At 39.5% G+C, this 288,358-nt stretch overlaps 5 protein-coding genes across 12 annotated transcripts; 1 reads left to right on the top strand and 4 right to left on the bottom strand.

Annotated features, from left to right (window-relative positions):
• Positions 1 to 20,972: 20,972 nt before the first annotated feature.
• DCK (deoxycytidine kinase) lies at positions 20,973 to 49,593 on the bottom strand. Its single transcript, XM_055434983.2, has 7 exons — positions 49,209 to 49,593; positions 44,649 to 44,764; positions 30,648 to 30,841; positions 29,291 to 29,438; positions 27,467 to 27,582; positions 25,335 to 25,425; positions 20,973 to 22,828 (listed from the first exon to the last, which is right to left on the bottom strand). The coding sequence occupies exons 1-7, from the start codon at positions 49,297 to 49,299 to the stop codon at positions 22,802 to 22,804; spliced, it is 783 nt and encodes a 260-aa protein (XP_055290958.1). The 5' UTR covers positions 49,300 to 49,593; the 3' UTR covers positions 20,973 to 22,801.
• A 4,642-nt stretch (positions 49,594 to 54,235) lies between these two features.
• On the bottom strand, positions 54,236 to 110,441 carry MOB1B (MOB kinase activator 1B). The gene is made up of 6 exons (XM_055434227.2): positions 110,231 to 110,441; positions 75,805 to 75,971; positions 69,843 to 69,936; positions 65,503 to 65,636; positions 62,921 to 63,084; positions 54,236 to 59,902 (listed from the first exon to the last, which is right to left on the bottom strand). Exons 1-6 carry the CDS (start codon positions 110,242 to 110,244, stop codon positions 59,825 to 59,827), a joined length of 651 nt encoding a protein of 216 aa, XP_055290202.1. The 5' UTR covers positions 110,245 to 110,441; the 3' UTR covers positions 54,236 to 59,824.
• A 32,205-nt stretch (positions 110,442 to 142,646) lies between these two features.
• Positions 142,647 to 162,988, top strand: GRSF1 (G-rich RNA sequence binding factor 1). Its single transcript, XM_055434674.2, has 10 exons — positions 142,647 to 143,102; positions 145,702 to 145,858; positions 146,952 to 147,107; positions 147,488 to 147,631; positions 149,673 to 149,808; positions 151,396 to 151,580; positions 152,476 to 152,597; positions 153,740 to 153,875; positions 154,224 to 154,299; positions 158,842 to 162,988. Exons 1-9 carry the CDS (start codon positions 142,740 to 142,742, stop codon positions 154,271 to 154,273), a joined length of 1,449 nt encoding a protein of 482 aa, XP_055290649.1. The 5' UTR covers positions 142,647 to 142,739; the 3' UTR covers positions 154,274 to 154,299; positions 158,842 to 162,988.
• An 8,399-nt stretch (positions 162,989 to 171,387) lies between these two features.
• On the bottom strand, positions 171,388 to 267,233 carry RUFY3 (RUN and FYVE domain containing 3). 8 transcript variants are annotated; one of them, XM_088836375.1, is made up of 19 exons: positions 245,795 to 247,361; positions 227,930 to 227,983; positions 208,335 to 208,508; positions 207,440 to 207,557; positions 206,528 to 206,629; positions 201,167 to 201,290; positions 200,071 to 200,132; positions 198,808 to 198,873; positions 196,644 to 196,713; positions 192,004 to 192,096; positions 189,497 to 189,580; positions 186,751 to 186,918; positions 185,944 to 186,041; positions 181,469 to 181,588; positions 179,584 to 179,683; positions 178,502 to 178,566; positions 175,794 to 175,821; positions 174,947 to 175,018; positions 171,388 to 172,834 (listed from the first exon to the last, which is right to left on the bottom strand). In XM_088836375.1, exons 1-19 carry the CDS (start codon positions 245,970 to 245,972, stop codon positions 172,691 to 172,693), a joined length of 1,920 nt encoding a protein of 639 aa, XP_088692501.1. In that variant the 5' UTR covers positions 245,973 to 247,361; the 3' UTR covers positions 171,388 to 172,690. The 8 variants fall into 8 exon arrangements, with proteins under 8 accessions (XP_088692501.1, XP_088692500.1, XP_088692503.1 ...); XM_088836374.1 differs by lacking the exons at positions 227,930 to 227,983; positions 245,795 to 247,361 and adding an exon at positions 266,645 to 267,229; XM_088836377.1 differs by lacking the exon at positions 227,930 to 227,983 and having other exon boundaries at positions 245,795 to 247,082.
• Positions 267,234 to 282,879: 15,646 nt separating this feature from the next.
• UTP3 (UTP3 small subunit processome component) lies at positions 282,880 to 284,538 on the bottom strand. Its single transcript, XM_055434981.2, has one exon. It carries the CDS (start codon positions 284,365 to 284,367, stop codon positions 282,946 to 282,948), a length of 1,422 nt encoding a protein of 473 aa, XP_055290956.2. The 5' UTR covers positions 284,368 to 284,538; the 3' UTR covers positions 282,880 to 282,945.
• Positions 284,539 to 288,358: the final 3,820 nt, after the last annotated feature.

Raw genomic sequence — 288,358 nt, 5'->3', positions numbered from 1 at the left:
AGAAATTAGGTATAAAAATAGCAAAGCAGGAGGTAAACATTATAATTTGTAGATCATCTAACAGTTATTTCAGCTTAAAGAAGGAACAAAAATTAACTGAAACTAAAAGAGAAATCAGCAATTTGAATGGCTACAAAATTAATATATAAGTATTAATTGCCTTCATATGTATTAATACAAACAACAATCAATTTAAAAATATAAAGTGAAAGTGAAGTCGCTCAGTCGTATCCGACCTTTAGCGACCCCACGGACTGCAGCCTACCAGGCTGCTCCATCCGTGGGATTTTCTAGGCAAGAGTACTGGAGTGGCTTGCCATTGCCTTCTCCGATATATTAAGGAAGATTAAATTCCATTTACAATAATAACAGAATATTGCAAAATACTTAAGAACAAACTAGAAAAGAAGTGTGCAAGAACTTTGAAGAAAATTTTGAAACACTACTAAGGAATACAAAAAATAACCTTGAATACACGAAACTGAATACCAAGTTCATAATTAGGAAGACTCAACATGATGAAGACAGCAATTCTTCCTAATTTAAGTCTATAATTTAATATGATTCCAATAAAAATACCATCAGAAATTTTGTTGGAAAAATAGTGAGGTATACTTTAAAAGTGCACATGGAAAAGAAAAAAGCCAAAAGCCTGGGAAACTCTAATAAATATAAAAGTAATAATAAGAGGCGAAAAAGCCTACTAAAATTATATTTATTTTGAAACTTTACCAATTAAAATAGCGTGGTGCCACTGAATGAGCGACAGACAGATGAATAAAACAGACTAGAAGGTCTAGAAACAGACATAAGTATGTTAGGGAATTTAGGGTAAAGTTGGCATGTAACATCAGTGGGAGATGTATTATTAAGTAAACGGTTTTAGAACAAGTGGGATAGCTATCTATCAAAAATTACGTCATATCATTTATACCATTATAAATGTTCATAAAAATTTTAAACATTAAAAAACTATAAAGAATAGACTCAGACTAGGGAGGGCCTTACCAATAATAACACACAATCTGGAAATCATTAAAAACTGATAAATTCAAGTACATAAAATTTTTTAATTTCCACATAGCAAAAATATTATAAGCAAAAAAATAATTTAACTTCAACAATTATAAAAAGGAATATCCACACATTGCTGGTAAGAGTGTATAAATTGGTACTAGCTCTATTGAGAGAAATGTGGCACCATCAAAATTAAATGCTAAGTTCATACATCTTTAACTCAGAAATTTCTTCTAGGAACTTATCTTGAATATTTATTGACACGTGAGAGGAAAGACATATACAAAGATATTTACGCAGCATTATTTAAAATATTAAAATATTGTACCAATTGGAATACATCTATATAATGGAATCATACACAACTTTCTCAGAGTAAGGTGAATTGTACTTACTAGTATGAAATGATCTCTGGGATCACTATTATCTTCCCTTAGAGCAGGAGCAGAAACAGAGACCCAACACCCCTTAGATTAAGTGTGAGATACCCACTCCAGTGTTCTTGCCTGGAGAATCCCAGGGATGGGGGAGCCTGGGGGGCTTCCGTCTATGGGGTCACATAGAGTCGGACACGACTGAAGTGACTGAGCAGCAGCAGCAGAAGAAGTATGGATGGATGCGTCTAACTTAGCTTTTTTTCTCCCCAAAGAGTTAGCATGCATGGAGATGAGACAGGGACAAGTAGAGAAAGAGAACAGACCCGGATGCGGTCCAGGACTGGAGAACCCTTCAAAGGGGGAGTAGGAACTTTGAGGTCTGGAACAGAGAGAAAAAGACTCCATGATGAGTTATTCTTAATGTGTACCCCACAGTGACACTTTGCCTCTGAATATTAACCATCTGAACAACCTGGACACTCTTAAGATGTGTAGGACTTGATGTGGGCAATTTTCACATCCTATGGATACCTAAGGGAGAGCTCTGCCCCCTGACCAGGGTGGAACTGAGTAGAACCAGTTGGGAATGTCTCTGTCTTTAGGAAATGATGGATGCATCACAACTGTTACGTACGTCATCCCAAGGAATTTGAAAACTCTCAGTGCCCAGACTTTGTCAATCATTCCCATTCATGATGCCCTCTCTGAAAAACACTGAAAAATGGCTCTCCTGTCACAACTAATTTATGATGAAGTAAATGAGAACAGTGGTCATCCTTTTGAGTCAGTCATGTCAGGACAGGCACACCTAAGAGTCTTCTGGGGTACTGTAAACATTCAGTATTTTGACAGGAGGTAGTTAAATGCATGTCTACATACTTTTAAATGTTTGCTTAAAAGTTACAGACCACTGTGTATAAATTATACCTCTGTTTTTAAAAACAACCCTGGGATTTCCTTCTATTCAGTCACAACCTACTGGGGCCTGGGTCACCCACATTTCTCTTTCCCCGCCATAAAGGGTCAAGCTCACCTGTTCAGCAAAATTCTAGGGCCAAGTAGTACAAATGCTAAGTCACAAGGAAAACAGAAACACAAACATATTGAGCTGGTGTAGAGATCAAAGAAAAGTAAATAAATGAACTGTGGCTTCATCAAACATTTACACAACAGTACAGGGCAGAACAAAGCAGCCAATAATCAGGATATATGTTGGGATTATATTTATTTTAGAACAACTTATTTTCAAATTTGTGATTGGTTTTTAAGTTATTTAATTCTAACATTTTATTAAAAGATTATAATAAAATCTTGGTTAATTGTGGCTTTAGAAAACTATAAATTTTAGTGCTTTTACAAATACTTTTTGAAATTAAAAAAAATACTCTTTCCTTTTTGAAATATTTTGCATTTGCGTTGCCCTACAGTCCAGCTAAAGCTGAAACTCCAATACTTTGGCCACCTCATGCGAAGAGTTGACTCACTGGAAAAGACTCTGATGCTGGGAGGGATTGGGGGCGGGAGGAGAAGGGGACGACAGAGAATGAGATGGTTGGATGGCATCACCAACTCGATGGACATGAGTTTGAGTGAACTCCGGGAGTTGGTGATGGACAGGGATTCATGGGGTCGCAAAGAGTCGGACGCGACTGAGCGACTGAACTGAACTGAACTGACAGTCCAGCAACCTATATGTGTCAAAGCAGCTACCAGAATTTTAGCAAGACTAAGAAAAATTTGAATCCCTTTTCACACTGCGTTTTCTTTTATCTGCACATATGGGAGACTTCTCTACTCTCAGGAAGGGGTTGTGGAGATTTCCTTTCCTTAGTTCTGAGCCTCTACTTGTTTCACTAGAAAATAAACACTCCCTAATATCCTATTCCTACCTCCCCTCCCCTTACTTCTCAACAGAAGTAATTTTTGACCAAAGGGTAAAGAGCAAAGTTAAGCCATAGGCCGAGGGTGGCCCAAGTCAATGACCTCCAGGGCAAACCCAGCTAAGCTCGCTCCTAACAGAAACCACAATTTGAGGGGTGTGGGATAAGCAGAGTAACTGCAAAACAAATTGCTACAAGAATAAGGGCTACTGGTAGGAAGAAGCTGCATTAAATTTACCCAACAGCATCATTTTGTCCCAACAGCAATAGTTCCTTCTGTAGAAATCCTATGAATTTTGTGCTCATAACAATATGAGGCCAGGAAACAATCAGATTTAAGAGAGAAGAAAGCATTTGATAGTGTTAACAGCAATCATTCCCAACTGTATTCATTTTCCCCCTTCTTGAGAAAAATGACAAAGAAAATATAGAATTTATTCCAGCCCTGCTAACATACATCTGCTTGGAATTGTTTCTATTATTTATGAATCAAAAGCATCTTGACATTTTTAAAACTTTTATTATCTCACCATGTCTATGAAGGCCTTACACCTCTGAGTCCCCAGAATAAGACAGGTGTATAATAATGGAAAGAAAATGAACCTGGATCTAGACTATTTGATTCGAAAGCCATGGCTTTGCCACTTACTAGACATAAAATGAAAGACAAGATCTAGTTTCACAAGGGCGTCATAAGAAGGGTGTCTGTAGCCTGTAACAACTTACACAAATGTAAGACAGGAGAGGGGCAGTATTAAAGTGGAGAGGACACCGGCTTTGGATCAAGAAAGACATTGTTTCAAATCTCAGCAGTATCACTTTGATGTTAAGTTCCCTGAACTCAATTGCTCCATCTAGATGCCTGCAAGGATTAAATATTAACTTCTATAAAGTTTCAGTCACTTAACAGACACCAATAAATGACAGCTATTATTTTACAGATATTTTCCCTTTAGTCACTTTTCATTTGTTTATTCAACAAAAGTTTACTACTAATACGCACTGCCCTAGGGTATAATGGAAAGCAAGACAAATACAATTCCTAACTTCGTGGAGGGATTGCCTAGCTGGGAAACAAACAGATAATACAATATAATTTTCTGTGTATAATAGTAGGGAAAGTATAGAGTGCGATGGGAACACAGATGAGAGACACTTTGGCCAGACTTAAGTCAGTACTACAGAAGCTTCTTGAGCTGAAAATTGAAAGCTAAGTAGGAATTAGCAAATGGAGGAGAGGGAGTAAGGGAAATTTTCTAGGCAAAGACATGTGCAAGAGAGATATTTGTCAGAGAAACCTCAAAATATCTACCAGCACATACACTCTGTTCTCGGACTAGAACATAAATACTCTCATATGGATCTTTCTGTCCTTTCCTTGTCCACTGACCTCATGTCTTTCAGCCTTTCATCTGACAAGTATCCAGGGGAGACAACAAAAGAAAACATAACTTTCATCTTCAGCCAAAATCCTACCATGATCAACCACCATTATCAAGTATAAATTTCTTTTAAAAAATAAGTATAAATTCCTGGTTATGTGGCCCAATAATTCACAGCATATTTATTACAACTTGGAGAACTACAAGCATAGTATCAGACTAGATGATGATGGATAAGGACTGCTTTCTACTCTCCATAAGCTTAACAGTCCAATTGGGCAAGTAAAATATAAAATATATTAGAGTATCAATAAGTATGTGATTAAATATTACTTGAATGATTGGACAATAAATGAAATAGAAATTTAGACAAGGATGGATCATGATAAAAATCTTATTAATGCCATTGCAGCTTGGGAGTATTTTCCTCATACCATTCAAATTGGCTTATTATACACACACACATACTTTTGACAGGTTTGCTTGGTCATTCAACAAATGTTTAAGGGTCTACTATTACATGTATAAAACAGGTACAGGGACAAAATAAAGGTCCTGTCCATTCAGACAGATTTTATATTTTTGTTGGCAGAGGAAGCAACAAACAGAAAACAAATAGATACTTTACATATCTCTCTTACTTCACAGCCAAAATTTTAACTTAGGTCAATCAGATTATAAAGTGCAAGTCCAACATCAGCTACTCCACTTTAGTGCTGAAACTTTCCATTTCCCTAAATGACAGAGGTTGCTGGAGGCCTCTCTGATACCTGGTCGGTTCTGAAACAGTTTGCCCAGGATTTGCCAAGTGATTCTCATGTTTTTTGCTTTCACTGCGAAAGGTCACAGGCTCTTTCTTGTCCTGCAAGTTTCTTTCTTCTATCTGTATTGCTGTTCACTGAGATTTCAGTTCCCACCTCAAACATATACTAACACAAACAAATAGCAACTAACACACACATTTTTCTTTGCTTTAACATCTTCAATAAATTCTCCAATCATTTTCCTCATTCCCCCAAAACAGTTGCTAATTAGTAGTACTATGTGAAAAGTGCTAGTCGCTCAGTCGTTCGTGTCTGACTCATTGTGACCTCACGGACTGTAGCCCGCCAGACTCTTCTGTCCATGGAATTTTCCAGGCAAGAATACTGGAGTGGGTAGCCATTTCCTTCTCCAGGGGATCTTCCTGACCCATGGATCAAACCTGGGTCTCTTGCATTGCAGGCAGGTTCTTTACTGTCTAAGCCATCAGGGAAGCCCAAGTATGCCAGCTGGGCTATACAGTGCTATATGTTACTGTATTTGGATTTATATATATTAACAACTTGTGAAAGTTGCTTAGTCGTATCCGACTCTTTGCGACCCCATGGACTGTACAGTACATGGAATTCTCCAGGCCAGAATACTGGAGTCGGTAGCCTTTTCCTTCTTCAGGGGATCTTCCCAACCCAGGGATCAAACCCAGGTCGCCCTCACTGCAGGTGGATTCTTTACCAGCTGAGCCACAAGGAAAGCCCATATATTAACAATAGCTCTGTCATTAAGCAGTGAAGTGTCTAGCTCTTCTCTACATTATCTCATTTTATCTTTTCAATAACACTGCAAGTTATTTGTTAAATGTTTGTGTTTTACAGACAAGGAATTGAGATTCAGAGAGGCTGAACTACTTGCTCAAGACCTGGATGTAGTAAATTTGGGTCTTCCAGGTGATTCCTACTATACTCTGCTGCCTCCCACCTAAAAATATACAAATCACACAAACGTGAAATTTGAAAGGACCCCCTAGGATCCTTTACAAGATCCTTTCCTGTGCAGGCACCATTTCTAAAGTATCCTTTTCCAGTGATCCAGTCTCTTGTAGAAATATTGGCTTATCACATTCAAATTGTGACCTCTGTGAATTTCAGTTTTCTCATCTATTAAAGGCAATACTTCTGTGTGTCTCACAAGGTTATTGTGAGGAGTAAATGATAAAATATGTAAAAGTCCTTTGCAAACAATACAGCACTTTATAAATGTTCCCTAAATTTTCCTTACAAGTTAGACTTATAAAACAAAATTTTTATCTTTGAATTTAAGTCATTATAAATGAATTCTCCTTAATATATCTCTGATTTCATAATCACAGATTTAAAGAGAGAAACACATTTACAACTTTTCCTAGTAGGCAAAATTACTTTATATTAATGTTACTACTAGACATAAGACTAAGATTACAGTGTAAGTTTTTCTCAAACACTTTTAGAGATGAAGGAAAATATCAACTTTGGAACAGATATGTGAAAGTGAATTTTATCTTGTTAATGTGCAGCTATGTAAAATAATTAATATGGCTTGCAACAGGATGGATTTTAAATGAATTTTCTCATATAATTTCATTAGAATTTGTGCACATATTAAAAATATCAATGCAATTAGAATAAACATTTATTGAGCACTTGACACTTGGTAACTCATTTAATAAAATTCTTCAGTTATTGGGAAATGATAATTTAACAATTAAAGGAAAGTTAGTGTAGCAAGCTAATAAAATAATATTACAGGCAAAGGAAAACTACCTAGAATATATAACCTAACCTTTACCAGAGCCTTTGGTATGTTACTGTATCCAACAATAGAAATGTTTCAGAACACTTCATAGAAATTACAGATAAAACAGGTTAAATTTTATTATCTATAAGTTGCCCAAATGCATGCTCATTTAAAACTGATACATGGCTATATTATCTCCCTTTAGCCAGGTAAATGGAAAGTTAATTTCTTTAAATACTGTTTCTTTAGCTTTCGAATTCATCACAGTACATTAATCTTAAAATCTGTCATTTCTCAAATTGTTTATATCCTTCTTTGCTTGACTTCATATTGCTTCCCTTTTTTTCCTAAGGGTTTTATTCTAAAAGGCCATAAAAATATATGGGCATATATATATGTGTGTGTGTGTATGTTTGTGTGCACAGTATTTGCATCTTTTTCTAGACTATTATTTCTCTTACTAATAAATAGAAATCAGATCAGGACCTAAGGTTCGTACCTTCCTCACCTCTTATTAAGGTAGAAAGGTGAAAATATATCATGTCTTTCACATTGCATAAGCCCACCTCGCTAAATAAAAACACTTACTGTTTTACTTACAGCCAATGTCCTTCAAATTGCTTGTGGTGATATATTTTTTCATCAATGATGACGGGAAAATCAAAGAAATTCAGTTTTCCGCCTTCTAAGCTTCTTTTATCTCTGAGTGATGCAGGCTCAAGAGTTGCCAAATGAGATGGACAAAGGCAGCCAGATAGGGCTTCTTAGCCAATCTAAAAATAGCAGGTGGTGGTGGACAGATATTAAACCATTTCTCTCTTTTTTTTATTTTTTTCTAAGAGCTAGGTACCATAAGCATGACTTGTTCAAAATTAAAATAGTACAGAAAGAATTGTATTCTCTCTTGTCCTAAGATCTAGACGCATGGTCAGTTAGATAAATTGATGTGAAATTCAGTGTAAAGCTACATTCTGCATTTCACACATCAAGATTCCCTTACTCAGTTTCCACTTGCATTGAAAGGAAATCTGACCATAAACTTGCGGGAATCAAGAACTGCCTTTGCCTTTTATTTTTCTTTCCTGGAGCTCCTTAAACAATAAATACTAATACTTGTTATATTTTATAGTTTAAGAGGTCCTTTTACAGATTTTTCTGGTACCTGACAACAAGTCTATTCCTTGGAAAGAAAATTTTAGTTTTATACACACAGGTAAGCACATACAGATATATTCTGTAGAGAAAAAGGTTACAATAAATTTGAATTAGAGGTCCTTCACAAATATAAAAGTTCTATAAAATGTGAAAATATGAACTTACTTATCATATCAATTATATAATGATCAATCCAAGAAGTTCATTTTTCAAAATTATTATTCTTTTAACAAGAGAAATAAAATAGGGAATTGCCATGGATAGTTAAGATTTAGGTTTTGTTTTTCTGAAGGTGGGAACAAAGAAACTCACAGCTTAGCAGGAAATACTAATATGGAAGTAGTTATCTCTTAGTGGTAAGATTACAAATATTTTTTTCTTCTCATATTTTCTGCACATTTCAAACTTTACAGAGTCAAAAAATTATGGGTTTAACTTTGATGCAAGAAAAAAATTTTTACAATATACTTTAAGGGGGAAAAGGCAGGACACAAAGTTAAATATAGAGCATGATCTCAACTTAGTAAAAAAGAAAAATGTTTCTTTGTAGACATAAAGCTGGAAGGTGATAGTCTGCCAGGATAGTACCTTTGAGTGACAGGATCCAGGGATTGCCCTATTTGAATATTTCTGCAAAGTCCAAATTGTTTTCATGGGTATGTTGCACTTTTTTAAAGAAAAGCAAAATATTTAGGTTTATTGTCACTGCCAACTGGAAATCAAGTAAAGAAAATCATTTCAAATTATAAATCATTGGAAAACAATATACCGAAATTCTAAATAATAAAACTTTCAATTTATGCAATGAGTGTATCTATCACTAAACATAAGTCAATAAATTTTGCTAATAAACCAATCTTAGTTTTAAAAATTCTGTATGATTACATTTTCTTTTTTTCCACGTTTTTTTTTTTTTCCTTTCTTTTCTAGCCATGCACACAGCCTGTAGGATCTTAGTTTCCCAACCAGGGAATGAACCCATACCTTCGGCAGTGAAAGTGTGGAGTCCACTGGATTGCCAAGAGGCTCCCTGTATTATTACATTTTCATTACGATATTCAAAATTTTTGTTTTTGAAAATGAATGAAAGCCCTCTAAAGATTATGTATATTCACAAATGTGGACACTAAGTCTATGTATGTGCATAGGTGCAACCCATGAGAATGTACATACATTAAATGGGTATGCAAGGATGTGGTAGGATTTCCAGTAGATTACTTTGTTTATAATTTTCTAGATTTTTAATTTTCTGTATTAAACATTGCTCTAGGACCCATAAAATTAGAATACCTCCCTTTACCTTATTACCTCTCTCCTTTACCTTAATTTGTTTGCAATAAAATAGACATTGCAGAGAACCGAAGGAATAGAGACCAGTCAAGGATCTTGTTCACTTCCCTTTTGGCCTTTACTGCTATTGTTCAGTTGCTGAGTTGTGTCCAAATCTTTGTGACCCCATGAGCTGAATCATGCCAGGCTTCCCTGTCCTTCACCATCTCCTGGACTTTGCTCAAACTCACGTCCATTGAGTCAGTGATGCCATCCAACCATCTCATCCTCTGTCATCCCCTTCTCCTCCTGCCCGCAATCTTCCCAGCATCAGGGTCTTTTCCAATGAGTCAGCTCTTTGCATCAGGTGGCCAAAGTATTGGAGCTTCAGTATCAGTCCTTCCAATGAATATTCAGGGTTGATTTCCTTTAGGATGGACTGGCTTGATCTCCTTGCTGTCCAAGGGACTCTCAAGAGTCTTCTCCAGCACCACAATTCAAAAGCATCAGTTCTTCGGTGCTCAGTCTTCTTTATGGTTGAACTTTCACATTCATACATGACTACTTTGACTGTACAGACCTTTGTCAGCAAAGTAATGTCTCTACTTTTTAATATGCTATCTAAGTTTGTCATAGCTTTTCTTCCAAGGAGCAAGCATTTTTTAATTTCATGGCTACAGTCACTGTCCACATTGATTTTGGAGCCCAAAAATATAAAATCTGCCATGTTTTCCATTGTTTCCCCATCTATATGCCATGAAGTGATGGAACCGGATACCATGATCTTAGTTTTTTGAATGCTGAGTTTTAAGCCAGTTTTATCACTCTCCTCTTTCACCTTCAAGAGGTCTTTTAGTTCCTCTTTGCTTTCTGCCATTAATATGGTATCATCTGCATATCTGGGGTTGGTGATATTTCTCCCAGAAATGTTGATTCCAGCCCAGCATTTTGCAGGATGTACTCTGCATATAAGTTAAATAAGCAAGGTGACAATATACAGCTTTGACTTACTCCTTTCCCAATTTTGAACCAGTCCATTGTTCCATGTTGGGCTCTAAATGTTGCTTCTTGACAAGCATATACGTTTCTCGGGAGGCAGGTAAGGTGGTCATGTATTCCCATCTCTTAAAGAATTTTCCAAGGGCAATTTGGCATTACCCTCCTCTGGAACTAGAATGAAAACTGTCCTTTTCCAGTACTGTGGCCATTGCTGAGTTTTCCAAATTTGCTGGCATCTTGAGCATAGCACTTTAACAGCATCATCCTTTAAGATTTGGAATAGCTCCGCTGTTGATTAAATAGCTCCACTAACTTTGTTCCTAGTGATATCTCCTAAGGCCCACTTGACTTCACACTCCAGGATGTCTGGCTCTAGATGAATGATCACACTAACGTGGTTATCTGGGTTGTTAAGACCTTTTTAAAATAGTTCTGTGTATTCTTGCCACCTCTTGCTAACCTCTTCTGCTTCTGTTAGGTCTTTCCCATTTCTGTCCTTTATTCTGCCCAACTTTGCAAGAAATGTTTCCTTGGTATCTCCATTTTTCTTCAAGAGATCTCTAGTCTTTCTCATTCTATTGTTTTCCTCTATTTTTTGCATCATTCACTAAAGAAGCCTTTTTTATCTCTCCTTGCTATTCTCTGGAACTCTGCATTGTTAGGTAAATCTTTCATTTTCTCCTTTGCCTTTGGCTTCTCTTTTCTCAGCTTTTTGTAGGGCCTCCTTAGACAACCATTCTGCCTTCTTGCATTCCTTTTTCTTTGGGATGGTTTTGGTCACCACCTCCTGTACAATGTTATGAATCTCCATCCTTAGTTCTTCAGGCACTCTATCAGATCTAATCCCTTGAATCTACTTGTCACCCCCACTGTATAATCATAAGGGATTTGACTTAGGTCATACCTCAATGGTCTAGAGGTCTCTATTAAATAGTATTAAGTATAACTTAGGAATTAACTGCGGTGCTTCACAAAAGACAGCACTCTTCTGTGTGAAAGGCACAGAGGTCACAACCAGGTATGGGCCCAATGCAGGATTTTTGCCTGCAGCCTATAACGATGCCCTTGTAGGAACATCTGGGTAACAGTTTGGGTGGGGCGTGGAGGGGAATAGAGCATTCTGTCCTTTTATCACTACTCCAGAGCAGAAACATTGAACTCATAACAGTAACCATAATATTCTTTTACTCAAACAAAAACAATACACATATTCGCTAACTTAAACAAAAGTAGAAAGAGCAAGGGCAATTTCTAAAAAGACTTTAAAGATAATTTATAGACATTGAGAGTTCTCTTTGTTGTAACCTATCTTTCCTAGGTAGGTGTACAAAGATCCTTATGTATCTTGCTGAAAATTGATAAGAACTATGAAAGCTGATCGCCGAAGAATTGATGCTTTTGAACTGTGGTGCTGGAGAAGACTCTTGAGAGTACCTTGGACTGCAAGGAGATCCAACCAGTCCATTCTAAAGATCAATCCTGGGTGTTCATTGGAAGGACTGATGCTAAAGCTGAAACTCCAATACTTTGGCCACCTCATGCGACGAGTTGACTCACTGGAAAAGACTCTGATGCTGGGAGGGATTGGGGGTGGGAGGAGACGGGGACAACAGAGAATTAGATGGCTGGATGGCATCACTGACTCGATGGACATGAGTTTGAGTGAACTCCGGGAGTTGGTGATGGACAGGGAGGCCTGGCGTGCTGTGATTCATGGGGTCGCAGAGAGTCAGACACGACTGAGCGACTGAACTGAACTGAACTGAACTGATTGAGCATGTGCGAGAGTGCTAAGTCGCTTCAGTCGTGTCTGACGTTGTGACCTGATGGACTGCAGCCCATCAGGCTCCGCTGTTCATGGGATTCTCCAGGCAAGAATACTGGAATGGGTTGCTGTGCCCTCCTCTAGGGGATCTTCCCGACCCAGGGATCGAACCCACGTCTCTTATTTCTAAACTGCATTGGAAAGTGGATTTTTTTACCACTAACTTCCCTGGTAGCTCAGGCTGGTAAAAAGTCCGCCTGAAACGCAGGAGACCCAGTTTGATTCCTGGGTCGGGAAGATCCACAGGAGAAAGGATAGGTTACACACTCTAGTATTCTTGGGCTTCCCTGGTGGCTCAGCTGGAAAAGAATCCTCCTGCAATATGGGAGACCTGGGTTCAATCCCTAGGTTGGGAAGATTCCCTGGAGAAAAGAACGGCTACCAACTCCTGTATTTTGGCCTGGAGAATTCCATGGACTGTATAGTCCACGGGGTTGCAAAGAGTCGGACAGGACTGAGCGATTTTCACTTCACTTCACAGCACCATTTTCAAAGCTGTAGCAGAGTAGTATTCCATGTATACATGTGCCACACATCTTTATCTGTTCTTTCAGTACACGTTTAAGCTGTTTCCATGTCATGGCTATTATAAATAGCGCTCCAATGAATATTGGAGTGCATGTGTCTTTTTGAATTACAGTTTTTTAGGGATATATTTCCAGTAGTGGTCCTACTGGATCATATGGCAAACTTTTTAGTTTTTTAAGGAGCCTCCCTAGTGTTTTCCATAGTGGTTGCACCAACTGATATTCCCACCAACAGTGTAATTTCCTACCAACAGTGTAATTTCTCCACACCCTTTGCAGCATTTGTTATTTTGTAGACTTTGTTATTTGTAGACTTTCTGATGGCCATTCTGACCGGTGTGAGGTGGTACCTCGTTGTAGTTTTGATTTGCATTTCTCTAATTAGCAATGTTCATCTTTTCTTGTGCCTGTTGGCCATCTGTAACTCTTTGACAAATTGTGTTTAGATCTTCTGCCCATTCTTTGGTTGGGTTGAAAAACCAGAGTCTATTAATCTCATATACTTCCCAAGAGAAGGAAAGTCTCTTGGTATCATAAGTATCAAGCATCAAATTCTTCTGAGAGTTTTACACAACATCTGAAAATAAAGCTACTTATTTCAAAATTAGCAGGATGTTTACATTCAGGAATGAAAAATCATAATTTTTGAAACATTAATGGAGATATCAAAAGTGTTTTTATTCAGTACCACTCAAAAAGTAAAAGAACAGAAAATTTCAAAAAAGGAAAATGCTAAGAACTTAGGTAGAAACCTAATCTGCTATATTGGTCCAAAATTCCTTAAGGGAAAGAGTAGTTTCTAACAACTGAGATGTTCTTTTATCAGTCTCTAGCATGCAGTAGATCAATAAATATTTGCTGAATGAATAAATCTAATATTAAATGAAAACCTTCTCCCAAGAATCTCAACAATCACTCCAATCCCACTCACTGGAGGTAACCACAGTGAAGTTTACTGAATCTCTCCACACACCGTAACTATTTCCATTCAAAAAATATAGAGATTATCCTACTATAGTTCCATTTTATTCATTTTAATAACTACCTGAACTTACCAGTTTTCCAGATGCTTTCAGCAATCAAGATACTGAATGAAAGGAAATAAAAATACTAATAGTAATGACTAACATGCATTGAGCATTGTTCTAAATGCTTTATATTAATATATACCAAACTGAACTGAACACATTAGAATTGTACAACTTTATATGTAGGTACTATTACTTATGGACCTCTTATAAAGAAATTTTAAAATGTTACTTTCCAAAGATTATAATGACTTGCCTAAAGTTAGACAATAAGTGGCAGAGGAAGGATGTGAAGCCAGCAGTTTGTCTTGGGAGGTTGTGTTCTTCGTCATTACTGCCTCTGTGATGTTAAAAGTAATAAAGATAAATTCTTACAACAACAGCTGACTGTTAGTATATACCAGATGTAAACATAATAGGAGACAATGTCCTGGTTTGTTTGTTTTTAACTATATCATAACCTTACACTAACCAATGCCTTCAAAGGAATCATAGCAATAGGTTATGTGTTCAGAGTCTGTCATTAGTCAGAAACATTTGATTTAGCAAAAATATATAAATTCCCTTCACATATATTTCATAAACTGAACAAGAAAAGAGATCTAAGTGCCTTACTATTACCTTCTTAAAGGCCAAAAGCAGCTTTTATATAAGTTTTACTACCCGTTTTGTTCATTAGACTTGTCACTAAATGATTTGTGGTCATTAAAAACAAAAACAAAAAACTATATCCAGTCACACACACAAAAAGAACCTGAATCACATTTAAAAAATAGACAGCTCAGTCTCTAAACTCAGATCCAAGAGTGTTTTGAAAAATGGCAGAATCTTTGGAATAATGTATAGTCTGTCAAGGTAACTATTCTGAAGAGAACAATATTTAATTGTGTAAGGACAGTCTGTTAAGTTACCACACTTAACAGGTCTCTTTCATTTACTAATTTAGCAACCAGTTCATGTCAACCATCAGTGAAATAACTTATGTCCATATTGTCTACTATCTCCAAGCTAGTGATTTGATAGCTAGCGACTGAACTGAACTGAACTGAATTCTAAGATCTAAGCACTGTACAACATATCAAAAGTGTTGTTGAGCCACGTGAAGCATAAACTGTCTTAAACATTAGCCATTTCCTAATTTACTCTTCTAGCAGAAAGTGATTCCACTCACAGTAACAGCAAGGAAAAAAGGTAGCTTTAGAAGATGCCTTATCTTTGACTGCATCTTATTAGTCTGAACAAGGGATAGCAGTAAAAGCAGTGCATCCACACACACATACATCTATTCAGTATCACCAAAATACCAAGACAGTTTCCAAGTGAAGCCAAGTAACATTAAAGGTGCAATGTTTCAGATGATGTGTCAATCGAAGATCAGGTTTCACCTACCCTTGATACTGAATCACTTTCTAGATCACGATTTCCTTAAGTAAAACTTCCTTCTTGAAAAAACAAGCGTCTGGCTGAGCTCCATGTATTTCCACAGAATAATAAAAATAACTGGAAGTTTATTTGTATACATAATTGCTAAGTAAATGGTAAACAGTCTTGCAAGTTGGCCCTTAACAAAAAGTCTAATGAGTGAACATTAAAAAATTAAATTTCCTGGCAACCTGTTAGGCATAATTATCTAGCTAAGTACTATCCCATAAAAAAACAATAGGTATTATTCAGTCCACTATCTAGAGAATCCCCTGAGAGTTGTGCACCAGACATTCTTACAGTAAAACCATTCTAAAAGCACTACCTTTTGGACTGCCTTTATCTGACAGCTCATTTTCCCTCCTGCATTGGTACACATAAAATCTCACTCAATGAAGTATTTATTAATCAATAAATGCTTTTGCTCTGGCGATGCAAAAGATCTCTCATCAGCTCTTATCTTTTCCCAACCATTCATTACCAAGATTATGATGCTTGGATTAGAGCCAGAGCCAAGGAAAGAACCAAGTATATAATGACCTCATGTGGCAAAGGGCTACAATTACTGAATTAACTATAACATAATCATGGGCTTAAACTACTTTTGTTATTGGATTTTTATTTTCAAATCGCTACTTTAAATGGGCATTAAATAACTAGACAAGGTTAAGGAAGGAAAGGAAAATGACCTTAGATATAAACAGCACAGGTAAAAATAGACTCACTACTCACTAAAATAAAATGAACCCCCACACTAGAAAGTCAAAATATCTGGGCTGTTTTGGCTTTAATTTTTGCGAACCTTGAGAACCCCTTTAGCCTCTCACATCTATAAAATGGTGATAAATTTTGTCTACCACAAACTCTAAGTTACAATGATTAAGAAATGATTTTAATATCTGATATTTAATGGTTCTTTTATTCTACTTATGGTATTTGTTACTTTATATATCTAAAATATTTTTAAGGTCATCATAAAAACATAAACCAAAAACTAAAGTACTGTTACCTAATTTGACTTCTAATTGTTACCTTTTATATTCTAGTACATTGATGAACATTGGTTGATATAGAACTTATTTTATTCTAGGCATAGAACTAAAATTAAATGAATTCAAAGGGTATTCATATTACTAATAATCTTCTTTGGGGGTAGTCTTAACACTTAAAAGAAACAATTTGATATTTATCAATTCAAAATCTGCCAAAACAGAACTTAGTGTGAAATTTTTGAACCAAATCCAAATCTTCATTGATATAAAATACTCTTGAGGACATCAATATCGTATGAAGAACTTATACCCATTAAATGTACAATTAGTGTTTCTCAGGTGGCTGCTCAGTGGTAAAAAATCTGCCTGCCAATGCAGGAGACGTAGGACACGTAGGTTCAATTCCTGGGTCAGGGAGATCCCCTGGAGAGGATATGGCAACCCACTCCAGGATTCTTTCCTTGGAGATCCCATGGTCAGAGAAGCCTGGTGAGTGACATGACTCAGCACAAGAATGAAACTGACAATTACAGAGCTGCAGTCACAATAATCTTTAAAAAGGTGGGGAAAGGAGCAGGTAAAACTGAATCAAATTCAAATGACATACCTATTTCTCACTTAATGTCTTTTATTCCTAAAAGCATTATCACTAAGTAAAAATCTTTAAATGAAATATTTCCTGTTAATTTTATAATAGGGCAATGGATTATATATCCCAAGATTCCAAAAATGCATTGATTGAGCAATAATGGGAGAAGGAAATGGCACCCGACTCCGGTCTTCTTGCTTGGGAAATCCCATGGACAGAGGGGCCTGGTGGGCTATGGTCCATGGGGTTCCAAAGAGTTAGACATGACTTAGCGATTAAATCGGAGAAGGAAATAGGAACCCACTCCAGTATTCTTGCCTGGAGATTCCGGTGGGCAGAGGAGTCTGGTGGGCTGCTGTCCATGGGGTCACACAGAGTCAGTCACGACTGAAGCGACTTAGCATGCATGCATGAGCAATAACAAGTTTACAAGAAATATACAATATACTTTGTGCATAAAATACATTGTAAACAAGGTTTACTGTACTTGCCAAAGAAGAAAATTTGATAGTTGGTGATGGTTGGTGGAGGAGAAGGATAAAGAAATCATTCAGGTGAATTCTGCTTTCTGTACCATTTACCCCCTCCAATTTTCCACCCTTTTTGGGAACCAACGGTTATCTTGTGTTCAAACTCCACTTAAAATTAAGTTACAATACAAAAATACAAAATGACACAGAAACTTCAAAACACATGGAAATGTCATCTATACATAATAGACAAGCGTCCTAGAAGATACAACTTTTTCATCCCTCTCATTTCACATACTTACGCAAAGTAAATTTACCTGATGTACAATTCAAATGTGTTCTAATAATCTCTGCATATATAGTAAATTATTATGCTTTTGTCTGACATGGAAATGTATAAATATTATTCTTTACTGCATACTTTAGTATAGTTTTAGAGTAGGAAGAATCTTTATACCCAAGGAAAGAAAAAAAAGGTGACTGAACAATGATAGGCGCTAGAGCAGCAAGTTACTACTGAACAGTTCTGATGGGAGAAGACTGTGTTTAAACATTTGGCATTATTAATCTCAGTACTAATACATTTTATAATTAATAGTTAATTAATGACATTTCAAGGCACTACACAGACTAAGTGAAAAAATGAAATACATCAAACCTGCCTTCGTTTTTCAATGTTCAACTATCGAACTGAAGATGAGAAAAAGTAATTTTATCATACAATAAATTCTTTGAAGAAGAAAAACCTTATTAGGATCACCTCAATAAACACCTAGTATATTACTAAACCTAGGTAGCTCACGCCTCTAGCAAATGTAAGATTAGCCAACTCCAAGACTTAATACAAAGCTACAGTAATCAAGACAGTGTGGCATGGACAAAAGAAGAAACAAATAAATCAACCGAACAGAATAGAGAGCCTAGATATATACCCACATAATTATAGTCAATTGATTTTCAACAAAGAAGAGAAGGTAATTCAATTAAAGCTAGTCTTTCAACAAACAGTGGACAAGGGGACCTCCACATGCAAAAAAAAAAAAAAAAGAGAGAATCTAGACCCAGATCTTACACCCTTCACAAAAATGAATATAAAATGCAAAGTTATAACCCCCTAGAGGATAACATACAAGAAAACCTAAATGACCTTGGTATGGTGATGCTGTTTTATATAACACAAAGTATGATCCATGAAAGAAGTAACTGATAAGCTGGGCTTCAATAAAATTAAAAAACTTTTGCTCAGCAAAAGACAATGTCAAGAGAAAATGACAAACCACAGATAGGAGAAATATTTGCAGAAGACATATCTGATAAAGGACAATTACCTAAAATATATTTAAAAAACACTTAAGACTCAGTAGTAAGAAAATGAACTCAATTAAAAAAACAGACAAAAGATCTTAACTGATACCTCACCAAAGAAGACATACAGATAGAAAGACAATTAACATCATACGTACTGTGCTGTGCTTAGTCGTTCAGTCGTGTCTGAGTCTTTGCAACCCCATGGACTGTAGCCTGCCAGGCTCCTCTGTCCATGGGATTCTCCAAACAGTAATACTGGAGTGGGTTGCCATGCCCTCCTCCCGGGGATCTTCCCAACCCAGGTATTGAACCCAGGTCTCCCACATTGCAGGCAGATTCTTTACCATCTGAGTCACCAGGGTAGCCCAAGAATACTGGAGTGGGTAGCCTACCCCTTCTCCAGGGGATCTTCCCAGCCCAGAAATTGAACCGGGGTCTCCTGGATTGCAAGTGTATTATTTACCAGCTGAGCTACCAGGGAAGCCCTCATATGTACTAGGGAATTGCAAATTAAAATAAAATACAACAACTATCTTCATGGGCAAAATCCAAATCACTGACAACAAATGCTGACAGGGATGTGGTGTAACAAGAACTCTCGTCATTGCTGGTAGAAAGGCAAAATAATACAACCATTCTGGAAGACAGTTTGGCAATTTCTCAGAAACCTAAACATACTCTTACTAGATGGTCCAGCAATTGTACTCCTTGGTATAAACTCAAATGAATTGAAAAGTTAATGTCCACATAAAAACCTGCACACCAACATTTATACTACTTATAATTGCCCAACCTAGAAGCAATCAAGATATATCTTAGTAGGTGAGAGGATAAACTGTGGTACATCCAGACCACAGAATATTTTTCAGTGCTAAGAAGTAATGAACTATCAAGCCATGAAAGACATAGGGAGAATTAAATGCAAGTTACTAAGTGAAAGAAGCCACTGAAAAAGCTCTCTACTGAATGATTCCAACTCTGTGATATTCTGGAAGAAGGCAAAATTATGGAGACAACAAAAAGATTAGTGACTGGCATAGGTTAGGAGGGTGGGAGGGATGAACAGAACACAGAGGATCTTTAGTGCAGCGAAATGATTTTGTATACTACAATGGTGGTTATATGTCATTTTTCATTTGTCAAAACCCACAGAAGATACAACAGCGAGTAAACTATAATGCAAACTATGAACTTTGAACAATAATGATGTGTCAATGTAGGTTCATTGATTATAATTAATGGACCACTCTGTTGGGGGATGGTGATATTGGAGGAAGCTGAGAAAGTGTCAAGGCAGAAAATATATGGGAGCTCTGTACTTTTCAGTCAGTTTTGCTGAGAACCTAAAACATTTCTGAAAAATAAAAATAAAGACTTAAAAATAATCTGTAGTTTAATACCAGTGTACCAGAGTCAATTGCTTGGGCATGATAATATACTATGGTTAAGTAAAATGTTACCAGGGGGGCACACAGAAGCTCTGATCATTTTATAACTTCTGTGAGTCTAAAATTATTTCCAAAACACCTTTCTTTTTTTTTAAGAAAAGAAGTAAGACTGTCAAATAAGGCAGGGTACTGTCTACCAGGATTTGTAAATACTTTAAGTAAATTATTTAGCATTTTTCTGGAGGTAATGAAATATACACCTCTATGTAAAAAACATTTTGGGACTCCTTGTCCTTTAAAATATAACAGACTTAACTTCTGGGGGCTTGGTAAACACTGCTCTAAATTCCAGGCATGGAAGATGAGAAAACTCTGAATGAGGGGATAAGTCTTGTACAACTGATTACCTTCTTAGAAGAGTAAACTATAAAAAGTAGTACATACACTTTGAAGAAAGATGATTTGATATGGGAGACAGGATCCAACAGATAATGCAGACAGCTAGGCTGAATACTCTTGTGCCCATCCAGTGGTACAGCTTTTGAATCATGACAAATAGTAATTTTTTAAGCTTCTTTTCAATTTTACAGATTTAAAAAGTCACTAAGCTAACCATTTTTAAAGGTTATGAAACATCTTTGAAACATGTCTCCATTTAAAATCAATGTTAATTTATATAAACCACTGTCAACCTTTTTATATTCATAATTTTCTTCAAAAGTAGAATAAATTTTAATTCTAAAAAAGATTCAATCATTTCAATGATTTCAGTGAGTGTAGCTCATTAGAATTCAAGAGATTTATATTTATTTATTAAGCAAATATTTAATTTAATAAATTCATTTATATCAAACAAAAACAAATTCATACAATATCATGAGACAAATATTTATGGCAACTATAGGTCTGACACAAGTCTCTCATTCAAAGATCAGTGCATCTAAACTATTTAACTCACTAAATTATTATCTTTGAATATCAAGAAACTAAACACAAGATATTTTAAAAAGGAAAAGGATAGTTTCAAATAACTTTCCTCTCATTTAAAAAACCAGTTTTTCTAAAATGTCAAGTAGAAAGGTTAAATACAAATAAAACACACTGCACATCTTAAACAAAGCTGAAAAAAAATCTATACATACAGATCTAAACCTATATATATAGACCTAAAATAAGTCCATGCAGATTTTTAAAAATTACAACTATTCTGTACCCTGCCCTCTTTATTAATATGTGTAATTTCTAATCAACAAAACATGATAATGCTTTCAAGATATATAACATAAAGCAAGATCATTTTTATCAGTAATTTCTCTAAAAGGAGAGGAAAAAAATACTTAGGACATACTCCAACAGAGCAGCAAAACTATGAAGTGAAGAGTGATGTTGTTCTCAAAGTAAAAAAGTGTGACTTTTATTTACTTTTAAATAAAACTTTAAAATAGCAGGTTGCCTATTAATCCAGACAGCAGGGAAAGTAGAACAGCGGCAGGAAATAAGAGCTGGGACCAACCAAACAGTCTTAACTGCTAAGAAGATAATCTACCTTGTTTTCAGTTTCCTTTTATGCTTCTCACCAAGTATAAAGGTAAAGAAAAACTACTCATTTCCAGTACAGCATGAGTGAAAACTATAATGGAAAAATGTATCCCTCACTGTGTTCCACTAATGTTTTACCTATAAAAATGGTAATAAATTTAAGGAAAACTGTAATTTCACCTGAAATGATTTAAAGACAATCAGAATTTAAGCCAACTCTTTAACTGGAATAGTAATACTCCATTCTAAAAGAATGGTCTGTGACGGGAAAAAGCAGGCAGTTATTTGAAGTTCCAAATAAATTCAATCTTTATACTCAGGTAATCGTCTTCAGTTATCTTTTAAGTGTAGCAACATTTCCTCTTTAATACTCTAAAATCCCATGCAAAAGATAAAGCCTCACTCATACCCCACATGTAGAAACAAAGGCAGAAAAAAGACTAAATGACTTGTAAGTTATGTCATTACAAACTGGGAACAAAGTCTAACCTGCTACTCTACAAATGTGTTATAGACACCTTAATAAATATCAGTGAAGTGATTAAATATTAAACCCGATCTTAACTTCCACATCAATTAAGGTGGAAGGGAAAGCACCTAATCAAAAGTATTTGCAATGAAACCTCATAATCCTTTTTTGACAGATTTCTTAAACTCCACTTTTTAATTTTTACAGGACACATTACCATTTACTATGTAACATTAAATTTTCCAGCTAAGAAACTGGTCACTGAGATGAGAAGCACCAGGAAAAAAAAAATCAAGCAGCAGAGGAGGATAATAGAGGAAAGACAAAAGGAGGCTGGATTCTTTATGATGTAGCTTAACTACTGTAACGATTCTGGAACCACCTATCACCAGACTCCTTCTTGTAAGGGATACTGAAATGTCCTTGTTTCTTTAAGCCCCCAAAAGAGAGAGAGAGAAAAAAAAAAAGCTAGTTAAAAACTTTTGTATAGGGTTCATTAAAAAAAATTTTTGGGGGGGTGAATAAAGGTACTTAAAAACTTAGGTTTAGAAGAGAGACATGAAAATGGACCCATGCAGATATACAAAGCTGAAGAAGGTGGAATCATTTGGCTGCGTGGAGTCTTCAGCAAGATCACAAACTGCTCAAAAAGTCTTTTACCTGAGGGAAGGAAAAAAATATTAATATAATTCCTTGGGTAATTTCAGATATCTAATATTCATTTTCAGTTAGAAGTTTCTAACAGTTGAAGACCTCAACTGTATAAGTAAACTCTATCACAAAGCTACAGCATTTACTTTCAAAAGAAATATTAACAAATACCTGAGTAATAAAAGATGAATGATCCAAAAAGTCATGACAGAAGTTATTACATTTACATCTGAGATTGATACAGTTCTGTAACAGTCATGACACTAATCTTATAATGCCACAGACACATGCAGCTTTAGCACTGACGACGTGACTAACTGCAATGGTTTAAACAATTCTAAAGATCTTGACTGTGTATGTAATCTATGTAATAGATTTGCAATTTTTCTGAAGCACAAAAGTGAATCATACATACAGACTATAAATATTAAAATGTGATGAAAGGTCATGTAAGTAGTGAATGAACCTAACCAAGTAGCCAATGTCAGAATACAAGATATCGCTCTCCATATATTTTAGACTACACAGTAATTGTACTGAATAGACAAAAGATCACTGCCTTTGCAAAAATACATGAAAAAGACAGCCAAATTCTAACACTACTAATTAAAAAATAAATAATACTATGAAATGATGATCATTAATCAAAACTATGAAGTGCTAGCTAAAATGAAAAAGTAACTTTACAGATTCATATAGCTAAAATAATGGTTGGCTTTTAGTACTTCAATGGTTGACTTAATTTTATTTATTTTAACACTATCACAAGTGAATTCTATGCTATATTTTTAACATCATTAAATTAGTGAAAGTTGTATCTGACTCTTTGCCACCCCATGGACTATACAGTCCTTGGGATTCTCCAGGCCAGAATACTGGAGTGGGTAGGCATTCCCTTCTTCAGGGGATTTTCCCAACCCAGGGATCGAACCCAGGTCTCCTGCATTGCAGACAGATTCTTTACCAACTAAGCCACAAGGGAAGTCCTTAAATTAAATTAGTGAAGAGGTCACTTAAATTTTCCAGATATGCTTTTCTTTGAAAGTCAAAGTATTAGTCACTCAGTTGTGCCTGACTCTTTGGAACCGCATAGACTGTAGCTCTCCAGGCTCCTCTGTCCATGGAATTCTCCAGACAAGAATACTGGAGTGGGTCTCCATTCCCTTCTCCAGGGGATCTTCTTGACCCAGGGATTGAACCCAGGTCTTCTGCATCGCAGGCAGATTCTTTACCACTGAGTCACCAGGGAACACCATGGGAAAAACAACTATATGCTACAGTAATCTATACTGCTGCGGTTCTTCAAAATTCTTGATATACTTTATAAATGTTAAACACCTATTATACTAAACAGCAGACATTTTATGATAGGAAAAAGAAAAATAAAACTTCTCTCAAAACCAAACAACAAAAAAAGGGAGGCTTTTTCTTTAGATCTTAGATCATTAAGTTAACTAACATGGATAGCTTCCCTGGTGGCTCACAGTAAAGCGTCTGCCTACAATGTGGGAAACCTGGATTCAATCCCTGGGTCGGGAAGATCCCCTGGAGAAGGCAATGGCAACCCACTCCAGTAATCTTGCCTGGAAAATCCCATGGACTGAGGAGCCTGGTAGGCTACAGTCCATGGGGCTGTAGTAAAGAGTCGGACACGACTGAGCAGCGACTTCACTATAGGGATATTTATTATACAAACCCCATTACTAGTCTCTCTCAAGTATTCATCGATAGGTTTTCTTCCAGTCCCTTTATCAATATGATCTTACTTAACAGAATACAGTCAACTCTAAATATATGGAAGATTAACTCTGATTAAGATAATGACTCAATGATTAGGCAATGCGAAGTCACAGACAAGGCACCAAATAAAACTCAAAACTATAAATCTTTAATAACAAGACTCCAGCTAATATAAAAATGGATGAGATCCATATCCTGTAACTTCAGAGGGGAGTAAGCAAGAACTTTTGTTAATGTTACTCCTAAAATACAGATGAAGAAACGAAAGGATAAAGAAAGTCTTATTTTATTTAAGGCTACAAATCTAGAAGTTAAAGTTAAGATGAAAATCTAAATAGGCTAAATCCCTCTAAAGCTCCTAACTGTCTCTTAATATAACTCTATGTCATCTTTCAATGCTACTGCTGCTGCTGCTGCTAAGTCACTTCAGTCGTGTCCCACTCTGTGTGACCCCATAGACGGAAGCCCACCAGGCTCCCCCGTCCCTGGGATTCTCCAGGCAAGAACACTGGAGTGGGTTGCCATTTCCTTCTCCAATGTGTGAAAGTGAAAAGTGAAAGTGAAGTCGCTCAGTCGTGTCCGACCCTTAGCGACCCCACGGACTGCAGCCTACCAGGCTCCTCCATCCATGGGATTTTCTAGGCAAGACTACTGGAGTGGCTTGCCATTGCCTTCTCTGCATCTTTCAATAGAAGATCATTTTCTCAGAAGTTAGAACACTTCTTTAGACAAGACAAAACAACATTATTTATATTTGTATTCAACATAAATCTACCTTTTCAATTAGACTGTCATGTTTGTCTTTAAAGTCTTCATTAACATCCAGTGTTAAGATAGGCACTTCTTGTAGATAATCAAAGTTGGTTCTGTTCAAAAAGAGAGAGATGAATAAAATATTTAGAAAAAGCAATAAATAAAAGAGAAACACTAAAAACATATTCTTATGCCTTCATTTGAAAATCAAAATGTTATCCATTATTTACATTAAAATTATCCTGCAAGTACTTCATCTGGCAATGCCTTTTTTTCTCACCTAAATTTACTATGCACATCTAATGTATAAAGCTAGGCATTGTGAAATGTCAGTTCATTTCAATCGCTCAGTTGTGTCCGACTCTTTGTGACTCCATGAACTGCAGCACGCCAGGCCTCTCTGTCCATCACCAACTCCCGGAGTTTCCCCAAACTCATGTCCATTGAGTCGGGGATGCCATCCAACCATCTCACCCTCTGTTGTCCCCTTCTCCTCCTGCCCTCAATCTTTCCCAGCATCAGGGGCTTTTCCAATGAGTCAGCTCTTTGCATCAGGTGGCCAAAGTATTGGAGTTTCAGCTTCAACATCAGTCCTTCCAATGAACACCCAGGACTCATCTCCTTTAGGATGGACTGGTTGGATTTCCTTGCAGTCCAAGGGACTCTCAAGAGTCTTCTCCAACACCACAGTTCAAAAGCATCAATTCTTCTGCGCTCAGCTTTCTTTATAGTCGAACTCTCACACCCATACATGACTACTGGAAAAACCATAGCCTTGACTAGATGGACCTTTGTTGGCAAAGTAATGTCTCTGCTTTTTAATACGCTGTCTAGCTTAGTCATAAGTTTCCTGCCAAGGAGTAAGCGTCTTTTAATTTTATGGCTGCAATCACCATCTGCACTGATTTTGGAGCACAAAAAAATAAAGTCAGCCACTGTTTCCCCATCTACTTGCCATGAAGTGATGGGACCGGATGCCATGATCTTAGTTTGTGAAATGTAATTCTCCTCAAAAACCAAAATCACACCAGAAAGTAGGGATGTTTAAAGATGAGAAAACTAAAGATCAGGGAGTCCATTCTGGGGTTCAGAGATTGACTAACGTTGCACACCAATAAGTGAGATGGATTTGAACCAAGGTTTGACTAATGACCAAGTACTGTGATCTAAGAAACAAATCTGAAATATCTTAAATTCTGTCTGAAAGAGAGTATAGGCATAACTCAGAGATACTGCAGGTGTGGTTCCAGATAACTACAATTAAATGAATATCACAACAAAGCAAATACCACTACAAAGCAAGTCACACACATTTTTTTGGTTTCCCCATGGTGATAAAAGTTACATTTATACTATCTTACAGTACAGCAAATGTGCAATATCATTATGTCTAAAAAAAATGTACATAAAAATACTTTCTTGTTAAAAAGTGCTATCATCTGATGTTTTAGTGAGTCACAATCTTTTTGCTGTTTGAGGGTTTAAAATATTTCAAGAATTTACAAAATGTGACACAGAGACACAACATTAGCAAATGCTATTGGAAAAATGGTGCCAAGACTTGCTTGACACAGGGTTGCCAGAAACCTTCCATTTATAAGAAATGCGACGTCTGCGAAGCACAATAAAGCGAAGTGCTATATGACAAGGTATGAGTGTGTGAGTGTGTGTGTTATTTGCTCAGCTGTGTCCAACTCTTTGCAACCCTAGGGGCTCTATCCCACCAGGCTGCTCTGTCCATGTAAATCACCAGGCAAGAATACTGGAGTCGGTAGCCATTCCCTTCTCCAGGGGATCTTCCCAACCAAGAGACTGAACCCTGGTCACCTGCATTGCAGGCAGATTCTTTACGGTTTGAGCCACCTCAGAAGCCCGCAACAAGGTATGTTTGTACCTAAATAATGCATACAGATATATCTCTTATTTTATTCCTTAACATGAACTCCATATAACTATGCTGTAAATACGACTGGAGATTAGCTATAAAAACTTCAAGAAATTGGGATCTTGTTGCAATAAAGAGTCAAATTTCACACTTAATTCTAAGAGATACTACAATACTAATATAAATGACTGAAAATAAAAAATTGTACATGTTTTGGATTAAAATTTGATAAATAAATTTAAAATCAATAGTAAATAAGGAAATCTTACTTTAGTGTTCTATGCAGGAGCCAGCTTTCATGCTTGTAGTGAAGTTTCTCCAAGTACTCAAGGGGAATGCCTTGTTCTTCATTTCTTCCCCGTAAATATATTCTATTCAAGCATTTCTAAAAGCAAAAACAGTAAGAAAGGGGTAGGAAAAGTGGTGGAGGCAAGAAACAAATAATTTTCTTGTCAGTTGCCATTAAATTTTTCTTCTGTAGTGTCTCTTTATTTATGCTAGCCAAAATCTGTTTTTCCTAGAAAATGGAATAGTTCATCTTTCCCTCCTTGGGTTTTTCACCCATTTGGTGGTTCTAAACCAAGAATTACTCTCAAAAATAAATCAAAATATGTCTATAAACTTTTGGCATCCATACTTGAAATATAAAGTATAAAATAAGTTTGGTTAAAAAACAAAAAATTGCACCTGTGATAAACCATGATGGAAAAAAATATGAAAAAGAGTATATACCAGTATAACTGAGTCACTTTGCTGTATGGCAAAAATTAAACACAACACTATAAATCAACTATACTTCAATAAAATTAAAAAATATTTTTTAACTTCAGCATACAAAATGTGCTTCAAATTCAATTATAAATCCTCTCTTTTCAAATAAGTAAATGGTCCTCTAATCAAAAGATATCATAAACAATACTGATGAAATAAAGTTTTGTGTTAGACTTTAAGATGTGGACTATGAATGTTTCTGGCAAAATGAAACTATTAGTATTCTTTACGTTTTTTCTTCTATATTTGTATTTATTATTTTCATAAATTAAAAACAAAAATTCTTTTCAAAAATAAAAGTGAATTTCAAAATTGGTATGGTTAAATTCTGGCTGCTGCTACTGCTGCTAAGTCACTTCAGTTGTGTCCGACTCTGTGTGACCCCATAGACGGAAGCCCACCAGGCTCCCTCATCCCTGGGATTCTCCAGGCAAGAACACTGGAGTGGGTTGAAATTCTGGCTACTTGATACTAAAAGAGGAATAAAATCATCCCTTGGTATCAGAAACCTAGTTTCTTTGAAAATTCATCTTCAATAGCAACACAGTATTCTTTCAGAAGAGAAGTCATGACATTGACATTCACCAGAGCCTACTTTGTGACTTAGGAAAGAAAGAGGAAGAAAAAACAGAAAAAACCGGGCATGCAAGCACCAAAACCAGAAATTTCTTAACAAACGTAAGCTTTTATTTAGGGTGGTTTTATGAAAGGCATCTATCTACTGGGTCTTTCTGAATTCATTACATAATTTCATAAGTAAGTAAAAATAGCTCTTAACAATCTATCACAAAAGGCACATTTTCGAGTGAGCTCCCTTAACTCAAAATGACAAGGGTCCTCTAAGTCTCCTCTCAACTATAGTTACTTCTATCCACCCATGCCAAGCCACAATCATAAAGGATTCTTGACGTGGATCTCCATCAACTCTGCCACTTATTCAGTAAATATTTACTAAGCTCCTACTATGTACCTAGACCCAGTTCTAGGTCCTGGAAATTCGACTGTAATTAAAATACCCAAAGTCCCAACTCATGAAACCTACATTCCAGGAGTTGCTTGAGCAAATTTCTTAACATAGCTGTGATAGATAAGAGGCCTTGAAAAAGTCAGGAAGAATAATGAAAACTAGAACTGAGGAAAAAATGTGGAACTTCCAAATGTGGCCTTGTAGTTTTCTTAGGAAAACAGAATGTTTCCATCTATACACTTATGAATTCCTAATTTGGAGGTGGGGCAATTCTAAACTGAATTGACTTCACTACACACCTGAGGATTTCTATTAATAAGTCTTCAATAGATCCAACAAATTTTTATTGTCTCACCTCTGGAGTGGCTCGAAGATAAATGATTCCATCCAGTTCAAGGCTTTGGCCAAACTGGTTATTCATCCAGTCATGCCAGTCTTGATAAATGGTCCACTCTGTTTCATTCATGCAGTCAGATTCATACAAATTAGATGCAAAAATATACCTGAAAGAGACTCTGTATCAACACAAATTCTTTCCAAAAAGCACAAAGAGAAAATTGATCTACTAAATGGACATGAAACATTCTTCTAAATCCCACAGCAGATAATGACTTGGTTAGCAAGAAAAAAAAAAAACAAAAAAAACAGAATATTCTGAACTACAGAAAGTATGTTCTTGCCAGTGGTTCCCAAAAGTGTGGTGTGAGAACCCCTGGTAGTCCCCAAGACCCTTCCAGGGGTTCTGTGAGAGGCCAGATTACTTTATATACTGTACTTCAACCAAAAGCTTAAAATACCTTAAAAACAGAAGCACAAATGAGAATCCATCTGACTTTAAGTTAGACACTAAAGAGATTTGCATGCTGCTCTTCTCAATTTTTTTTTGAAATATATAATTTCATAAGTATCTTTTTCATGTTCATATGTAATGGATTTACTATTTCTAATTTAAAATAAATTAATAAATGTTTCTATATATCTCAATCTTAATTTCTAATAACATAAATCAATAGTATACTAAACTTTTTGGGCTCCTTAATAATTATTAAGAATGGGAAGGGGTCCTAAAGTTTGAGAACCTCAGTTCTGAGCTAACTCTAGTAAAAAAATACTTACATAATAAGCAGGGTAATTCTAAGCCCCCTTCAGAGATATTTGACCTCCTAGTTCCAGCTGCAAGTCTAGAATAGGGATCCAGATTTAACCAGAGCTGATAAGAATTTTAAGAGGATTGGAAGAAAAAAAACTGCAAATTTCAAAGAGATGAGATTGCCACCACACCCCACCAGTTTCCATGGCAGCTAGAAATTATTCTGTTGTTGTTGCTGTTTAGTCACCAAGTCATTTCCAACTTTGCAATGCCACGGACCACAGCCTGACAAACTCTGTCCGTGGGATTTCCCAGGCAAGAATACTGGAGTGGGTTGCCATTCCCTTCTCCAGGGGATTGTCCCAACCCAAGGATCGAACTCACGTCTCCTGCACTGGCCAGGTAGATTGTTTACCGCTAAGTCACCAGGGAAGCCCAGAAATTATTCTAGAACTTCCCTAATGCCATTAGTATCAAACTGCTGAAGGTATTAAATGGTCATTTTTCATCTCAAATCTCTGTTACTCTGAGTCTGTTGTTCCTTTGATCCCCAGGAAACAGGGGGAAAAGTCCAGGTCTAAGCCAAGATTCCAATCTGAAAAGTAAGGTCATTTTTATATACCTGTCACTATACACAGATCGTTCAAAAAATAATACTGGTTTCTCTGCATCTTTGAGTTTTCCATTGAGAGCAGCAAGCTGAGCTCGTATTCGACTGAGGCAGGCATATGACTGGAAGGTAAAAGACCATCGTTCAGGTTTCTCATACATCATCTGAAGAACATTCCCGCCACTTTTCTGAGATGTTGTCAGTTCCTATTTTGAATTTGAAAAAAGAGACAAAAAGCAAAGTAATGATCAGTAGGGCTATTTTACTATTTTTAAGTTTAAAAAATAATTAGATAAATTAAAAAAAAACACGACCCAATCAAAATATGGGTAGAAGACCTGCATATACATTCTTACAAAGAAGATATACAGATGGGCAATAGTCACATGAAAATATGCTCAAAGTGGCTAATTTGGAAAAATGCAAATCAAAAACAATGACATTAACACCTGCCTCTGGAAACAGTGAAATCACTTATTGTTCTTACAAAACATCACAAAAGTTTACTAGTAACATGTTTCACAGATTTGTTCAGATTTCTATCCTAGCACCTCCTCTGGACAGAATACTATGTGTTTAAGTAATTAAACAGGCAAGGTCATCTTAGGTCCCTTCCAGTATTCCTTTCACACTGAAAAACTCCTGTGATACCTAGGCAGTATCTATTTGCTAATCTCTCTTAAACCACAGCATCCTCTTGACTACTCTATATGGCCAATTTCTTGTTATTAGATTTTTATATAGTCTGAATTAAAGTAGTTTATGCTAGGGAACATCTGATTTAATCCAGTAATCTTTTTTTTTAAAGAGGCTTGGTACCCTAGTTCAGTTCAGTTCAGTCACTCAGTTGTGTCCGACTCTTTGTGACCCCAAAAACCGCAGCACACCAGGCCTCCCTGTCCATCACCAACTCCCAGAGTCCATCCAAACCCATGTCCATTGAGTCAGTGATGCCATTCAATCATCTCATCCTCTGTCGTCCCCTTCTCCTCCTGCCTTCAATCTTTCCCAGCATCAGGGTCTTTTCCAATGAGTCAACTCTTTGCATCAGGTGGCCAAAGTATTGGAGTTTCAGCTTCAGCATCAGTCCTTCCAATGAACACCCAGGACTGATCTCCTTTAGAATGGACTGGGTGGATCTCCTTGCAGTCCAAAGGGACTCTTAAGGGTCTTCTCCAACACCACAGTTCAAAAGCATCAATTATTTGGTGCTTAGCTTTCTTTATAGTCCAACTCTCACATCCACACATGACTACTGGAAAAACCATAGCCTTGCCTAGACGGACCTTTGCTGACAAAGTGATCTCTCTGCTTTTTAATATGCTATCTAGGTTGGTCATAACTTTCTTTCCAAGGAGTAAGCATCTTTTAATTTCATGGCTGCAATCACCATCTGCAGTGATTTTGGAGCCCAGAAAAATAAAGTCAGCCACTGTTTCCACTGTTTCCCCATCTATTTGCCATTAAGTGATGGGACAGGATGCCAGGATCTTAGTTTTCTGAATGTTGAGCTTTAAGCCAGTTTTTTCACTCTCCTCTTTCACTTTCATCAAGAGGCCCTTAAGTTCTTCTTCACTTTCTGCTATAAGGGTGGTGTCATCTGCATATCTGAGGTTATTGATATTTCTCCCGGCAATCTTGATTCCAGTTTGTGCTTCCTCCAGCCCAGCGGTTCTCATGATGTACTCTGCATAGAAGTTAAATAAGCAGGGTGACAATATACACCCTAAATGGTACCCTAAATGAATCTCTGATTTGCAAAAGAAATATAGAAAGCAAATTTGAGCATCTGTCCACTGCCATTTCATTACTACAGGTCAAGGTCAGCAAACGCTAACATTTCAGGCTTATAAAAGAAGCCACTGAAATTTCTTCCTCAGAGTGACAGTATTTTCTTTTTTTCTAAATTAAAATAGATTGCATGGTAACAATATATTAGAAAACTTTTGATATTAGTTGTCAGACTAAGAAAGAAAAAACAAAACTGAGGACCCAGGGTTCATCAGCCTTTTCTGTATCAAGCTATATAAATGTTCTCCCCAAAGCTGTAAATCTTAAACTTGTTTACTAACTTTCAAGGAATAAAATATGACCGCTTAATTCCTATTCTCAATCCTGCTGCTACTGCTGCTACTGCTGCTGCTGCTGCTGCTGCTAAGTCACTTCAGTCGTGTCCGACTCTGTGTGACCCCATAGACGGAAGCCCACAAGGCTCTCCCGTCCCTGAGATTCTCCAGGCAAGAACACTGGAGTGGGTTGCCATTTCCTTCTCCAATGTGTGAAAGTGAAAAGTGAAAGTGAAGTCGCTCAGTCGCATCTGACCCTTAGCGACCCCATGGATTTCAGCCCACCAGGCTCCTCCATCCATGGGATTTTCTAGGCAAGAGTACTGGAGTGGCTTGCCATTTATTCTCAATCCTAGTTCAAATAAATGCCTCTGAACACTTTTTGAAAGATCATGCTCAAAGTAGGTGTTTTTCCTCTGAGGGAGGAAAAAAAAAAAAAAATTCAGAAGTGTAAATACTACAACAGATCTTAAAATTTCAGTTAAGAACTAAAAACCACACAGACACGTGGCGCTGTGAGGCAGAATTTACATTTCATACCACAAACCACAAAATTAAGTGAAACTTCTCAAAACTGGAAGGAAAAGAAAAGCATAAAATGGCAAGAGGCCAACAGTCAACAATAGGTCTGTTTAAAAATACTGAGCAAAAAAATAAAAAATAAAAATACTGAGCAGATGATGAACTGAAATAAAGGTGTAACAGTTGCCTTCTCAAGCTGCTTAAAGAATAAATGTACTTTTATTAGAGGTTCCAGGACTTTTGTTAATTTAGTTATAAACGGATTGTCTACTAATTCACCATCCTCCAGGGAGAAAATGTTTCATACAACTGAATGCTTCCAGCTAAATGAAGCTTACCAACTCAACCAAAACTTTTGTTTAGTTGGTTATATAAAGAGGACACTAGTGTATATTTTATTTTCCTACCCTGGTAAGCATGGCATTTTGAAAATTACTCTCAGTAACAGAGACAACTTTATGGACACTGATGATGGATTCATGAGAGAAGTTAGTTAAACACAAGTTGCCATTAACACACATAAAAATATCTGGAACAATAAATAAATAAGTATTAGGCACAAAAACACCAATATGAAAAGATACATGTACCCTATGCTCGTTGCAGCATTATTTACAATGGCCAAAATATGGAAACAACCTAAGTGTCTGTCAATGGATGAATGGATAAAGATATAGTATATGCATACAATGGACAACTTGGCCATGAAAGAAAACAAAATCTTGCGATTTGTAACATTAACATAAGCATAATAAAGGTATTATGCTAAGTGAAACCAGTCAGACAAAAATAAATACCATATGATTTCATTTACAGGAGGAATCAAACAAAACAAAACAAAAACCCAGACTCACAGATACAGAGGACAGATAGGTGAAAGGGAGGTAGGGGGCAGGGGTTGAAACGGGAAAAAGGATCAAGAGGTGCACACTTTCAGTTATAAAATAAGTAAGTCATGGGGATGAAAGGAAGGCAGAAAGGAAAATAAAGGCAATGACAGGGTATTAACTTTGTATGGTAACAGATGGTAACTAGACTTACCGTGACCATCTCACAATGCATACAAGTGTTGAATCACTATATACTGAACATATGAAACTAACACAATATTATGTGAATTACATCTTAAAAATATACTTAAGTATTAAATATACAAATGTTAAATTATTAATTTTCAAATAATAAAAAATACAGGTTAAACAAGTTTTTCACTTCATTAAAGGAATTAGATGTATTTGATACTAAAAAATAGGGGCAGAATAGTAGTGGTATTCATGTATTATGAAATTCTCTGCAGTACAAATGTTAATTCAAAACACAAAATTTAAGTCTTGATTTAGTCTGCTCTATTCCTGGTTGCATTACCTTGGCTTTCATGGCATATTTTTAGAAGGAATATGCTTAGAAATGTGAACACAAAGGGCATATCTAAGTTTTCCTAAAAGTTTACTTTTTTATTGTGTAAATTAGAAAATAGAGACTATCTGTTGAAGAATAAGTTCATTATTCAAAATATCCCTTCATAAGAAAATACACTTCAATTTTAATGATAATTACAATAAAACCTATCATTTATTATCTATTTTATACCAGAGACTATATAAAAAGATTATACACATTATCTCAACTCTATGAGTCATTACTGTCACTATTTTATAGGTTTAAGAAATGGGATTCAAAAAGGTTAAATAACTCATTAATATCAATAAATCTAGTAAGCAGCAAAACTAGGATTCAAGCCTAAGACTGATTCTAAAGCCATATTTTTCCAAAACTTTGCTCTGTTATTACATATTGAAGTTACATCTATAAACAAAGTGTTCAGTGCTCAGTTGTGTCCTACTCTTTGCAACCCCGTGGACTACAGCCCACCAGGCTCCTCTGTCCATGGAATTTTCCAGGCAAGAATACTGGAGTGTGTTGCTATTACTTTCTCCAGGGGATCTTCCGAACCCAGGGATCAAACCCAGGTCTCCTGCATCTTTACCTCTAAGTAAAGCCTATATCCTTATCTATAAACAATACTTACATTTGATTTCTTAAAGGGAGATATTCAGATACTATGGTGCTAAGTGTTCTGTATAGAGGCTTCCCTGGTGGCTCAGAGGTTAAAAAGCGTCTGCCTGCAATGCGGGAGACCTGGGTTCGATCCCTGGGTCGGGAAGATCCCCTGGAGAAGGAAATGGCAACCCACTCCAGTATTCCTGCCTGGAGAATCCCATGGATGGAGGAGCCTGGTGGGCTATACTCCACATGGTCACAGAGAGTCGGACATGATTGAGCGACTTCATTTAGTGTTCTGTATTTTAATAATTTTATCTCAGACATGGATAACTTTACATAGTTAAACGAGAGAATTCACCAAAGACATAAACCAAATTTACTGGTGAAAATACACGTGAGTTATTTTTATAAATAAAACTAACCATGAAAGACAATTTTTTTGTCTTATCACTGTCTAGGCTATTTCAAGTTGTCTTCGGTGCACAAATACCTGTTACCAAAATAACCATTAACTTTATTTTGTTTTGTTTTTCCCCACATCACATGGCTTGTGGGATCTTGGTTCCCTGACTGGGATTCCCCTGCAATGGAAGCCTAGAGTCCTAATACTTCACCGCCAGGGAATTTCCTAAAATAACCATTAACTTTAAAATAAACTTCAACAACTTCCACATAATTTAACTAAACATGGTACATTTGAGTTTAAGTTATATTAACAAATAAATTTCAGGAACTTCCATTTGGAAATTGTGGTGGCAGAAACCACTACATGTTCCATAAAACCAGGTTGTTTTCCTCCTGGTCACACAGCTAGGCTTTATTCCCCAGTCTTCCTTGTAATTAACTGTAGCCTTGAGACACAGTTCCAGTCAGTGGAAATAGGGCAGAAGCAATGTATATCATGTCCAGGCAAGGGCCATAAAAACCTCTCAAAGGTGATGATTCTTTGTTTATTCATCAACTGGAAGCAAAAGACATCAAGACTCTAGAGCAGAGGTTTTCAACTTCAACTCCAAGGCAGGGGTATCAAAGTATGGCCCCTATTACATCAGCATCAACATCACTTTGCAAGAAATGCAAATTTTCAGCACCCCTGCCAGACCTATTAAACCAGAAACTGAGGATGAGGCCCAAATCTTCACTTTACCAAGTCCTCCAGGGGACTCTAATGAACACTAAAGGTTGAAGCCCTGTCTGAGAGGTTAGATGAGCCACACTCATGGGTCTCTGAGTCACAGCACGGTATGCCATCCACTCAATATCATCTTTCTAGTAGTCATGCATGGATGTGGGAGTTGGACCATAAAGAAGGCTGAGTGCCGAAGAATTGATGCTTTCGAATTGTGATGCTGGAGAAGACTCTGGAAAGTCCTTTGGACAGCAAGGAGATCAAACCAGTCAGTCCTAAAGAAAATCAACCCTGAATACTCATTGGAAAGACTGATGCTGAAGCTGAAGCACCAATACTTTGGCCTGCTGATGCAAAGAGCCAACTCATTGGAAAAGACTCTGATGCTGGGAAAGACTGAAGGCAGGACGAGAAGCAGGACAGAGGATGAGATGGTTGGAAGGCACCACCGACTCAACGGGCATGAGTCTGAGCAAACTCCGGGAGACAATCAAGGACAGGAAGCCTGATGCTTCACTCCATGGGGCTGCAAAGAGTCGGACATGACTTAGCAACTGAATAAAAATAACACAGCAGCAAGTGTTACCTTAAATTTATCTGATATATTTAAGCCTGCAATGCAGGAGACCCGGGTTCGATCCCTGGATCGGGAAGATCCCCTGGAGAAGGAAATGGCAACCCACTCCAGTATTCTTGCCTGGAGAATCCCATGGATAGAGGAGCCTGGTGGGCTACAGTCCACGGGGTCGCAAAGAGTCGGACACAACTGAGCAACTTCACTCACTCATTCAAAATAGGGTATAAATGCAAAATTAAGCAGGTTTGTTACAAAACAGAGAGTGAACAGAAGTTTGAAGCCTTTTCTGAAGAGACTTGAGGACAATATGCTAGGTGAAATAAGCCAGTCACAAAATGGCAAATACTGCACGATTCACTTGTATGAGGTCTCTAAAGTAATCAGATTCATAGACACAGAAAGTAGAGTAGTGGTTACCAGGAGCTGGGGGAAGGGAGCAAAGAAGAGTTGTTTAATGAATATAGAGTTTCAGTTCTGCAAGATGAAAATTTCTAGAGATCTGTTTCATAGCAATGTAAATATCTTTACTACTACTACTGAGCTGTGTGTTTAAAAATCGTTAAGATGATAAAATTTATATGTATTTTTTACCACAAAAAAAACAGAAATCACACAAAGACTGCAGGTCTTCTTTTATTTGGATTTCCTAATAAATGTCATCTCTCTTGCCCAAAGCAAGTCCAAAATCTGCTATATGAAAATAATTTAGAGGACCAATCTTGACTCATCACCTAATCAAAAAAAATAATAATAATTAGCTAGTTGTTGTAAAAATACACATGCTTAAATTAAAACTAAATAAAAAATCTGTAACATAATTTTACAGCTTTGAAGATGCTACTTTTTGGCTCTTGGTTTAACATGGTACTGAACAGTAAGCCAGGATAACATTTTCTAGTTCTTCAGAAAAATCAAAGTAAGAGCCCATACAAAATTATTTTCTTCTGATCTTATGCATGCAAGTTTTGAAACTGCTGGTTTTCTGAATGCAATTAAGAATAAAACATTAGAAGTTCTATCAAAAATATACTGTGTATCATCTTTACCAAACTGAGTGTAATTTTAGTGTTTTTTCCCTCCAAAAAGTATTTAGATTAAAAATATGAATGCCTCAGGGTCAAACTACATTAAATAAAAACTAATAAAACATCTCTAGAAAGCAGTTGAGCTACACTCACTTTAAAAATTCTGTATCCATGGGTCCACTTAATTACACTTTTGAAAATTTATCTTAAAGAAATAATCCAAAACACAGATTTAACCACAAAGATGGTTATCACAGTGCTAAGGAAATAGGCTATCATTCAACTATTAGGCACTTGATTAAGTAAATAATGGTACATGCACACAATAAATTAGGCTGACTTTAGAAATCATTTATAGTAAACTTTTAATAACATTTTCAATTTCCTTTGACACAAACATTATAGGAAAGAAAAGCAAAGTAAAAAATAATATATTGTTGGTTCAAGTAAGATCTAAGTAAGCTTTACTTCCCTCCTTGGTAGTCCATGATATTATCTTAATTTTGAACAATAAGCACATACTACTTCATATTCTTTAAAACTATGTATCTCCACTCACCTGCCAAAGTTGGATATAATAAATTATCACCTCAACTATATAAAAGTTACATATGGGGTGGGGGGATTAGGGGTAACTTTAATCTGTTTTTGTATTTATATCTATAATTCACTTCATGACAACACTTCATGACTTTACAGAAAGCACAGATTATTGCCAAGATGAGTAAAAACAAGAATTATCAAGTAAAGATACAAAATCATTTATCTTTTACTTCTAGTTTAACCTTTGAGACATTGCAAGTTCAATCAAGTTAAGTCTGGTCAAAACAACCAGAGTCTGGTAGACAAGATAATCATAAAAGGGTTGACAAAAGTTAGGCGATCTCCAAGGGTATGAGTGGTACTTTATCAAGCATTCTTAATTAATTTTCAAGAATGATTTATCAAAAAATATGCTATTGTTTCACAGATAAGTATATTTTATCCTTTCTTTCTCAGAGTTACTAATTTTTCAGTGACTTCTCAGTGGTAAGAAGTGTTCAGTTCAGCTCAGTCGCTCAGTCGTGTCCGACTCACCGCGACCCCATGAATCACAGCACGCCAGGCCTCGCTGTCCATCACCAACTCCCGGAGTTCACTCAAACTCATGTCCATCGAGTCGGTGATGCCATCCAGCCATCTCATTCTCTGTCGTCCCCGTCTCCTCCCTCCCCCAACCTTTCCCAGCATCAGAGTCTTTACCAGTGAGTCAACTCGTCGCATGAGGTGGCCAAAGTATTGCAGTTTCAACTTTAGCATCAGTCCTTCAAATGAACACCCAGGATTGATCTCCTTTAGAATGGACTGGTTGGATCTCCTTGCAGTCCAAGGGACTCTCAAGAGTCTTCTCCAACACCACAGTTCAAAAGCATCAATTCTTCGGCGATCAGCTTTCTTCACAGTCCAACTCTCACATCCATACATGACCACGGGAAAAACCATAGCCTTGACTAGACGGACCTTTGTTGGCAAAGTAATGTCTCTACTTTTTAATATACTATCAAGGTTGGTCATAACTTTCCTTCCAAGGAGTAAGCGTCTTTTAATTTCATGGCTGCAATCAGCATCTGCAGTGATTTTGGAGCCCAAAAAAATAGTCTGACATTGTTTCCACTGTTTTTCCATCTATTTCCCATGAAGTGTTAGATGAAAGTAAAATAGCATTTCACAATAAATAACAAAGATCTCTCAAAAGAATTCAGCCCACTAACAGTAATAACATCTTCCTAACAGTCTGTATATCTCAAAAATAAGCTAAAAGAAAGCAACTCAATCAAAGCTTTTGGGCCTAAATAGTAACATAAATCACCAAATAAACCAAACTGCTATTTGAAATAAACCTTTAACACAAAGACTGATAGTCATCTGGGTCATATGATTTTAAGATAATTTATCACGGGAGGGAGAAGGTAGGAAGGTTACATAATCTTTTTAGGTACTTTTTGACTATTTTGCTACAATTGGTGGCAGCACATCGGTAGTATAGCAACACTTCAGCCACTAGGTGGCAGGTGAAAAAACAAAACCAGCTAAACATGCAGGTGCAAATTAAATTACTGACTAGGGGAAGAGATCAGAGGTACTGACAACCCAACATTTCCCATGCTACAGCTACTGCCAAGAAGTGTGATTAAAAGGAGAACATTCAAAGTGGAATGGCCTTGCCAGAGTCATGTCTGCAGACAGTCTACTTCTCACCACTGGCAGCATGCTAAGGAAGCTGCAATTTGGACAGTGAAAAGTGAAAGCGAAGTCGCTCGGTCATGTCCGACTCTTTGCGACCTCATGGACCTGTAGCCTACCAGGCTCCTCAGTCCATGGGATTTTCCAGGCAAGAATACTGGAGTAGGTTGCCATTTCCTTCTTCAGGGGATCTTCCCGACCCAGGGATCGAACCCGGGTCTCCCGCATTGTAGGCAGACGCTTTACCGTCTGAGCTACTAGGGAATCAAAATCCCAAGGAAGAGGTCAGGGATGGGACTTGAAAAGAACGGCCCCAGGATGAAGGAAGAAACTCCATTTCTTGAGGTGCAGGAAAAAAATAAGATCTGGGAACACATCCACCCATTACTACCCTCATATTCCACTACCTTATCCCCAAAATACTACCCTCCAGTCTAAAACTTTCTAGAAATACAAAGGATTAACAATATAAGAGTCTTAAGTACACACACACAAAAATAACATTATCTCCAAGAATGTACACCAAAATCCAATGTAGGTAATCAAATTGTAACATAGTAGAGACATGGCTGGATTACAGGAAACTGATGAAAGTATGTATTAAAAAAGGTCTATGTTAACATTAACTGTGTTGGATCGTCTACATGGTAGTTAAAAAGAAAGTTTGAAATTCTGACTGTGCTACACAGGAAGAAAATGCTCAAGCCCATAAACATGAATATCAGATCCATGAAACCAATGTGAATGGAGACAGATGCATCAGTGCACATAGTCTGATGATATCAGTCACTAAGATAAATATAACTAATTCCCCTGAGCACTGATTCTAAGGTTAGGAGACACCCTTCTTATTATAAATTGTCTCCCCATGTACATTAATGCAAAATTTTCAACCTCTCCTCTCCAACGCAACTAAAGGGTTCAACACACTCCTAACACTAACAGTAATTCACTAGGGTTCTCACTATTAACCAGAAGGCATCCCACATATTAAAATTCTCAAAGGATTGCTTGCTGTTTGAAAAAGTACCCCAAGTCTTTGAGATACAGAGTTCCTTCTACTGGGCCTATATAGAAAATGAACTGACCTACTTCAATGAATCTAACAATATTTCTCTCTGCAAATCAAAATTGCTGACATTTTGGTTTTTGTATATGCTCCTGTGTGCTTGGTTAACATAAAGTATACTGGGAATTTACCGGTGCCTAGGACTCTGCACTTCCATTGCAGTGGGCATGGGTTCAATTCTTGGTAGTTGGTTGGGGAACTAAGATCCTGCAAGCTGCGAAGCACAGCCCCCCGCCCAAAAAGTAAGGTACACTGAAAGGCGGACATTTAGCATGCCAACAAACCAGTTACATGTATTTAGTGTGAGTTAGAAGCTATGATACTAAAATTAGAAGTGGAAGTGTTAGTCACTCAGTCGTGTCCAACTCTTTGTGACTTTAAGGACTGTAGCCTGCCAGGCTCCTCTGTCCATGGAATTTTCCAGGCAAGAATACTGGAGTGGGTTGCCTTTCCCTTCTCCAGGGGATGTTCCCAACACAGGGATCAAACCCGGGTCTCCAGCATTGCAGGCGGATTCTTTTCTGTCTGAGCCACCAGGGAACAGAACTTCAATGAAGGTCACCTAATCCAATCTAGTCTAACATTCTCCCAATGAAAGAATGCTTTCTGTATTTCTCACACTGGTTTAATTTGGCTACTTTCTACCTAACCCCTGAGAATTACTGCACTGACAGTTGATGAGGAGGAGAAAGAGTATTTTTAGAACACAGGTCTCTCATTCCTAAATAAAAGCACACTTGAGTAGGGCACTATCAAAGATGTAACAAGACATACTTTACGAGGTAGAAATGGACGGTGAGCGAAGACCAAATATCCAAAAGAAAACGGGCAAAAGGATCTGAAAAGGGACCTCACAAAAGAAATCCAAATGGCAAATAAATTAATTAAAAGAGCACAATTTCAATAGCAATCAGGGAAATACAAATTAAAAACATAAAAGATATTAAATGTTCATCAGAATGACAAAATTTAGGAAGCTGGACAACACTAAATATTGGCACAGGAAAGGACTAATGACAGCTTGAGTACACTGCGGGGAATGTAAAGCAGTAAAACCACTTCAGGAAATAGGCATCATACACATACCCCACCACACAGTAATTTAACTTCTTATTCCCAAAGGAACTCTTGCGTGTGTACGCCAGGATTCATAGTCACAACATGGCTGTTTTCACAGCAACTAAACTAGGAACCACTCAAAAACCAATCAAAAGTATAGAATGGACAAATAGTAATATATGAATACAACTGAATACCATATGGTAATGCAAATGAACAAGCTATAGCTGCATGCAACAATATAGGCAAATTTCACAAATTTATTAAGCAAAAGAAGCAAGAAGAAAAGGAATGCAAATGGATGTCTTTATATAAGATTAAAAAACAGACAAAACTAACTGTATTTCTTAGAGATATGTTCATGTACATTAAATTCTTTTTAGAAAGCAGAAAAATTATCACAAGAATTACAAGAGCTATTTTATGTGAGTGATTACCCCTAGGAGTTATTATCCTTGGGAAGGAGATAATGTGACCTGAGAAGAACAGGGACTTTATGAACAAGAAAGTAATGGTCTATTTCTTGACCTGAATGACGGTTACAAAGATGTTAGCCTTCAAATTGTTCTTCAGACTGTACATAGGTTTCATATACTTTTATATTAGTTGTATCGTATGTCAAAAAAAATGCTGAAAGAAGCAAATAAATTTACCCACTTAAAACTCTGCTCCTGCTGCTAAGTCGCTTCAGTCGTGTCCGACTCTGTGCGACCCCATAGACGGCAGCCCACCAGGCTCCCCCGTCCCTGGGATTCTCCAGGTAAGAACACTGGAGTGGGTACTTATGGCTAATTCTGCCTTTCCTCTAGGACCAGACTGCAATATCATTTCTTAGAACATGGAGTCCATATCGAAAGGAAGTCCCTTCAGGATTTAGTCCTGGACTATCCAATGAATTGCAATGTAGTGAGCTACTAACCACGCTTAGTAAACAGGCATGTGAGAAAACACTTGCAGTTATACAAAGCCAGTATCCTCAGTCTGCACAGTATCTTGGTTAGTGATCCCTCCCTATATATATGGTTTACATTTTAAACATTCAATTATTATTCCTAGAGTTCTCATAACAACAGGTACACTTTTAAACTAAACTTTCTTTTCAATACCTCTGTCCTCCTCAGACTAACAAAGTAAGTTTCTAGCACACATTTCCATTTTTCCATTTCTGCTATGCTGCTTTCAATTTCAATTCTCATTTCTCCAGAAATGAAAATCTTAATAATCAGATCTCATTGCTTCTTCATATATATATATATACACACACACACATACACACACACACACATATATGAATACAATAAAAAAATCAGTTTCCTGTAAAAAAAGGAATGTAACTATTATTTCCTCTTCCTCATTTGCAGTGTAGGATGGTTAGTGCTGGGAAACTGAAACCTGTGTGCAGATAAAAGTCTGACAAGAATGAAAGTACAAAAATAAATGGCTGCCTAAGATAAAAGTCTTAAAATATAAACTAACAAAATTCAGCGATGGAGTAGCTGGAGAAGGCAATGGCAAGCCACTTCAGTACTCTTGCCTAGAAAATCCCATGGATGGAGGAGCCTGGTAGGCTGCAGTCCGTGGGGTCGCTAAGGGTCGGACACGACTGAGCGACTTCACTTTCACACATTGGAGAAGGAAATGGCAACCCACTCCAGTGTTCTTGCCTGGAGAATCCCAGGGACGGGGGAGCCTAGTGGGCTGCCGTCAGTGGGGTCACACAGAGTCGGACACGACTGAAGTGACTTAGCAGCAGCAGCAGCATGGAGTAGCTGTTTTTGCTTTTCTTGTTTATAAATAAAATGTAAAAAGACACTCAAGGAATTTACATTTTTTTAAACGTTTTAATTTTTAAAAACTTTTATAATTCGACTTAGCTGCAATGGAGTGCATAATCTTAAGCACATAGTTCAATGAATGTCTAGACATATATGAAAATGAAAGTCGCTTAATCATGTCTGGCTTTTTGCGACCCCACAGACTATATATAGTCCATTGAATTCTCTAGGCCAGAATACTGGAGTGGGTAGCCTTTCCTTTCTCCAGGGGATCTTCCCAATCTAGGGATTGAAACCAGGTCTCCCACATTGCAGGTGGATTCTTTACCAGCTGAGCCACAAGGGAAGCCCTGGTGTGTGTGTGTGTGTGTGTATACATATATATATATATATATATATATACAGACTTCTACATAATGACTGCCCAAATGAAGATACAGACTTAAAACTATATGTAAAAGGTTTATTGGAAAAGGAAAAAACAAACAAAAAAAAAATCCAAGGTTATAACTGTTTGTCTAAACCAAAATTATTTATTTTATTAAATAAAGTTTATTTTCTTACCTCAAATTCATTCTGAGTACTCTGAACATTGCACCACCTGGCAACAGGTTCAGGCACCACTTCCCAGTCCTCACAGACTTGTTTAAGGATATTCACAAATGTTGACTTCCCAGCAGCTGTTGTGAGAGGAAAAGTGAAATTGAGGAAGGAAACAAAAATGCCAAGATAGTCATCAGCTTTTACAAAATTTATAATAGCAAACAATACAAAAAAGAAAAACATTCAGTTTTCTAAACTCTCTCAGATTTTTTTTTTAATGAAAAGTTAAGAGTCCCTGACCACCTGTATTAATATGCACATCTGTTTGTTAATGTTTTAAGTTTACCAAAGCTATGGAACAGAATTTTAAAAATCCAAGACCTAGATTTACTTTCCTTAGAAAAAACAATTAGAGATAACTTTGTGGGAAGTAGTTAAGGGTATTCTCCCACTTGCCACTCCAGTACTATTGCCTAGAAAATCCCATGGATGGAGGAGCCTGGTGGGCTGCAGTCCGTGGGGTCACTCAGGGTTGGACACAACTGAGCAACTTCACTTTCACTTTTCACTTTCCACTTTCACACATTGGAGAAGGAAATGGCAACCCACTCCAGTGTTCTTGCCTGGAGAATCCCAGGGACGGGGAAGCCTGGTGGGCTTCCGTCTATGGGGTCACACAGAGTCGGACACGACTGAAGTGACTTAGCAGCAGCAGCAGCAGCAGCAGCAGCAGCCCACTTAAGTAAGTCTGCAATTTGGGACAAAGTCACTGAATCTCTAAGAGCCTGTTTCCTCATAATATAATGGAGACTGTAATAACAACACCCTCCTCATAGAAACTGCTGTGATAATAAACTATTACTACAGTGGCAGTCATTCCAGTCTTCAGCATTTTCAAAATTTTCTTCTCTATTGGCTCTATTCACTCTACTTACAAACAAACTTGGGTCTTTCTGATCTAAAACCAATCTAGAAACAACCAAATAAACCAAAAATTAACATAAAGATGCATCTAATCCAGAGTTTCAGGATGGGAAATAATGATTACTATTGTATGATACTAATTATCTTATGACACTCTGGCTAACAGAAATTTTAAAAATATTTTTGCAAAGTACTTCCTACAAGCAATAGCCATGTTTCTGCTGTTTCCCTTTCACAGTTCTGTGCACTCTATCCAACTCCTTAAAAAAAAAAATTGTATGTACTTTACTTCTCCCTGATCATTCACTAGTTTCTTAAATATCTTGGAGGAAAAAAAGAAACCAGTTCAGATGTAACCAAGACATATATTCTCTATTTTAAAATTATCTGGAAATTCATTCAATTTAACAGTAAGGAAATTCTTGACCAAGAATTTGACAGAGTGTAGAAGGCAATGGCAAGCCACTCCAGTACTCTTGCCTAGAAAATCCCATGGATGGAGGAGCCTGGTAGGCTGCAGTCCGTGGGGTCGCTAAGGGTCGGACATGACTGAGCGACTTCACTTTCACTTTTCACTTTCACACGTTGGAGAAGGAAATGGCAACCCACTCCAGTGTTCTTGCCTGGAGAATCCCAGGGATGGGGGAGCCTGGTGGGCTTCCGTCTATGGGGTCACACAGAGTCGGACACGACTGAAGTGACTTAGCAGCAGTAGCAGCAGCAATACTCTTAATGACACCACACCCTTCTTATCTGAAGTTACCAAATGTGATTATATTAGTCATCTTTGGTCGGCATGTTTTCTCTCTCTCTTTCCATATATATGACAAATGAACACACACATAGATAAATCTATTCAAAAAAAGCAACAGCAGCAAAGCTTCCTCTTCCTTATAAATTAGATCCAAAGGGCAAAAAGAACTTACTTTTGACTTGGAGAACTATAATCAAACTTGAAATATTACACAGGTCAATAGAAAAAAAGAAAAAAAAACTGAAGAATTTAAAAGGATCACACAGAGAAAAAAAGGGGATGGGCAATCAGAAAGTAACACAGAGAATAGTTGAGAAGCAAAACATGAAAGTCTTATTATCACCACAGAATAGACAGAAAATCTTTTAAGGATAAACTAGATGATCATCAGGTTTAATCATAGGAAAAACAATGGTGACCACAGATTTCACGTGAAGAGGGTAAACCCAGAAACAATTAAGGCATTTAGAAGAATGGTGCGGAGAAGGCAATGGCACCCCACTCCAGTACTCCATGGGAAAATCCCATGGACGGAGGAGTCTGGTGGGCTACAGTCCATGGGGTCGCTAAGAGTCAGATACGACTGAGCAACTTCACTTTCAGTTTTCACTTTCATGCGTTGAAGAAGGAAATGGCAACCCACTCCAGTGTTCTTGCCTGGAGAATCCCAGGGAAGCGGGAGCCTGGTGGGCTTCCATCTATGGGGTCACACAGAGTCAGACACGACTGAAGTGACTTAGCAGCAGCAGAAGAATGGTGAATGGAAGCATGTAAAATGCTCACCATTCTTTCATTGAGTTAGATGGAGGAAAGGAAGAAAACTGGAGTGGGTAGCCATTTCCTCCTCCTGGGGATCTTCCCAACCCACGAACTGAATCAAGTCTCCTGCACTGAGATTAAGAGTGTCATTAAGAGTATTGCTATACTCTGGCAGATTCTTTACCACTTACAGCTTACTTGGGTTTAGCAAATAAGGCAGAGGGGCATATGAACAACAGTACAAGACCATTAATAAATAGAAATTGACAAAGCCACAGTATCAGGGAAAACTGTGAGGGACATATACTATCCAAATAGCAAACGGTTGTTTTACAGAAATGCAGTGTTACCAGATCTTCAGATTTTTCAAGAGAAGCCAAAAATCGAGATGCTAATGGGAAATCTCAACATTTGTAAATGCCAGTAACTAATTAAAATTTTTTATTTTCAAATTTGAGCAGCCCAATATTGTGTAAATGTAAGCCATGAGTTTGCAACTCCTTCCAGTGTTAAGTATCAGGGAGGTGAGAGATTTAAGCAGTGGTTAACACCATTATATTTGTATATAGAAGGAAAACTCTGGACGAATTTAAAGAAACTGGAGATGGGGTGACAAATTAGGAAATCATTTCAGGTGCTGAGAAGACTAAAAATGCTGGGAAGGAAGTAAATTTCTAGGTATGACACATTGCTTAACTGGATTTAGGAAAGGGAAGGAATTGTGGTATAGAGGTGAGAGGTTGTTCATTCAAATTTACTTTTGAAATGGCTTTGTTCAACTACTTCCTCGTTTTTATATATGGTATTCTATATCAATAAGTAGCTGTGTAAAATCATACTAGTAAACATTTACCTTCAAAGAATGTATCCTAGCTAAGAAGAAATGAGAGTCTGTTACATGGATTTTTCCAACTGTTGTCTCAACACTGGAGCAAAGAAACAAAATGCCCTCCTTGAGGCTGTATTCAGGTTTTTTTATTACTTGCAATGCTGCTAAAGCACCTGTCTGCTTTGCCTTTTTAAAGTACAAGTGCTTTGAACATGGTAAGAATTTTTAAAAATTGCTGTATGCATGAATGGCCAGTACCTAACTTGGAACCAAAAAAAACAAAATCCTATCAAAACAGGAAGCATCAGGCATAAGTTTCCGGAGGTAAGAAATAGAGAAGAATCGGAAGTTCTCTTGTATCTTGTAAAATGACATCTGGATTAAGAACAGAAATAGTAGTGGTCTTTGAATCATAACCCAATGTTCACTTGTATATTAGCTGGGGAGTGAGTGATCCATGTTGCCAAGATCATTTAAAAACTCTTTCCTTGTACTTGAATGTTTACAGCAACTTTATTCATAATCTAAACACTGGAAAAAAATCCAAATGTTCACAAGTGGAAGAGAGAAACTGTGGTATACCCACGCAATGGAATACTAGGAACAAACAAACAAAAAAACCCTACACAAACACACAGATATAAGCAGCATGAATAAATCTAAAAGCATTCGCTAAATTAGAGAAGCAAGACACAAAAGGCTACACACTATGATTTCATTTACATGACATTCTGCAAAAGGCAAAATTGTCAGGAATAGAAATCACATCAGAGCTTGTCAGGTGATAGAAATGGAGAGAGGGATGACCACAAAGAAGTACCGGGAACTTCTTGCAGTGATGGAGATGTTCTGAATTGTGATCCTGGTGGAGGTAAAACATTATTATGTGTGTCAAACCTCATAGAGCTCTATACCTAAAAAAAGGATCATTTAGCCTATGTAAATTGCACCTCAAGCACTGACATATAGACACATCATTAAAAACAAACGGAACAAAACCATTCCCTTTGCACGATCCCAACTAAGAGGCTGAAAAGGACTCCAAGCGCGTCTCACAAGGCCCGGAGGCCTAGGCCCGCAGCCAGACGCCCAGGGGCTGCGACCACCCTCGGGGCATGGGAGGGAAGCTAGGGAGGGCAGAGAGGGGTGCTTTCGGAGGCAATTTAGGAATTCGGGGTCGCGTCCACAAGCGCAGGACCAGACTGGGAGGAAAGTCCCCCCCGGAGGAGTAGCAGGGATGCGGCGAAGGGGCGCTTCAGCCCCCGCAGCCGCGACTACCCCTGCTTTGGGACCAACATCTCCCGAAGCCCCTTACCGATGTTCCCTTCGATGGAAATTTTCTTGATGCGGGTCCCCTCAGAGCTGGCTGCGGGAGACGGGCAGCTCCTCTTGGGTGGGGTGGCCATGCCTTGTCCTGTTGGCAGCCCCGAGAGCTTCAGGCACGGAGGGCTTGGAGGTGGCCGCAGGTGCGCGCGCCGGGGTTCACGCCGCCGCGGAACTCGCCTTGACCCGCAGGCTGGAGTCTCTCCTGTCCCAGACTCTCCGGCCGGCGGATCGGCGGGTTTGATTTTGGCGCGCGGAGGCAGCAGCCGATGGGGGAGGGACCGCGGCGTGGCCGCCCGCCCAGCGACGAAGCCACGCCCCCGCCCGCCCCTAAATCGGCGATCCCACCGAGGGCCCCTCGGCCGGCACCCGCCATAGGCGTGGCTCCCGCGTGCGCGCCCTGCGCGTCGGGTCAAGCGGAAACAGGGGGCGGGGCCGCGCGCGCGCAGGTGCGTCTCTTCCCAGAACGCGGCGGGCGTTCCCTGATCTTCCGAGAACCCAGGGCGGGCGCCGGTGGTGGAAGGGCTCGCGAGGGTGGAGGGTTCCGCCTCCCCTCGTTATCGAGGGCGGCCGGACTTTGGGGAACTCGCTTGTCCCGTGGGGCTTGTGGTTTCTGAACCTCTGGACCGAACTGGTTGAGCTTGAAGCTTTGAACTCGTCAGGGGAGAGGTAGTGCATAGTACAAAGATCAAAACGGATTATCCTTGTGCTCAGCCTTCGAGGGGAAGACCGTCATCAGACCAGGTGGCGCTGGGCGATCCAGTCCTCAGAGAATGTATTGCAGTATTATTGCATGCCAGACCTTATTTCGAAGGTTTTTCGTTGGTTAACTAGCATCAAGTGCCAGAGGTCCTACTATTTATCAGCGAGTAATCCCAGGGATGGGGGAGCCTGGTGGGCTGCCGTCTATGGTGTCGCAGAGTCGGACACGACTTAAGCGACTTAGCAGCAGCAGCAGCAGCAAACAGGCACTGAGGGGCTACTTGTTGAAAATCTCAAAGTCAGTGAGTGGAACTGGGATGGGAATTTACGTATTTAGATGCCACACCAGAAGAAGCCTTTATCTCTCATATCTTGGTTTGGATGCCCCGTTTACGCTGAAGGGGAGCAGATATGCCACCCCCAAGTTGGCCACATTGGCGTATTATTTTGAATTAAGGACACTCTGACTGTCCTTTGTTCTTCCTGGAAACAGGAGCTAAACCTCTGCTGTGAACGGTACCCTCCGTGTACCAGGAGGGTAGAAAGCACACTTTCCCCCAGAGATTGGGAATTTAGGGCAGAGAAGGCTGGATAAATAAAACTTGTTACTGCTTTATCGACTTATTACACAAAGCCAACTCTCCTTCATCTTGAGAATTCTTCACAAATTTATTGTTTGTCTACAAGGTATAAAGGCTTCGTGCTTTAGTTATTTCATTTACTCATGTTTTTATGGGGCATGCATTGCATGCATGCATGCTAAATCGCTTCATGTACGACTCTGCGACCCCATAGACGGCAGCCCACCAGGCTCCTCTGTCCACAGGATTCTCTAGGCAAGAATACTGGAGTGGGTTGCCAGTTCCTTCTCCGTTTATGGAGCTCCCCTTTGTAATTGTTTTTCTCCTGTTAATCTGTCTAATGTCAATTTAATTATTAGGCTAGCACCTAAGAGGGAAAATTTCTCCACCCTACAGTGAGGTTTCTGTTCAGCGTAACAATAAGCTTAACTAATCTTGCATGCCTACACCCTGGCCGGCTCAGTAGTAAAGAACCCTCCTGCCACTGCAGGAGATGGGGTTCCATCCCTGGGTCAGGAAGATCACCGGGAGAAGGAAATGGCAACCCACTCCAATATTCTTGCCTGGAAAATCCTATGCACAGAAGAAACATCTTGGGCTACAGTCCGTGGGGTTGCAAAAGAGTCGAATATGACTTAGTCACTATATAACAAAGCAGTTAACAAACGCATATTGAATTTTTGAATGTCTACATACCTTCCATGTCGTCTTATAGATGACTCCTCTTTGTTTAGTCATTGACTAGCTGAGGACAAATGCAATATAGAAACGCCCAGAATTTGTTTTTAATCATGATAAAGACCTAATAAACAGGCTACTCCCCAGTCTAGAAGTTCCCAAGTTGAAACTGTTCACAGAAACCATAAATAGAATGGTGAATCCATTCGCAAAAAAAATGGGGGGTGGCAGAAATCAAAATGTAATTCCATGGTGAACTGTAGGATGGAAACAAAAATAATTTTTTGTCAATTCCCTGTGTTATCTCATAATGGTAGTACTTTATGTATATTACTTTTTGTTTATCCCCATAGTAATACATAGCAGGATTCTAGAAATGAGAAAGGCCTGAATATGTGTCACTAGGATGGCTAGGAAGCCGGGAAGCTACTAGGTTTTTGTTCTGCTTTTGTTTTGGTTGCATCCTGCAGCTTGCAGGATCTTAGTTCCCTGACTAGAGACCAAGCCCAGGCCCCCAGCAGTGGAAGCCAGGGAATTCCCACTACTAGGTATTATATATTCCATATCCAAGCTTGAGGGGAAAATCATGAAATGGTAAGGGCTTTGGCAGCTACTGGAGAGAATAAAGCAAGGTGAGTCTCTAAGACCTTCTAGGAGGAGGAAAGTAGAGCTCAGTCCCATATGGATTGGATAAAGATGTTTGGGGTTGAGTAGATGGAGAAGACTCTTAAGAATCCCTTGGACTGCAAGGAGATCCAACCAGTCCATCCTAAAGTAAATCAGTCCTGGGTGTTCATTGGGAGGACTGATGTTGAAGCTGAAACTCCCAATACTTTGGCCACCTGATGCAAAGAGCTGACTCATTTGAAAACACCCTGATGATGGGAAAGATCGAAGGCAAGAGGAGAAGGGGACAGAGGATGAGATGGTTGGATGGCATCACCGGCTCAATGGACATGAGTGTGAGTAAACCCTGGGAGCTGGCGATGGACAGGGAGGCCAGGCGTGATGCAGTCCACAGGGCTGCAGAGTCCAACATGACTAGGCGACTGAACTGAAGAAAACTTTAAGTGTGTTTCTTCCTCCACCAAAACAAAATGAAAGTAAAATATATATAAACAAAAATCAAAACCTCTATAGTGCAGTGACTGAAATATTAAACACGGGAAACTCTGACATCAAGTTCATTATCTCCTCCATAACCAATGGCTAACACAAGGAAGAGACTAAAAAAAAAAAAACACTCTCAAAAGTTCTCCCTGATTTTTGTCCACAGTGTCTTACCTGAAACTCTAGTAGTCAATTCAGTTTCAGAATTTTTAAAGTTTTGGAATTTAGAAAAGAAAAAGTCACATATTACATGATGTAACCATTCCTCACCCTCCTGCAGAAGTGTTAAATACACTAACATTTTGCAGTGAAACATCAGTTTTCACAGTGAAATAAAGACTGTTAATCTCAGATCAGGTTCAGTTTGCAGTGAACTGAAGAAAATACTTTGTTTTCTGAACTTTTCAGATTTGGGAATTACAGATAAAATACAGGGTATTAGAGCACTCAACCAGGAACAAGTATGCTACCATCTTAACTCTTGCCAGAAATTTTTCTACTCCTTCAATTTAGGAATTCCTTTCTCCTGCAGGAATGCTGATATAACTAAAGAATGAGACGGGGTCTCCTGATAGCATACAGGTTTATTAAGAAAACTCTAAACCAACTGAGAAAATGAGAAGGCAGAAAAAATTAAGTGGTTATACAACCCATGCATTTGTGTATACCCACCCAACAACTTCTGTAAAAGGATGTTTATCAATTGCAGCCATGAAATTAAAAGACGCTTACTCCTTGGAAGGAAAGTTATGACCAGCCTAGATAGTATATTAAAAAGCAGAGACGTTACTTTGCCAACCAAGGTCCGTCTAGTCAAGGCTATGGTTTTTCCCGTGGTCATGTATGGATGTGAGAGTTGGACTGTGAAGAAAGCTGATCGCCAAAGAATTGATGCTTTTGAACTGTGGTGCTGGAGAGGACTCTTGAGAGTCCCTTGGACTGCAAGGAGATCCAACCAGCCCATTCTAAAGGAGATCAATCCTGGGTGTTCATTGGAAGGACTGATGCTAAAGCTGAAACTCCCAATACTTTGGCCACCTCATGCGACGAGTTGACTCACTGGAAAAGACACTGATGCTGGGAAAGGTTGGGGGCGGGAGGAGAAGGGGACGACAGAGAATGAGATGGCTGGATGGCATCACCGACTCTATGGACATGAGTTTGAGTGAACTCCGAGAGTTGGTGATGGACAGGGAGGCCTGGCGTGCTGTGTCATGGGGTCACAGAGAGTCGGACACGACTGAGTGACTGAACTGAACTGAACTGAAACTTGCTTATAAATTTCTCCTATCCACCAACCCAAATCTCCCGCACTGTAGGCAGATTCCTTACCATCTGAGCCGCCAGGAAAGTCCAAGAATACTGGAGTGGGTAACCTATCCCTTCTCCAGGGGATCTTCCCCATCCAGGAATCGAATTGGGGTCTACTGCATTGCAGGGGGATTCTTTACTAGCTGAGCTACCAAGGAAGCCCTTTAATGGTCTACAATGAAGAAAAAATATGAAGATAAAAATCTTGGCTTAATGGAAAAGGCAACAATTATTTTGCTAACTATTCTCATAGGAATATTATATTTAAACAAAAATAAAAGCACTGGCCTCAAGGTCAAGCATATTTAGGTTTTTAAACCCTAGTTCTCATCAGTGACTTCTTCAGTTTCTAAGCTTTAGCTTTCTAGTATAAAAAATATTGAGATACTAACTTCCAGGGTTGTTGTGAACATTATAAAAAATAAGGTCTAAAAATGTTCAACATATTTCATAGATCTTCAATATTTCTCTAGGAATGTATGCAATGTGGGAATACCTATAGCAAAAATGAACAGTAATGTGAAGTCAGGATTCATGGCCAAACATAACTATTTATTATTTTTTAAATAAACATTCAATTTCTTCCTTAAAACAAAACAAAAAAACCTAGAAATTAAATAGTTCCAATCCCATCACATACAAGTCTGTATACTTTATTTACATCTCTCAAAACATATTACAGATTTCCTGACATTCAGTACCCTCTTATTTTTTTGCCACATCATGTGGCTTGCAGGATCTTACTTCCCCAACCAGGGATCGAACCCAGGCCCAGGCAGTGAAAGTGCCAAGCCTTAACCACTTGACTGCCAGAGAATTCCCTCAGTATCCCCTCTTAAAACAAAAATGATGAAATAGTTTCAAGTTTGATCAACAGTAACTACAATTTGAGTAATCTTGGCACAGTTTACAATACAGCGCCCATATTGCATTTCCTGTTTTAGACAGCTACTTTAATATAGAGAAACTGTCCATCTCCATGAGAGCGGGATCCTGCCTTACTCATTCTCTACAACACTTGCACAGTGTGTATGCTACCTCACGCTTCCATATATGGCACTGGTAGTATTCTTCTGGTTTTGTCCTGTTTGATAGAAATGATTTTATTAAAACTTTAAGTGTTCTTATATTTGTTGTATTTCATGATGCTGTTCCTAGGTAATTTTAAGTAATAATGTATAGGAAACATTCAAATAAAACAAAAGTTTTTCCCTATAAGATCAGTGCCCTTACCACCCTAGCAATGCATGTACAAAAATAACAAATACAGTTTAGTGGCTGTAAAAAACTATTTCCCCAAAAAATAGTTATCTCTGCAGAACAATTCAAGGAGAAAAGTGTTCTTAAAATGAAGATGTGCGAATCTATTTTACACCTTGCGCAATTAAGGAAACAAAATAAAAATTGAAACGTGCAAACCTGTAAGAAACAATCACACATAAAAGAATTTATAACAGACATTAAATATCAATAAAATTTTAAATGTATATCACTAATATCAGCTTCAGTGACATAGTTTAAAGAAAGTTGTCAACCAAAACAAACCAAAAATGCTTAAATTTTATTGTCCAACACTTCAGCCGCAACCTATCTAGAGACAGCAATCATTTTAGAATCACCAATAGTGAGGACCTATATAATCAATCAGTTTTGTTTTTTGTCCATGTGAGTATGTGGTGCAAAATGGGAAGGGAAGAAGATATGGAAAGTCAACAGCCATAAGGAAATAATTTACCTCCAAAGAGAAGGAGATGACAAGTAACCACACAGTTTGGAAAGGCCAGTGATTTCACTATCTTTGAGGATTTAATTCAAATTTTTCTATTGTGTAGTAAGTATTATATGCAGAAAAGAAAATGTGTCACACTTGCAAAACTGAGAGTACTCAGTATTTTAATCTGTATTTTCTCTTTTGTCAAAATTTAAGTATTAATATTAGTTCACTTACAAATGGCAGACACAGAAACACAGTTTTATAGCTTCAAAATGATTTTTCTCTATGATTAGCCCATTAGGAGAGCCTCAAAAATTCAAACTGTCTGCAATCAGAATTGTTATTATATATTAAAATCATTTTCTATTAAATCATGAAATAACTTCATCTCTAAACAGTTTTCTCATACACCATTACACTGATAGCTGAACAACAGTAATTCCTATGTGAAACTGAATACCATGACGATATGCTGATATTTAAATCATTTTAGGAGTGGTTCTTAAAGTATAGATCTAAAATAGTGTTTCTAGGAATTGGTATATTTTTTAATGTCCCAGATATGTTTCAAAATAAGTTTTCCTCTTGGTATGCAGTGACATTTTCAAATATACTTCTTGATTGTATCTTTTAAAAAGACAATAAAACGTTAAAGTTATAAATGACATATGAAATGATTATACAGTTTGAAATATTTTACTATGATACACGGACTTAAATTCAGCGTAATTAATATATAAAGTGTGTTCCAATTTCTCCAGCCTTGAAATTTAAATTGTTCATTTGCATGAAAATAAGTTTTTTTAAAAAAAGGATAGAGGTAAAAGTTCGTTACTTTCTTAAGTAACTTCTAATCTTAAATATTGGATCCTTTTTTTTTTTAGTTATTTTATATTTAACTAAGATAATTAAACTAAATTTAAAAAAATAAAACATATACATCCAAATGATATTGCCTACCTCAAAGTAGTGACATGAGGAAATTGTGTTTTTTATTAAATGATGCTACAAATCAATACTCAAAACACTCTCTTCTGCAATTCAGATCCTATGGCATATTCTTTTGAACTTCCTTAATAGTTTAGTTCTAAGAAAAGAGCCAAAGCAGAGTCGTTTTGGTAAATGAGATAGGTCATATTAAGCTTCCAGAAAAGTTTCTGGTGCAACTAAAACAATGAAGTGGATTTTCTTGTATAGTCACACACCAACTCTCAAGGCATCCCTGAAAGTGGTTCCACCTCTACAGTGTAGCTGGAATAAGTAGCGCTCCCAGAGAAACCACCCCGAAGATCAACTCTCACTCTGCTGTTTAAGGTGTGGCATATGTATTTTAAAAGGAAGTCCTACAGACAAATAATTGTATCTCCCACATCTTACCATTTCAGTGGTTATCAAAACCTCTCTCAGAGAGGGTGAAGACAAAGGTATAAAAGAAATCTGTTACTGTGCTATTTTCCCCTAAGCAAGGAAAATACTAATACATAAAATGGAGGATGGTTATTACATGTAAAATATAAATATGCACATTATCTGTAATTTCTGAATGTAAGAGATTGTAGTGCTTTCTTTCCTGAAAAGCCAGGCGGTAACTCAGTCTGAGACATATTTATTATACTCTAAACATTTCTTCTCCCACCTAGTTTTATCCTGACCATATAGCATTTAGCAAAGGTAGGAAGAAACAGCTATCTAAAATCTTTCAACTTAAGGTAAACTGACCTCCAAAGCCTCTACCAGCTAACACATACTTACTGTTTTACTGCAGCCTAATGCCACGGTTTTTGTGGGAAAGAGAAAAATCAAGCCAGCAAATAAAAGCCAGTAGCACCACCTGCATTTCACTCTTTCTGTTACTAATTTCTTTCCACCACCATTACTCCATCATTTAAAAGAATTCCTAAAACTTGCTTTATATCAACATTTAACCAAAGCATTGTGATAGTAACACTGTGTAAACTTATTACTTTATATTTCATGCTTTCATCAGCAGATGAGAAAACCAACTTCTGCTCTGTATCTCTGTAAGAAGGGTGGGACAGAGGGGGGGAATCATTATCCTGGTTATTTATAAATTAAGAGACTTGGAAAGAATTCGATACACATTTGTAAGCAAACTCTTGTAAAACAAGATGTGATCCTTATTTTATAAAGGGCAACTTACTAATGCTCATGGGAACCAACTGAATCAAAGCAACTTTTTATGAAATCAATTATTCCGCACATGCTCTGATGTTTCCTTACATGCAGCCATGTTAACACCATGTACACTGCCAGGCCTCTCCCTGGGAGAATGTCTCTACTTTGTTACCATATATACACGTACATATGTTCTTACTTCCCAATACCTCTTTTTCAAGGAATACTCAGAAGCAGGCACCTGAGATTCTGGCACAGTGACAAGAAACTCCTATCTACCTACAGTGGAAAAGTCAGTCCTGCTTCTAAACATTAATTTATAATAACATTTGTACAGTACTGTGTAAGGCTTAAATGAGCAAAACGAATGTTTCACTATTCTCTCCACACTTGGCTACTGCAACCCCTTTATTATCAGGTTGATACGAAGTCAAATGCAGTATGGAAGACAATTTGAATAATCATGTGCTTCATTTTCCTAAATGGATAGGACCCAAATCACTGGATGTCAAATTTTACTTCTGAATCAACCCTTAGTGGCTGATGTTGTATATTTGGATACTAAAATATTTGTTTTAAGGAAATCAGCAGTTCTCACTGCAGTTTACAAATAGGTATTACCAATGAAAGTCCAATATATTTGCCTCTGTCAGTTTCTCCTGTTAATTCCATGTTGGTACATGGAGAATGATTGCTAGAAATGTAATGGGAGAAAAAGTTCCTAGTGATAATAATTGTAATGACATTAAATTGTATCACTATTTGATTTGTTAATGGCAAAACCAAACTGATTTCATTTTACATTCTTTTCTATTAAGTGTTTTTAGTCTATACAATTTCAGAGCAAGATTTCTAGTCTACAAGGGAAAAGGTATATATTTCGAACTGAAGGAAACAGTTTTACCAGACAAATGACAAAATTAAAACTGAAAGTCTAAGAGGATATTGTGCAAAAATAAAACTGAAGTGAAAAATGTTAATATTTACTTTAAAAACTAAGTTTCTGAATTTTTTACTTATGGGAATAGTTCACTAGAAAGTCATGGCAAAAAAATGGTAAAAGTAAGTACTCATTTAACACTTTCATTATCTGATATCACTGCAAAGAAAGACTTCCTTTCACAGTGGAAAAATCAGAAGTCAGAACGCTTGGGCCTACAACAAGCAAAGAAGGTACTGTATCATTTCAAAATGATAAAACACCAGCTCCATTCACTGAATGGAAATGCTGTAAAGTGATCAATTTTCCCACAGAGTCCTTAAATTCCATGTGCATGCCTATATCTAAAATTAGTAATTTATTTTTAACTTCACATGGAAGTTGATTCCTAAAAGGAAGTCTCTAAGACTTTGTTTACAAGATATTGATTAACATCTTCATGCCATTCTAGTCAAGGGTTCTGAGAAAGGACTTTCTTGAACTTGACTCCCCATACTTAATCCCGTCTATAACGCCCCATTCAAACTAACCCCACCCTCGTCCCCCACAACCACACACTCCAGTCCTCTTCAAAGCAGAAGGGGATTTTGCAGACTTATGGCTCATTTGGCAATTGCTAAGAAACCTCACAGTTCAGCATCACATCTGAAGATCGCAAACCTATATATAACCTGAATTTTTACACCTACAGTGCAGTTAAAGTGTAGAAAGAAGCCAAAATGTAACAGCTATTACATTTCAACATCTTCAAGTTTCAATATCACAGATATCAAGAGATGGAAAAGACTTGCTTGTAGAACTTTAAGCATCTGTTGAACAGAATTACTATCAATATCAAAAATAATTAAGAAATACTAATTTTTTATGCCCTACACTCACACATTTACAAATTGTGTTTCTCTAATGTAGTAAAAGTTGGAGATCATCAATTTAGGTAAACTATGGCTTTTATCAATATTTTAAAACATGCATCAGTTAAGTGCCCTGGGTAGAAATCCTAATATTGTTTCAAGCCCTGTTCAATTCTATGTCTATGCTTTGCACCTCAGAAGTGAGCCTGCCAAGGCACTTAAAAACATCTTTTGGGGACTTCAAAAATCAGTCACAATTTACACAAGGAGAACCCCCATCCATGAGCAGTCCAATCAGTAAGCATTTTCTTTCAACATATAATATTATTAAAAATTCTCCAAGCTAAGAAAAATACTATATGCCACTAAGACAAAATTTACCCCTATCAAATGTATAGACAGTGGTTCTTGGCTTCCTCTAGCAATAGTATATGGTTTCATTTATTCTGATTAAAGAAAAAGGAACCCAAATAAGCCCTCCAAGCGTAAGATAAAAACAACCAAGATAAAAATAAAATGCAACAAAACCCAAATACACTCCACACAGCCTCATTTGAGGAATAATTTGCATACATCCCCATCCTTTTATCTGTCCTTTGAGGTGAGTTTTTCAATCAGTTCCTGGAGTGGTGCAAGTTCTCTTCTATCAATAAGGTTGAATTCCTATGTGCCGACAAAGGCAAAAGAAAGAGCAAGAACATATTATTTACATCTCATTCCAAACTAGATTTCCATTAACATTTTTTGGAAATTAGCTTTTAAAGGCAAATCTTTAAAAAAAAAAAAAAAGTTGTTTTTTTTTTTCCCTATTCAATACCTCTTGCATCTTAGGCAAATCACTTAACCACTTCCGGTATTTTACATTTCTACTAACATTAGGATAAATTATCTCATAAGATTCTGGAGAATAGAATGGCAATGCACTCCAGTATTCTTGCCTGGAGAATTCCATGGATAGAAAAGCCAGGCGGGCTACAGTTCATGGAGTTACAAAGAGTTGGACACGACTGAGTGACTAACACACACACACACACATATCTCATAAGATTACTATGGGGACTAAATGTGATACTGTGTGTGAACCACTTTCAATCCCTGGCAGAAAGTAAACAATAAATGAGACTTGCTGCTCTCTGTTAGGATGAATAATTGGGACACCATTTAGATATATCCAATCAAGCAGAGACCAAAAAAATTCTCAGGCAAATTCCAGCATTATATGAAGAATAAAAGATTTAGTTTACGTTATTAACTAACATATCTGCAAGCTACACAGGATATGGTATGAGAATGACATGAATAATGTGGAGTCCACAGTTCTTTAAAATCCCATAAAGAACAAATAAAAAACCCTGGATTTGATTTGTGCTTCTTTAGAAGTTCTATCGCTGTCATTCTGAAATTCAATTCTGAATAGCTCTCCCCTATAAAAATAGCTTATAAATTATAAGGTTAAAACATAAAGGTTGTCAAGATTTCTGATCTTCTGCCACAGTGGAGCATTCTGAGCTCTCAATTTCACTCATTTATTAGCACTCACCATGTGCCAACCACTACAGTAAGTACTGAGAAGAAACATTAAGGGGCATTTAACAGCAAGTCTACCACTAAGATTTGTGGTGTGTTGACCAAGAACACAAATGGATATTTATATCACATGACTAAGGTACTATATTTTATATAAAGCTAATATATTTTTATATATGTTTGATTCTCCTACCTTGACAAATACACCTTCATAGCAGCCAGGAAGGCAGATTCAAATTTAGAATTTTTAAAGACTCAAGAGTCTACACATGAGGAGAGCCAGTCCTTGGCACTCAGCAAACCTCCCTGATCTACCAAACCCCAGCTCCATCCTGTACTTCAAAGGGTCTCACGTGCAGAAGTGTGGACACCCTGACTGGCTTATAAAGGCAATGTCCACACACACTCATGAACAGCTGCAATATGGGTATTCCTTAGGTTTAGAGGTATACACATAAGAGACATGACCTTCCCTTAAAACAATGGACCAACAGAAAAGATCCATGTAAATCCTGGAAATATACTTGGGGCCACGTGAGCAGGGAATTTTGAATCTCAGGTACCCAAACACATACCAGAAGGGACCTATGCAGGTATGTTCTTGGCCCTGTGGATTTCTCACTCTGTGGGGAGGAGTAAGCTGGAAAAGGGCCAGAGTAAAACTTCTAAATTGTGAGGCCCAGGGCAGGGGCCACTCTCACTCAAAGAGGTGATACTATATATATAACCAACAGACCCATCTTTAAAACCATCACAGTGTCCTCAGATGTAATAAGGCTCAGATGTGGTAAATGCCACATACCAATTGATCACTATCTGCTAGGAGTTGGGAGAACATCATACAGTAAGGTAAAACTAAACTTTCTGGTGAAAGAAATCCTCTCCCAAACTACAGAAACCTCAAGTAATCATGTTCTGCCTAAACCAAGGCACGGAGGCAGACATTTAGTATAACATTTTCTTTGTTTCTATTGGTGTCTATAGATGGGACACCACAGTAAAATAATTGCTCAGAGCAGTGGTTTTGGGAAGTTACTATCTCCTAAATTTTTTTTTGTTTATATAGGTGAAATTAAGATACAAAACATGTGCCCTCAGTGTGAGGAGTGTGAATAGAAGGAAAATAAATTTTTCTTTGTGGAGATGAGTGTGAGAAAGGCATTTATAAGTTTATATACAGCAACAGATAAAAAAACAACAGAGATATAAGTCATGGACATCTCCTACTTACCATCTTCCTTTTCCAACCTCCACTGAAAACTATCTGCTCAGTTTATGCGTTTCTACCTTTTTCACTCCTACCTGTTGGTTCTCTAATTACTATAGCAGGGCAAGAATAACCTCATTTCTTTTAGTCAACATCTCTAAGGCCAGTTGTCTGAGAACTAAACAGTGAAGGAAGAGGAGGTCAACCTAAGGAGTCGGATCAAAGATTAATGGACTTCCGGAATATCAATGCTCTTTGGGACATTTTTTCCCCCTTTGGAATAATGGACAGTATCAAATTCAGAACTTACTCAGAATATGGTTTTAAAAGGAGGGAAAAGATACACTATTTAAAATTCATTTCCATGCCAGATCTTTGAAAAAAGATCTAGAGTAGACAGGAAAAAGGAGTAACAGGAGAGCTCAGAGACAAGTTCAACTCCATGTCTACCAGCCAAGTTCCCTATTAGCTGCTCCACTACAGACCGTTAGCTGAAGCAAGATTGCTCAGATTAACTGCAGACTTGTGATGGAATTCAGAAACTAAAGACAAGTCTTTATCATCATGGCAAGTATTAAAGAGGATAAAGACTAAAGAAATAGAGCAAATTTTATTCTGACAGTATGGATGTAGTATTCACCTCATAACTCTGTAGATAACTGCTTTTACTGAGCAAAAAATATCTCCTAATCCAACTTGAAAGTGAAAGTTGCTCAGTCGTGTCTGACTCTTTGCGACCCGATGGACTAAACAGTCCATGGATTTCTCCATGCCAGAATACTGGAGTGGGTAGCCTTTCCCTTCTCCAGGAGATCTTCCCAAGCCATGGGTTGAAGCCAGGTCTCTCGCATCACAGGCGGATTCTTTACCAAATTCTGAGAATTTGAGAGTTTACCAAATTCTTTACCAAATATTGAGTTATCAGGGAAACCCCTAATCCAACTTACCTGGACAAAAAAAATAAAGTGCTTGAATGATGTATTGAGATGTGCTTCCTCTTGAAGCTGGATCACAGGGTCAAAATGCTGGTGATAAATGTGAGCATAAACCCTAAAGAGGCGTTTGAGTATAGTTTTTGCCACAGACATGAAATTCTTCGGAAATGGGACACCTAGTAAAGAGATAAACAACTCCCTCTATTAATAAGAAGAGAACATGGCAGTATGAGTTTGTCAGCAAGTGACAACATAAATTATCAAAACAAGGCTGAAAAGAAATATTTTTTATTACCACTTAATATACCCATCGTACTTTTCAAATGTTCTCAATATATCATGAATGAAAACAGACTTCAATGCTTCTATGGAATAAGAATCTATCTTCAGTATAGTCCCTTAGGCCTGTAATATAACACCAGTTTACCAAAAATACAACAAATAAATGTCTGAGATGTAATGCAGCTAAAATGCACACTTAGTCCCTCAGATTTCTTATGCTGAACACAAATAATGTATTACCACATTTAGTTTTGTTTGAAATGCTGGCAATACATTTTTATATTTTTTTCCTATGGAAGTTATCGCATTACTACACCAGGACTACACTTATCTTGAAATTAGCTGTAGTCTCTGCTCAATTAGAGAGACTGGCTTTCCGAATTAGAGCACTTTTAGAGCATTAAGCAAATATAAAACTAGAAAAATACAAAAATTCACATCCCTTGTTAAACTGGCTAAATGATCCAGACTGGCAAAACACAAGTCAAATACTAGTACGGTACTTCTGGCTTCAATGTGATCACACTGCCTACTGCCCATTTAAAAATATTGTAAGTCACAACAAGGTCCTACTGTATGGCACAGTAGGGAACTCTGCTCAATGTTATCTGGCAGCCTAGATGGGAGGGGAGTTTGGGGGAGAAAGGATACATGTATATGTATGGCTGAGTCCCTTTGTAGCCTACCAGAAACTATCACAACATTGTTAATAGGCTATACTTCAATATACAATTAAAAGTTAAAAAAAGTTATAGGTCATAAGACAACATAAGACATTTGGGGGGACATAAGTGTCTCCCAAATGAAGGGACACTATACAAAATAGTATGTTACACTCTTCAAAAATGTCAATGTCATGAAAGACCAAAAAAGACTGAAAAATCAGAATAAGATCTGTAAATTAGACAATAATATTGTACCGGTATTAATTTCCTGATTTTGAAAGTTACTCTGTATTGTCTAAGAAAATACACATTGAAGCACATGGAGATAAAGGTTATCACATATGCAACTTATTCTCAAATCTTCAGGAAAAGGAAAGAAGGTAGGGTCAGGAGGGAAGAAAAAGTAGGGAAGGAGTGAGGGAAGGAGCAAAGCAGGGAGGGAAGGAGAGAGAGAGAGGGAAGGCAAATGAGGTAAAATGCTGGCAACTAAAGAATCTGGAAGAAGGATATATAAGGGTTCTTACAAATTTTCTATTAACAGAAGTCTGAAATTGGGTTAAAATAAAAAGCTTAAAAATATGGGAGATAAAAGACAAGGGCACTTATTCCATACCATACTATGTATATAAGGAATGCAGTTTTGAAAAATAGACCTTTCATTACAAAGGCTTTGAAGTAGTTAAAGCATTCAATGAATGTGCCATAACAGCAACTATTTACATTGCTGTCTCCTCCACCACATCCTTCTCCCCAAAAGTAAAAAAGCATAAAATACAGTCAAAAAGTTGAAAAAGCAAATTCTTATTTTTTTCAGAAAACACAGCTGTAAGCAGTTGGACAGAGTAAAATCATATGAACTGTCTAAATGTAAATAATTTCTACTTGAAAGTTTAGCCCTTTAAAAGGCCAGCGAATATAAAAAAAGAAAAAGTCACTTAGGTGCTAACAGGCCAATCCATCACATCTTCTTGTTTCCTTCTCACCTAGTTTGATTTCACAGTCTGCAAGGTTCATGCTATGGGTCATGAATACAAATGCTCTGACAAAAATATAATGTAATACTGGGTTTATGTCATATAAAAGTGAAAGAAAGTGAAAGTCGCTCAGTCATGTCCGACTCTTTGCGACCCCATGGACTATAAAGTCCATGGAATTCTACAGGACAGAATGCTGGAATGGGTAGCCAGTCCCTTCTCCAGGGGATCTGCCCAACCCAGGGATCGAACTCAGGTCTCCTGCACTGCAGGCAGATTCTTTATCAGCTGAGCCATGAAGTAAGCCCCTTATGTCATACAAACTCCCTTTCTAAATATGAAATGGATACGACTACAGCAGATGATTACCGGCTGTCTACCCAACATCCAGTCTCTTTTTATCCCTTAACAAAGGCCAGATCTGTTACAATCCAAGATATACTGATCTTCTTATTGTTTAAAATTATAGGGATGTTTACCTAATTAATGCATGATAAACTTGGTATGAAAAAGACACTTTTCAAGCATATAAGATTAGAAATATTAAAATATTTTGAAGTGGCAATTAATCTAGCATGGTTCCTTGAATATACAGGCAATTCTATTATAAGTCCTAGAAAAGTATGAAGGTAGATAAATCATGATGGATCCCAGTTAACCAAAACAATTATACCAATTTTTGATGGAAATAATGTCTCATCATCCAACTGGTCCTGAACCCAAGTCATCAGGTAATCAATATACTTTGGTGCAGAGCACTTAATAGGCTTCTTTATATTTGTTCCATCTGCCCAATGATACTCATATCTGTATTGGAAAGATAAAAAGCACACAGAATATCAATATAATCTATACATAATGTCTGTATTTTTTGTATTACACATATGTTTATTATGAATATATTCAGGACATATTTTAATCTCTTCCTCCAAATAACTATTTTTTTGTATTTGGCATTTTTAAATTGCTATTAGACTATTTTGCATTTATCAGGATACAAACTAAGATTCCACCAAACTCATTTTTTGTGAACTTTCCTTCATATATAACTTTTATATTTTAGAATCACATACAGTATAAATTGCCACAGTAGAAATCCTAAGTTTATTTCCCACTTCTATGATGATCATCTGTAATCTTTATAATTGTTGTCTTCTTCCTGAAAAACATTTCTCCTTACACAGTACAATTCTCTTTAACTTGGGGCGTTAAAATTTGGGTTAAGGACAGAGAATAAAACAGAAGTGTCAAAGTAAAATAAAGAGAATGATTCAATATTTGAGTATACTTGGTTGAGGAGCTAAACAAGCCTTTGAGGAAGACTGGAACTCCAAATAAAGATGCCTATAGTATTTAGGTATTAACCAGATACTATCCTTTGGCACAATAAACTTTTAATATGCACCTATAATATGAGACAAGGAATGCTGCTCTTGAACAAGCAACACTGAAATGAAAGACGTTTTCTCTCTTCTCACAGAGAAAAAAAGACTGGTAGAGAAGACAAACCTGTAAATGAGTATGTAAAAACAGTGCAACAGAATGCTCATGGAGTTAACTACACAAACGTACACTCACAACCACAATCTGATTTTTGAGATAATAAGCATGCAGTTGAAACTCCAAAGTACAAAAATGTCTAAACTGAACTAGCATTTAGTTTAGTTTCTGAAAGGTTACCTCTGCCTCTCCCTTTGAATCAGTTGTTTTTCTAACCTTGCCCCAGAGTTTGGACTGACAGAACAATAGGTGAGTAAGGCTAGAAAAGGAGCTGAAAGAAAATATAATGTAAAAATACTACAGGGTATTTTAAACAATGAAAACCATCTTGAGACAGGATAAATAGGGATGCTTTCTATTTAATCATACTGTTCACACTTGAACAGTAAATGTTAAATAGGATACACTCAAATAAATACTGTGACACCATGTCTTCTTGCCAACACTGGGAAAAAGGGATGAAATGTCAAGTTTACTTTGAAGGTCTCCAACAGGCAATTTCCCAACACTTCTTGGCATCCTGTTTCACTATTTAATCACTTTCATAGTCAAGAGATTCTTCCTAATATAAAACAAAGTCTCAAGTGTGACTTAAGCTTCTTCTTGTTTGATTCTCTCTGGAGACAGAGAGAATATGAATGGTAGGACTTTAAAGCATCATTACTTAGTCTTCCTGGAGAAGGAAATGGCAACCCATTTCCACTCCAGTATTCTTGTCTGGGAAATTTTACGGACAGAGAAGCCTGGGGAGTTACAGTCCATGGGGACATACAGAGTCAGACAAGACTGAGTGACTAAACAACAGCAACAGCTTAGTTTTTGCTTAAAAACACAGGAATTCACCTACATTTTCTCCCTTATGTTATAAATCCTTAATGGTTTTGCATTTCTCTTATAATCATGTTTTTCATTCTGTTAATGATTCCCAGGTATTCCAAATTCATTTTTTAAAATTTGTATTTTATTTATTTGGCTGCACTGAGTCTTAGTTGCAGTACACAGGATTTAGCTGTGGCATGTGGGATCTAATGCTCTGACCAGGAATAGAACCTGCACCCCCTACACTGGAAGCTTGGAATCTTAGCCACGGGACCACCAGGGAAGCTCCCTATATTCATTTTTAAATGCGAAAGTCAAAAGCAGACACAGTAAACCAAAAATCATTTTCAATATCCTGAAGCTTTCTTAAAAAAATACTAATTTTCAATGCCATAAAGCTTTCTGAAAAACAAAACTGTACATTGCTTATACTTCTAGAGTTTATTATGATCCCCTGAATCTTTTTCTTTTGTCATGTTTATACTTAAGATGGGGATTCCCTGACAGCTCAGTTGGTAAGAATCCGCCTGCAATGCAGGAGACCCCGGTTTAATTCCTGGGTCGGGAAGATCAGCTGGAGAAAGGATAGGCTATCCACTCCAGTATTCTTGGGCTTCCCTTGTGGTTCAGCTGGTAAAGAATCTGTCTGCAATGTGGGAGACCTGGGTTCGACCCCTGGGTTGGGAAGATCCTCTGGAGAAGGGAAAGGCTACCCACTCCAGTATTCTGGCCTGGAGAATTCCATGGACTGTAGAGACCATGGGGTCGCAAAGAGCCAGACACAACTGAGCAACTTGCACTTTCACTATACTTAAGATGACTTCATCTTCTGATTCTATTTTGTCCCCAATGATTTTTTTAATTTCACCTTTGACAGATAGTTGTTTGAAATTTATTTCTGTCATCATGGTATGAACTTTTAAACTGCAAATTCACAAATATTCATTTCTTGGTAAATAACAATAATAAATAATAACAGAGAAACCACTCCAAGAAAAAACTGCAAAAAGTACTAGCAGGTGGAGTCTAAACAACATAGTACCCAAAAACCAATGGGTCACTGAAGAAATCAAAGAGGAAATAAAAAAATACCTAGAGACAAATGAAAACAAAAACATAGTGATCCAAAATATACGGGATGCAGCAAAAGCAGTTCTAAGAGGGAAGTTTATAGTAATATAAGCCTACCTCAGGAAATAAGAAAAATCTCAAATAAACAATCTAAGCTTTAATTACATGGGAAAATGGAACAAATAAAACCCAAAGTTAGTGGAAAGAAAGAAATCATGAGGAACAGAGCATAATTAAATGAGATAGAAACTAAGAAAAAAAAATAGAAAAGATCAATGAAACTGAGAGCTGGCTCTCTGAAAAAATAAACAAAATTGATAAACCCAAAGAAATAAAATCAGAAATCAAAGAAGTTAAAAACAATAACACAGAAATACAAATGATCATTAAGATTAAAAAAATCACAGCCAATCAAATGGATAACTTAAGAAGAAAGTGATAAACTCCTAGAAACATATAATCTCCCAAAACAGAATCTGGAAAAAATAGGAAATATGAACAGATGGATTACCAGTAGTGAAACTGAATCAGTAATTTTAAAAAACAAACAAAAAAACCTCCCCACAAACAAAAGTGAAAGACCAAATAGCTTCACAAGTGAATTCTGCCAAAGAACTCATATAACTTAACATCAAAAAAATAAACAACCCAATTAAAAGATGGACAGAGGAGCTGAATAGACATTTTTACAAAGATATATATAGATGGCCAACAGACACATTAAAAGATGCTCAATTTCATCAATCATGAGGGAAATGCAAACTAAAACCATAATGAGATACTGTTTCACATCCGTTAAAATGGCTATTATCAAAAAGACAACAAATAATAAGTATTGACAAGCATGTAACAAAAAGGAAATTTTTATGCACTGTTGATGGAACTGTGAATTGGTGCAGCCATTATGGAAAAATGTACAGAGGTGCTTCAGAATATCTTCAGAATATTAAAATAGAACTGCCATAAGAGCCGGCAATTTCATTTCTGGGTATTTACGCAAAGAAAACACAAACACTAATCTGAAAAGATACATGCAAACTATTTTTCATTGCAACATTATTTTCAATACCTAAAATATGAAAGTAAGTTAAGTGTCTATCAACAGATGAATAAATAAATAATATGCAGTATGTGTATATATGTATATTTATTTAAAGATACAAACCTCCAGTTATAAGTCAGCTTGAGAATATACTATTCAACATAAGGAGTATGGTCAATGACACTGTAATAGCTTTGTATGGGAACACATGACTACTAGACTTAACATGACGATCATTTCATAGTGTATGGAAATGTCAAATCATTATGCAATTCCCCTGAAACTAACATAACTTTGTATATCAACAATTATTTTTATTTTTTTAACTGTAATGGAAGCATTTGTAATAATCTAGTTCGGATAGAGAAGCAGAAGCAAACAGGAAGAAGGCAGGATGGAGGACAATACAATAGGGAGGACCATAAAGCTTAGGCTAAGGAACCCTCGACTCAAAATACTAGTCACTGGTGAATCACTGAAGGAGATGGTAAATACAGAAATTGTAAAGTAAGAAATTTTCTTCTTATCTAAGAACTGTATGATACAGTAAAACTGAGAAGTGATCATAAACCATATCTTACTTTGGGCCAGCTGACATCACTGGACAACTTTCTTCTGTACAAAAATCTGTGATTGTTCCATACAGCATGTTGATCTGATTGAAGAAATCTACAGCTGCAAAGCAAATATCATTTATACGTAAAAAGTTAAATTTTAATTTTACTCAAAGAGAATCTTTTATTTCAGCCAAATATGAGCTCTATCCATATTCTTTCCTCAACAAAGAAAAGATAATAAGTATACAAGAAACAATACTTAACTCACTGAATTTGGGAGCTTCTGGTTAAGTGACTCCCTAAAGAGAAGAAAAAGGCAAGCACTCCATGTTGATGTATGGCAGAAACCAACACAATATTATAATTACCCTTCAATTAAAAATAAACAAATTTTAAACAAAGCAAGCACAGAGTGGGAAAATTTATTTTCAACACATGTAATCAATAAAAATCTATTCAGAATATATAAAGAACTTCCATAGATAACTAAGAGTGAGAGTTTCTGAGTCTCTTGGCTATCTCTATGGAAGACTAAAACTCGATTTTTCACTTAGTTCAGTACAGTTCAGTCACTCAGTTGTTTCCAACTCATTGTAACCCCGTGGACTGCAGCATGCGAGGCTTCCCTATCCATCGCCAACTCCTGAAGCGTGCTCAAATTCATGCCCATTGAGTCAGTGATGACATCCAACTATCTTATCCTCCGTCGTTCCCATCTCTTCCTGCCTTCAATCTTTTCCAGCATCAGGGTCTTTTCTAATGAGTCAGTTCTTCACATCAGGTGGCCAAAGTAATGGAGCTTTAGCTTCAGCATCAGTCCTTCCAATGAATATTCAGGACTGATTTTCTTCAGGATAGACTGGTTTGATCTCCTTGCAGTCCAAGGGACTCTCAAGAGTCTTCTCTAACACCACAGTTCAAAAGCATCAGTTCTTCAGTGCTCAGCTTTCTTGATGGTCCAAATTTCACATCCATGCATGACTACTGGAAAAACCATAGCTTTGACTAGATGGACCTCCACCTCCTTTTTAATATACTAGCTAGCTTGGTCATAGTTTTTCTTCTAAGGAGCAAGTGTCTTTTAATTTAGCAGCTGCAGTCACCATCTGCAGTGATTTTGGAGCCCAAGAAAATAAAATCTCTCACTGCTTCCATTGTTCCCCCATCTATTTGCCATGAAGTGATGGGACCGCATGCCATGATCCTAGTTTTCTGAATGTTGAGTTTTAAGCCAGCTTGTCTACTCTACTCTTTTGCGTTCATCAAGAGGGTCTTTAGCTCCTCTTTGCTTTCTGCCATAAGGGTGGTATCATCTGTGTATCTGAGGTTATTGATATTTCTCCTGGCAGTCTTGATTCTAGCGTGTTGCTTCATCCAGTCTGGCATTTCACATGATGTACTCTGCATATAAGTTAAATAAGCAGGGTGACAATACACAGCCTTGATGTACTCCTTTCCCAATTTGGAACCAGTCCATTGTTCCATGTCCAGTTCAAACCACTGCTTCTTGACCTACATACAGATTTCTCAGGAGGCAGGTAAGGTGGTCCAGTATTTCCATCTCTTTAAGAATTTAAAAAAAAAAAAAAAAAAGAATTTTCCACAGTTTGCTGTGATCCACACAGTCAAAGGTTTTAATGCAGTCAGTGAAGCAGATGTTTTTCTGAAATTATCTTGCTTCTTTTCTTCTATGATCCATGAGACTGAGATTGGACTGAAAACTGACCTTTTCCAGTCCTGTGGCTACTGCTGAGTTTTCCAAATTTGCCGGCATATTGAGTACAGCACTTTAACAGCATCATCTCTTAGGATTTGAAATAGTTCAGCTGGAATTCCATCACCTCCACTAGCTTTGTTCATAGTGATGCTTCCCAAGGCCCATTTGACTTCACAGTCCAGGATGTCTGGCTCTAGGTGAGTGATCACACCATCGTGGCTATCTAGGTCATCAAGATCTTTTTTGTATAGTTCTTCTGTGTATTCTTGCCACCTCTTCTTAATATGCTTCTGTTAGGTCCAGACCGATCTGTCCTTTATTGTGCCCATCTTCACATGAAATGTTCCCTTGGTATCTCTAATTTTTTGAAGAGATCTCCAGTCTTTCCCATTCTATTGTTTTCCTCTATTTATCTGCATTGATCACTTAGGAAGGCTTTCTTATCTCTCCTTAGGGGTCTTTGGAACTCTGCATTCTGGTGGATATACCTTTCTTTTTCTCCTTTGCCTTTCGCTCCTCTTCTTTTCTCAGTTATTTGTAAGACTCCTCATACAACCATTTTGCCTTTTTGCATTTCTTTTTCTTGGGGATGGTTTTGATCACCACCTCCTGTACAATACTAGGAACCTCCATCCATAGTTCTTCAGGCACTCTATCAGATCTACGCCCTTGAATCTATTTGTCACTTCCACTGTATAATCGTAAGGAATTTGATTTAGGTCATATCTGAATGGTCTAGTGGTTTTTCCTACCTTCTTCAACTTAAGTCTGAATTTTGCAAAAAGGAGTTCATGATCTGAGCCACAGTCAGCTCCCAGTCTTGTTTTTGCTGACTGTATAAAGCTTCTCCATCTTTGGCTGCAAAAAATATAATCAATCTGATTTCAGTATTGGCCACCTGGTGATGTCCATGTGTAGAGTAGTCTCTTGTGTTGTTGGAAGAGGGTGTTTGCTATGACCAGTGCGTTCTCTTGGCAAAACTCTGTTAGCCTTTGCCCTGTTTCATTTTGTATTCCAAGGCCAAACTTGCCTGTTACTCCACGTATCTCTTGACTTCCTACTTTTGCATTCCAATCCCCTATGATGAAAAGGACATCTTTTTTGGGTGTTAGTTCTAGAAGGTCACGGAGGTCTTCATAGAACTGTTCAGCTTCTTCAGCATTATTGGTTGGATTACTGTGATATTGAACGATTTGCCTTAGAAACGAACAGAGATCATTCTGTCATTTATGAGATTGCACCCAAGTACTTATTGTGGTTTTATTTGTACTTTTCGGATAATTAGTGATGCTGAGCATCTTTTCATGTGCTTAGTAGCCATCTGTATGTTTTCTTTGGGAAAATGTCTATTTAGTTCTTTGGCCCATTTTTAATTGAGTTGTCCTCCATGTGAACAAAGGGTAACCTGTGGCTTTGAATCCCAACTCTATACTTAACAGTTGTTACTTAAACTCCCTGGATCTCAGTTTCCTACCTCTAAAATTTGGTTTATTGCAAGTGCTAAAAAAAAAAAAAAAAAAGAAAATACTTGTCTGTCGTAAAGGAGACATTTAGTCACTGTTAGTTTTCTTCCACAAAGACATGGCTTCAATATTCTATGCAACAAAAATTAATTATAAGCTATCCATCTGCTTTTTCCAAAACTCTGAATTTTCTATCTTCTTTAAGCTATCACTCTTTCTAGCAGCAGAATGTTCAAAAACAGCCTCTGGTTTCTGCTATGAGATTAGTTACTGAATTTGTAAAATGTCCCATCTTCTACTGTTTATCTTCGTCGGGCAAGTAAACTGAAGCCAAAAGGCCATTAAGATATCAATCTTATCAACAAATTCCCGTCAGCCTTTTATGTACCCGAAATGCTTACTTAATCACTGTCAGTGAATGGAAATTATCTGTTTAGTCTAAAATCCTATTCACTTTATCAAGTGTCATTTGGAACGATTACTATATGTACATATAAGAAAAAACTGCAGTCCAATATTTCAGTCAATTGCTATATTTTAAAAGCAGAATTCCATGTTCTATGGGGATGTTCTAACACATCAGTTCAAAGTAATTTTCTTCCGGCTGTAATTGCAAAATGCCTGTGAAATTTTAGAAGTTCCTGAAGTTCCAGACATTTCAATAGTACAGACAGTTCTGGTTATGGAGGCAGAATACAGACAGATAACAATGATCTGAGTTCATACTTAAAAGTCAGAATCTCATATAGGACAGAAGCTCTATGTTACACTGCTGTGTTAGTTTCTGCTGTACAATGAAGTGATTCCAGCTATATGTATACATATATCCCCTCCCTCTTGGACATCCCTCCCAATCCCCCATCCCAACATCTAGGGTCATCACAGATCATCAAACTGAGCTCCCTGTGCTATACCACAAGTTCCCATTAGCTACCTACTTCCTCAGGTTTTCAAATTAGAAAATGAGCTCTCAAATAAATGGTATAAGAAAAGGCACAAAAAAGTATCCAAAAAAAGAATATGCACATATGTTCGAAATTTATTCGGAATATTGTCCTTAAAGTATCACAGAACTATCTAATAAGTTAGATGAGTCTCAACAATAAAGAAAACAAATTACTTTTATCTCTTCAGTAAATAAACTCTCTGGGGTCAGGAGGATAACTGTAGTATAATAAATACTGCTCTCCAGGAACTGCTGTCACAGTGAGGTTTAAAGACATCTCAGTAAAATCCTTTAGGTTCCTAAAAGTTATCAGTGGGTGGCAGCTCAATTTATAAATCCCATGATATGTTTCAAACCACAATAAACCATCAAATATAATAAAAATATGGTTCTGCTTTTCCTTAATCAAAGCCTAGACATTTAGTATTGAATTAAATTCAATTAAATTTAATTTTATTTCTATTAGAGTCATATAAATTTCCTCCAATTATAAAACATTATTAATTTCCTCACCGAGGCTCATAAACCTTAGATACTAAAAGTACCACTTTTATTTCCCCACTTTCTCTGCTTAATTCCCAGGAATATATTTCCTTTTTACTTATATTTTTTTCTTCCTAGAGGTTAAGAATATATAATAAATATATTTCACTAATTTCATAAGATCACTATTGAATTTTAAAAAAAAAAAAGATAGTTAAGACAAATAACTGAATATACTACTCAAAGAGGCAATCTTGCATAGTGGTTAAAGCAGTCTCTGAAATTTTATAACTATATTTGAGCCCAGCCTCTACCACTACTAGCTATATAACCTAGCCTAATTACTACAATTTTCTCAGATTTCTTATCAATATACTCGGATAATGATAATACCTACATCATGAGGTTGTAAAGATGAAATAAAGTAATCCATGTAGAAGAAAATAAAAACAATAATTTGAAAAGATACATGCACCCCAAAGTCAAAGCAGTATATGGAAGTTAATAGCCAAGATACAGAAGAAACCTAAAACATCCATCAACAGATAAATGGATAACGGTGTGTGTGCATATTTATATTATACATATATATATATATCTCCCTCACATACACACACACATACCATGGTACATTACTGAGCCATAAAAAATAATGAAATTTACCATTTACAACAACATGGATGGACCTAGAAGGTATTTTGCTTAATGAAGTTAAGCCAAACTCAGAAAAACAAATTCTATATGATATCACTTAAATGTAGGATCTAAAAAATAAAATGAATGAATATAACAAAACAGAAACAGACTCACAGATATAGAGAACAAACTATTGGTTACCAGTAGGGAGAGAAAAAGGAAGAAGGGCCAGATAGAGACAGGGCATTAAGAGGTACAAACCAGCAAGTATCAAACAAATAAGCTACAAGGGTATATTGTACAGCACAGGGAAATACAGCCATTATACTGCAGTAACTTTAGATGCAGTATAATCTATAAAAATACTGAATCACTATATACACGTGAAAACAATATAATATTATAAATCAATTAAACATCAATAAAATAAATAAAAATAATTCATGTAGAAACAACAGCAGAGTGCCAGACACATAGTGTCCTATAGATCAATTGCTGTATTATTATTTTTTTCAAGAAGATGGTAAATCTATGCTTTGTATTACATGATGACAGGAGATAATTTCATGTAATTCCATATTCAGAAATAAAGTATCATAAAGGTTAAAGTGGATTGAGGTACCACTATATTGTGGTGTTAGGCTGCTAACCAAATGCTAGAAAACACAGCACCCAATACTCACCTACAGTGAGTCAACTAACCTAATTGAGAGTCCATTGAGAAACAGAAAGGTTACTTACTGTTCACTGCAACCCACTCATTTAGATCTTCCCCCTCAGGAAGCATGACAGCCATCCGGAGGTTGCCACTGCCAAGAGTGGCCTCTGCATGCTTTAAGAGTTCATACTGGTGAGAACCCTCTGGAATGTTCTTCTTTGGTTTAAATGTTTTAGATGAGCGACTCCCACTATGAACAGAAAAGAAAAAAAAAAGTGTTTAAGGCATGACCTTCCACAGAGTCTACCACACTATACTACTGGATAAAATAACACAGAAGTGATCCTCAAAGTCCACCATACATAGCTTGAAATTGTACTGGCTACATTAAATCTTGGAAATATCATTGCTGTAACTACTGTTTGATATCCCAAACTCCCACAAACCTTCTCTATATTCTCTACTGTAACTAGAAAGGAGAAAACAGAATTTTTAGCTATAACTAATCCAGCTAACAAATCCAACAATAAATTAATGATTCAGGATTAAAGGTTGTAATATATAAAAATAAAAAGGAGTCTGTGATAATCTTTAGTCATTGTATTATTTTTTACCCCTATTCTAAGTCTCTCATTCTAAGATAAATAATTTTATTTGTACAAGAAGCACTGTAGCCCGCCAGGCTCCTCTGTCCATGGGGATTTTCCAGGCAAGAATACTGGAATGGGTTGCCATGTCCCCCACTCCAGAGGATCTTCCCAGCCCAGGCTCAACTCTTACTGCTGACCCCGCTCCGTGCCAGGGGTGTGGTGTGTATATGTCTATCTCTTTGCCAGGTGTGTGTGTGCACACAGACACGTGCTAAATCACTTCAGTCTCTACTCAACAGCCAAGAATCTCTTTACAAACATTAATCAGGCGACGTTACTCCTCTGCTTAAAACCATGCTCAGTGGCTTCCCAGTGCACTTCAGAGTAAACCCTAAAGTCAAATATTAAACATAGTAAGGCTCTGGACCCACATTAGAGTATGGAAACTCTTCTTCAGTTTAATCAGATAATGTATTAAAAGTCAAATTCTCTCCCAGCAGCTCTGAAATATGAAATATGAAAACACAGAAAAGATTATCATGACTACCAAACTTGAGGCATATTTCATTTTCCTTCTCCTCCATCAAAATTTAGTGTGAAAAATAAACTGACCAATAAATTTTTTGATAAAAGACATTTTTACTAATTTTTGTATGATTAAGTACAAAAATAGCTCTCCTAACACCAGTCTGGTATATGTATTCAGACCAAGTGTTAAGCACTCTCCCTTTAATTAACCCACTGATCAAACCGGTGCCGCAACTGATGATGTCACAAAGCTGCTCTGGAAAGGGCTGGCAGAGAACAGGAGAACAGCAAGCACATTAGCTGTGCCTGCACCCAGGAGGGTCCCCACAAACATCTATTTATTGAACCACTGTCCCTTCAAGTGTTAGGCTTCCAAATGTTTTCTTGATTGATGACCCATTCAGAATTGGTCTTCCACAAAACTAAACACGTTCTCCTCAAAGCTTACACTTGCGTAAAAAGAAAATAAATAAATCTGAGTTTGGTTTTGTGAAGGTCAGTTCTGACACTAAATCAGCTGTTATTTAAGGCAAATTACCCAACTTCCTTGAGCCTATTTTTTCTTTAATAGTGAAAGCCTAACAACAATAATAAAACATTACCATTACCTGTATCATGCAAGAGCTGCAAAATGAGAAAACAAAAAATGATAAAAAAAAAAAAAGCTTTTAAAACTGTAAAATGTTGTGCAAATGTTAGTATCCTTCCTTTTCCTGAACCAGAATGACTCACAGTAAAAAACGAAATGGTAGTCCAATATCCAAAGGTGGACTCAATCCCTATTCCCACTCTCATTTCCTAAGACTGGATGGGGAAATTTTTACTTTGGAAACAAATGATCTTACACATTAAGTTACAAATAGAATTAAAAAAAAACTGTTTTGGTTTGTTTTTCCTGTATCAAGGTTCAAGTGATCTCAGAATAATGGTGGGGATAGACAGGAAATCAAGAAAGCAAGGTGCCAGTCCTCATTTTGCTATTTTCTTCTTATGTTACTTAGGAAACTACAAATTATCATCTGGGCTTCGACTTCTTTATTTTGCTTTTTTGAAAGTCTGGAAAATAACTTTTTACAGAAGGGTATACTTCAGAGATGAGGTGACGTTCATAAAATGCTTTCAGTTCCCCGAGTTCTCTCCCTTAGCAGTTCCTCACGTTCATGCACAGTAATACTTCCAAAATGCTTTGAAGCCCTCCACCGAATTCCCTTTCTTTGACCCTTCTGCTTTATTCACGCAAAATAATCATCTCAGTATTCTGATTTTTTAAATGTCTTTTTTTTCAAATTATATTCAACTTTTTCAACTGCTAGCTGAAACTTCAACCAGGATGCACCCTACTCTGGAAGGGGTGATCAGTACTGCTCCTTATTCCCATGTCAAAAGACCAACTGAAGAGTACTCAAGTTCAAAAGCCCAAGCACCAAAACATGTACACAAAATTCCTCATTAGTGAGTGCAAGCTCTTACACTAATGTGGCCAAATATATCAGGTCTATGAAAAAACCCAAACGAACTTTTCAGCTAACCCAGTATCTCACATGGCATGTTAAGATATTTGATGCAAATATTAAAAAACATTTTCAATAACAGAAAGTATGTAGCCCCCCACCCCATCCTTTTCGGAGTCTGTCTATACAAGCATAAAAATGTTTGTGCTTGTTTTATACAACTGCTGCATACTACAGTATACTAAAGAATGTTTTCCTCTTTAATATGTCCAGAAGATTGTTGTACTTTAAAGTAGAAGTAGATTTACTTTATTCTTTTTAAAGACTGAATAATATTTTCTTATATAGATAGATAATATTTTCAACCAGTCACCTACTGATAAACATTTAGGTTGTTTCCAGTCATTTATCACTTTAAACAATGCTGTAGTAAGTCTCCTCATATTATAAAAGATAAATTCTTAAAAGTAAAATTATCCTGCTAAAGGGCATATACATTTTTAATGTTTACATAAGGTCTATTTTTTCCCCAAAAATAAGCTGGATTCTTTTAAAACTCATTAACAATGTATGAGAGTAGTTGTATACATTTTTGGTCTTAGAGGACAGGAATTCAGCTAGTTTCTCTTGTATAACTTTCAACAGGATATCATAACTATATGACAACTTAGAGCTTGCTGATTAGAAATGTAAATGTGATTAGCATTACCCCGAGGTCTTTTCTTTTAAAATAAATACCCAGCAGTTAGGTTTGTTTATCCCATTCCTTTTACTCGTATTTGAAAGTCAATCAATTTCTAGAGAAAGAAAGAATGGCTCCACAAGTAAATAACTGAGTCTTAAGGGAAAACTCTGATCACAAATCCCTTATAATTAGTCATTCAATTTGATCTACTTTTAGTAAATTTCAAAAGCATTGTGTACTTCCTCTTTGAGACCCTAAAGAATAGACTGGTCCCCACTGTGACATCTACATTTATTCTCATAAACCATTTGTTACCATCTCAACACAGTTACACCCATCATTACCCTCAATTTTAACTATTTACTGTTCAATCCAACTATCAACAAAATCACTATTTTCTAAATTGGGTTGGAGAATTTAAGGCTGAAGGAATCGGGGAGGGGGTTTTTACAGAGAACTCAAAACAGGGGTACTAGGAAGGGCTGAAAAGTAAAAGTGTTAGTCACTTAGTGGTGTCTGACTCTTTGCAACTCTTTGCAGCTCTCCAGGCTCCTGTGTCCGTGGGATTTCCCAGGCAAGAACTGAACTGGATAGCCATTCCCTTCTCCAGGGTATCTTCCCTACCCAGGGACCAAATCCAGGTCTCCTGCATTGCAGGCAGATTCTTTACCGTCGGAACCACTGGGGAAACCCCACTAGGAAGGGTTAGAAGAATATATATCTGTATATAATTTAGACAGTGAAAAACACATCAATATATTCAAAATTAGAAACAAATTTGCATCAACTTATTTGCGTCAATAACTCCATATCTTCAAAGTTAAGCGACTTACTCTGATCACCCAGCTAATTAAATGGCAGAAGTGGGATTCAACAAAAGACAACTCATAGATTGGGAGAAAATATTTGCAAATGAAGTGACCAACAACAGATTAGTCTCCAAAACCTTCAAGTAGCTAATGAGGCTTAAAATCATCAAAACATAAAACATAATAAAAAATGGGCAGAAGACCTAAATAAACATTTCTCCATAATACAAATGGCCAAGAGGCACATGAAAGATGCTCAACACTGCTAATTATTAAAGAAATGCAAATCAAATCTACAATGAGATATCATCTCATACCAGTGAAAACCACTATCATCATAAAATCCATAAACAATAAATGCTGGAGAAGGTGTGGAGAGAAGGGAACCCTCCTACACTGTTTGGAACATAAACTGGTACAGCCACTAGGAAGAAGAGTATGAAGACTCCTTAAAAAACCAAAAACAGAGCTATCATGTGACCCTGCAATCCCATTCTTGGGCACACATCCAGAGAAAAACATGGTCCAAAAGGATAAATGCATTCCAACGTTCACTGCGGCACTATGTACAATAGCCAAGACATGCAAGCAACCTAAATGCCCATCAACAGAGAAATGGATAAAGAAAATGAGATGTATATATACAATAGAATATTACTTGGCCACTAAAAAGAATGAAACAAAGCCATTTGCAGCAACAGGAGTGGACCTAGAGATTGTGATACTGAGTAAAGTCAGACAGAGGAGAAATAGCATATGACATCCTTTTAAATGCAGAATCTAAAAAGAAATGACACAAATGAACTTATTTACAAAACAGACTCAAAGACTTAAAGAATGAACTTATGGTTGCCAGGAGGAAGGCTGGGAGTAAAGGATAGTTAAAGTTTGGGATTGGCATGTATATAAGCTATTTTCAAAACAGATGATCAACAAGGACCTACTGTATAGAACACAGAACTCTGCTCAATGTTAGTTGGCAGACTGGATGGCAGAGGAGTATGGGGGAGAATGGATACATGTATATGTATGACTGAGTTCCTTTGCTATCCATCTGCAACTACCGCAACTTGTTAATCACCTGTACTCCAATACAAAATAAAAAGTTAAAAAAAAAAACAGTCCTTTATCTTCAAGTCACTTTACATTATTATCATTTGTAATAATGATACCTATGTTGCTATTGAACCTTGTAGTAAGAATCCCATTAATATTAGCTCTCTTTGATCCACCTTCGCTATCAACCTGTCATTCACATCAGCAGCTCCTTCTATAGGTCTAAGTCCAATACTAGAGATCAGGGACTTGATAAACACTTGTTAATTTCAGTCAACTTCAGACTGGAAATTCCTGGGTTACAATAGTAATGATGATGATTAATATTAACTACCATTCACTGCAGACTTTGTACTCTCTAAGTATTTTACATACAATATCTCATTTAATCTTCATAACTCTATGATGTCTATCAGTTCGGTTCAGTTCATTTGCTCAGTCATGTTCGACTCTTTGCAACCCCATAGAATGAAGCATTCCAGGCCTCCCTGTCCATCACCAACTCCTGGAGCTTGCTCAAACTCATGCCCATCAAGTCGGTGATGCCATCCAACCATCTCATCCTCTGTCATCCCCTTCTCCTCCTGCCTTCAATCTTTCTCAGCATCAGGGTCTTTCCTAATGAGTCAGTTCTTCACATAAGGTGGCCAAAGTATTAGAGCTTCAACATTAGACCTTCCAATGAACATTCAGGACTGATTTCCTTTAGGATTGACTGGTTTGATCTCCTTGTAGTCCAAGGGACTCTCAAGAGTATTCTCCAACACCACAGTTCAACAGCATCAATTCTTCGGCGCTCAGTTTTCTTTTCCCAACTCTCACATCCATACATGACTGTTGGAAAAAATCACAGCTTTGACTGTACAGACCTTTGTCGGCAAAGTAATGTCTCTGCTTTTGAATATGCTGTCTAGGTTAGTCACAGCTTTTCTTACAAGGAGCAAGCGTCTTGTAATTTCATGGCTGCAGTCACCATCTGCAGAGATTTTGGAGCCCAAGAAAATAGTTTCCACTGTTTCCCCATCTATTTGCCATGAAGTGATGGGACCTATTTGCCATGAAGTGATGGGATTGGAGGCCATGATCTTCGTTTTTTGAATGTTGAGTTTTAAACCAGCTTTTCCACACTCCTCTTTCACTTTCATCAAGAGGTTCTTCAGTTCCTCTTCACTTTCTGCCATAAGGATGGTGTCATCCGCATATCTGAGGTTACCGAAATTTCTCCTGGCAATCTTGATTCCAGCTTGTGCTTCATCCAGTCCAGTATTTCGTATGATGTACACTGCATGTAAGTTAAATAAGCCAGGTGACAATATACAGCCTTGACGTATTTCTTTCCTAATTTAGAACCAGTCCATTGTTCCATGTATGGTTCTAACTGTTGTTTCTTGACCTGCATACAGATGTCTCAGAGGGTAGGTATGCTATACTTTATTTTATGAGTAACAAAACTGAGGCTTAAAGTGCTTAATTTGCTCAAGCTTTTAAAATTGGTAAAGTAAGGAGCCAAAATTTAAGCCTAGGATTTAAATATTCGAAGTCCATTCTTTTATCCACTACCCAATATTACATGATACTTATCTTTATCTTCTACAGCTGTGATGGTTGCACAATTTTGTGAATATACTAAATCCACTGAACACTTTAAAAGATAAATTTTATAGTGTGTTAATTATAGCATTTTTTAAATGTTTAAAGAAAAATCTTTACTATCAAAAAACTAAGTTCAGTTCTGTTCAGTCACTCAATCGTGTCCGACTCTTTGCAACCCCATGAATTACAGCATGCCAGGCCTCCCTGTCCAGCACCAACTCCCGGAGTTCACTCAAACTCATGTCCATAGAGTCGGTGATGCCATCCAGCCATCTCATTCTCTGTTGTCCCCGTCTCCTCCCACCCCCAATCCCTCCCAGCATCAGACTCTTTTCCAGTGAGTCAACTCATTGCATGAGGTAGCCAAAGTATTGCAGCTTCAGCTTTAGCATCAGTCCTTCCAATGAACACCCAGGATTGATCTCCTTTAGAATGGACTGGTTGGATCTCCTTGCAGCCCAAGGGACTCTCAAGAGTCCTCTCCAGCACCACAGTTCAAAAGCATCAATTCTTCGGCAATCAGCTTTCTTCACAGTCCAACTCTCACATTCATACATGACCACGGGAAAAACCATAGCCTTGACTAGACAGACCTTGGTTGGCAAAGTAATGTCTCTGCTTTTTAATATGCTGTCTAGGTTGGTCATAACACAATAATGTTCCTCACCAACTCAATGTCAGTTTCTTCCATTTATTTCACTCTTGCATTCCTTTATCTAACTAGAATATTCTGACCACCCACCTACTATATTCTAAGTAGCACTGTTTTAACTCTGGGACACAGCACTGAACAAGAGAATCTCTATTCTCATGGTAGAGAGAGGAGGCAGAAAAAAATAAATAAAACTAACAATACAATATTGGTTAGTGCTAAGTGCTATGGTGAAAATAACAGAATGATGTGACAAATAATTTGATATGACAAGGCACTTTATTAGATTAGGTGGTTAGAGCAGGCCTCCATGAGGCCAGAAAGATAAGAAGAAGGAATCAGCCATGTGACAACTAGCAAAGAGGGAAGAGCATTCCAGGCTTACAGGACAAACTAGGTGTTTGCACAAACGCGACTTTTTCAGAAAGAGGGGTAAAAAGGTAACCGTGATAAAGGCATCATGAATGACTGTATATGGAATCAGAAAAAGCTTGTAGACCCACACTAGTTAAGATTTTAGAGTCTAAAGTATGGAATTTAGATTACTATTTTAAGTATAAAGGGGAAGCCATGGCAGAATCTTTTTTTTTTTAAAGGAAGTATAATATGACTTAATTTAATGATCTAAAAAAGACCATTCTAGTTTCCATGCAGAGAATGGACTGGCAGGAGGGTAAAAGTGAAAACAGAGAACCCAGTTAAGAAACTAGTATAAAGCAGAAAGATGGCCTGGTCTAATGGGGACAGAAAAATAAAGCCAGGTTCCAATATTTGTAGGTAGAACCAACGGGATTCACTTTGGATTTCAGAATTTGTAGAGTGGTAAAGACGAGACAATCAAGGAAAACTGCTAGGTTTTTAGGCTCAAGTAGGTAGATAACAGGCCATTTATTAAGATAGGTTTCGGGAGATGACTTTTGCCCGTATTAACTTAAGATACCTATTCAACACTCAAATGGGTAAGTTAGTATGCAGTTGCACCTACACATCTCATGCTAAGATGAATGATCAGACTGAAGGTAACCAATATTCTTGACATCTTCACTGATTAGTGCTCTGCCAAAAGATACGCCAGTATGTTATTAAAACGAGTATTTTAAAAGCTATCAGAAGTCCTATAGTAAAGAAAATTTATTTAAAAATTCATTTATGGTTTATCTCAAAGTTTCCCAAAGATCTTTAGTCATGGAAACTTTACTTCCACATTTAAAATCTTGCTCTTTAACACACATTCCCTGGAGGACGGCACAGCAACCCACTCCATTATTTTGGCCTAGAGAATACCTTGGACAGAGGAGCCTGGCAGGCTACAATCCATAGGGTTGCAAAGAATCAGACACGACTGAAGTGACCTAGCATGCATGCACATACCTTAAGAAGCATCACTATGAACAAAGCTAGTGGAGGTGATGGAATTCCAGTTGAGCTGTTTCAAATCCTAAAAGATGATATTGAGAAAGTGTTGCACTCAATAGGCCAGCATATTTGGAAAACTCAGCAGTGGCCACAGGACTGGAAAAGGTCAGTTTTCAATCCAATCCCTAAGAAAGACAATGCCAAAGAATGCTCAAACTACTGTACACTTGCACTCATCTCACACACTACTAAAGTAATGCTCAAAATTCTCCAAGCCAGGCTTCAACAGTATGTGAGTCATTAACTTCCAGATGTTCAAGCTGGTTTGAGAAAAGGCAGAGGAACCAGAGATCAAATTGCCAACATATGCTGGATCATGGAAAAAGCAAGAGAGTTCCAGAAAAACATCTATTTCTGATTTATTGACTATGCCAAAGCCTTTGACTGTGTGGATCACAATAAATTGTGGAAAATTCTAAAAGAGATGGGAATACCAGACCACCTGACCTGTCTGAGAAATCTGTATGCAGGTCAGGAAGCAATAGTTAGAACTGGACATGGAACAACAGACTGGTTCCAAATAGGAAAAGGAGTACGTCAAGGCTGTATATTGTCACCCAGCTTATTTAACTTATATGCAGAGTACATCATGAGAAACACTGGGCTGGATGAAGCACAAGCTGGAATCAAGATTGCCAGGCGAAATATCAATAACCTCAGATATGCAGATGACACCACCCTTACAGCAGAAAGTGAACTAAAGAGCCTCTTGATGAAAGTAAAAGAGGAGAGTGAAAAAGTTGGCTTAAAGCTCAACATTCAGATCATGGCATCCAGTCCTGTCACTTCACGGCAAATAGATGGGGAAACAGTGGGAGACATTACTTTTTTGGGCTCCAAAATCACTGCGGATGGTGACTGCAGCTATGAAATTAAAAGACGCTTACTCCTTGGCAGGAAACTTATGACTAACCTAGACAGCATATTAAAAAGCAGAGACATTACTTTGCCAACAGAGGTCCATCTAGTCAAGGCTATGGTTTTTCCAGTGGTCATGTATGGATGTGAGAGTTGGACTGTGAAGAAAGCTGAGCGCTGAAGAATTGATGCTTTTGAACTGTGGTGTTGGAGAAGACTCCCTAGAGTCCCTTGGACTGCAAGGAGATCCAACCAGTCCATCCTAAAGGAGTTCAGTGTTCACTGGAAGGACTGATGTTGAAGCTGAAACTCCAATACTTTGGCCACCTGATGCAAAGAGCTGACTCATTTGAAAAGACCCTATGCTGTGAAAGATTGAAGGCTGGAGAAGGAGACAACAGAGGATGAGATCGTTGGATGGTATCACCAACTCAATAAGTCTGGGTAAACTCCGGGAGTTGGTGATGGATAGGGAGACCTGGCATGCTGAAGTCCATAGGGTCGCAAAGTGTCAGACACAACTATGCAACTGAACTGAACTGATACATTATTATATTAAACTGCTAAGTGGGTTACCTCTCAGTTTTCAGCATATCCGTAACATTTCAATTTTATAAAGTATAACTCCATGATTTCATACAAGAACAGGTAGATCAAGTCATTATTTATATCCCATAAAATTTTATAATATAATCCTTAGAAAATAAAAAGCACTTCACAACCAAAGGCCAATTAGTTTCTACAACTGTGAAGTTATTGAGGCATAATTTCCACTACAGATGAAGATGCTGAAGTTTAATCACTCATCTCTGATCACCCTCTGAGATCGGAGTTTTATAAAGACTGCAGTTTCCTTTGCCCAGCACTAAATTAATTGCAATCAGTAAACAGGTACTAAAATCACTGGAGATTTCAGGAGATGACTATTGTCAAATGTCTAAGTGATTCCATGCAACAGCAGTAACAGAATCTCCTACAATGTGCTGGACTGCAAGAAGGAAGAAAACAAAACCTGCAGATGCAGAGTTCAGAATGAGCATCCAATTGCAACAGAGTAGGCAGTAATTCCAAATATACTGACATTTCATCCAAGAAACACCAAGGGAGCCTGAACATCACTTCTTTTATAAAAAACCTTTCCTAACCTTCCATGAAAATCTCTCCATCTTCGTAGTGTCTCACTGCAGCTTAAAGCACCTATGACATATTTACGTGTTTGTTCTCCTTCAAATAGCTCTTTAAATGAGAGGTTATGTCCTCTTCGTTTTTGTAATGTGATATTTGGCATACAGAAGATCAAAGGGCAAAGGATTTGAAGTAAACACCCGGTTTCAGATCCTGTCTTTGTAACTTAGATAACTTTGTGATCTCAGATAAATCATATAACTTCTCTAAGCTTACAACTAAAACACTGGAAATGATATTACCAATTTTGCAGAACCACTATAACAATTAAATGAATGTATTTAAAACAGCTTAGTTTTGAGGTAGCTGTCACACAGCCAATGGGCAGTATAGGAAATGATAGCTTAAAAATACTCAGTGAGTGAGTAACAATGCTGCTGCTGCTAAGTCACTTCAGTCGTGTCCGACTCCGTGTGACCCCATAGACGGAAACGCACCAGGCTCCCCCGTCCCTGGGATTCTCCAGGCAAGAACACTGGAGTGGGTTGCCATTTCCTTCTCCAATGTGTGAAAGTGAAAAGTGAAAGTGAAGTCGCTCAGTCGTGTCCGACCCATAGCGACCCCACGGATTGCAGCCTACCAGGCTCCTCCATCCATGGGATTTTCTAGGCAAGTAACAATATGTATATGCATATACAAATATGTACATACACACACATACATAGACAATCATTACCTTATTCAGTCTGCTATAACAAAATACCACAGACTGGGTGGCTTATGAACAACACAAATTTATTATCAGAGTTTTGGTGGTCAAAAGTACCAAGATCAAGGTAAAAGCATTGTTGGGCCCTCTTCCAGGTTTCTGATTGCCCACTTCTCCCTGCATCTTCATATGGTGGAAGGGGTTAGGGAGCTCTGTGGGATGTTTTCCAAAAGAGCACTAACCCCACTAATGAGGGTAGAGACCTGATGACCTAATCATCTCTCAAAGGCTCAAAGGCCTCACCTCCTAAGGGCATCACACTGGGCATTAAGATTTCAACTCATGAATATGGGCAGATGTATTCAGACCACACCAATCTTCCTGTCACACTTCTACTAATCCAGTTTTAAAACATGACCTTTGCATACTTATTTGTTTACATTTTTCTTTCTCTCTCTCACTACACTGCGAGTTACTCAAGAATATGGATCATGTCTTGGTCATCTGTGAATCCCCAGAATTTAACACAGGAACTGGGACATAATGGGTTTACTAACAGAAGTTTATTAACTTAAATAATGATATTGAAAGTAGAGAAAAATCTTGTTATTGAAAGGAACAGCTGTCCCTAGTTTTAGAGAAAGGGACTGACCCATCATCTTTATTTGGTGCAACAAATCTAAAAGATTTTAACTGCAGCAAGAGAAGAAACATGTATTAGTGAGGTTTGCTCATCCTGACACCAAAATTTCAATTTCAATCTTAGGCCCTTTAGAGTCCTTCCCTACTTAAACCTTGGCTAAAAAAAATGGGTCAATCAATCAAAGCAACATCTAACAAGTCTACTCCTTACTTTGGGGGAAGGGAAAGGGAAGAAGGAGGTAGCTCTTATTTTTTGTTTTATTTAGTTATTTTTAATAACTAAATAGATTGCAGCTACTTCCCATAGTTTAGTGATTTAGCTATATTCTAAAATCTAGTATGCAATTTCTTGTTGTAATAGCATTTTTTTTCCCCACCAAAGTAGAAAAGCACAATTTCCACTGGCATCCAATTCAAAACCACAGATTGCTATAAAGGGTGCCACAAAAGATCAAGTCTGCAGTTTTGGCAGTAATGGAACAATCTTTACATCAGATACAGCTCTCAAGTTAACACCAAGCAAAAATTCACCTACGATTCCTACAATTCATCATCTGCCTGCAAATAAGAAGCAGTAACACAACAGGAATACATTTAATCAGTGACACAGACGTTTACTACTGCTCAAATGCTCAATTGTGTCCTACTCTTTGCGACCCTGTGGACTCTAGCCCACCAGGCTCCTCTATCCATGAGATTCTCTAGGCAAGAATACTGGAGTGGGTTGCCATTCCCTTCTCCAGGGAATCTTCCTGATCCAAGGATCAAACCCACTCTCTTATCTCCTGCATTGACAAGCAGATTCTTCTCCACTAGTGTCACCCGGAAATGCTTTGAAATTTAAATTCTTACAATAAAGCCAGCCTGACAAGGAAAAAAAGCTCACAAAGTTAAAATCAGCTGGTGTCTACTCCTCATCTCATATACTCGTAAATGTTCTTTTTCCATGGGATGTCTAGTCATCCCTAGAAAATTAACTCAGGGGTTCATTTTTCCTCAGGAAGCGTCACTGATGTCCTAAACCACATTAAAGATGATTTCTCTCTGTTCACACAGAACACTAAAGTGTCTCTATTTTATAATGCACCATGAACTTCTCAAAGGCAAGGAGTGCTTCAAGTCACCTGCTTCTCCAGAGCTTAGGAGAAGGCCTAGGTCAGAACAGCTCCTCAATAGAAGTCTGTTGAGCTACACTGATAAAGGACATCAGGCCAAGAATGGTAACATAAAAGTAAACATTCTGACAGCATTTACTAAATTTATATTCCCAGCTTATACAAACAGGCCCAGTCATAACAGCTATATAAGCACAGTATGTATATGGAACTATCTCCTGTAATATTCTTAAAGTTTTATAGCAATTTTTTCTTTACTTACCTTTCACCACTAGTTCTTAATCTGTTGTAAGCCTCTGATAATCTGAAAGACATTATGAACCTTCTCTCTAGAGATATATTTTGCATAAAGGAATTCAGGGACACATAAAACCTGTTGATAAAAAAAGAACTCCTGCCCTAGTCTGTCTCCTTTCTCTCAGGCTATCTATCATGAGAACTTTCATTTTCTCCTAAAATCTAAGAGCTCCACATTTATTTTTTAATCCTTTAGAGATATGCTTTTGGATAAAGCCACACAGACGTTCAGGATGGTAAGTATAGGTCTTTTATTGGATGAAAAAAAATCTACAGTTTATAGTCTACAGTTTATTCTTTGTCTATAAAATAGTAACTCTAACAGAAAGCTTTCATCATATTTATATAATAATTTATATTAAAGTTCAAAACTATAGCATTTATAAGGAAGTCAATGCATTAAACTAATAGTCTTAAGAAAATAAAAAGCCCACATTTTGGGGGGCTCCAAAATCACTGCAAATGGTGATTGCAGCCATGAAATTAAAAGACGCTTACTCCTTGGAAGGAAAAGTTATGACCAACCTAGATAGCATATTAAAAAGCAGAAACATTACTTCATCAACAAAGGTCCGTCTAGTCAAGGCTACGGTTTATCCAGTAGTCATGTATGGATGTGACAGTTGGACTATAAAGAAAGCTGAGCACCGAAGAATTGATGCTTTTGAACTGTGGTATTGGAGAAGACTCTTGAGAGTCCCTTGGACTGCAAGGAGATCCAACCAGTCCATTCTAAGGAGATCAGTCTTGGGTGTTCATTGGAAGGACTGATGTTGAAGCTGAAGCTCCAATATTTTGGCCACCTGATGCGAAGAGCTGACTCATTTGAAAAGACCCTGATGTTAGGAAAGATTGAGGGCAGGAGGAAAAGGGGACGGCTGGATGGCATCACCAACTCAATGGACATGGGTTTGGGTGGACTCTGGGAGTGGGTGATGGACAGGGAGGCCTGGCATGCTGCGGTTCATGGGGTTGCAAAAAGTTGGACACGACTAAGCGACTGAACTGATGCCTATAAAACTGATCAAATATAATGGGAAATGGGAAAAACATTTCCTTCATTATTCAAAGCAAGATACTGGAAACATGAACACAGAAGATATAATTTTTCTCCTATAAATCTAATTTCAAATGTAGCTGACTATTTTTTTTAATGTAAAACAGAGATAATCCCTAATTTGGAGATAAATTTTAACCAATAAATAATTAAGGTCAAAGACATTAAAGTTTAAATGAGATTTGTCAAAGCATACTTTAGAAGCATAACCTGAATAATCTAGAATATAAGTGAGGAATAATAAAGAAATAAAATAGTTCCTTGCAGCTCAAAGTTAGATTAATCTGTATTTTTGTAAAAATTAGTTATTGAACTGTGTCAGGTAGAAAAAGGACTCTTAGAGTCACTACTTACTAATACATTGCAGTAACAAAAAACTAAAAAAATATTAAGTAGTTTAACTCAGTGACATATCTCTTTTAATTTCCTTTTACTTAGTGACACCACACAACTATGGATGCTTAACAGAACACAGCAATACAATAAATCAGTACCTGTAAGAAGACTGTTTTGAAGAGTGACAGTCAAAGATTGTGGGCTAAAAACAGACATTACCTTCCATTCCTTACTCAAAGCAATAATAATGTGAATTAAAAAAAAAATCAATCCCATAAGGAAAAGGAGAATAAAAGATGAGGAAACAATAATTTTAGGAATTAGCAAGTAGATGAATAGATAACTGAATTAATATACCTAAGGGGTCTGGCTCAGAGGTTAAAGCATCCGCCTCCAATGCGGGAGACCCGGGTTCGATCCCTGGGTCGGGAAGATCCCCTGGAGAAGGAAACGGTAACCCACTCCAGTATTCTTACCTGGAGAATCCCATGGACAGAGAAGTCAGGTAGGCTACAGTCCACGGGGTCGCAAAGAGTCGGACACGACCGAGCGATGAAACGGAAACGGAAGGGGTCACAAAGAGTCAGACATGACTCAGCGACTGAACTGAACTGAACTGAAGGAAACCTAACCCTGAACTTAGAAGCCACCCAATTTACACCACAGATTCCACAGAACGTTCAGGAATTACTATCAGTAGGATACTCTGGAAATAGGAGTAGAGATGGAACGAGACGTCCCCAGTCTGTTTAAGAAGAGATACACACCCAGATCCCCTCTGCAATCTACATAGTAGGTTTTTGTATTACCCCCTCATACTGAGAAAAGACTAGAAACTAAACGTGTACTCTGTAAAAAGAGGGCAAAACAGAGAGGGTGTCTGGCTTAAGAGATACGATTACAGGCACAGTTGTAGGCAGATGTACCATACGTAACACTAGGTGATTAGATGAGTTTGAAAAAAAAAACAATGTTGAGACCCCTTGCCTTTCCCCACAGCAGGATCTCTAAAACCTTACAGTCCAGATAATAATCTCCAAGCAAAAACCAACTGTGCTTTTAATTTTTTTGGTAAATTTGACCACACCATATAAAGATATAGAAAGAAATTTACATCAGGGATTCTTCAAGGTAACAGTCTAGCCATACCACCCTTCAGCAAATCCCATAGTTGACATGCCCCCACACATAGAGATTCCAATTTGCTTTTCAATTGTCCTACTTGTAAATAAAGGGTTTTCCAAGTGGCTCAGTGGTAAAGAACCCGCCTGCAATGCAAGAGACACAGGTTTGATCCCTGGGTCAGAAATGGCAAACCACTCTAGTATTCTTGCCTAGGAAATCCTATGGACAGAGGAGTCTGGCAGGTTACAGTCCATGGGGTCACAAAAGAGTCAGACACAACTTACCAACTAAACAACAACTTATAAATAAAAACAGAAAGCAAAAGAGTTATCAGGACTTGAGGGAAGCCTCTAATATGCACGAAAACATCAAAATACCAAAAAAAAAAAAAAAAGCGCAACTTAAAGGATAAACAAAGGAGAATAAAAATGCGCCCCCAAAACTATTAATATCCTCAGTGATAGAAAAAAAAATTACTGCTTCATGAAATAAGAAAGGAATACTATATAAAAAAAGAGAAAGAAAAAAGGACTCTTAAATTTTTAAAAAATGGTAGCAGAAATTAAAACCACAATAAAAAGAACAGAAAATAAAACCAAAGTAATCTCTTAGAGGGCTTCCCTGGTGGCTCAGAGGTTAAAGCGTCTGCCTCCAATGCGGGAGACCCGGGTTCGATCCCTGGGTCGGGAAGATCCCCTGGAGAAGGAAATGGTAACCCACTCCAGTATTCTTGCCTGGTAGGCTACAGTCCACGGGGCCGCAAAGAGTCGGACACGACTGAGCGACTGAACAGAACAGAACGGAATCTCTTAGAACACAAAGCCTAAAAAAACAAAGAAAGATATGGAAAAGGAGAAAAATATCAAGGATCTGTTCAGGAGGCCCAAATTCTAAGTAACAAGAATTCCAGAAACACATAACAGAAAAGCAAGGAAATATTCTGTCAAGAAAACACTTTATTAAGGAAATAAACCAATAAATTTTCCCAGAATTGAAAATGCCTTTTTAGACTGAGAGACCACCAACTCGGTGGATAAACCCACAACAGAAGAAGAAACTAAGAAATTTCAGAACAAAGGGGAGACCTTACAACAGTCCAGAGGGAAAAAAACAAGCTACAAAGTATCAGAAGTCAGAAACGCATTTGGACCTCTCAGTAACAAGTGGAGCACCTCATCCATAAAAATTAAAATTCTGTGAGAAAATCTACAACCTAGATGTTGATACTCTGACATGATATCAATCAAGTACGAAGGTATATTTCTAGCTCTATAAGGTCTCAAAATATTAACAGTCCACTTACTGTTGTTAGTGAGCTTTTACACAATCTGCTGCACCAAAAGTGAAGTGAAGTGAAAGTCGCTCATTCGTGTCTGACTCTGCGACCCCATGGACTATACGGTCCATGGAATTCTCCCAGCCAGAACACTGGAGTGGGTAGCCTTCCCCATTTCCAGCCACGCCAGAAAGAAGGGAGTAAATCAAGAGAGAGGACATGAGATCCAAGAAAGAGGAAATCCAACCCAAAAGCCATGCAAGGGGAATCCCCAGAATGAAGGCAAAGGGAGATCCCAAATAACAGCTATACAGCAAGACTTATGTAACATCAGCCAACAGACTGGAGCAGATAAGAAAGCTCCAACAGACAGTATTCAAGAAGATAAAGTGACAGAATCTGAAATGTATTTCAAGGTTAACTAGGGAAGTGTTTGGGGGTTAAAAAAAAAGTATTGAGTACACAGAAAATAACAAACCATTTCCAGATATAGCAAGAAGCTGTTCAGGAAAGAAAACAAAATTACAGTATATACATGGCTCGACTATCAACAGTGTTTATTTATACAGGGTTAACTATTGAGAAGCTGGCAGGACGGAAGGATGGATATATAAGATGGGATGTACACAGATACAAATATAGATATACGTGGGGATACCATGGGAGTGATACCCTCTTCTTCCATAAGAATAGTTAATGCCTAAAGTGAAAAGAAAAACAGTATGTAACAATGTAAACCAGTTTGAGATAAGAAATTAAAAATTAAGACAATCAGGTAAAAGAGTTCAAATGGGTATATCCAGAAACAGGAAAAGAGGGATGGTTTTTCTGACAAGTCTTACAGAACTATTTGATTCTACTGAATTAAATTGTCATGTACATGCATAATACTGACAAAAATCAAAAGTAAATTTTAAGAAGTTTAAAAGCCTAATAAAAAAATAGTTCGAATGCTTGCTAAAACATGGCAATAAAATGAGTCATGTATAGAAATGTTAACAAACTATCTTTAAAATCTATGCATCATGTGCAATATATTTCTGACTCCAGCATTATTTACAGTAAACTACAGACAAGGAACCCCAAAGAGATGGGAATACCAGACCGCCTTACTTGTCTCCTGAGAAGCCTGAGGGTCAAGAAGCAAAAGTTAGAACCAGACATGGAACAGACTGGTTCCAAACAGCGAAAGGAGTACAACAAGGCTGTATATTGTCACTGTGCTTATTTAACTTACATGCAGAGTACATCATGTGAAATGCCAGGCTGGAAGAATCACAAACTGGAACAAGACTGCCAGGAGAAACATCAACAACTTCAGATATGCAGATGATACAACTCTAATGACAAAAAATGAAAAGGTACTTGGGTCACAAAGAGTCGGACACAACTGAACGACTGAACTGAACAGAAGAGGAACCAAAAAGCCTCTAGATGACGGTGAAAAAAGAGAGTAAAAATGCTGGCTTAAAATTCAACACTCAAAACACTAAGATCATGGCATCTGGTCCTATCACTTCATGGCAATTAGAAAGAGAAAAAATGGAAACAACGGCAGATTTTAATTTCTTGGGCTCCAATATCATTGCAGACAGTGACCATAGCCATGAGTGACCACAACCATGAAATTAAAAGATGCTTGCTCCTAAGAAGGAAAGCTATCATAAACTCAGACAGTGTATTAAAAAGCAGACATCACTTGGCTGACAAGGGTCCAGACAGTCAGAGCCTATAGTTTTTCTGGTAGCCATGTATGGATGTGAGGGTAAAACCATAAAGAAGACTGAGCACCAAAAGAAATGACGCTTTCAAATTTATGGTGCTGGAAGACTCTTAGAAGTCCCTTGACCTGCAAGGAGATCAAATCAGTCAATCCTAAAGGAAATCAACCCTGAATATTTATTGGAAGAACTGATGCTGAAGCTGAAGCTCCAATACTTTGGCCACCTGATGCACAGAGGCGACTCAATGGAAAAGACTGTGATGCTAAGGAATACTGAGGGCAGGAAGAGTAGGGGATGACAGAGGATGAGATGGTTGGATGGCATCACTGGCTCAATAGACATGGATTTGAGCAAATTCCACGATATAGTAGAAGACAGAGGAGCCTGGTATGCTGCAGTCCATGGGGTCACAAAGAGTTGGAAACAACTTTGCAACTGAACAACAAATAGATAAGGAAACCAAAATCACCTCTCTCTCTCTCTCCTCTCTCTCTCTCTCTCTATATATATATGCAGACTTCTACCCCAATGCTTTATTACCTGGTGGCTGCTACTGCTGCCATTCTTAGCTCTATTATCAAAATCGTTTCAAAAACATTCACCTTAGAAACTTTGTCAGACTCAATCAGTTTGATATGCCAACTGCCTGTGAGGAAACCCAGAGCCATCAGTTAAATATGTATCAAGATGAGATTTGTAAGCAGCGTGCAGCACAGGGTAGTATGAAAATACAGCAAGCTGACTGACCTATGGCCCTGGAATCAGAGTACCTATACTACTTAGTGAGAGACCTTGACTTAATTACTTATTACTGAGCCTCTCAGGAGCCTTATCTGCCTCATCTGAAAACGAAGGAAGCATTATGTTGCAGAGTTGTTTTGAGGATTAAAAATCAGTAAGTAAATACTAATACAATGCCTGCCACAAGTATCAATAAAAGCCATCAAGGGACTTCCCTGGTGGTCCAGTGGTTAAAAGTTCTCCTTTCAATGCAGGGGTGCAGCTTGATCCCAGCTTGATCCTTGGTTGGGGAGCTAGGATCCCACATTCCTCACAGACAAAAAAACCAAAACACAGAACAGACGCTATGTTGTAACAAATTCAAAGACATCAAAAATATATATATTAAAAAGTATTGTTTAAGGCCATCTACCATTAATATTTACCTTGAGCATTATCTACTTCATATGGCATGAGAGAAACCTTGATTTTGCAGCTGGTTACTCTAGGCTGTAATCCCTAATTTGCCTTGTATTGGTTAGGTGACTTTGAAAAAGTTATTTAATCATTCTGACTGCAAAAAAGGAGAAATCATATCGCCTACCATGACGAATGGTTCATCTGAAAACCAAACTATATGCACAGAAATACAGAGCATAGGAGATTCAAGAGGAAGGGGACATATGTATACCTATGGCTGATTCATGTTGATATACAGCAGAAACCATCATTATATTTAAAGCAATTATCCTTCAATTATAAATAGATTAATTTAAAAAAAGAAATACAGAGCAAAAGCTGGTGTATAGTCAGTGCTCAACAATTGATGACAGTTAAATATATGTGTACCATCTCTTTAACTTTTGCAGTGATGGTCCATCATAGACATAATGTGAGTTATGGCTACATATTATCCTTTTATAATAAGCAAATGCAAAAAATGGGAAATCTGTAATATCAAAAAATACCAGTAAAACAGTAAGACACTTGGAATTCTTGGTATCATCGAGAATTTGTTTATATAATTGACTAAGTGTAGCCTTGGAAATCACAAGATCTTAGTCTCAACTGATTTTTCTAAAAATAGGATGTGGGAACAAAATCTTCCATTTCTAAAAATCACTAAATGTAAATTACTTCTCCAGAGATTTTATCTCATTCTTACCAGTTTCACAAGTCATCACAAATCTTTTCAAACACCATTAAGAAGAAACACTGAATGTTGTCAAATATAAAACTGTTCTTTTAGAACTAAGGAAATAAGGAACAAAAGTACAGTGGTTTTGCCCAACTTACAGCCTTCAGATCACAAGTATAACTGAATTCTTCCATAAAGGAACTCGGATAAAATATTTCTTTCATTCAAGACTGTTTCATTCTCCTCTTCTGCTCAAAATCAAGGATTTCCATCTTTCAGATCACCAATGGTTTAAAGCATGAGCTTACGGTACCTAAACAGAACAATCACAATTCCTCTAAATAAAGACTAAAAAGAAGAAGGTCGGGTGCCGAAGAATTGATGTTTCTGAACTGCAGTGTTGGAGAAGACTCTTGAGAGTCCCTTGGACTGCAAGGAGATCCAACCAGTCCATCCTAAAGGAGATCAATCCTGGGTGTTCATTAGAAGGACTGATGCTAAAGCTGAAACTCCAATACTTTGGCCATCTGATGCGAAGAACTGACTCACTGGAAAAGACTCTGATGCTGGGAGGGATTGGGGGCAGGAGGAGAAGGGGACGACAGAGAATGAGATGGCTGGATGGCATCACCGACTTGATGGACATGAGTCTGAGTGAACTCCGGGAGTTGGTGATGGACATGGAGGCCTGGCGTGCTGTGATTCACAGGGTTGCAAAGAGTCGGACACGACTGAGCGACTGAACTGAACTGAACTGAGCATGGTTTCGCACACATAAAACTATGCAAAGTATTTACTGATAAAATGATGGTGTTCTGAATCTTCATAACATATAATTTACTTTTGCTTATCACAGTTTGACTAGTAAGTGCTCAAAAACAATAAGCATATCAGAAAGGCATATTCTTCAGAGTCACCAGCAATTATACACAACTACTTCATAGTTTTGGAGAAGGAAATGGCAACCCACTCCAGTGTTCTTGCCTGGAGAATCCCAGGGACGGGGGAGCCTGGTGGGCTTCAATCTATGGGGTCACACAGAGTTGGACATGACTGAAGTGACTTAGCAGCAGCAGTAGCACTTCATAGTTTGGGGAAAAGACTCTCCACTTTGAATTAATCCAGAAAGAAAAACCCTGGCAGAGCTATCAGATTTCATAAGGCAATAAATGTGTTGAGAGTAATAAGTGAAAAGCAGTTTTACATCTATCTCCAGAATCTATAGGTCCTTTTTACAGTATGTTCCGTTTCCCGAACATGTTGATTACTTGCATTAAATTATCAGTTGTTTATCTGCATTAAAATATCATAAAGATAACCAAGAAACAGGAAATTCAATTGGAGTCAAATATCTCATTCTGTAATAAAATCCACCTCTATGGATAATTCGTGCTTATCTTGGAGAAAAGTAGCACTTTCCTGTGTGCAACATGCTCAGGCATGGACGACTCCTTACCACCCCAGGACTGTAACCCTCCAGGCTCCTTGGTCTATGGGATTTTCCTGGCAAGCACACTAGAAAGGGTTGCCATTTCCTCCTCCAGAGGATCTTCTTGACCCAGGGATTGAACCTGCATCTCCTGCGTTGGCAGGCGGGTTCTTTACCACTGAGCCATATGGGAATAATTACATTCTACTGTTACTTTTCACATGACTATTAATTTTTAAATTTCACTTATTAAAAAACTACATTCTAGATTTCAACACAAAAGATGTTACTTTCATCTTTTAAGATGAAGAGTAAAAAGGCTGATGACAATAAAAGCAAGCAGCCTAAGTATGCCATCAGAAATAAAGAAGACAAGCAAATCAATAACAAAAAAAAATAACCCAGTCAAAAATGGGCAAAGACCTAAAGACAGTTCCCCAAAGAATACATACAGATGGCTGATTAAGCACATGAAAAGATACCCAACATCACTAATTATTCAGTTCAGTTCAGTTCAGTTGCTCAGTCGTGTCCAATTCTTTGCGACCCCATAGACTGCAGCACACCAGGCTTCCCTGTCCATAACCAACTCCCAGAGCTTGCTCAAACTCATGTCCATTGAGTCAGTGATGACATCCAACCACCTCATCCTCTGTCGTCCCCTTCTCCTCCTGCCCTCAATTTGTCCTAGCATCAGGGTCTTTTCCAATGAGTAAAAGTCTCTGGAAGGGGAAAATTAGAGCAGAATAAAGAAGAAATCACTCATACCTCCACCTACCACCATGAAAATACTTGAAAAATTTTTTTTACTTTTAATTTATCTTTCCCTCCACCTCCCCCGTCTCATCCCCTTTGGTAACCATAAGTTTGTTTTCTAAGTCTATGAGTCTGTTTTGTACCTAAATTTACTTGTATCATTTTTTAGATTCCACATGTAATTGATAACATATATAAAAAATCGTGACCAAGTATCAAATATGTAACAGGTACTATGTTAAATGATAAGAGATTTTAAAATGACTTTTGAAACTGCTGCATCCTCAAAGAGGTCACATACTCTGATGAGGAAGAAAGGTCTGAAAACTGACAAGTATAACGTCTTTTTGATAGGAGCTATAATAAGGACTGTGGAGGAGGACACTGACATGATATCTAACAAATTGGGAAGAAGCATAAGTCAGAGAAAAGGAGTTGGCTCCAGAAAGAATCAGCCTGCCAAAGCAGCAGACAGGAGACACAGCTCGATCCCTGGGTGGGGAAGATCCCCTGGAGAAGGAAATGGCAGCCCACTCCAGTATTTTTGCCTAGTAAGTACAGTCTGTGGAGTCGCAAAGAGTTGGACATGCCTGAGCATGCACGCATGCCTGAATTAAAGAAACGGGGGTGGGCTGGAGAAGGGCAGTCTAGCCAGAACAACAGGAACGGCACTTTACAAAGGAAGGCTGGCCTGGGAGAAATGTCTGTTGAAAGAAGCGAAAATAAAGGGGTAAACAGGTAGGGAGATGGGGAAGGAATGGAGTGGGGAAGGGGTGGAAGGGTAGACAAGGAAGGAAGGAGCAGAGGAGGCTGGAGTGGTATGCAAACACCATTATCATGAGGGCCCTCTATGCCTTGGGACTTTGCCAACCCCTTCCAGCCCATTCCACTCTCTACTTGAGATACCCAAGTGAACTGCAGGAAAAAACTGCGTCAAAGGATTCCAGCCACCTCCTTTCAGTATTAAACAAACACAATGTGGGACTTCCCTGGTAGTCCAGTGGTTAGGATAACATGCTTTAAGGGCGGCGAGGTGTGGGTTCAATCCCTGGTGGGGAACTAGGATCCCACATGTTGCAAAGCCAAAAAAACAGAAAAAAACACACAGACACACACACACTCATCCTCCCCACCACGCCACGGAATTCCCTGGAGGTCCAGTGGTTAGGCTCGCTTTCCGTGCCGTGGCCTGGGCTCAATCCTTGCAGTACAGCCAAAACAAAAACAAAAAATGTGATGCTAGAATGGAGCAATAGAAGCAGCAGTGCCAAAACTAAGCAAAATGGTCCCTCAAACCATCCTCATAGAAATGGCCTCTGCTTAAAAATACAGAAGCACATATCTGCAAAACTTCTGCAGCACATACATACCAGACCCATTAAAAAAAATTTTTTTTTTAGAAACCATGCAGCATGCAGGATCTTAGTTCCCCAACCAGGGACGGAACCCTCAATCCCTTCACTGGAAGTGCTGAGTCTTAACCACTGGACCGCCAGGAAGTCCCATCTTACAACTTTTATAAATGCTTCTCTATTTCACACAAAGATGTTTGTACACTCAATGTGACATGAATAATAATCTCAATAATCTTTAACCTTCATTAACCAATGGACTTCAAACCAATGAATTAAAAAATAAAATTATTGAAGAGCACATCCACGTTAACATGCCAGTCTCCAATTTTAAGATTCTTGAGAACAAAGACCACATTTTATTTATTTCTGAACCCCTTTCTTCTCCTGCCACTAGCAGCTAATAACACTCTGCTTATACACAGATGATGCCAATAAATATTTATTGTAATATTCAGCAATACCATGCTAAGATAGCTAAAAAAATTTTGAATTCAGGAAGAGTTTACATACTGGCTTGGGAATTTCATGAGCAAGGATAACACTGTTTATACAGGACTCTCTGGTTGTTGAAAACCTCCATATACATTCTCTCATTTAATTCCCACATTTATCCAATGGTACAAGAATTTCTTTCACCCCAGTAAACAGAGAAAACAGAAGAAATGAAGTGATGTGCCCAAGGTCACATGGCCAATGACAGACCAAAGACTCTTAAAACCCAGGTCTCCTCACTCACAAGCCACTGTTCTATGACAACTTTCAGTTGATCAAAAATATTTATATACTGAGGACATACTTGCCGAGCAAGTATATGCCAAGCATGTACTAACAACATGGGATATAAAACAGTGAACAAACCTTATGAAACTTACAGTCTAGGAAAGAGGAAAAGACCTTAAATAATAATTATAAATAATTATAAGTGTGTAAAGACAACCAGAGAATTAACCTTAAGGACTGTTAAAGAAAAAAAAAAAATATTCACTGACATTTCTTCAAAATGGCAAGGCAGATTTCATTCAGGAACAATCAGGTAGGTATAGGGGCCACTGCAGTGGGATTTTACAGTAGGACAGACAGACTGAGTTCAACTCCAAATACAGCATTGTTAAGGCAAGTGGGAATTTATAACCAAGGAGCAGGGTGCAGGGGTGAATGAAAAAATTACCAAGACAATGTATCAGGGGAACGGGGCTGGGTCGGGGGATGGTCCTGGTTAAACTGACCTACTGCTGCTGCTGCTGCTAAGTCACTTCAGTCGTGTCCGACTCTGTGCGACCCCAGAGATGGCAGCCCACCAGGCTCCCCCGTCCCTGGGATTCTCCAGGCAAGAACACTGGAGTGGGTTGCCATTTCCTTCTCCAATGTGTGAAAGTGAAAAGTGAAAGTGAAGTCGCTCAGTCGTGTCCGACCCTTAGCGACCCCAAGGACTACAGCCTACCAGGCTCTTCCATCCATGGGATTTTCCAGGCAAGAGTACTGGAGTGGCTTGCCATTGCCTTCTTAATAGTCCATGGAGTCGCGAAGAGTTGGACACGACTGAGCGACTGAACTGAACTGAACAGGATTCTTGTTGAACACAGGCTGAGGTGATCAGACATCACCTGAGGGATGGTGGTGGATGAGGAAGCAGATCAGATCCTGAGGGTGGTACGGGATTCCAGTTAAACCGACCAGCAGGGTCTTAACTAAAGCTAGACTTTTGACAAGGAAGTGCGCAGACAGGCCTAGGAGAAGGTTCAAGACCTGACCAGAGTGTGGTCAAGTAAAGAATCCTTGTCAGGGTCTCACAGAGTCTCTCAAGGACAGAGGTAGTGTTATGCTGAACACCAACGAATTTTCTTCTTTATTTTCAATCATTTAACTCAATATACAGACAAACTCCACTTACTATTGTCTAAAACTTCTCAAACTTGAAGGTGCTTTTTAAAATCACTCCTAAGTGATGCCAAAGCTCCACACTTTGTCTAAAGTAGACTTCTCAAGAGTTATATGTAGATGTTGATCTCCTCAGCCCAGGAGATGATCTTCTGTCACCAGAGGGTCAAGAGTAACCTTTTGTCCCAATGGTGCTAAATAAAATGACAGTGATACTTTCTTTTAAATACTGAATGATAAAAAAAGGTAAAAGTATCTCTAGAACCTAGTTATCATTTGACAATACAGTCCCCTTATAAAGATGCTCCCACTTCAGCAAAAGCTAAAATTAGTACAGTTCAACTGAGGAACGCTTTCCCAATGTCTAGCCACTTAGAATCGTATTTTTTGGTATAGTTTGGCTCTCACTATAATCTGAAAAAAAATTTAAAAAAAAATTCAGTTCTTGATACATTGCCATTTCTCAAATTAAAAGCCTGAAAAGTTTAAGAAAGGATTGATTTAAAGGTTGAACAGTCTGACAAATAAAGACTCCTTTGGGAGTCCTTAACAAATTAGGGTGGAGACACAAGCATCAGCGCTCCAAACAATGCTGTGCTCCATTTGAGAGACTTCAGTTTTGACAAATCGGTTTGCTGTAAGAGAAGGAGCTGAACATTTGACAGGGTTTGAGGAAGGGCTAGGGAGAATGGAGCCAGGCATATGTGAGTAAAACCTATAACCAATGGGGAGTTTTTAAACAAAGAGCTACTTCAGCAGTTAAATCTAATGCTATATAGGCCACCAGCAAACAGATTCTCTAAAGAGGTGGTCATGCTGCTGCCCGCCTGTCTGAAACATGATCTGGGCATCGAGACTCCAGAAAAGTTGTCATAAAAGACTTTGACTCCTACTGCTTCCACTTTATTCTATGTTTATATTGAATAATAACAAAGTATTTAAGTTAAACCATTAACTATCCCTACAAAGAAATACACAAAAATTAATACCCAATACTACAACTACTAAACTATTCTCATCAAATTTTCAGTTTGAGAACAACAGGAGAACTTAGGCAAAAAGATAAAAACAGCAGTAGCAATACAATAAGACCCAGTCTTTCCACTGCAAATAATAAGGCCACCTGGCTATGAGGTTCTTAGACTATTACCCAAATATGTTTAACTTCAAATTCCTGCTTATAAGTTCTAATTTCAGAAAATCAAAGTAGCACTAATACATATGATAATAAACCTATAAAAATTGGCTTTGATTTAGTAATCAGAAATGATGACTATGTTTATAAAAAACAAGAACAGCTACAAGCAACCGTCACACTGTTGAGATGCTGACAACAAACTAGATATCACTGCTACATTGAACTACGATTTATTGAGCTAGAACTTTTACATTCAGGATAAACTATCCTCCCAACATGTCTGACGTATCAGTCTTAAACACAGGATCCATGGGGAAATAGATTACTATCACACTCATAGGGGCTTCCCTGGTGGCTCAGATGGTAACGCGTCTGCCTGCAATGCGGGAGATCTGGGTTTGATCCCTGGGTCGGGAAGATCCCTGGAGAAGGAAACGGCAACCCACTCCAGTACTCTTGCCTGGAAAATTCCATGGATGGAGGAGCCTGGTAGGCTACAGTCTATGGGGTCGCACAGAGTCGGACATGACTGAGTAACTTCACTTTCACTTTCATTTTTTATCACACTCATACTATACGCAACGGAGTATCAGACTGCTTTCATCCTTTTAATGGCCAAAGTGGGGGTCCACACATGCTTAGGAGAGGAATAATGGTAGCTGGAGGCCAAGCCACAAGAGAGGTGGTCAGGCAGAGTTAGGAGAATTGCTTTAGACAGAGAGGTCTGAACAACTAAGTATACTGAGTATAAGAGCCAGAGTTCTTACTGACAGAGGAGGAAGTGAAAAATATGTAAAAGGATGAGACCCTGAGGAACCTTGTGCTCAGAACTACAAGTATTAGTGCGAACTCATTCAATACAGCTGAACAGACATAGAAAAAGTATTTGGATTTAAATTCGTGTGGCTATGGATTTTTCTAGTGTTGTCCAATGAGAGGGCCGGGAGCAGCAAAACATCTGCAGTAATGAGGACACCTATCACCTAAATTCTGGTTCCCAAATACTATCCACTGCTGGCTAGAACCAAAGCCCTCGGGGAAATGGTCAGTCCCAGGGTTGAGGCATGGAAAGTATAAGATAAACCTCGAATGTCTGATGGTGCCGAAAGGAATGGAGTGCTCAGAGAAAGACAGGAACGAATCAAAGGGACCCAGAAGACAGCCTGAAAAGGACTCCCACTAGCCAAAACTGAGACAATCTAAGCACCAAAATAAGCTATGATGGTCAGAATTAACTCATTAAATAGAACAGAAACCCATGAGCCACGCTGATATTAAAAAATAATTAATGGAAAGGATAAAGGCTCCCTTACAGTAAAAATGTCAAATAATAAATATAAAAGCAGTGATAGAATGAGAACATTGTCAAGGATCATAGTAATAACACAGAAAAGAAACTTCAACAGACATCAGAACTCGTAGGTAATATGGAATGAGGAAGGAGAAAAGGTATATAGTCTCAAAATAGCTCCTAAAAAAGATTAAATATTAATTACAACCCTTTGGATTATATATAGCCTGTCAGGCTCCTCCGTCCATAGGATTTTTCAGGCAAGAATTCTACAGGGGTTTGCCATTTCTGCCTCCAGGGGATCTTCCCAACCCAGGGATCAAACCAGAGTCTCTTGTGTCTCCTGAATGGCAGGCAAATTCTTTATGCGTAGAGCCATCAGGAAAGCCCCGCTTCAGTATCTCCAAATCAAATATACAACTAAAAAGAATTATTACATGTGTTTTCATATATCCAAAACTCTAAAAGTACAAGAACTCTTGAATTACATCAAGAAAAAAAAATCATTAATGATAAAAGTAATCAAACAGTAATTATTTTGCACTCAGTAATGATGGACAGGGAGGCCTGGCGTGCTGTGATTCATGGGGTCGCAAAGAGTCGGACACGACTGAGCGACTGAACTGAACTGAATGTAAAACAAATGCAACTCTGTACCAGATAGTAAAAGTCAATCAAGGCCAGCCAAGTAGTCACAATTCCCAAAACTATAGTTCTGAAAACATGACCAAACTGACTTCAATTCCCTCTGCAAAACAAGCATACCATATTTAATTGGGTTGACAAATAACAAAACTGTTAAGACAATACTTGGTCAACAGACACTCAAGTGATGCTGCAGTAGTATATTGACATAAAAAATTCACAAGTGAAAAACTTGAGCTATGCACACTAGAGATCCATTTGTATATTTTTAAATATATACAAACAAAATATGACGGGAAGCTTAGGAAGTGATATCACAAAATACAATAGCTATCTCTGAAGGTGCAATTATGAGAGATTTTTATTTTCCTCCTTTTCTTATCAGTATTTTGTGATTTCACCAAAATGTGTATTATTCGTACACTAAAAGTCAAAAATAATGTTAAAGTATTATTTAAATTTAAAGGTTTCTATTTTCTCTTCCACCATTACATTCTTGATGAACCTCAGAAAACAGTCCTAACAAAATGAGATATTAATACCTGGTAATGGAAGACTTCTCTGAAAAACAAGGCCAATCTGAACACTACCTTTTTATATAATTTTATCAATTATAGATAAGGTAATATGAAGCAGGTTCTCTGGATTGAGACTGCCAGGATTCAAATTCCAGCCACCCCATGGACTGGCCACATAATTTTGAGCAAATTATTTAACCTCTCTTTGTCAGTTTCTTCATCTGTAAAAATGGTGTTCCTGTTATTAAACTACTTATTTAAAGCATTTAGTGCCTGGTACATAGCACTTAGGTTATTTTGCTATGAATTTCTTTTATAGGTGAGGATGTTCAGGTACTAAAATCAGTTAAATCATCTGAATGAAAAACAAAGATGCTGGGATGGGTAGGGTGGAGGGGGTCTTTGAAAGAAAGGAGAGAAGAGAGAAGCAGAAGAGAAGAAGACAGAGAAACAGATATTAACACAGCTGATAACCTGGGTCCCCTTTCCTAAACTGCTAAATTTTTGAAAACATAAATGGCAGTCGTCCACCATAATGCTTAATAAATATTTCTTTCCTTTCTTCCTTCCTTGCCTAACCTCTTTGTTTCTTCCTATACAGAAATAGGTTTGGCTTATATCCATTCACATTCCTAAACCACCTTTCCTATGAATTTCCATTTATTTTAACTGTTCCAACTGAGTAGTCTTACATTAGGAAATGACACTTTGGGGGGCTTTCCTGGTGGCTCAATCTGTAAACAAACTGCCTGCTATGCAGGAGACCCAAGTTCAATCCCTGAGTCTGAAAAATCCCCTGGAGAAGGAAATGGCAACCCACTCCAGTATTCTTGCCTGAAGAACTCTATGGACAGAGGAGTCCGGTGGGTTACAGTCCAAGGGGTCACAAAGAGTCAGAAACAACTGAGTGACCTTCACTTCATTTTTCCCAGTCAAATGTTTCTGTGGAATTACATGTCAGAAGAGACCTGCAATCTAAAAATGCTAGAAACAAAGAGAACACACTATATATTAATATTTGTTGAATGATACTGTTAAGAACTCACTCTGATCCTACATCTCCCTGAATTTTATACTCATAAAACATCAGGATAGGAAAAGCCCTAAATCAAGAAACCTGTGTTCCAATTCTACCCAGGCCAATAATTAGACGAGTAACCTGAAGTTGGGATTTTGCCACTTGAGCAAGATGAGGGGAGTAGGCTGTGTTACTGAAAGATCCCATCCAAGTCCCAAATTCTACAGCCTCTTCAACAAACCTGAACAAAATGGAGAATTCACAGGCAATTTCATGCCTCCCCGATGCTTCCTCTGACTGAAATCTCCCATTTCCCTTTTTAGAGAACTCCTGTTATACCTTCCATTCATCATTTCTTCTATGAAAGGACAGGACAAAATGCTCTGTATTCTCTGGATCCCTGGGCTTGCATAGCATCTCTTACAGATGACTATTTATACACTGTCTACCATTTCTGGAGTCTCACATCTTGCACAATGCCTACCACGCAGCAGGTGCTAAGGATGTGTTTAAAGATTTGAGTCTACAAAGTTAAATTAGGTTCCTGTAAAGTTTTTGTATGCACCACCTGGGAGTTTAGCTAAATTTGACGACACACACAGGCCAATATGGAGCACAACCAAAGCTTTGTCCCAGTCAGATTTATATATGAAGTGCAAATTTACTCTGAGCCATTTGTTTCAAAGCTACACCAAGGTATCACTGCTACAGATGATCTAAACACCTCCCCCAAGGATTACCTAAAATTACTTCACTTCCTATCTAAAACATCTTTATCAGGGACTTTGGTCCATGGCACTTACAACCTCCTACCATACTAGAAAAGGTACTGATGTTCAGTGTTTATGGTCATTTACCAGAAAATAAGCTCCACTAAAGCAGGAATTTTCATCTGTTTTGTTCAGAAATGATTCCCAGTGCCTACACCAGTGCCTGCATATGAATGATTTTTTTTAAATCAATAATTCTTTCCTTCTATCTTACAGCCTGAAAAAGTTACGAGTCATCACCTTCACATGCGTATCTCACACTGCCCTATTTCCTCACCTTCATCCACTTATGGCAGCCTTACAAGCAAGCTTCCAAGAAATGGGGAAAATATTTGTATTTAACTCCTGAAGTGCAGTTTTTCCTTTTCTCTGCTTATCTGTTGGAACACAAATAATATCCAGGAAACTATACCAAATAACGAATAGATAATAACCAAAACTTTGTTCTTTCACTTCTGATAATTATCAATATTTCTCTACTTCATATTTTAAAACTATTAGTGGACAAAATACTCTGAGAATTAATTAACTGCTACATGTGACTTGACAGAAAAACTGTGCTCCAAATTGTTGTTGTTTAGAAGCTAATTTGTGTCAGACTCTTTGTGACCACATGGACTGTAGCCCATCAGTCTCCTATGTCCATGGGATTTCCCAGGCAAGAATACTGGAGTGGGTGGCCATTTCCTTCTCCAGGGGATCTTCTAGACCCAGGGATCAAACCCATGTTTCCTGCTTGGCAGGTGGATTCTTCACCACTGTGCCCCTTGAAAAGCCCATGTACTATATACATTAGCTATGGCAAGATTCTTTATGATTTATGTAGCTAATATGCTTCAGGAAAATGAACTTATCCATAGCATTTCTGTAATTATCAAATACTGAGCCACAGAAGAGTAGGATACTATTGTATTTATACTCAGAAAATACCACCAAAACTTTCTCTATTTCCTGCTGCTGCTGCTAAGTCACTTCAGTCGTGTCCAACTCTGTACGACCCCATAGACAGAAGCCCACCAGGCTCCCCATCCCTGGGATTCTCCAGGCAAGAACACTGGAGTGGGTTGCCATTTCCTTCTCCAATGCATGAAAGTGAAAAGTGAAAGTGAAGTCGCTCAGTCGTGTCCGACTCTTAGCGACCCCACGGCCTACGAGGCTCCTCCATCCATGGGATTTTCCAGGCAAGAGTACTGGAGTGGGGTGCCATTGCCTTCTCCGTCTCTATTTCCTGGTTTCAGCCAAATATGGTTCTTCCCTGCTTCAGCCAATGTTAGCTATGAGTTCTCAGAGACAAAGGCCCACCAGAAGCAGTCAAGGACATCATCTACCCTGCTATCTCAAAGATGGCTTTTAAATTCTTGAAATCAAACATCAGCAATGTAAAAAAAAAAAAAATACTCAAGATGAAAAGTTTCAAGCTGAGATGTTTGGATATGTTGACTGAAACTAAAATAGGAAATGAAGATTTTTATGAAGTCACTCAGTCCTCTCATCTAGTACTACCTAGCTGACAAACTCAGAATCAACTTCCAGGATGAGCCTAAGAAAGAATTTTCACAAGCTCAAACGTGCTAAGGCAGGTTGACACAAGCCAGGCCCCTCACTACCCTGTGCATATCAGAAATACTAGCAAGTCTAACCTGCCTGTTAGCCTCTGTGATATCTCAGTTTTGCTTAAACATCCTAAAAAGGATTAATATTCTAGACATAAGCTTGTGAAAATAAGGGTGAATTAAATTCTCAGGATTCAGGTGCCAGTGTGATGATGAAAAATCACGGGAGGCAGGAAAAGAAAATTGGGACAAAAAATAAATCTTTAAATGCTAACTTTCTCCACAACAGGAAAGGAGCATATGGGGTGGGTTTCAATCTCCGAATTTTTACTAGCTTTCAAACCACAGATTAAACAGAGGTGAATCACAACCAAACCTTCAAAAGAGCAGTCCCCTAAGGCGTAAGGTCCTGTTTTCAGAGGACCTGAGGCTTGTCTGCTGCCACCATACTCCCATCCAGCCACCCCATCTTTCTGCCCATCCCCCTCAATTCGTCTGCAATAAACGATAAGTAAGGGAAATGACGACCAGCGCTAAATGTGACACGGAGTTGGCATTTACAAATGATTTGCAAAACAACTCCCCAGCGGACCTAATCAACCCAGGGCACACGACCAGACCCTATATGGTGCTTGTCTAGAAAGATAAAAGCCCGTGCTCTTCCGGGGAGCACGCGGGGAGGAGGGGCACCTCGGGAATGCCATGAGCTTCATCCCCAAGACCCTGGCTGTCACCAAGGGATCCCGACCCGCCAGCACCCGCGTTAAGTGTGTTACAGCCACGAGACTTGTCGCCCCAACTACCCACTCTTAAAACCTACGAGGCTAGTGAAAAGGACCCTAGGGGGCCAGGTTAAAGCTTGGGATCCAGGAAAAAGCAATGGCCAGGGGAGAGGGAAACAGGCGACCCTGCACGCCCCGGGTACTGGTCACGCGGAAAAGTGGGAGGTATCCCTGTAGACCGTGCAAACAAACGCAGAAGAGCGAAAGGAGAGGATGGGGTGGTGCAGAAACGCGACCGCAGGCATCCATCGAGGTCGTCGGGACTCGGGGTCCGGGGATAAAGAGCTTCCTTGGGGGCTGGAGATTCCCCGCGTGCTCGAAGCCGGCCCGGGAGGCGGCAGCGGTCAGGCAGCGCGAGCGCTCGGGACAGGTTCCCGGAGACCTGCCCGGCGCGCGGCCAGGCGGGCGGGCGGGCGGGGGCCGCGGCCCAGGTCGCCTGAACAAAGCCGGCGCGCGCGGGGCCTGGCTACTCACAACAAGAAGCTCATGTCGGCCGCGGCTTGGGCTGCGGGCTCGGCGGTCGCGGGGCCTCGGGACGGCAGCGGCCAGGCCTGGAGAGCAAGGAGGCGGAGGAGACGATGAGGAGGAGGCGGGGAGCGCCTGCTGCTCGGCGGCCGCAACTTGTTTGGCTTTGCTACTTCCAATGGCTCGCAGAGGGGGCGGAAGTGGGAAGCGCACGGCTTGAATCGGTCAGTGGGAGGGGAAGGAAAAGAAGGCGGGGAAAGGGCCGTTCGCCTGCTCCCGGGAGAAGGGCGCCGCGCGCTCCCGCACCTCCCGGTCCCCAGACCCTCGCTGCGCCCACCTCGTGAGCTCTCGCGAGAGCGGAGGGCGCCCACCCCGCCCCTCCCGCTGCGATCCCCTGGTCCCCAGCGTTCTGGACACCTAGGCAGCCGCGGACCACGCCCCGCCAGTGCCCGGTGGCTGCCCGGCCGGTCGAGGCCAGTCCACCCCGTTGGAGGGTGTGGCGATGGCAGAGCGCTTCAAGCTGCTTAGCTGGGTGTCAGCGATCTGGAAGGAAGTTGGCTTCAACTCTGGGATGTCAGGGTCCTGCAATGAGGGATGCAATTGCCAGCAGAGTTCTGCCCACTGTGTGCCCAGATGAAAGGCTGTGGAGTCCCTCTGCTAAGTATGTAAAAAAAGGAGTGAATTTCATCTGGTAGGAATGGTTTGGGTGTGGTTCCGCCCGAAGAGAGGAAAGGATCTAAGTGGGTTGTTTTATGGGCATATTTAAAAGCCAGAACTAGGAGATAGCCAGGGTCCAACACTGCCTCTGCAGGAGAGTGGGGCTGTCATCAGCAGCTGGGAAAACTGCTGTGGTGACATACTCAAGGTATGTTGAGCAAATACTGTAGATTATAAAGCTTTGACCTAAGTCCCTTAACTATGTGAAATGCAACTTCCTCTGTAAGGGGGACTGAATTCCTTCTAGCTTCTAGAATATTTTGTGCATCAGAGTGCTTAATGGCAATAATACGCTTGAGCCGAATAAATGGTTAATAGACGTTGCGGACTGACAAAGCCTTCCACAGCATTATGAATTTAGGTATCCATTTATTTTACTGAAAGATGTCCATCTTATTTGCTTACGAGATCCATCAAATCTACCAGTAACTTTTCTAAGAATTTTAACAAAACTTAAATTTTATATCACTTGTAACCCACCTTGGGCTCTTAGGAGTACTTAAAGGAGATGCCAGTATGAAATGCGTTCTGTTGAAATGTGTTCTGATGACTTTATGTACTATAAGTTTGGCATGTTGATAAAGCAAACCATTTTTAAAAACAAGAAAATATTAGTCTCAGTACTATCTGAGGAACAGCAGAGGTCATTGGAATAATTTAAAAAGACTTAAAGGAAAAATGCTGGAAAAGAGGGAAAATGAGGCATTATCTTCCTATAACGAAATCAATGGATTTATGACATAAAAGCCCTGTGTTCTAGATTTTGATACGATACAGATTTACTATTCAATTCCTTAAGTGTCTTCTGAAAATAAGACTTGCATTATCAGATTAGGATATTATCTTTTACTTTGGGAAGAGTAAGTTTATAAACCTATTAGAACAACAGTTTCAGCTCCTTTAAAATAAGGAGGTTTTGGGTTATTACATAATCTCTAAGGTATCTTCCAGTTCTAAAATTCTGTCATGCCAGGGACATCCTTTAGATGACTGGCAAACAATTTCTGTCTGCTCCTTGGTTTGGTAGACTGACTTATACAGCCTGTTTTTTGTGTAACTAAATATAAATGAATCCTATGACTCTGAATCAGTACAATGATTGGAAAAGGACAGAATCTGCAAAAATACCACCTGAGTTTTTCTTTATTATCCCACTAGGAGAATTGCCTGAAATTAACAGTTGATAAAACTTAAATGTATTGGTAGTAAAAATGAGAGAGGTGTCATGTTAGTGATACAAAATATAATTTCAGAGGTTGGGCATTTAAATTAAACAGTGACTGTGACTTAAAATTATGCAGCACTTTAAAATATTGGGCAATTTAGAACCAAAGAGAGGGTATTCTGCTTTCTCCTTCACCAATCCATATTGCATACTACTATCTTCCTAAAATTTCAAGAAGTTACTCTCCTGATCAGAATATTACTTTGCTTATAAATTGGTGTTTATGAAGCAAGATGATTAAAATTTGTATTCTATCCACCAGTTTCTCAAAGAATTGGAGCTTTAATATGAGTAGATTAGAGTGTGAGTGGGTATATGCCTTATAATACCTTTTTTAAAAGGTGTTTATTTGCTTAGCTGCACCAAGTCTTAGTTGCAGCACTCGGGATCTTCGATCTTTGTTGTGGCATGCGGGATCCTTAGTTGCAGCATGTGAACTCTTAGTTGTGGCATGTGGGATCTAGTTCCCTGACTCGGAATTGAACCCCGACCCGCTGTGTTGGGAGTATAGAGTCTTAGCCACTGGACCACCAAGGAAGTCCCATACCTTCAAATATCTTTAACTATTTGTTTAAGTTAATTTCTTATTGTAATAAACAAGTACGTGTCCAATGTGTATGTTAGTGGCTCAGTCATGTCTGACTCTCAGCAACCCCATGAACTGAAGCCTGCCAGGCTCCTCTGTCCATGGAATTCTCCAGGCACGAATACTGGAGTGGGTAGCCATTCACCTTGTATTTATATATAAACAAACAAGATACTTATAAACTGTGGTAAGGTATAAAGTAAACAGAATAATGTGATAGAGATTAATGGTAAAGGAAGACGATCTAATTTAGATTGAGCAGTTTTGTTGAAACCTGAAGGAAAAGAAGGAGCCAACCTTGCAAAGAGCTAGGGAATGATCATTTTCTAGTAGAGGGAATAACAAGTACACATGCTCTAAGATAAGAAAGAGCTTAAACGTTTCTCAGAACTGACTGGTTATGGCCTGGGCACCCTGAGCAGGAAGAGTGGCATCAGATAAAGCTGGATATGTAAACAGAGGGCTGGCTGGGGCTCACAGGCTTAGGTAAGACTTTTCAATTTTATTCCAAGAACACAGAAGAGTCATCCAAGAAGTACAACAATAAGAAGGTAAATAAACAATAACATTTTGTTTTATTTTATTTTTTATTATTTTTGGCTGTAAAGCACATCTTATGGGGTTTTAGTTCCCTGACCTGGCCCTCAGCAGTGACAGCACAGAGTCCTAATCACTGGACTACCAGAGAATTCCCATCATTTTATTTTTTTAATTTGGAAAAGTTCAAACATATAAACAGGGCAAGAAATTGGTGTAATGAATCCATCACACAGCTTCAACAGTTATCAGCTCATGATCCTTGATTGACATTTTTAGAAAGGTCACTCTCTCTTCTTGTGGAGAATGTTCTAGAGGAGGCCAGCATGTCAGCATGGATGCCAGAAGACTATTGTAATAGTCCAGTTGTTTCTCAGCAGTTGTGACATGGTTTAGGGTAGCGACATTGATAAGAGAAAGAAGTTAATAATCTGAAAATGAACAGCACTTGGTGATTGACTCTGGGGATTAGAGGAAAGAAGGAGTCAGAGACTACTCCTATTTTTTTCTCTTTAGTAACTGGCAGGTGGTGCTGCCATTTATTGAAATAGGGAAGATCTGAATCACAATTCTGAGATGAAACGAAAAGTTCCATGTTAGATATGTTAGCTCTGAAATGTCTTTTAGACATCAAAGTAGCCATGGCAGGCAGAGATTTGAGTGCTGTACAAAACCTGGGGAGAGATCTGAACAGGAGTTAAGAATATAGGACTCCTCAATAAGCAAATAGTATTCAAAACCTTAAGGTACGCTTCCAAATAGGAGTTTATATGCCAGATAAGCATAGACTTAGCAAAGCGCTACCTATAAGCACTAAAATTTCTCCTTTCATCTCTTCCCAAATATCTCAGGTTGGTTTGTTTGTTTATCTCAGGTTTTTGATCAACATTTACTTCCTCTCTATCAGTTGTAGTTCAGTTCAGTTCAGTTCAGTTCAGTCGCTCAGTCGTGTCCGACTCTCCGCGACCCCATGAATCACAGCACGCCAGGCCTCCCTGTCCATCACCAACTCCCGGAGTTCCCTCAAACTCATGTCCACAGAGTCGGTGATGCCATCCAGCCATCTCATTCTCGGTCGTCCCCTTCTCCTCCCTCCCCCAACCTTTCCCAGCATCAGAGTCTTTTCCAGTGAGTCAACTCGTCGCATGAGGTGGCCAAAGTATTGCAGTTTCAGCTTTAGCATCAGTCCTTCCAATGAACATCCAGGATTAATCTCCTTTAGAATGGACTGGTTGTAGTTATAGTCTCCTTTTTTCTCAAGGTGAAGATTTCTACATTCTTAAAGAAGATGATTCATTATACCTTTTTATAGGATAAGTTGATCACTGCCAGTGTGTCAATATGTTACCTTTCCCAAAGAAAATAACACCAAGTTATTTTAAAGCCAAGTTTCCAAACAGTAGATCCGGGGAAATTTCTCCTTATAGAAGTATTTCAGTTTTAAAAAATGAAATAGGAATGGTTGACTTATTATTAGATTGTCACCATTTTGCAACCCCAAATGGATCTAGAAATTGATCACCAATGGCTTGCTGGTATTACAAGAGAGAAAACCACACTTTATGTGTGTCCTAACAGAAGAATATATCATCACCTGTGAAGAAATCTTGCCAACAAACTAGAAGCTGAACCTAGTCAAGCCTCTATGATAAGATATATTGAATTATGGGAAATACAGGGAACAGAAGAATATGGTAAAGAACATGTTAAATGACACAACATAGAGGCAAGCAGCAAGTCCAGACTGTGGGGAAAATATGCAGGACCTAATTTCTTCAACAAATGAATCACAAGGCAAAAATAGAGCTGAAGAAACTTAGATGTTGAAAGAAACATAAAAGGCATATCAACTAATTGTAATGTATATGTTCATTTGCATCTCGATTCAAACATGCAATCTCAAAAAGAACAATAGCAAATGTCTATGTCATTTATAGAGAATCAAAAAATTTAAGCATTGGGTATTTGATGTTACTAATAACTGACTTAATTGTACTGATGATGTTGTGTCTATATTTCTAAGAGCCTTTATTTTTTAGAAATGTGTACTGAAATAATTACAGATGAAATAATATGCCTGGAACGTGCTTCAGAATAGCATGGGAGGAGGAATGGAAGTAGGAGTACAGATGAATTGTTAAAGCAAGGTGACAAGTACATGAGGATCATTATACTGTGGTGTCTTTTTATTTAGTTTTGGAATTTTCCATAATTAAAAGAAATGTCTCATTTAGAAAAAGCCTAGAAAAAGTGTTACTATTAACGGGGATTTAAAATTGTAAATGTTGATATAGAAGATGAATTTTTGAATTAGAGAGGTCTTTCCTTGCCCTCACATTAGCCAGCTTCTTCTACTCATATATATATATATAAAGATATTTTTACCTGTAAAACTAAAAGCAAATGTTTCTAATGCCAGAGAGGAGAAACACAAAATTCAAACCCTATGGCTAACTCTGAGCCTCAGTATTTCTTGAGTACCTTCTGATTCAGAAATGTGGTCTGCTTCTTAAACAAACAAACCTGAGATAAAGTATACCAGGGCAACAAATTCTTAGTAACCTGATAAAATGCATTCATTTGTGCAGGAGTGTTTTGGTTATGTAATATCTAAGTTGATATAGTAGTTATTCCATCTAATTAGTTTACTACATAATATTATTTTTGCTTTTATATTAATGTGTGCTAAGTCACTCAGTCATGTCCGACTCTTTGCGACCCTATGGACTGTAGCCCACCAGGCTCCTCTATCCTTGGGGATTCTCCAGGCAAGAACACTAGAGTGGGTTGCCATTGCCATTTATTGAGTATTTCTGAAAGTGAAAGTTGCTCAGTTGTGTCCTACTCTTTCCAGGCCAGAATACTGGCGTGGCTAGCCTTTCCCTTCTCCAGGGGATCTTTCCAACCCAGGGATAGAACCCAGGTCTCCCGCGTTGCAGGTGAATTCTTTATCAGCTGAGCCACAAGGGAAACCCGAGTATTTCTGATAGGCCAATTATTCTGCTAAGCTTTTCATACATTTTATCTCTATTTTTCTTATTTCCCCATCAGGTTGATATTAGGTGTTATATTCCCTCTTTTATAAATAAGGAAACTGATATTGAGAGGTTATGTATGTAATTTTCTCAGAATCACATAGCTTGTAAGTACAATCTGAATTCAGTAAAGTTCATTTCTTTTCCCCCTTCCCACAATGACCTCAGTTAGAATGAATGAATAAGTTCTAAGTGAATTTTGGCATGCTGCATGATCTCATTTAACATAACTAACAATTCAACCTGATCCTTTATCAATGGCCTTTAGATTTTAATTCTATATCTTCATTAAAAACAGACTTGAGAATGGTTATAAATGCTTCTCAAGGACGTATTATTTGAATGTAATAGGAAAGAATGGAAGTATTAATTATTGATTGGTGAAGCCTGGTGTCTCTCAATGCATTCACTTATCACTCAAAACTGTAAAGCATCAAAACACATTATAAGATATTATAATAGAAGAAAGATCTTCCATTGATCCCAAAGCTCATCCAGTACCTTCCCCTTCAAGCTGTTCATTTCTTTGAAGGTGAATTTTGTGCAATAAAATGTCAGGTTTAGGGGAATGATGAGGTGCAACTCATTCATCTATCAACTTGACAATTATTTCTTGTCTATTATGGGTCTCTATAAGCAAAAAACAAGGATATAATCACTGCCTTCATCATGAATCTTATAGACAGACCATTGGTAAATACAGGCAGTCAAATAAAATAAAAATTAGAAGTCAGTTTAAGTGTCAGGAAGGAAAGGTCCATTTTGTACGTGAGTCTGTTACAGGGACCTCACCTATTTTGGTGGTCAGAGAATTGGATCCTGTGCATTCAGAAGTAAGTAATATGTGTTTACTCCTTGCATTGAGAGTCTCTTGGACTATAAGGAGATACAACCAGTCAATCCTAAAAGAAATCAGTCCTGAATATTCATTGGAAGGACTCATGCTGAAGCTGAAACTCCAATACTTTGGCCATCTGATGCGAAGAACTGACTCACTGGAAGAGACCCTTTTGCTGGGAAAGATTGAAGGTGAAAGAAGAAGGGGACAACAGAGGATGAGATGATTGGATGGCATCACCAACTCGATGGACATGAGTTTGGGTAGGCTCCAGGAGCTGGTGATGGACAGGGAGGCCTGGCGTGCTACAGTCTGTGGGGTCACAAAGAGTCAGACATGACAGCGACTGAACTGAACTGACTCCATGCATTTAAATTCTTGATATATTTTATATAAATATATTTTAATAAAATTTCTACCTCCACACTCATCATTGCCAAACCACTTTGATGTCTTCAAGCACCATGATATAGAAATTTATCTTTGTTTTTTAATAGCCAATCTTTAATAAAGTCACTCAGTTGTGTCCGACTCTTTACAACCCATGGACTATACAGTCCATGGAATTCTCCACGCCAGAATACTGGAGTGGGTAGTCTTCCCCTTCTCCAGGTTATCTTCCCTACCCAGGGATCGAACCCAGGTCTTCCACATTGCAGATGGATTCTTTACGATCTGAGCCACCAGGGACACCTAAGAATACTGAAGTGGGCAGTCTATCCCTTCTTCAGTGGATCTTCCCAACCCAGGAATAGAACCGGAGTCTCCTGCATTGCAGGTGGATTCTTTATCAACTAAGCTACCAAGGAAGCCCAATCTTTAAAAGCTTGTCTGAAAGTGCTAGTTTGAGTGTTATATTGAGGATCTTAGTCATAGGACAGACATCTTAAAAGATTTCTTTCATGGGCCTTGGACTTGCTTAATACTTAATTTCTTAATCTGTCCAATTTACCATGATTTATAATTAATTGTTTTTCCTATTAAACTTAAACCACACAGCCTCTTTTCTAGTCAGCTGCATGGGGAGAAGGCAGAGGAAGGCTCCTTTTGAACCTATACAGAGCTGCTTTTCCCCAGTTGATAGAACATTGCCAAGGTCGGTAAGCCTAAAATTAACTTCACCAGCTGTGTTTTGGTTTGCTTCATATAGCACATGGGCTCAGGGGGCTCAATCTGCTGGGCTTGCCTGCTGCTTCAATCTGCTGTACTCTTAAAGTTTGTTTGCCTGGCGTGCATGTTGTGCACAAGAGGTGGTAACTGAACAGCTTGAAAATATATGGAGACTGACAAATAAGTCTCTCCTTTAATTTAAAAAAAAACCAGCAACGATGATGGAGGGTGGGGTGGGGGATGGAGGAGTCCCTGCTGAGTATGTCAGATGAGAGGCTTAACTTTTAACCTCACTGAAGTTTCCCAGAGAGCAGGCTGCTGACATGCTGTCGGAGACCGAGATGATGCTGTAGTTTCAAGGAGTCTGTGTTTTTAGCCCACTCATCTCCATGAGGTCCTGTAGCATGAAGGACCATATATAGACACAAAGAGTATCCCAACTAGCTGCAACTTAAAAATATCCTAAGGATCAGCAGCTGTTATTTCACCCACACAAATTCACAGTTGGCGTAATTAAATTGTGCCTGTTCTCAAGTTCTGCAGCCCTTCGGGTTTTGTTCTAAGGACTCGTGTTGCCTCTCCATTCCCTTCCTCAGGGTAACTTAAAGCAGAATGGATGAATGCAAGGGATCAACCATGAGCAGTTTGGGGTTTGCATCAATACAAATAAATAATGAAATGTGGAAGTCAGATCTTGAATTCCTGCATAGACAACCATTGGACTCCAGGGACCCTGGGCAGTCCCTAGTCTTGGCTGTTTGTTCTCTCCTGCCCTTGGTTGCTACCACACTATCTTCTTGGCATCTCTCTCGTATTTTCCATAGTTGTCATAGTTACAACCACAGCAACCTGAGCAGGCCACAATCCTCTTATAGCTGGAGACATGAGCTACTACTTTACAACAAGTTATAACTCCCCTGTCCTGCACCAACAATAATCGTGTCCCAGATAATCAAAGTGTTGTTTTTCCTTGGCAGAAGTATTCCAACCCTTCCAGAATATTACTGTCCTTAAGGTCTGTATGGCATCAGGGCAACCAGGAAGCATCTATAGAGAAGAAAACCAAGATAATCAGTCCCACCTTGAAATTTGAACAAGTTTATCCAAATCCCATATTTATAGGCTGTCTCTGTGTTTCCACACCAATCATTCCATTTAAGTACAGGACAGAGATTTAGTAAAATAAAGCCGTATGGGCAGGAAGATTTCCTCTCCAAAATAGAGCTTTTAAAGGAAGTGATCTGATAATGCACTCCTTAAAAGGGATCTGAGATCTTCCTGGAGTCCTGAAGGATAAAGGACCACTTACAAGATTCAATCAGTCAATATTTTTTGAAGATCATTTACCCATGTTAAGGGTAAACCAATTACCCCTGTTAAGGGCAAGGATACAAAAGAAATGTACCACATTACAACTGTCAGGGGGCTCATTTCTAGTGGCAGAAACTAACTTGTAAACAAGTAATTACAGCACAAAGCCATCCCTCAAAACAGGATTATATACCAAGGACTACAGGAGCCCAGCTAGTGACAGAGGGTTAATGTGAGGAGGAAGATGGGGTCAAAGAGAGTTTTACCCAAAAAGCAAGTCTTAAAGGGTTGGCAGACTTTCTCCCAGTAAGGAAGAGGGGCAGGTGATAGAGGAGTGAAATGCAGACAAAAGCACGCATTAAGATGATGCAGCACATGTAAAGCCAAAAGGCATGAAAAAATACATGTGCAGCAAAAGAAATGTTGACTGCTATAACCATTTACACCTTAGTATGAACTCTTCTTCATTTGACAAATATTTATTAAGCACTAACTATATGCTAGTTACTTATGTAGGGTTTGAGGATTTAGTAGGGTACAAAACTAAGTCCCTACCCCCAAGAAGTTTACATTCTAGTGGGCAGGAGATACTCTGAATTTGTCAGTGTTTTTACTCTCTAGGTGTATTTGCATTTTAATTATCCATGATTATGGCATGAAATCTCAAGCCTTATTAAAGGAATATTTTAAGAGAATAAAGTTATCCATAATCAAGTAATAAAGAGATTCTAGAATCAAAATTCTAAAGACAAAACCAAACAAGATTACCTAATGTATAGCACATGGAACTCTGCTCAATGTTATGTGGCAGCCTGGCTAGGAAGGGAGGTTGGGGGAGAATGGATACATGTATATGTATGGCTGAGTCCCTTTTCTGTTCACCTGAAACTGTCACAACATTGTTAATTGACTACACCCCAATACAAAATAAAAAGTTTTTAAAAAGCTGACAATATTTCCAATGCTTATTTGAACTCGGCTTCAGTTGATACCACAGAATCACTAATACAATCCTCTAGGAGGTGCTGTGAATATTTAAAGTACAACCTTTTGCCATAAACTCGATTGTGTGGCCATATGGCAGACCTAAAATTGGAGCCAATGTGTGTGTGTTTAGAAATTAAGATGGACCCACTACTCTGTTCCTAAGATCAAAACCTCCCCTTTCTCTCCTTCCTCTTTCCTCCCTCTGGTAACCTCCAGGGACCTGTGTCGTCTATCAGAGTCACTGTCTCAGGACTGTCATGCTTGCAAATCCCATAAATTGTCCCTGGACAATCAACAACCCTCACAGGATGTATTGGGGAGAAGGGAGGTGGTACATAGCATGACTCAAAAGGCCACTTCCTCCCAGGAGGCCTCAGTGGTTTCCCTGGATAGAGCGGTTCTTTGTTCCCTGTGGCACTCTGGAGCCAACTATGGCTGCCTGTCCTGCCATGGCTCTTAGAGAGCTTGTATATGGAAGATCCCGTGGAGGAGGAAATGGCAACCCACTCCATTATTCTTGCCTGGAAAATCCCATGGACAGAGGAGCCTAGTGGGCTAGAGTCCATGGGGTTGCAAAAGAGTTGGACACAACTGAGCAACTGAATGACAAATCATGGACGTATATAAGAATCTAAGTTGGTGCTGGAAAGCGACCATAGAATCTGCAGGAAATGAAATTTACACAAATTCTGTTGTGTAATTTTCTGCCAGTTTCTTGCAAGGTTTTTTATAACTCATTTAATTAAATGGCAGCCTACTCCAATATTCTTGCCTGGAGAACCCCATGGACAAAGGAGCCTGGAAAGCTACAGTCCGTAGGATCGCACAGAGTCAGACATGACTGAAACCACTTAGAACAGCACACATAACCCGATGAGGCAGATGTTATTGTCCCAGTTCTCTGGATGAGGATATAAAATCATATCTAGTATACGTATCTAATATCATATGTATGTGTCACATCTAATATACATGTCAGTAATAGGTAGCAGATCCAGAATTTGAATCTAAGTCTATTTAACTCATGTGTGCATGCTAAGTCCACTTCAGTTGTGTCTGACTCTTTGTGACCCCACGGAGTGTAGCCCACGAGGCTCCTCTGGCCATGGGATTCTCCAGGCAAGAATCCTGGAGTCGATTGCTGAGCCCTCCTCCAGGGGATCTTCCCATCCCAGAGATCGAACCTGCGTCTCTTAAGTCTCCTGCATTGGCAGGTGGATTCTTTACCACTAGCACCACCTGGGAAGTATAGGTCTAACTCATGGGAAACCAAAATATTGTAGAGTTTGTATATTTTAAAAAGTTGGGACTTTTATTACAAACACAGCGTTGTGTAATATTGAATTACATAATAGGAAAATTGTCCCCTTTAAATTCATTTTCATTTTTCTGATTATGTCAAGAAGGAAATCTTGGTTTGATGCTTGTTGTTTGTTGTTCAGTCACTAAGTCATGTCTGACTCTGCAACCCCATGGACTGCAGCACACTAGGCTCCTCTGTCCTCCACTGTCTCCTGGAGTTTGCTCGAATTCATGTCCATTGAGTCCATGGTGCTATTTAACCATCTCATCCTCTGCCATCACCTTCTCCCTTTGCCTTCAGTCTTTCCCAGCATCACAGCCTTTTTCAATGAGTTGGCTCTTTGCATCAGGTGCCAAAGTATTAGAGCGGTCAGTTGAATTTGATGCTAGCATGGTTTGATGCTGCTGCTGCTGCTGCTAAGTCACTTCAGTCGTATCCAACTCTGTGCGACCCCATAGACGACAGCCCACCAGGCTCCCCCATCCCTGGGAGTCTCCAGGCAAGAACACTGGAGCGGGTTGCCATTTCCTTCTCCAATGCATAAAAGTGAAAAGTGAAAGTGAAGTCGCTCAGTCGTGTCCGACTCTTAGCGACCCCATGTACTGCAGCCTACCAAGCTCCTCCATCCATAGGATTTTCCAGGCAAGAGGACTGGAGGGGGGTGCCATTGCCTTCTCCGATGGTTTGATACTAGCATGTCTTTAACACTTCTCTAACACTTAAGTCTCCCTTTCCGTGAGAAGACCCCACTCTTTAGACCCAGAGACTTCAGCAGGCAACAATATCTAGCTAGGGCTTAATAATATTTTGCTCTAATTAAGTTTATTTATATGTTCTTCTAGTACATGACATGTGATACTGGTTTTCATTTATAGTAGTGATATAAAATAGGGCGTATTGGTTAAGCTGAGGATCCCTAGCATCAGACCATCCGGATTCAGCTACTTTCTGGCTGTTTGGACAAGTTAATTATCCCTCAGTTTCCTCAGTGGCAAGCCACTCCAGTACTATTGCCTAGAAAATCCCATGGATGGAGGAGCCTGGAAGGCTGCAGTCCGTGGGCTTGCTAAGGGTCGGACACAACTGAGCGATTTCACTTTCACTTTCACTTTTTCCTTACTTGTAAAATAAGTTTAATGGTGTCATCTACCACATAAGATTGTGAATTCAAAGAAGTATTGCATGTCATTCACTTGAACAATATTTAAAATATCTTACTGTATAGCACAGGGTATAATACTCAGTATTTCATAATAACCTATAAGGGAAAAGAGCCTGAAGAAATAGATATGTATAACTAAATGACTTTGCTGTACACCTGAAACTAGCACAACATTGTAAATCAACTATGCTTCAATAAAAAATCTATACTGTTGCTCAATAAATGTTAGTTATGATGGAGTTTAAACAAAAATGAGCCGATTTAAATCAGGATTTCTCATCTTTGGTACTGCTGACCTTGTGAGAGGCTGTGCTGTGTGTTGTGAAGTGTTTAGTAGTACCCCCACCCTCTAGCCACTAGGTGCCAGTAGCACCCAGTTATGACAAAATTGTCTCCAGACACTGCCAAATGTTCCCCGGGGGGCAAAATCACCCCTGGTTGAGAATCACTGATTTAAGGTAAAATATTGGGTGAAAACCAGATTTAGATATAACAAAAACAAGTATCTAAATATGGAGTGGGAAAAAATGAATTGAAAAGCACTGATCTAAGACAGTGCTTTTTGAATTTAATTCTAAAAACCAGAAATTACTATTTCCATTTGCAAGTTTATGACTATGTTCTAAGTTTTCTATCAAAGCTAAAAGTATTCAAACAACTTAGAAGGGGCTGAACTAGTAAGTACGTGAAATTTATCTTTATTTTTCTTTGACCTCCTTTTCTTCTACTTTCTTTTCCAGAGTGTCACCCAAAACCTCCCTCTACAGATATACCCAGGAACTACCTGGACAACATCCTTCATCCAGAATTCTTGTATCCCTCCCTCCCAATCAGGGGTACCCTTGCCTTCCCCCCTTTCCCTATTCCTTGCTTTTTTAAAAAATATTTTTTTGATGTGGAGTTTTTAAAGTTTTTATTGATTTTTTTTTTTTTTACAACATTGCTTCTGTTTTATGTGTGTTTTTTTTTTTGGCTGAGAAGCATATGGGATCGTAGCTCCCCAACCAGGGATCGAACACGTGCCCCCAGCAGTGGAAACACAGAGTCTTAACCACCCGACTGCCACGGAAGTCCTAGCAGACATATTTTAACTGTTTTCATTACCATCTGACTTATATCTCTTTTAAGAATAAAATTATATCGTGCAATACTAGAGTAACTTATCTTCTGGGAAGAAAATAAAGAACATAATCTTGTTTGTTAGAATGTGGTATAAAGAGAATTAGCTTTAGGGTAAGAAATCCACCCCAGATCTTTGGACTTAAGATCTTGCTCTATGCTACTAGCTATGGGACTGGGTCATGTCACTTAATTTCACTACATCTTAGTTTCCCAGTTTAATAAATGAGATTACTATTTTGTAGATTGTGAGGATAAATGCACAGTAGAAATGTAACTGTCATTATAAATACATAGAAGTGCTTGCTTTTTTTTCTCCTTTATGGCTGAGGTTCCCAGTGTAGTGCTTTAAAGAAAAATGATCTCCATTTTTTCTTTCCATTTTCCTTCTGGTCTTGATGTGTTCACATCTAAAAAGATGCCTATATCAACAGTGGGAAGAAAAAGTCCATCTGTAAAAGTATTATCTGTTGGGCAGTAAAATAAAGGTTAGGGAGAGCCTATGGAAGACAGATGAATTTGGGAGCATAACCGTGAATTATTAGGAACTGAATCAGATCACGATTCCTATTACAGCTGCTATATGCGTGTGGTTCTGTTGCTGGAGCCAAATCAAAACCGAGCCATTTTTAGAGAGCCATTCCCTGATCAGGACCTGTCAGCTACCAGGTGCAGGTTTCTTTTGTTGGATCACTTCCATCATGGGAAGAGTAGCACTTTGTTCTCAATGGGATAGGCCCTCTATACAGTATGTAGATCGTCCTTCTCTGCACATAAAGTTTATGCCCAAACCACCATCCATGGGTTCATGGAGGGGCTTGTCCACTTTCACGGTATTCCATACACCATCACTTCTGATGAAGGAGGTCTTTGTGTAGAAATGAAGTGTGGCTCTGGGACTCTACTCATCAAATTCACCCGTCTTACCCTGCCCCCCTCCCTTCCTAAAGCCACTGGTTTGACAGAATGGTGGACTGTCTTTCTGAAAAATCACGTATGGCACCAGTCAAGTGGCATATGGCATAGCTTGTGCAGCTGAGGCAGTGTCCTCCAGGGTGCAGTAAATGCTCCAAATTAGATAGTAATGTAGGTGGTGTTCTTTCTCGTACAGCCAGGATTTACAGGTCTGGGGATTTAGGAGGTGAAAATGGGAGTTGCTTTTTTCATTATTATCCCTCATGATTCACTAGCAAACTTTTCTTTCTGTCCCTGTGACTTTAGGTTTAGTATAGAGCCCTTGGAGTAGGAAATGGCAACCCACTCCAGTATTCTTATCCGGAGAATCCCTTGGACAGAGAAGCCTGGCAGACCACAGTCCATAGGGTTGCACATTCGGACACAACTGAAGCAACTTAGCATATAGAGGTCTTAGTTGCAAAGGAAGGAATGCTTGCTTCCACTAGAGGTCACAACCATGGTTCCGTGAAGCTGGAAATTGGGACTGCCATCTGGCCACTTTGGGCTCCTCATACCAACGAATCAGGCTTCCCTGGTGGCTCAGATGGTAAAGCATCTGCCTGCAGTGCGGAAGACCCGGGTTCGATCTCTGGGTTGGGAAGATCCCCTGGAGAAGGAAATGGCAACCCACTGCAGTACTCTGGCCTGGAAAATTCCATGGACTGAGGAGCCTGGTGGGCTACAGTCCATGGGGTTGCAAAGAGTCGGATACGACTGAGCGACTTCACTTCATACCAATGAATCAACAGGCAAAACAGGGGATTACTGTACCTATTGTGGTGATAGATCCTGACTACCAAGGGGAAATCAGATTTCTACTGCATAATGGGGATAAGGGAGAATATGTCTGAATTGTGGGAGGTCTCCCAAAGAGCTCTTGCTAGTCCCATGTCCTGAGATTTCTGGCAAGGAAAAAACTACCACGCATAGTGGACAGCAGAAATGAAGGTTTGGGTCACCCTACCAGACAAGGAACCAGGGCAGCGGGACTCTGGAATTAATACTGATTATAAATATCAGCTGTAACCATGTGACCAGGAGTAAAAGTGAGGTGTGTAAAGTTAGAAGCGTGAAACTGAGAAAATTGCTCTAGCCACATTGGTGATCACATAAACCTCCCCAATGCTTCAGAGTATCCACCTTCTATTTGAGTCTATTCTGGAATTTCCATTTCAGAAGGAAAAGAACTTTTTAAAGTTATCCTTAAGCACATTACATAATATTAAATAAACCAACTAAATGTTTTCCACTGAAGGTTTAATAGTTTAACATCTTCAAAATTAGCACACTGAATCACCGCTGAGGCGGTGTCAGCTTACTATTAGTCACTAAAGTGCTTTGTGGATATTCCTAAGCGGCATTCATACTTTATACTCTAGCTATTTATTCACCAATACAGTTCCCAGGCTAGCCTACACTCTCTATACAGGCATTTTATTTTTTCTTTGTATGTCCAGTGCCCAGCTAATGTCCAGGTCCTAGAAATACTTTACCTGGGAAAATATGTATATGTGGCTGTTCAAATGAGACTGAACATGGCATGTGTGTAAATTAGTAATTCTTAAATGACTAAAAATTAATGACCTAATAAACATCCTTATAATCATTTAAGAAAGATATAATGAAAAGAAGTTTGGGATCAGAAAGATGGGAGTTTGCCAGCTTTGCAACATGTTAATTATTAAGCACCTCATTTAACCTGGTCTGTTTCCTCTTTTGCAAAATGAGATAACATCTTAACATCCTGCAGCATTGTCATAACGAGAGAGCTAATTCTTAGGTAGAAGTCCAGGGCCCTCCAGGAGGAAGAGGTCCAGGGCCCTCAAGGAGGAGAAAAGGACAGACATTTTTTCCCTGCATGGCTTTGTCTTAGTCAATATAACAATGTGTCTTACTCAAGGACATGTTTCTCCTTAACAAGAACCTTTTGACTAACCTTGTTATCTTAAGATGTATGTTGTAGGAGTGTGTCTGGTAAGACTTTTCTATTGTTCTACTTTTGTTAATTTCAGATGTCTTTTGTGGCAGTGGGTCTGGTAAAAGTATATAAGGCCTTGATAAGACTAGTAACGGGGGCACGCTCCATCCCTCTTCTGATGTCTATGTCAGAAGCTTTCCCTGTCCCTTTTTTGCTACACAAAACCTCTTGAGTGATCGAGCCTGGTCGCTGGTCCCGAAGCTAAATCTTCGGAGATCACAAATCTGACATCATTCACCATAAATTATCATCGTGGGGGATCGTCTGGGATCTTCAGGACAAGGTAAGAACACTCAGCGCTGTAGCCTCTCTGCTTTCTCAGTATACATGTTTTCTGCTTTATTTTACTAACTCTATGGTGTACCTGTGTGTGTGAGTGATTGAAAGCCTGTGGGTAAAATGTGTGGACCGAACTTTGGTTTCTTGGTCAGCTTTTCCCTGTCTCTTTGATCATTCCGTAACTGCCTGGGGAATTCGAACTACTTACCTAATCTGTCAGATTATAGACTTTTGAGGGATTTGTAATCCATACCGTTACATGTACTTTTACTTAGACCCCAAGCTCGGTAGTCATGGGGAGCCTAGACTTGCTAGGAGCACATTTGGGAATGAGGTGGAACTCTAGCTTCAGCAGCGTCTCTCTTGGCTTCTTCCATACAGGGCCAGAGTCCCAAAAGGGTGTCCTTGTCACAGCTGTGTCCAAACTTCATGGATGGAAGTGCTGCCAGCAACCTAAGAACACAGGTTCGTTCAGAATCCCAGATTGGAAGTACAGTGTGCTTCTTCCTTTGGTGGTGCTAGCTCTTAGCAGACTAGATAAAGCTCTCCAGTGGCTTACTGATGTGGCAATGACTCACGGCTTCTACTGCAGCCAGGACTGTACTCTGGAATGTAGCTTATTCTTATCAATAAGAAGTAGAGATAATTTACACACCTGACACAGCGTTTAGCTCAGAGTAGGTTCCCAATAAAAGGTAGTTCTATTATTATTTACTGCATATGTCCAGGAGTAATTAAACAAGTCTTTGTATAAATCATTAAAATTTCGGAATTAACATATTGAGTTTACTAGAATTATTTAGAAAATAGAAAACAATGTATGACATTCTCCCTATATAAGTCTTTGCCATTTTTTCTAGTTGTGTGAGCTCAAAGGTCCAGCACAGCCAAAAAACAAATAAGATAAAATTGGTACCCAAACACCTATCCTACCCATGTTACAGAATTCTTAGATGAATCAAATACACAAATGAATGTTGTAAACTGTAAATAAACAAATTGCTAATTTTTATTTTTATATCTTCCATCTGAGTGCTTCGGCTATCATTTTGACTTTTTTTTTGTCATTGCACAATTTAAAAATGCATTTTTATGTCCTTGGAAAAATTTCCTTGTCTATTTTCTTAAGAAAAATCCAAGCTAAAACTTGCCATTTACTTAAAAAGATGTCATGAGCCCAGTGACCTAATATTTGCTACAGATTCATAAAATTCTCATCCTAAGAGACATAGATATTGAAATAGCCAAAAGAAGTTTTAAAGGCAAAGTGTTATGAATAGTTCTGTTCTCATCACCGTAGTTCTGCTCACTGAAAGCAGAAATTGAAGAAAACTTAGAAACTTAAAAAGTCAGTGGCATATTTCATCAGGCACCAAATGTGTCATTGACTTGCCTATTAGCTTTTACCTTAGAAATGTAGGACATGAGCTTTATAGGAACATTGACTTTGTGTGTTTATGAGGTGAGTCTGTTAACAGTGTCAGACTTTATTTTTGGGGGCTCCAAAATCACTGCAGCCATGAAATTAAAAGACGCTTACTCCTTGGAAGGAAAGTTATAACCAACCTAGATAGTATATTAAAAAGCAGAGACATTACTTTGCCAACAAAGGTCCATCTAGTCAAGGTTATGGTTTTTCCAGTGGTCATGTATGGATGTGAGAGTTGGACTGTGAAGAAAGCTGAGCGCTGAAGAATTGATGCTTTTGAACTGTGGTGTTGGAGAAGACTCCCTAGAGTCCCTTGGACTACAAGGAGATCGAACCAGTCCATTCTAAAGGAGATCATTCCTGGGTGTTCATTGGAAGGACTGATGCTAAAGCTGAAACTCCAGTACTTTGGCCACCTCATGCGAAGAGTTGACTCACTGGAAAAGACTCTGATGCTGGGAAGGGTTGGGGGCGGGAGGAGAAGGGGACGACAGAGAATGAGATGGCTGGATGGCATCACCGACTCGATGGACATGAGTTTGAGTGAACTCCGGGAGTTGGTGATGGACAGGGAGGCCTGGCGTGCTGTGATTCATGGGGTCGCAAAGAGTCGGACACGGCTGAGTGACTGAACTGAACTGAACTGAATGTGGGTTCACAGCTAATAGTTCCTAAATTTAGCTGAATATCAGAATCACCCAGAAATCCACCCCAGATCTATTGTGACAAAATCATATGAGTCCTAGAACGGTATTTTGAACAAACTCTCCACTTATAGTGCTCCTCCCTTTGCTAGTGGTTCTGTACTTCTCAGGGTTCTCAATGTCAGGACAAAATCTATCTGATATGTCATAAACATCCTAGTGTGACTTAATTTAATGTGCCATTTCTTCAGAAATGCTAATGATGGAATTTGGGCCTCTATTATAGCTTGGGATGGGGGTGGTTGATGGAGGAGAAACTTTGCTTCCTGGCTCCCCCAAATGACATTACCTAGGGAAAGCTTTCTTTTATTACCTTCCCATAAAATCAGCCCTACATATAAATTATGCATCACTAAACAGAGTTGAATTTCAGGAAGAGAAAATGTAGGCAAAGTCAATGGAAAATCTGGAGAGCACCTGGAATATTGACTAGAAAATCCCTACAAAGCTTGCTGTTTTGTTTTTTCTTTTTTTTAAAATGAAAGCAAAAGTATATGACCTTTCTTAGGGACTAGTGAATTGTTCTCTTTGGAGTTACTTAACATGGGCTGGATCCATACTTAGCAAGGATGTTGTAAGGGGATTCAAACATTAGTTTAGAATCTCTCAATAACATAGCAAAAATTACTCTTTTGGTTTGGTATTTCCCCAGTTAGTGACAAATAGGATTAAAGCCTTTACTGTTTTTTTTTTTTTTGGCTGCTCTGCTGCACGCAGGATCTTAGTTTCCCTTACTACCAGGGATTGAACCTGAGCCCTCTGCCCTGGAAGCTCAGAGTCTTAACCACTGGATCCCCAGGGAAGTCTCTAAAGCTTTTACTTTTTTTTAAAGTTTTGGTTGCACTAGGTCGTCATTGCTGCATACAGGCTTTCTCTCGTTGCAGCAAGTGAGGGCTACTCTTTGTTGCATTGCACTGGCTTCTCATTGTGTTGGCTTCTCTTGTTGTGGAGCACAGGCTCTAGGTGTGGGCTCAGTAGTTGTGGCTCGAGAACTCTAGAGTGAGGGCTCAGTAGTTGTGACACTGGGGTTAGTTGCTCTGCAGCATGTGGCATCTTCCAAGACAAGGGATTGAACTTATGTCTCCTGCACTGGCAGGCGGATCCTTATCCACTGTAACACCAGGGAAGTCCAAGCCTTTACTTTTGATATATGTCTATCAGCTCCTTTAGTTTGGCCTTTCCCTGGATGCCTCTGCCCAGGGCTGCCATAAGGCTCAGAAGGTGATTTCAGAATAGCAAGATTTCTATAGACAGTGTAAACAGCTCTTGAAGTTGCTCTCATGGTCTAGGCACTTCCATTTCTCCTGTAAATTATTTGCCCTCCTATAATTCATCTTCCAAACCACTGCCAGAGCCCAGTTTCAAAATGTAAATCTATTTATATCACTTTCAATGGGCACCCCAATATCTTCCAGATAAGTTCAAGTTCCTTACAATGCACGTATAAGCCTTTTTAATGATCTGGACTTTTCATCATCCCCACTATGTTAGCATTCATGCCACAAACTATTGCAATTCCTTAAATTCTCTAAATCTTTTGTTTCTGAGATTGTGTAAAAATTCCTCCCTCGACCAAGGACAGTATTCCCTTCATTTTGCTAATATTTATTGATTCCTTCAAGATTCAACTTTGTTGTCAACTCACTTGACATGGTCTTTAACCCCATAAGAGAGAGCGTGAAAGTGTCCCTCTTTTCAAGTCCAATGGTATCCTGACATATTATTAATACCTCATTATCACATAAATGCAATATGCTGCAATTAATTTCTTATCCGTCTTCCTTACTAGACTGTGAGAACCTGGAAAGAAGGAACTACTTTCATTATACATTTCTCAGTGTCTGGTACAAACAGTGCATTAGTAAATATCTCTGAAATTAATGACTGTCAGAACAGATCACTCACTCCTAACTAAGATATGAGGTCAGATTCATGGTCAAACTTTAAGATAACTGTCACCAGTAGAAATTGTACTGAGTAGAAAAGATTGTGGAGGGTGCTGTTGAAATATGGTCCAGGCAGGGGAGGGAGGCTCAAGAGAAAAGGGACATACATATATAGGTATGATTGACTGAATTATGACTGATTCATGTTGTTGTATGGCAGAAACCAATATAAAATCGTAAATAAAATTTCCACCAACTTAAAAAAAAAAAAAAGAAAATAAGGTCCAATGTACAAATTCTGAATGGAGAGTAGGCCTAGGAGCTCACAAAGATGTCTGGAAGTTGTAAGAACGGAACAAGAATGAAGTTGGTGGAAGTACAACTACTTTATTGAATTTTTCCAGGGATAGTTCTTGTGATAGCTTCGACTTCTATCCCAAGTTTTATTTGAAGAAAAATACCTAGAAAGCAGGTGCCATGGATTAGTTAATCCTTTTTTCTCCTTGAAATCTTGAGACTAACTTGTGATTATAATGTTAAATGGAATAATTCAGTTCAGTCGCTCAGTCGTGTCCGACTCTCCGCGACCCCATGAATCACAGCACGCCAGGCCTCCCTGTCCATCACCAACTCCCGGAGTTCACTCAAACTCATGTCCACAGAGTCGGTGATGCCATCCAGCCATCTCATTCTCGGTCGTCCCCTTCTCCTCCCGCCCCCAACCCTTCCCAGCATCAGAGTCTTTTCCAGTGAGTCAACTCGTCGCATGAGGTGGCCAAAGGATTGCAGTTTCAGCTTTAGCATCAGTCCTTCCAATGAACACCCAGGATTGATCTCCTTTACAATGGACTGGTTGGATCTCCTTGCAGTACAAGGTACTCTCAAGAGTCTTCTCCAGCACCACAGTTCAAAAGCATCAATTCTTCGGCGCTTAGCTTTCTTCACAGTCCAACTCTCACATCCATACATGACCACTGGAAAAACCATAGCCTTGACTAGATGGACCTTGGTTGGCAAAGTAATGTCTCTGCTTTTTAATATACTATCAAGGTTGGTCATAACTTTTCTTCCAAGGAGAAGGCGTCTTTTAATTTCATGGCTGCAATCAGCATCCGCAGTGATTTTGGAGCCCAAAAAAATAAAGTCTGACACGGTTTCCACTGTTTTTCCATCTATTTCCCATGAAGTGATGGGACCAGATGCCATGATGTTTGTTTTCTGAATGTTGAGCTTCAAGCCAACCTTTTCACTCTCCTCTTTCACTTTCATCAAGAGGCTTTTGAGTTCCTCTTCACTTTCTGCCATAAGGGTAGTATCATCTGCATATCTGAGGTTATTGATATTTCTCCCAGCAATCTTGATTCCAGCTTGTGCTTCTTCCAGCCCAGCGTTCCTCATGATGTACTCTGCATATAAGTTAAATAAGCAAGGTGACAATATACAGCCTTGACGTACTCCTTTTCCTATTTGGAACCAGTCTGTTGTTCCATGTACAGTTCTGACTGGAATAATTACTTTTGTGTAAATGAAGTATAACAAGTGATCATTATAAAATTATATACTAGGTTAATTACTTCACATGCAACCTTGCAAATGATAACAGTATTGTATTTGCTCAAATGACTTCAGTATAAATTAGTACTATGTTTGTACTTACGGCAGACTCTTATAGTAAGTGTTTGTTATAAATGGAGCCTACAAATAAAATCAAATTTGAAATATATATGATTATTTTTTTAGATTTTTGAATATTTTATTTGTAATAGTAAATAATGCTTCAGATAAAGATATACAACTTCTAAAAATATCCTTTCAGTATTTTGTTTGGTTTTTAAATGGAAAAATATATACATATGGTAAACAAATTAATCACATATATACAATAAAAACTTCTTCCTCTCATCCTAGACCCACAATTTCTCTCCAGATGTTGCTACTGTTAACAATTTCCAGAAATGCACTCAACATTTTCTTTCCAAATACAAGCTTAGACATGTGTGTGTGTTTGTGTACAAATAGATGCCAGTGCATATAAATATAAATATACATTTTCTAAGTAGAAATGGTAATATACTCTTCTGAACACGGTTTTTATTCTTCAGTATACCTTAGAGATCATGCCATATCAGCACATACAGATTTACTTCATTCTTTTTAATGGTTGTATGATAGTATTCCATTTTAATGACTAGACCTAATTTCTTAAGTCATTTGTTTAAATTGATGGTTAACTTTTATTCTTCCATTTTCATGATACACAATGCTTCGGTGAACATTTCCGCACATATCTTGGCTTAAAGATTATTTTAAAATACAGGTTTATATTTTTACTCGAAAAATATCCTATCTAATGTCCAATTTACTGTTGACTTTTTCATTTTTGTTACTTTTTTGTCAAATATAAATGTTACTTATAAAACCAGCATTATATCTCTTAACCCACACGTGTATACATACACACACACACATATTATACAGATACAGGTGGGCATGTAGGTAGAGAGATAGATTATCAGGATTTTATGACACAGACTTTTGTTTTAAGTGTAGAGGGGAAAGCAGACTAAATGTAACATATAAGAAACACATACTTCTGGAATTCTCTGGAGGTCCAGTGGTTAGGACTCTGCACTTTCACTGCCAAGGGCCTGTGTTTGATCCCTGGTCGAGGAACTCAGATTCCATAATCTCCGTGGTGCGGTCAAAAGGAAAAAAAAAAAAGAAATAGGTACTTCCAAGTCCCCTGGACTGGAGGAGATCAAACCAGTCAATCCTAAAGGAAGTCAATCCTGAATATTCATTGGAAAGACTGATGCTGAAGCTGAAGCTCCAATACTTTGGCCACCTGATGCAAAGAGCTGACTCACTGGAAAAGACCCCGGTGCTGGGAAAGATAGAAGGCAGGAGGAGAAGGGACGACAGAGGACGAGATGGTTGGATGGCATCGCTGACTTGATGGACATGAGTTTGAGCAAACACCGGGAGAGGGTGAAAGACAGTGAAGCTGGTGTCCTGCAGTCCATCAGGCTGCAGAGTTGGACACGACTGAGTGACTGACAAAAACAAAAGATCTCTTTACAATGATGAGTCTCAATCCTCTGATGTCCTTCAGACCAGCAGGGTATATATATCTGCCATAGACCCTAGAATATGCTTGAGCAGTTATCTTAGAGCTTAGCCTTCAGCTTGGTATTTTCTAATTTGATAGAATTTATCTAGAAGAAAATTTTATTTTCCTGGGAAGGAAGCTGTTTTAAATCCTTAGGTACATTATTAACAAATACTGAGGTGACTATATGCCAAGGTTGGCTTGAAGCTCAACATTCAGAAAACGAAGATCATGGCATCTGGTCCCATCATTTCATGGGAAATAGATGGGGAAACAGTGGAAACAGTGTCAGACTTTATTTTTTTGGGCTCCAAAATCACTGTGGATGCTGATTGCAGCCATGAAATTAAAAGACGCTTACTCCTTGGAAGGAAAGTTATGACCAGCCTAGATAGCATATTAAAAAGCAGAGACATTACTTTGCCAACAAAGGTCCGTCTAGTCAAGGCTACGGTTTTTCCGTGGTCATGTATGGATGTGAGAGTTGGACTGTGAAGAAAGCTGATCGCTGAAGAATTGATGCTTTTGAACTGTGGTGCTGGAGAAGACTCTTGAGAGTCCCTTGGACTGCAAGGAAATCCAACCAGTCCATTCTAAAAGAGATCAATCCTGGGTGTTCATTGGAAGGACTTATGCTAAAGCTGAAACTCCAATACTTTGGCCACCTCATGCGACGAGCTGACTCACTGGAGAAGAGTCTGATGCGAGGAGGGATTGGGGGTAGGAGGAGACGGGGACGGCAGAGAATGAGATGGCTGGATGGCATCACCGACTCGATGGACATGAGTTTGAGTGAACTCCGGGAGTTGGTGATGGACAAGGAGGCCTGGCGTGCTGTGGTTCATGGGGTCGCAGAGAGTTTGACACGACTGAGCGACTGAACTGAACTGAACTGAACCTATAAATAAATACTGAGGTGGGATCAGAGGAAAGAAGCAAAATTAAAATACATTTCCTTTAAATAACGTCTAAGAAAATTATAATAGTTGCCGCTTATTTTTTTCCAGGTGCCAGGTTAACTCACAACTCTGTGCAGGAGTTAGTTAACATTATCTGTATCTTTTAATTTAGGAAAACAAAGCTCAGAGAGATTAAGTAATGACCAATGTTACATTGCTAGACAGTGATATAGCCAGAACTTTATCAGACTGTCTGACTCTGAAGTCTCTTTTTTCCTAATTATTGTTAAAGAGAGAAAAAAATTATTCTTCCAAATAGCATAGTAGATTCACCCTTCTTTCATGCCTCTTTTCCCCAGTGTCCTTTGATCCTTGTGACACTAGAGCTCATTTGTCTATTTTGTTTCCTTTTCCTTTTGCTCTCAGTTTAGAAACACAATCTTCAGAACATCGTTTCACAGCAGGTGGAAAACTTGTCAAAAATCCCAAGTATAGCAGAATCACCAAATTTAAAAGTGATGAAACCTTGCACAGACCATCACAGCAAGGGTACGTAAGAGATTGTGAACACATCTGAGGAGAACTGGATGACTGGAGGACAGTGGTTACAGGCAAACCTTACTTTCTGTGTGTTTGTGTGTGTGTGTCTGTGTGTGTGTGTGGTGTCTACACACATGCTTGTATATGTGTGTATATATCATCTGGTATGGATTGAATTTTATTTAAATACTAAGTTCCTTTATTACCTATTTTAAAGAGATGATTACTCAGAATGAGAGCTATTAACAAAGGCTTCTCCGGTATTTTGCATCCTGTGGTTGATGCTCAAAGCTTTGGCTCTGTTTGCACCTCAGCTTTTGCCCTCCTAGGAAAAGCTGGTTGATGTAACTACCACTCAGTTCCTGACCAGTCCAAAGCACTACCACCTGATCTTTGTAAATATGGCCAGAGGATGCCATAGCCCATCATTCCACTTTCTAAATATCAGTTCAGTTCAGTCACTCAGTTGTGTCCGACTCTCTGCGACCCCATGGACCGCAGCACACCAGGCCTCCTATCCATCATCAACTCCCGGAGTCTACCCAAACTCATGTCCATTGAGTCAGTGATGCCATCCAACCATCTCATCCTCTGTCGTCCCCTTCTCCTCCTGCCTTCAATCTTTCCCAACATCAGGGTCTTTTCAAATGAGTCAGCTCTTCGCATCAGGTGGCCAAAGTATCAGAGTTTCAGCTTCAACATCAGTCCTTCCAACAAACACCCAGGACTCATCTCCTTTAGGATGGACTAGTTGGATCTCCTTCAAGTCCAAGGGGCTCTCAAGAGTCTTCTCCAACACCACAGTTCAAAAGCATCAATTCTTCATCACTCAACTTTCTTTATAGTCCAACTCTCACATCCATACACGACTACTGGAAGAACCATAGCCTTGACTAGATGGACCTTTGTTGAGAAAGTAATATCTCTGATTTTTAATATGCTGTCTAGGTTGGTCAGTGTGAGTTTTACACAGTAGCACCAACTCAGCATCCATAGAGAATTCAGCTTTTTGACACCTTTATATATCTTGGAGTAAATCAGTTATTTGTGATAACTGTATAGACATTTTAACTCTTCTGTGCTGTCCTGATTTTTTAAAAAATTCATTATTTTAATTGGAGGATATTTACTGTATAATATTGTGATGGTTTTTGCCATACATCAACATGAATCAGCCACAGTTATACATGTGTCCCCCCATCCTGAAACCCCTCCCACCTCCCTCCTCACCCTATCCCTCTGAGCTGTCTCAGAGCACCAATGTCCTGACTCTTTACCGAACTACATCCTAACCCTTTTCCTCTCTAGAGCCTGACTCTGGTCCTCACTACATCCTGACTCTTTACCTCTCTATGGCCTGACTCTTTACCTCACTACATCCTGCCTCTTTTCCTCTTCATGGCCTGACTCTTTGCCTCTCTATGGCCTGACTCTTTACCTCACTACATCCTGTCTCTTTTCCTCTCTATGGCCTGATACTGGTCTTCACTACATCCTACCTCTTTTCCTTTCTATGGCCTGACAGTGGTCCTCACTACATCCTGACTCTGGCTTCCAGTCTTGTTAATTTAAAAATATTTGCCATGGGAAAAAATGGACTACTAATATAATCTTTTTTTTAAAAAATTACTATTTCTTGACTGTATATTTCCTTTAAACAATGAATCAGCTATTCTCTTTCCCAGATACTTAAATTTTAACAGGCTAATTTTAATAAGTGAAGAAGCTGCAGTATTTGGAGGTTTATTGGTCAGTCATGTGTCAATCATTATTATTATTTTTACTCTGTCACAGAGCGATTATCCAAATGCAATCTACGGAAAAGATAAAAATCAGTTGCTACTGCTGCTGCTAAGTCACTTCAGTCGTGTCCGACTCTGTGTGACCCCATAGACGGAAGCCCACCAGGCTCCCCCGTCTCTGGGATTCTCCAGGCAAGAACACTGGAGTGGGTTGCCATTTCCTTCTCCAATGTGTGAAAGTGAAAAGTGAAAGTGAAGTCGCTCAGTCGTGTCCGACCCTTAGCGACCCCATGGACTGCAGCCTACCAGGCTGCTCCATCCTTGGAATTTTCTAGGCAACAGTACTGGAGTGGCTTGCCATTGCCTTCTCCGAAAAATCGGTTACCATGGTCTTATTGGTGATGGACAGGCAAGCCTGGCATGCTGCAGTCCACGGGGTCACAAAGAGTTGGACACAACTGAGCGACTGAACTGAACTGATGGTCTTATTAATGTGAATATAAACCAAATGACAAAGCTAACCTAAGAAACACATCATTGCATCTAAAACAAATCTTTGAACTTGTGGATCCAGCGGATCAGTTTTTCCTGTCAGATAAAAGAATGAAGCAGTGATAGTGGTGATAAAATACACCTTTGTCTTTCCTTCGAAGTAACTGGTAGCTTCAATTCCTGAAGTTCTTTTGTATCTACTCAATGTAATAAACTTCCTTTAATCTTGGATGATGAATAGCACCTTAATCACAGGTTACACAAATGGGCACTGTTTCTTTATGGTACTTGACTTCAATTCCTTTTCCTTTTGCCACCCTAGGCTTATTGACATCCATGGTTCATGATTTTTTGTTTCTTTCAAATGCAAAGGCAGCTGTGGGGTGGGATCCTTTGAGATTAACTCAACTTCATTGCATATCAGAAGAAAAGTATGTTCACCTTTTGGAATTGAAGGGCACAGACAATAAAATGAGTCCCTTCATTTATTTGTTAGTAATCAGAACAATTGTCCCCTTCCAGCTCCTTTCCCAGCTCCTAATAATGCACCCTTTAGAGCCAAGGGGGTTTCTTTTGAAGACTTTCCTACTGATGGGAGGCGGTTGTTTTTCTCATTCCTTTTCCTTACTTTCCCCCAAATCCAGAGTGTATCTTTCTACCAATTTAAACTAGTTCTACCTCTGAAATTCTTGTCAGAGAAGCAGGCTGACACCCTGTCAGTGCTGTGCTGTGCCGTGCTTAGTCACTCAGTTGTGTCCGACTCTTTGCAGCCCCATGGACTATAGCCCACCAGGCTCCTTTGTCCCTGAGATTCTCCAGGCAAGAATAATGGAGTGGGTGGCCATTCCCTTCTCCAGGGGATCTTCCTGACCCAGGGATCAAACCTGGGTCTCCTGCTGCAGGCAGATCCTTTACCATCTGAGCCACCAGGGAAGCCCATTTAGTACTGTGAAAGTGCAAAGTGAAAGTGAAAGTCACTCAGTCGTGTCTGACTCTTTACAATCTCATGGACTACATAGTCCATGGAATTCTCCAGGCCAGAATACTGGAGTGGGTAGCCTTTCCCTTCTCCAAGGGATCTTCCCAACCCAGGGATTGAAACCAGGTCTCCCGCATTGCAGACAGATTCTTTACCAGCTGAGCCACAAGGGAAGCCCATTTAGTACTGCTGCTACTGCTGCTGCTGCTAAGTCACGTCAGTCGTGTCCGACTCTGTGCGACCCCATAGATGGCAGCCCACCAGGCTCCCCTGTCCCTGGGATTTTCCAGGCAAGAGTACTGGAGTGGGTTGCCATTTCCTTCTGTAGTAAGTGCTAAATAACCATACTAGAAGAATATGTTCGTATGCTTTATGATTAAATTATCATAGGCAAGGTGCTAGAGCTCTCTCCTATTTAATCTCTACATCTGAGCTTGGATGCCTCTCCTCTTTCACCTTTCTAGGACCCCCCACACCAATTACGCCTACTTTCTTCTAGTTACACAACTAAATTTTTATCACCAGCCTCCTTTCCCATCATTATTTCAACATTACTCTCACGCAACTTAATCCTGTAAACAAAGCAAAACATAGCCCACTTTTGACCTATATTTCCTTCACTACCTTGGACTTCCCTAGTAGTTCAAACAATAAAGAAGCTGCCTGCCAATTCAGGAGACACAGGTTTGATCCCTGAACCGGGAAGACCCCACATGCTACAGAGTAACAAAGCCTATGTACCACAACTATAGAGCCTGTGCTCTAGAGCCTGGGAGCCACAACTACTGAAGCCTGTGTGCCCAAGAGCCCGGGCTGAGCAACAAGAGAAGCCATGGCAATGAGAAGCCAGCACACTGCAACTAGAGAGTGCCCTTGCTTGCTGTGAGATAAAGCCATGCAGCAATGAAGACTCAGCACAACCAAAAATAAATGAAAAGAAGATGAAGGCAAGACTAAATATGAGCAGAATCCCTAACATGTCCACATATTGTGATTTGTAGTAGTGATAATCTGTCAAGAAGGGCTAACCCATTTTCCTTCTTGAATGGGAGATCTAAGAAAAGACAATCTCTAGGATTCCTGAATGTTGTAGAAGACGTTCTCTTCTCTTTGATACTCCAGGTCCATAGCACCAAGCCAATCAGACTTTTTTCTGTTCACTTTTGTTTTTGGTGAGGAAAGGGTTTTCTAGGAAACACTGAACTTCCCGCTAAACGTAGGCCAGAGTAAACAACTTAAACTTTAAATGCAATAATCTTGAAACTTTACATCTACTATTAAAAACAAGACAACAGGGCCAAAATGGAGTCACTTATGCTAAGCCTCACATTTTCTGCTTTCCCAGAAATAGAATCTTAAATGAGTCAGCCAGGAATTACCTTGTCCCCACGAGGGATATAATCTTCCTGATAGACCCCAACTACCCGCTAAAGGAAAGAGGCCTTGACATAACCAATCCACTTTTTGCTAGTATAATTTCTCTGTCCTGCCCTCTTCTGCCTAGAAAAGTCATTTTGTACAGCTCCTGGGAGCTCCTTTTTACCTGCTAGATGGGATGCTGCCCAATTCATGAATTATTAAAAGCCAGGAAGATCTTTATACTCTGTTGAATTTTGTTTTTTAATGCAACTAATATGAATGTTAAAAAGCAGAGACATTACTTTGCCAACCAAGGTCTGTCTAGTCAAGGCTATGGTTTCTCCAGTGGTCATGTATGGATGTGAGAGTTGGACTGTGAAGAAAGCTGATCGCTGAAGAATTGATGCTTTTGAACTGTGGTGCTGGAGAAGACTCTTGAGAGTCCCTTGGACTGCAAGGAGATCCAACCAGTCCATTCTAAAGGAGATCAATCCTGGGTGTTCATTGGAAAGACTGATGCTAAAGCTGAAACTCCAGTACTTTGGCCACCTCATGTGACGAGTTGACTCACTGGAAAAGAATCTGATGCTGGGAAAGGTAGGGGGCGGGAGGAGACGGGAACGACAGAGAATGAGATGGCTTGATGGCATCACTGACTCTATGGACATGAGTTTCAGTGAACTCCGGGAGTTAGTGATGGGCAGGGAGACCTGGCGTGCTGTGATTCATGGGGTCGCAAAGAGTCAGACACGACTGAGCGACTGAACTGAATTGAACTGAACTGAATATGAATGTCATTTTTTCCTAAGTCATCAGTTTAAGATGAATACTGAAAGGGTGATGACATGATCTTTGGAGTTTGCTTTAAAACATTACAGTTAAGAAAAAAAAGTTGGGAGTGGTGGTGAAGGCAGATGAAACAAGAATGAAAAATGTTGCTAATTTCTGAAAGTCTAGAAATTTATCACACTTTTGAGATTTTCCACAACAAAGTTTTAAAATTTTAGCTTTTTTACTCTCTGAATTCTTTTTTTTTTTTTTTTGCCTACTAAAACCTGGGACGCTTGCTTAGGAAATTACACGGACAGAGGAGCCTGATGGGCTATAGTCCATGGCATGTCAAGAGTCTGGACAGGCCTTAGCAACTAAACATCACGGATTTGTCAGTTTCTGTTATGTGAGTACTGTAAGAGGCTAAATAATTAAAAGCATTATTTGGGATTAAGAAAAACAAAACACAAAACCCGAGGGGGTTCTGGCCCCAGGAAGAAAACAGAACAAGCAGCCCTTCGCAAACCTCTGCTTGTCTATTCGTGAAGACGCCGAATCTTCAGGGGACCCTCTGATCTGTTACACACGTTTCACTCGAAAGCAGAGCGTTCCTATGAAACCTGCTGGAAGCCAAAATGGCATAAAGGGAGCAAACAATTACCCCAGCACACATCTTGCTAAGGCAATAAAGCACAGACGCTCAAAGACGCAGTTCAAAGCTATGGCAGGGAGATGTTGAGTAGTTTCCCCAGAGAAAGCGTGGTGATGCCACCTCAGCCTCTACCAAGGCTGCTGCAAAACAAACGCTGTTATTTTCAATTTTCGTCTTTTCACATAAAAGTTAAAAAAAAAATCACAGCTTTCTGCTAACAAAAACAGGTATTAATGTGGGTCGTCCATAAAAGCTAAGTGGCCTGGAGTGAATTTTCCAACACCGGAAGAATATCTATATACGCAATTAACATATACCTATCTACAGATTTCATTTTATTACTAATAAAGTTGGCTTTCCGCACAAAACCCAAGCTGGGCGGGCGGTGGGGGAGCGTTATTAAATCGCCGCCGGCATCATCAAGTATCACCAGAGTATCACAATCTCCTCCAGAAGAGGCGCTTTGGCCCCTCACCTCACGAGGCGGGAGAAGGCGCCCGGCGTCGGGCGTCTCCAGGGAGCAGCCCTCTCAAAACCGGAAGTCCTCTTCAAGCCTCAGTTTCCACAAAGTGAAAGAACCGTCGGCCGGTCTTACCGGTCCCCGGCCCCGCCCTACCCGAGGGCAGCCACGCCTCGAGGGCGGAGACCGGGCGGAGCCGCGCGCTCTCCCCCGCCTCCTCCCGCCTCGCCGCTGCCCCCCGGAGCCGGCGGCGCATGTGCCTGGCCACCCCTCCCCGGCCCTGGATTCCACTTCCTCTCCGCTGGCGCTGCCGCCGCAGCCGCCTGCAGGCCCCGCGCCGCCTCCGGAGTCCATGGCCGGGACGCGCTGGGTGCTCGGGGCGCTGCTCCGGGGCTGCGGCTGCAACTGCAGCAGCTGCCGGCGCACCGGCGCCGCCTGCCTGCCCTTCTACTCGACCGCCGGCTCCTTTCCCTCGGGAGTCTCGGGCCGCCGCCGCCTGCTGCTGCTGCTCGGGGCCGCCGCGGCTGCCGCCTCCCAGACGCGGGGCTTCCAGAGTGGGCCTGTGACCGCCGGGAGGCTGGCGGGCCCTCCCGCCGCGGCCGCGTCCGCCGCCGCCGCGGCCGCCGCGTCGTACCCGGCCCTGCGCGCCCCCCTGCTGCCGCAGTCCCTGGCGGCGGCGGCGGCGGCGGCGGGCCCGGCGCGGGGCTACAGCCAGGTACGTGGGCGCCGAGAAGGGCCGCGCGCCGGACCCTCCCGCGGCCGCGCGCCCGCGCCCCTCGGCGTGCGTCTCGCCGGCGCGCGCGGGGCTCCGCGGCACGCGCCGCACCCCCTTCCGCTCGCACCCCCGCCCGCCCCGTCCTCCTATTGGGCCCCAGAACAAGGGACGCTTTCCCCGGCCTCGGGTTTTCTCCTTGTTTTTGTTCTCCTCTTGAGTCTGGGGTCGGTTGGGCAGTGTAAGTGTGACTGGGGGTGAATGTTGAGGCCTTGCTCCCCGCCGGCCTATGGTAGGTTTTGTGAGGCGGTCTCCGTCCCCGCCGCGCATCCCTGTCGCTTCCCGCCCCACCCCCCGGTCGTGAAGTTGGGAGGCTGGACCCCCGGAGGGTCGGGACTTTCCGTGTCGCCCGAGCACTAGGCCTGGGCGGCCCTCGGCGCACCTCGCGGTCCGCTGTGCGAAGCTTCCTGCACTCGCGTGGGCTGGGTTGCTGGGGGGTGGGGGGCAGAAGCAGGCTGGTCCCCGGCGCTGTCCTCGCTCTCGAGTCCCGGGGGAAAGGCGGGTTGCCCCAGTTACTGAAGGTCACCTCCGCCTCTTCTGACGGAAGGTCCTTTAGGAACGTGGGTCACCGCCTGTGGGAAGGACAGCTTGGAGACCGACATGGGGGGAGGGGGGGCGAGGAGAGGAGGCGTCTGGGGCTGATGGTGACTTGGGGACCCAGGAGTGAGTCTACAGTAATTTACTTGCTTTTTTTTTAGTGAGTGTGTACGGATTGCAGATATTTTATGCCTCATAGGAAGCTTTCCTTCTGCTTGTTAACGTGGCGTCTGGGAAATGTCAGCACACTTTTTTGACTACCATGTTGCTGATGCCTTGGGTCATATTTATCCTAATTCAGTTTGTGCTTCTCCTTGAACTTAGGGAACTGGGAAGCTGATCAGCATAGCATGGCTGCTCTCTGCCAGTGGCTGAGCTAATGGATTTGAATCCGGGCCCAATAGTTTTTGCTGCCCTTTTTTGTAAAAGCTTGTGATGCTTATGGAATTCTGGGAAAATGGGGAATCTTGTTTTGATTAAAAGAAAATAGTATGTCTTTGTGACCTGGCTGTTCTCTTTTTCTGATTTTTTTTTCTGTGAATTTGGCTAATATAATGATACGTGTTGAGCCTTTACTAGTATTATACTGTGCTTGCATTATTGATTCCTTAAAATTATGTGTACATCTTCGTGAAAATGACAGGAACGTAAAAAAGTGAAGTATCTCTTTTCAGTAGAGTGCTTGTCACTTGACTTAAAGCCTGTCTTCCCTTGTTGATAATAGTAGTGCTTGTTGCATACTTATTAAATAAGTATTAGGCCTGTGCTCGGAGAAGGCAGTGGTAACCCACTCCAGTACTCTTGCCTGGAGAATCCCAGGGACAGAGGAGCCTGTTGGGCTGCTGTCTATGGGGTCGCACAGAGTCGGACACGACTGAAGCGACTTAGCAGCAGCAGCAGGCCTCTGCTAGACGTTTACATTTATCATTCACTTCTTAAAATTAGACAGGTTTTTGTGTAAATGGTAGGATGGTACAAAGGAATCTGTTTCCTTAGCCTGGCAGAGTGCAAGTCTTAAAACCTGAGTTGTCTTCCCTAGTTAAGGTTGTGGTGCTTGTTAGAACCTTGTTATGTTCCACTTTTTGTTTAGTCTGGTAAAATAGAGTTTTTTGGATGTGTCTCAAGCTCCAGTTACCTCACACTACTGCTTTTGTGATTAATGATCTTTTCCTTATTCAGTTGACCTGACATACCAGTTGACAGGTTAATCTTCGCAAGCATCCTGCTGACTTGTTGATTTATACACTCCTAAATGTCTTTTATTAGCTCCCCTTTGCCTAGCAGTTTAAGGACACACACTGAGCTTAACACTCAAGTCCCTCTGCTGTGTGGTACCCAGTTCCTTTTGCCAGCTCATCTTCTTTGGCTCCTAATTGCACCCTGCAGTTTAGCCAAATGCAATTATTGCTGTTTTGCAAATGGGCTTCTGTTCCTACTGTTTGTTCCCCTTACTTCTCAGACTGGACTGTCTGGCCTTTATATATTGCTCTCAGAATTCTAGCTTTCCTTTAGTGCTCATCTCATATCTTGTCTTGATTCTTTTGTTTGTGCTCTGTTTTCAATTTCTGTAATATCTTTTATCGTAACTATAATACTTAAAACATCTTGTCTGTGTCCTTGTCCTATGCTACATGGTAAGCTTTTTGAGATGGAGGCCTAGTTATGGCCTATTGTGGTTAAGAGGTGTTTATATATTTGTCAAATTGAAGGGACCTCTCTTGTCTCGCCTTAACTAAAACACAATTAGGTGTAATTTGAGATTGATAAATTTAAAAACAAGCCTGGAATAAAATTTATGTTCTGCCAAGCCATTAGGCTGTATATGCTTTTTGCTTTGGGATGTGCAATGTAAGCCAGAACATGATGAGTTGGATTTGTGAATTTTCCTTGCCTCTGAAATAACTAATTGTCCCTAAAGAATAACATTCAGTGTTTTTGTAGAAATTAACGTCTGCTAAGTACGTGTTCAAGAAATATTTCTGCAATTCTTCATTTCTCTTGGAAGGAATCCAAAACTACCTACCTGGAGGACCTTCCACCTCTCCCTGAGTATGAATTGCCTCCGTCCAAGTTGGGAGAGGAAGTGGATGATGTTTATCTCATTCGAGCTCAAGGATTGCCATGGTCGTGCACTGTAGAAGATGTGCTTAGCTTTTTCTCAGGTATATTTTATGTATGTTTTAAAGATGTAATTTTGGGACTCCACTGCAATCCAGTGGTTTAGACTCTGCTTCCACTGCAGGGGCACAGGTTTGATCCTTGATGAGGGGGACTGAGATCCCACATGCCATATGGTGTGGCCGGTGAAAAAGTCATAATTTCATCTGCGTAAAAGGTAGTCCCATAAAATCCAAGTTAGACTATGCTGTAGACATCTTATTTGATGGATGGAAATTGTCACATTCTGAGGACATCGTATGTATTATTTGTCATTTATACCAGATTTAAGTACCTTAAATATAGCAAAAATTTTACTGTTAAAACTGTGTGGTATGAAACCAGTTTTCGCAGAAGTTTTAATGTGTGCATAAGCTGTTAGTGGAAATAGTGAGAATATATTTGAGTGGCTCTTTGTGTAACATATATTTGTTGTTGTTGTTCCCTTAATAACATGTTTGAAGGTTTATGTATTTATGGTTGATTTTAAGCTTTTGTATCTTCCTGTGATTTTTAATTTTCCTGCTTCTTAAGAGGCTTCTAGAAGAGGCTGACTTAAATGTTACATGTTAAATGAACATGTAATACTATATTAAGTACCTGATGTGCATTGTATTTACATCTTCAACTTGCTCCCAATATAAGGAGTGTGCAGTTTGGGATGTCTTTTCTTTGGTAATGAAAAAGAGGAAAAGTTAAATTATGTTGCAAAATTATTCTGATAGATATTTTAGAGTTCTTATGGATATGGTCATAACAAAGAAGACACTTATGCATAAACCTAACCATATTTTAATTGCTTGAATGATGTCAAACCAATTGTAGAAACATTTGGAAGGACATGTTAATCACATTTTGTACTGATCATGAGATCATAAACTTATGTGCTAAGGTTTGCTTATCTTTTCCACATGGAACATTTAAGCATTAGCATTTGGATGCCTTTGGTGCTGAGGATTTGTGTAAGGGAAATGGTGGGCAGTTTGGATCCTGCTTCATTTTGTTGTTGGAAGATTGCACATCTAATTACTTGTATTGATATGATTGAGCTAAAACTTTGATTTCTGGTTTTGATTGATTTTACTCACAAACTTTCAGACTGCAGAATTCGCAATGGTGAGAATGGAATTCACTTCCTCTTAAATAGAGATGGGAAACGAAGGGGTGATGCCTTAATTGAAATGGAGTCAGAGCAGGATGTGCAAAAAGCCTTAGAAAAACACCGCATGTACATGGGGCAGCGGTATGTGGAAGGTACGTGAAGTCACAGTGTTGCTTTTTGGAATCATTACATTAGACTGTACTTTTCAAGGCAGTTTCATTTGATCCTATGTTAAACATTATTAATAGTGAAGTAGTTAGATACTATGAATAACCCTTTTCCGAAGTGGGAAAATGAAGCCAAAAATAATCTCTGTTTCTTGTCTGTAAAATGAGAATATTGACAAAGTTTACCCCTGATGTGATGTTACAGCTGGCTTACGGTAAACATCTGAAAATGTCATTTATTATTTCACCAGAGAAGCATTAATACATATGTTTTTAGATTCTTATATAATCTACCCAGTGTGATTATTTTTTAATGGATTCTGTGTTATATAAATTTTACGTACCTTTTTTGTTCTTTTGCTTAGTCTATGAGATAAACAATGAAGATGTGGATGCCTTAATGAAGAGCCTGCATGTCAAATCTGCACCTGTGGTAAATGATGGCGTGGTTCGCTTAAGAGGACTTCCTTATAGTTGCAACGAGAAAGACATCGTAGATTTCTTTGCAGGTGCTTTTTAGTTATATCATGTTTGGGACCTCATATCATCTTCCTCCAGGCTTCCCCAGTAGCTTAGTGTTAAAGAATCCACCTGCCAGTGCAGGAGACTTGAGTTCAGTCCCTGGGTCAGGAAGATCCCTTGGAGAAGGAAGTGATAATCCACTTCACTATTCTTGCCTGGGAAATCCCATAATCAGGGGAGCCTGGCAGGCTAGAGCCCATGGAGTCACGAAAAGTTGGACACGACTAAGTGACTAAACAATAGCAATAGTCGTCTCCCTCCTTTGTTTCCTTTTATCTTAGGTGAACGTATTCCTAGTCAGTCAGTTCCGTTGTGTTCAGTTGCTAAGTCGTGTCTGACTCTTTGCAGCCCCATGGACTGCCGCACACCAGGCCTCTCTGACCATCACCAACTCACAGAGTTTATTCAAAATCATGTCCATTGAGTCGGTGGTGCCATCCAACCATCTCATCCTCTGTGGTCCCTTTCTCCTCCCGCCTTCAGTCTTTCCCAGCATCACAGTCATTTCAGATGAGTCAGTCCTTCACATCAGGTGGCCAAAGTATTGGAGTTTAAGCTTCAGCATCAGTCCTTCCAAAGAATATTCAGGAAGTCTGCCACTGTTTTCACTGTTTCCCCATCTATTTGCCATGAAGTGATGGGACCAGATGCCATGATATGTTTTCTGAATGTTGAGCTTTAAGCTGCTAACTTTTTCACTCTCCTCTTTCACTTTCATCAAAAGGCTCTTTAGTTCTTCTCTTTATGCCATATGGGTGGTGTCATTTGCATATCTGAGGTTATTGATATTTCTCCTGGCAGTCTTGATTCCAGCTTGTGCTTCTTCCAGCCCAGGATTTGTCATGATGTACTCTGCATATAAGTTAAATAAGCAGGGTGACAATATGCAGCCTTGTCGTACTCCTTTTCCTGTTTGGAACCAGTCTGTTGTTCCATGTCCAGTTCTAACTGTTGCTTCCTGACCTGCATACAGGTTTCTCAAGAGACAGGTCAGGTGGTCTAGTATTCCCATCTCTAAGAATTTGCAACAGTTTATTGTGATCCACACAGTCAAAGGCTTTGGCGTAGTCAGTGAAGCAGGAATAGATGTTTTTCTGTAACTCTTGCTTTTTTGATGATCCAGCAGATGTTGGCAATTTGATCTCTGGTTCCTCTGCCTTTTCTAAAACTAGCTTGAACATCTGGAAGTTCATGGCTCACATACTGTTGAAGCCTGGCTTGGAGAATTTTGAGCATGACTTTACTAGCGTGTGAGATGAGTGCAATTGTGCGGTAGTTTGAGCATTCTTTGACATTGCCTTTCTTTGGGATTGGAATGAAGACTGACCTTTTCCAGTGCTGAGGCCACCGCTGCGTTTTCCAAATTTGCTGGCATATTGAGTGCAGCACTTTCACAACATCATCTTATAGGATTTGAAATAGCTCAACTGGAATTCCATCACCTCCACCAGCTTTGTTGATAGTGATGCTTTTCTAAGGCCCACTTGTTTAGGGGAGAAGTCTTCATTTGGAGTTCCAATATTTGTAGATTATATAAGTATTTTGACCTATCATGCTTTTCTTTGAGGGTGTCATATTTAAAAGTGATTTCATGTGAAGTTTTAATTTTTTTCTATGAGGGAAACATTCTTTCATAAAAGTGGCTGTATTTGTCTAACAGCAATTTATATGATTTAAAAGCATTATTATCTAATTCTTAGCAGTAAGATATGCATCAGCAGTGATGTTAGTCTAAATTTCTATTTCACCTAATGTGTAATTAATGGCAAAAAAGAAAAAAGTTGTGTGTTTTAGATGGACTACTTGGACCCTAAACATTCTGGGAATAGGTGGGTGTTACTGGCTTTTGACTGCATAATAATTTTCTTCCCATTAGCCAGGTATAGGCTTTGAGACTGGCAAACTAGCTGCACAATTTTACTAATAAAATTGAAAAAGAAATTCTTAGCATGTAATTGAATGTATTAAGTCGTAAGAGTAAAAGCTCCTGTTAGCAGCACTAATTTGTAATGATTTTTCGACACCTAGGACTGAATATAGTAGACATTACTTTTGTCATGGATTATAGAGGGAGAAGAAAAACAGGAGAAGCCTATGTGCAGTTTGAAGAACCAGAAATGGCCAGCCAAGCCCTTTTGAAACACAGGGAAGAAATTGGCAACCGGTGAGTGAAGCAGATAGTAATGATGTAGAAAGATCAAACATTGGGTCATTTTGATAAACACAGTGTAACATGACTGTAAAATTATTTCAATACAGACATGAGCTGTCAAATGTCCATCACTTAGATGAGTAACTTGTTAACATTTATTATATTTGCTGCATCTGTTTCTTCAGTTTATGTCTTTTTTTTTAATATGCTCTCAATATTTGTTATCTAATGCCAGTCCATAATCACATTTTCCTCTTTATACCCAAAGTGTCCTTTTCTAGTTGCGTTCTTTTTCCCCACCAAAATCTAGACATGGTCCACACGTTGCATTTGATTATTACGCTTCCAGTTCCATTAAGTTTGAGCGAATGCCCTTTCCTTTTTTATTCCCTTCTCTTTTTTATATTTTTTTTCCCCATTAGGCCATGCCACATAGCTTGTGGGATCTATGTTCCCCAATTAGGGATTGAACCCACGCCCATGGCAATAAAAGCCCTGAGTCCTAGCCACTTGACCACCAGGGAATTCACCTCACCCCCCACCCCCACTTTTAAAATCCAGTTGGCTTTTGAAGAAATTGAGTCAGTGGTCCTGTATAGTGTCTCACATTCTATATTTATATTTTTGCTTCCTCATGGTGTCCTTTAACTTACTCCTTTGTATCCAGTGTTGTTTTCTGATATCTAGATGTTAAAATCTTGGATTTATTCAGGTTAACGTTTTGATATGAATACCCTGTAGAGGCTTCCCAGGTGCTCAGCGGTAAAGAATCTGCCTACCAATGCAAGGGATGCGGGTTCGATCCCTGGGTTGGGAAGGTCCATGCTGGAGTAGGAAATAGGCAACCCACTCCAGTATTGCCTGGAAAATTCCATGGACAGGAACCTGGTAGGCTAGAGTCCATGCAGTCACAGAGAGCTGGACACAACTAAGCATGAGCACAATAAATCTCCTTAGTAAATTTAAGAAATGTTGCCAGTCTAGGTCTGTAAATGCAAATGACTCCTATCATTTGAGCTTGATAACCTAATTTGGAAAAGCGTTGTTCAGGAAAAGGAAACTGGTTCCAGAAGCTTGAATTTAATAGTTCCACAGCAATACAGAAAGCAAGTTAGAACTGACATTTAGTTTATGAATTCTCCTTAGCCTCTAGTTAGTCCTGAGGCAAGTTAGCTCCTCATATACAGTGACTTTTAATGTCTTGGCAGATATGATGAATTTTCACAGAAATGATTTGTAAGACCTCAAGAGATTATTAATCAACTGTATTAAAAAAATAACAAAACCTTTATTAACAGATTCTTTTTATATATACAGTTGACCTTTGCATGTTTGTCCTTGTGAAGTGAAATGGGGTAGAAAACATTGGTAAGAGAAAACTGTTATCTTGTGGAGGATTAAATCATTGACCTGGTCTGTTGAGAGTACTTTTTCATGGGCTAATGTCTTATGTCCATTCTTACTTTTCTCCCCACCTGTTATCTTTGGACACCCATGTTTGTTGACCTTTGGAAATATATATGCATATTTGATTTTAAAAGAGTTCACTATGAAGTTAATTTGTACCATTTGCACATATTCACTGTTTTTTTGACATAGATATATAGAGATATTTCCAAGCAGAAGGAATGAAGTTCGAACACACGTTGGTTCTCATAAGGGAAAGAAAATAGCATCTTCTCCCACTGCTAAATATATAACTGAGCCAGAAATGGTCTTTGAAGAGCATGAAGTAAATGAGGATATCCGACCCATGACAGCTTTTGAAAGTGAGAAGGAAATAGGTAAGGACTTGCCTCTTATTGAAACTCATTGGGTCTGCCTTGTATGTTTTGATACTTGTTAAAAAAAACCTGTTTTATGACCATGTTGTAAGAGTATAGGATAAAGGGTATTGAGTTAAATATTTAATATGTATCTGAGTGTAGTGTGTACTGTGAACACACAGTCTTCCCTCAGTATTCACAGGGGGTTGGGTCCAGGACTCGTCGTGGATACCAGAACCTATGAATGCTCAAGTCAGCCCTCTGTACCCAGAGGTTCCACATACAGGGTATGAAGGGTTGACTATACAGGCCGAAGATACAGGTTTTTAAAAACTTTACTTATTTTTTTGTAGAGTCTGTGTCAAAAGCCAGGTTTTACTTATATAGCAAAAAGAAGTAAGTTTGTCAGCATTTTAAACTTAAGTTGGGAAAAGATGTTTGTAAGAGAGCAGGATTGTTGACAAAGGAAGGAATGTTGTCTGCCTCAGTATTATTCCTTTGATTCTTAATCCCACAACAGTGTTTAGAAACTTGGAAGTTTGATAAATATGTTCTAAGTTTGTGCCCTAGAAATATCCCATTACTATATTAATTTTTTTTAAGTGATTATAACCCAGGAAATTTCTTGCCTTTATTTTTCATTCATAATTGTTTTTCCTTCTCTTTGTTGTTAGAGAAAGATACGTTCTTTATAATCTGGTAATGGTTTGAGACACTAAATCCTTGTAAGTGTTCAGGTGATATCTGTTAGGTGGGGGAAATTTCAGATGATTGGCTTTTAAAATGGAAGCCCTCTTCCATACTATTTGAAGAGGAATTAAGGATTTTGAAATTAAAGTCATTCATAATTGCTATCTGCTAATAACTCTGAAGCTTTGATGTTATTGACAGTGCTTTTTGTTCCACTTCTCAGAATTGCCTAAGGAGATGTCAGAAAAGCTTCCGGAGGCTGTTGATTTTGGAACTACGTCTTCACTACATTTTGTCCACATGAGAGGATTGCCTTTCCAAGCCAATGCCCAAGACATTATAAATGTGTGTGGCAGTAAGATATCCAATCTCAGTAGCTTTGAACAACAGTTTTGAAGTTTTTAACTTCTATTTTGGGAAGGTAGAGAAGAAAAATAACAGTGATTCTGTAGTATCTTTGGACAGCAAGGTGGCATCTCCATGACTCTGGAAGCTTGTTTTATTTTCATTGTCTGAGAAGTGTGGGTTTTATTACATTTTAAAGTCATTATATATAATGGATAAAACGATTTTGCAGATGTAGAATAATATGGTATAGGTTTAGTATTCAAAATAAAAAAGCTTGGTTTTTTCTAAATTAGTTCAGTCAATTAATTTTTGAGTTTAAAAAGACTCAGAGCTTTTGTCACATTGTAATTATCTACTAGACATGAATTTACCTCTCCTAAATGCCTGGAGCTTTACCTTGCATCCAGGTTCCCTAATTTTTGAGAAAAGAAATTTTTAAAATATTTTTATTTTGTGATAGATACTATATGAAATGAAAAGATATGAAACAACAAAGTACTTACTGATTTTCTGACTTGAGGATATGTACTTAAGGTAGATCCAAAGCTGGGGCCTTCAGTTAGCAGTGGGGCATCAGAATTGTCTTCATTATTTCAAAAAACCTAATAGAAATCATATCTTTACCCAAATAAAGGTTGCACAGTCTCATTAAAAAATTGCTTTCTGTTGCTTTGGCTTGGATTATTAACCACTCAGTGTGGTAGCTCTGTTTAGGTGGTGTTGGTAAGAAAATGATTATCAGCTGCATATCTGATTAAAACATGGTAAAAATGAATGATTATTAAAAAATGAAGTATTTTTGATGGGTGATTTTTTTTAGAAACACAGAAGGATGTATGTGGGAGGAATAATAAAAGTAGTCCTTGGTGTAAAGGAAAGTTTGAAAACTTTGTATATCATTGTATTTATAGTATAAGTTCTCTGTGAACAGATATTTGAAATATAACCTTGAGTTCTAAGATCAGAAGAGCCAAAAGAAGTGGTAGATGTGTAATTACATAGTTACTTAAAGAGATTTCCTAAAAATAAATTTATAAGATATATGAATTAGAGTCTGAAAGAAAAGTGCAGGGCCACCAGACTTCTAGAAATTAGACCTAGTAACATTATGTTCCTTTTGGCTCCCTTTGTTTGTTTAGTTTTTTGCTCCATTGAAGCCTGTTAGAATCACCATGGAATACAGTTCCAGTGGGAAGGCCACTGGAGAAGCTGATGTGCACTTCGATACCCATGAGGATGCTGTTGCAGCTATGCTCAAGGATCGGTCCCATGTTCGTAAGTGCTGCCCATGATTTTTGTTATCAATTTTGACAACAAATCCCTTTCTCTGTTGTAGAGTTTACCAGAAGTCTTTCACGGGGGAACTGTACTCTGCTAATACTATTAAATAAATGTAAAGAAGACGAAACTCCACCTGATAATGAGAAGCATTTATTTGTCTATTTACTATTCTGAATATTTCTATCCAGAGTTAGGAGGGTTATTTTTGTTTTGTTTTACTTTTTAACTAAGGAAAGGATGGGACAGAGGGTTTGAGTTGCTGGCTAAACTCAAAAAAATGGCTGTAATATTACTTCTGCCTTTGTAACTTTTTAAAAATGGACCCTTTTATGTTATTCTCAGACCATAGGTATATTGAATTGTTCCTGAATTCATGTCCGAAAGGAAAATAAAACTTCAGAGGATTCCAGATAATAAGGTAAATTTAAGAGGTAGAATTGTGGAAATTATTTTCAGTTGATAAATTAATAATTAACTCACTAATTTGTAATATGTAAAACCATTCTTTTTAATAAAGATCAAACTAATCATGATTGAATCCTCACCTTTATAAGAAAAATTCTCCTGGGAAATAGAATTCATTATGATTGTACAGTGGCTTTATTTTCCTATTAGAAACTCTTTGCATCTCTCCCAGCATTCATCATGCTCTGTGCCTAAAAAGAACTTTTCACATTTAGTAGCTGTATATTATAATACACTGAAAACGTGCTTCGTATTAGCTTGTCTTCCTAAAAAATTAACTCACATTTCTTAGTTCTAAGGTACAGCCTAGTCTAACTCAGTGAAACTATGAGCCTTGCCTTGCCTTATAGGGCCGTGCAAAATGGATGGGTCATGGTGGAGAGTTCTGACAAAATGTGGTCTGCTGGAGAAGTAAATGGCAAACCACTTCAGTATTGCCTTGAGAACCCCATGAACAGTATGAAAAGGCAAAAAGATAATAATACTGAAAGATGAATTCCCCAGGTTGGTAGATGCCTGGTATGCTGCTGGAGAAGAGTGAAGAAATAACTTGAGAAAGAATGAAGAGACCAGACCCAAAGCAAAAACAACACCCAGTAGTTGATGTGACTGGAGGTGGAAGTAAAGTCTGATACTGTAAAGAACTATATAGCATAAGAACCTGGAATGTTAGGTCAATGAATCAAGGTCAATTGGAAGTGGTCAAACAGGAGATGGCAAGAGTGAACATCAACATTTTAGGAATCAGTGAGCTAAAATGGACTGGGATGGGTGAATTTAACTCCAGTACTCATGTATGAGTATGAGAGTTGGACTATAAAGAAAACTGAGTGCTGAAGAATTGATGCTTTTGAACTGTGGTGTTGGAGAAGACTCTTGAGAGTCCTTTGGACTGGAAGGAGATCCAACCAGTCCATCCTAAAGGAGATCAGTCCTGAGTATTCATTGGAAGGACTGATGTTGAAGTTGAAACTCCAATACTTTGGCCACCTGATGCGAAGAGCTGACTTATTTGAAAACACCCTGATGCTTGAAAAGATTGAAGGCAGGAGGAGAAGGGGATGACAGAGGATGAGATGGTTGGATGGCATCACTGACTCAATGGACGTGAGTTTGGGTAAATTTCAGGAGTTGGTGATGGACAGGGAGGCCTGGCGTGCTGCAGTCCATGGAGTCGCAAAGAGTTGGACACGACTGAGTAACTGAACTGAACCGAACCATTGTATCTACTACTGTGGGCAAGAATCCCTTAGAAGAAATGAAATAGCCCTTATAGTCGACAGAAGAGTCTGAAATGCAATTCTGGGGTGCAGTCTCAAAAATGACAGAATGATCTCTTGTTTGTTTCCAAGGCAAGCTATTCAATATGACAGTAATCCAGGTTTGTGCCCAAACAGTAATACTGAAGAAGCTGAAGTTGAATGGTTCTATGAAGACCTATAAGACCTTCTAGAACTAACGCCCAGAAAAGATGTTCTTTTCATCATAGGGGAGTGGAATGCAAAAGTAGAAAGGCAAGAGATACCTGGAGTAACAGTCAAATTTAGCTTTGGAGTACAAAATGAAGCAGGACAAAGGCTAACAGAATTTTGCCAAGAGAACGCACTGGTCCTAGCAAACACCCTCTTCCAACAACACGAGAAAACTCTACCATGGACATCACCAGATGGTCAGTACTGAAATCAGGTTGATTCTTTGCAGCCAAGATGGAGAAGCTCTATACAGTTAGTGAAAACAAGATCAGAAGCTGACTGTGGCTAAGGTCATGAACTCCTTATTGCCAGATTCAGACTTAAATTGAAGAAAGTAGGGAAAACAACTAGACCATTCAGGTATGACTTAAATCCCTTGTGATTACACAAGGGAAGAAACAGATTCAAGGGTTTAGATCTGATAAGACAGAGTGCCTGAAGAACTATGGACAGAGGTTTATAACATTGTACAGGAGGCAATGATCAAGACCATCACCAAGAAAAATAAATGCCAAAAGGCAAAATGGTTGTTTGAGGAGGTCTTACAAATAGCTAAGAAAAGAAGCGAAAGGCGAAGGAGAAAAGGAAAGATATACCCATTTGAATGCAGAGTTCCACAGAATAGCAAGGGGAGGTAAGAAAGCCTTCCTAAGTGATCGGTGTAAAGAAATAGAGGAAGACGACAGAATGGGAAAGACTAGAGATCTCTTCAAAAAAATTAGAGATACCAAGGGAACATTTCATGCAAAGATGGGCACAATAAAGGACAGGAACGATCTGGACCTAACAGTAGCAGAAGATACTAAGAAGAGGTGGCAAGAATACGTGGAAGAACTGTACAAAAAAATATCTTCATGACCCAGATAACCATGATGGTGTGATTATTCACCTAGAGCCAGATATCCTAGAATGCGAAGTCAGGTGGGCCTTAGGAAGTGTCACTACAAACAAAACTAGTGAAGGTGATGGAATTTCAGTTGAGCTATTTCAAATCCTGAAAGATGATGCTGTGAAAGTGCTGCACTCAAGGGGATATATCAGCATATCCATGTCAAATATGGAAGCAAATGTGGAAAACTCAGCAGTGGCCACAGGACTGGACAAGGTCAGTTTTCATTCCAATCCCTAAGCAAGGTGATGCCAAACAAACAATGTTCTCATTACCACACAATTGGACTCATCTCATACGCTAGTAAAGTAATGCTCAAAGTTCTCCAAGCAAGGCTTCACCAGTATGTGAACCATGAACTTCCAGATGTCCAAGCTGGATTTAGAAAAGGTAGAGGAACCAAAGATCAAATTGCCAACATCCATTGGATCATCGAGAAAGCAAGAGAGTTCCAGAAAAACATCTACTTCCACTTTATTGACTACGCCAAAGCCTTTGACTGTGGATCACAACAAACTGGAAAATTCTTAGAGATGGGAATACCAGACCACCTTACTTGCCTCTTTGAGAAATCTGTATGCAGGTCAGGAAGCAACAGTTAGAACTGGACATGGAACGACAGACTGGTTCAAAATTGAGAAAGGAGTACTTCAAAACTGTATATTGTCACCCTGCTTATTTAACTTCTATACAGAGTACATCATGCGAAATGCTGGACTGGATGAAGCACAATCTGGAATCAAGATTGCTGGGAGAAATATCAATAACCTCAGATATGCAGATGACGCCACCCTTGTAGCAGAAAGTGAAGAACTAAAGAGCCTCTTGATGAAATTGAAAGGAGAGTGAAAAAAGCTGGCTTAAAACTCAATATTCAGAAAACTAAAATCCTGGCATCTGGTCCTATCACTTCATGGCAAATAGATGGGGAAACAATGGAAACAGTGACAGACTTTATTTTCTTGGGCTCCAAAATCACTGCAGATGGTGACTGCAGCTATGAAATTACAAGACGCTTGCTCCTTGCAAGAAAAGCAATGACCAACCTAGACAGCATATTCAAAAGCAGAGACATTACTTTGGCAACAAAGGTCTGTACAGTCAAAGCTGTGGTTTTTCCAGTGGTCATGTATGGATGTGAGAGTTGGACCATAAAGAAAGCTGAGCACTGAAGAATTGTGCTTTTGAGCTGTGGTGTTGGAGAAGACTTGAGAGTCCCTTGGACTGCAAGGAGATCCAACCAGTCCATCCTAAAGGAGATCAGTCCTGAGTATTCGTTGGAAAGACTGATGTTGAAGCTGAAACTCCATTCCTTTGGCCACCTCATGTGACAAGTTGACTCACTGGAAAAGACTCTGATGCTGGGAGGCATTGGGGGTGGAAGGAGAAGGGGACGACAGAGAATGAGATGGCTGGATGGCATCACCGACTTGATGGACGTGAGTTTGAGTGAACTCCGGGAGTTGGTGATGGACAGGGAGGCCTGGCGTGCTGTGATTCATGGGGTCGCAAAGAGTCGGATACGACTGAGCGACTGAACTGAACTGAACTGAATGTACTACTGCTTCTTTTCCTAAAATGGTGTCATAAAAATTGTTTTCCTAGGGAGTACATAGATTTCATAGAGTTTTATCTGTTACAAATCAAGTAAATATGTTTTGATGTTGCTTCCCTGACTCAGTGCTGTGTGGTATCTTTTCCCCCATAATTAATGTACTGTGATCCTTTTTCTACATGTAGTGGTGCGTTCCTTTAAAACATTTAACTGTAATGGTTTCTTGAAAACACATGGGGCATTTCTTTACTGTAGTCATAGGCCATTTTTGGATATAAAATCCCACAGTTGGATATAAAAATCCCACATTTTGGATATAAAATCCCCCCTTAAATATATTTACATTAGCTAAAATCTGTGTAAAATGTATTTTGGGTTCAACCTTGAAAATCTGCTATCTTCCTACCAGGCTGCAAACACTCATGCCTAACTAATTTTCTTTACCTTAATTGTTTGTTAGATAACTTGCAGTAAATCAGAAAAAAAAAAGTATTGAATTTGTAGTTTTAAATGATATGGGAATATGTGCAGCAATTTTTTAGTTTGAGTAAAAATGTGCAACTTTTTTTTTTTTTTCAGGATGAAGCAAGAAGCATTTCATTTGCACGTCTTTCTTGGACTTGGGATCTAAAGTTCCAGTTTTTTAGCAGCAACTGCTAGAGAAGCGATTTCAAGATTTTGGGTTAATTGCTTAAATGAAAAATTCCATAGTGGACTGTTCAGAGAAAAAGATTCAGTTTAGGATTATGATACAAACCTCAAATTTATTTTTTTTTTATTTAAATTGTCCAGGATCTGGTTTAAAAATCTGGTTTTTATTTTATATAATTACAGTTTGTTTTCATAGATGATTTGTGACCCAGAAGGCTACATATTTTTATTCAGCACCGTCTTTTAAAATCTTTCTCCCATTTAAAAAATTATCCATTTGAGGTTTTTGGTTTTTGCCTATGAATTAAGAGATACAATATAAAACTTTTCATGGAATAAAATACTGATTTATTTTAGCCAAATACTCACCAAAGCAAGGAAAGGTTTCAGGCCCTTGAACCATTATAGTTTCACAGTTATTTTAATTTTAGATGTGTTTGATTACTTAGATGGGGTAGGAATTAAACAAAAATTAAACAAAAAACCACGTTAGTGAGTGTAAATGACAATAATTTGGCAGTTTTTTGTCTTTAGAAATGTTTTGCCTTTTTCAGCCTTGTGCTAAAGGCATTTAATATTGGTGCCTGTATAATTAAGGAGGGAATTATAGTCTCAACTTAAAGTTGTCTGACCCATCTCTTTCTCATCCCTGCTCCCCCCTCACCCCAATCATCTTGTTTTGATTTTTGGGTAAACCTTAAGGTGTGTGTTAGTCTAAGAACTGTGAAGTGACATGTCATAACAGTCCTGACTTGTAAGGACATTAATGGCTTCACTTGAATTTAAACCAGCTCTAGGTAGGAAAAAAATCTTGTCTCCTCATTTGCTTTTTCAGTGGGGTAGCACATCTCATATTTTAGAACAAGTAGGGGTGCCTTGCTTAAATAAAAATAGCATTTAATGTTTAATTGTGTGAAAGGTTTATGGTAAAGCTGTATTTCTGTCACATTGTGGCAGTACCTTCTGCTTTAATATTAAACAGCTTGTTATTTAAATACTGGATCAAATGGCTGGCTTCAAACTGTAGTCATTAATAAACTAACTTTATGTGTACCTGTGTAGGAGAATAAAGTTCTGTATAGTTTCTTTGCCTTGTTCCTGTTCTCAGGGTGACAACTGTTACGTGGTTACCAGGAGATACAATTCTAGTTCTTAAAGTTGAATTAGCCCAGATTTCTGAGAGGTGGTATCTGAAAGAGAGATTATGTCTTCTCTCACTTAAAACATAACCATCTTCGAATACCAGCTAAGATGAAATCGCTATACTGTAAGTAGTCAATAAATGAAGACTTGTTTCAGGCTGAAGATTACCTAAGAGTATTTATTTTGGAGTGTGTGAATCAACCTAATATATTTTTGTTACATCAAGTCCTGGTATATTAATATAAGAAGAAATGGTTAATTTTTAGTTGTGTTTGTTTTTATCATCCTATAAGAATGTGATTCAATCAACCAGCTTAACATCTTCCATGTTACTTACTACCTAGATAGAAATGTATTTTCACACGTGGTTGAGTGTACTGAACTATGTGAACTGGTGTCTGTAGCTGTATGAGCTATTAGAATATGATATTTTCTTTCTCTGTACAACTCTTAGAAACGAATGAGAGTTAAAGCATTAAGATGTTCTGTGGTGGGTAAGCTTGAAGGGGTATATCTTCTTACTGTACTAGTGGCCGAGTTCTCAAAAACCGGTGTGCATTCTTGGGAAGTCATCTCATGAATTTATGTAATACTGTCCAATACTCCCTTTAATAGGTTATTGCTTATAATTTGTGTTAGTAAGTGACAAGGCAAATGTAGTGACAAGGCAAATGTAGTACAGGAAAGAGAAGAAAAGCACATAATAGAATAAAAATAATTTTTATTTTTATCCAATCTAAAGACATATTCCCACCCCCACCCCCCCAAATGTGACAAAACTGGTTTGTGCATCATTTTCTTTTGAAAGAAATAGTGGCAGTGAATTTGCTCTTGTCTTTGGGTCCTTTGTGTCTTTATAATCTCTGTGGTAAGGGTGTCAAAAATAGTGGGATTGGATGTGTCGAGGTTTACCTGTATCCTTTGGCCCGCTCAAAAGAATTTCAAGGGGGGATACTGATAAGGAGCATATAGATATCAAGGGGAAAATTGCTGAAGACTGTGTTCTGATCTGATATACTCACTGTTAGCAGCGAGTGAAGCAGAACCATTTTGTTTGTCCCTCTGTTTCTGGGTGAGAGGCTTCTGCTAGGTGCGGAGGGAGACTGAACCCACTATGGAGTGAAAGACTCTGAATCCTCAGTATTTCTCCAGTGTGGCCAGGAAGAACCAGGAGAAAGCCACTGCCATCTATGTGACATTGTGAGGAAGTGACCCTACTAATTATTAGTTAACATGCTCTATTGTCATCCTCTGTCCTACAGTCCCTTAGCACAATGGTCTGCAACTTTTTTGGCACCAGAGACCGGTTTTGTGGAACAATTTTTCCACAGATGGTTTCATAATGATTCAGGGGCATTGCATTTATTATGCTGCAGCTGATCTGATAGGAGGCAGAGCTCAGGTGGTACTGTGAGCAAAGAGGAATGGCTGTAATGCAGATGAAGCTTTTCTTGTTTGCTTGCCTGCCTTCTGCTCACCTCCTGCTCTGTGGCTTAATTCCTAATCGGAGTGCTCTGTGACCCAGGGGTTGGAGACCCCCTGCCTTAGCAGGTTCTCATTTGGGGGATTTTTTTCTGGGTTACATCCTATTATAATTTAAAACATACTGTTACTTTGAGAATTTTCCCTAAATTAAGTGAAAGGGTTGACATTCAGTTGATAGGACCTGAATTAGTAGAATGGTATATCTCAGCAGTAAAGTGCCTAAGTTTCAGCAGTTTAGGAAAAAAAAAATTGCTCTAATGTAGAAGGAATACATTTTCCTTGCCTGAATTCAGCAGATTAGAAAATAAATCTCTGAAGTTTGTACTAAGGGAATAAAGCTGCTATAAACATTTGTGTGTAGGTTTTTTGTGTATACATAAGATTTGAGCTCATTTGGGTAAATACCAAGGAGTGTGATTGCTGGATCATATGGTAACACTATGTTTAGTTTTGTGAAAACCTGCCAAAATGTCTTCCAAGATGGTTGTACCATTTTGCATTTCCACCAGGAATGAATAAGAATTCCTGTAGCAACTCATCCTTGCCAGCATTTGGTGGTGTCAGTGTTTTGAATTTTAGCTATTCTAATAGGTGGGCAGTGATATTTACTTTTAATTTGAAGGTCCATAAATTGCGTAAGATATAGACATCCTTATATACATTTGCATGGGCATGTAGTCTTTGGTGAATTGTCTGTTCAGATCTTTTGCCCAGTTTTTTAGTTGGGTAGTTTCCTTACTGAATTTTAGGAAGAGGACTATACGAAGATTTAATTTGGTTCTAAAACCTTGATAATACAAGAATAAATAGGATAATTAAAAAATTTTGTGTTTTTACTTTTTGAAGGAAATAAAATTCAAGAGATATGAAAGGGTATCAGTGAACAGTCTCCTTCCATCCTATACTTCAACCACCTAGTTCCTCTTCTCAGGCAACCATGTCACCATGGTTATATTTTCTAATGTAAACTTCCAGTGATTTTACTGTATAATAGGTAAATATTGGCATTTTCATTTATTTTAAAAGTATAGTATACTATTCTTTACCTTTTTTTCCCATTTAATACATCTTAAATATTTTATATTGGTACATAAAATCCTTTCTCATTTTTTAAAATGGTTATACAGTGTGGATGTAATTTATAATTTAACCTGTCATTACTGATGAACGTGTAAGTTGTTTATAGTCGTTTGCTATTTTAATGCTGGAATGAATTACCTTGTATAAATTTAGATCATTTTGTACATGCATAAATTTCTCTATAGGATAAATGGTCAGAGCCTGTGCACTTGTAAACTTATATCTAAAATTCAGTTTCTATCTATAGCTTGTTTTTTCTTAGTTTGCACCAGCAATGCAAGTCCCCATTTCTCCACAACCCCCTAACACAGTGTATTAGCAATCTACTCTTTGCCACTCTGCCAAGGTTAAAAATACATAATGGTATTCTCTTACATTGTAGAATTTCTTCATGTTTAAGGGCTTTTGGATTTTCTTTTGTATGAATTTGTCTTCATGGCCTCTCCCCATATTTATTTTTCTCTTATAATCCGCATCTACTTATCCTCATTAATTTTAAAACATTCAAGATACCATCATTTTTTCTGGATATATGTATATCCTATATTTATTTTTAAAAAGGATTTTAGGGACTTTCTTGGCTTAAGGCTTGTGCTTCCAATTCAGGGTGGGTGGGTTCAAGCTCTGGTCAGGGAACTAGGATCCCACATGCTGCTCAACCCAGAAAAATTTAAAAAATAACCATTACTCCTAAAAATACTAATTTCTTATCAAATAACTTCTTAAAAAGTATATTTGAATCAGGATCTAAGCAACAGTCCATACCCTGCAATGGTTATTATGTCTCTTTTTCCTCTGCAACATGTTTTAATAACAAATTTTAATAAAAACTTCAAATATTTGGAAAAATTGAATGCCTATACATACTACCATCTAGATTTTGCAAGTAACATTTTACCATATTTTCTTCATGTATTTATGCATCCATCAATGCATTTTGTTTATGTATGTCCAAGTTATAGACATCTATACTTGAATCTTAAGCTTTGTAGCATCCGTATTATTAAGTAGACTTCTTATTCTTGGGGTTAAATGTACAGTGAAGTGAACAAATGTTACTGTGATGAGTGTTGATATGTAACTCTGTAACCCACACCCCTTACAAGCTATGGAGCATTTCCATCACATCAGAACATTTCTGCAGTCCCTGTTCCTCCTCCATCCTTTCTGGTTAGGATTTTGTTTTCACCATAGTTTCACCTGTAAATGGAATCATTATGTATTCTTATGTAAATTTCTCCCACTCTGCATTTGTTGAGATTCACCTTTGTGTGTCAGCTCTTTGTTCCTTTTCATTGCTGAGTAGTATTCCACTGTATGAATATGCTATAGTTTAATTTTTCACTGGTCTGGTGAAGGGCTGTTTATTTTTTGGCTGTCATGAATAAAGTTGCTATGAATATCTTGTGCAAGGCTTCTTGTGGACGTTCCATCTATGGGGTCACACGGAGTCGCACACGACTGAAGTGACTTAGCAGCAGCAGCAGCAGTTAGTAGACTATCCTGAATTGCAAGGAGATATATATATATATATATATATATTTTTTTTTTTTTTTTTTTCTAGCCATGCCACACAGCATATGGAATCTTAGTTCCTCAATCAGGGATTCAACCTGTGCCTCCTATAGTGGAAACGTGGAATCCTAACCACTGGACTGCTGAGGAAGTCCCAAGGTTGATATATTTAATTTTACTAGAAATTGACATACCCTTTTCCAAAGTGACCATTCTGTTTTAGATATCCCAAACAATATGACAGTTCCAGTTGGTCCACGTCCTCACCATTTGATATTTCCAACCGGTAATTTTGGCCATTCTCTATAAAATTAGACACACAAAGTACATGTGGTTTTAATTTACTGTCCCGACTAGTGATGTTAAGCATATTTTTGTAAGCTTATTGACCAAATATCTTCAGTGAAACTGAAGTTCCTGTTTTCCGTTTCATGTTTCCCCTTCCATTTTATTTTTTGGAGAAACGCTGTGAACCTTCAGAGGCTTCCACAGGCTGAGTTTGGTTCACTGATCGCCTTTAAGTGATGTCAAATGACCACTTTTTATTGCGTGTGGTCTTTTTCTTAATTAAGTGGCAAGAGCCCTTCTCACAATGAGCTGGCTTTAAACACATCCTCCCCCGCCCCCCAGTTTGTCACTTTATTTGCTGTTCATGGCAGAAATTACGTGGTAGATTTGTTAAATCTCCCTTTTTTATGGCCTCGGATCTGTGTCAGAACTAGGAGGTTCCAGTGAAACGATTTTGAAAGCACCTGGTGATAAAGCATGAAGGTGTGTAGCCAAATTGACTCTAGGATATGGACTACTCTGAGAAACTCAGAAACATCACCATAGTACATTTAAGAAAAAGCTTTTCAAATGTTCCAGACTAAATCTGAAGTCTGTGAAATTTCACAAATATATTCAAACACTTGTGATTGGAAAACTCACTTCGTTCTAACTGAAATAAACAGGCTCTCAACCTTTCTGCCAGTTGATGACATTTGGAAATATAGACCAGAACTAATGAGAAGCTGAGTTACTTGGAATTTCTAGTAGGCTGGCTATAATTCCATCCATTTCTTAACCCCTCAAGAGAGCAGATAGGGGAATACAGGTGGTAATATTGGGCTAATTTTTAACCTCTAATAATTTACAAGAACAAACTATTGGTGACAGACCTTATAATTGAATATGAATGATACTATTGTGCTGAGATGGAGAAGGAAATGGCAACCCACTCCAGTATTCTTGCCTAGAGAATTTCGTGGACAGAGGAGCCTGGTGGGCTGCTGTCCATAGGGTCGCCCAGAGTTAGATACGACTGAAGCGACTTAGCAGCAGCAGCAGCAGCATTGTGTTGAGAAGTAGCATCCCAGGACGGCATGGCACTACTGCTGTCTGGAGACTTCAGCAGGTTTTTCCACCGTACCTGCCCATTGGAGACCACAGTTACCTCTTTACCAAGCTTACTTACATCGTCAGCAATGCTTCCAGCTGTCACTGGTTCTGTTTTTAACTGAGTTTACATTTCAAGGTGATACACTCTTTGAATAAAGTTTGTCTTGTATTATAGGTGTAGAACTCCTTATCAGATACTTAAATTTTGATTTGGTAGATTGACATGCTTGCACAAATCTCATATACAAAAGTAATTAATGTGTTAACAAAATCAGCTGTCCTCAGGAGGGTGAGAATAAAAAAGAAGACCTTAATAATGGACAATCCCCAAGGTAACAAAAGTCTAAGACTCATTAAGATTTGACCGAGGAGAACATCTGGGGTTCAGATATGCCGGTGACACTACCCTTATGGCAGAAAGTGAAGAGGAACTAAAAAGCCTCTTGATGAAAGTGAAAGAGGAGTGTGAAAAAGTTGGCTTAAAGCTCAACAGTCAGAAAACTAAGATCATGGCATCTGGTCCCATAACTTCATGGGAAATAGATGGGGAAACAGTGGAAACAGTGTCAGACTTTATTTTTTTGGGCTCCAAAATCACTGCGGGTGCTGATTGTAGCCATGAAATTAGAAGATGCTTACTCCTTGGAAGGAAAGTTATGACCAACCTAGATAGTATATTAAAAAGCAGAGACATTACTTTGCCAACAAAGGTCCGTCTAGTCAAGGCTAAGGTTTTTCCAGTGGTCGTGTATGGATGTGAGAGTTGGACTGTGAGGAAAGCTGATTGCCGAAGAATTGATGCTTTTGAACTGTGGTGTTGGGGAAGACTTGAGAGTCCCTTGGACTGCAAGGAGATCCAACCAGTCCATTCTAAAGGAGATCAATCCTGGGTGTTCATTGGAAGGACTGATGCTAAAGCTGAAGCTCCAATACTTTGGCCACCTCATGCGAAGAGTTGACTCACTGGAAAAAGACTGATGCTGGGAGGGATTGAGGGCAGGAGGAGAAGGGGCCAACAGAGAATGAGATGGCTGGATGGCATCACCGGCTCGATGGACATGAGTTTGAATGAACTCCTGGAGTTGGTGATGGACAGGGAGGCCTGGCGTGCTGTGATTCATGGGGTCACAAAGAGTCGGACACGATTGAGCGACTGAACTGAACTGAACTTTATCTTTTCAAATTATTTTTATAACTTGACTGTAAACAATGAAAGAGCTATGCGCTGAACAACAGATCTGATTTAAAATCCTCATGCTGAGGAAAATCCTTAGATTGTATTTGGAAATCAACTGCATTTAGGGAGTTCAGTCAAGTTCTGTAAGGTCTTGGAGTATGAAAGCACAACTTTTAAATTTAAATTTTATTTTGGAATAGTTTGATATACAAAAATGTTTCAAAAGCAGTAAATTCCTGTATACGACTTGCCTAATTTCTGTTTATATTTTATATTACTACATTTGTCACAGTTAACGTTAATGCATAACCACTGACTGAATTTCACTTTATTCAGATTTTATTAGCTTTTCCCTAGTATCTTTCTTTCCAGGATCCCATATTATGTTAGTCTTCATGTCTCCTTAACCTCAGTCTTTGTTTTTGATGACCTGATACTTTTAGAGTACTGGTCAGGTATTTTGTTAAATGTCCCTCAGAGTTTTCTAAGGTTTTCTCATGGTCAGACTAGGTTTATTGGTTTTGGGAGGAAGAATACAAAGGAATTCTCACTGCTTTCACCTTATCAAGGATTCTTGTTATCAACATGATATCACTGACCATGTGAATTTTGATCACATGGCCAAAACAGTGTTTCCTTGGTTACTATAAAGTCCCTTTATTTCTCTTTCTATATTCTACTTCTTTGAGGCAAGTTACTAAGCACAGCCCATATTCAAAAGGTGGGGAGGTAAGCTCCACTTCTTGAAGGAATCAGTTCAGTTCAGTCGCTCAGTCGTGTCCGACTCTTTGCGACCCCATGGATCACAGCATGGTGATGCCATCCAGCCATCTCATTCTCTGTCGTCCCCGTCTCCTCCCACCCCCAATCCCGCCCAGCATCAGACTCTTTTCCAGTGAGTCAACTCGTCGCATGACGTGGCCAAAGTATTGGAGTTTCAGCTTTAGCATCAGTCCCTCCAATGAACACCCAGGATTGATCTCCTTTAGAATGGACTGGTTGGATCTCCTTGCAGTCCAAGGGACTTGCACTCATCTCACATGCTAGTAAAGTCATGCTCAAAATTCTCCAAGCCAGGCTTCAGCAATATGTGAACTGTGAACTTCCAGATGTTCAATCAGGTTTTAGCAAAGGCAGAGGCACCAGAGATCAAATTGCCAACATCCGCTGGATCATGGAGAAAGCAAGAGAGTTTCAGAAAAACATCTATTTCTGCTTCATTGACTATGCCAAAGCCTTTGACTGTGTGGATCACAATAAACTGTGGAACATTCTGAAAGAGATGGGAATACCAGACCACCTGACCTGCCTCTTGAGAAACCTGTATGCAGGTCAGGAAGCAACAGTTAGAACTGGACATGGAACAACAGACTGGTTCCAAATAGGAAAAGGAGGACGTCAAGGTTGTATATTGTCACCCTGCTTATTTAACTTATATGCAGAGTACATCATGAGGAATGCTGGGCTGGAAGAAGCACAAGCTGGAATCAAGATTGCCGGGAGAAATATCAATAACCTCAGATATGCAGATGACACCACCCTTATGGCAGAAAGTGAAGAGGAACTCAAAGGCCTCTTGATGAAAGTGAAAGAGGAGAGTGAAAAGTTTGGCTTGAAGCTCAACATTCAGAAAACGAAGATCATGGCATCTGGTCCCATCACTTCATGGGAAATAGATGGGGAAACAGTGGAAACCGTGTCAGACTTTATTTTTTTGGGCTCCAAAATCACTGCAGATGCTGATTGCAGCCAGGAAATTAAAACACGCTTACTCCTTGGAAGGAAAGTTATGACCAACCTAGATAGCATATTAAAAAGCAGAGACATTACTTTGCCAACCAAGGAACGTCTAGTCAAGGCTATGGTTTTTCTGGTGGTCATGTATGGATGTGAGAGTTGGACTGTGAAGAAAGCTGATCGCCGAAGAATTGATGCTTTTGAACTGTGGTGCTGGAGAAGACTCTTGAAGGAATAGTAGCTACATAAATTATTTGGAATTCTTCTTTGTAGGAGATAACGATAGTTCTCTGCCATTTATTTAACCTCATATTAATATGGACTCATTTATTCTCTGGGTAATACTCCTACATTATTTTGCTCACATTTTTTCAGCTTTACCCACTGGAAGCTTCTAGTTTTTTCCTGTATACCTTTGCTATGCCTTCCTCCTCTTTTTTTATCAATAGCACCTCCTTACTTTTTGGTGTTTCAAGATGCCCCAGACCTAGAATCAGCCATTTCTCCAATGAATCCTGTTTCCTTTTTTTGAAGAATGGATTATAAACCAAGCTTTGCTTTCTGATCAAAGACTGGGCATTGGATGTGCCCATTACTACTGAGCTGTCAGCTTCCAGACCCTCTCAGCAGATGGGGATATATGTTTGTGTACCCACCCATATACACGTACATATCTATTTTCTGTATCCAACTGGAAAGCATGGTATTTTAAAAGCTGTAAAATATACAAACACATTTTACCATTTTAATCATTTTTAAGTGTACATTTCTTTGGCATTAAGTACATTCATATTGTATGACCACCACCACCACCATCCATCACCAGAACTTTTTCATCCCTCCACCCACTATTGAAACTATTTCCCACTTCTCCAAGTCCTTGGTAACCTGTTTTACTTTGTCTTTCTAGTGTTTGTGAATTTAACTAGATACCTCACATAGGTGGAATCCTATTTGTCCTTTTGTGACTGGCTTATCTCATGTCAGGGTTCATCCATGTTGTAGTATGTGTCAGCATTTCCTTGCTTTGTAAGGCTGAATGTATCTACCATATTTTGTTTATCCATTCACTGATCAATGAACACTTGGGTGGCTTCATCTTCTGGCTATTGTGAATGCTGCTGCTATGAACGTGGGTACAACCCTGCTTTCATTTCTGGGTATACACCCAGTGGTGGAACTGCTGTACTGCATGGAGCTTCTTTCTTTAGGAGCTGCCATTCTGTTTTCTGTAGTGGCTGTACCACTTGACATTGCCACTAACTGCACGAGGATTCCACTTTCTTTACAAGTTGTTTTATTTTGATGAAGCTATCCTATTTTCTTATGTTGCTTGCGTTTTTGGTATCTATCCAAAAAAGTCACTGCCAGACCCAGTGTCATGAATCTTTCCCTCCTCTTTGTTCTAAGAATAGTTCTAACTCTATGTTCAGATCTTTGATCCATTACTTTTGTATACGGTATAAAAGTTCATCTTAGTGTTTTTGGCATGTGCATATCTAGTTTTCCCAGTATCAGTTTTGCGAATACTATCCTTTTCCCATTGAATAGTCTTGGCACCCTTGTCAGAATCATTTGAGTATAGATGTGAAGGTCTATTCCTATGCTCTCTACTCTGATGGGTCATTATGTCTATATGCCATTACCATACTGCTTTCAGCACTGTAGCTCTGTAAGTTTTGAAATCAGGGAAGTGTGAGACATTTAACTTTTTTTCAAGATTGTTTTGGCTGTTTAGGCACCTCTTGAGGTTCCATATAAATTCTTCTATTTCTGCAAAAGATATTGGGAATTTTGGTAAGGGTCACACTGAATCTGTAGATGGTTGAGGTAGTATTGACATTTTAAAGATATAAACTCATTATCGACTGAGGGAACTTTGCAGAAACTAAAGCCTGTGGTCAGCGATTTTTATTTTGGCTGACCCACAATTGTGTTATTTTATAGCACTTTGTGGGTTATTACATTCAGTAGTTATACCTGACATACCTGTAAAGTCGTCTCCAGCACTGTGAGTCTCATTTTCACTTTCTGTATTAGAATTAGTCATTAAGGCTTTTTGTGTGTGTGTAACATTCACATCATCTGAATCAACTATATTCTGAACAAATACCATCTTCTGAGACACTAGTATATATGTCTCTTGTACAATCAAATATCTGCATAAAACCACAGAAAAATTCTTAACTCAAAACTTAACTATATGTTTATAATATACACAAGGTTGGAACAAAAACCTCACAGTAAAATGTGAATGATAATGACAATCTTAAGCTGTATAATGAACCCAGGATCAATTTTACATTCTAAAAACTGCACAGTGATGTTAATTGTATCACTCTTTAAAAATGTATTTATGTCTCTGGTCAATAACATTTGGGTAACAAAAGATGTATTAATACATCTCTGGTCAATAATGTAAGTTTTCCAATTCATGAACATGAGGAGTCTTTCTGTGTACTGTTACCTTCTTTTGGCAGTGCTTTAGTTTTCAGTGTACAAGTAATTTTCTTCTGTGGTTAAGTGTATTCCTAAGTATGTTTTTCTTGGTGATACTACTATAAACAGTGGAAACCACAGTTTTTAAGGAAGAAAGGCCTATCATTAAGTCAAGGTATTCATGACTTGTTCCCCTTGCTTTGTGGGCATATGCACTAATAACAAATCTCTGGAGCTTTGGTTTTAAAAAAATAACCGAAACACTGAACAGCTTATGTGCATTTCCAAAACAAATCTCAAGTGGCTAGTTATTTATTCCTCCTTACATTCCATGTACAGAATGGCCTCTTCAATTTAGTTCAAAATTAATTATAAAATAACTTGCTAATTTAGGATAATCCCCCCATCCCCCATTTTCTGTAGAACCTAGAACAGTGCTGACACATATATGTAGTCAAAAATAAGGAAGATGGAGAATCACAAGCAATAGATATTAAAGAGAAAAAATGACAACAAACGACGTTGGAATTACTAATTTTATTTTTCCCTAGGACTCAGCTCCACCAAGGAATAGGTCAGACTTCTGGAATAACAACTTTCCTGGGCTGCCACTCTTTTCAGGAGACAGAATTGATCAAATATCATAGTTCCAGGATGTTTCCACCCCATAACTCTAAACCAGTTAACAGAATCTGATCTTCATAGGTCTTAATTGGAATCAAACAATCGATGTACATGCAACATAATCAAAGGAGCATAGACCATTTCCTGCCTTCCCCTGCTGAATGCACGTCCCTTTTTTCCCCCCAAAGGGTTTGTTGCTAAGAACTGTTTTGAGTATCATAACTTTCCAAAAAAACCTGTCTACCAGTTCTGAATCTTGACTTGGAATAAGGAATCCCTTATTCAGAAAAGAATTTAACAAATATTCTCAGTTAATTATTTTCAGTCATGGACAAATAAAATTTTTTCACTCTACACCTGACATGGCTTTGCTTTAGCACTTCCTGTTTGCAAAAGTCAAACCCTATGTTTAAAGCCCCTTATAATTTCCGTGACCCAGAGAGGAGGAAGACTGGGGAAGAGCTGGCTTGTTGCCTAGCAGATCCTGAAAAAGGCAGGTATTTACTTTTCAGGTCACTAAGTGGAAAAACGGGAAACATTCTTCCTCCTTATTCTGATAGTGAAAACGTGTAGGCCAGAACTAGAAAATTCTGGTCCTAAAACTAGAATACGTTATAATATTGTTTTAAGTACATTCAAAATTTATATTACTCTTTAATTTCTTTTCCCTGAGTTTGGGTTCACAGTTTGGTAGAGATCCTTTAAAGAAGAGGTAGGTACTAGGGGTAAAGAGGAAATAATGTCTAGCAGCACCTGAGAGAACATGTAACCTCTTATCATTTCAATCTCGGTTAACAATGATCTTTCCCTCTTGACTCTCCAAATATAATAAAGGGATGATCATTTTCCTTTTTATTCTTATTCACTAAGGACCCTCTCTCCTTTAGCATGCAGCTCAGTATTAATATCACTATTCATAAAAATGAATAGCCCTTCCAAAGACAAGCTATAAGATCAATGCTTCAAAGTGAGGTTGTTTAGATTTAGCAGAGAGAGGCTCAACTGAGTAACTTTTATTCATACAGTCATTAGAGAAAACACGCAAAATTTCCAGCACAGTCAACCACTGCCTTTTCTTCCTGGACCTGGTTTATTTAAAGCATTCCTATCAACTCGAGTTGATTCTAAAGTTGGCTCTAGGGGATTCTGACATCTAACGTGGGTGGATACATTCTGGTCCAGATCTTGGCCTCCATCTTACGATGGACTGGTGGAATACTGTTTCATCAGATGCTCGTGGCAGGGATTGCAAACTCGCTCAGGCTTGATACTTGAAGGAAGAGGCAGTTCATTTGTCGAGCAGATGTTACAGAAGGTTCCTCTGCAGTTCCTACATTCATTCTACAAAGAGAAAGCGAGGTCAGGTGGGTAACAGAAGAGCAGGGCATAAGTATGCATGGGATGCAGGAGGCCAAATATGACAGACGCTCAACGTCCAATAAAATGCTGGCTGAATATGTGCTGTATGCCACACACTATCTGACCAAACAACCTGTCTACAAAGACGTGTACAGCCTAGTTCTTAGGTCTAAGTGAAGAGAAGCATTTCCACAGAGTTCACATGAACAGATAATACACAAATTATTTATCTTCAGAATATATACTTCCATTTATATTCACTTTTAGGTGGGCTAGTTCTAAAATTGGTTTGCTGTTACCTAAGCACACTCCATGGAGAAGGAAATGGCAACCCACTCCAGTGTTCTTGCCTGGAGAATCCCAGGGATGGGGGAACCTGGTGGGCTATCGTCTATGGGGTCACACAGAGTAGGACATGACTGAAGCGACTTAGCAGCAGCAGCAGCAAACATACTCCAAATAATGCAGGCGATGACCTAGCCATGGGTTTGGCAATCAGCGAAACGCTTAGAAACTTTGCTGAGCATGAACTAAAAGCATAATTTCTAATATATGATGTGCTTAATGTTTTCCTGTGATGCTCTGCAAGCACATCTTTTGGGATATTAGTGTAACAGAGCACAGCTGCCTGCCTCCTTTCTAATTGGGAAATTAATCTATTAAGTAGGGGCTTCCCTGATGGCTCAGCGGGTAAAGAATCTGCTTGTAGCGCAAGAGACACAAGGGATGTGGGTTCAATCCCTGTGTTGGGAACATCCCCTAGCGGAGGAAAATGGCAACCCACTTAAGTAAAATTCCCTGGACAGAGGAGCCTGGGGGGCTACAGTCCAAATGGTCGCAAAGAGTCGGAGGCAACTGAGCAACTAAGCATTTGGAGTCTTTAGTAGCCAAACTGGGGGACAGCATGTGTGTCATTATGGCAGTGTCACAAAGAGTGACAGGACAGTGCACACACAGCTCCAAGGTTTCCTATATAAAGGCTGTGAAGAATAATTTTCCCCATAAATAATGCTCCTGTCCCCCTAAACAATTCATCTTTCTGAGGGTTCAGTGGAGGTAGGGGGGAATCAATCGAGGAATGTTTCCTCTGACATATTGCAGTTACTTTGCAGGTCTTAGACAAGAAAAGCCAGAATTAGATTAGCAGCCTCTTCTGTTTGGAAACACATTTCTCTAACTACAACTTCCAGTTCTATAAAGGCAGTCCATCTTTATGTTTCTATTTAAGACCAGGTCACCTTAAATAGAATAAGACCAGGTCATACTAGAATTTTGCTTGTTAAAATTTTAGCATGACCACAGACGCTGGCACGTAGGTTGTAACGTAGAATTTGGGCACGTTTCCATCTCCTCTATGCACTTGTTCCTGACACTCATTTGTCTGTAGTATTTCTTGAGCATCTGCTATGAACTGGGCACATGTTAGATACTGGGGGATCCTACTGTGAGCAAGGCACAGATGTGGCCGTCAAAGATGCTTACCCTTTCTTGCATGCTTCCTTCACCCTGCTGACTCTAGAACAACAAGCTAGGAAGGTGCTCAGAGAGACACCCTTGAGGATCCAAAGGGAAAACAAGTGGTTTGGTGGAAAGAGAGCTTGTTTTCCTTTCAGAGGGTGTTTCCCCAACTAGTTCAAAGAATTTCCTTCCCTAACCTGTCTTCTCTGTTCTAAACAGGATGGAGTACTGGAAGGAGTGTAGACTTTGCAGCCAAAGTCAGGCTGCATGTGAGCTTTCAGTAACTGGGAAATGGCACGTGACACCTCTGAGCCCAAGGCTCTTCATAAAATGATGGCACAAAGGACATAAGCTTAACGAGACCAGGACTTCATGTACCCTTTGTTCATTATCCTTTTGTAATGAACAAATTTATACATTTTATTTTAAATTATGTAGTAAATTTTGTATGTAATATTCTAATGGGGATTTACTGACATGACTTAACAGGACTGAAAATAATAGGTACACACTCACTGCTGTTCCTTTTGCTTTCCCCCCTGACTCTGCACTCTACATGGCAAAGTCCCTGTCATCAGAAGCAGCGAGTCATGCAGTGGGCGTTCCTATGAAGAACCTGTTTCTCATCACCATTACCTTTGTTAGGCTGCAGTCTTCCTGGCATAGCTGACAATACTTTGGTGGCTTTTCGGAGGGCAACGGCTGATCCTAAACCACACAGTGAGCCAGTTAGTCTCCCTTAGCCCCAGAAATATCAGTATTTTCAGAGTATGCATTTTTAGTTACAAAATTAATATAATCACACTGCAGACTATTGGAAACTAGAAAAACAAGTTACACACACACATATATATATATAGTCTTACCACCTTAATACAACTCTGATAATATCATTATCCTTGTTGACCCTCTTAATTTTTATAATAAAGTAATACGCAATTTTACTGATATAAAGAAATTCATGTATATAAATGTAAAAAGCTCCATCCCTTTTGTATTATTCTGTCATGAGGAATGGAAGGGAGTAGGCTTCAGTATACCTAGTAAATAGAAGACCATGGTAACTCAGATATAGTAGCATTTATCATCTTTCTCATGGAGTTACCACTATATTTTGTAATGCATTTCTTAACCATTGATGTTTGCTTATTTCCAAGTGGTCAAGACGTATTTTTTCTCTTCCTTTTATTTAAGGGAAAGCTAAGGGCAAGGGAGGTCTGGTGAGCTCTCTGAGGTCTCACAGTAAATCAAAGAGAATCTCAAATAGGGAGTGAGCACTGCTGTTTTACTTAGTAAATTGCTCAGAACTGTCCTACTTGCCGTGAGTGTGTCTGGGAAATGCATGTTTAGGATATTAAAAGGATGGGGCACAGAGACTTGTATGCGTTCACCTACCTCCCTTGCTGCCCTGTTTATAACTAGGCAGGGCCCAGCCAACTAGCTAATTTTTTATAAGACGTTTTAGGACAGGAGACTCAGTTACCTGTTGATCCACAGGGTGAGATTGCAGCCTATAACAGGAAAGTAAAAACAGTAATTAACAGCGGCTTATACTTCCTTTATCATTTTAAAAGTACGGAGAAAGCAATACCATGGTTCTTTTATGTTGCTGAGACCAAAGTAATTATTAATGTTGACCTCCAAGGAGAGGAAATTTTGGTTGTTAAATCTATTACTAGGATAAGATCCTATATTAGTCTAGGTTCCTGTTTAAAAATAGACTAGAGTTATATTTTGTTTCCTTCCTACTACCAAGAAAAGAGTCTTCATGTTTCCCAACCTACAAAGCCCCAGTGGCTGAGGCCATGCATTTTAATAGCTTTTTTTCCTATCTGGTATTATGGAAACCTGCCGATTCTCATATGTCATGTATTAGTCCCTTCTCCCAAGTTATCCATTTAGATTGAAATATTTCTTCATGATACCAGCTGAGCTAACCCCAATTTTCCCAACTTGGAACAGAACTTATACAAGAGAAGCAAAGCCCACATTCAATTCTGGGGAAAATGGACCACAGATCTACAATGATTCCAATTCTCTTCAGTTGAATGGCAGTGTAACCATCAATATGACCATCTTGGCAGCTGTTCCTTGGACCACAGTCCAAGGAAACTTGGGTATGTCTTAGGATGGCAGTTCTCACCAGGCGAGGCCCTGGAAGCAGCTATTATTTAGTGCAGAGACAAAGGAAGACATGATAAAGAGAGGCAACTTGGGTCTCTGCCTCATTTTTCTCACCTGTAAAGTAGGACTAGATGATTAAGCTTTTTTAAGGAGAAGTAAATTTGTAAGGAGACAATGAATGTGACGCATTTTTTAAGGTGCAGAGTACAATACATATATAAGGTAGTACACTTATGCCTCCTGGTTTTCAGGTTCCACATCTGTGGTTAGTTAAATCCCAGAGGCGCAACCCACAGATACAGCCCATTATGTTCATTGTACCGGGCCATTTTTTGTAAGAGACTTGAGCATCCATGGATTTTGATATCTGAAGGGGCTCCTGGAACCCTGGATACCAAGGGATAGTCCTTGTATTGTCTCTTATTTCTAGGGCCTAAAATCAGAACCTGGCATGTCAGACACTCCTGAAAGTAAATGACTTGATTTTTGTCTGGCATGAGCTGACTCTGAAAGGCCCTTTTAAGCCTTGGTTAATTTTATCGTCTAATTCCTTCCCACAGCCCATGCTGATCTGTAGGGTTCGACTGACTGGAATTTAAGGCTGGTCCTAAATCAGACCACGTTCTCTTGGGAGTAAAACTTAAAGGTACTGGAATCACTCTGGCCTTGGAGGCAAGGAAGGGCTCTTTAGGCTAAGCACCTGCAAAATCATCCTACTGTTGGATTGTGTGACTTATCTTCTCCAGCAGCTAGTTTTGCTCCAGATGACATATTATCTCATTCTTAGGGCATCAAAGATTGGGCAGATTCAGCTGCCAAAAATGTATACTGTATAGGTCTCTCAAAAGATACCTCTGTGGTATCTTTCCTTGATAATAATCTTTTGTTATTGTTGTCATTATAATTGACTTTAATTTTTAGTGCAGTGTTAGGTTGACAGCAGAGCTGAGCAGAAAGGACACAGATTTCTTATATATTCTGTTGGACCTCCCACCCTCCCCCAGTATCAACATTCCACACCAGAAGGTACCTGACGTAACAGTTACTGAACCTAAATGGACACACTGTGAGTCATAGTTTACCTTAGGGGTCTCCCTTGGTGGTGTATATTCTATGGGTTTGGACAAATGTATAATGACATGGATCCGTCATTTCAGTGTCATAGAGTATTTTCACTGCCCTATAAAATCCTTTGTGCTCTACTAATTCATCTATCCATATCCCCTAATCCCTAGCAATCACTATCTCCATGGTTTTGCCTTTTCCAGAAGGTCATATAGTTGGGCCTCCTTCACTTTTACTGTGTCATGTTTTGTTGTTAAAGTAATTTGTTAAAAGTCAACTTCCTGGAAGTGATCCCATGTTCTTCAGTGAGCAAATGAGATGAAGAGTTAAGAAAAATAAAATTAAACTGTCTTTCTCTTTAAGAGAAAAACACAAGGGAAATTAGGGAATTTATTTGAAACATAGCTGCCAATCACTTAGCACACAGGTAGAACATGCTCAAGTACATTAAGAACCCAGGAAATGCTATGATTTGTCCTTCATTCACTTGTCCTACTCATCCATTCCATTCCGTCGCTCAGTCGTGTCCGACTCTTTGCGACCCCGTGGACTGTAGCCTACCAGGCTTCTCTGTCCATGGGATTCTCCAGGCAAGAATACTGGAGTGGGTTACTGTTTCCTTCTCCAGGGGATCTTCCCGACCCAGGGATCGAACCCGGGTCTCCCGCATTGGAGGCAGACGCTTTAACCTCTGAGCCACCAGGGAAGCCCTACTCATCCAGTAGAGATCAGATTAGAGCTAATCTTTTAAGTGATAGTTTAGGGATTAACCAGGAAAGAATCAGAAGACAGCCTGATCACCTTTCTTTCTTCTGAAACTGACTAAATGGTTTTGGTTCAATATGTGTTATCTGGTTTATTCCTTATTCACTCTCCCTTTAAAACGTCTTTCTGGAATATTAATATTACAAGTCAGTGTCACTGCCAACGTATATAACAAGAGCTCCCTCTGTCCCACCACCCCAAAAGAGCTTTATATCTTAGTACTTTATTAATAAACACCTGTGGCTTGCTTCCAGGGGCTTGTTTAGTTTAACATTTTCCTCTTGGATTTTGTGCGTCCCATCCTGCCAAAAGAAAACAGCCCAGTTTATTAACTGTTCAGACTGCTAAACAAGTTTAACCATGCAGCCATTTTCTTCTGTATTGTCCTAGCTTGAAACGAAGCTAAGCAGCCTTTTTTTTTTTTAAGGTTAGGGGAGGAATTTAACTTTCAAGATATTTGCCTTTATTCTTTGTTCCGAGTAGTTTCTTAACAAATTATTTGGATAGGACTTGCAACAAATGATTTTCAGAGTAGATATTTTCTTTAATTCTTGAGATTGAAATGAAATTCAGAATATATCCTATTTACTTACAAAATGGGCTCAAGGTATCAGTTACTTCTTAGGATAAAACCCTGTTTCCTGGGTCCCATGGATGACCCAGTTTTGGCTCTCTCACCACTATAGGTGCTGGACGTCTCTTTCCTTTCTGTTCTCTAGAAGCTTCTACCCCTGCTCTTTAAACCACTCTGTGTTATTTCCCATTTCCCAAGCCTAGATCCCTCTTTTTCTAATTTTCCCAAAAGAAGCACCTTGAGTATCCTAAACTTGAAATCTTTATGACTTGGAAAAAGGTGTACAGAAGCAAATCAACATTTAAGACAAGTCTGTTAAAGGGGAATTCAGGATTGGGAAGGGATGGCCATACCATATTATTAAAAATATTAGATACTAAAATAATCTTAACAAATGAAAGGATTAAGATGGTCACTGTAGGACAGAGAAGTAAAGGTCAGGGAAGCCTGGTGTGCTGCAGTCCATGTGGTCAAAAAGCGTCAGATATGACTTAGTGACTGAACAACAACGAAAAGATGGTCACTGGAAATTATGGCTATCATCTTCTTTTCCAAATGAATTCAAGTTAGAGTGTCCGAGAGGCAGACTTAGAATCAAGCCTCCATGTGTTTACCCCAGTGCCTGCCTACCACCTATATACTCAAGGCCATAGTAATTAAACATGTTCCATAAGAGAAGATAGCCTGGTCCATCAAAGTAACCTCTAAAAATTAAGTAAAGGAACAAGGGGATAACAAACATTACCATTTTGGGTTCTGGCTTCTGGGATCCCTTTCCTGGGATGCTCCTGCTGTTTTGTAACCTTCTTTCTCTTTCCTGTTTTAGTTCTAACTCAAGATGATTCCTGGGATGGGTGGGAGAAAAAAATGATGAAAATTTGGATTTCTGTACTCTTTTCTAAAGAATGCCAACCCCTTTTCTTAGAATTTAGTAATTAAATTTTAATACTTGATTAACAGCATCACTGATTCAATGGACTAATAAACTTGGGCAAATCCCAGGAGACAATGAGGTACAGGGAGACCTGGCATGCTGCAGTCCATGGGGTGGCAGAGTCAGACACGACTGAGCACTTAGCAACTGAACAACAACAATAAAAACAACTGTGTATATACGGACAACCAGGTTTTAAAGTGCATGTGTGCAAAGTCGCTTTAGTTGTGTCTGACTCTTTGTGACCCTGTGGACCGTAGCCCACCAGGCTCATGTGTCCATGGGATTCTCCAGGCAAGAATACTATAGTAGGTTGCCATGCCCCTCTCCAGGGGATCTTCCCAATCAAGGCGATTGAACCGGCGTCTCTTTATGTCTCCTGCATTGGCAGGTGGGTTCTTTACCACTAGCACCACCTGTATACCCGGTATATGCAGACAACCAGGTTTTAAAGTAAAATATAATACAATAAAACCAGTAGTACTAGAATACATTCGATGTATTTAAGCTTCCTGGGATGATTAAGAATGTACTTTAGGATCTCCCAGTGCCTGCGGGCACTACTCTGAGTATTGACAATACTAACTCTTAATGAACAGTTGTGGTCAACTGAATGCTGGTTCAGTTCAGTCAATTCAGTCGCTCAGTCGTGTCCGACTGATAACTGAAAGATAGTATTTCTAAAATTTCAAGATACAGCATGAAAGCACTGACACTGTAAGTCCCATTACATTTTAATTAGCTATCTCTTTACCGTTATACTGTCAATCCCCAGTCACACCCTCAACCACTAGTGTCCTTAGTAGCTGGGTGCTTTTATATCCAACAACAAACGTATATTTGTTTGAAATCAGTGCCTTTGGCACAGAGTTGAGTCTCATTTGAGAGAAGGTATGAAAGAATGGGCTTCCCATGTGGTGCTAGTGGGAAAGAACCCACCTGCTAAGGCAGGAGATGTAAAGAGATGTAGGTTTCATCCCTGGGTTTGGAAGATTCCCTGGAGGAGGGTATAGCCAATCACTCCAGTATTCTTGCCTGGAGAATCCCATGGACAAAGGAGCCTGACATGCTATGGTCCATAGGGTCACAAAGAGTCGGACACGACTGAAGTGACTTAGCACCCACACACGATATGCTGACTTAGCATGTGCGTGCGTGGAAGAATGGTTAAGGGCTTGGAGGCAGAGAAATAGGCTTTTAGAATGTGGCTACACATTAGCTGTGTGAATTTGGACAATTTAACTCCTCTAAGTTTCCATTTCATCTGAAAGTAGGGGTGATGAGATCACAAACAGGGTTGACGGGAAGATGTTAGGAGAAAATGCATATAAAGTGCTTCGTAAAGTATCCGGCACACAGAAGAATTCAGGAAATCCTGTTAGTGTTGTGGTGGCCATTACAGTCTCTTACTCTGTCCTATTTATCTGGGATCTTGGGTTCTAATTTGCTATTTCTTTGGTAGCAAAAGATGTTGACAAGATTTGGAGAATGCTACTATGGGGTTGCGGTGAGTCGGACACGACTGAGGGACTGAACTGAACTGTATGTGAAGCTTTCTGAATTCTAGTTCTGGAGCAAGGACATGGCAGAGACAGAATGGAAATGGCTGGAGCAGGAGACTCCCCCCTACCCCCTGGCTGTCTAGCATCAGTACTTCCCACGACCTCCCTGGCCACCAAAGCTGCGCTTTCTTCACCGCTGCCTGGTGAGCGCCTCCACTTCCAGCTGCAGACTGTTGATCTTGTCTCCGAAGTCCTGCTTGAAGAGCCGGTTGTCCAGTTCAGCAGACTGGCGGCCTCGCTCAGCCTGGCGCAATCTGGATGTGAGCCATATGAACGTGTGATAAAAAACAAAAGCCATGGCGGGGAGGAAGACCAAGCTCACAACACAAAATAAAACAACCCAAGGAAGAAAAGGCATGGAGATACAGAGAGGGGAAAATAAACTCTGCAGGACATGGGAAGAAATTACGGGGGGAAAAAAGATGGAGGAGGAACAAATTCTTTAACAAAAAAAAGCAAGATGAAGGTGAATCAGGCAGAGGAAAAGCTGATTTTCCATTTTTTTTTTTTATTCTAGTACTACAGTTTACAGCCATTAGATGATAAACAATAAAACATCACTTTTTAGAAAATCCATACCAAAGCCAACTTCAAGTACACAGTAATTAAAGTTAAATCCACTTTTTGTTTGTTTTTATTTCCTAATGGGTTTGGTACTTTATATTTCTGTTTTACACTCATAACTGGAACTTGCAAATGGGCAACTACCTTCTTATGATACGGAATTAGAACATCTTCCTTGTCCCTTTCCTTAACCACAAAGTATATTAAATCACTGGACACTATACATCAACCTTTACCCAGGCTTCGGGTTTTTACATAATGAAAAGCCTTTGTCAGAGTCTGGCCATCTCTTTCCTTTTCCATATCTACCACATAGTGTGTGACTGAGTGGACAAGCATTTCAGCACTGGGCCTGCCTAAGATTCCTGACCATATTCTCTGGAAGATTCTGATGAATGTTTTCTCCCATATACCCTATAACTTTGCACCTATAAAAAGTATGTTCTAAGGTGAAGTATCTGGGGCTCTCTCTAATAGAATTTGGAAGCATGCTATGTGTAGTCTTTAAAATGTTTTATTTTGGTGTTTGAGCACTCCTTCCAAATACTCATAGAAAAGGCAACTCATCACCATAAAAGGTTGATGAAGATAAGAGTAGATGCAAAATTATAAGAAATAAACTAAGTTCAAAAGCACAGGAGCTTCCATGAGGTTGGTCATAGGCTTTTTGACTTGACTTTGGCTCAAGTCTGCAAGGACCTATAAAAACACACCTATAAAAATCTACCTTACCCTCTTAATTCTGGTTTTTCTAAGGTGATAAAGAATTTCAACAGATGGAAGCAAAGGGGTTATCTTTGTCCCCACTTAAGCAGCTGAAATGCTGCAAATCCCATCAGAATGAGAAAAAGAGAGGAAAACAAAAATTTTGCCAAGCCTTTTTTGAAGGAATAAAGGCTTACGTAATGCCTATCCCCCCAAATCAAGTCATTATAAAAATCAAAGTATTTATAGGATTATTACAATGTAAAGTCTAGGAAGGATTAGATCTGTGGTTACTTAGAAAAAGAAGCCCTGCTAATTACTGTTTATGAATACCTACTGGGAATCTTTATTTTTAGACTAAATAATAACAAATATAAGTTTATTTAAATTTGTCTGTTTCCTACTCTGAAATGGTTTTCTAATAGATTGTTATTTTTCTGAAAACTTAAGCAAATTCCCTTCTGAACAAAAAGTAATAGAAACTCTTAAATAGAGGTTGTCAGCAAGAAACAAGAGGCAGGGAACCATTACTTGGGTCCATGCCTTGTCATCTTTACTTCAAAAGGAAAAGCAGAACAGATTTGAAAAATGTGTAGCATATTTTTTTATATAGGAGAGGAGTGTCTGTATTAAAATTGTTTTCTCTGAGCTACCTAAATAGGAAGTGGAATTGCAGGAAAATGGCAGAGGTAGAAGATGACAAATATTAGGAGGGTTTTTCCCAAGCTTCCATATTATTATGTTATCATAAGTTACCTAATCACTAAATTTATCTCTATGACTTTAAAGAAATGGAAGGATGCTGTTTTTTACCCCCTGAAGTCTCTAAGGCAAAAAAGTTGCAAGCAATCTTGGTTACGGAGAAGAGGACTGTAGTGAAATACTAAGTACTACTTATCCTTGGCTTGGGGATTAAACCTAGATAACCAAAGTGAAAAGGGGTCATGGCCTAAGAGACACAGAACTACTTTAGGAGAGTCCAAAACCGTGTGGTCATCACCTCTAGTTCATTACATCGCAACGGCAGAACAGGCTCACTGACACAGACATTGTACCTAGAAACTGGTATTATTGGGGACTGGGTTGTAAAGGCATCAATCGTGTATGTACAGAGCTTCCATTCCCTAGGATTTTTTTTTAATGGGGTGTTTATATATTGGTCAACTCAGAAGTAATTTCTCAAAGTTTATTTGGTATTTAATTAAGAACTTATACTAAATTTTCTACCTCTGGGGAGAAAATAAAGAAGGAAAAAACACAGCCTATATATCAAACTGTTGTTTTTTAAAGTCCAGCAAATTCAAAGTCAATTTTTGGTGACATTTTATATAGAATCAGAGCGTAAATGCAATAGCTTTCAGATTTCTTCCTTTTACAATTAAGTTGTGATATCCAACTTGTGAGGTGACCAGCTGTAAAATGCCTAATGATGTTTTGGGATCAGTTTATTTGCTGCACTATTTAAGGTCTTTGCCTGTTTCACCAAATCCTTTTCACTATGTTAATACAAATAGAAACAAAAATGAAGTGAAAGGGGAATGAGAAAATGAATAAATAGGAAAGACAAAAACAGCAAGAGAATAAGTCAGCTTAATACCTGAAGAGATGTCATTATTTCAGTTCTGTCTGCTTTAAATACCAAACCAAAAATCCACTGAAAAATAATCTGACACATTTCAAAAACACAGTTTACGAACACTAATATTGATTTGTTAAATCATAAATGTACAACTTTTATGAGCAAGTACCTAGACGACTTTTGAGATAGACTGATAACTTTTTCATTTACAATCAGCCAAGCCAGAGGTTTCAAGCTTATTTATTAATTTACAGTTAACTTCTGAGTCAACAATAATATGCAGTGCTGTTCAGGACCTACCCTGGTCAAGAACCACTTGAATAAAAGAAGGCATCCATTCACCAGTCATTCACATGTCTACTCAATGAATGCTTTGGACACTTGGCATTGTGACAGATCCAACAAGGGAACCTAAAGGGTACAGTTAACTAGCTTCAAGGAACTCATTCTCATCAGAAGATAAGATACATACATAAAGGTTTATAAGGTAGGACAGGAAGTGAGAAGTGCTATGAGCAGTATGGCCAGGTATAGATATAAGGCTATAGGAATTCCAACAAGGACAAACTGACAGTTTATTTTTAGCTGGGAAGAAGTATCAGAGGAGGCTTTGGATAAGTGGCATTTTAGCCTGAACATAAAAAATATATCTGAAGAACAAGGGAGTGAAAAAAGGACATTTCTTTTTGATGAAATTATTAGAAAAGACAGTCAATTCTAAAGGAAATCAACCCTGAATATTCATTGCAAGGACTGATGCTGAAGCTGAAGTTCCAATACTTTGGCCACCTGATGTGAAGAGCCAACATTGGCTCTTCCAATGAAAAGACCCTAATGTTGGGAAAGATTGAGGGCAGGAGGAGAACGGGATGACAGAGGGTGAGATGGTTGGATGGCATCACCGACTCAAAGGACATGAATTTGGGCAAACTCTGGGAGATAGTGAAGAACAGGGAAGCCTGGCATGCTGCAGTCCACGGGGTTTCAAAGAGTTGGACACAACTTCTTAATGACTAAACAACAACAACAATTAGGAAAGACATGGATGGGGAAAATAGGATGTGTGTCCAGGAGCCAGTTAGTAGTGTAGTTTTACTCAAGTGCAAGAAGGGTGATCAGTGGGTTTTTCAGTTAGCAAAGTTTTCATGACCATGGGTACTGTGGCTCATTTAATCTAGAAGCCTTAGCCATTTCCCTGGCAGCTGAGTCACTAGCAAGAATGTGGTGATTTCAGACAGAAAGACAAAAGAATAGCATAGGAAGAAGATGTACTTTGGGCAGACTGAGTTGTAGGTACCAGTGGGAAATAGCTGGTCAGGGGATGAAAATACAGAAGGAAGACAGAGCTAGAGACTCACAGATCTAAGCACTGTCGGCAGTAGGTGACCGCGGAAGCTACAGAACTGCTGAGGAGAAAGCAGAGAGAATTGGGAGATGAAAAAGGAGGGAAAGAGGTTCACAGTACCCCTCCATCACCTAGCACTAAAGTCTTCAAAGACTTCAGTAATAAACAGTAACAGAATCACACAGATTTAAAAGTCCTTTCATCCTTGTACGTATCCCACCTCTAACACATGACACTGAAATGGTTTTTAGTCACATCTTAAAAAACAACATTTAATTGGCTTTCTTTCTACTAACATGCCTGGTGTTAAGCTGGGCGATTTCCACATACTCTCTGTTTGTCAAATCCACAGCACGTTCTCTGCACTTCCAGGATGGAATGCCCTAAGTGTTTCACTAGAGAAACAGCAATTTTACCTTTGTTCCAGTTGTTTAATGGTAGCAGCCATCTGATTAGTCTTCTCTTCTAAGCGACTGTTCAGTTCACTTTTCTGTTTCACTCCCAAGTCTGAACTCTGTTACAGAAAAGAATTATGAATGATGTTTACATTTATATAGAACGTAAAATCCTGAAACAAATCACACGTGCCTTTTGAACTGAATGATAAATGGGAAATAAAGAAATAGAAATGCTTATATACTAATATTTGTCTATCAGTTAATTCCCAAACAGAAAAAAGCAGGAAGCAACATTTAATATTAGTGTTGTTATCTGCAGTTTTGTCTCAAAAATCAACATCAGAAAGTACATCAATTTATCTATATAACTCAGTTGGTAGGTCAGACTTGAGAGCAGATGTGACAATGTGAAAAGTGGCTGTGGCTTTCCAGAATAAGCATACACGATCCTATGATGGTCTGATTCCTAAAGTGGTTTATTGGCAGCTAGGGCTTCCCTGGTGGCTTAGACGGTAAAGCATCTGCCTGTAATGCAGGAGACCCAGGTTCAGTCCCTGGATTGGGAAGATCCCCTGGAGAAGGAAATGGCTACCCCCTCGGTATTCTTGCCTGGAGAATCCCATGGACAGAGGAGCCTGGCTGGCTATAGTCCATGGGGTCACAAACAGTCGGACATGACTGAATGACTAACACTTTCACTTTTCAGCCTCAAAGTGACACCACTCTTTCCTCTTGTATTTAGTGTGATTCTAGAGAAGAAGAGGGACAGAGGAAAGCCCCGGGATTTTAGGGAGCCAGTGAGTCCGTTCCTTGTACTTCTCGTACCTGCAGCTTGAAGGCAAGTTCATGCTTAAGAGCCCTGAGATCGTCCAGCTGTTGCCGCAGAGACACCAGGGCGTCCTGCTTCTCACAGACGTCCTTTTCCAGCATCTTCATAGCCAGTTCCATCTCCTGTCTCATGCTGATCTGGATCTCCAGTTCTTTTTCAACATCCTGCCCCCAGAGGGAAACAAATGACTTATTTTCTCTTTCCTCAACTATGTACAAACTACAAAATTCCGTGGGAAAAAGCAGGCCAAAACTCTCAGGTCTAAAGTCTGGCAAAACAGATGTAAACCATCATTCAATACAGACATTAACACTAAGAATAATAATAACCAGGATAATTATAGTAATATTTACTGAATAATTTACAAATCTGAAAAACACGGTAAGCCAAAGGTAGAGCTATCTAATATGCCTAAAATATACACATACTTGAGGCATATCATTAGATATTAAAACAAACAACTGTGTCATGTCCTGTTATAAAAATACGAAGTATTACAGTAGCCAGCACAAAATTAAGCATCTGGAATTCTCTTTATTTTGGAGGTTGTTGACGTTTTCAAGATCCCAAGGAACCAAAAAGATACTCTGGGTCCTCAAGGTAACATCTCAGTTATGGGAACTGTCAATATGGCTGAGTTTTTTGCTTTATTGTGTTTTGTATTGGAGCATAGTTGATTAACAATGTGTTAGTTTCAGGTGTACAGCAAAGCGACTTAGTTACACATGTACAGGGATCGATTCTTTTTCAAATTCTTTTTTCATTTTTACAGATTAAGCAGCATTTCCTGTGTTTTATAGTAGGTCCTTGTTGGTTATCTATTTTAAATATAGCAGCTAACTCAAACATAAAAATAGGCTGAACACAGAGCTCTGTATTTAATCACTGATACACTGCTTTTTGTATATATGCTTTAACCGAGAAAGGAGGTCAGTATGGCTGGATGAATAAAAAGAGAAGACTTCATGAAACTAAGAGAAATGAATTCAACGTCCAATGGCTATTAGAATGAAAATGCAGGTGATATACAGGTCCCTAAAAGTACGAACAGCAATTTGGACTTGACACTAAGCGGGATTTATTTCAGTGTCCTGAAAGGGAAAGGGATGCAATAAATTTGTGCTCATTTACTTCTATCATCTTGAAATTTTAAAAATATTACATTAAAAAGATGCACGTATGTTTATATGAACTTCTCAGTATAAAACAAAGTCAAATAAACCTTGGTTATTATTATTAAAATAAATAAACATAGTGGCTAACTGAACTTTTATATTCACTTAACATGAAGCCTGCTTTTGTTTCAGCCATTATTCAGTTCAGTTCAGTTCAGTTCAGTCGCTCAGTCGTGTCCGACTCTCCGCGACCCCATGAATCACAGCACGCCAGGCCTCCCTGTCCATCACCAACTCCCAGAGTTCACTCAAACTCACGTCCACAGAGTCGGTGATGCCATCCAGCCATCTCATTCACTGTCGTCCCCGGCCATCACCAACTCCCAGAGTTCACTCAAACTCATGTCCACAGAGTCGGTGATGCCATCCAGCCATCTCATTCTCTGTCGTCCCCTTCTCCTCCCGCCCCCAACCTTTTCCAGTATCAGAGTCTTCCAGTGAGTCAACTCGTCGTATGAGGTGGCCAAAGTATTGCAGTTTCAGCCATTATTACTGCAGTGTTATTTGGATGATCACAGATACAAAGACCTGAGGTTCTTCTGCATCCACGCTGTGCCCAGGCACATCTGGAGCCTTGCCTACTTGCCTGGTTTCTTTCTCTGTTAACAAACATTTATCGTAATGTGGCATGGGAAAGTGGAAAATTTTTTGTACGACTTTTTCCTTTGCTCCTTAACTGAGGCACTCCACTGTACATGGTGAACATGACAGAAGGCAACTCAAACCGTGTCTTAAAACACTGACATACATTATTTCTACGACCTTCCTTATGGAAAGTATTTTTAGACTGAATCTACAAACATATAGAAAGAAAATGATAATGATTTCAACGATGTTAAAATAACATTGCTAAAGTAACATTAGCAAGACTACTGGAGTGGGTTGCCATTTCCTTCTCCAGGGGATCTTCCCAACCCAGGGATCGAACTCACGTCTCCTGCATTGGCAGGTGGATTCTTTACCACTGAGCCACCGGGGAAGACACAGGTTTATTATTATACTAATATTTGGATAAAATCTATTGCAGAAGTATTTCAGTCCTTATTATACATTCTTATATATGTATATATATTAATTTCTACGAATATCTTAAGACTAATACAGATGTCATATTTTTCTATTTAAGTATAAAAACAAGAATAAATTCAGAAATAACAACTAAAAGTGAAAGAGGACAAGTCTATGCTGATGACTCTCAGTAAGGAGAAGAGGAGCTGACCTATCGGAGGAGACATGTCTTTGCAGGGGTGAGGACTGAGGTAGTAAGAAAGATCATATAGTTTAAAAAGTGGGTTCTATATACCTAGCGTTTTTGCAACCCAAGCTATAAAAGCAAAAATAAATTAAAAATGAAGATTGGCAAAATCCCATTGGTTGTTGAGAATACTCAGAACGAGGACTGAGGAAACACTGTAGGGAATATGGGTTAAAAGAATGAGAAAAAAATTCACGGGATCCATTAAACTTGTTAGACGGCGACTGATATTCCCTTGGTCTATGAGACGAAAGCCCTAGCTGGGCTGTTTAACACGTTGCTGAGCTACGAGGACGCAAGAGCAGAGTTTACCAGTCGGAGCTGTGTCTCTTCCTTTAAGTGCTTCCTGGCTTCACTCAGCGCTTGCCCCTCTGCAGTCCGGTCTGGCTTAGGACCCTTGAAAAGATAAGTAAGACAGTACATATCTGAGGATTTAAAGACTCCAACAGTTATCGGACACTAGCACTGCTATTCTGGAGAAGGCAATGGCAAGCCACTCCAGTACTCTTGCCTAGAAAATCCCATGGACGGAGGAGCCTGGTAGGCTGCAGTCCATGGGGTCGCTACGAGTCAGACATGACTGAGCGACTTCACTTTCCCTTTTCACTTTCACACATTGGAGAAGGAAATGGCAACCCACTCCAGTGTTCTTGCCTGGAGAATCCCAGGGACGGGGGAGCCTGATGGGCTGCCCTCTATGGGGTCACACAGAGTCGGACACGACTGAAGTGACTTAGCAGCAGCAGCAGCAGCAGCAGCACTGCTATTCAGTAAGGAAAATGATCACACCAAAGCATATATGACAATGAATGAAGACAACAAAGAAACTGCAGAGGTTCCATAAATAGTCTAAGCTGAACTGGGAATTTTTTGCCATTTTGTTTCAAGTCCTTGCAGCTTACCAAACCAAGTGGTAGAAGTCTCAAAATATCAGCCTCTAAGAAACAAAATAGCATTCACTGTAAACTATAAATTGGGCCAAAGTTTCAAACAGTTATACAGTCCTCCTCCAAAGATCTCACATCTGGTATCTCCACCCAGACAGTGAGATAAGGGTGAAAGATGAAGGAAAGTGAAAGTCGCTCAGTCGTGTTTGACTCTATGTGACCCCATGGACTATATGGTCCATGGAATTCTCCAGGCCAGAATACTGGAGTGGGTAGCGGTTCCCTTCTCCAGGGGATCTTCCCAACCCAGGGATCAAACTCAGGTATACTGCACTGCAGGCAGAGTCTTTACCAGCTGAGCCACCAGGGAAATGAACAGTTCATCAGAAAATTCTGAGCAGTCACAGTTGTTTTGTTTTACAAAATCTATGCATTAAAGTCAAACTTTCCCTGGTGGCTTAGACATAAAGCCTATAACGTGGGTGAGAAGTGAGAAGTTGCTCAGTCGTTTCCAACTCTTTGCGACCCCATGGGCTGTAGCCCACCAGGCTCCTCCGTCAATGGGATTCTCCAGGCAAGAATACTGGAGTGGGTTGCCATTTCCTCCTCCAGGGGATCTTCCTGACCCAGGGACTGAACCCAGGTCTCCCGCGTTGCGGGCAGACGCTTTAACTGCTGAGCCCGGGTTAATCCCTGGGTTAGGAAGATCCTCTGGAGAAGGAAATGGTAACCCACTCCAGTACTCTTGCCTGGAAAATCCCATGGACAGAGGAGCCTGGCAGGCTACAGTCCATGGGGTCGCAAAAGAGTCGGACACGACTGAGGAACTTCACTTTCTTTTTATTCATGGCGGTCCCCACTCAGAGCCTAGGTACTTACTCTTCAAGAACAATTTTAAAAACTGGATTTCTGGATTCCTAGGTCACAGTAGGTTAGAAACATGAGGCTAAGTAGTAGGGAGACATTTCCAGAAAGAGTAATGCTAACAGCAGTAAGAAGTAAAAGATGCCGGTGAAATAAAAGGCAAAAAAAAAAAAGGAAACCGGGAATATTTTAAGTATAGGTTCTAGAAGCTCTATCAGTTTCAATAGCCCCCTTGAGCAGCACCATTATAACACAGTACAGAATCACCAGTGTTGATAACTATGATCTTCAGTCACCATAAAAGGCTACATGGGGTAAATTATATCCTCTACTTAAGAAGGCTTAGAATTGTGCAATACACAAAAGGTTTTCAAAATATGTTGAAACATATATAAAAGGGACTGAGTTATGCTAAAGTTGAAACTCCAGTACTTTGGCCACCTCATGCGATGAGTTGACTCACTGGAAAAGACTCTGATGCTGGGAAAGGTTGGGGGCGGGAGGAGAAGGGGACGACGGAGAATGAGATGGCTGGATGGCATCACCGACTCTGTGGACATGAGTTTGTGTGAACTCCGGGGGTTGGTGATGGACAGGGAGGCCTGGCGTGCTGTGATTCATGGGGTCGCGGAGAGTCGGACATGACTGAGCGACTGAACTGAACTGAGTTATCTAGAAAATTCATTTATATGGGAACTCTTTCCCAGTGATATCAGAGATATACTTCTTATAAAACAGTACCATTATTTCTAAAAATAGTACAAATCATTATATAAAAATGTATATAATGTATATAAAATGTAATAGTATATATTAAAAAAAGACATTAAATTAGACTGCTTCTTGAAGTCTCTAAACAGATGTACATGGTGGTGAAGCCAAGGAGTGTCAATAGGAGAGGGGCCTCAACCTCCCATAACCGTCATCATTCAAGCAATTTTGCACCCAGTCAGGGAAAACAGTGTACTTAACATACTTAACATATGCAAAGGCTCGCTGCTTCCAAGCAGTCCTCTGGAGGGTACCACCCACCCACCCCTGCATGTTAACACAGTGACATGCTCTCACCTTCCGATTAGATTCCAATATGTAAGAGCTTTCCTCTTTAACACGTTCCATTTCTTCTTGCAAGGTGATAATTCTGTTGTTTGCAACTGCAAGCTGTTGATAAAATTATGAAAATAGTCTTTCTTTTATTAAACACAGAATAAGATAAGTCATGATCTGCAAGGACATGATTTTCAGGCTTAGGTATTCTAGAAGGAAAGAAAACTATCTATAACCCCACAAAAACTTAGGAGAGCTATCTTGGAAGACAAGTATCTCCTATTACTGCTTTTTGTATAAAAACTTTTCTCTCTATGGGAGAGGGTGAGGGTGGGATGATTTGGGAGAATGACATTGAAACACGTATGTTGTCATATGTGAAACGAATCACTAGTTCAGGGTCAATGCATGTTATAGGATGCTCGGGGCTGGCATGCGGGGATGACCCAGAGGGAGGATAAAGGGAGGAGGGAGGTGGGAGGGGGGTTCAGGAGGAGGAACTTATGTAAACCCGGGGCAAATTCATATCAATGTATGGCAAAACCAACCAATATAATATTGTAAAATAATTTGCCTCCAATAAAAAATAAATTAACTACAAAAAAAAACAAAAACAAAAAAACAACCTTTCTAGGCTATGCTCATAGCCATATGGTGTGTAGACCAGAGTACTTGTCATTTAAACACCCAAATTATCCCTAGAAAAAAAAAAAAAAAAAACTTTTCTTTTCCAGTAACAAAATGTTAAGTTATGATCATTTACCTCAAGGGTGTCCCCATGGATAACTCATAATTATATTTAGCTATGAAACCTATTTCTAAAATGTTTGAGAGGTCACCTCATGCTTTGGGACCCATCTTACACACCCTCCTTAAGACCTGTTTTAGGGACTTTCCTGGTGGTCCAGTGGTGTTAAGGCTCTCTTCCCTTTCAATGCAGGGGCAGGCTGGTTTGATCCCTGGTCAGGAAACTAAGCCCAAATGCCCTGTGGCATGGCCAAAAAATTTTTAAAAGAAAAAAAAAAAGACCAAAGTTCTCACTCAAAAAGATGCCATTAAACATCGAAGAGATTTTTCTGTTTCTTTTCAGTGCCTAAAGACAAGGTAATGTTATTGGCAGTGTGTCTCTAGGGGACATGTTTATAAACCTGTCCCAAGGGAGGGGAGAATACGGTGGAAACACTCTTCTCTGTATGTGTGTAGATTAGCTCCTAAGAGAACGGTGAGGGGCCTGAAGGAGGCTGGGAAAGGAACTGAGCAGTTCCTCTCAGCCATGCTGGTCTCCCTTTTTGTCATCTCTGCTTGGCTGCTCTTCTACTGTGTAAGTACAGCAGCCAGGCTCTAGTGAGCTTTCTAGAGGTGGGTCTGACAGCCCATTTCTCTCTCTGCTCCATGGGCCTAAAATGTGTAAAGAAGTGACTCTGGGCAAACAGGTTGGCTCTCTTGATCCAAGCGCACCTCAGATGGCTTCTTCCAAGGTCTCATCGTCAAAGAAACATTAGGAATGAAGACTGCAGATCCACGTGGACTTTCCAAGTCAGCTTCACCAACACAAAGTAGATATTTACTTATCCTCATCTGCTCAGTTCTTTTCATTTTGTCCTGCGTGCTAAGTTGCTTCAGTCATGTCCAACTCTTTGCGACCTTAGGGACGGTAACATGCCAGGCTCCTCTGTCCGTGGGATTTTCAAGGTAATAGCGGAGTGAGTAGCTATTTCCTCCTCCAGAAGATCTTCCCAACCCAGAGAATGAACCGTGTCTCTCACGTCTCCTGCATTGGCAGGCAGGTTCTTTATCACTAGTGCCACCTTTGTCCTACTAGTTCAGACTTCAAGAGGGAAAAGAGGTCTTTCTAGGTTTAGTTTTTTGTTTTTTTTTTAAACTGGTCCCTTTAAATCCAAAATAGATGGAAATGAGAGGGATGACGTTATTAGCCTTATCTGTTATTTATAAAGTCTACACACAGTACTTGCCCATGATTAATATTGCTGGTAAAATAAATTTAGGCCAAGAAGACAAGTCCCGTGACTTAGGAAATAAAATTAACGATTTTATTTACTGAGTGCATATGATGGATGTGTCAGGCACTGATCTGGAGAAGTGTTAGTCGCTCAGTCGTGTCCGACTTTGCAACCCCATGGACTGAGCCCGTCAGGTTCTCTAAGCCACCAGGGAAGCCCCAAGAATGCTGGAGTGGGGGGCCATTCCCTTCTCCAGGGGACCTTATCGAAACTGGGTCTCCTGCACTGCAGGCAGATTCTTTACCAGCTGAGCCACCAGGGAAGCCCACTATCCAGGCCCTTATGTACTAACATCATCTAATGCACACAAAAACTTTATTATCATTCTTGGCCCCATTTTGCAGATAAGTAAACCAAAGAACAGAAGCTTAAGTAACTGGCCCCAGATCAGAGAGCTACCAAGCACCAGATCAGGGACAGGAACCCAGGGACAAGAGAGCATGCTTAACTGCTTATGCCACATTGCCCCGATATACCAGCAGTAGAAAATTTCTGTGCAGAATGTTTTGAAAGCCTTGTGGGATAAAATTCTAAGGATCGTATCCATAAATTAAAGTTTTAATATAATTTAAGAATCTATGTCCAAACATAAGGTCCACAGAACTGAGCAATAAGGGAGGTGTTTTAAAGTTATAACAGTGAAAATGTTAGTTCTGAAAAAAATCTGATTAGATGGCATTTCTTAACTAGTGCTTTAACTTGCTTTTCTATTTTTACTTTATTTATTTATTGGCCATGCTGCACAGCATGTGGAATCTTAATTTCCCAACCAGGGATTGAACCCACACACCCTGCAGTGGAAACTCGGGAGTCTTAACCACTGGACCACTAGGGAAGTCCTTAACTTGTTTCTTTAAGACCAGATTATTTTTTGAACTATAGCTGATTTACAACATTATATTGGTTTCAGGTGGATAACATGGTGATTCAATATTTCTATATGTTATACTTTCATATATACAATAGATTATATACTTTTATATATTATAACCTTAAAATTATAAAGTATTGGCTATATTCCCTCTGAAAGTGAGTTGCACAGTTGTGTCCAACTCTTTGTGACATCATGGACTGTACCTGTCCCAGCTCCTCTGTCCACAGAATTCTCCAGGCAAGAATACTGGAGTGGGTTGCCATTTCCTTCTCCAGGGGATCTTCCTGACCCAGGGATTGAAACCGGGTCTCCTGCGTTGCAGGCAGATTCTTTACCAACTGAGCCACCAGGGAAGCCATATTCCCTTTATTATATAATATATCCTTGTAGTTTATTTGTTTTATACATAATAGTTGTATCTCTTAATTTTCTACCCCTATCTTGCCCTCTCCCCACTGTTTACCACTAGCAAGTTCTCTATTATCTCTGAGTCTGTTTCTGTTTTGTTTTCTATTCATTTTTTTGATTCAAGTTTTAAATTCTACATTCCACATTTAGATAACATATAGTATTTGTCTTTCTCATATTTATTTTACTAAGCATAATAGCCTCCAGGTCCATCTATGTTGTTGTATTTAACCAACTTTATTTTACTATGCTGCTGCTGCTAAGTCGCTTCAGTCATGTCTGACTCTGTGCGACCCCACAGATGGCAGCCCACTAGGCTCCCCCATCCCTGGGATTCTCTAGGCAAGAACACTGGAGTGGGTTGCCATTTCCTTCTCCAATGTGTGAAAGTGAAAAGTGAAGTCACTCAGTTGTGCCTGACTCTTAGTGACCCCATGGACTGCAGCCTACCAGGCTCCTCCGTCCATGGGATTGTCTAGGCAAGAGTACTGGAGTGGCTTGCCATTGCCTTCTCCCTTATTTTACTATAGGATAGTTATAATTTGAGAAAGAGAAGATAAAGTCTTTGTCATCTGAAAAATTTTATTTAAGGTTTCTCATAGAAACATTTAATGCTATTGAAGAAAAAATATATCATTGGTAAGCTAGGGAAAAAATATTAATCAGAAGTAAACTATGACATTATATTTTAATTCTTATTTTAGGGACTTTTCTAAAAGTTATCACATGCATATTCTTATCTGATCTTCAGGGTAATTGTGAGGCTAAAAGGGGAAACACTCTACTTTGCCAGAGAAGGAACTGGGTCTCTTGAAGGTCAAGTGACTTACTTGCTTAGGAGCACATGACATGTTAAATCATGACATGTAAGCAGGAATTACTGGTCTCCTGACCAGTGTTCTTTAGGTTATATACCTCATCACCCTATCACCCCAAGGAGAAAATAAAACCTGTGAAGGGGGGAACTTGCCAATCCAGCACACATAAATCAATGCCTGGCAGATGTGAGTCTTTGTCTAGCTCTGGCACATACATAGTACCCGAAATGTTCAATGAATAAATAAATGATGAACATATTATCTTAATAAACATTAACTCTAGGCTAGACCAGACAAAACATTCACACAAGAAAGCAAAATATTTGATCAAACCAGGTTCTAACCCTACACAGTCCAATTGCATAACTGAGACACCTGAGATAAGCCAGCTGGCCACTCTTGATCAGAACAAGGAGTCCTACAGTAGATATTATCTGAAGAATCAAGTCCTATATTTCTAAGGCTTCAGAGAAACTATTTTCCACTAATGCATTTTATTAAATTCTATTAAGTCAATCGAACGATTTCTAGAACACTTACCTCCTCTGTCAGTTTAGTGTTGGATTTTTCTAATGCATCCACTTTCGCCTGAAGGTTGTTTACAGTAGCACTATGAAGAGAAGAAAAAAATTAACAGTCTCTTTTGACATGCAGAACTGTATCCTATATTTTCTTTTAAAACATCCATCATACTTATCATTCATTGTTTACTGTCTACAATCCTCAATAGGCTTACAGGCTCTAAGACAGCTGACAAGGTGATGGGTGTCTTACCTGCTACATTCTTGGCACTAAAGTTTGTGTTTTTTTTCCCCTTGGAAGAAAAGTACTGTTTATTCAGATCTTGTTCATATTAACCATCCAGCCAAAGTATTTGGCCCCTGAGAGGTTACTTCTCTGTCAGTAAGTCAATTAGGGCTTATTCTCAGTCTATAAATAGCCTCATCCCCCAGATCAAAATGAACACACCCAAAGGCTTTTTGTGGGGGTCATGGGGCATGTGGGATCTCAGTTTGCCAACCAGGGATTGAACCCTCGACCTCTGCAGTGGAAGCAAAGAGTCTTAACCACTGGACGGCCAGGGAAATTCCTTAACAAGCATTTGTCGATGAAATTAAAAAGTTCATGCACTACACTGTACTTCAAGGTTTACTTATTTAATAATAATAATAGGCTACATGAATTATGATGTGCTTGACACACACTAAGCACTTTTCTAAATGCTTTTACTTGTACTATTTCATTTACTCCTTTCAACAACCCCATGTGCTAGGCACCTCCAACTATAGATAAAGAAACAGAAGCACTGAAAAAATAAATAATACTGTCATATTTATAATTCAGGGGCTTCCTTGGTAGCTCAGCTGGTAAAGAATCTGCCTGCACTGCAGGAGACCCTGGTTCTATTCCTAGGTCGAGAGGAGCGAAGGGATAGGCTACCCACTCCAGTATTCTTGGGCTTCCCTGGTGGTTCAGATGGTAAAGAGACTTGGGTTCGATCCCTGGGTTGGGAAGATCCCCCGGAGGAAGGAGTGGCAACCCATTCCAGTATTCTTGCCTGGAGAACGGCCATGGACAGAGAAGCCTGATGGGCTACAGTCCATGAGGTCGTGAAGAGTTGGACATGACTGAGTAACTACGCATAGCACAGCACATTCATTGTCAACTGTAACCGTATCTTTGCTAAGCTAACATCTCCACAGTTCACTGTTAGTTCATTATTAGTACTCGGTCCCCAGGAAAAATGTACTTAAATGTTTTGAGTTTTCTAGAACATGGAACCAAGACTGTAATTGATACTGATACTGGTGTAATCACATTTTAGGTCTTCAGTTCAGTTCAGTTCAGTCGCTCAGTCGTGTCCGACTCTCCGCGACCCCATGAATCACAGCACGCCAGGCCTCCCTGTCCATCACTCAAACTCATGTCCATCGAGGTGGTGATGCCATCCAGCCATCTCATTCTCTGTCGTCCCCTTCTCCTCCCGCCCCCAACCTTTCCCAGCATCAGAGTCTTCTCCAGTGAGTCAACTTGTCGCATGAGCATCTTACTTAAATTTAAATGGTTATCTTTCTTAAGATAACTATAAATAAGATAATTAAATGGATATATTAATTCTTATGAATTAGTCAACAGTTTTTAGACCATCAATGTACTTGAGAATACCAATACATTTTGGACAGCAGGAGAGGAGAGATTATTTTATGTTCTGGTCATGAAAAATACTTGGTGAGTACTTGGTAAATTAATGGTAGTGATGGTGAAAAGAGGGTAAATTAGTACTATTGATCCACTATACAAAAAATGTAAGGGACCAATGAGATATCATTAATCTAAAGGTAGTACAGCAGTGAGTGTGTCACCTAAGAATGGTCCTGAAATACATGACTGGATCTATTGAACAAGACTTCCAGTTTCAAGTGTCTCTGGCACAAATTTATGAGTTCTTCACTGAATATGTTTACATAATCACTAAAGCTCTAATTATATACTAATTTTATATTGCCTTTCATTAAAGCCCACCAAAACAGGTAAATGCCACATATCCAGTGCCTAGGCTCAGAGCTGTGCTAGCAGTAATCCTATATATATATTTGTTGAGTATTGTCTGAATTTATCCTAACTGCTCATCATCAGTTTATCCTTCTCTTCCTTCCCCCACACCAAAATCCCCAGAAAGTAATAGTATTTATTCATTCTTTACTTCAGGTGTCTGTTGAGTTCTTCTACATAGTTCTTCTGATCCAGAATTGCAGTAATCTGGCCATCTCTGAAGGGAAAAAAGATAAAAAATAGAGAAAAAGTAAATAACGTTAGAAATACCAAGATGTCCCACCTCCAATATTTTCATAAAACACAGGAAGGAAATTATGGCTCAGACACACCGAACCAGAAGACAGACCTAATTAGAATTTCCTCGACACAAGAGACCTGGAGGTTTAAAACTGTGAAGACCTTCCCAGCATATTCATAAAGCCCTTATGGCTTATACACCTTAATAACTTAGGTTACACGTATAATGTATAACCTATTAGAGGCAGTTAAAGAAAATAAATTATCTTCTTGCAATTCAAAATTTTTTTTTCTGCTTTGCTAGTATTATTTATAAGAACAATTTTCCATTTGTCATAAGAATTGAATTGAATTAAGCTTATTTGGGTGAAATAATAATTGTTCTCAAAGGCAATATATTTGCCTTTAAACGCTATTTGGTTTCACAATGAATGGTTTAAAGGCCTTTCACAAGATCAAATGTTTACTATTAAATGAGAAAATCAAGTGTGGAAAAAGGAGGTTCACTTCTGGGAACAGCTAATCTAGAACAGACAAAAGTTAGACAGACTTTTCAACTGAAAGAAAACTTTAAGGCCACATACCTCTAGGACTACTTAAAGGACAAGCGATATAATTTAGTCCAATGCCTAAGGTTAAACACTTCAGGCTAATTATGCTTTCACCTGCCACATATATAATGGGTAAAGGGTAAGATTGTGATTGCTAATTTGCAAGGTACCATATGAATATTTTAAAAGCTTTCAATGTAAAAATCATTTTAGATTTACAGAAGTTTAGTGCTGAGTTCCCATATACTCTGCTCCCCGTAGGGTTGACATTTTACATAATCCCATGATGCATGTGTCAGAGGGCAAATTTTAAGCAAAATGAGAATGTAGTTCTTCTGGTCAAGAAGACCATGTTTTCAAACACTACTTCTGAGAGATGGAGCATTAGATTCCCTTTATAAAACTTTATCTTATTTGCCCCTCAACCACATACCAGGAAAATCCACTGAACTAAAACCCCTTTTAGGGTTTAGCAGGCACAATAGATAATTTTTTATAAGACTATTAGAGATATATCATCAGAAATAATTTCAGCAAGTCTGTTAAAGCAGTACTATTGTAAACTTTAAATACTATCAAACAACATCGAAGAAAAAGAGAAAACAAATTTTTTTTACACGTACCCTTCACTACCTTTACTGCTGTTCCCATCCTTGAGATACATTGAAAAATCTATAACTCCAACCTACAGAGAGAATTTTCAGAATTTAATATAAACTTAGATACTTTTACCAAGCCATAACATGAATTTGAGGAAACTCTGGGAGATAGTGAAAGACTGGGGATCCTGGCATACTGTAGTCCATGGGGTTGTAAAGAGTCTGACACGACTTAGCAACTGAACAAGAACAACAAATGTCTCTTTCTAGGCACTTAAAAACAGTATTACAGTCATGACAATTACTAGAAAATTTTAATAAAAGACTTAATGCTTAATTATAATCAAGAATTGACAAGGGTTATAAGACTCAAGATTAAGTCAGTAGGATATGACTAAGAACATCAACAGAACACTTAACATAAACTTAAGGTTTTATTTGGCCTCCCTGGTGGCTCAGTCAGTAAAAAGTCTGCCGGCAATGCAGGAGAGCTGGGTTCAATCCCTGGGTCGGGAAGATCCCCTGGAGAAGGAAACGCAACCCACTCCAGTATTCTTGCCTGGAGAATCCCATGGACAGAGGAGCCTGGTGGGCTACAGTCACTAAGTGGTGTCCGACTGTTTTGTGACCCCATGAACTGTAACCCGCCAGTTACAGTTCCTGACCCAGGAAGCGAACCCGAGTCTCCTGCTTGGCAAGCAGGTTCTTTACCACTGAGCCACCTGGGAAGCCCAAATTTAAGGTTTACTGAATGTTAAATAAATAAATTAAGGTTTAATATTTTTTTCTCTTTTGCTTTTTTCAAATATTCTACTATTAAATTCCTGTGTATATATTTTGGTCTACACGTGTGTGTGTGTGTATGTTAGCTACTGAACCACGTAGCTATATATATATACACATATGTTTTTAACCTGTGCAAAATATTTTTAATGGAAATCACTGTTAAGACAAGAATTTGAAAAATATTCATTATGTATAATTTTTTATATTCACATCAAAATTAAAGAAAATTCTATTTATGACTCAGAATTTCTAATTTGGTTGGTATAATCTGATCAATCCAAATTCTGAGATAACTCAGAGTGACACACTAGGCCACTGAGTATCTCTCTCATACCTGAGAGTCCAAATCTTCTCCCTTCATACAGAAATTGGCATCAATGACATTCAGGCCTACCAACAGACCAGCAATTATAGCTCCTTCTTCTTCCATCATGAGGGCATTGGGTTCATAGAATTCACTGCAAGAGAAATCCATGGAATGCTCTATGTAATAAAACCTCAAGAATCCAGTGATGTAATCATGAGACAAGGAGTAAAGCATTTGTCTTGTGGTTAAATATGGCCACTGATGATATTATTCGGATACTTCATTTTAGATAACAGGTACATGAACAGACTCTAGAAAACAGACAGTCCAACTGAAAGAAAAGTGATCAGAACAGTGTTTTCATTGAAGTGAGTATTCATGCTTTCCCACAGATTTATATTTGAAATGCAAATAAAATTTTTCAATCTTTCATGCATCTAAAAAAATCTGTTAAGTTTGTTTTTAAAAACTGCCTTTTGCTTGATCTGCTTTAGTTTTTATTTTATTAAATATACATATTTTAATATATATATAGTATATATAAATATAATATATATCGAAGTATAGTTGATTTACAATATCATGTTATTCAGATATAAAACAAAGTGATTTAGTAATATATATACATATATCCATTCTTTTTCAGATTCTTTTCCCATATAGGTGATTAGAGAGTATTGAGTAGAGTTCCCTGTGCTATACATCAGGTCCATGTTATCTATTTTATATGTAATAGTGTGTATATGTCAATCCTAAGCTCCTAATTATCCCTCCCCCTTGATCTGCTTTATCTTAAATTCTATTTAAGTGCCACATTCCTTTAACATAGCGAATAAACATTTAAAAAATGTGAACTGTCAAACTAGTTACATTCTTTCGCTTTTGGCTAATTAACAGAAGTTGCCAAACAAGCATGCATAATAGGCTGAGGATGATTTAAAATGCTTGTTATCTTTTATTTAATAAAATCAGTTTTCATTACCAAAAAAAAAGCAGCACAAAAAAGGAGGTATACAAGAAACCCTGTAATTCTACCCACCAATGACCTGTTAAACCTTGATATATAATGTTTCAGATCATTTATGGAGACATATACTTATTTTTGAGGGATACTAAAAGGGCATTAAGCTGAAACTTCAATACTTTGGCCACCTCATGCGACGAGTTGACTCACTGGAAAAGAGTCTGATGCTAGAAGGGACTGAGGGTGGGAGGAGACGGGGACGACAGAGAATGAGATGGCTGGATGGCATCACCGACTCGATGGACATGAGTTTGAGTGAACTCCGGGAGTTGGTGATGGACAGGGAGGCCTGGCGTGCTGTGATTCATGGGGTCGCAAAGAGTCGGACACGACTGAACGACTGAACTGAACGACTGAACTGAACTGAAAAGGGCATTATACCATTAAACCATCATGAATTTCTTTCTGGCTTAACAATACTGTGAGTATCTTCCTATTTCAATAGATTCAGTTCAGTTCAGTTCAGTCGCTCAGTCGTGTCCGACTCTCCGCGACCCCATGAATCACAGCACGCCAGGCCTCCCTGTCCATCACCAACTCCCGGAGTTCACTCAAACTCATGTCCACAGAGTCGGTGATGCCATCCAGCCATCTCATTCTCCGTCGTCCCCTTCTCCTCCCGCCCCCAACCTTTCCCAGCATCAGAGTCTTTTCCAGTGAGTCAACTCGTCTCATGAGGTGGCCAAAGTATTGGAGTTTCAGCTTTAGCATCAGTCCCTCCAATGAACATCCAGGATTGATAATTATCTGCAATTTCATTTATACTGGTTTTATACCATTCCACCATATGATTGTAGTATAAGTATGTTCAGCCAAAACTCCCTTTTCCTTAGCCAACTCTCTCTAATCAACAGTTAGGCTAGTTTTGGCCTGTTCCCATGACTAATTCCACAGGCCAGGCATAATGTGCTGAAAATGACTTTGAAATAAAAAAATAAAAGAGAAACAAAGTACTTGAGTGATTCTGAATGGATAAAAATCCTAGAAGATCCCTGAACAATTAAATATTCTTTCATGATGTATCCAAATTATCAATACATAAAGACGAAATGACTTGAAATATTCATTTCAACCAATTTGACATCATAACTGAAACATCACTGCAATCTACTTGTTTTTAACAAAGTCACTTGGGACTGACTGCTCATGGTCAACCTCAATGATTGGTAATAATACATTTAATTGATGTGAGTTTCTCTTTTGTTTTTGATTCTCTATTAAAAATATTCAGTTCACTTCAGTCGCTCAGTCGTGTCCGACCCTTTGCGAGCCCATGAATCACAGCACGCCAGGCCTCCCTGTCCATCACCAACTCCCGGAGTTCACTCAAACTCATGTCCATCGAGTCGGTGATGCCATCCAGCCATCTCATTTTCTGTCGTCCCCTTCTCCTCCCACCCCCAATCCTTCCCAGCATCAGAGTCTTTTCCAGTGAGCAAATGGTAAAACACTTCAAAAGCATTACATGGATAATCTGCAAATTACCATCTCTCTTGATAACTGCACACATATTAATAGCCTGTGAAGGAAACTAAGAATTGGAATGAACAAGGTTCTTTAACATTTTATTCTCTCCCCAAAACCATACAGTACACATCTTCCTTTGTCTGGCTTCTGTTGTGCTTTACATGTGAGATTTGTACATACTGTTGTATGCAACAGTAGTTCATTTGCTTCCACCGCTGGACAGTATTCCATGGTAGGAATCAACTACAGCGGGTCCATTTTATTTGCTCTTTCAGTTGTACAGTCTACAGTACTCTTATGAACACTCCTGCACATGGTTTTTGGTACATATACACATGCATTTGTCTTAAGACATACCCAGGGTGTCAAAGTGCTGAGTCAAAGTGATTGAAAATGTTCTGTCTAGTTCATAAGACTGAACCCATTTAACTCTGGTGCCCTGTGATAAAGATCAAATTCTTTGGACCTCAGTTTGAATCAATAATTTTGATACAAATAATTTTGATTGAAGACACTCCCCTGTATCCTCTCTGGTAGCTCAGTCACTGAAGAATTTGCCTGCAGTGCAGGAGACCTGGGTTCGATCCCTGGGTTGGGAAGATCCTCTGGAGAAGGAAATGGCAACCCATTCCAGTATCCTTGCCTGGAAAATCCCATGGTCAGAGGAGCCAGGTGGGCTGCAGTCCATGGGTCACAATGAGGCGGGTACAATCAGGGACTAACACTTTCTCACTTTCTTTCTACTCCCCTGTAGCTACCTACAGCTTGAACACTAGACCCTACACCTCATCAAAGCTTGACCCTTGGAAAGTTGAGCCTTCTCTTTGTGGAAATAAATAAGCTTTCCCAAATGGTTACTGTTTCTCTTTCTCCTGATTTGCTTCATTTTCTTAGGCAAGAAAACAGCAATCAATAGCATATGCAGCCACAGCAACATTAAAACAATGCTCCATATTAGGATCTGTAGTGCAATTTCTTGTAGAAACTAGACTCTTGAAAAATTCAATCATGTCTTCAAATTCTGTTACTTGTTCTTATACTATTTCTCAGAGGCAATCTGCTGTATTTGTATTTCTTTCAGTAAATATTAAAGTCCTATAAGGTACATAAAGGCAAGTACACAAATCATACAATATGGCAGACTGTGTTTCCATAAAGAGAACATACCTATGTAACCACCACCATATTAAAAAACAATACGATTATAAGAACCTCCAAAACCACCTTATGCTCCCTTCTACTCCTGATTTAGTACCCTCACCCCACCAATGGTAGCTCTTTCCTGACTTCTATCATGAAAGGTAAGTTATGTTTCTGAACTTTATATAAATGGAATAATACACAGAGTATTTTCCATGTCTGGTTCCCAACAAAACCAGATTAATCCATATGGCTGTGTGAAGCTGCTATATGGTATTTCACTGTATGAGTACACCATCATTTACTTACCCATTCTACTGTGAATAGACATTCGGGGTCTATTATAAATATTTGGGGCTGGTACAAGCATTGTAATAGATATGAACATTCCTGTTCATGTCTTTTGTTAAACATAACTATGCATTTTTTATTGGATATAATAACTAGAAGTGGGATCCTTGGTCACAAGGAATGCTTATGATCAGCTTTTATAGAGGATGGCAGTTTAAGTTTCTATATTTATTAACTCACCAGCAGAGTTACTATACATCTTCTCCAACACTTGGCATTATCTGTCTTTTTCACTTTTGCCATTCTGTTGGTTGTGTGAGGTTATCACACTCTTGTTTTAACTTGTATGTACAAATGGCTAGTGAAGTTAGGTGTCTTCTCATGTGTTACTGGCCATTTCAATTTCTTCTTTTGTGAAATGCTTGTTCAAGTCCTTTACCGTTTTTATATTTGCTCATTTGCCTTTTTTTTTTTTGGATTGAAGGACTAAGTTCTTTATATAACCTAAATATGCATCGTTTGTTGAATATATGTATTCAGTTCAGTTCAGTTCAGTCGCTCAGTCATGTCCGACTCTTTGCGATCCCATGAATCACAGCACGCCAGGCCTCCTTGTCCATCACCAACTCCCAGAGTTCACTCAAACTCATGTCCATCGAGTCGGTGATGCCATCCAGCCATCTCATTCTCTGTCGTCCCCTTCTCCTCCTGCCCGCAATCCCTCCCAGCATCAGAGTCTTTTCCAGTGAGTCAACTCGTCGCATGAGGTGGCCAAAGTATTGGAGTTTCAGCTTTAGCATCAGTCCTTCCAATGAACACCCAGGACTGGTCTCCTTTAGAATGGACTGGTTGGACCTCCTTGCAGTATATGTATTACATATCACAAATATCTCCTTTAGAGTAATGAGTTGCCTTTCACTCTTAATCTAAAGAGTGTCTTTTGATAAACAGAAGTTCTTCATTTTAAGGTAACTAATTTATTCTTTTTTTTTTCCTTTATAGGTAGAAATTTTTGTGTCCTGTTTGCAAATTTTAGTATACTTTATGTGTCTGCTAAAAGTTTTATTGTTTTCTCTTTTCCATTTGTACCTATGACCCAACTTGAAACTATTTTGTGTGCTGCATTGGAATTTAATGTTACATGTCAACTTCTTGTCTTACAGAGCCTGGGTATATGTGAAGGTGTCAAAGCCTTTCCTGTTTTTCCGAAGGTGTTAGGTTTCGACCTGTCCTGCAAAGGACCATACTTATGCCACAGCGACAGTGTGAACACACTTCATAGAAAAGCATCTAATCTTAAGTATGCGTGTGTGTTTGATGTGGCAGAAGGCATTAGCTGAACTATGCAAAACTTTCATGAATCAACTGTTTCTGATCCACAAAAATGATAAATTTGTATGATTCCACCTAATATGATACAGAACATACCGAGAAAAGGAGAAAGTTCAACAAGAAGATCTTCATACCTGAGAAGTTCCTTCTTATTGATCAAAGCTTTCATGTATTCTGAAAGTTTCTTTTGCATTAGTGCCAGACGAAGCCAGGCTCTTCCTCTGCCTACAGGTGTTCTACGAAAACACAGAAACCAAAAAAGTAGCAGAAGCAGCGACGGAGGCCACAGTGGGACAGGCTCATTTACTCTTGCTAATGATCCCTCAGAACAGTGTGTGTACGAGGCGCTCCTGACACACAGCCCCTCTGCCACCACATTGCTATGTGAGTTGTATGAGGGCTGGTGGGGGCCAGGGCTATGCTGGGAGGAATGAATTACTGAATGAGACTACAATTTGAAGACCTCTGGGAGGCCAAACTGAAAAATGTCCCATCAGATTTGTTTTGGTAAATCTTAAGTTTAGTGTGGATCATGTAAGTACCCAAATAACAGTAATGAGGACACAGGCCATTCAGACCTCTACCTGATTAAAATTAGACCAATCTAATTTGGGAAGGTAATCACCTACTCTTTTTCAAGTTTCAAGGTGGGTTATGGATATCAGTCAGTTCCTGCAATTCACTTGACAACTGTTTTAATTGTGCTTCTCAAACTCCATAAGTCAAGTCTAACATGCCACCTCCCTAGATCTAATTTCTTGAGACTCACTAGCTGATACCCGCAAGTGCTTTGAAAAAAATAAGAAAATGTTTGGTATTTTAACATGAAGACAACCTCTCTTAGATCAATAATAATTATCCTTCACACTTCTTAATATTCTACATTACAAGGGCCCTCCTAACAATGTCTATTCATAATAACATTATGTATTTTGGATTGTTATGATATACATTATTACGGTCATCATTGTCTTCAGTCTCACCCCTAAAGGAAGCAGTTGACAAGAATGTTTTCCCTGACACACAGAATGCAATCTTAAACTTACTTAAGTCCTGGAAGATCTTTAACACTTGCTGTTATCTCTGCAGCTTCTGGAACAAGCTTTTCTACCAGTTCGAGAGGCCCCCAGAAGGATTTATTTTGTCCAAGAAAAGTTTTCTTAGCTAAGGTGATAAAAACAAAGGAGTAGTTTAATATCTTTTACATAAACATACTCTCAACACACACATACACACATACCCTACTAGCTATTCAGTGTGTTTTTCAGGGAATTAACCCCAGATTATGAGACAGTCTTAAAATTATTCATGCTTTCAGAATTGATAACATTTCATAAAAATAAAGAATTCCCTACTTCCCAAGATTCAGTTCTTCCTCTTTCAGGAGGAATTTATGGCCCACCTGTATATGAACAATAAAATATTTTAATAATGTCATGCTTTAAGCTGTGTGGTATTAGTGAAGAAAACAGTCTAGTGGAAAAGAATATGTAACTCAGGAGCAGGTTATCAAAGATTGGGGGAGAAAAGAAGCAAAGGTGAATAACATCAGGTCCTGCCCTTGAAAGCTTATGGTTAAGTGGGAAGAGTGTGGAAGCAAGAGTCTGGACATCAGAGTTCTAGCCCTTGCTTTGCCCCTACTTGCTGTGGGATTTTGAGCAAATCATGCCCCACTCTAGACCTGTATCCACCAGTGAAACACAATTGTCATCTTGAACTAGATACTTGTAACAGTGCTTCCAGCTCTAGCTTTTCAGGATCTGTATATTTTAAGCCTTATACTGTCAAACATATTTCTGTACCCACACAGGTCGTATCCCAGTAGATTAATATGAATTCAAGATTCTTATTCTTTGGCTCCATAAGGAAAGCTTCTCTTCTTGAACACGTATTGCTAGGAAACAGGTGCATGCACATTCTCATTTTGAGGCCATGGCCTACCTTTCAAGCCATGTTTCAGGCAGTGCTCCATCACCACAAAGAACTGCTGCAGAGGTGCGTAGTCAGAATCCAGAGTTCTCCCCAGGTTCAGAGCAGATTCGATCAAGCCCTTGATACTCAGTTTGGCCATGTTCATCAGGTTCATGCGTTCGTTAGCCATGAGATAATTAGGATCTGCAAACCCAAGGGGGAGAGCGTGGAGCCTGGTTACTGGAAACAGCACATTTAAAAATTCAGTCTAATTTCACTACGTTGACATCTGCATTGATGGTGCAAAAGTCACAGTGGGTAAGACTATTGATGTCTTGGCAAGAATCAAGGCAGTGACACCAAATTATAGTAATAGTTGCTGTGTTCTTCTCCGCCACGCACTTGCTATTTAAAAAAAAGAAAAAGAGAGATGCCAATCTTCTTTGGGAATATTCTTGGCAGAACACTAAAAGGTGTATTTATTTTATGAAAATGTAAACCTTGAGCACAGTCTTTTAATATTCTCACCACTGCCTCTGCCACTACCCTGACCCAGGCCGGTCATAACTCACTACTGCACAGCGCCTACACGGGCCACTTCTACCCTGCCCCTGCCCCACCATTCTCTACAGCTTGTGAAGCTCTAAGAAAATAAAGCCACTGTAGAAAAAAAGGAGAAAGTGCTTAAACTTTGTACCCAACATGCTATTTGCATTATTAGTATTTATACCAGGTAGAATTATTATTTAAACTGAGCATTCTTAAATGACTAATTAACATTATCAGTATAATGCAGTCTTAGGACTTAACCAACTGCAGAATATATTTTTAAGACTTAACATAGACTTAACGTGGCACTCATCAACCAAATATACCATCTGGGGAAAGGGATGAAATCCCACATTTTATCTGACAAAAGTCTGAATAATCTTTGTTCCACAGGTGCGTACCCTGGGTCTGGTCCTGTGGGTTCTTACAATGATGACCTCGGTCCCTCCTCACTGTATATCAGGAGACAGTTACACCAAGAGCAGCAATTGATAGGGCAGAGAAATGAAGCTCAGCGAATAAAGGAGCTGACCTCAGGCACAGCCAGTAACATGACAGAGCACAGTCTACACTCTGTCTCTCTGACTTCAAACCACATGCTCCTGACAACTATCATCCACTTATAAACGTATCAGTGACTCCACATAATGCATCCTTCCCTCCTGCTCACCATTCTTTTACACAGTTATCTTATTGAATTCTTGTGACTCCATCGTTTAAGTGCTATCCCCCTTTCCAGGTGCTAAAGCGGGCCTGTAATGGTATAGAGATCCAAGGCCAAACACTTCCTAAGTGGCAGAATATAGACCTGGATATATTATAGCATGAAATGCTCTTTAATGCTCTTTCCACTATGACATTTGCATCCTCCCAAACAATAAATATGTTAAATTTCCATACGAATTGGAAAAGACTAGAGAGCTATGAAATGTTTTACCTTTTTAGGACTAAAAGTAATACTAATAAAAGCCCAGGCTCCCATATAGAAACAAAACAGAGATTATTTTATTCAAATTGCTCCAAGTAATTTTCTTCACACAATGTTTTCATTTATATCTGCTTTCATGGTTAAATGAACAGAATCAATTGGCCAAATTCTAAGCTCACTTTCTCCTTCGTTAAGTTTAAGAACTTGAGGTTTATAGTGCCTGCTATACAAATTTTGGTTTTTTGTACTGTTCTCCGAGGTAATTTCTTTAGAGGAGAGTTTATTAGGAAGGTCAGAACTTCTATGTTGCCATTAATTCTTGCACACCAATAAATGTTTTAGGACCATGGCTCAAATCTGGTTTCTCTGTTCACTAAAGGTCCAACTTGTCAAGAATGGAATAATCTCCCAAGGGACAATGAAATACACAAAAAAACTATCCCTGAAAAAAAGCCATGAAGAACTTTATCAGATATTAATTTCTAACACTATGACCAGCATTTATGTGCACTGTACTGTATCTGACCTTCCACAATCCCTGGGAGAAAGGAATAGGGCAGGGGTGTGTGGGCTTGCATGGATGTTTGTGGAGAGCTACTGGATTCCCCACTTAATGCAGGAAATCGTGGCTGGAATTGGAATAACTGGTGGTTCATAAGGTACCACTCTCTTGGCCTCAGGTCTGTAGACCATTAATTCAGGGCCCTAACAACAAAATTAAACAATGCTGCTAGTCAACATATGCAACCTAACTCCAACCTGGTGACAACCAGTCATGTGGGGAGAGCTGGATTTGGAACCAGTACAAAACCCCAGGCTTTGAGGCATTTTTCCAGAAGCGGTGGTACCAACTCTTCTACATTGCCTCGTCTTGTTGTAATCAGTAGCAGAAATGTTTAAGACAACTGGTTATAGTGTCTAGGATGCATAAACTACAGAAAGAAAGTAGATTCCTAATTACGCAGTATGCTTAGGGGAATTAAGTTCCTAATACTTTAGACTCCCGTTAGTATGGTGCTATAACCTGCTTGAATTAGCATGCGTCAAGCATGAACAGCCCTCCCATTCTTCAGGAAATATTGCTCTCAACCTTGGCACTACTAATATTTTGGGCCAGATAACTCCTTCTTGTGTGGGGCTGTTCTGTGAATTAAATTTAGCCGTAACAGATGCCTTTACCCTATAGATGTCAGTAGCACCAGGGAGGTAAAGTTCTGCTTTTGATAAGGTGCTAGTTTTGTGAACTTGGTGAGTATGTGAAAAACCACTGAGCTGCAGCCATAATAAAGAATGAAATAATGCCATTTGCAGCAATGTGGGTGGACCTGGAGATTATCATACCAAGTGAAGTCAGACAGAGAAAGACAAATATCATATGATATCACCTCTGTGTAGAATCTAAAAAAAAAATGATACCAATGAACTTATCTACAAAACAGAAACAGATTCACAGACTTAGAGAAAAAAATGTCTGGTTTACCAGGGAGGAAGAGTTGGGCAGAGGGATAGAGTTTGGGACTGACATATACACATTGCTCTATTTAAACAACTAGGAACCTCCCTGGCGGTCCAATGGTTGGGACTTCACCTTCCAAAGTGGGGGGTATAGATTTGATCCCTGGTTGGGAGCTAAGATCCCATATCCATCACAGAAAAAAACCAAGAACATAAAACAATAAATATTGTGACAAATTCAATAAAGACTTAAAAAAATAGTCCACATCAAAATATGCTTTAAAAAAAGATAACCAACAGGGATCTAAAAATTAATTAATTAAAAAAAAAAGAAATGTGGAAGTAGATGTAAGATTCTAGCTGTCCTCTCTGAGGCCAGACATTAAACAAATTTCCCCAAATATAACACATGACACCTTCTTGCAACATTTTGGGGGAAGAAAAATAATTCTCATGAAAAGTAAGTTATCTATGTTAACAGGTAAAGGGTTACTTATTAAATGGATGAATATTTTTTAAAAATTCATTGAGCTGAATACTTATAATGTGATCTTTTCTATTTTATGCTTATAACTATAAAAGGTTTTTAAAAGTTTTTATTGTATAGACCAAAAATTATTTTTAAACATGTAACTTTCACAATGTTTTTAGTCATACTTTTTCTATGAGAAAAAATAAAATTTTAATTCTTCACAATGCTAACATTCAACACTATTTCTCCAAAACTGAACTTCTGTATATTCATTGATTTTTTCAATAAATATTGAGCATCTACTAGGTGTTAGACACTGCACTTAACGCTGGGAACCCAGAGATAAAAGACCTAGTCCTCAACACCGAAGTGCTTACTATTTATCAAACTTGGGTAATATAGATTCTAAAGAACAAAACTGGGCAGCTTACAGAGAATGCTTGAAATTTCAGAATTAAACATTAACATCTTCAACAAAGATTAACTTTATTACAGGACAACTAAAATGTCTTCATGTTAAGCCATACATAACCCATCGAATGTAAATTTTATATATATTTAAAGCTAACATAGTGAAAGTGAGAGTTGCTCAGTTGTGTCCGACTCTTTGCAACCCCATGGACCCATCAGGCTGCCCATGGAATTCTCCAGACAAGAATACTGGCGTGGGTAGTCATTCCCTTGTCCAGGGGATTGGTGGCTCAGATAGTAAAGACAGTAGATATGATATTAATGTAGGATTTCAGGCAAGTTCTAATTCCAACACGATTTTTCAGCCATTGGATGTATTCTGCGAAAAAGTTTAATATCTATTACCCACGCCTATTACATAACGTTGTACTGAGGATGGCGGACCAATGCAATTAGAGAAGACAAAGAAACATATAACCTGTAAAACAGTGGATCATGTATTACTGCTCTCATACAATCTAATGTTACACCCAGAAAATCAAACTAAAATTTTTATGAAAACATAATAATTCACAGAGGTACCAGAGCACAAAATTAATATATAGAAACCACTAGATGCCACTAGAAACCACTAGAGGATGAGACTTTTAAGTTCAATCTTAAAGGATAAAGAGAAATTAGGCAAGGAAGGGCTAGGAGCAGAGCTATGAAAGGAGCAGAAATGAAGTACAGCTAGGGTGAAGGCACAGAAATATGAAAGAACATAGCATGTGGAGGAAAACGAAACTGAAGAAAATGCAGTAAGTTAATGATACATATAAGTAAGACCCGTGAGATGAGACAAGGGAAACAGGTAAGGGAGAGATGCTAAGGACTTTGTTCAAGGAACATGGATTTTACCTTAAAGTCAGCAAGATTTTGATGTGAGGTGTAATATCACAGATTTGAATTTTAGAGAAGCTGTTCTAGCAGCCTTGTAGAAGATGGATCAGAAGGGACTAAGAACTCAGAGCTCAAGAGCAAGTAAAGGTTTACTGCAAAAGCTGAGGAGAGAAATTATGATCAGGGATGGAACAAGAGCAGTGGGTGCTGTGTGGAGAAGAGGGAGTTGGCTTTGAGAGACTTCTAGAGGTAGAATGTCCGGATTTCAGGACTTGATGACCACTTGAATTGAAAGAACAGAGAGAAAGAATGGAGAGCAACTTCTGAGTTTCTAGTTTTGGTGATTATCTGATTGTTTCTAGATTTGGATGGTGATATAAACAGTCTTGATGGGAAACATACCAGGAGCAGTGGACTAAAGAAACCATGTAGAAACAACTGCAGTTATAATAAGCTATATTGGTTTTCAAATCAAAGTCCTTTTAAGAGCATATGGGTCTTGGCTACACCTCTTCAAGGCTGCTAATTTCCATATGAGGAAGTTTTCATAAATTTTACAGTCATGTGGCTCATCTAGTCAACAGTGATGACAAAAATGGACCCAAAGTCACATCGCTAAGTGATATTTAGTCACACTATTCTGCAAACCAATCATCTCTCCAAGATCCTATTTTAGGATCTTATAGTGCAATGATGGGTTTCCCAGGTGGCTCAGCCGATAAAGAATCCATCTGCAATGCGGGAGACCTGTATTTGACTGCTGGGTTGGGAAGATCCCCTGGAGAAGGAAACAGCTACCCACTCCAGTATTCTGGCCTGGAGAATTCCATGGACTGTATAGTCCATAGGGTCGCAAAGAGTCGGACATGACTGAGCGACCTTCATTTTCACTTTTATAATGCAATGATGAATACTCATATGGAGAAATATTGAAATGTTTTATTAATAACTGAAGGAAAGTGAATTATATTTAACATTATGTTAATATTAAGTATGCTAAATCACACCCAATTCTTGGTAAAGTGGGAATGATTCATATGTAGTACAACAGTAACTTTTATCTTAAATGTGAAACAAAACAGTTGTCATACAGGAATTTCCCAATGATACCTCAAAGCATTAATGTGAGATTTAAAATGACCAACTAACAGAAAGATATTGAAAGGAAAGCTTACTTGAAGTTCAAAATGACTGCAGACCAATAACTTCTAAATAAAGCTATTCTGAACTTCTGTTGTAACAGTTCTTAAAGAGCATAAAATTAAGTATAAAATGAATTGCCCATTATGGTGAAAGAAATTACTGAAAGTACTAAAAAGACTCTGTAATAAAACACAATTGAAAAAGACACATGTATCCCATTGTTTTTTGCAGCACTATTTACAACAGCTAGAACATGGAAGCAATCGACAGATGAATGGATAAAGAAGTTGTGGTAATGTATACACAATGGAATATTACTCAGCCATAAAAAGGAACACATCTGAGTCAGTTCTGACGAGGTGGATGAACCTAGAACCTATTATACAGAGTGAAATGAGTCAGACAGAGAAAGATAAATACCGTATTCTAACACATATATACAGAATCTAGAAAAATGGTACTGAAGAATTTATTTACAGGGCAGCAATGGAAAAAATGGAGAAACAGACATAGAGGATAGACTTATGGACATGAGGAGAGAGGCGGAGAGGGTGAGATGTACGTAAAGAGTAACATGGAAACTTACATACTATATGCAGAACAGACAGCCAATGGGAATTTGCTGTATGGCTCAGGAAACTCAAACAGGGGCTCTGTATTAATACAGAGAGGTGGGATGGGGCGGGAGATGGGAGAGAGGGGATATATGTTTATCTATGGATGATTCATGTTGAGGTTTGACAGAAAACAACAAAATCCTATAAAGCAATTATCGTTCAATAAAAAAATGAATAAAAAAAATAAAAATAATCAATAATGTCTTAGGGCCCTTAGATTATCGATGTATCTATATCTGTATCTATTCTCCTTAATGTCATTTGAGATATCAAATAAGCTTCTACTCAAGAGTAATAAAGAGGAAATTGATGCTTTTGAACTGTGGTGCTGGAGAAGACTCTTGAGAATCCCTTGGACTGCAAGGAGATCCAACCAGTTCATTCTAAAGGAGATCAATCCTGGGTGTTCATTGGAAGGACTGATGCTGAAGCTGAAACTCCAATACTTTGGCCACCTCATGCGAAGAGTTGACTCACTGGAAAAGGCTCTGATGCTAGGAGGGATTGTGGGCGGGAGGAGAAGGGGACGACAGAGAATGAGATGGCTGGATGGCATCACTGACTCGATGGACATGAGTTTGAGTGAACTCCGGGAGTTGGTGATGGACAGGGAGGCCTGGCGTGCTGTGATTCATGGGGTCGCAAAGAGTCGGACACGACTGAGCGACTGAACTGAACTGAACTGAATATTTTCTCTGGGTTGAAATCTGTTAAAGGAGTTAAGAAAATTTAACTACAGGGACTTCCCTGGTGGTCCAGTGGTTAAGACTACATGCTTCCATGTTGTCAGTTTACCCGCCTGAAATATTTTCAGACCTAGTTTTGACAGTTTCTATATTATGTTAAAATGATTTTTTTTTTAAAGACTCCATGCTTCCACTCCTGGGAACATGGGTTCAGTCCCTGGTTGGGGAACTAGGATCCCACATGTTGTGTGGTGGGGCCAAAAAACAAATAAATAAAATAAATTTAACCATAAATTTATTTATCCTGATTGCTACCTTTTCTTAGTAATAGCATACTCAAAGATATACTTTGCTAAAATTAAGCCTTATCAGCAGAAAGACTATATCCACCCAATAGCCTTAATCTATTTGACCTGAATCACCTGTGCTAATTAGCTTATTATATGATGCCAGGCAGGGAATCTTCCTTCTTTGAGGCTTCAGTTTCCTCAACTGTAAAATTACTTGTTCAGTAATTTAAAAAAAATTTTTTTAAGAGACATCACATACCTGTATCACTCATAACTAATCACAGCACTAATTCTCAAGCAGGGGGCACACTAATATGCCTGGAATGGGGAGAAACAACATGGTTTGAAAAACCCCATTAACAACTCTGATACCAAATGACCTAGATTCTTACCACTTCAAGTGTGGTCCTAGAACATCAACATTGGCATTGCCTGGAAGCACAATGGGAAAACTTGCCCTCCAATGTCACAATGGAATCAGATTCTGCACTTCAACCAAAACCTAAACCAATTGGTATACACATTGATGTTTGTGAAGCAGTGAACTAGTGCTTCTAGATCCAGCAAGTCCTAATTCCATGATTTCATAGATAGATTCCTCAAGGGCAATCAATAAATACATTTATTAGTAGAAAGCCCTAAGGAGAAAAGAATAATAAAGATTAGAACAGAAATCAATAGCAAAGAAAACTATTGAGAAAAATCAATGAAACTCAAAGTTGACTCTGAAAAGATCAGTAACACTGACAAATGGATAGACTGCCCAACAGAAAAAGAATTACTAAAATTAGAAATGAAGAGGAGACACTACTATTGACTTCACAGAAACAAAAAGGATTGTATGGGCATTTTTATGCCAACATATTGGATAACCTAGATAAAAAGGACAATTTTTAAGAAAGATAAACTACCAAAACTGACTCGAGAAGAAATAGAACATCTGAATAGAACTATACTAAGTAAAGATATTAAATTCATAATAAAAAGCACATCCCATAAAGAGGAGGCCAAAGGCAGACTGTTTCACTATTGAAATTTACCAGACATTTAAAGAATTAATGCCAATTCTTCACAAACGTTCTATGAAACGTCCAGAAGAGGCCAATGTACAGAAACAGGAAGTAGATTAGTATAGTCGTCAGGAACTGGGAGGAAGGGTGAATAGGAAGTGAACGCTGATGGGTACAGAGTTTCTTTATAGGGTAATGAAAATATTCTGGGATTAGACAGTGGTGATGAATGCACAACTTTGTGAATATACTAAAGTCACTGAACTGTACAGTTTAAATTGGTAACCCTTAATGATATGTGAATTATACCTCAGTAAAGCTTTAGTTAAAAAAAAACTAAAACTTGAGACACAATAAAATATAGCATATGGATTCCGATTTTAAAAAACTGACAAGCAGACTTTGAAAATGGGCTGAATAGTACATACTATTAGGAAATTATTGTTAATTTTGTTAGGTGTGGTACTGAATATTTACAGGTAATAAACCAATGTTTAGAGTTTGCTTTACAATACTCTCGAAAAATGTGTGGGGGGGTGATAGATGAAATAAGATCAGCATATAGTGATAACAATTGAAGCTGAGTGATGGAAAAGTTAAGAGTTTCTTATGTTACTCTCTCTACTTTATGTACTTGGAAAATTCCATAATTAAAAACAGAGTTTCTGCTTTCTCGTTCTTCAGGTCATGGTTTACCTGCTAGCCTCCAGTAAGAATTTAGTGCTGTTTTCTTCTTCCCTGAACATAACCAAAAAAATCCCTTTTGACTGCCATTAGCATTGAAATGAATGAGTTTTTCCGGATAGTTAGGAGAAGGAAACGGTAACCCACTCCAGTATTCTTGCCTGGAGAATCCCATGGACGGAGAAGCCTGATAGGCTACCGTCCACGGGGTCGCAAAGAGTCGGACACGACTGAGCGACGGAACAGGAACGGAGTATTCCAAAGCCACTCACCTGTATACTCTTACTCATTTTTAATCAGGTATTCTGAAATAGAGATCAATCAATCTCTCTCGCTCTGTCCCCACTTCCTAATACAGAGCTCTTAAAATCTTAATAATTTCCCAAGTGATAAGAGCCATAGGAGCATCTTTTGTTATATTGTTTCTTTCTAGTTCCTGAAATAGCTCCACATCAAAGGTAAAAGGACTATCTTTTTTATTCCTAACAAGTTCCTCCCAATCAGAGATTATGCTAGTGAGGTGAATTTTAGAAAGCCTCTAAAGGATGGGGGCGGGGCAGGGGGATGCTAGTGGCCAGGGGAAACCAGTGGTGCGATGATAAGTTGGAACTTTCAGCCATCACTTCCCACCTACAAGTCCAGGAAGGGGAGAGGGGCGGGAGACTGGAGAGTGCAATCACAAGAGGAGGAGGAGGAGGAGTTGCTCAGCTGTGTCTCAGTCGTGTCTGACTCTTTGTGATCCCACAGACTGTGGCCCACCAGGCTCCTCTGTCCATGGGATTCTCCACGCAAGAATACTGGAGTGGGTTGTCATTCCCTTCTCCAGAGGATCTTCCTGACCCAGCGATTGAACCTGGGTCTCCTGCATTGCAGGCAGATTCTTCACCGTCTGAGCTACAGGGAACCAGGATTTAATCAATGATTAAATCATAATCATTTGAGGCCTACATAAGGCTCCATAAAAACCATAACTAAAAGGTTCAGAAAGCTTCTGAACATACTGAGGTGATGGGACGGTGATGTGCCCAGAGAAGGTATGGAGGTTTTGTGTTCCTATGCATCTCTTGCATCTGGCTGTTCTTGAGTTGTGTTCTGTTAGAACCCACCTGTAATCTAGCAAGTAAACTCTTCCTGAGTTGTATGAACTGGTCTAGCAAATTATAAAACTTGAGGAGGGAGTCATGAAAACCTCTAACTTAGAGCTGGTGGATCAGAGCATGGGTGACAACTTAGACTTGTGATCCGCATTGAAAGTGAGGGGGCGTCTTGTGGAGCCTGTGTTAACTCCAGGTAGGTAGAGTCAGAATTGAAGTGGTGCTGGAGAACTGGTGGGTGTGAGAAAAAGAATAAACCCACATTCAGAGTCAGAAGCATTGTATGCAATAGAGGAAAACACTGCTTTCTTTAGGTAACCATTTCTAATTTTTAAAAGATGTTCATTTCTAATCCAGCTTGTCCAAGAGTTCCCAAGGAAATCACACTGATCTCCTCTTCACTGGGCTCCCATAAGTAAGTAAGTGTTAGTCGCTAAGTCGTGCCCAACTCTTTGCGACCCCATGGACTGCAGCCCACCAGGCTTCTCTGTCCATGAGATTTTCCAGGCAAGGATACTGGAGTGGGTTGCTCCCATAGGATACTATAATCAAGTTTAGTTTCGGCAAGTTTCCCAGGCTTCTTAAGTACCTTTACCTAAAGAATTCCTTCCACACCACTGAAGAATACCCAGATTATTTCTGGGAACATCTATAAGTTGGGACAATTGTCAATCTTCTTTGTTTTGATGCAACATAAGAAATTTAGGTGCTAAGTACAAATTCAAGAGTTCCTTGCTCTGCTCAATTTATTCCATAGAAATAATTTAAATATTAGGGGGCACATTGTGACTTAAAACAGTTAGATCTCTGATCTAGAAGAGTTAGAGCTGTCTTTGGCACATCCCCTGAGTGATACTGGGGAAATTTCTCATGTCTTTTTATCTAACTTGTAAGATGCTGAGAGAGGACAATCCTTCTGGGACTTCTTGCGCTACTGTATGTCTTCATGGGTTGTATCAAGACTGCCAGGCCCTGATTGCTCTGTTACCCAGGCCATTTCCTGCGGTTGCTCCTGCAACTGATCATCATGACAGATGTTGAGGCTTTCCTGCTGTTTCCTATAAAAGCACTGGTTCCCCAAACTCAGTGTTCCTCAGCTGCAACATAGAAGCAACATAGAAGCACCATGCACATAGCATCTTTCTGATGCTCCCAGGTGCAACTCTGATGCAAGAGGAACTGATACTAAAGTGCTGATGTTCAGGCTGCTCACTGTGTCATGGATAATAAAGTCTTTCATTGTGTCCTTTACCAGTATCCAAGAAACAGTAATTGGATGGTTTTTTAGTTCATAAGCAGAGTAAATCCCAACCTTGACAAAACACAGGAATAATCTCTACTCTTAATTTAACTTCCAGGAATACTGTACACTCGTGCTCCAAATGAGACAATACCAGAAGCAATATAAAGATAAAAGCATGATAACTGCAGTACAGGATTTGAGGCAGAACCTAAATATGAACTCACAGACAACATAGAAGAAAGTATTCCACGTGGTGGGAATGGGTATGTGAAGTGAGGTGAGGGAGATAAGAACACAGTGGGGAGCTCTTGCTGGGGAGAACTAGAAAACAGCAAGGTCTGTAACACTAGACCTGCATATCCAGGAAGCAGGCAATGGGAACTCACTGTGGGTTCTGAGTAGGGAAGTCATATGATTAAAACGTCGTTTGAGGATGACTGCATGCGTGCGTGCTAAGTCACTTGTGTCCGACTCTTTGAGACCCTACAGACTGTAGCCCACCAGCCTCTGTCCATGGGATTTTCCAGGCAAAAATACTGGAGTGGGTTGCCATGCCTTTCTCCAGGGGATCTTTCCGACCCAGGCATCAAACTCGCAATGCTTACAGCTTACATCTCTTGCATTGGTTCAGTTCAGTTCAGTCGCTCAGTCGTGTCCGACACTTTGCGACCCCATGAATCACAGCACGCCAGGCCTCCCTGTCCATCACCAACTCCCGGAGTTCACTCAAACTCATGTCCATAGAGTCGGTGATGCCATCCAGCCATCTCATTCTCTGTCGTCCCCTTCTCCTCCCGCCCACAATCCTTCCCAGCATCAGAGTCTTTTCCAGTGAGTCAACTCGTCGCATGAGGTGGCCAAAGTATTAGAGTTTCAGCTTTAGCATTAGTCCTTCCAATGAACACCCAGGATTGATCTCCTTGCAGTCCAAGGGACTCTCAAGAGTCTTCTCCAGCACCACAGTTCAAAAGCATCAATTCTTCAGCAAACAGCTTTCTTCACAGTCCAACTCTCACATCCATACATGACCATGGAAAAACCATAGCCTTGACTAGACGGACCTTTGTTGGCAAAGTCAAGTCTCTGCTTTTTAATATACTATCTAGGTTGGTCATAACTTTCCTTCCAAGGAGAAAGCATCTTTTAATTTCATGGCTGCAATCAGCATCCGCAGTGATTTTGGAGCCCAAAAAAATAAAGTCTGACACTGTTTCCACTGTTTTTCCATCTGTTTCCCATGAAGTGATGGGACCAGATGCCATGATCTTTGTTTTCTGAATGTTGAGCTTCAAGCCAACCTTTTCACTCTCCTCTTTCACTTTCATCAAGAGGCTTTTTAGTTCCTCTTCACTTTCTGCCATAAGGTTGCTGTCATCTGCATATCTGAGGTTATTGATATTTCTCCCAGCAATCTTGATTCCAGCTGTGCTTCCTCCAGCCCAGCATTCCTCATGATGTACTCTGCATATAAGTTAAATAAGCAGGGTGACAATATACAACCTTGACGTACTCCTTTTCCTATTTGGAACCAGTCTGTTGTTCCATGTACAGTTCTGACTGTTGCTTCCTGACCTGCACACAGGTTTCTCAAGAGGCAGGTTAGGTTCTTTACCATTAACGTCACCTGGGAAGCCCCTTAAAGGATTACGCACAGTAAATTTGAAGAATTTTGGGGAGAGGATCAAAATGGCTTAACTTGAAGAATCGTACCTGTTAAGGAAACAGGAGTGAAGAATAACCTAACATTTTCACCCTGTGAGCCTGGAATACTGTAATAAAAATGGAAATGAAAAACAATGAATAACTGTTTTGGAAGTAACGGGCAAAAAAAAAAAAAAAAAGGGATCCAGTGATATAGAAGCATTCTATGACAATTTTCATCATACAGTTGTAAATACAAACTAAAGTTTGGGGTTGGATAATTACGAGCAAAGGGATAATGGGTGTAATGATTAGAAATAAGATGTTTTCATCAGAGGAGATGATTTAAAGCAAAATAGAAGGATGCAAGATCACTGGCTCAGTCTTTAAAGGGTGCCAACAATTACAGGCTGGAACAGAACGCAACAATTACAGGCTGGAACAGAACGCAACACACTGGCAATGCTGGAAGAGCTCTTTTGCTTATATCTTGGTAGAGAGAGCTAAAATGGATATATAACAGAGAGGCAGTACAGGAAACTGGACTATCTTTCAAACTAAAGTTCACAACTCCTTAGTGGGGTATAAAAAATTGATTTATTATAGAATGTCCCATATATTAAGGTTATGTGTTGTTTCATGAAACTTTTGTAGAAATAAATATGTGTGTGGAGTTCTGATGAAAAGTATTTTTGAGAGTCAACTAGGTTTGAACTTTGGTATAGTGGGTGAGCACAGCTCTGCAACTAGCTTGCTGGCATTTGAACTCTACTTGAACTTTTCCCTTAGCTCTGTAACCCTAAGCAAGTTTCTTTTTTCCTTTCTTTTTTTTTTTGCACTTATCATTTTGAGACAATTGTAGCTTCACATGTAGTTGTAAGAAATAATAGAGAGATACTGTGTACACTTAACATAGTTCTCCCAAAGGTAATATTTTGCAAAACTAGAGTAACTTCTTATGACCAGGCTGTGACACTGAACTGTGTCACAAGGATCCCTCATTTTGACTTTTTATAGCCACAAGTATTTCCCTCCTGCCTCCTACCCTGTTATAACCCATGGCAACTACTAATCTGTTTTTCATTTCTGTAGTGCTGTCATTTCAAGAATGTTATATAAGTGGAATCAAACAATATGTAACTTTTAAAAGTGGCTTTATTTTTCTTTTTCACTCAGCATAATTCTGAGGGATCCATCCAGGTTATCAATAGTTTGTTCCTTTTTATTGCTGAGTAGTATTCCACTGTGAAAGTTTCTTAACTCTGCAGACCGTACTTCTTTTATCCACAAGATGATGATAGGGTTCTGAAGATTAAACAAGCTCATGTGTGTCAAATATTTAGAAATGCTTAGGCTGTACTAAGAATAAAAAATTGTTTGCTTTCAAAAGTATTATGGTCCTCCATACATAAATTAAACAATTTTATTTAATTTAAAATAAACCTTCAGAGACTGCCCTGGTGGTTCGGTGGTTAAGAATTTGCCTGCCAATGCAGGGGCTGCTGCTGCTAAGTCGCTTCAGTCGTGTCCGACCCCACAGATGGCGGCCCACCAGGCTCCTCCAGCCATGGGATTTTCCAGGCGAGAGTACCAGAGTGGGTTGCCATTTCCTTCTCCAATGCATGAAAGGAAAAGTGAAAGTGAAGTCGCTCAGTTGTGTCTGACTCTTTGCAACCCCATGGACTGCAGCCTACCAGGCTCCTCTGTCCATGGGATTTTCCAGGTGAGAGTACGGGAGTGGGTTGCCATTTCCTTCTCCAATACATGAAAGGAAAAGTGAAAGTGAAGTCGCTCAGTCGTGTCTAACTCTTCGCGACCCCATGGACTGCAGCCAACCAGGCTCCTCTGTCCATGGGATTTTCCAGGCGAGAGTACTGAGTGGGTTGCCACTGCCTTCTCCTCCAATGCAGGGGATCTGTGTTCAATTCCTGGTCCAGGAAGATACCACATGCCCTGGAGCAACTAAGCCCATGTGACACAACTACTGACCCCGTGTCCCCTAGAGCCTGTGCTCCACAAGAGCAGCCACTGCAATGAGAAACCCAAGCACTGCAAGTAGAAGAGTAGTCCCTGCTCACAGCAACTAGAGAAATAACACAGCAATAAAGACCTAGTGCAGCCAAAACTAACTAAATAAAAATTTTAAAAAATAAACCTTCATTGAACATATGTGTGATACAGTACTAGATGCTAAAAAAAATCTCTTAGATACATTCCTTCCACTTTTCAGGATGACGGACATCAAGTCTTAACTCATGAAATACATAAAGGGACAGTAAGCCATCTTGATCAGGTATTATTTCACACAAGTATATTATTTCCCTAATTCAAATAACATCCCAGCCACTCCAGTGCTCAGAGAGATGAGTAATCTGGGCAACTACAAATACACAGAATCTGTTTAAAAGGTTTGTAATAAGTACAGATAGGAATTCAGTGTTTAGTGAGAAACTAGAGGGTAAATCATGTGCTTTTATTATTTCATCTAGTCTTCGTAATCTTTTAGGGAGTTTCAAAACTTTTCAACCTGAATTAACAGCACATAATGAGATGATATGAGATAACTGACCAATGTTCTACACATGATACAATTCTGTCCTAAAAGACATCTCATATTCTACCAGACGTGAATTACAGACATGTGGACTATAAAACCAACCATCACTGTAAGAAATCAGCTAACCGGAAAAACCTTCAATCTTGCCAAAATCAAAACAAAACACAAGAAAAATCAAACCCCAAAATGAACAGTTCAAATCTGTGACCTCCTAGAGTCTGGTATTTTAAAAAGCAGTTTTTCAGGAAAATGGAAGCTAGTGTTAACACTTTGCCTATCAAAAAGCCACCTCTTTTGACACAGCCATAATAACTGATAAGAAATACAATTCAAACGGCTCAGCAGTGAAGCATCTCCTGAAAAGATCTGAGCCTACATACGTCAGTAGCTTTCTCCAGGTCTGACTACAGGCTCCTCTCCCAACTCTGAGCTGCTGTGGTCATTATGTGTGGGTAATACTCCAAAGTGAAAGTCAAAGTGTTAGTCACTCAGTTGGGTCCGACTCTTTGTGGCTGCGTGGACTGTAGCCTGCCAGGCTCCTCTGTCCATGGGATTCTCCAGGCAAGAATACTGGAGTGGGTTACCACACCCTCTTCCAGGGGATCTTCCAGACTCAAGGATCGAACCAGCGTCTCCTGAATTGCAGGTGGATTCTTTACCATCTGAGCCTTCAGGGAAGCCTGACACATAAATTCTAGTATTTCATACAACTGAAACAAGACACAAGATGCAGAAAATTCTATACAAAGGGCAAGGATGAAATGACTCAAAAGAGGTAACAAGTAAAGCCACTTTCCTTCTCTGACTCTGATTTTCTTTTTTAAGCTATATTGCAGTAAGACTTTCCTGTAAATAGGTTCTTGGCTAACATTACCATACACCGCTTTACTGGTAGGGATCATCAAAGTAACACAACTCACATCTTCTTACACGCACCCTTATATTCATAGCAGCATTATTCACAATAGCCAAGAAATGGAAGCAACCTAAGTGTCCAACAACAGAGCAATGAATAAATAAGACGTGGTACATATATACAATGGAATATTACTCAGTCATAAAAAAGAATGAAATAATGTTCTTTGCAGCTATAAAAAAGCACAAAATAGTGCTATTTATTATTTGAATTCAACTAGAGATTATCACACGAAGTCAATCAGAAAAACAAATATCATGTGACATCACTTATTATTTGTGGAACCTAAAATATGACACAAAGTAACCTATTTATGAAACAGAAACAGAATCAGGGACACTGAAAACAAACTGGTGGTTTCCAAAGGGGAGGGGCTTGGCGGAGGGATGGAGTGGGAATCTGGGATTAGCCGATGCAAAATGGCATACATAGAATGGGTAAACAACAAGGTCCCACTGTATAGCATAGGAAACTATATTCAGATTCCTGTGATAAACCATAATCGAAAAGAATATGAAAAAGGATGTGCATATATATCTATATCTATATATATGTATAACTGAGTCACTTTGCTGTACAGCAGTAATACAATATAGTTCAGTTACACTTCAAAAAAAAATCATATCTTGTTTTTTTTTTTCCCCTTTCTGATTTCCCTCTAATGATTCACAAAAATTTCATCAAAAAAGAAATGAAAAAGAGGAGGCTGACTCACACAGTAGGCTTCATTCTTACAGCAGTAATTCATATTAAAGAAACAGAATTTTGTCAGGACTAAGTCACAGGGAAGAAGTCTCTTAAGAAGGACACAGATTTGTTGGCCTTTATGAAGTCTATTCAGGTTAAAGTTAAGTTGCTCGCTCAGTTGTGTCCGACTCTTTGTGACCCTATGGACTGTAGCCCACCAGGTTCCTCCGTTGTCCATGGGATTCTCCAGGCAAGAATACTGGAGTGGGTTGCCACTGCCTTCTCCAGGGGATCTTCCCGACCCAGGGATTGAACGCAGGTCTCCCGCATTGCGGGCAGACGCTTTAACCTCTGAACCACCAGGGAATCAAAACCTTAAACCTGTTTAGTGTCTGGTAAACCTTGATAGTATATTAAAAAGCAGAGACATTACTTTGCCAACCAAGGTCCGTCTAGTCAAGGCTATGGTTTTTCCCATGGTCATGTATGGATGTGAGAGTTGGACTGTGAAGAAAGCTGATCACCGAAGAATTGATGCTTTTGAACTGTGGTGTTGGAGAAGACTCTTGAGAGTCCCTTGGACTGCAAGGAGATCCAACCAGTCCATTCTAAAGGAGATCAATCCTGGGTGTTCACTGGAAGGACTGATGCTAAAGCTGAAACTCTAATACTTTGGCCACCTCATGCGACAAGTTGACTCACTGGAAAAGACTCTGATGCTGGGAAGGATTGGGGGCGGGAGGAGAAGGGGATGACCGAGAATGAGATGGCTGGATGGCATCACCGACTCGATGGACGTGAGTTTGAGTGAACTCTGGGAGTTGGTGATGGACAGGGAGGCCTGGTGTGCTGTGATTCATGGGGTCGCGGAGAGTCGGACACGACTGAGCGACTGAAATGAACTGAACTGAAACAATAATCATGATCAAAATGGCAGCTAACATAGTAGACAGTACTCACTGAATGAATGAACACCACTCTTTTCTCCTTGTCTAGAAACTCTCAGGACTAGACAATACTGATCTGTTATTTTCTTTAAAATACATACAGCTAATTATATTAAAAGTAAAACCTAAGATGGAATTAAAAGATAGTTTGACTCTAGGAAATGGCATGAAACTTAGGATAATTGACTCATTGAAAGTAAAGTGCTGAAGAAGAAACTATTGGGCATTATTGGAGAGAGAAACTGACTTAGATATTTGTTCAGTATGACCAAATCTACCAAGGACAATACTGTCCCAAGTTGATATGAGTACCAAGAATTTTAAGACAATCTCTGCTCTCAAGGCTTTTACACTTTAACTAGGAATGTAAACACACAAAAAGGAGAGAACAAGTAAAACAACCTTAAGCTCCAAGTTTATGGAAAAATGAACTGTGTCAAAGCTGTCAGGGAGTGCTTCCGTAGAGTTCTCACGAAGAGACTGGGGGTGTGGGGTTGGGGCTGGGGAGAAGGGGAATGAATGTTCTGGTTGGGATGTCACAGGAACAAGGCAGGAGAGGAGGCTGAGTGCAGCTCATGTGGCCAGTGGAAAGGCCCGTGTGGGTAGAGTGGTGGGTGGGTGTGCACTAAGAGAGTGTACACTGAAGCTGGGGGCTGTCAGTTGTTCAGCCAATGTGGGAGAAAGTAAAATGATACAGTGAAGTGGAGCCAGACTTCCACTTTTCTTATAAAAAGTGTAAATCACCTTGAGCTCCTTAAAGTAAGGTACCGATTATGGAAGAAATAATTACTGGTTTGGGAGCCTTCATGCATTAAAATGTATGTGCTACTTGTCAAAGAAATTCCACCAGAAAGGAACGCTGTAAGATGATTAAGCTCAAGGTGCTTACTGTGATGGAAATCTACAAATCAGAGAAACATTCCATACCAAATACTTGATGGTCCTGGGGTCTGTTTGTTTTTAAACTGTTTGTGGAATTCATAGAAATAGGTATACACACACACACACACGTATATATACATTTTTACATGAATGATATAAAAACATTTACATTTTCCTAAGAAACAAATGAAAAAACAGACATAGAAAAAATTGATACAATCTTGAAAAAAAGTCCCCTTTGAACATATCATTTAACAAATATCCTAAAGGAACAGCGTAAACATATATTAATGCCACTTTACTTGGAACCATAAAGATTTTAAATGCAAGACTCTGAAAACCCTACTCCTGTATGAAGCACCTGCATGGACAATCTGGCAAACATGCTTACTGCTCCAGCTACTGTCAATGGGAAATAAAACCTAAAGTGGACACTTCCTCTTATGGAAAACAATCAAAAGGTGGTTAGAAAATTAAAAGAAAGAAAAAGAAAGAAAGAAAAAAGCTGAAAGATGCTGGTGTGGCACGCACCTTCTGTATCATCGCGCATTTGCTCCACCAAATCTGTCAAATCCTCCCAAGAGTCTTTGCAAACGGCAAAAAGAAAGGAAAAGAAAGATAAAATGTCATGCAAGCCAAGAAAGAAAAGTGTTATCAAAAACAAGGTATCAAAAGGGGTAACTGAAAGGGGGATTCCTAGAACTCTTTGGGCATAACCAGGAGATTAGCAGTGAAAAGTGCTGGGAACGTACCCAAGGAGCCATGCGACACTAACCAAGCAGAGATATCAACTAGGACTGTTAAACATGTCTCAAAGCTAAGATTAACAATTTCGAAGCTTCTCATCAGAGGAGAGAAAGATGTACATCCCATAAAAAGTAACATTTTTTTTCCCACCGAAAATCAAGAACGGAGTCTTTGCATTCTAAGTGTGCATACCACTGACCTCATTTAATATTTATTTTGACCTTCTGTGAAGCTAAAACACACGTGGAGTGTTTTTTAGACTCAGGCCAAATATCATGATGGAAAACTAGTGACTTTTCTTAAATGGTGGCTTAGACAGTAAAAATAATTAAAGAACAATCTAAAGACTTGTCCCAAGCCCTCCACCCCAACGGTTCTCCTTCCTCAAAACAAAAATAAAGGAAAAATTGCTGTTTTGAAGACAAAATAAATCACTTATAATTCAATAAAGACAGACGTTTACTCAATTTAATGTATAGTACTCTCCTCTTATTATAAATTCAATGTTTTTTAAAATTAAAATTTGATTAGCATATAGTTGCTTTATAATGTTGTGTTAGTTTCTACTGTATAGCAAATTAATCAGCTATATGTATATAAATCCTCTTTTTTGGATTTCCTTCCCCACTGTAAATTCAATATTCTTATATACAGAATATTCCAAGTGAGGCAAAAGGACAAGAATGTCAAGATTTCAAATATAAAAGATACTTCATTATAGTTTCTTCTAACAGTGTCTTAAGCTGTAAGATCATTGTCTGTTCTGAAATAAAATTTGAGAACCTACAGAAATTTTTTAAAAAATGGATTAGCTTCATCCTTCAGAAACTCTGAAACCATTACACACAACTGCAACATTCACACTTAAACTCACTAAATCATGTGAATTTTATATGTATTAAATACTTAGCAAATAAAAGCAAGTTCTCAGAGGATAAAGCATAACAAAAATAAGAAAGTGAGCAAAGAATACTTTGCCCATGATAAGCCCTCTTTCTTAAGAAACTTATCATAGAAGTCAGCATTGGATCTGAAGCAATAACTTGAAATAACCATCTAGAAAAAGAATTTATCATTTGTCCTATTCTCACAAGTTTATTAATTATCCCTGCAATTAAACTGGTTAACTTTGGTTCTCATGTGGCATAGTGATTTTCAAGTGGTGTGTAAGGGTACATTCCAGTGTCAAATATATGGTCAGTTACCCTGTAAAAATGCACCAAAAAACCAAAAATATATAAAAAGTTTAAATTTAAATTTAGAAAACAGGGAAGCAGATGGGGATCTAGTAAGGTGACATGTGATTAAAATGGAACTCTTTTGAAATGAAAACTACATATATAAAGATTATTGTTAGGTCAGACCCAAAGATGGCTAATATGAAAAGAAAGCAAGTATCTCTACCCTATTACATTTGTATTGTCTTTCCATTAATGACTTTGCCCGGGCTCACATCCCAGCTCCACCCCTCACTGCCTGTTATGACCTTGGTCCAGAGACTTCATCTCTTTTTCCCAAGTCTCCTCAACTATAAAACACACGGACAAGAACAGTATCTTTCTTACAGTACTGCTGCAAGGAGTAAAAGAGTAAACATCAGTCCAAAACTTTTTATCTGATTATTTTCTGGCCAAATGAACTTTGAAATTCAAAATTTTATTTTTTTAGAAAGGTGAAATGGCAATACTGAGGCCAACATGCAGAACTAGCAGGGCCTGGGGCAACACGTCACAAGCAAGCGCGTTAGTATTTCTGCAGGAAATGAATGGCTGCTCAAATTAAATAGAATCAATGAAGACTATAAATAGCCTCAAGTAAATTTAGGTCGTATTTCAGTACCAAATAAGTTCAGGCAAACTTAAGAAAAATGCTTTCAGAGCTTTTACTGGATTTTACAATTGTGGATCTGTATGTGTAGAACACTCAGAAAGTGTCTCATACAGAAAAAGCACAATTCTATTATTTTACAATGAATTTGTGTTAAAATACATCATATACAGATATCTTTGCACATTTGATTTTCAAGTATAATCCTCTGAAAATATAATATGTTACCGATTTATATTATGTAGGCTTATAGATTTATAAGAACCTATTTTTCTAACAATCATGTTATTTTTCTATATAGACTTGTTATATGACTTTGTGAAAATCAGTGACTATTCTTATTTTAGTCTGCATTTCTTTAACCAAAAGTTACATTTGTCACCTAATAAAAGTCTATCTTATTAAGCAGAATATACAGATCCTCCAAGATCTATGCAAAGAAGAGCTCAGGAAAGTGAATTTCTAGGTAGAAATGGGTGGTGGGTACAAGAAGTCTCTCTGACTTCCCCTTGGCACATTTCATCTACAGCACTTTTCTGTTCCATCCAGACTTACTTTGTTTTGTTTCTAAACAATATTTAAAATCATGAGTGCCAGAGTGATAGAATCAGTTTAAAAGAGACAGCCCTGCTCCCTGAAAGGTAAAAGGTATGTTTTCTCTTTCTAAAGTTGTTTCCCACTTTACCATGGCATGCTCAGAATTGTACTGCAATAAAGAATGTATATCACAATATTCTTTTATAACCCCCAAAGAAGAATTTATAAAAGATTTCTTTAAAAAATGGTGCCCTCTGGAATATGTTCAACTTGTTAAAATAACAACAATAACAAAAGCATCTAATACACGAATCAGAGAGGAGGGGGCAGCAGAGCCAACTATTCCTGTTTTTTGCCTCCAGTATGTTTCGCCCGGTCTAAAAAGCTATATTACTTTGAATTTTTGTCATAATACATATTCACAGGTTGCAAAGAAGAGTAATATAGAGCCTTACGAGTTGATACAGAAGATAAGGTCTGGATTAAATTTTGCTCTAGATAAAGCATAGTTCAGAGCTGTGGAGATCAGAATTGAGCCAGACGTGCACTCTAAATGTCAAGTGGTAAACCGGTGCTTCCAAAGTTACGCTAGCTACTCGGTGCTCACTCAGAACACTGACTCGCAAGGAAAGAGGTGTGGATTGTCACAGGTGTGGTGCCATGAAACCAACGCAACATCAGGATCACCACTCCACTCGAAACACTTGGATTAAATGGCTAAAAATGCTGCTCCTAACAGACTCGGTCACCTTATTTTTAAGATCCATTTGAATGAAGATATACTTTAAGTCAAGAGACAAGAGACGGGCTGCAACTGTACAAAGGCTCTGAATTTTCAAGGAAGCACAGCTTATTTCCTGGCTAAACGAGCAGTCTAATTTACTTGGCTCTGAAAATATTTAATCAGTGATCCTGTAAGACAGTTGCTCTTATGGTACATGGTGACTCAATGATGATGCAGTGTGTCTGCAGAAAGCCCTGGCTTTGATGTTGGGCCTTGCGGAGCTACTCCATTTCTCTATCCATGATGGAGGGGCGGGGGGGAGGGCTGAAGCTCCCTCCCTCCTGAGAAGCACTGGAATAGCCACAAAGTGCCTCTCCACTGTTTATGTACCCATGTTTGTGAGATCTCTCTTCTTGATATATTCTCTGTTCAGTATTATTACTATAGAGTCTGTAGTATAGACAGCTGAGTTACAGTCCAGTTTAGAGACAAAAGTAATCAAGTTACACTGTCTCCTTGAGGCTAGGTGTGTTTTCTTTTTTCTTTTTCTTTTATTGGGGGTATAACTGCTTTACAATGTTGTGTTAGTTTCTGCTATACAGTGAAGTGAATCAGCTATATGCATACATCTATCCCCTCCCTCTTGGATCTCCCTCCACCCCACTCACTCAGGTCACCAGAGATCACTGAGCTCCTTGTGCTGTACAAAAGGATTTCACATATATGAGTCAATATATGTTTTTCTCTTTCTGACTTACTTCACTCTGTGTGACACACTCTTAGGTCCACCCAGGTCTCTACAAATGACCCAATATCATTCCTTTTTATAGGTAATATTCCATTGTGTGTGTGTACATACACACAAACATATATATATATATATACACACACACACACACAACATCTTCTTTATCCATTCATCTGTTGATGGACATTTAGGGTGCTTCCATGGTGTCTTTGATTTTGAGTGTTACTTTTTGAAAGTTTATTACAGTTTCTTGAGGGGAAATCCTTCCTGAAACCCAATCACTGATCACAAATAACTCTTTGAAGGACTGTTGTGAACATAAATGTTCCTTAAGAGAACCTGTACTCAGTGCATCATAGGTAATAAATGTCAACTTTACATTTACAAGAAACCAATGCATGCCCTGTATTTTGATTTGACTATAAACTGGAATCCTCTAAGTATTTGCCATACTTATTTAAAGAAGATAGAGAAGAATGGATTGAAAAAAATAAATAAATAAACTAATTATTAAACACAGGGAAAAAACGTTAAGTCAATGTTAAGTAGACCAAGGAAAAATTTAGCAGCTGAGGCTCTGTTAAACTAACAGTAATTGGGTTGGTGTTGGAGAAGACTCTTGAGAGTCCCTTGGACTGCAAGGGATCCAACCAGTCTATTATAAAGGAGATCAGTCCTGGGTGTTCATTGGAAGGACTGATGTTAAAGCTGAAACTCCAATACTTTGGCCACCTCATGCAAAGAGTTGACTCACTGGAAAAGACTCTGATGCTGGGAGGGATTGAGGGCAGGAGGAGAAGGGGACGACAGAGAATGAGATGGCTGGATGGCATCACCGACTTGATGGATATGAGTCTGAGTGAATTCCGGGAGTTGCTGATGGACAGGGAGGCCTGGTGTGCTGTGATTCATGGGGTCGCAAAGAGTCGGACACAACTGAGCGACTGAACTGAACTGAACATAATAATAAATATTAGCAAAGGAACTATCAAGCTAACTTATAAAAAAAAAAAAAGCTAAGAGGTCCTGTTATAATAAACCAGTAAGTTAGGCCAAGGTCTATTTTATTCCCAAAGTATAGTAAAAAAAATCAAAAAAACCACAAAACTATTAGCAGGGAAATACAAACAATCCTGGAAAAAGTAATATTAAGTTATTTTGATACTGTGATTTGTAATAATAAATATATATTTGGTTATAATTTCCAGTTCCTGACACAGGTTCCTGAAATCTTATAAACTCCTAAGTGATAAGAACACTAGGAACATCTTTTGTTCTAATGAGATTACTCTGGGGGTCTCTCAAGTGGGAGTTGGTTCCCATAATTAAAAGTTTGGAATTATCAGCACCCCACTCCCACTTCTCTGGAGAGACAAGAGGGGCTGAAAATGGAGTTAATAACAGGTCTTATCCATATGAGGAAGCCGCCTTAAAATCCCAGTAGTATGGGGTTCAGAAACTTTCAGGTTGGTGAACACATTCATGAACCAGGAGGGTGATGTATGTCGGCTAGAAAGGGGCAGAAGCTTCTGTGCTCTGGGCCTTCCAGATCTCACTCTACGTGTCTCTTCATCTGGCTGTACATTTGTATCCTCCATCACATCCTTTCATAAACTGGCAACATAAGTAAGGGTTTCCCTGAGTTGTATGAGCTGTTTAGCAAATAACTGAATTCAAGAGAGAGAAGGTCATGGGAACCTCTGATTTGTAGTCCAGTCAGCTAGAAATGGTGGGTAACCTGGGGACCTACTACTTGCAGCCAACGTCTGTGTGGTGGGGGTGAGGGAGTAGTCTTGAGGATCTGAGCCCTTGACCTGTGGGATCTGATGCTATCTCCAGGGGAACAGAGTTAGAAATGAGTTAAACTGTGGGACATCCTGCCCTTGTTAAAGAATTGCTGCTATGGGGAAAAATCCCACACATTTGATGACAAGAAGTGTCAGAAACGAAGTGTTTTTGTGGAACTCAACTGGGTAGCTGCTGCCCATAGAACAGGACACAGTGACATTCTCAGATAAGACAGAGTACATCTCAAAAATATCCTAAGTTTTACAGCTCTAGAAGAAAGAAAAAAGAAGAACCAGCAGCCTTTTTAACCCCAGAAAATAAACGCTAGCAATCTCAGAGAAGCATGGAGTTTCTCAGTGTACTATCAGAAGTAAAACTCATTCTCTTCTGCATAGGACATTGTCGCTAACTTAAAGAAAACAGAAAAACAAACAGATAAAATGTTATGCAGTTTACAGCTACTGAATCAACTGTCCTAAAAAATCCACAGTTTCCTTTGAGAGTTCAGATTTTAATAGTGTGAGAAACCACAACCAACTACAGCAGTCAAAGATAAAAATGAGTTGCAAGGAGGGAACATTCAGGATACTGTGGCATTAAATTTTTTTTTAATGTTTATGGCAGCTTGGAAACGTGTATAAAAAATTAAAATACATTACTACTTGACCCAGAAATTCCACTTCTAAAAATGAAAATTTTTCACATCAGAAACACAATGATACACCAAGAATGTCTGTGGTAGCCTAATTTAGAAATAACCTCAATGCTTGTAGTAAGAGAATAAAGAAATTATGGCACATCCAAACAACTAAGGCATTAAAGGAGGTGGTACAGATTTCCATCTACTGATGTGGAGAGAAAATAGGCAGGTCACACAACACAGGTATACACATAACTTATGTGTATAAAATTGTGTGAGTTTGTAAATGAACTCCATGTATATATATTAAAAAAGAGAATCTGGTTACTAAATCTTACTAGTGATTATTGATAGGTGCTAGAATTGTAGATGAATTCTGTTTTATATTTTTTACTTTTCTGTATTCTGTGACCTTTTAAATGTGAATATATTATTTTTTAACTAGAAGAATAAAGTTGCTTTCATAAATATATTTTCTAGAAGAACCTCATTAATTTTAATACACTGACTTAATTTTAATTATGGGGAAAAATATTACTTAGAGGCTATTTCACAATAAGTCTGTTTCACTGTCCCTCTACACATGTATTTCTAAGCTCATCAAATTCTTCTATTTGTTCTCTGACAAAGTTCAAATAGGAAAAACTGCAAGGGAATGAATTTAATATTTATTTCCCTGTACTCAAGAGCACTTCATAGCAATCCAAGTGACTGGTGGGGGCTGGAGCAATCACAATGGAAAATCGTGCCCCATTATACTCTCCACCTTCCCCAAAAGGGGCACAACCAAAAAACCCCAAATAATACAGAACCAGAAGTGAAGAGCGGGTTTCCCTGGTGGCTCAGTTGTAAAGAATCTGCCTGCTGACGAAGGAGATGTGGGTTCAGTCCCTCGGTTGGCAAGATCCCCTGGAGAAGGAAATGGCAACCCACTCCAGTATTCTTGCCCGGGAAATCCCATGGACAGAGGAGCCTGGCGGGCTACAGTCCAAGGGGTCGCAAAAGAGTCAGACACTACTGAGCAACTAAATAACAAGTGAAGAGCAGAGAATATGGTGGGTTCTCTCAAATGACAGCCATGCTCTCTTCCCAGTCATGTCTCACAGGTGCCCAGGCCTGGGAATCCACCAACTTGAAATCCTGAGCTTCATCATTGAGTACTAGTTATGTAATCTGGTACAGCATTTACCTCTGGAAAATGATACATAACGTCTGTGATTACCTTAGGACACAGGATGTTCTGGCACTGGAAGCTGACGAGCCACAGAAGAGTTATTAATGTGAACTACAAAGAAAGGCACACATTAAAGTAAAAGCTCCATCCAAAAAAGGTCCAGAAAAAGTTCACCAACATAGAGCAAAGACAGTAGTAACGCACCGTGATTAATGACGTGCACTAAAGCAGATGCCAGTGACACGAGTAATAAGGAGCTGGGAAGAAACTGAAAGTAGACCTGAAGAAAGCTAATTTTAGGGAGAGCAGGTTACCATCAGCTCAGAGGCAGCATGGAGCTCTTCTATGGCTTCATTTACGGATTGGGGTGCAAAGAGAACCCTGCTGATATTTCTCCCTGATTCAGGATTCTATAAAATCCCAGAGGCAAGTGGGTACAACTTACCGTACAAGGGAGATTAGCCAGGCTATTTCAAGATCAGACCAACAAGAAGGAATGAATCTTGTCCAGAAAACTTTGTCTGGCAGGCTTCTGAGATGGCAATAGAATCTATAATATTCACTGTGAGAATTTCACAAAGACTTCCCTGTACACACGTAATCACAACTCAGAGAACCTGAGCATGTAAACTTGAGGCTAACTGGCTGGTAGCAACAAATGTTCCAGTAATCTCACTGAGAGCAGATTACAAAAGGAAGCATGCCAAAGGAAAGAACTGTAACATGATTCTATAAAATAGACAATCCTACTCACTACAGCCCTGAAATTAAAAGACGCTTGCTCCTTGGAAGAAAAGCCATGACCAACCTAGACAGCATAATAAAAAGCAGAGACATTACTGTGCCAACAAAGGTCCATCTAGTCAAAGCTATGGTTTTTCCAGTAGTCATGTATGGATGTGAGAGTTGGACCATAAAGAAAGCTGAGCGCTGAAGAATTGATGCTTTTGAACTGTAGCATTGGAGAAAACTCTTGAGAGTCCCTTGGACTGCAAGGAGATCCAACCAATCCATCCTAAAGGAAATCCTGAATATTCTTTGGAAAGACTGATGCTGAAGCTGAAACTCCAATACTTTGGCCACCTGATGCGAAGAGCTGACTCATTTGAAAAGACCCTGATGCTGGAAAAGATTGAAGGTGGGAGGAGAAGGGGGTGACAGAGGATGAGATGGTTGGATGGCATCGCTGACTCAATGGACATGAGTTTGACTAAGTTCTGGGAGTTAGTGATGAATAGGGAAGCCTGGCATGCTGTAGTCCATGAGGTCACAAAGAGTCGGACACGACTGAGCAAATGAACTGAACTGATCCACTCAGGTTTTATTTTCTGAGCAAAGGATAGGAGTAAATTAAATGCTGTACTGAATGCACCCAAGTCTAGACACTGTGGGCCACTCATGCCTGTATGCAGCATATAGTCAGCTTTGAAAACAAAGTATGCCAAAAAGTAATGTTTTTTGGCCTGTTACCTTGAAAAACTCAAAATGTCTAACTAGAAATATTAAAAATTATACTGAAGATTGAATCCAAAGCAGTAGTCCTGCTTTTAGAGCTATGGTTCCTGTTCGTGGATGTGGAAAACTCTGTCACGGAAGATACTTAACTCTGAGGTAGACAGATGGATGAGTACGCAATTATAGTTTTCATAAAGCTTTTTTTCTTTAAAGAAAAAACAACACAGTATCCTGATTATAGTAATATAACCTCTTATAGGATATTAGGGGGCAACAGGATGAGATGGTTGGATATTGTGACTCAATACAGTGACTCAATGGACATGAGTTAGAGCAAGCTCTGGGAAATAGTGAAGGACAGGGAAGCCTGACGTGAGGCAGTCAATGGGGTCGCAAAGAGTCAGACACAGCTGAGTAACTGAACAATGACAAGAATATTTGGAAGACATAAAGAAGTATGCTGCTGCTGCTGCTAAGTCACTTCAGTCGTGTCCGACTCTGTGTGACCCCACAGACGGCAGCCCACCAGGCTCCCCCGTCCCTGGGATTCTCCAGGCAAGAACACTGGAGTGGGTTGCCATTTCCTTCTCCAATGTGTGAAAGTGAAAAGTGAAAGTGAAGTCGCTCAGTCGTGTCCGACCCTTAGCGACCCCACGGACTGCAGTCTACCAGGCTCCTCCATCCACGGGATTTTCTAGGCAAGAGTACTGGAGTGGCTTGCCAAATCCTCTGTTGTTCCACTCTCCAGAGAAAACCACTTTTTACACTTTTGGCACATTTCCTTTCACTTGGGTGTACATGTATCTATATTTAAATCTATTTGTGATCACATTGTACATGTGGCTTGGGAGACAGCTTTTAAAACTTACTATACTTTAAACAATATCCTAGACCACTAAATATTCTTCCACAACACCATTATCAATGTTTGTGGTACTGATGCTCTACAATTTATTGAATAATTTTCCTGTTAGATTATTTAAGTTATATTTAAAGTTTTGCTACTATAAACTATAATACTGTGATGACTATACATACTTGTATATTTTTCCCATATCTCTGATTATTTCCTTAGGATAAATGTCTGGTATAACCACTGGAACTTAATTTTTGAGGCACCTGATTCACAACAATAAAGCAATTTTCAAAAAGGCTGTGCCAATGAATATTCTACTAGCACCTGAATTTTCCTATTTTTTCATCAGTGCTGAATATTATTCACAGATATGTTCAACAAAAAATTACCTGTTATACTAAACTTCTATTTTCAAAATAAAATACTATGAGTCTGAATTATGAGCTAAATGATTTAAAAAAATTTTAAATATCCAGAAACCATAAGTTGTGTGTAATGGAAGGTAAGGTATTAAATAGTCTTTTCTTTTAAAAGTGATCATTTTCTGGGGATTATGGGGCATTTGTGTGTGTGTGCTCAGACGCTAAGTCGTGTCTGACTCTTGTCAATCCCAAGGATTGTAACCTGCCAGGCTTCTCTGTCCATGGGATTCTCTGAAAATATTAGAGTGGGTTGCCATTTCCTCCTCCAGGGGATCTTCCCCATCCAAGGATGGAACTGGAGTCTGTTAGGTCTCGTGCACTGGCAGGTGGATTCTTTACCACTAGTGCCATAAGGGCATTGAGTTCACCTAAAGTGTGTTAGATAGCTACCATAAACAGTATATACAGTAATATGAGGCCTTCTTAAGGGTACAAAAGAAAATTTTTGCCCTAAAGAACTCTCTGTATAATTTAATAGAAGTATGAATCACATAGGCTAAAATAAATCATCAGAGAATGATATCAAGTGTATTCAATCAAGTGATGGAGACAGAACCCAACGATTTAGGAGATGAGGGATACTGGACTTATTAAAGAAGGTTCATGGATAAAGGGAGTCAGGGGTCCTTTCTGGTTTCTAATTTAATGTCGGTGAGAAGAATTTAAAGCAGAAATAGTATTAACAACAAGAATAATCATTTTTTCGGTGAAGTACAGAATCACAGCCTGGTTGAAATAGGCAAGTATTGAAAAGGAGTTTAAAAAAACATTTGATAAGTCAAATTATCCAAAAGAAGGGCATGGGAATAGTTGGCTAAAGAATAAGGATTCAACATAGTTACTGTTTCTGACAAGCCATAGTCATGAACATTACTGCGACCACAAACAGCTTTTCATATCACTTTGCACATTCATTTGAGAAACAGTTAAAATTTAGCACATAAAGGTGCCACCTGCCCACCAGGTCAGTCTCAGCAGTGTATTATTTTTATCGTTTGACAGCATCTGTACAGTCGTATAAATATTTTCACAGACTTTATAAAAATGGATGGAAAGAGAAAAAAAAAAACCAAGTGGATAAAATGCTAAGGTATCCAATTTAACTGATGGCAATTGCCTGAGCAACTGAACTGAACTGAATTGCCAAGAATGCCCCAAACGCCATGCTTCTGGCCACATTTAGGTGCTCCCTGGACATAAGTTGGCCAATGCCATGTTCAACTGTGTATAAAACGGATGGAAATATGTCACCAGAGACTGGGAAGAAGACATCCCTTATTATGTGTGGGTCTATCGCTGGACTTACACTCACTGAATTCTGGTATAGGAGAGCTGCATGTAGGTTGGATCCAGGCTGCCCAAATGAGTCCTAGCTCCACCACTTACTACATCTCTGTCAATCTGTAAAATGGGGATGACAGTACCTAGGCTCAATAAGTTTTTGTACGGATTAAATGAGGTAATACATATATATATATATATATGTATATTACTTAGAGGAAACAGTTCCTGGCACAAAGTAGCTGCTCAATAAAAGACAGCATCTCTTCCTACACCACTGTCGCCATCAATTTTTCAAGAATATTCTACATTCAATATAAAGACTGTCTGAAACAGACTCTTGTGCAAGAATGCAAAGTTTATTTTCATGAAGACTTACTTGGCAATTTTATAAAGAATGAATCAGTATAATAGGAAGAGAAATGGCTTGGAGAAAAGCTGAAAGTAGGTGTGGGAATCTGAATGTGACATCGTCAGATTCTGGTAGTTGTGGAAATGAAAAGGGAAGACAAAATTAAGTCTTTGTGGCGGAAAAGACCACCTCTCTATCTTTTATGCCCTAACACATATAGGCCTATTTGTTTAATCATAACAGAATACTATGATAGCTGGATGCCTTAAATCCAGTTTATATAATTTCATACACACACACACACACACAAATGCAGAAAAGATCATTTATATATAGCTAAGTGATACTTTGGATATCATTAACATATGTTTACTTATGAAAATAACTGAAGCTTTGATTTTTCATCAGCTTCAGTTAAAGCGGTTTCATTTAACAATCTTTGAGCTTCATATGGTTTGTAATTTTCTTAGTAGAAAATACATGTTCATTGTCAGAAATATAAGGGAAGGTTCACACATAAATATGTGAAAATAGAAAGTCTACTCACAAACTTGCATGTTACTGGTATTCAATATTAGGAGTAATAATTGTTTTCTTTTTCTGTCAATTGGGAGAAATTCTTATTTAAGTCTTATTCAAGAGGGCTATTAAAATTCACATATTATATGATGATTTAATATATACTTATTTTATTAAAGTATGGAAATAAACACACACACTAATGAACTTATTCACTGTTAAAACACTTCAGATTTTACTGTTAAATAACATTATACAGAACCAGAATAGAAGCAATATACTATTTCAACACTAAACCTAACATTTTGTCCCTGGTAGAGCATGTAGTTTTATTAGTATTTCTTCTCAAAGAAGTGAAAATTTACTGGAAAGAAAATTTGGACAGACTGAAAATCTTTCAGCTCTGTTATCTGGGTCTCTGCAAATGCTGTCTCCTCCCCATTCCCCACCCCTAACGTCCCTTGCCTCCAGTTTTATAACCAGATTAACTCTTGCACATCCTTTAGGTCTTAGTTCAAACATTACTTACTTCAACTGGAAAATTTCCCTGGAACTTCCTAATAAAACATGTTTGGCTCTGTACCATAGCACTCATGCATGGATGCTCAGGCATCCATGGACTTTGTGACCCTATGGACTGTAGCCCTTCAGTCTCCTCTGTCCATGGAATTTTCCTGGCAAGAATACTGGAGTGGGTTGCCACTTCCTCATCCAGGGGATCTTCCCAGCCCAGGAATCAAACCTACCTCTCCTGTGTTGGCAGGCAGATTCTTTAGTGTTGAGCCACCTGGGAAGCCATTTTATCAATACTTGTTGAAGTATCCCACCTCTGGCTGGTCAATAAGCTCAGAAAATATAGAGGAGCAGGCATGGGCACTGTGCTATACCTCAGGATGTAGCATAGCGTGGAGCATAAATTATAGGTGGGATACTTAAGTGTATGCTGAATGAAGGGCTGAGGGTCTGATCTTATGATTAAAATAATGCATGTTTTCCTAAACATTTATTTTCTTTGGGGGTTCTAATGGTCCCTAAGGTTTTTTCTTCCCCAGGAAAAATAAAGTACAGATAAAAAATTTTATATATAATTTTTTGGATCATCTTCCCTGGTTTAGAAGCCCTGCACTAGACTGTAGTGAGTTGATGCTATGAAGTGTCTTGGTCAACAGCCATCTGGGTTTCCCTGCCAAAATGCCCACTGGGACATGTACTTTTTTCATTAAAACATATGCAGTTCCCAGGCAGAATGGGGTTTTACTCTTGTGCAATGACATTAATGAGTAAAAATACATTAGTAAATGTCAATGGAGTTATCTCAGAACCAGACACTTTCAGTAGTCACCAAAAAACAAACACTTTCTATTTCATCTTCAGGAGATTATTTTCCTTGCTTATTATTCCTTGCTTGCTTATTATCTCAGCAGATTATTCCCCACTAAATGGGAAAACCTGATCTGAAATCTACTGTTCCTGGGGAAGTATGGTCACTATGGATTAGAATTCCATGTCCAGTTCCTACGAAACATGATTGTCCTTTAGCAACTAAGTAGTTCACACTTATTTCACAGCAGCCTCTGACATTGTTGTTTCATCTTTTTTTTCCTTGACTGTGAATTCACTGAGGGCAAGGGCCATTGTTTCTTAGTCTCTCGAACTGGATTTTGCATCAAAGGATGCTCAATAAATATTTCTGATCAACTGACAGACCAAACACATGTAGTGCAGTAGTACAGGATCCTTACAAGTAGTACAGTATCGTTACTACAATCATAGATATTACATACAAGCTAGCTCCTTATATCTAAATGCACACTAAAGCGAAATGTGACTACCAGGGGAAAACTGGACACTTATGCAGTAATAGTGTGTCTGAAGTCGGTCATCACACACAGTTTTCTATAACCAAAGTTCTCTGTAACTTGAAAATCAAAGGCTTGACCAGAGGTTCTCTTCTTAATGTGTCTGCCTCTTATTATCTGTATTTGAAAAAGGTATTTTCTAAGTCAAAAAATAATTCAAATCTTAAGAGTTACCTTTGTAACCAAATGGTCTATTTTACTGTAATAAACTGATCTATTTCACTTCTCAATGTCGGATTCCTCTTCTTTAAAAGAAAGTTAATGGGAAAACAGGTATTTCTTGATAACCGACTTTTATTTTTAACCAATTATTTTCCTGTTTGCAAAGGCCCAAGAAAGGACAATGCTGAAATATGAATTTAAGCTACTAACCACCTTTAGTCTGTCCGGCAAACAACTAGCTTAGACTAGTCCAGAAGGTTAGATACAAAAACAGAAACAAAACTAGAAATACAGACTAAAAAGGCAAGAGATTTAACAATGGGGCTTACAACTGTTGAAGCTCAAACCACTGAATAACTATTACACAATTAACATTTATAGGGTACTTTACATTAAATATCTTGCTTAATGCTCCTAACTTACTATCGTGGTTTCCACTCCTAACAACTTACTATAGCCCAGCCCAGCATCTCACTGTGTGCGCTTGAAATGTCCCTTCCGAGTCCCCACCCACAACAGTATCTGCCTGTGATCCTATAGTTATCATACAAGGTGGAGCCTAGTCCAAGTGTCACTTCCTGGATGAAGCCTTTCCTGAGCCGCCTTCTGGCAATCAAAGATTTGGAAATTTGTTCCAGGTTTTTACAAAAGTGTACTAAAAGGAATGCGAGATGGCTGATCTCCTTGACCACCAATAAGTACTGAAATAATGAAGTGAGTTTTTATTCCCATGTATTTAAGAGTTAAGGTGGGCTGAAACTCTGGGTCTGGTCTACCCTCTGGGCAGCAGAGTGAAGACAAGAGCTGTTTTCAGAAAACAAAAGTTAGAAAACACAAAGCTTCTACCAATGAGGCCACAACGAGATTATCAGATTATCGTCTTAAGATGATACATAATGTTTTTGCCTGTTTTCTCTTGGGAGTCGGGCGCCCCAAGGCAGAATTTGCACAGTCAGATGTCCTTCCTTCTGTCTATGAATCAAATGGGACGTGTTCTGTGAACACTTGCTGTGTCTGGGCACCGAGTGCTCCATTTTGTCAACACAGTAGGGTTCCTGTTATCACTGGTCCAGCAATCACCACTTAAAGGTTAATAGCTAAATTAAACTTAACAACTGTCTCTAGCATTAATATTAAGGCAGACATTTCTTGGGTTTAAGTCACTGTTTAGACATCCAGAGTTAGCCAGTAGAGCAAGGAAATAAAATCCCTGTCTTTTATTTACCTGGCTTCCTAGATCACTAAACCTATGGATGTTTTCTTGGGCCTGGACTTTCTTTTATTACTTCTAGTACTAATAATTTGAAATTGTTGCTTCTTTTACCCAGTTGAAGGCAGAATTCCAAAATTCACTGCCAGCCTTTCTCTATTTTCCTCCACCCCTTCTCCAGTTGATTCTAAGGTGTTGGAAACTTTCTGTTTGTCTGTTTCCCCTAACCCAAGGATGAGTCACTTGAGCTTAGGTTGCAGCCCTCATATGGTTTACATCACAGATTTCTCCATAGAGAAGTCAAATAGCACCACTACAAATGTTTACGTGAACCAAGTAGCTCACTTTTGCTTACTCACAGGAAACTTGCTCAAAAAACAAACAGGTATGCAAACGATTGTTGCTGTTGTTCAGCCGCTAAGTAGAGTCTGACTCTTCCTGATCCCCACAAGACTGTACCCCACCAGGCTCCTCTGTCCACGGGGTTTCCCAGGCAAGGATACAGGAGTGGGTTGCCATTTCCTTCTCCAGGGGATCTTCCCGACCCAGAGATTGAACCTGTGTCTCTTGCATTGGCAGGAAGATTCTTTACCACTGAGCAACCTGGGAAGCCCATTCAAATTTTATAATTAAGGGAATATATGATATTGTGTGACTTTCAAAATAAATATTTTTAAAAACAAAATATGCAGACTGAGACATCTGCTGAAAAGACTTCTTGGTAGCATTCTCAAAATGTACTTTTCTTCCCTAAAGATTTTTAAAGCTTGGGAGGCTGTTCTAAATAGTACCAGCATTGTATGTGCCTTCAGCTGATGTCTCCTGACCGCTGTGCGGCACATTCTGAAACTCAGAGCCAAAGGAAGCTGTCCAACAGACAAGCCAATTGTTAAAGGGTGCAAAGGGCCTTAGAAACTACTTAAATATTGCCCTTAAAGACACACCCAAATGACTGCTTTGTGCTTCGATGTTAACCCCCTCTAAAAGCGGCTAACTGGGAAAATAAAATCCTTTTCAGACACAAAGAGTGAAATCTGAGTCATGATAAGATTGCAATGCTTGGTCAAGAGCAAGGAGTCACTTTTTCTAACCCAACTGCTAGGTGCAATTCACCTTGTGCCCTCTGTCCTGCAGTATGCCTAAACACTGGGCAGATTTTATGTAAAATTTATTCTCATATGTGAGCATTTCTTTCTTCATTATTTTAAGGGTGGAGAACAAACACTAGCTAAGAGGCCAGTACACAAAAGTACAAAACAATTAGATTCAAATTAATTTTCTTCCTTATGGTATTAAGTTCACAAAATTTAGGGGTAGAAGATAAAAGCCTCTCAGAATTTAGAAAAGGTTCTGGGAGAAAGTCACAAATCAAGAGACTACAAAGGTCTCAAAGGGACTGACAGTGGAGATTTCACATGGGTCAACAGTTATCACAAACAACTTAAAAAAAGCAATGGCCAATAGGTTCCATGGGTAGGAATTACCTTATCAATCATGCTTAACCTTTTAAGGTATTATGCTTTTTTGAGACCATATTCATTAAATAAGCACTGAACGTAAAACTGCTTTCTCATCTAACCTTACAATCTATATTATTTTAAAGAAAGAATGTTTGACCATGTATTTTCTAGATATCACAGCCTGTTTAACATTATATCCTGATGATAGGATACCCTTCGTGAGTGCTTCAACTATATCACATATGCTCCCATAATTAATTAGTCATGCAATTTTACCTTACTCTATTAAAAATAACTATGATTTCTATAATATGTTGGCATCTAATCAGAATTAATAGCTTTTCCATTGGTTGATTAGGGTCAGATATGATAAGTGATCTCAAATGTTCTTTAGCGCCTTCAAGACAAAGAACTCTAAGCAAGCACCAGCATCTTTTGAAAGGATACCTCAGAGGGGAGGGAAAAAATATTTTCCCCCAGTCGAGAAGGGGAGCTGGTGGTAGGTTTAAGGATGAAAGGTTTTCAGGGCCATTAGCTTGTTTAGAGTATGGGTTCCTCCTGCTCTCCCTGACCCCCCCAGCCCGATTAACAAGGAGGATGCTGGTGAGATACTGGAGGATGGGTTCTGACCATACCTTCATGGGTAGGCTCTGGGTCAGGTGTAAGTGAGATGTCATCCAGCTCTCGCAGGCAGAGCCATTCTCCATCCATAGACACTCGGAATTTGCAAAGGTAGATGGTCTCCATGGCAGCCTGTGTGATCTTGTCAGTGGTGGGGGTTGGCATGTCGGTTGGAGGCGTCAGAGCAGACATGATGACTCAGCTGGGACCACAACACACACACACACACACACCCCCCAAACAAAAATAAATAAAAACCCTCCTCAACAAAAAACCCAAAATCAGAAGCTCTGCAACAAAGCTCTCAAGAAAATAGGTGGGGGAGGGTTTAAAAAAAAAAAAGAAAAATACCTATGCTTTAAGCACCAAGTGTTCAAGATAAATAATTCTATGCTATCTTTTCTCAGAGGCAGTTCCTACCACATAGCAAAATAAGATGAGGCTTGTCTTCTTCCAGCTTCTCTCCTGTTATCTTCCCTTCCCTACCCCCTTCTTTTTCAGCTGAGGCAGAGGCTTGAAATCCTGCACAGCCGATGCTACCTTAGTTGGCTTTAAAAACTGGCCTCTGTATGAGAAACTGAAAAATCTTCCTTCTTTTTACAGAAAAAAAAAATACAAAAGAAAAAAAATGAACAAAAATAAACCAATATTTTCTGTTTAGCTTAAAAAAAATTCCTGAATTGCAGAAATCACTTCCAGGATCTGCTCAGAGGAGCCGGGATGCTGAGTTCTAATAGGATTGGTTGTGCGCAGTAAGCAGGGTGTTGACCAAAATGGCTGACTAATGAACTGAACTGAAAATTCAAGCTCATGTGACCAGCTGCTCTGAACGTAGGGCGAGCAATTCCCAGGATGCTTTATAGATGCTGCTGATGCAGGGAGGGCAATTAGGCTGCCTGCTTTCATCGTGCACAACCCACTTCCAGACTGTGCTAGTCAAACTGTGATCAGACATAACACAATGCACGTATTCTCATCAATTCCCCTTGCTGTAGGATAAAAGGGCTGGGTAACAGGAGGACAATTAATACTGGGTAACGCTGTACAGCAAAAATGGTAAAAGAGGTAGTTAGATTAATTTAACAAGCACATAATTCACTTCTTTTATCCTTATATACTTAGCTATCAAAATTCTTTGCTCTGCTAAAGGTGGTGTTTTAAGAAAAACTAAAGCAGATTTTTGATTTAAATGTACTTTCAGGCATTCATAATTTCCTTCTCCAAAGTACAAAGACTTAATTTTTCAGATTGGACAGAAGTGCAAGAAAAAAAAACAACAACCTAGAAGTTAAATCCTTCCTGATTTATGGCAGTCCCTCCTTCACTTCTGACACTGCTGTATTCACCAAGTTTCTACATTAGACTGTTTCTAATAAGAGGATAAAAGTATGCTACATCTTAAAATTTCTCCCACCCTGGAACAACCTAAGTGCACATTATCATATTCTATTTTGCATATTTTATTTTTCTATTTTTTGGGCCACACCACAAGGCGTGCACGGTCTTAGTTCCCTGGACCAGGGATTGAGCCTATGCCCCCGTGCACTGCAAGTGTGGAGTTCTAACCACTGGACCACTAGGGAAGTCCTATCATATTATCTTAAACCAATCAATGAGTTTACCCATCTACACATCTGTATTATCCAATGAGGCCTTTATGCCTTGGAAGCGAAAACTTAGGTACTTGTTTTCTGAGCTACATAAATAACGAAGAGATAAGGGATGACAGAGACTTTCTTTGAAATGTTTTGAATGGTTGAAAACAATTTTTTTTCTTTTGCTGAAGGGTCTGGTTTTAAGGAGGAACATAAAACTTCAAGAAATATGCCCTAAGATGATTTATTCTGTTCTAGGATTTATGATTATTCTTTCCTAGGATTTCTTATGAGAGGGATATCTAACAACTGAAAGAAAAATTTCTTCTTGAGTATTATTAAAATGTCATAAATGTTACATACATATAACTAACTGAATCACTTTGCTGTATATCTGAAAGTAACACAACATTACAATTCAACTATACTTCAACAACAACGAAAATTCTTTAAAAAGTAAATGAAAAGGAAAGCCGTATTGGAATAAAGTGTTTACAGAAAATACAAAAAAATTCGTAAATGCCTCCACCCTAATTTGAGATTGAGCTCAAAGGAAAAGATATTAAGAGCCAGACTATGTAGGTAAACAGGAATTTTCACACTGTTAGAGGGAAGGCAAACTGGCAAAACGTAAGAATGCATATACATATATACTTATTTATAATCAGGAAGAAAATCAGCAAGTTATAAGGAAAACAAAATATTCCAGGTGGGTTTATTCTTTTCTGTTTAAATCTCTTCCAACATTACTCCTACATCTGGATCAGACCTATTCCTTCGTTCATTCAGTAAATATTCACTAAGAGTACTCCACATGCCAGGCACTTGGCAGGGAGCAGTAAGATCAGAACACTTTTTCTCTTTTTTTTAAGATCACTTTTTCAAGGAAGCAAACTGCAGCCATGAAATGAAAAGACTCTTGCTCCTAGGAAAGGAAAGCTATGACAAATCTGTGAAAGTGAAAGTCGCATCCAACTCTGTGTAGTCCATGGAATTCTCCAGGCCAGAATACTGGAGTGGGTAGCTTTTCCCTTCTCCAGGAGATCTTCCCAACACAGGGATTGAACCCAGGTCTCTCACATTGCAGGTGGATACTTTACCAGCTGAGCCACAAGTGACAAACCGAGATAGCTTTTTAAAAAGCAGAGACATCACTTTGCTGACAAAAGTCCAGACAGTCAAAGCTATGGGTTTTCCAGTAGTCATGTATATCACATCTGTAGATGTGAGAGTTGAACCATAAAGAAGCTGAGCACCAACAAATTGTGGTGCTGAAAGACTCTTGAGAGTCCCTTGGATTGCAAGGATATCAAAACAGTCAATTCAAAAGGAAATCAACCCTGAATATTCATTGGAAGGACTGATGTTGAAGCTGAAGCTCCAATACTTTGGCTACCTGATGCAAAGAGGCAACTCATTGGGAAAGACCCTGATGCTGGGCAAGACTGAAGGCAAATGGAAAAGGGGGTGGTTGAGGATGAGATGGTTAGATAGCATTACTGACTCAAAGGACATGAATTTCAGCAAACTCCAGGAGAGAGTGGACAGTGGAGCCTGGCAAGCTGCAGTCCATGGCGTCTCAAATAATTAGACACAACTTAATTTCCAAATACGGAATATAAGCCTTCATTTAACACATTCACATTTGATTATAGTACAGTTCCTTTCTAGCCAGACACATTTCCATCTTTATATATTAAAACTTAAAGGGAGATAGTTTATAGTTTGAACTTTAAGCCATGAAACACTTTAAAACATAGTCAAGGAATCATTAAAATCTTCAATCCAATCCCAAAGAAAGGCAATGACAAAGAATGCTCAAACTACCGCACAAATGCACTCATCTCACACGCTAGTAAAGTAACTCTCAAAATTCTCCAAGCCAGGCTTCAGCAAGATGTGAACCGTGAACTTCCAGATGTTCAAGCAGGTTTGAGAAAAGGCAGAGGAACCAGAGATCAAATTGCCAACATCCGCTGGATCACTGAAAAAGTCAGAGAGTTCCAGAAAAACATCTATTTCTGCTTTATTGACTATGCCAAAGCCTTTGACCGTGTGGATCACAATAAACTGTAGAAAATTCTTCAAGAGATGGGAATACCAGACCACCTGACCTGCCTCTTGAGAAACCTGTATGCAGGTCAGGAAGCAACAGTTAGAACTGGACATGGAACAACAGACTGGTTCCAAATAGGAAAAAGAGTACGTCAAGGCTATATTGTCACCCTGCTTATTTAACTTATATGCAGAGTACATCATGAGAAATGCTGGGCTGGATGAAGCACAAGCTGGAATCAAGATTGCTGGGAGAAATATCAATAACCTCAGATATGCAGATGACACTACCCTTATGGCAGAAAGTGAAGAGGAACTCAAAAGCCTCTTGATGAAAATGAAAGAGGAGAGTGAAGAGGTTGGCTTGAAGCTCAACATTCAGAAAACAAAGATCATGGCATCTGGTCCCATCACTTCACGCGAAATAGATGGGGAAACAGTGGAAACAGTGTCAGACTTTATTTTGGGAGGCTCCAAAATCACTGCAGCCATGAAATTCAAAGACACTTACTTCTTGGAAGGAAAGTTATGACCAACCTAGACAGCATATTAAAAAGCAGAGACTACTTTGTCGACAAAGGTCCGTCTAGTCAAGGCTATGGTTTTTCCAGTAGTCATGTATGGATGTGAGAGTTGGACTATAAAGGAAGATGAGAACAGAAGAATTGATGCCTTTGAACTGTGGTGTTGGAGGAGACTCTTGAGAGTCCCTTGGACTGCAGGGAGATCCAACCAGTCCATTCTAAAGGAGATCAGTCCTGGGTGTTCACTGGAAGGACTGATGTTGAAGCTGAAACTCCAGTACTTTGGCCACCCGATGTGAAGAACTGACTCATTTGAAAAGACCCTGATGCTGGGAAAGACTGAGGGCAGGAGGAGAAGGGAACGATAGAGGATGAGATGGATAGATGGCATCACTGACTCAATGGACATTAGTTTGGGTAAACTCTTGGAGTTGGTGATGGACAGGGAGGCCTGGTGTGCTGAGGTTCATGGGGTCGCAAAGAGTCGGACACAACTGAGCAAATGAACTGAACTGAAAATCTTCAAAGTTACAACTGAATTGTTCCTGTAACTACAATATCAAACAGCCCTGGCATTCTGTACATATAACATTAAGATTCTAGGTCACTGATACTTTCTTAAAACATAGAAGAGTAAATCTATGAATTAATCTGAATGCTCTGGGATTGCCTGTGTTGGGTTTCCCAGGTGGTACCAGCAGGTAAAAAAACCCACCTGCCAATGCAGGAGACCTAAGAGACATGGGTTCGATCCCTGGGTAGGGAAGATCCCCTGGAGGAGGAAATGGCAAGCCACTCCAGTATTCTTGCCTGGAAAGTCCATGGACAGAGGAGCCTACAGTCCATAGAGTCTCAAAAAGTGACTGAGTGACTAAGCACAGTACACCAATATGTGAATCCAGCAGGTCATAAACAGTGACGGACAATCTTCCCATCAATCAAACAATAAAGCATTTATTTAACCCTGAACCGGAGATTTGGAAGCACAAAGAGAACTTCTATGTCAACAAGCAGAGTAGGTTGGTTAATATTCCTTCCAAGGTCCTTCTCTTCAGGTGGAGGACACAGGGAGTGAAGTCCAAAGCAATTAAAATTTTGCCCAGGAGAAAAAAATCTGTACACACTGGTTACCCTTGAGTTTCCCATATCTACCAGTTTGAGAAGGTGTTAATGCTTATTTCAGAAATAAGAACTGTGGGTGGGCAGGAAAACCTGTTTACAAGTTACACCTGTTTGCAGGTAAACACTCCTGAGTCTTCAACATGACAGCTGCTCATTGTTATAAGCAATACATTTACTATGAAAACTAACACAATTTATAGAGAACTATGTTCAGTCGCTCAGTTGTGTTGAACCCTTTGTGACCCCATGGACTGTAGCCTGCCAGGCCAGGCTCCCCTGTCCATGGGATTCTCCAGGTAAGAATACTGGAGTGGGTTGCCATTTCCTTTTTCAATAAATAAAAAGTAATTTTAATTATTGCTTAGTCATGGTTTCACATTTGGGTCTTTACTATGTAAACATATTAGCTTAGAACATAAAGGCAATATTAAGTCATTGGGAAGACATACAAACTTTGAACTTTTTTCTCATAAACATACTACTTATAAGCTGTATTGGACTATTTTCTCATGTGAGTGCACTTGTGAATAACAGCATATATTTGTAAAATAGTTGTGAGGGGCTGGGGTACAGTCTGTGGCTGTAAAACAGAATTAACAAGACTATGTAAAGTTTAAATTCAAGATAATCATCTGAATAATACCTATGTTCTAGCTGCTTACACAGCTCGAATTTTACACATTATGATTGAAAGCAAATGAGATTCACTTTTCAAAGTTAGTAGTTACATTCCTTTAAAGTATATTTACTCAGCTCTAAGACAAAGACTGATTTGTCATGTTCAGTGTCCCTGTTACATAATGTTGAAAAATTATTACTACTTAAGGTACTATCATTAATTGGATTTCTTTTTTCTGTTAGGTGCTTCATACATAAATATTATAGCAAGTCCTCACAAGACTCCTGGAAAGTCGATATGGATATTCCTTCTTTACATTCAAGGAAGCCAAGCTGAGCCACCTAACTGGTCCAAGATCACACAATTAACAAGTGGCAGATCTGGGATTTCCAGCTGCTTCTAGAATGTCCCTAAGGTCCATGTTTTCTTCTATACTTTGCAACTTTAGCACTTCAACCCAAGGATCACAGGGAAAATGAAATAAAACAAAAGCAAAAACAAAGTAACACAGGCAAGGTACTCTTGAAATTTCATAAACACCAATTTCAACAAAGATTTGAAGAGAAAAATGTTACCAGCTTTCATACTTTACACCTTAATGTTTCACAAACTATATATTCTACTTACTCACCCTTATATATCTAGTTTAGGCTTTTAACAAGTGGGCCTTTTTTCTTTCCTTTATTTTTTTGGCCATGGAGTGTGGCTTGTGAGATCTTATTTCGAGGATCAGGAACTGAACCCAGGTCCCAGCAGTGAAAGTACCAAGTTCTAACCACTGAACCACGAGGGAATTGCCAAGTGGGCATTTTTTGAGACGCTACGAATCCAGTACGGATCTTACCGCTTGTGCTGGCAAAGGGTCAACCAAATTCTTCCTATCGTGAAGGATGTCACTTGCTTACTGTACCACCTCTCTGAGAGTTGAAAAAACCACCTTACCAAGTTTATCCCACATTTACATGTCTAGGTGAACATGTTAAGAATACCTGATACATTCAGAAGTGTGAGAAGATAAATGAAGGGGGAACTATTTTCTAAAATGACTGAAAATTTCAGAACGTTTTAAAATAAGAAACTTTAATGCATAATTTTAAGTCTTAAAAAAAAACCCAGAAAACATTAATATCCATGAAGCCATTGCTCAGCTGGAGAAATAGACCAGTGTCTTAAATTTACAAATGCCTTGTTTCTTCTGATAGCTTCCCTGATAACTTCCCCAATTGCTCAGTTGTTAAAGAATCGCCTGCAAGAGACCCTGGTTCCCCCTGGAGAAGGAATAGGCTACCTACTCCAATAGTCTTGGGCTTCCCTTGTGGCTCAGCTGGTAAGGCATCTGCCTACAATGTGGGTTCGATCCCTAGGTTAGGAAGATCCCCTGGAGAAAGGAAAGGCTACCCACTCCAGTATTCTGGCCTGGACACAGCTGAGTGACTTTCACTTCTCTCTTCTGAATTTCTGCCTCCCCTTTTGAGGCAACTATTTCTGAATTTTGTGTAAACCATTACCTTATTTTAAAACTATTCTTACAAATCATGGATGCCTAAACAATATTTTGGGGTTCCCAGTAGCTCAAATGGTAAAGAATATGCCTGCAATGTGGGAGACTGGGTTCGATCCCTGGGTCAGGAAGATTCCCTGGAGAAGGGAATGGCTACCCACTCCAGAACTAGAGAATTCCATGGACAGAGGAGCCTGAAAGGCTATACAGTCCATGGGGTCACAAAGAATTGGACACGATTGAGTGACTAACACTTTCTTTCAAGTAGTATTTCAGCTTCAGTTTTTTAACTTCAGCAAAAAGAGCTTCATACTATATATAATCTAAGCCTTTCACTCAATATTGCATTTTCTAAGATTTCTCTGGTGGCTCAGACTATGAAGAATCTGCCTGCAGTGTCAGAGACCGGGGTTTTATCCCTGGGTCAGAAAGATTCCCTGGAGAGGGAATGGCAACCCACTCCAGTATTCCTGCCTGGAGAATTCCATGGACAGAGGAGCCTTGCGGGCTACAGTCCATGGGGTCACAAAGAGCTGGACATGACTGAGCGACTAACACACTTTCACTCAAAACTGCATTTTCTAAGATGTATCCGTGTTCGGGCTGCTGATTACAAGGTAATAGTTCATTCTATATATTAACAATTTTGTATCCATTTTCACGCTGGTGAGCACTTGACTTATTTCTAATAAGTTTTCATTTTTAAATGATATTATTTAGGTGCTTTTCAGAAATAAGATTTCTGGTAGGTATGCCAATTCTTCTCCAACAGCTTTGAAGGTAAGAGACCACTTCACTTACTTCTTTTATAGTCAGCTGACTCCTATTATGGAGTTCCTATTCTACACACAATAGTGCTTCTTAAAACTGGTCAACTTGTGCAACTAAATCAGTTTGTAAAGCTCACAAGTTCTGTTTCCCAAGGCTTCCTGGGTCATGGTTTTATAATTTAAGAAGAAAAGTCTTACCCTCCCTCAAATTTTACTAGTTGCTGTTGGCACAAAAGTGTTTCCTTGATGACTTATCATCATGATGACACGTGGGAAAGCCCAGATGTTTCTGCTAAATTATAAGATTATCCAATTGAATGATCATGACTTTGTTAACTGCTCCCATGCTCCCTCCACTTCCTTCCCTCTCCCAGACAAAGCTCTGTTATATCTACCACTAATATTAAGACTGCTGCAAGTTTAGGTTTATACATTTGGCAAACTCAGTACTACTTGGTTAGATATTAACCAAGAATGATAATATATACAATGAGTATACCCGAGAAGCTGAGTCACGACTGCCAGACTATGACGGCCAAACATCACCAGGAATAGTATTACAATGCACATTTTTCTTGTTAAAATTAACCGACATAAGACAAAAATAACTCCTGCCTTAATAACTAAAGTGGATTTCATGGCTAAGTGGCAGGAGATAATAATTTACAGATGTAAAGCTACCAACTGCTTAGTAGGCTATCTTGAGAAATTTATCCTCCTCCTGTCTCAATTTATTCAGGTATTAAAAAGGAACTACAGGCTCCATAAGAACTTGGCCTGTTTTGCACACCATTGCACACTTGCTTAAAACAGTACCTTCCCAATACCAGACTCTCAGTAGATACCTGTTGGTATAGATATAAAACTTTAAAGTACTCTATATTTTTGCAATGGTATATTTCCACCCTCCTGTTTCACTTCAACCATGAAAACCCCAAGTTCTAGAAAATCAAGCTATATTTATGCCCCAAAAGATACTTCATTCTAACACAGGCTTTATTCATTTATACATAACAAATTCAATCATTTAACAAGTACTGTTGTTGTCCAGTTGCTCAGTTGTGCCAACTCTGTGACCACAAGGATTGCAGCATGCCAGGGTTCCCTGTCCTTCACCGTCTCCTAGAGTTTGCTCAAACTCATGTCCATTGAGTCGATGATGCCAATGTATAACGTATTATGTGCTGGTTACTATGGATATGAAGAAAGAACAAAGGCAATAGACAAGAAACACAAAATTATGGGTGTTTAAGGAATTCCGAAGTCCCTGTCACACACGTGGCTAATTCAGCATTACTTACATATATAACTTTTTTCTATCACACTGGTATCTTGTGAATTTCACATTAATTTTTTTTTTTTTAGCAAATAGGTCTTTGCTGGGCAGAACAAGAAACTTGAGGGCCACTGCTGCCTAAGGAGGAGCCTCCAGTTTAGAATGTGATTCCAATTATGGGAGACAGTGAAGGAGGCTGAGAGCATGTGGACTCAAGTCAGAATGTCCACATGAATCCTACGTCCACCACTTAGAAGCTGGGTAACCTTGGCAAAGGATTTGTTTCGGTGCCTGTTTCTTCACTGACAAAATGGGGATACTCCTGTTAACTGCTTCAGAGTTAGATGAAATAATGTAAGTAAAATGCTCAGCATGGCATTTTGCACAAAGCAGACAGTCAGTACATGGCAGCCATTATCATCGTTTTCACAAGGGATTCTGCCTTTGAGAATTCTGGAAAAAAAAAAAAGAGGAAGGGGATATATGTATATACGTAGCTGATTCACACTGTTGTACAGCAGAAACTAACACAACACTGTAAAGCAATTATACTCTAATATAAATAAAAACCTATCATCACATGAAATAAAAGTCAGTAAGGATCAATGTTCAAGGGACTAAGGCAGAGGAAAGGAAAAAGGTGATCTGAGGAAAGGGTATGCTGGGGTATCTCTTGAGCCTTGAGGAAGGAAGAGTAGAGGGGTCAGTTTTACCAAGCCTTCACATCCGGTGACTATATCTCCTAAGTTCATAAAAAAAGGCAGGGGAAGCAGATAAATGTCTGTGGAGAGCCCCTAAAAAGATTGTAAGGTTAGAGAGGAACCTCATTTTAAAAGGCAACATGCTGAACCAATTAATTTCTTCTGCTTCCTATGTGCCACTTGTCACAGTCTGCCAATCTCTCCTTTCCTTATGGACTGTGAGGTTTCAAAACTTCCCACCTCTGCCCCACCATTCACGGCACTCTCCCAACACATGTGGGTTTCATGTCCACTCCATATAGAGCAAGTCTAGAACCACACACTTAAGATGTTCTTTGCAAAGAGTATGATCTTGGCCCAGCAGTGCCTGATTCCTGATCTGTTATGTTTTAGGAAGACTATGAATTAACTTTGCACCATTATTCAAATAGCTACAGTAGAGGGCATGACCATATCGATACGTACCCTCTCAAGTACCACTGCTTTTGTAAATCTAAAAGCATTTCTTTTCACATAATTTCAAATCAATTCTTTAATGCTTTGGTATACTACTAAATTATTCCCAGAATAAATTTAAAAGCTCATACTTGAGCTACTTTGCACTGTAGAAGACATTATAATGTTTATAAGATTTGCGTAGAAATGGGAGAGCTGTGATATTCTGCAAAGTTCATTAAAATGGGATTCCACTTTTATTTATGATGGCTACCAGTTGCCTGTGCAATGATAGAGAAGCAGCATGTCTTTTATGCAACTTGTTTAATTATTTCAGGAATTTTCAAAAATATTAGCTGACAAGGAGTTATCATCATTTCATCCAGTTAATAAGGCTAAACTCTTATCATCATCCACCTAGACTTTTTACTACCTATGACCTACACTAGAAAAATATGTTCTCTTAGCTTCTGAAGGTGGGAGGGAGGTTGAAGTGGGAGGGGCCATATGTATAACTATGGCTGATTCATGTTGATGTATGGCAGAAACCAACACAATATCATAAAGTAATTGTCCTCCAATTAAAAATAAATAAATTTTAAAAAGTCACAAAGGGAAAAGATGTGAGACAAAATACATTCGGGTGAACATGTTTTGAGGCCAATACTATTCTTTCAGTCTGAAAAGCTGCTTTCTTTGTCACCTTTCCTCTGCTGTCTCTCCCACCCCAGCAACTCTTTTTTTTTTACTGCCGTCTCTCCAAACTGGTTTCTTTAAGGCCTTGGTGAGGGAGCATACCGTGATTAACTACATGAGCTTTGGATACTCAGACTATTCAGGAATGTGAATTCATTCTCTATCCTTCAGTTTAAAAAAAAAAAGCAATATATACAAATATTGAATTATCAAAAACAAGACCAGGAGCTGACTGTGGCTCAGATCATGAACTTCTTATTGCCAAATTCAGACTTAAATTGAAAAAAGTAGGGAAAACCACTAGACCATTCAGATATGACCTAAATCAAATCCCTTATGATTATACAGTGGAAGTGAGGAATAGATTTAAGGGTCTAGATCTGATAGATAGAGTGCCTGATGAACTCTGGACGGAGGTTCGTGACATTGTACAGGAGACAGGGACCAAGACCATCCCCATGGAAAAGAAATGCAAAAAAGCAAAATGGCTGTCTGAGGAGGCCTTACAAATAGCTGTGAAAAGAAGAGAAGCGAAAAGCAAAGGAGGAAAGGAAAGATATAAGTATCTGAATGCAGAGTTCCAAAGAATAGCAAGGAGAGATAAGAAAGCCTTCCTCAGTGATCAATGCAAAGAAATACAGGAAAACAACAGAATAGGAAAAACAAGAGATCTTTTCAAGAAAATTAGAGATATCAAGGGAACATTTCATGCAAAGATGGGCTCGATAAAGGACAGAAATGGTATGGACTAACAGAAGCAGAAAATATTAAGAAGAGGTGGCAAGAATACACAGAAGAACTGTACAAAAAAGATCTTCACGACGAAGATAATCACGATGGCATGATCACTCACCTGGAACTAGACATCTTGGAATGTGAAGTCAAGTGGGCCTTAGAGAGCATCATGATGAACAAAGCTAGTGGAGGTGATGGAATTCCAAGTGAGCTATCTCAAATCCTGAAAGATGATGCTGTGAAAGTGCTGCACTCAATATGCCAGCAAATTTGGAAAACTCAGCAATGGCCACAGGACTGGAAAAGGTCAGTCTTCATTCCAATCCCAAAGAAAGGGAATGCCAAAGAATGCTCAAACTACCGCACAATTGCACTCATCTCACATGCTAGTAAAGTCATGCTCAAAGTTCTCCAAGCCAGGCTTCAGCAATATGTGAATCATGAACTTCCAGATGTTCAAGCAGGTTTTAGAAAAGGCAGAGGCACCAGAGATCAAATTGCCAACATCTGCTGGATCATGGAGAAAGCAAGAGAGTTCCAGAAAAACATCTATTTCTGCTTCATTGACTATGCCAAGGCCTTGACTGTGTGGATCACAATAAACTGTGGAACATTCTGAAAGAGACGGGAATACCAGAACACCTGACCTGCCTCTTGAGAAACCTGTATGCAGGTCAGGAAGCAACAGTTAGAACTGGACATGGAACAACAGACTGGTTCCAAATAGGAAAAGGAGTATGTCAAGGTTGTATATTGTCACCCTGCTTATTTAACTTCTATGCAGAGTACATCATGAGGAACGCTGGGCTGGAAGAAGCACAAGCTGGAATCAAGATTGCCGGGAGAAATATCAATAACCTCAGATATGCAGATGACACCATCCTTATGGCAGAAAGTGAAGAGGAACTCAAAGGCCTCTTGATGAAAGTGAAAGAGGAGAGTGAAAAGGTTGGCTTGAAGCTCAACATTCAGGAAACGAAGATCATGGCATCTGGTCCCATCACTTCTTGGGAAATAGATGGGGACAGTGGAAACCGTGTCAGACTTTATTTTTTTGGGCTCCAAAATCAATGCAGATGCTGATTGCAGCCATGAAATTAAAAGACGCTTACTCCTTGGAAGGAAAGTTATGACCAGCCTAGATAGCATATTAAAAAGCAGAGACATTACTTTGCTAACCAAGGTCCATCTAGTCAAGGCTATGGTTTTTCCCGTGGTCATGTATGGATGTGAGAGTTGGACTGTGAAGAAAGCTGATCGCTGAAGAATTGATGCTTTTAAACTGTGGTGCTGGAGAAGACTCTTGAGAGTCCCCTGGACTGCAAGGAGATCCAACCAGTCCATTCTAAAGGAGATCAATCCTGGGTGTTCATTGGAAGGACTTATGCTAAAGGTGAAACTCCAATACTTTGGCCACCTCATGCGACAAGCTGACTCACTGGAAAAGACTCTGATGCTGGGAGCGATTGGGGGTAGGAGGAGACGGGGACGACAGAGAATGAGATGGCTGAATGGCATCACCGACTTGATGGACATGAGTTTGTGTGAACTCCGGGAGTTGGTGATGGACAGTGAGGCCTGGCGTGCTGTGGTTCATGGGGTCGCTAAGAGTCTGACACGACTGAGCGACTGAACTGAACTGAACTGAACTGTACCTGAAACTAACATAATATGTCAATAATAGGTACCAAGGGAGGATGGGTGGGGAGAGGGTTAGATTGGGGGTTTGGGAATGACACACTGCCATATTTATAGCAGATAATCAACAAGGACCTACTGTGCAGCCCAGGGAACTCTGCTCAATATTCTGTAATCATCTAAATGGGAAAAGAATTTGAAAAACAAGAGATACATGTATACATATAACTCAATCACTCTGCTGTACACCAGCAACTAACACAACACTGTTAATCAACTATAATATAAAATAAAAAATGTCAATTATACCTCAGTAAAAACAGAAAACAAACAAAACACACACACACACACACACACACTTCTAGGGACAGGGCCAGAAATCTGTTAACAAGACCTCCAGGTGATTCTGATGTGTGCTGAGGTTTGAGACAAGACTTTCCCTAAAACCAAAAAATCAGTATCTCCAGAATATAATCTAAATCCAAGGTTACTATCAGAATTTATTTTATGTAATAGTTTCGATAAGGCACTTAAGAGATTGAGTCAAATACTCTGATGAAAAACATCTATTGCACCCATCTGTCTCCCTGTATGAATTCTATATGCACTACTCCTCCTCCCCATTTTTTCTTTTCAGCTTTCATTGTTAAGTGAGTAGTTTTGTGTATTGGCTCTTCTATCTGGTGGAAATTCTAAGAAATATCTCATAAATATAACCCCCCAAACTGGTAAGTACTGATACATGTGAAGTTTTTGCCTGCCTGCCTAGCACATAAAAATATTCTATTCATAGAAATGGTAGCCACTAAGAACCATGACTATCTTACTAGTCACGTTCTTTATTCATAATTGTCTGGGTTACATAACTACAGTAAAATTTTTGTTATCTAATGAACAGCCTTTTAGGATCCTATAGTAACTAAAATGTAGCTAAGATCAGAACTAAGAAATAAGAAAACTCTGAATGAATGAACCCACAATTATCACGAGCAGAGCAGCCAAAACAAAGTCAAAGTCTCAGAGATTACATCTAATATTCTGAAACTGTTGCTTTGTCCATTAAAAGCATAACAGGATTTTTTCATAGTGCCAGGCCAGAAGAGCAGGTAAAAGGAAAGAAAGCAGGCAGAAAAGAAGGGAAGAAGATGGCTGGGGAGACAACTGTGACAGTCCAGGCAGCAGTGGTGATGAAAGTTACATCAGGAAGGCTAGAGGCAGACAGTTAATTTAGTCATGAGGCAGGAATTGGGGCACAACCCAGTGCCTGAAATGCTCAGGATCCCAGGTCATTTCAACTGTGTGCAGAAAGGACCCACCGGGATTTATTAACAGATACTCTTAAGGACTAAACTGGAAAATGGCATGGCAACCCACTCCAGTATGCTTACCTGTAAAATCCCATGGATAGAGGAGGCTGGCGGGCTAGAGTCCATGGAATCGCAAAGAATCGGACAGGACTTAGCAACTGAGCAAGGTCAAGGGTAGTTCTTTAACCCAGGTCTCTGGTAGTCACCAAGCTAAAACAATTACACACTGAAGATGCTGCATTTCTGAGGTTTCCCCCCTTTTCTTATGGGTCCTTATAGCTGCCATTTGACAAAACAGCATTTAATGGATCAGAAAGTGGCTCTTTGCATTCTGAACACAGTTGGAAAAGAGCGATGGTTATAGATTTGTGAATCACAAGGCTGTAAAGAAAGGCACTGCTTTACATTGATTATAACAAAAGGCTGTTTTTTTAAAAGACATAAATCAAGCAAAAACCTACTAATATGAGGTGAATGTGCAAAACTTTTCTGTTTTGATGGCTGGACCCTTCCCTTTAAACCTCTGCTTTTGGGGCAGATGCCTCTATATTTACAAAACCAGAAAAAGTACTTTTGTCTTTTGAAAGTTTAAAAAACGAACAGCAGATGAACTGATTAATGTGTATTCAACTCCTAACCAGGTATAATGTTTTCTACAGTACTGTTAATGAAAAAAGGAGAGAGACATAATAATAGAAATATCCATGTTGAATAAACTAAAGTCAATGAATATATACATATACAAATAATGTATATATGCACACACATATATAATATATACATATCTTTATACAGTAAATGTCTGTACGAAACTGGGAACATAAAATTGACTTTCTCCCCTTAAATACATATTCCTGGTTTTATATGTAAATGAGAAAGTTCCTTCCCTAAATCATGGACTCTTAAAAGTACATCTGTGAGAAACAGCTGAATGCTTCTAGACGCCTCGTCCTCTGCACTTTCCAGGGCTCAACCAAGGCATTCACTGTTACATATACTCAACTTTGAAGTGGGTAGTCACAGTAACACTGCCAGTCCTCCCAAGGCTTTTTCTCCCTTCTTTCTATTCCTTTCCTAGCCCTCCTCCCACCTCAAGACAGCACATACAAATACAGAAAGAAAGCTGCTTCTATGAGAGTGTGACTTTTTTGGTACACTGCTGTACTCGAGAGAGAAAAGGACAGAGGTGTGGGCTATTTGCATGGCACTGCCTTAAACACAAATGTCTGTGGTGGCTCCGGGAGTTGAAAGAGGAAAAGAGCTGTCAGTAGAAGCTGATAACCATACAGATGGCAGGGGGGCCTTTTCCTTCCGACCAAGGAAGGAGAAGCCATCTCTTGTCCATTCTGTCCACCCACAAGACAACTCAAAAGTTAAGATGGAAAAGGAAGGCATTAAAAGTGTTATTGGTGTGCCCTTGGCACAGAAAGCCAAACTCTGATCACAGGTGTTTGAAACAAGGTATGGGTTTATTTGCAGGATGGGCAAGCAAAATGAGCAGCTCATGCTCAAAAGACCTGAACTCCTGGATGGCTTTCAGGCAAGAGGAGAAGGTCATAGGATGCATGATCAGCTCAAGAACCTTCTTCTGATTGGCTGATAGCATGCTTATGTTGCAGGAATCTCAACTTTCTGGTTCCAACCAGTCTGGGGTCTACCATGCTTGAGATCAGCACATGGTGGACATCCTCCCCCTGGGTGGGGGTCTCAGTTTCTACAGAACAATTCAAAGGTATGTGTCAGATTGTTATCTATATCCCTTCAGGAGAAACTAGGAGTCCTGTGACTCTACTATCCTCTTCATTAACCTGTCCTTGGCTTGAGCCTGCTCTTTGGCACTCAGGAAAGGCCTAAGAGTCTAAAGGCTTTTTTTTTTTTTAACGAACAAGAAATGGGGGACACAGAATGACTTTTGTGCCTGGAAAGGCCCCTCAGGGTCCTGCTTGGTTTCAATCCCCCCTTTTCTTTGATACTCTTTAATCCTAAGGGGAACAGTTGTGGGACAAGAAAGAGAATGAAGTCTTCAATAGAGGGTTTAATCATAAACTCAGCATAAGAACTGTGTTTTAGGGGGACTCAGTTTCAAAAGTATTGGGCTGTGGCATGCAAGAAGCTCCTTCTCAGAGAGCTGATGAAAAATTGGAATGAACAGTCATATGCTAAGGGGGAGAATGCCCCATGAAATATGAACACACACAGTTGTGTGAATGCATGCAAAAGTTCTGGAAGAAAACTCACCAAACTCAAAGGTGGTATTCTCTGATAATAAACTATGGTGTTGATGGAAGAAGCTGGGGGACAGGAGGGCTTGAGGGCCCACAAAGAGGAAAGTTCACTTCGTGCTCAATGTACTTTTTTATTTTTTTGGTGCTCAATGTACTTTTAAACCATAAAACATTTAAAGAGTAAGAACAGATGCATGCATTACTTGTAATTTTTATTAAAAAAAAAAAGGCATGGTAGAATTTTGAGACTTAAAAGCTAGAAGCATAAAAATTTAGCAGATTACTAACACACACAGTGAGAACATGACACAATCTGACAAGGCACATCAGAAAAGTTTCATATTGCATTTAAGCTCATTGAGTTATTTTATAGACTGTATATCCTGCAAGATTTTACACTGAAACCTTATATATCATGATTCCTGCACAGTTTAGGCTACTTCCTCTGCACACATTTTTGCTATTCTTCATCGGTGTCATTTACAACAAAGCTCCTAAACTCAAACGTAAAGGTTGCTTTTTTAAATCTCTGAGTACAATCAAGATTTCTAAAATGAAGAGATAATAATACCTTAATACATACTCTGTCAAAATTATTGTATATGTATACACTTCTGGCAAATACATTAGCAAGAGTTAAAAATTTGGTGTTGAAGAGGCAAATATTCATTACGTGTTGAGGTTGAGTCTAAGTACTGCCCTGGTAACTGAAGTGGTAACTGAAGTCTTTTAAAAACAGTTGGTCTGAGGTTGCTCAAGTGAGGAATCAGGAGACCCCAGGTTCTGATATCCAAGTACATTACACAAAGCAATACTGCACTGACTCTACAGAGTAGCAACAAGGAAGTATTTTTATTAATATCTAGGGTATTCCTTTTTCCAAGTATGTGTGTTCTAAAGTATATATTAAAATAACAGGTAAAAATAAAAACAGTACAAAATGAGAACCACTTTAAGACAATTTTATAGTTGAATAACGTAAGTATCAGTGATCTTTTACAATATAAACTGTCCCTCAGTGATTGATCTATAAAAAGTGTTAAGTGGGACACATATTTTCCCAATAATTTTTCTGGATATTTTTCACACGTATAAACTATTTCAGAAATTAAAGGCCAGGATGACTTTCAGTTCAGTTCAGTCGCTCAGTCGTGTCCGACTCTTTGCGACCCCATGAATCACAGCACGCCAGGCCTCCCTGTCCATCACCAACTCCCGGAGTTCACTCAAACTCATGTCCATCGAGTCGGTGATGCCATCCAGCCATCTCATTCTCTGTCGTCCCCTTCTCCTCCCGCCCCCAATCCTTCCCAGCATCAGAGTCTTTTCCAGTGAGTCAGCTTGTCGCATGAGGTGGCCAAATTATTGGAGTTTCAGCTTTAGCATCAGTCCTTCCAATGAACACCCAGGACTGATCTCCTTTAGAATAGACTCGTTGGATCTCCTTTATGTGCAGACAAATCATGCCACATATCTACTATTGTAAGGTAGAGACCAAGGAATCACAGTTACAAAATTTAAGCTTTAAATTCTCACTGCTGATCTTGATCAAGCTAAGGCCCCAATTTTCTGAAAATACTTATAAAAAAAAAAAGTCAGCCCTTATAAGAGGAAGGAATCAAATAAATCAACTGAAATTCAGGTAATGCCCATAACTGATACTGGCCAATATTTTTTCTACATTACACCTTCTACCATAAGTGTTACACAGAGTTATAAAGAGGAGAATCTTCTGCATTCTACAATGACTGGTTAATAAGCAGTATACAAAAATACAGTTTTAGGAAGAAGAAAGCAGTGCTTAAAGAACAAATCAGAAAGCAGATTCCTTAGAAAATGAAAACTAGTGTTGAGAATATTCTTACCTTCACCTCCTCTGCTTATAAAAAGACTCATTTCTGACAATATTAGACACTCCCTTTTGGAGATTAGTGGATTACTGCAACACCCAAAGGAAGATTTTACTAAGACTCTTAGTCAATGGTTAGTGTTGGCCCCCATTCTAGGTAAGTAAAACAGAGGAGCTAACAAAGGACTCCCTCCAGGTGAACCCTGCTGCTGCTGCTACTGCTGCTGCTAAGTCACTTCAGTCGTGTCCGACTCTGTGTGACCCCATAGACGGCAGCCCATCAGGCTCCCCCGTCCCTGGGATTCTCCAGGCAAGAACACTGGAGTGGGTTGCCATTTCCTTCTCCAATGTGTGAAAGTGAAAAGGGAAAGTGAAGTCGCTCAGTCATGTCTGACTCGTAGCGACCCCATGGACTGCAGCCTACCAGGCTCCTCCGTTCATGGGATTTTCTAGGCAAGAGTACTGGAGTGGCTTGCCAATGGACCCTAATTTAGGGAAGAACCATCCAATCACAGTTTTGGACGTCTGCTCTTCGCTCAAAGAGCGTTGGGCTCCCTAGGCAAATAATCTGGTCAACTCATTCCTTCTCTCACACTGTTACTTAGGACAAATGACTTAAACACACTGATTATCAGCTTCCTCACCTGAAAAAGAGGCATACTGACTTAAAGCGATGTGAGGGTTAATTACGATCATCGCAGCACAGGCAGACAGAAAATATTCAACTAATGTTAATCTTTTCCTAGGGGATGGATCAGAGGGAGAAAGGGCAATGTCAGGGTTTCTTGGCAGTGCATAACAGTTAAAGGGTTTGCTTCGGTGCTAAAAAGGAAATTTCTAGCTTTGAGACAGACCTGAGACAGATATAGACTGATTCTTTCTTCGCCTTAGGCAAGTCACCCTTTTCAGAACTCATACAAGCCAAGTTTTCAGCAATTATTTCATGTCTTGTATCCTCAGTCACATTTTCACACTCTAAGATCCTGTCGTCTTAAACCAGACTTCACACTCCCGCAAGTCTTGTGTACACACTGCCTAGTCTAGGGCCGCGCTCACAAGCAAGGAGCGCCAGACATTTCTGGACCGATCCAGCACAAAGTGTGTCCTCTGCATTCAGAGGGCTCCGGTGACAGTGTTCTTAAAAAGGTGGAGGCCTCTTCCAGTCAAACGAGATCATCCCGAGAGGTGCCCTCCCCAAGCCACACTTTCCCTTCTCGTCACCCCGCGCACAGTTCCTGATTTCTCTTCCCACCGTGGGAGGACGCATCTGTGATATTTACGCGTGTAGACTGAACGCTCGTAAAAAATTCAGTGGTCCAACCGAGGCCACGCGGGCGGCGGCGGCGGCGCAGCAGCCACACCTACTCGGCAGCCGCGGCGCCGGGAACCCGTAGCCCTCTGACCTGCCCGGCGGCCCGGGCTCCGGGCGCCGCCCCCTCCTCGACTCCTCCCGGGACGACTCCCACCCGAAACCCGGGGCTGCGATCCGCGAGCACGTGGGAGGCTGGCAAGGACGAACGCCCGACCCGGGAGGGGAGTGGTAGGGAGGCCGGGCGGGAGCCTGCGGCCTGGGGAGACTCGGAGGTAAACAGTCCGGCGCCCGGACCGCGGCCGTGCCCCGCACCCCCGCCAGCCCTGCACCCCGGGACGCGAGCTTCCCGAGAGCCGCCCCCAGCGCCCCTGCCTCCCCGCTGGCCAGGCGCCCCGCTCGGCTCCCGGGAGCCAGCGGGAGGCGGAGCTCCGCGCAGCCTGACTGGCCCTTCCCGACCGAGGCCCCCCTTCCCCGCCGGCATCTCCCTTCCCCGCCGCCACTCACGGTGTTTGCCGCCGCCGCCGCCGCCGCCGCCCCCGCTCGGGTAGTTCAGCAGCAGGAAGGGCAGCGGGGAGCCCGGCGACGGCGGGGTCCTCCAGGAGCGCTGCTGCTGCGGCGGCGGGCGCGCTACGAAGCCGGCGCCTCCATCGCCCGGGTAGAGCAGGAAGAAGGGGGCGGCCACCGGAGAGCCGGGCTCCGATTGTCCCGCGGGGGAGGCCAGCGGCGGCCCCGCCTCGTCCTCCCGGTCGGCGCCCCCGGCTGGAGCGCCGCGCGGCTCCTCCGGCCGCTGCTTCCCGCCCCTCGCCGGCTCCTCGCCGCAACTTTCCGCGCCGGCGGCGGGCGGCGGCGAGGTCTCAGCCATGCTGGCTCCTTCCTTCGCCGCCGCCTCCGACTCGCGCCCGGACCTGGGCGGGGGAGCAGAGGGTCACGGCGGGCCGCCGCCGCCCCGTCCCGTCCGCGCCGCCGCCCCCTTCCTCCTGGGTTACGGGCCGGCGTCCGGGCCCTGCCGATCCGTCTACGGCCCGCCCCGCCGGGGTCCGAGCCAGCTGGAGGGCCGGCCCCGCCCGACGGCGCGGTCTCCCTACCGGCCGCCTCCTCCCGCCCGCCCCGCCCGCCCCGGCCCCGGGCCTGCGGCGCGGCTCCCCTAGGGGGCGGCCTCCTCCTCCGCCCGGTGCCCACCTTCCGCCCGGCTCCCGCGGCGCGGAGCTCCCTCCCGACCCGGGGGAGGAGACGGCGCCCCGAGCCCGGGCCTTACCCGCCCCCGGCACGGCCCTCCTCGGTCAGGTGTGTGTACCCCCGGTGCTTGAACGGTGCGAGACCCGGCGAAATAGCTGGCGGCGCTTGTGTGTGTAACCGCCCAACTTCATCAGTAGCACGGAGGCACAAAGATCTGGGTTGAAGAGGCGAAGGCTAATTTTAAATCGGAACCTACCCGCTCCCCCCACCCTCTTATTAAACTGTACCGTTTGCCTTGCACACACTATAACTTGAACCGCTCATTCACTGATTTATGAGCTTTTTATGTGAGAAACCAGAGGTGGGTGTCCACCTTCCCCCATCTCTATTGTTCGCTGTCATGTGCCCTGGATAAAAATCTTGTATTTGCTTTGACTTTAACTCCCTGGTTTTCCGGTGTTCCGGGTGCGCATGAATGCGTTTTAAACCAAACAGCTTAGAATCTATGTGACAAGCGTCTATTACAGGTCGACAGTTTTCACTTTCATACCGCCCGTGTCTCGCTAGTAATTGGCCACAGGTACTTTATCTTGAATATTTGAATCAACGATTACTGATCCAGTAATTCCCATAAATAAACATTTCCTTCTTAAATAAAGACAATTTCCAGTTACTATTGTTATTCCTTACGCTAGATTCCGTGAGCGTGCCCGAGTATTTCTAGCTGTTTAGCTTTGTGTTCCGGCTGCAAAATGCTGGCATAGAATCCATGTTGACTCGTAATTAAAAATCACTGTTGTGTAACATTTTGTCCACCTGGTTTTCCTTCTTTCTCTGGTCTACCTTTCCCTCTGTAGAGGTGGTTATCCTTCTCTGACAGGGAAAGTAAACCTTTTTATTGTTGTTATTCTCTGAAAATCACTCTTGAAATTACAAGAAATTATCGTAAGACTTCTAATACTATCACCAAATCTTTTGAACAAAACATTTTAAAAGGAGGTGTTTATAAGAAGCTAACTTCAAGAAGTTAGTAGTTTTTCAGTTCTGGCATTTTCCTGACCTGTTGATTCCAGTGCTACTGCCTACTTAAATTATCTGTCCTCTGAACCTGGATTCCTGTTCTGGAATAGGGTGAAATAATTGTTATTATTAGCTATGTATTGTTGTTTTATTAAAACAGCATACAACCTGCAATAATAAAAACAAAATGGGGGAAAGCTTCTTCATCCTATTTGTAGCATTTTGGAATTTTGCTGGGCCTTTCCTTTTCAGTCTCTGTGAGTGTGGTCTTGATAAAAAAAATAAAATTGCCGTTTCAGAATTATAAACTATAATACCTTGAAGAGAAAAACTATAACATTCCAGATATATGATTTTATTACCCATCCCTAACTGCTTTTTTTTTTAAGTTGAAATATAGTTGATTTACAATGTTGTGCTCATTTCTTCTGTATAACAAAGTGATCCTTAACTGGCTCTCTTATCATGCTTTTGCATGCAGAAATTTATAAGTATCATATTCTTGTCAGGTTCCTTCACAAAGATATTTTGCAGTTTTTCAGTAAAGAATTTAACAAGAATATATACTAATCCCATTATAGGTAGAAGAAAAGAGATCAGACTTGAGAAAGGCCAGTTGTAGCCAAGGGAGTCACCAAGTTAACAAACTATAAAATGTTATCTAGTCTAAATTACCAGCTTTATCCTTCCCAGTTAGCCAGGTTACCTACAGGTGTTAGAAACGTTGACATGCTATGGAATCTTGCAATATATTAAGTCTTTTGTGCCTCTTTACTTTTAAAACAGTTCTATTTATGCTTTATATCATCAGTTACAATAAATTAGCTAAAAGAGTTCACCATGTACATTCTATATACAATGAATATAGAAAATAAGCTGAAATATGAGTCCTTTAAAATTTACAGTCAAGGCTGTTTATAGGCATTTTCTTTAAAGGCAGATGATATTCAGGTTCCTACTTTCTTATACGTTTAGCTTTTGGATCAATATTATAATCACAGCTCTACATAAGGTTTAGTGACATAAAGGACTGAGTTAGCTGGAACATTTAGGGAAGCTCAGGTTATAAAAATGAGGCTAACCTTGGTGCTCCTTTATGAACATCTGCCTATACTGTTTTAAAATCCAAGTCACTGTAAGAATCAAGTTCTATTAATTTTGCTGTGAAATAAAGCAAAAGGTGTTTTTCAGTTTTATTTGCATTTTGTTTTTAGTTATTCATGTTCAGTTTTCTGAAACCCTTTGGTGATCTTAAGAATGGACACAGAATATATTACAAAATTATACAAGATCAATGTCATGGATGTTCTTTTAGGCTAAGCTTTTTAGAACTGTGATCTTTTATTTTCCAGAAGGGATGATAGGGATGATATTTTTCAAGTTTCAGTCTTCTTAAATTTGTTGTAGCTTAGCATGTGATCTATCCCATATATACTTGAAAATAATGTATATTCTGCTGCTTTCATAAGGAATTTTCTATAAAAAGCTATTAAGTTTATCTGTACCAATGTGTCATTTAAGGCCATTGTTTCCATATTGATTTTCTGTCTGGATGTTCTGTCAACTGATGTAAAATTCCCCCTCAGTTCAGTTCAGTTCAGTCGCTCAGTCGTGTCTGACTCTTTGCGACCCCATGAATCACAGCACGCCAGGCCTCCCTGTCCATCACCAACTCCTGGAGTTCACTCAAACTCATGTCCATCGAGTCGGTGATGCCATCCAGCCATCTCATTCTCTGTCGTACCCTTCTCCTCCCGCCCCCAATCCCTCCCAGCATCAGAGTCTTTTCCAGTGAGTCAACTGTTGCATGAGGTGGCCAAAGTATTGGAGCTTCAGCTTTAGCATCTGTCCTTCCAATGAACACCCAGGACTGATCTCCTTTAGAATGGACTGGTTGGATCTCCTTGCAGTCCAAGGGACTCTCAAGAGTCTTCTCCAGCACCACAGTTCAAAAGCATCAATTCTTCGGCATACATGACCACTGGAAAAACCACAGCCTTGACTAGACGGACCTTGGTTGGCAAAGTAATGTCTCTGCTTTTTAATATGCTATCTAGTTTGGTCATAACTTTCCTTCCAAGGAGTAAGCGTCTTTTAATTTCATGGCTGCAATGAACATCTGCAGTGAATTCCCGCTAGTTATTATTGTATTATTGTCAGTTTTTCACTTTGTGTGTTGATATTTGCATTATATATCTAGGTGCTCCTATGTTGGGTGCATATATATTTATAATTGTTACATCTTCTTGTTGGATTGATTCTTTTATCATATTAAATGTCCTTCTTTGCAGTCTTTGCTCTAAAGTCTATTTTGTCTGATACAGGTGTTGCTGCCCCAGCTGTCTTTTCATTTCCATTTGAATGGAATACCTTTTCCATTCTCATGCTTTCAGTACATGTATGTGAGATTATTTTGTTTAATATTTTTTATATTTGTAGTTCCGTCCATTCCGTCGCTCAGTCGTGTCCGACTCTTTGCGACCCCGTGGACTGTAGCCTACCAGGCTTCTCCGTCCATGGGATTCTTCAGGCAAGAATACTGGAGTGGGTTACCGTTTTCTTCTCCAGGGGATCTTCCCGACCCAGGGATCCAACCCGGGTCTCCCGCATTGGAGGCAGATGCTTTAACCTCTGAACCACCAGGGAAGCCCAATATTTGTAGTAGTAACAGCCTTTTCTTTTCGGCTTAGAGAAGTCCCTTTAAGGTTTCTTTTAAAGCTGGTTTAGTGGTGTTGAACTCTGTTAGCTATTGCGTGCCTGTTTAATTCTATCTCTTCTTCAAGTCTGAATGATAACTTTTCTGGGTAGAGTATTCTTGGTTGTAGGTGTGTGCGTGTGTGTGCCTTCTGGCTTGCAAAGTTTTTGTTGAAAAACTTTACAGCCTTATGAAAGTCCCCTTGTATGTACCTAGTTGCTTTTCTCCTGCTGCTTTTAAGATTCTCTCTTCATCTTTAATTCCGGGGATTTTAATTTTAATGTGCCTTTGTGTGGACCTCTTTGGGTCTATCATGTTTGGGACTCTGTATTTCCTGTACCTGAATATCTGTTTGCTTACCCAGGTTAGGGTAGTTTTCAGCTATTATTTCTTCAAGTAAGTTCTCTGCCCCTTTTCTTCTGGGATGCTTATAAATATTAGTATGCTTGATGGTGTCATAGAGGTCTCTTAAAATATCCTCATTTTTAAGACCTTTTTCTCTGTTCAGCTTGAGTAACACTACTCTAGATCACTCATACATTTCTTTGTATAACCTGATCTACTGTTGATTCCTTCTAGTGTATTTTTATTTCAGTTATTATCTTCTTCAGCTCTGTTTGGGTCTTCTGTATGTTTTCTCTTTGTTAAAATTCTCACTGTGTTCATCTATCCTCCTCCCCAGTTCGGTGAGCACCTCTGTGGTCTTATCTTGAACTCTTTATCAGGTTGGTGGTTTCTCTGGTGGCTCAGATGGTAAAGAGTCTGCCTGCTAATTCAGGAGACCTGGGTTTGATCCCTGGGTCAGGAAGATCACCTGGAGAAGTACATAGCAACCCACTCCAGTATTCTTCTCTGTAGAATCCCATGAACAGAGGAGACTGGCAGGCTACAGTCCATGGGCACACGATCGAGCAACACACACACACACACACACACACACTTTATCAGGTTGGTTGCTTATCTCTGCTCCATTTAGTTTTTTCTGAGGTTATGCCTCTTTGTTTGGAACATATGCCTGTCTCCTCATTTTGCTCAACTCCCTATGCTTATTTCCTATGTGTCAGGTTGCTGCTGCTGCTAAGTCACTTCAGTCGTGTCCAACTCTGTGTGACCCCATAGACGGAAGCCCACCAGGCTCCCCCGTCCCTGGGATTCTCCAGGCAAGAACACTGGAGTGGGTTGCCATTTCCTTCTCCAATGTGTCAGGTAGGTTGTTAAATTTCCTGATCTTGTTAATTTTTTTGGCCTTGTAGTAAAGCTTGTGGAATTTGGTTCCCCGATCAGGGGTTGAACCCAGGCTGTGATGGTGAAGGCGCCAAATCCTAACCGCTGGACACCAGGGAGCTCCCTACATTTCCTGATCTCAGAGAAGTGGCCTTCTGTAAAAGAAACCCTGTGAAGCCCAACAACATGCTCCCCTCTGGTCACCAGGACGCTCTAGCGGTGCCCGCTCCACGTGGACTGTGTGTGCCCTTCTTTTGTGGTGAATGACTCCTGTGGGTGTGCTGGTTGGAGGAGCTGGCCCCCGGCCCATTCGGTTGCAAGGCTGTGTCTTATGCTGTGGCTGCCGTGGCCCGCTATAAGGCAGGACTGGATCTCTGGTGCTAATATGCCAGAGGGAGGATTCCAAAGTGGAACTTAACAGTGCCGATGTTATCACAGTAGAACGAGCTCCCCGAATGGTTGCTGCCAGTGTCTCTATCTCAAAGGGAAGTCCCCGTTGCCTCCTGCCTCACCAAGGTTTGATCCGCACTAACTGGGTTTGATCCAGGTTTATTTCAGACTACTGCCTCTGTGCTGGGATTTGGAACATGTGAGATATTGCACATGCTCTTTGGGCTTCCCTGGTGGCTCAGAGGTTAGAGTGTCTGCCTCTAATATGGGAGACCTGGGTTCAATCCCTGGGTTGGGAAGATCCCCTGGAGAAGGAAATGGTAACCCACTCCAGTATTCTTGCCTGGAGAATCCCATGGATGGAGAAGCCTGGTAGGCTACTGTCCACGAGGTCGCAAAGAGTCGGACACGACTGAGCGACTTTACTTACTTACTTACTTTAAGAGTCCAGTCTGTTTCCTATAAGCCTCTGGCTCTACTGAACATAAGCCCTGCTGGTTTTCAAAGCCGGAAGTGCTGGGGGCTCATCTTCCTGATGCACGACAACCAGGCTGGGGAGCTTGATGCAAGGCTCAGACTCCTCACTCTTTGGGGAAAGACATCTATGATTAAAACATTCCTCTTGTTTGTGGGTCACCAGACCCAGGGGATGTGGGTCCTGACTATACTGCGTCTCTACCCTTCCTGTCTCATTGTGGCTCCTTCTTTATGTTTTTAGTTGTGGGAAATCTTCTCTGCTAATTTTAAGGTTGTTTTCATAGGTCACTACTCTTAAGTAGTTGTAACTTTCCTGTGTCTTGGAGGAGGTAACTTCGGGGTCTTCCCACTTGTACCAACTGGCCACGCCACTTATGAGCACTACTCTGAATGCAATACTCTTATTAAAAGTACAGTGTACTCTAAAGAAATATATTTCTCTTAAGCAATATATATGTGTGTCACTCAGTTATGTCCAACTCTTGACCCCACTGATTCATCACCCCATTGCCTATATCCCACCAGGCTCCTCTGTCCATGGAATTTTTCAGGCAAGAATACTGGAGTGGGTTGCCATTTCCTCCCCCAGGGCATCTTCCCAACCCAGGGATCAAACCTGCATCTCCTGCACTGGCAGGCAGATTCTGTGCCACTTGGAAAACCCAAGCAATATATTTAATCAAGATCAAGCAATGGCCCTTTCCTTTGAGTGGTAGAAATATGGATGTATTTTTCCATTTTTCTACTTTTCTGCATTTTTGAGAAGTCTGTAATGAATATATTACTTTTACAATAGAAAATGTTGAATATTTTATTAATAGATTGATAATTATATATTTTTAATGATCTATTCACAGCAAAATTGTGTTGAGTATACTGTGGAACTCGAGAGGCACCCTAGAGGAGCTTATCATTATTCTGTGTCTATTTAGATTTTCAATATCTTAATAAAATTGCTGAAACTACTTGGCTACTTGCTTTTGCTGACCTATTACTTTGCTTTGTGGCTTTTCCCACATTGTTCCAATTTTCATTCTTTTTTTCAAATTTCCTCCTAAATTTCTCTCAAATCTTCCCTTGAATCTGTCCTCTTTAGTTGAAATTTTCGTCTCTTCTTGCTTGTGTTATTGCAAAGGACTCCTAGCTGGTTTTCATCCCTTTGTTTTTAATCTAACTCCATCGGTCTACAGCCGTTAGAATGAGTAATTTAATTTTCTGAAGATTGATCTAATTATGTTGGACTGATCCTTAAAAACCTTGGTTACCTTCTCTATATTATCTAAGGAATATTATCTCAGCTCCTTAAGATAATTCCTGATCTAACCCTTCCCCACTTTTCCAATATTATCTTCCTACCCTTGCTTCTGGCACTAGTGGTAAAGAACCCACCTGCCAATGCAGGAGATACAAGAGGCACAGGTTCAATCCCTGGGTTGGGAAGATCTCCTGGAGTTGGGCATGGCAACCCACTTCAGTATTCTTGCCTGGAGAATCCCATGAACAGAGCCTGGCAGATGTCCATAGGGTCACAAGGAGTCCGACAAGACTGAAGCAATTTAGCACACACCCACCCTTGCCTCTGGATAAACGTTTAACTTGTTTGACATTCCTTATATTGCCACACCCACTCTTCCCTCCTGATTTTACACAGATCTTCCCTGCCCTCTGTAAGTAGAGGTACATGCTTCTTTTGAGGTCCCAGTGTATGCTGTTAATGGCTGTCCCATAGGGCAGTTAATGGCTCTAAATGTATTATAGGTCTCTTTCACCGATGTATCTACTCCCAGAGTTGACATCTTCTCGTTTTTCCTTTTCACAGTGCACAAAATTTACTTTTAAAAAATAGTTCTCATGTCCTTATCTCCTTTTCAGTTCAGTTCAGTTCAGTTCAGTCACTCAGTCATGTCCGACTCTTTGCGACCCCATGAATCACAGCACACCAGGCATCCCTGTCCATCACCAACTCCCGGAGTTCACTCACACTCATGTCCATCGAGTTGGTGATGCCATCCAGCCATCTCATTCTCTGTTGTCCCCTTCTCCTCCTGCCCCCAATCCCTCCCAGCATCAGTCTTTTCCAGTGAGTCAACTCGTCGCATGAGGTGGCCAAAGTATTGGAGTTTCAGCTTTAGCATTGGTCCTTCCAATGAACACTCCCACCCCCTTTTTAATTAACAATTTTCCTTTTTATTACCATTTCGTCTTTCTAAAATCCTACCAAAATTTGATTCTGTGGACATCAGAGACCTTGAATAGAAGTGATTCAGAAAGTTTGGACTGAATATGAAGCTTAAAGTATAAACATTCATTTGGCTGCAGTTTCTTTTTGTGTATGTTCAAGCATATGATTAGAAACATAAGTGAAAGTTGCTCAGTTGTGTCCGACTCTTTGTGACCCCCATGGACTACATAGTCCATGGAATTCTCCAGGCCAGAATACTGGAGTGAGTAGCCGTTCCCTTCTCCAGGGGATCTTCCTAACCTGTCTCCAACATTACAGGCAGATTCCTTACCAGCTGAGCCATCAGGGAAGCCCTCAAGAAACATAAGTACTGTATGTTTAAAGTGAAAGTGAAATCATGTCCGACTCTTTGCCACCCTGTGGACCATAGCCTACCAGACTCCTCCGTCCATAGGATTCTCCAGGCAAGAATACTGGAGCGGGTTGCCATTTCCTTTTTCAGGGGATCTTCCTGACCCAGGGATCGAACTCCGGTCTCCCACATTGCAGGCAGACCCTTTAACCTCTGAGTCACCAGGGAGCTTGCTTAATAAATATGAAGAATTCTAGGAGCTTATAAAATTTTGTTCAGTCTTCTACTTTGAGTATACACACACGCACATACATACATACAGGGGCCATATAAAGCAATGCTTAAAGGTAAAAGGAACAGTCCTCTCAAGTTTCCCTTGAGTTCCAAGGATTTCTAGCTTCAGGGAGTCCAGGAGCCCAATGACATGGTATGTAAAATGTTGTGATTATATTCTAGGGAAGAAAAAATCTGACTCCATATTGGTGTGTTTCTTTTACTTTAGCCTTTGTAGTCCATTGCTTTTGCTACAAGAATGTTGCCTATGGTCTGAAATAAACAGGATAGCCCATTCTCAAGTTTCTGACCTTTAAATAACAATTTTCTATTCATATATTGCAAGGGAAAGAGCCAGACAGATCTCCAGATTTTTATCTGCTTACATCTATGAAGCATAGAACCATACATACCTAGAATAGATTCAGCCCAGTCCAACTAATAGCTTCCCAGGTGGTGCTAGTGGTAAAGAACCCACCTGCCAGTGCAGGACTAAGAGATGCTGGTTCAATTTCTGGGTCAGGAAGAGCCCCTGGAGGAGGGCATGATCGTCCACTCCAGTATTCTTGCCTGGAAAATCCCTGAAGCCTGGCGGGCTACAGTCCATAGGGTTGCTAAGAGTCAGACACAACTTAAGCGACTTAGCACATTCACATAGAGATAAAATCTGCAGAACAGAGAATAACATTTGCCTTTGTATGTATGTGCTTGTGTGCTCAGTCCTGTCTTGTTTGAGACCCTATGGACTGTAGCCTGCCAGGCTCCTCTGTCCAAGGGATTTCCCAGCCAAGAATACTGGAGTGGGTTGCCATTTCCTTCTCCAGGGTACATTTGTCTTTTTGGAGCTTTCTAGGAACTTTGTGATCTGACCAAAGGATTCCCACACTAAGAAGTTTGTGACAACCAACTACACCCCCTCCTTTTTTAGTAAACAAGAAGCCTACATTCTAACTTGGGTAAGGTATTTCCTTGGACACCATCTTCTTGGTCTGACAGCTTTCCTAATAAAGTTACTATTCCTTACCTCAACAACTCCTCTCTTGATTTATTGACCTAGCCTGTTGTATGAGCTTGGACTCAGTAACAATTAGGCCTATGTTATTGTTCTGAGGGGACGGTCAGTTCAACAGATTCTCTACCCTAGAGTTTTTATAGTCTCATGATGCATAATACCACATCATATTTTATTTTTGTAATTAATTTCACTCACATGCCTATAAGTGAAGAGAAACCTAAAAAACTGTGGGCTCAGAGCAGTGTTTCACATGTTTTACTGATCTTTTAGCATCCTCAGAGGTATCTCTTAAAAATACAGGTTCTTGGGTCCACACCAGGATTGCTAAGTAAGCAGTTGTGGAGGTGGGGCACAGAGATCTGCATGTTAAACTTACCAATTGGTCCCAATTATTCAAGGTGAGGAAATTGAAACATAAGATCAAAGACACAGAGTCAGTGGTAAAATTGGGATTTAAACTCTGTCCTGACTCCAGACGTCAAGCTCCTAATTGCTACCCTATATTGTTTCACTTAAGAGAGTACATTTTTATTACTTTCCTCCAAGTTTTTATTTTATAGTTTTAAAAAATGCTCATTCTTAATTTTACTATTAAAGGCAAAGCTTCCCTTTGAAGCAAATATATAAGATCAGTTTTCACAAGTGACTAGCTTAAAGAATATATATGAAAACATTTTCTGGAATACATAACTAAAGCAACTACATCAAATTAAAAACTTTGATATGAGATTAAGCAAAATTTAAAACACACGTTTATATTTGTTGATGTGGGTGGTGTTAAATTTTCTATAGTTTCTGTGCTTAAACTTGAGATGGCAGACCACAAATCTTTTTAGAAGAATCAATATTTAAAATTTTTTAAAACTTTGATTACCTGAAACAGTATTGTTCACATGGTTTGAACTCTAGTTGAATTTTACATGATTTTTTTGGTTCACCTACTATCCCGACAGTGGTTACATGTTCATCATCGTGACCAGAAATTATACACTGATTTTTGCCTTTCCTGAATTATTTTGGTAGTTTTAAATTACTTTAACATATTAAAATTCTTTTACTTCATACAACCAGTAAGAAAAAATAAGCAACTCTTATCTACTTCTTAGATACATCAACTATTTTGTCAGGTATGTGAATATATTTGTTTATATTACCTAAGCTACTTTTTATCTTTAAAATCACAGAAAGTAATTTCTCAGTTTACCAAAAGTTTTGGCCTTTAAGGTGGTTTTAGGAAGGAAAGTTATGACCAACCTAGATAGTATATTAAAAAGCAGAGACATTACTTTGCCAACAAGGTCCGTCTAGTTAAGGCTATGGTTTTTCCCGTGGTCATGTATGGATGTGAGAGTTGGACTGTGAAGAAAGCTGATTGCCGAAGAATTGATGCTTTTGAACTGTGGTGCTGGAGAAGACTCTTGAGAGTCCCTTGGACTGCAAGGAGATCCAACCAGTCCATTCTAAAGGAGATCAACCCTGGGTGTTCATTGGAAGGACTGATGCTAAAGCTGAAACTCCAATACTTTGGCCACCTCATGCGACGAGTTGACTCACTGGAAAAGACTCTGATGCTGGGAGTGATTGGGGGTAGGAGGAGACGGGGACGACAGAGAATGAGATGGCTGGATGGCATCACCGACTCTGTGGACATGAGTTTGAGTGAACTCCGGGAGTTGGTGATGGACAGGGAGGCCTGGCGTGCTGTGGTTCATGGGGTCACAGAGAGTCGGACATGACTGAGTGACTGAACTAAACTGAGAAATCTGACAAATTTACTTCTACAAGAAAAATTATAATTAAAATTAATTTTAATTAAAATTAAAAAATTAAAATTATGTTTATTTAGCTCCATAAATAAGACAGGTGAGAAACTATGGCTTAGAGAATTGACTAGCCCAAAGAAAGCCAGTCAGCTGGCTAGTGGCAGAGTAAGTTACTGGATCACTATTTTGATACTTTCTTCTTTTTTAATATTTTGCATTTTCAATAGCTGCCTATATCTTACAATGGTGACATAAAACCAAGAGGTCGTTGCTTTATGTTGATGCCTGATCCCGGTAATCTACTTTATTGGAACGCTTATCCAGGAGACTCTACAGTTCATGAAGTGAATCTATGAAAAATGGTCACATTGAATAGTTAACAATTTATTACTCATGTGTTAGGACAGTATCCAGCACATCTCAGTGCTCTTTAAATGTTAGGTGCTGCTGCTGCTGCTGTCAAGTCACGTCAGTTGTGTCCGACTCTGTGCGACCCCATAGGTGGCAGCCCTCTTAAGTGAATACAAAATCTGGAAGATGTAAATATTAAACCCAGTAATTTCTGTTCCTTCATTTACTGTTAATTCACCTCTGACAAGGTCACTTTTTCTGTTTATAAAATAGGTTAGTATCATCTTGTCCTAGTTATGAGTTCATATTTAAAGTGTTGTGAAGTCTCTAAAGGAATATGTGATACGTTTGGAGAAATATGTCTTAATTGCTCCCCTCTTGCTTCAAACTTAGAATATTAATTTCTTAAGAAGCGTTTTTACATAGACAAGTACACTTTATTCTCTATGTTCCTGTAATGAATAGGAATCACTATGCAATTAGTTGTAAATTGTTTAGTATCTGCATGTCACAACCTATAATAAGAACCAATACCTATTAGGTGTTTGCTGCCTAACAGACATTGTCCTAAGTGCTTTGTGTGTATGTGTATGTGCTTAGTCCTGTCTAACTCTTTGTGACCTCATGGACTGTAGCCAGCCAGGCTCCTCTGTCCATGGAATTTTCCAGGCAAGGATACTGGAGCGGATTGTCATTTCCTCCTCCAGGGGATCTTCCTGACCCAGGGATCAAACCCAGGTCTCTTGCATCTCTTGCACTGGCAGGCAGATTCTTTACCAGTGTGCCACTTGGGAAGCCCCTAAGTGCTTTAAGCTTCCCTTGTGGCTCAGCTGGTAAAGAGTCTGCCCGCAATGCGGGAAGACCTGGGTTCACTCCCTGGGTTGGGACGATACCGTGGAGATGGGAAAGGCTTTAAATATACTAATTTTTAAAGTGTTTTAAATATACTAATTCACTTTACCCTAATAACTATGAAGTACATACGTACTACTACTACTATCCCCAGTTTAGATGAAAAGACAGAGAGAGATCAAGTAACTTGCCCCAAGTCACAGGTACTAACTGATGAAACTGGAGTAGGAGTCTGGATAAAGCCTGCTCGCGAATTAGAAAAACCACTTTCCACCTGTATGTTTCTCCTTTACTGTCACACTATTGTCACTCGTAACACTTCTGACACCATGTTTCCCCACCAAGTAATTCTCTGCAACACCAGCTGGAGGTAGCATCAGATCCCATAGTGAAGCCCTCAGTCCCACAAGACTGCCCCTTCCCCACTTCAGATGCCAATCACAAGCCCAGGTTACTACCTGTGCTTCTTTTAGTCTGTGGGTGCATGCTAAGTTGCTTCAGTCATATCTAACTCTTTGTGACAATATGGACCATAGCCCACTGGGCTCCTCTGTCCATGGGATTCTCCAGGTAAGAATACTGGGGTGGGTTGCCATGCCCTCCTCCAAGGGATCTTCCTGACCCAGACCCAGGGATTGAACCCATGGCTCTTTAACATCTCCTGCATTGGCAGGCGGGTTCCTTATCACTAGTGACACCTGGGAAGAGATCCCCACAACTCCCTCCTTGGGTTCGATTCATTTGCTAGTGTGGCTCACAAAACTCAGGGAAACAATGTTTACACTTTACTAAAGAACATGATCTGGAGGAGGAAATGGCAACCCACTCCAGTATTCTTCCCTAGAAAATTCCATGGAAAGAGGAGCCTCACAGGCTACAGTCCATGGGGTCACAAAGAGTCAGGCTGAACATGCACATGCGCCCACACATAAAGGACATGATAAATACAGATGGAACAGCTGGATAAATAAGTACATGGGGTAAAGACTGGGAGGATCCCCTTTACAGGAGTTTCTGTCCCCATGAAGTTGGGTACCTCACCCTCTCAGCATGAGGATGCGTTCACCATCCTGGAATGCCCCCAAACCTCCTACTATTGGGATTTTGTGGAGGCTTCCTCACATACCCATGACCAATTAATAAACTTCATCTCTAGCCCCTCTCCCCTCCCTGCAGTGTGAAGGTCTGGGGCTGAAAACTGCAAGTTTTTAATCATGGTTTGGTCTTTCTGGTGATCCATTCCCATCCAGAAGCTCACCTAGAGTCCTCTCATTGTAACAAATGATATTCCCAGTGCTCCTGTTACTTAGGAATTTACGAAGGTTTTAGGAATTCTGTGCCAGAAACAAATATATGTATTTTCTATTATCTAACAGTTCTTAATCAATTACATGTACATACCTATCCCTGGTGGCTCAGAGGTTAAAGCGTCTGCCTCCAATGCGGGACACCCGGGTTCGATCCCTGGGTCGGGAAGATCCCCTGGAGAAGGAAATGGTAACCCACTCCAGTATTCTTGCCTGGAGAATGCCATGGACGGAGAAGCCTGGTAGGCTACAGTCCACGGGGTCGCAAAGAGTCGGACACGACTGAGCGACGGAACGGAAGGTAGGTATAATAGTACCATACAGAATAAGAAAATGAGTCAGAAATTAGGTACTTAACTCAAAATCACCCTAATAACTTAATTCCAAGACCTGTACTTTTTCTACTATATCAGAAAAGGAAATACAGGATAGGGCTCTTAATCCAGAAAGGCTAGAATGAAATCCTGTTCTTCCCCTTAATAGCTACATGACCTTGAGAAAGTTACTTCTCCTCTCTGCCAGTTTCTTCATCTCTCAAGTATGGATACTAGAAGTTACTACATGAATTGTGAGGAATAAGGAGATAAATGCTTACAAAAGTATCTTCGTACTCAATATAAACTTTTACTTCCAATTTTCCTCTTTTATTTATAGTAATTTGGCACATGTGCTACGCTGGCAGCAGCTGTAAGCCAGAGGTTAAAAGAATGAAGGCTCAAGGCAAGCCAGCTTGGGTCCAAATCCCAATGTCCTTTAGAAAGCTAATCTGGAATTTTGGCATCCTCATCTCTGAAAGTTATGGCAAGTGTTTTAATAAATATTAACCACTGACATCTCTGCATTTCTAGCAGCTAGCACATTTAATGCATCAACAGTTAAGCGGTCCTTTGTGCTCCTTCACTAGTCTTCTCATTTTCTCCCTGGCATCATCCTAAGAATTTTTAAGTTCACCATGTCATCATCTTTCCCCTACTGTAAAGATCAGAATAATTATATATATATATGTAATTTTGAAGTTACCACTTAGTAGTAATCTTATCAGATTTTCTGCAAGTGGAAAGTACAAAGACCAACCAACAGTATGGAAGGAGAAATGGAATTTTTATCTTACCACATTAAGCACTATGAAAAAATATTCACTATTAATGTAATTAAGACATATCTATTTTCAACCAAGTTCCTCTTCTTTCCTAAGCTTTTACCACAATAAAATGTACAAAAATACTTAAGTTAAATATTAAACCCATTAATAGTTTCCTGCTCAAGAATTATACTTTAGGCAATGAAACATCAAAACTACTTTATATCCTGGCTTACAAATAAGATGACTACCAAAGCTGCATTCTTTTCACTTTACGTAAAAAATTACAAAAGTACTCTAAGTATAAATAAGACTGATACATGAAAAAAAAAAAAGTACTCTTAAGTCTGTTGCTCCACAACTAGCTATGTAATTTCCCCAGGCTACTGTTTGACAGAATTGCGGACAACTTTTTTCCATCACCACCTCTTTTCCCACACACCTTCATATTGTTCCCACAGTTCTCTGTATGACGTGATTACAAATTAAAACACAAATAGAGCAATAACCCAAGCCAATTTTCCTACTGTCAGAATTTTTAACATTTAAGGCTAAGCATTAAGTATTAATATACTCTCATCACCAGTTAAAAATAAAAATTTATTGATCCAAAATTGTTGCCAAAAGATTTAAGCTAAGCAAAAACTTTACTTAAGCTTAATGCTCTTTTTAACTCCTGCACGAATGCCGGACAGTTCACCAGTATAACGTTGCTCTTCCCTACGAACTTCACGAACCTGGCCTCTTCTGCGAATTTTGGCTTTTCTGAACTTCTCCCGGTGCTTCACTCTGGGATTCCGATCGATCTTCTTCCTCCTAGGTGTAAGTCCCCTGTTTTTAGCAATCTGATAAGTAATGGCTCTCTTTGCATTTTGATCTTCAAGAGCCTGTTCTTCGGTACTATTTTCTTTCTTTCTCTTTAATTTTTGTTTCTCTTCCATTTCTTTATAGTATTTCAGTGCAGCTTCTTCATCAAAATCAGAATCATCAGAAAGGTCTCTAACAGCCAAGGCAGCGGCAGAAGTTTCTGAAACTGATTTCGGCTTGGCCTTCATGGATTTGGCTTTTAAATTCAGTTCTTTCTTTCCAGCACCACCTTTAAGTGTGAGCAGATGACGAATTTCAGAGGACAGTTTCTGATCCACAACCGACAACTTGTTGATCAAATTTCGGTAGGTAACAAGTCTTTCAATGACAGGATGTCCATGTGCAGGGACTCTTCTAGCTTTCAGGATAAGATAAAAACTAATGTTGGAGCAGTAGTTCAAATAGAGATTGTATTTTGTCCTCAGGTATTGGCTTCCTTTTCCAGGGGGGATGATCTTTTGCTCCACTAACTGTAGCAATGGCTCCAGCTCATCCTTCATCTCTGTCAACTTAACTTTTAGGTCGTCTATCAGTTCCAAGAGCTCTGGAGATTCCTTTCGCAGCATTTTCAGCTTCTCTTTCACGGACACTTTCGCCAAATCCTTCACGACACGTGTCTCAGCCTCATTTACCTGAGGTACTGGTTTTGCAAAAGCCTCCACCCAGGTAACTCCAAAATCGTCCTCTTGCAGGGCTTGGGCTAAGCGCCGCTGAATGAGCTGTGCCTCCGCCTCCTCCTCTCTTTCCTCTTCCTCTACTTCTTGTTGACTCTGCCGGGCTCGGGACTTGGAGCCATAGTCCGTGTCGTAGTAAAGTTTTTTCCTCTGACCCCACGACAAACTGGGATCCACAGAAGCCTCAGTCTCACTCTGCACGGAGCTCCCGCCATCATCATCGTCATCCTCCTCACTCTCTCCATCTTCATCGTCCTCATCGGCAACATCTAGGGCAAGCACCTCCTCCTCCTCATCGCCATCCTCCTCGTCCCCACTCTCTACTTCGCCCCAGCCCTTAGCCAAGGCGGCCCGAGATCGGGCCTCATGGAACTCATCTACCTTATCTTGGTAGTAGCTCGAGTCCCCCGGTGAGGGTGGAGATTCTAAGTCCTCTCCATTGTTGTCCGCTGGGTCGCGACTTGCCTTAGCTCGCACAGCTGCCCACTTGGCCGCTCCGCGCGCGCGCCTACCGGATCTTCCCACCATAGTTCGCGGTCTCAGCTTCTACACCGACGTCAGGCTTTCAGCCACCTCTGACCTCTGCGCACGAGCCACGCTCTCCAGCAACACGCCGCTGTAACAGCCACGCGATCTCTCACCACGCTCGTCTTGCGGGAGCTCCAGTCGGATGCGGCAGTTTCCCCCTCTTCCGGTCCCCAGGATGCTCTGCGTGGAGCGCTTAAACCAGGACTTCCGGTTGGTCCTTCGGGCCTTTCCGTGTGGGAACAGTAGGTAACGAAGTTCGGTTCCGGGACCTCTTTGATCCTGTTATTACTCTCGCGAGCCTGGGCGTGGCTAGGGTGACGGCCCCGTTAACCGCGGGGTGAAGTAGCAGTGATCATAAGAGGGCGCTTTACCTCTACGCCTAGGAGAGGTAACCGGGAGGTGCAGTGAGTTCTGCTCCTGTACGGACGTCACCGGCCCGGAGCCGAGTGCACGTGTATAAGATTTTCCTGTTTGCTGAAGTTTTGTTTTCGTCTATCCGTAAGGAAGTTAATCAGATTGTTTTTGTCTACTCAACGTCCAATTATACCATTTCTGGGCACGGTAGGCGCAGGTGGCGGCGGCGCCGCGGCTGACTGGAGCATCCGCGTGCGGGCGCCCGGCAGGGCGCAGGCCTCCGGCGGGTGGCAGCTCGCCCTCGCCCGCAGGGCTCGGTGACTTAAGGGAATTGGAGTCCCCGAGGAGTTTCTGAGGGATGGTGACGGTGGGGAGGCAGAGCTATGCTCTGCAGCCTGACTGTTTCCGAGGAACTCAAGTTGCCTGCAGGAGGCGCTGCGATTTCCCTTCCATCTAGTGGAAGAAGTTCATTCTTCAAGGTATTTTGGAAATGACACATGTTAACCCTCAGGAGCGGGCCCTTTATAAATTCTTCAGCCCTTAAGCACGAGGCAGCGTGTTAAGCTCTGGGAGAACGATGATGGGCAAGAGCAGACGCTGTTCTCGCAGTGGTGGAACAGGTGGTTTAGTTAAACCAAATCATCACGAGAAACGTGCCGGATCATAAGTGGGATGAGTACTGTGAACACTTATACTGTGTTTCCCAGCCTTCAGCTGCTGAGGACACTCAACGTGCCTTTCACATCATGTCTTTTGTACACGCCATCCAGCCCCTTACTAAGAAGAGTTTAGTGATCCCGGCCAAATTTGAGAAATTCTGCTGTATTGAAGAGACAGTCTAAGCATCACTTGTTGGACTTTTCTTTAACTCCCTTACTGCCTTTTCCTCAGCTCTTTTGTATCACGTCGTAGACCTCAACAGAACTGTGATATTGCAAGCACGCAGCACAGCGTCTGGCACAGAGTAAGTGTTCAATGAAGATTTGTTTAATGAATAAGTATTGAAGTTACAGTACTTGATCATGTGTTGATCTCAGGTGCTAAATAAATGGAGTGAATGAATGATGCCTAAACCTGCGAACATCCCTAAGGGAGATAACCTGAGCTGAAATGGATTTTAGAAATCATTAATTCCAGTATCTTTACTGTCTACACATGAAAACAGAGACTTGGGAAGATTAGGTTAGCGAATTTAGCACAGAAACTTGGGACAGGGCTCCCACACCAGGCCCTCACACCCAGCTGTTAGCAGTCCTTTGCCAGTTTAATGTGAATGAGTTTCAGACCTTTCCCTAAGGGAGATAACCTGAGCTGAAATGGATTTTAGAAATCATTAATTCCAGTATCTTTACTGTCTACACATGAAAACAGAGACTTGGGAAGATTAGGTTAGCGAATTTAGCACAGAAACTTGGGACAGGGCTCCCACACCAGGCCCTCACACCCAGCTGTTAGCAGTCCTTTGCCAGTTTAATGTGAATGAGTTTCAGACCTTTTCCAGAGGGTAGGCTGTACTGGGTGGATGAAAGAAACTTAAGAACTCAAATTAAAGTATTTCAGAAGAAAGAGTGGTAATAAAGGAAAAATTAGTTAGATTTGTCTGTAGAAGTTTTTCTATGGCTATAAGTGTGAAAGGACTGTCCTGCAATCTTAGAGTAATTCAAGGTTTAAGTTTTCAGACATTACATATGATCAGTTCATATTCACTGTATGTTTTAGACATTATGCTTCCTTCAAATGTAGATAATTTAAAGTTGAGCTGTAATAAGTTGTTAAAGTTAATGGTGAAATACAGGTTCTTTGTAGAAAGTGCAGTCTCATCAGGTTACAAAAAATAATAAAATTTTTTAGAAAAGTGACATTTTGAGCTAAAATATTTTTAAAGTGCCATAAGTTATTATAATCATTTAAAAACCTGTACAGGATTTTAGGAAGTACAATTTAATGCATAAAAAATGTGTAGGTAAAAGTCTTTATGTTCTGATGCTAAGTGCAGAATTCATTTTTGAATCTATTTTATTTGAGTCTATTTTAATAGATTTTTGTCATCAGCAAATATTAACTGTTTATTAATTGTTGGAGAATGCTATATGCTGTAGTAGATTCAAAGGTGAATTAGCCATAATCTCTTCAAATGAGTTGGTGATGGACAGGGAGGCCTATCATGCTGCAGTCCATGGGGTTGGTTATGACTGGAGGACTGAACTGAACTGAACTTCTAACGCGGAGCTTCCCAGGTGGCGCTGCTGCTGCTACTGCTGCTAAGTCGCTTCAGTCGTGTCCGACTCTGCGACCCCAGAGACCGCAGCCCACCAGGCTCCGCCGTCCCCGGGATCCTCCAGGCAAGAACACTGGAGTGGGTTGCCATTTCCTTCTCCAGTGCATGAAAGTGAAAAGTGAAAGTGAAGTCGCTCAGTCGTGTCCGGCTCTTCGCGACCCCATGGACTGTAGCCTACCAGGCTCCTCTGTCCATGGGATTTTCCAGGCAGGAGTACTGGAGTGGGGTGCCATTGCCTTCTCCGCAGGTGGCGCTAATGGTAAAGAATCTGCCTGCCAATGCAGGAGCATGAGAGATGAAGATTCAGTCCCCGGATCGGGAAGATCCCCTGGAGAAGGTAATGGCAACCCACTCTGGTCTTCTTGCCTGGAGAATCCCATGGACAAAGGAGCCTGGCGGGCTACAGTCCATGGGCTCCCAAAGAGTCAGATACGATTGAGCGACTACATCTTCTAATGAGGTGGAAAAGAAGATATGCATGCAGATTATACTAAAATACAAGGCAGTATGTGATGTAAACACAGTGCTGTGAGAGATAGAAGGGTGAGAGATCATCTCTGGGCTTTGTTCTAGAAATATTGCTTAAAAGAGTGTGGCATCTAAGCTAGGACTATAATTATATCCTTGCTTTAAATGTATTAAATTTGCATTATATCTAAGCAATTTTTTCTGCTCATTTTTATTAATAATTATTTGAGAATTGTAGTCATACTCAACAAAATGCATATGCTGTTATAGAGAAGATAGAAACTTATTTTGGATATTTCTAATGGGAATGATCATATTGCTCTAACATTTATTCGGTTTATACTATACATTATATTTCCTAACTATATATGAAATAATATAATAATATCCAGGATATATTCACAGAGTGTTGTATTCTAACATTCTCAGATATTTTTGATGAACAGTTCAGAAGTCAGTTTTTCAATTCCAGCAACTCCTGTAGCATAAACTTCCATAACTGAATCTTGGAATTATTGGCCATTTAGGTGAGGAAATTGTTTCCTTAAAATTTTGTATCACTGAAAAGACATATTAATGCTTTATTATATCATAAGGCAATGCCAATCACAAAGAAAAACGCCGAGTCCTTAGAAAATGAATACATATTAAATAGCATTTAACCATTATATTTGTGGCAACTGTCATGTATTATCAACTTGAATCTTTGTTACATTATTGTGATGCCTGACTCAGAAGTTTGCAAACTAGACCTAATGAGAGCCAACAGGTTTGGGAGTTTTTGGTGTTTTTTCCTGTAGGAGATAGGGTTTTATGAATGACACACTAGGTTATATTAGGATACTTCCTTCAGGGCATGAGTTCAGGCTTCTAAAATTCTACCACCAGATT

The sequence above is a fragment of the Moschus berezovskii genome, chromosome 5, assembly GCF_049115385.1.
Source record: "Moschus berezovskii isolate FMDL1 chromosome 5, NW_MosBer_1.0, whole genome shotgun sequence".
NCBI lineage: Eukaryota > Metazoa > Chordata > Mammalia > Artiodactyla > Moschidae > Moschus > Moschus berezovskii.
Note: the sequence above shows the minus strand (reverse complement) of the source record. Positions and strands in the feature narration are given on the sequence as shown.

Excerpts from the sequence above, each read along its gene's own strand:
- UTP3 (XM_055434981.2), bottom strand. The coding sequence starts at position 284,367 with ATGGTGGGAAGATCCGGTAGGCGCGCGCGCGGAGCGGCCAAGTGGGCA.
- RUFY3 (XM_088836374.1), bottom strand. The coding sequence starts at position 267,002 with ATGGCTGAGACCTCGCCGCCGCCCGCCGCCGGCGCGGAAAGTTGCGGC. Across the intron at positions 198,874-200,070 it reads AGCAGTAAAGGTAGTGAAGG|AGATGGCCAGATTACTGCAA; the intron begins GTACGTGTAAAA and ends TTTTCCCTTCAG. Across the intron at positions 175,019-175,793 it reads CTCACCCTGTGGATCAACAG|GATCAGCCGTTGCCCTCCGA; the intron begins GTAACTGAGTCT and ends TGTGTGGTTTAG.
- GRSF1 (XM_055434674.2), top strand. The coding sequence starts at position 142,740 with ATGGCCGGGACGCGCTGGGTGCTCGGGGCGCTGCTCCGGGGCTGCGGC. Across the intron at positions 145,859-146,951 it reads TGTGCTTAGCTTTTTCTCAG|ACTGCAGAATTCGCAATGGT; the intron begins GTATATTTTATG and ends ACAAACTTTCAG. Across the intron at positions 149,809-151,395 it reads AGGGAAGAAATTGGCAACCG|ATATATAGAGATATTTCCAA; the intron begins GTGAGTGAAGCA and ends TTTTTGACATAG.
- MOB1B (XM_055434227.2), bottom strand. Across the intron at positions 69,937-75,804 it reads TGAGTGGGTTGCAGTGAACA|CTGTAGATTTCTTCAATCAG; the intron begins GTAAGTAACCTT and ends TTTGCTTTGCAG. Across the intron at positions 59,903-62,920 it reads ACTTTATTTTTTTTGTCCAG|GAATTCAACCTTATTGATAG; the intron begins GTAAGTTGGATT and ends GTCGGCACATAG.
- DCK (XM_055434983.2), bottom strand. The coding sequence starts at position 49,299 with ATGGCCACCCCACCCAAGAGGAGCTGCCCGTCTCCCGCAGCCAGCTCT. Across the intron at positions 29,439-30,647 it reads CGATCTGTGTATAGTGACAG|GTATATTTTTGCATCTAATT; the intron begins GTATATAAAAAT and ends AGTCTCTTTCAG. Across the intron at positions 25,426-27,466 it reads CTCCTGCATAGAACACTAAA|AACCAACTTTGATTATCTAC; the intron begins GTAAGATTTCCT and ends CTTTTTGAACAG.